This window comes from Melanerpes formicivorus, unplaced genomic scaffold (assembly GCF_026170545.1).
Source record: "Melanerpes formicivorus ecotype bairdi unplaced genomic scaffold, bMelFor1.0.p_v2 SCAF_8, whole genome shotgun sequence".
In the NCBI taxonomy this organism is placed as follows: Eukaryota; Metazoa; Chordata; class Aves; order Piciformes; family Picidae; genus Melanerpes; species Melanerpes formicivorus.
Genome location: NW_027142360.1, coordinates 189,801 through 460,779, shown reverse-complemented (window position 1 = coordinate 460,779; position 270,979 = coordinate 189,801). Strand labels below are relative to the sequence as shown.

The 270,979-nt window shown below is 47.1% G+C and overlaps 1 protein-coding gene across 1 annotated transcript; it reads right to left on the bottom strand.

Moving 5' to 3' along the window:
* Positions 1-50,587: 50,587 nt before the first annotated feature.
* TMTC1 (transmembrane O-mannosyltransferase targeting cadherins 1) lies at positions 50,588-250,754 on the bottom strand. Its single transcript, XM_068141758.1, has 20 exons — positions 250,256-250,754; positions 230,690-230,867; positions 228,395-228,468; positions 227,075-227,251; positions 224,339-224,545; positions 177,394-177,475; positions 176,333-176,436; positions 143,621-143,810; positions 124,342-124,463; positions 102,856-103,020; positions 92,847-92,960; positions 77,192-77,335; positions 68,041-68,149; positions 63,160-63,262; positions 60,133-60,268; positions 58,726-58,870; positions 58,459-58,596; positions 58,013-58,135; positions 56,884-56,961; positions 50,588-55,171 (listed from the first exon to the last, which is right to left on the bottom strand). The coding sequence occupies exons 1-20, from the start codon at positions 250,573-250,575 to the stop codon at positions 55,031-55,033; spliced, it is 2,850 nt and encodes a 949-aa protein (XP_067997859.1). The 5' UTR covers positions 250,576-250,754; the 3' UTR covers positions 50,588-55,030.
* Between the last annotated feature and the right edge of the window lie 20,225 nt (positions 250,755-270,979).

Below are 270,979 nucleotides of genomic sequence, written 5' to 3'. Positions count from 1 at the left end.
CCTAATGCCTTTCCATAATCTCTCAGCTTTTACTGTGCCTCTGTAAATTCATTCCACGTTTCTGAGATCAAGCAATTCCCTTTTCTCATATTTATGTGCATTGTATTTCTGGCTTCCTTTATCTTATAGAAGCCAGGATTTCAAACTTAATACTGGCTCTTTGTTTCCAGCAGCTATAAGAAACACAAAGAGTGTAAGACCAGGGCAAATACATATCTCTGTGCCTGTTGCTCGGATGTGCTCTCACTGCTCCTCTGAAAGAGGCAATGCCATCTTTCCAACCCTTCAGTCTCTTAGTCCCTGGAATGGGCAGGAAATTAAAGACCTTCAAAATTTCTTCCGTGGGTCCTCTGTGTGCATATACAGAAGGTACAAATGTAATTTGCCTTATTTCTGAAGGCTGAGGTTCTTGTGTAAAGTCACAGGGCTTTAGACACAGAGGTCCAAAGGAAAACATAAGGTCACACAAGAAAAAAATAATTCCAAAAGGCATAAGCACTGCTTCTCTATCCCATCCCACCAGCTGCTGGTAACACAGCCCCTGCTTCAGGCAGGTTCTTCTCATCGAATCGTAGAATCATAGAATCATAGAATGCGCTGGCTGGAAGGGACCTCTAGAGGTCATCTAGTCCAACCCCCCTGAAGGAAACAGGGACATCTCCAACTAGATCAGCTGTCTCAGCCCCATCAAGCCTGACCTTGAATGTCTCCAGAGATGGGGCTTCCATCACCTCCCTGGAGAACCTCTTCCAGCATTCTCCCACCCTCACAGTTAAAAGCTGCTTTCTTCCTGACATCCAGTCTAAATCTGCCCTTCTCTAGTTTCAAACCATTGCCCCTTGTCATACTGCCATATGCCCTTGTAAACAGTCCCTGTCCAGCTTTCTGCAGGCTTCCTTCAGATACTGGAAAGTTGCACTAAGGTTTCCCCAGAGCCTTCTCTTCCCCAGGCTGAACAACCCCAACTCTCTCAGCCTGTCTTTGCAAGGTGCTCCAGCCCTCTGATTATTTTGTGGCCCTGCTCTGGACCCTCTCTATCAGGTCCCTGTCATTCTTGTATTGAGGGGCCCAGAGCTGGACACAGTACTGCAGGTGAGGCCTCATCAGAGCAGAGCTGCTTTTGATGCAGCCCAGGATGCCATTGGCCTTCTGGGCTGCAAGTGGACATTGTTGGCTCATATCCAGCTTCTCATCCACCAGTACCCCCAAGTCCTTTTCCACAGGGCTGCTCTCTATCATATCACTCCTACCACTTCTAGGCACATTTCTCTTTCTCACAGTGTCAGCAGGAAAGGATGAGCACTGCAGACAAAATTCCAAGCGAGTTCCTACCTGTGCTGTTTGCTAAGACTGTCCCCAACCTGTTCCATTATTTGGACACTACAAATTGCCCCTTGGAGATATCTGGTTTTTCCATTGACCAGACGTGGTGGCTTAGAGGGGAAACCAAACTGCCTCTTTGTGGCCCTTGATGTTCAGTTTTCTCAGAGGCAACAGAAGTAAGGAGATATGGAATATGTTCAAGTTCAGAAGCTGAAAAGGAAGCAGTTTAACACAGTAAATAACCCTCACACAAATACAGCATTTCACACAGTGATGTAATGAGAAAGCAAACATGGCTCTTTCACAAACACCACAGACTGGATAGAACTGGTTCAGACTTCTTAATATTTAGGGGATTAAAGGCATAAGAAAGTGTAAATCATTCAGGTGTTAAAAAAAGGGAAAGGGGATTCTTCAGCATTATGAGCAAAGTATCACTTGCATCTATTGCCAGCACATTATTCTGCAGCACATTACTTGACACAGGGAAAGGCTGGTCCCATCAGAGGTTTACTGTGACTGCATGGGCTGAAGAAGACCAAATGGGAACATGCAGGACAGGGGAGGTGCAGAGGCTGGATTGAGGTTATTTCATATGAACAGCAGCTGTGAGTAGGGATTTACAACTGCACATTCAGATACTCGTTGCTTCATTTTTACAATGGAGTCAGACACGAGGCAGGCACCTGTGGCACCTTTCTATAAAGGAGCAGTATGAATGCTATGGAGGTCAGCAGAGGCTGAGAGAAGCTCAGTCCTTGACTTGGCTGATGGAGAATGTGCTGTTCTCAAGACCAAAGCCACAGGGTTACATATCTTACACATTCTCATGTGGACTGCTTACAACACCGAAAGCACCACACACACTACAGGGTTACAGGAAAGTCTGTTTGAAAGGCCAGTGAAAAACCTTGTCTTTGGGGTCATAGAATCACAGAATCATGGAATCATCCAGGCAGGAAATGCCCTCCAAGATCATCCAGCTCAGCCACTTTGCCACTCCACCAAGTCTGTCACCACGCCATGTCCCCAGGCACCACATCTTCTAAACACATCAAGAGCTGATGACTCCAGCTCCTCCCTGGGCAGCTGTGCCAGTGCCTCATAGCCCTTTCTGTGAAAATATTTTTCCTAATGTCCATCCTAACCCTTCCCTGGCACAGCTTGGGGCCATTCCCTCTCGTTCTGTCATTAGTTACTTGTGACAAGAGCCCAGAGCCCACCTCTCTGCAGCCTCCTGTCAGGTAGCTGTAGAGAGTAATGAGGTCTCCCCTCAGGCTCCTTTTTTTGCAGACTAAAGAGCCCCAGCTCCCTCAGCTGCTCCTCTCAGGCCTTGCTCTCCAGTCCCTCACCAGCTCAGTGCCCTTCTCTGTCCCAGCTCCAGCCCCTCGATGTCCTTCCTGTGCTGCGGTGCCCAGAGCTGAGCACAGCACAGGAGGTGCAGCCTCACCAGTGCTGAGTGCAGGGGGACAATCCCCTCCCTGCTCCTGCTGGACAGACTACTGCTGGCACAGCCCAGGATGCTGTTGGCCATCTTGGCCACCTGGGCACACTGCTGGCTCATATTCATCCTCCTGTCAGTCGGTGCCCCCAGGTCCTTTTCCTCCACGCCACTCTCCAACCACTCTTCCCCAAGCCTGTAGCTCACCATGGGGTCGTTGTAGCCCAGGTGCAGGACCTGGCACTTGGCCTTGTTGAAGCTCATACAGCTGACCTCAGTCCATTGGTCCAACCTATCCTGGTCCCTCTGTAGAGCCTCCCTTCCCTCCAGAAGATCAACACTGCCACCTAATTGTGTGTCATCAGCAAACCTACTGAGGGTGCCTTGATCCCCTCATCCAAGTCATTGATAAAGAAATTGAACAGGACTGGTCCCAGTACTGAAGAGAACACTACTTGTGACTGGCCTCCAGGTGGATTGAACTCCAGGTGGATTGAACTCCAGTGACCACTACCCTCTGGGCTTGGTGCTTTACCCATCAGAGCTGTGCCCATCTAAGCCATGAGCAGCCAGTTCTTTTATGAGGATGCCATGAGAAACCATGGCAAAGGCCTTATGGAAGTCATCTGTGGTTCCTTCCTCTTAGGTCACTGTCTAACCAGCCAGGGTCCAAGCTGAGCCATACCCACTGCTTGGCTTTGGGAGGCAGTATCCCAAGAATTGGTTTTCCTCAACCTCTATCTCAAACCCCCCAGTCATTCTATATGGCATTGCAGGTCTGATAGATATTTCACCTGTGCAACAGTTGACATTAATGTAATTATTTGCAGTGTAGACATTATTACAGTTGGGTGCAAGATAAACTTAATGTCCTGGCTGTTACGAGGACTATCCTAAAAGCACTTCCCCTCCATCAGGAATTCCATCAATGATTTTTAAGATTGTGCATGGTAATGCTACACCTGAACTCTCAGCAAGTTGAATGGTCAAGCCACCAATTAGGCTCTTATTCTTAAAATATTTAATTAATCTCATGTAGAGCTTGGTGAGATATAAATGATTTCACTAGCCCACGAGTGTAACAAGTTCACAGGTGTATTTGCTAAGATAACCTCTGTAAAGTCCCAAGGAGAAGTGGAAGGAATGATGTTATTCTCTTATTAACATGTTAGATGTGCCTTATGCACAGCATTGAGTCTGGGCTGAACAGAGAACCAGAAGTGGGACCAGAGAGGGACCTGGGGGTGCTGGTTGATGGTAGGATGAACATGAGCCTGCAGTGTGCCCAGGCAGCCAAGAGGGCCAATGGCATCCTGGCCTGCATTAAGAACAGTGTGGCCAGCAGGAGCAGGGAGGTCATTCTGCCCCTGTACACTGCACTGGTTAGGCCACACCTCGAGTCCTGTGTCCAGTTCTGGGCCCCTCAGTTTAGGAAGGAGGTTGACTTGCTGGAACAAGTCCAGAGAAGGGCAACGAAGTTAGTGAGGTGCTTGGAACACAGCCCTATGAGGAGAGACTGAGGGAGCTGGGGCTGCTTAGCCTGGAGAGGAGGAGACTCAGGGGTGACCTTATTGCTCTCTACAACTACCTGAAGGGGGGTTGTAAACAGGCAGAGGTTGGTCTCTTCTCCCAGGCAGCCAGCACCAGAACAAGAGGACACAGTCTCAGGCTGTGCCAGGGGAAGTTCAGGCTGGAGGTCAGGAGGAAGTTTTACACGGAGAGAGTGATTGCCCATTGGAATGGGCTGCCTGGGGAGGTGGTGGAGTCGCCGTCACTGGAGGTGTTCAGGAGGAGACTTGACAGGGTGCTTGGTGCCATGGGTTAGTTGATTAGGTGGTGTTGGATGATAGGTTGAACGCGATGATCTCGAAGGTCTCTTCCAACCTGGTTTATTCTATTTTTTCTAAGTGGAAATGCCCAGAGCACAGCACTAAATATGTGAAGTCCGCTGCACAAACAGTCAAAATCTGTGCCACAGTTTGATGTCTCTGATGCAGCCACTCCCTGGGAAATTGATGTCCCAGCTGTGTAATTAAAACCACTGCCACAGATTTTGCAAGTTTACAGCCAGATTTTCCTTTTCCATACCGGTGTCAGGCTGTAAATTCTGAGTACCTCAGTCAGTGGGGAAAGGAAGAGGGGAATTTGTGTCCAGGAGTGTCCAGGATAAAAAAGGAAGCTGTGCCTTCCAGCAATTTGAGACATTCCATAGGAATTATTATTCCTTGGACTCTCCCTTTATTCAAATAAAGCTTGACAGGACTCCTCTGTCTCCCTCGTGAACACTAACCTCCTGCAAAGGACCAATTTTCCTTGCAATCTTCAGCACTGTTTTCAGTAGTGAGGTGAACCTGCTGCATAGAGACTCTCAAGGAGTCCTGTAAGAAATGCCTCTTCCTGCAGTGCACAAGATACTGCTGAGGCATTCGGCAGAACAGCTATGAAACATCTCTTCTGCCATAGATAAAAAACCTAGAGGAAGCTGGGAAGAAAGACAACAAACCCTGTTGAGGGTGAAGAAGATGGTTAAAGATGGCTTTTTCCACTGTTGGTCTAAAGAGTGTACCAAGTCTAAAGCAGATCTGTTCTGAATATTAGAATAAAAAATAAAACCTTTATTAGAATAAACCAAACCAGGTTGGAAGAGACCTTCAAGATCATCGTGTCCAACCCATCAACCAATCCAACCCACCCAAACAGCTAACCCATGGCACCAAGCACCCCAGCAAGTCTCCTTCTGAACACCCTCAATGATGGTGACTCCACCACCTCCCCGGGCAGCACATTCCATAGCTCAATTACTCTTTCTGTATAGAACTTCTTCCTAACATCCAACCTGAACCTCCCCTGGCGCAGCCTGAGTCCCTTACAGACCAGCAGAGAGGTAAAACCCTGCACATTGAGGTGTCTGTAATCCAAAAGACAGCAAAATTTAATGTTAGTTCAGTACACCTCCCATTAGTTCACCAGGAATGTCTTATTACTTGTGAAGGGCCTGGAGCACCTGGGCTACAAGGAGGGGCTGAGAGAGCTGGGGGTGTTCAGTCTGGAGAAGAGGAGGCTGAGGGGAGACCTCATTGCTCTCTACAGCTCCCTGAAGGGAGGTTGGAGTGAGGAGGGGGCAGCCTCTGCTCCTTGGTGGCAAGAGACAGGAGCAGAGGGAATGGTTCCAAGCTGTACCAGGGGAGGTTCAGGCTGGATGCTAGGAAATATTTCTTCCCAGAGAGGGTTCTCAGACACTGGAATGGTCTGCCCAGGGCAGTGCTGGAGTCCCCATCCCTGGAGGTGTTTAAGCAGTGTGTGATGCTGCTGCTTAGGGACATGGCTTGGTGTTGACCCTGCAGTGTTGGATTGAGGGTTGGAGTGGATGAACTTGGTGGTCTCTTCCATCAGGATGCTTTTGTGATTCTGTGGTTGTTTTTTTGAGTGGCCAGTTGCTCACTTAAGTGGGTTCTCCAAGCAAACAGAAGGACCTTAGACTCGGCGGCACAGAGATAAAAAGTTGATAAAGATCAGCTCCTCACAAGCCTCACCTCAAGGGCTGTCCTGCCTGGGAGGAGTGGGAGGTGGTGATTGTAAGTGCTGCAGAGGACCAGAAAGGGCTGTGAGGCACTGGCACAGCTGCCCAGTTTGGAGCTGGAGTCATCAGCTCCTGATGTGTTTAAAAGATGTGGTGCCTGGGGACATGATGCTGTGACAGGACCAGAGGAAGACTCACTCTATGCTCTTTTTATTTTATCGCCCAGTAGAGGGAGGAAAGAGAGCAAAAATGGAGTCAGTCTTAGTTCTCTGAGGCTGAAGAGCAATTCACTTTCATACTGGCACCAGGGCTTCACAGTCCTTGGGCCAGGTTTGCTCTGTCACAGCTATTGTAATGGATAAAACTGCAAGAGACTTAGTTACTCTTTTAGATATTATAACCACAATGAACATCCTGCTGGGTAGCCAATATTGGAGTGAACCCAGGTGCAGTGTGTCCTGACAGACGAGTTATGGACAGCTGGACTCAGCACAGCTTTCCATACACCTTGAATTGCATCTGATGCATTCTAATCTTCTCATTTCAACTGTTTGCCCCAGCAAGCCTGTAAAGTGGTCTAATGAAGCCACTCCAGGCATTCGACAGGGATTTGGATTTCATGATCACAGCTCAGTTTACAGGCCAGAACAGCCAGAGCTGCAGGCAGCCAATGGGATGCACCTGTCCCAGAGGAGGAAAAGATTCTAGGGCAGGAGTTGGAGGGCTCGTTGATAGGGCTTTAAACTAGATTCAAGGCGGGGGAGGGACTGTTACTCTCATGCTTGCCTGTAGCACATAGCAGGGCAGCTCCTCAGAGGCAAGGGGTTGGATGCTAGCAAAGGTTCTCAACTTGTTGCCCTGAGGCAAGCCAAGGATGAAGCACTGGGACACCCCAAAGGAATCAAGGGGGATTCACTTGAGAGGGTGGCACTGACAGCACAGCTGAAGTGCCTCTGTGCAAATGCACATGGCCTGGGTAACAAACAGGATGAATTAAGGGCACTGTGCTGCTGGGATGCTATGACATAGTGGCTGTTACTGACACTTGGTGGGATGACTCCCATGAGTGGAAGGTAGGGATGGATGGGTACCAGCTCTTTAGGAAGGACAGGCAGGGCAGGAGGGGAGGAGGTGTTGCTCTCTGTGTCAGTGAGCAGCTGGAATCATTTGAGCTCCACCTGGGGAGGGATGATGAGCTGGTTGAGAGCATATGGGTGAAGATTAAGGGGAAGCCAGGGGAAGGTGATATTACTGTAGGGGTCTGTAACAAGCCACCTGACCAGCAGAACCAAGCAGATGAGGCACTCCACAGGCAAACAGAAGTGGCTTCACATTCATCCCTGTTCCTCATGGGGAACTTCAACCACCCTGACATCTGCTGGAGGGACAACACAGCCAGGTACCAGCAATCCAGGATGTTCCTGAAATGCATAGATGACAACTTCCTCCTCCAAATGGTAGAGGAACCAAGGAGAAAAGGCTGTGCTGGACCTTTTTCTCACCAGTAGGGAAAGGCTGGTGACCATTGTGAGGCTCAGGGATAACCTTGGCCGCAGTAATCATGAAGCAATAGAGTTTAAGATCCTCAGGGCAGCTAGGAGGATGTATCCCAAGCTTGCAGCCCTGGGTTTTAGGCATCCAGACTTTGATCACGTTGGGGATCTGCTGGCCAAAGTATCGTGGGACAAAGCCCTTGAGGGAAGAGGGGCCCAGGACAGCTGGGCAGTGTTCAAGGATCACCTTCTCTGTGCCCAGGAGCAAAGAAGACCCACAAAGAGGAAAGCAGGAAAGAATGCCAGGAGACCTGCCTGGATGAGCAAGGAGCTCCTGGACAGGCTGGCACACAAAAAGGAACTCTACAAGGAGTGGAAGAGAGGACAGCTGGAATGAGGGCATCTAAGGAAGCTGCCTGAGCAGCAAGAGCCCTGGTTAGCAAAGCCAAAGCTCAGTTAGAATTCAATCCAGCCAGGGAGAGCAAGTGGAACAGTAAACATTTCTACAGGTATAGTAATGGTGAAAAGAAGCCTGGGGAGGGTGTGGACCCCCTCAGAAAGGAACCAGGTGAGCTGGTGACAAGTGACATGGAGAAGGCTGAGGTTCTCAGTGACTTCTTTACCTCAGTCTTCACTGGCAAGGGCTTCAGCTGCACTCCCAGACTGATGGAAGCTAATGGCAGGGGCTGAAGAAGGAACTGCCCATGGTGAGTGAAGATCAGGTTGTGACCATCTGAAGAACCTGAATGTGTTCAAGTCCATTGGACCTGATGGGATGCACCCAGGGGTGCTGAGGGAGCTGGGGAGGAGGTTGCAAAACCACTCTCTGTCATATTCCAAAAGTCCTGGCAGTCTGGGGAGGTCCCCAGGGACTGGAAAAGGGGAGACATAACTCCATTTTCAGGAAGAGAAAGAGGGATGACCCAGGGAACTCCAGGCCAGGCAGTGTCACCCCTGTGCCCATAAGATCATGGAGCAGATCCTCCTGCAGGCACTGCTGGGGCAGAAGAATAACAAAGAGGTGATTGCACAATCAGCAGAGCTGCACCAAGGGCAAATCCTGCCTGGCAAACCTGGTGGCCTTCTGTGACAAGGTCACAACATCGATAGATGAAGATCAAGCAGCTGATGTCATCACCTGGACCTGAGCAAAGGCTTTGACACTGTCCTGCACCACATTCTGGTCACCAGCCCTCCTGGCTTGAGGGCTGCACCCAAAGCGTGGCTGTCAATAGTCCATGGCCAAGTGGAGGCCAGGGACAAGTGGAGTCCCTCAAGGATCAGTCCTGGGACCAGTCTGGCTTAACATCTTTGTTGGTGCCATGGACAGGGGCACTGAGTGCACCCTCAGCAGGTTTGCTGATGACACCAAGCTGTGTGGTGCAGCTGACAGCTGGAGGGAAGGATCCAGAGGGACCTGGACAGGCTGCAGAGCTGGGCCCATGAAAACCCCATGAGGTTCAACAAGACCAAGGTCAAGGTCCTGCAGCTGGGTCAGGGCAATCCCAGGAGCTGATATAGGCTGGGCAAGGACTAGTTTGAGAGCAGCCCTGGAGAAAAGGACTTGGAGGTGCTGGGGGAGGAGAAGCTCAACAGGAGCCAGCAGTGAGCACTTGCAGCCCAGAGAGCCAAGCAGAGCCTGGGCTGCAGCAAGAGAAGTGTGGCCAGCAGGGCCAGGGAGGGGATTCTCCCCCTCTGCTCCACTCTGCTGAGACCACAGCTGGAGCTCTGTGTCCAGTTCTGGAGCCCCTAGAACAGGAAGGTTTTAGAGGTGCTGGAAGGTGTCCAGAGAAGGGCCACGAGTATGAGCAGGGGGCTGGAGCTGCTCTGCTATGGAGACAGACTGAGAGAGTTGGGGTTGTACAGGCTGGAGCCTTTTGGTTGAGATGCCTGTGAAACTTCTGTCTGAGATTTGCAACTTGCTATGCACACTCAGGTACTCCACACAGCCTTTCCTGGAGTATGAAAGATGCACACCCTGTGGAAATCTTTCAGGATAAAAATGGGAGAGAAAAATATGATGGAGATTCTCTCTCCTTCTTCTGTTATTTTAATGTAACACATTCCTCCCAGCTGAGTCTGACAGCCAATGAAGAAACATGTTGTGTGTAGTTAAAACCTCTGAAACAATCAAGGACCAAGCAGATTTTCTTCAAAGATGAATGCAGACCTTAACTGAACACAGAGATGTGTCTGCGTGGTGGCAGCAAGGGAAGAGAGCAAGGAAATGGCTACAGAAAGCCCAAAGATAAACCATAATGGCCTGACCTGGGGCACTTCTTAGCTGAATGCTTGCATCTTCAAAATCAGGGCTGCGACCCAATGTATCACAGTATCACAGTATAACTTAGGTTGGAAAGGACCTCAAGGATCATCGAGTCCAACCTATCAGCACAGACCCCATGACTAGACCATGGCACCAAGTGCCACATCCAATCCCCTCTTGAACACCTCCAGGGTCGATGACTCAACCACCTCCCTGGGCAACCCGTTCCAATGACGAACGACTCACTCGGTGAAGAACTTCCTCCTCACCTCGAGTCTAAACCTCCCCTGGCGCAGCTTGAGACTGTGTCCCCTATTGTGCCAAATATCTGTGACAACCCTAACCCAGTCAGCAGGGCAGAGTCTGCAGAGCATGGCAGTGCCAAGCGTATTGTCACCTGGCACTGCCTGGAACCGGAGCCGCTCTAAAGAGGGTAAGCAGATGTCTGAGCTTAGAGCGTGTCACGCCAGCAGCCATGATGATACATTTTTGTTCCTGTGCCTCACAGATTCCTTCAACACCCAGCAGCACCTAGAAGAGAGAAGCAGATTTCATCAGCTGTAGACAGAGCAGCAAGAGCAGGTAGATAGCAGCAGGAACTGGCAGGGCTTACCACTGTACCTCAGAGGTACAGGCACACTGCAATGTGCAGCCTGCCATCTGTGTTAGCAGTGTGGCATCTGCCTGCAAGGAGTCTCTAACTGGGAAATGAAAATTTCAGCTTTAAGGAAACCTACACCTCATCTGCCTTTAGTCAGGCAGGGTGGAAAAAAGATGTGAAGAACTGCTTGGGCCCTCAGCCTCACATGGGAACCACAGGACAAAGGTGGTCCTTGTTGAAGCCAAACTGCACATCTTGCACACAAGCTGGCCTGAGAGCTGTTCCCCAGCTCCTTGCTGTGCACACACTCATCTTTCCTCTGCCAGGAAGATTGTTTCAGCCCTCGCAGATCAGGAGTAAAGGAAAATGAGCTTCATGAAAGCAGATGCAGAAAAACCACCAAAACCCAAACCAAATGAACCCTCAAGCACCTAAACCATGGTTTCTGTTCTGAGAAACGGCTGAGAGAACAGAGTCTGTAGCATCTTTGAGAAAGATAGTTCTGCTTTGCCTCTTGCAGGCCGGGTGGGTACCCCTTCATGTGTTCCCAGGACACAAGGCAGCAGAAATGTAGCTCTCCTAAGGACTGGAGCCAAGTGCTGACAGTAACAGGTAGGGTAGTTCTGTATCATGAGGACCCAAATCCCAGTTCAACTGTGATCTACAGTTGCGTTCAGTCGGATTCCTCTCCCTGGTCAGGAGCAGACAGTGAGGAAACAGCAGTGGCTGGGGACCCTGGAACACCTGTCATTGGTTGTCTTCACTGATGACCCACTGCAACTCTTCAGGACCTACTTCTGCTCTCCACTTTACTGCTAGGACTAAATAGGTCACACTTCCAGACAAAACATCTGTGCCCTCCCCTTCTGGAAGCTGCTCTTTCCCTTGCAATTCTAAACATGGAGACTGCCATGATTTTAGAGCACAGTGAGCTCCTGCTGCCATACCTACACATACCAGTCCCCATTCTTGGCCTACAGCACACCGTCCTTGTGCCTCTTCTTTGGGATTATTCATTGCACCCTGTGGTATCTCAGGTCTTCTGTCCTCTTCTGGGTACTAATTCTCATACATAAATGCAAATTAAATGTAGTTTAGGATTCATGCTGCAACATGAAAGCAGCACATAGCTTGCCAGCAGCCTGCCATTACAGTTTGCAGTAGTGAATAGATACCTACACATAATGTGCTGATTTCCAGAAGGAAATTCACACTGCTTAAATCTAACACAACTGCACCTTGCTGGTCAGAGGCAAAGTCCAATCTAAGTCAGAGCAGACCTCCCTTGCACACCCATGGGGGTGATACAGGGCCATAGCATCTCTATGAGATGCCTTTGACAAGGGAAAGAAGGGACCGGCAGCTTCAGACCATGCTTGGGACCACAGCAGAGAGACAACAAGGCTGGATATAGCTCAGTATAGGGCAAGGCAATTAACAACCATCTCCCTAGGTGTCATCAGTTTGAAAAGGCATTTTGAACAGAAGAGAAGCCAGTTCCTCCTGGCTTTGCTGAAGCCCCAGCCCATTTCCACCTTATATAACCCCCTTTTTGGACAGTGCCTGGAAGTTAGGCATTTCCTGAGCCAAAGGTCACTGTTCTCTCAACAATCCCACGCTGGAACTCTTTGTGCTACCCTTGATACACAGGAATTCCAGGAGCAGCTACTCAGCAATAGAGTTTTTCTGCTTTTTTAACAGAAATATGGCATTTAATAGGTTCCTTCAGGAATAGCACCCAAGCAGCTGTGAATTATTCATGAGCAGGCAGAGCTGGCTAATTTCCACATGGATTGCTCTGCAAAGGAAAGAGAGCACTTCCCAGGGCACAGACATGATCACGTCTGGTATAAAGCAGCCTCCTGGTGAAGAGCTAAACAGTTTTAAAAGGTGTCAGAGAAGCCATTTGGTGATGAAATGTCACAGAGCAGTTTTGCCAGAGAAAAGGGCATGGCTTCTCCTCCAGCCTTCCTCACAAGTCAGCTGCACTGCCAAAGCTGAGCTGAGGACAATCGGAAAGCCTTGGCCAGCTGGTGTCAAACATTCAGCTGCACTCCTGCACTTCCATCAGAGAAGCAGCACTTATGTCAGCAGTGCCACTGAAGTGCAGAGTACAGCAAGCATAGATAAAAGCTTGGGTGTGTCTTGAGAAGAAAAATAGCATCTGATGCTTATTTGTGTGTGGGTGCATCCATGCTGTACCCAGAGAAAACATACAAACAAAGACCTGGCTCCTGCCAGGAAGTCTGGATACTGAAGTGCATCTTCCAGCCACTCCAACCCCAGCTTGTAGCGCTGCATGGGGTTGTTGCACATTGGCCACAACAGCCCCATGCAGTGCTACAGGCTGGGGTCAGAGTGGCTGAGAGCAGCCAGGCAGAAAGGGACCTGGGGGTACTGGTTGATGGCAGGCTGAACACAAGCCAGCAGTGTGCCCAGGTGGCCAAGAAGGCCAATGGCATCCTGGCCTGCATCAGGAACAGTGTGGCCAGCAGGAGCAGGGAGGTCATTGTGCCCTGTGCTCAGCACTGGTTAGGCCACACATTGAGTCCTGTGTCCAGTTCTGGGCTCCTCAGTTTAGGAAAGATGTTGAGATGCTGGAAGGTGTCCAGAGAAGGGCAACAAAGCTGGGGAGGGGTCTGGAGCACAGCCCTGTGAGGAGAGGCTGAGGGAGCTGGGGTTGCTTAGCCTGGAGAAGAGGAGGCTCCGGGGAGACCTTCTTGCTCTCTACAACTCCCTGAAGGGAGGTTGTAGACAGGAGGGGGTTGGTCTCTTCTCCCAGGCAAGCAGCACCAGAACAAGAGGACACAGTCTCAAGCTATGCCAGGGGAGGTTTAGGCTGGAGATGAGGAGAAAGTTTTTCCCAGAGAGAGTTGTTGGCCATTGGAATGTGCTGCCCAGGGAGGTGGTGGAGTCACCGTCCCTGGAGGCGGTCAAGAGGGGATTGGATGTGGCACTTGGAGCCATGGTTTAGTTGTCAGGAGGTCTTGGGTGACAGGTTGGACTTGATGATCTTTGAGGTCTTTTCCAACTTTGTTGATTCTATGATTCTATGATTCTCAGGCTATTTGCTTCAGGGACATACTGATCTGGTTTTTGTTGGTAAGATTTAGTTATGTCAGATGTTACAGATCTTCTAGGAGACCTTTCAGCCCATACACAAACATGACAGGCTGCTTGGAGCATTAAAAGGAAGAAATCTGAGCCACAGCATTAAGTATGGACAATTCTAGGGAAAGAGCAATCAAAATATTTTTGTGGGGTTTTTTTCCTCTTAAAAAAAAGAGACAGCAAAACCCCAAACACACCAAGAGACAAACAAGAACATCTCACCACTCATCTTAAACCAACACTTACTGAAATAGAGTAACTGCTTGTTTAATCAGCATCTTCTGGTTTCTTGCTAAACTACTTCAGCTAAGAGGGAGAATATCCACTGAGTCCAGTGACCCAGGAGAACACCTCCATTGCAGTCTACAGAACAAGTCTCTCTTACAGGACAATCAGCTTCTTGCAGTCACTGCTAATGGAAGGATATTTCTAGAAGCATCAGGATGTGCGGTCTTCCCCCAGGTACCTGAGACATTTTAAGGGGAAACCTGTGTGGGATGTCATAGTCCCCTTCCTTGTGTCATAAAAAGCATTCAAACACATCTGGCTAGTGCCAGGCAGGAGCCTTCCCTCTGCTTTCAGACCTCAGTACACAAACCTCAGAGCCCATGGAATGAGAGAGCTTGGTAACCCTTTTGGTGAAGAAACCTTTCCTGATATTCAACCTAAACCTCCCCTGGTACAACCTGAGGCTGTGTCCTCTGGTCCTATCACTTACTACTTGGGAGAAGAGACCAACATCTACTGCACCAAAACCTCCTTTCAGGTAGCCAAAGGGCAGAGAAACATTACAGCTGGTGCAGCATGCACTTATTGTACCCTCTGTAACAGAAAGCTGTGGGGTTTGTGCATGAGGTGTTTGTGAAGGGAGGAGTCAGGAAGAGTGTTTGCAGGGTAGTAAAGCTGACATCCTGGAGAGCAGAGCTAGTCCCCAAAAGGCAACGTTGTGTAGATTAATTTATGATCTGCTGTTGCTTCAAACAACTCTAGAACTAGAGACCTCCCGAGGCTTCATGCTTTGAGCAAGTGCTTGTCCTGCTCTGATTATGCAGTTCCAGTTTCCCCCACCGTGTGTTCTTCCTTCCACAGTATCTGAGTGCCTCTGCCTTCCAAGGGTGCAAATAATACTTGGTCCTGCTGTTCCATCTGTCCCAGGGTGTATGTTTAGAACACAAGCCCCAGGCGTGCTTGTGAAAAGGTGTGTGTGGGGAAATTCCTCAGTACAGAGTGCTGCCCCTCACACTGCACAGTGGCCTGCCTTCCTCTTATCAAACGGCTCTGCACCCAACAAATGGTGCAAAAGGAGAACATGCAGCTGATCTCAAGGGGCAACACAAGCAGCAGATATCCTCTATGTGTTCATTTCAATTCTAGCTTTGCAATGTCCAAACTATGTTATATGGTGGTGCTTTCCTTACCCAGGCAGTAGTTACCCTGATCATTTCTAGGTCAGTAAAGAAAATTATCAGATAGATACTAATTGCTTCTCTTCACCTTTACCAAAAGCTTTCCTAACTCTCTTCTCTCAGTGAAATTTAAGATACAAAATTCCCTGCATCAGGCCAAGGTTTTCTGGTGCCACTACAAACATGCCCCTGAGCCTGGTTTCATCCAGCATCTCTACCAGTCTACCTCAGGCCCCAGGGCTCTTCCTTCCCCACCTGGGGTTTATCTCAGAACCCAGGGCTCTTCCTTCCCCACCTGGGGTTTATCTCAGAACCCAGGGCTCTTCCTTCCCCACCTGGGGTTTATCTCAGAACCCAGGGCTCTTCCTTCCCCATCTGGGATTCACCTCAGGCCCCAGGGCTCTTCCTTCCCCCCATGGCTGGGCTGGCTCAGGCTGGGCAGGTGCAGACTGCCTCCCTTGGCTCCTCTCTCCCAGTCTGTCAGGGCTGCCCTACCCCCATGCCTAGGCCATAGCCACGCACTACAGACACCAGAGGACCAGAGAGGTGCTCGCAGCCAGGGAAGGAAGAGGCAGCCAGTAACTTTGGGGCCAGCATGACAGGCATGCAGGATTTCTGGGCAGGAACTCACTCTTTCCTGTGACCACCCCCTGGGCTGGACATTGGACACCAGAGGTCTCAGCTCTGTGGCCCTCTCACAGGCACCCAGGCTCAAGTGGCTACAGCCTCACACTGTGGGGTGCAGCTTCCTCCCCACCTTCTGGAACATCAGTAATGGGTAATTGTCTGATGCCTGCACCCATCTGAGGAGCAGAAGCTCCCCAGTGATGTCCTCGACTTGGGTTCCAGGAAGTCTACAGACTTCCCAATGATGAGGGCTCTGATCCTGATCCCTCCTGATGATGCTCTGGCCCCGGAGGCTGCTCCAGCCCAGCAGCAGCTGCATCACTTCTCACCTCCTGCTCTTTCTCCCTTGCCCAGGCCAGGACACTCGACTCCAGCAGCCTGGAGAAGCTGGTGGAGGACCAGGCCAAGGTGGGGATGGCTCAGGGTGCAAGCTCAGCCTGACTGGGTGCCTTTCTGCTGTAGGCCTGCTCAGTGAGTGCAGGGCTTTTCTTGCAGACTGGGGCAGAGCGGCAGCCACCTCCTGTCCCTTGCAGCAGCCAAGGCAGAGGTGGCCCTGGGGCTGGTGAGCATGGGGAAGATAGGGGCAGAATGGCCTTCTCTGCTCCTCTGTCCCTTGTGCTGGGGGGGGCACAGTGCTGGGAACCTGTTATACACCTGCCCTGGCACTTCTCCATGGCTCTTTGCTCTTCTCTCCTTGAGAGCTGTTGGGCCCCGAAGCACCAGGAGGGGTTGCCATGGCTCCTTGGCTGGAGAGGGAGCTCAGCCACTGCAGCAGTGCCCAGGCCCTGGGCCACTGCCAGCGGTGGGGCTCTTTTTGGACAGACCCTGGCAGCTGCCTGCAGCCAGGAGTGCACCTTGGCCCCCCAAACAGGTGAGCAAGCTTGGCCATGGTTTCCCCATCCTGCTGGCTCCACCTTCATGATGCTGTCCCAGCACAGGGGCTTCAAGCAGGGCTGGGGCTCAACGCAAGCTTCTCCTAACATTCCCCACCCCTAAGGCACCCTGTGTCCTGCCCTGGCTGTGGAGCCATCCCCACATGCTTCTGTCCCCGGGGAAGTTCCCTGCCCCAGGGCCTGTCTGCAGCCAGCTCTGCTCCTGGGTGTGCTGCAGGACCTGCTGCCTTTGCTGAACAAGGTGGGGCCATCCAGGGAGGGGATCTGCTGCCTGGTGGCCAGCAAAAGTGCATCCAGGCAGCTGTGGGAGGCCCTGGACAGTGAGCAGGAGGTCTCTCTGGAGAGCCAGCCTGCACACCTGCTGGCCACCCTCTTGAAGCTGAAGCCTGCTGCCCCGGAGCCCAGCAGCTGCCAGCCCCATGGGTGGCCAAGCAGACACCTGCTGAAGAGCCAGAGTGCTGGGGGTGCTGCCTGCACTGCTGGCAGCAGTATCCAGAGCCTCATGCCTAGCCCTTGGCATCATTGCAGGACTTCCTGTGCAAGATCCCCTCGACAGCCCGAAAAACTGCCCTGCAGGAAGAGGAAGATGCTGCTGAGGGACACTGAAGACCAGCCCTGCAGCAAATTAGGGAGCGGCCAGAGAGGGACATCTCGGGAAGGGGCACCTGACACAAACCCTCAGGGCATGGAGAGCAAGGAGCCAGGTGTGTACCAGGCCCTCATGTCCAAGTTTCACATTTCAGAAGTGCTGTTTTCTACTTTTGTTTTTCCCTTCCTTCTTTTCCTTTCCATTCCCTTCCCCATGAAGTTTGGGCACTTTTGTGGCCAGAGCTCTATCCTGCCAAGTCTCTAGAAGTATTCTCCAACAGAAGCCCACTTTAAGAAGTAACTAATCATTTAATGAGCCTTTATAGTCTCCCTCAAGTAGCTGTGTCCCAGCACACTACAAAACCCTGAACATCAGCAGTGCCTTCCAAAGGGTAATTGCAGTCTGATCACACATTTACAGGTGGACACATGGAAAGGGGAAGAGGTTCAGAAGCCAGCTCTGCTACAAATTTTATGGGATGAGACTGGGAATGTCAGCTCCCAAGAACTTGGAATAGAGGCTGCTATCTCACCAGCAAACACAGAGCTTGTCTGAAGTCACACCATCACCCAGCGAGAGGGCCAGGAATCGGTCTCACCTTCGCACAGTGCAGTTTTTGCCCCACACGTACAGAGAAGCCTTCACTGCCTCAGCAAGGGCTTTGTGCAGGGAGGTTTCTGGCCAAAAGTCACCTTTGGTGCCACCTTCCTCTGTCTGCAAGAGGCCCACACTGCAAATTCCCCTTGCCGGAGTCAACAAGGGTAACCCCCAGGCATCAGCACTGCGGGAACGGCCTCAGTTCTGCTGACACTCCAGGACTATGGGCACTGTCACTTGGTGACTTGCATCATCATTAGTCCTACAATGTGAGCATCCAAGGTGAGGACACTGGTAGGTTGGGCATGGAGCAGGAGGCAGCTCCTGTCTCAGGTCACTTGTCCATCTACATGAGGCAGGTCAAGTGCAGCCAGCCTTTTGCAAGTGGAGAACAGGAGCAAGCAGAGTGCCAAAGGCCTCCAGAAGCTTCCTCAAGGAAACCTCTCACAAAAGCAGGCCACAAACCTTTGCTGTTGGAAATGTATTGTGCCAAGGCTTGGCTGATCTCTGCATGACACTGCTGTCACCTCGTGTGCCAGGGAGTGACAGTGAGTGTGTTTGGAGACACAGCTGAGATGCTGGGCAGTAAAGAGATTCTCATCTTGGTTCTACATCTTAACCAAGATGAAACAGAGGGGACCCTGGCCGCATTCTCCCAGCACACACTCAGATTAGGAGTCGGTTTCAGGCCCTGTCACAGTGCTGCAGTCATCTTCTGCAGTGCTCTGGGCCATCTCTGTGTGTGCTGCCCTCAGGCTGTGCCAAGCTGAGAAATGTGTTGAACAACTTCTAATTCAAACAATCAGCTCATCAGCTCAAAAGGCTCTGAATGCACAAGCACAGAGGAGCTGAAACCGTGACACGCTCTAGCCCAAGCCAATGCACTCACTCCCCTTTGGTCTTCTGGAAAAGAGAAACCACATGAAGAAGCTCCTGGGGAACACAAAGAGGTTTCCCTCACTAGTTCTGTTGACTGGAACATGTTCCCAGCTTGCTCCAGCTGTCAGCTACAGAAGCAAGCACAGAACTGGAAGAAGGCAACAGCTTCCAGGGAGAACTTTCCTAGAATGCTGCACACCAGAGGAAAACATCACCTGGAAGGTATTAGCTCAGAGCAGCAGCTGGCAGCTCCCACATCACCTACATTCTGCCTTCTCCAAGGAAAAGGCCACATTGGGTGGCAGCTCTTGATGGGAATTTTCCAGCTGGTGAGTCAGACCACAGAGGACTTGGCAATTTTTTTTTACCATTTCCATGACTAGAGACAAAAAAAGAGGGTTCCAAAGTGAACCAATCATAGAATATCTCTGGTTGGAAGGGACCCATAGGATCATTGAGTCCAACTCCTTGCTCCTTGCAGGGCTACCCAAAGGTAAACTATGCAGCTGAGAGCAGTGTCCAGAGTATTTTGAAGAACTGCACAGATGCCTCTCTGCAGCTGCTCCTTCTCATGGTGAATTCCTTGCTCTGCAGGACTGTTGGTCTCTCTGTGAGATCAGAGCAAGCTGTCTCAGCCCTTCTGGCCACCATGGTAGTGGTGTCAGCCCTGAAAACATCCTCCTTTTTTATGTGTTGGTGGTTTTTTTCCCAATAATCCCTTGAATCCAAAAGTGCTGATTCTGCTTTAAACACAACAAGTAACTCCTGGGTTTGCCTCATTCTTCACATGGTGCAACCAACACTGTAATGTCCCCCACTGTGGGCATCCCTTTGGTATTCCTCCTTCACCTGCAGGCCTGAGCATGCACCATGGCTGGGGGTTCTTCCACAACAACTAAGAAGGTATCTCTGGACCAGAACTTCTCAGACAGGACAGTTCCTTCCAAATACTCTTGTTCTCCAAACAGGTGACTCTGCTTTCCAAGAAACTGCTGACTTGTCCAAACCTCAGAGGCAAGCAGGAGTGGAAAGAGAGAAGTCCTAGGACAGGAGACAGAGAGCCTGTTGTTTCCCTGGTCCAGGGGAACTGAAGGCAGTTGTAAACCCCTCGTAACAAGATGCCATTGGGTGACGAATGAAGGCACAAACCCTGTTGCCATATAGCAATGAGATTCCAGAAATGCAGAGAGCAGAGATCCTCAGAAATCTTCTCAGAATTCCTTTATTGCTGTGTTGTATAATCCCTTGCAATACTGAGTCTTAGAGTCCCATTTACAGCAGCTGTCCCAGAAGCCCTTAACAGAGGAAGCAGCTAACAGAAGTCCTGAGCATATCCCTAGCAATATCCCTGCACCAAAGCCCTAGCCAAGAAGCAGCCACCCCTGCTTCCACAGCAGCTACTTCCCTTGGTAAATCAACTTGTCTGAGATGGACAGGGGATAGCAGTTTATTTTGGAAGGTGAGTAACAGCCATAGAAAGGACTGGGCACTAAACATGCATCCTAGGACAGCATCTCATAGGCACCTTTCAGGAACAGAATTTCTATTAGCACTACATCACCACAAGCTTTCCTGCAGTAAAAGGAGAGTTTCTGAGTGCTCAGGTTTGAAGGGTCTGCAGGAAGGTGACCTGGACCATAAACATTTACCCAGTTTAGACCATAACATTTTTACTGAGGGGAAAAAAAGTCACACAAAAACTCCTTGAAAGCTCCTGCTCAAACTAATAAAACTCTTTGGTTTGTGTCTGTAGGCAGAGATCCTGGTGTAGAATGTTAGTGACTTTGTATGGCACTTGTCATGGCCTCAGATTAAAATACCAACCAGCTTGATATGTCCATCAGTCAATGTCCAGCAGCCCTGGAGGAAAGAGAAGAGAAAGGGGAGAGAAGGAGAAAGCAGTGTCAGCGAGAGCTAAAGGAGGGCATGTTCTGGTGTCCCACCCACCCCAGTGCTGCTATCCTGCTGCCTATGTCTTGTGCTGCCCCCACAACTGTTGGTGTCTTCAGTAATTTATTCCTAGCAGATTGCACAGGCCTCATGGGAGAAGAGAGAGATCTCTGCTTGTGGTAGCCTGGCAAACAGTTCTTCCTCTGTGAAGCACAACAGCCAGAGAGGCTGCAGACGTAGGAGTCCCAGCCCCATACCTGCTCCTGCAGCCATTCGATGCACTCTGGGGGCAGACCTGGGCCTGGGCATCTGTCCCTTTGCACGTCTGCTCTCCAGTGTCACACAAAACAGTCTCTCCTGTGCTCCAGGAGGAGTCTCTCTCCAGACAGTGCAGTTTGCAGTGGGGCACTCTGAAGCTGGAAGATGTGCAGCTGGCAGGTGGAACCCAGCCCACCAGCCAGGAGCAGTGACAGGGTGGCAGTCAGCAGTGGGAAGTGTGCATCCCTATCATCCCTGTGCCTCTCCCTTGTCTCTTGCAGGGGTCAGTAAAAGACAAGAAGGGTTTGGGTAATCCTCTAAGAGCGCAACACCAATAATGAGAGCCTCTTGCAGTGCACAGATGAGCACCTTCAATTTTTTTGACAGCATTCCCAAGTCCATCAGCACCCCATCAGCTTTCTCAGCTTAACCTCTAGCCAGCTAGTAGGGTGCTGCTTTGCCACTATCTGTGCTGGACTTTGGCCATGGGCTGCACAGATGAGATTCAGACAAGATCTGTGCCAGCTGCATTCAGACACCAGGTCAGTGGTTACTTTGAATGAGGGAGTGTAACAGCTGTCTTCAGTTTGAGGATGGGGGAAGCAGCTTCTCCTCCACAGCCAACAAGCTGTCCTAAGGAGACACTGTCACTGGGAGGTATCTGCCCACTGTGCTGAGCAGAAGGGATGACATGGGCCAAGGGCCCCAGGCATTGAGACACCATAGAAGTGGTCTCATTTCTATCGAGTTCATTCCCTTTCACTTAACTTTGCTTTGGCTTTCCTGAAGTGGCAGCTTGCCCACAGAAGCAGTGGCAGCCTGGCTCCTATCTATCTGATTCGTATGCTGCAGACAATGCTGAGGGAGCAGGAGGAGTGTCTGCTGGCACTGCACCCAGCCTGAGCTGTCCCTGCCTGTCACGGGTTATAGGTGCTCTTTCCTGTCAGAGTAACCTCTGCTTATTACCAGCTCCTGTTTCCCATGGTCAAGCACCTTGAAGCAGTGCTGGCTTTCTCCTCACTGCCTTGAGCAGTTGTTGCCACAGACCTGCCTGTGCTGTACAGCAAATTCCCACTGACACCAGGTACAGCTTCCCTGCTCTTACTTCTGTCAGCTCCTTGCTTTTTTGCCTCCTAACTACCTGCTTCATTTGCCTCCCTTCGAATATCTTGTAATGAGACTGCAAGATAGATGATACTGAGCTTTAATCATGTACGTGTTCCACTGCTGTACTCTCTGGATTCCTCAGAGCACTATTTTAATGAGTCAGATCTGGCTTTCTCTTCACACCTCTGTCTGAGGCCACAGTACAGCTAGACTGAACAGCTTTTGAAGGCTGTTTCTAAGAAAATGAGAGTGAAGAGCCTCTGAAGAGGCACAGATCCTCAGGGTTGAGGGACAGCACTTTCCTCAGGCCAGTTTGCCCCAGGACCTCAATCCCTGAGTGCAGAAGCCTTCCATCATCAGTGTCCATAGTTCGGCAGCCCTTGGAAGCTCAGTGGTGTTCTCTCTGTGGATGCTGTTAACAAGAAATGGTGAGACCCAGGTGTTCACAGCCCACTTATTCAAATCTCTGTGCCTCTACACTGCCTTTGTTTAGATCACATTTCCCCACCACTTAACATTTGTCTTCTGTTCTTCCTCTTTCCTTCCCCTAGTCCTGCCTGACATTGCACACAGACTGGTAGGAGTAACTTCTCTGAGCTCTACCCAAGCTCTGCACTTTAGAGTATAAAATCTGAATTATACACTGCAGCAAAAGATTGCTCTAGAAAATTCTGTGGTTTAGACAAAGGGGATGGGCTGTTGAAAAGCTTTTGCTTTAAACTTCAGCCCCTGGTATCTCAGACATTACTTTGCTACCAGCACAGAGGTTTGTGTTAGTGCTGTACTTACCACGTTTTGTGGAGAAGAAATAAGAGCAGGTCTCCTGGGACACACATGCTCCTGTCTGACTCATTAACAGCCACAGTAGAGCTGTGACAGGCTGGGGAGGCAGGTAGAACAGAGGATCTTGGCTGTTAACTAGAAAAGATCTCTGCTCTGCACTTGCACCTTAAAGTCACAGGCAAGTCTGCTTGTGGGAGCCTGACTGGTATACTCCAACACCAACAAGCGCCAGACTTGTTCTGCACAGCTGTTTCCACCAAAGCCTCACAGCAGCCTGCAGGTGGGGTTGAAGCATTTGTACTGGAAAGAGCTGAGAATGTTTTGCTCCATTTCTGCCTTCAAGAGAACAGAAGTTGTCTGTGCATGCTACACTGAAAATTAAAGACCTCAGCAAACACCAGCTGAAGAACTTCCGTCTTGATGTCCAGATGTGTACAGGCTGGCAAGATCTCCTGGGGAAGAAGCCCTTCAAAGGTTTTTCAGGAATTCTGCAGATGAGAAGCATTTCCTCACCCCCCCCACCCTCCCACCCCCCTTTTTTTTTTTTTAGTAAAAATTCTCTTTGTGAAGTGTTTCCTTTACACTAAGTCTTCATTTCCCAAAATTAATTTGCTGAACTATTCCAAACTGTCTCCAGTAACAGCAAACGAAACATAAATAATCTGCATCCCATCACCACCAGGCTTTCACTGATGACAGGAGGTGTTAACATGAGGAAGGAAAGAAACAAAACTAGGAGTGAACAGTGTTTTCTTTCCTCAGAACCTGGTAACACAGAGGATGAGTCTAAGAGGAAGAAAGGTTTCATGGAATACAAGTCCTTTAAAAGCTTGGCGTTGGTAGAGCTGCTTCAGAGAATCCTACTGAGACTTTTAAAGGCTGGGGTTCAACACAAACCCTACTTCCCCTCCTTCAGGTGTCCTCTGCAACACGACATGGGAGCTAACTCTTTTGTAATAGGCTCTCTCTGTCCCTGCTGTGTGCCCTGGGAAAAGGCACAGTCCTCTGCTAGGAGCCAGCTCTTGAGCAGAAGCTACTGCAGATGGATCCAACTGTCAGACTTCCTGCTTCCTGTTTACAGGTTCCAGACAGTGGTTATCAATCAGAGGTCAGTAACATGCAGAGAGCAACCATTGCTCCCAGTAAGCACCTGTTTTAAACAAAAGCAAGCCAACCCCAGCACAGTTTAAATGAACAGTCATTCCTCAGGGACATTTCTGTATTTGGCTTGGTGACAGAGGGATGTGCAGAGATAGAAGGACAACCACCTAGCCTGGGGTGCCTGAGGTTAACTTGCAGCAGCTTTGGATACGTCAGAGCACAGAAGAATATCTGAAGTGGTCTCAAACAGTAGATTTAGGTTTTGTAGAGAAGAATGGAAAGAGGAATACAGAGAACAGTTAAGTCAGCATCTCTTTTTGACAGGTTTCTAGCAGGGAATGTGCACAGTAATTAAATCACTGCTCATTCATTCCACCACCAGTACTCAAGCAGATCTCCATAGTGGCCATTTTTCGTCAGAACAGATAGATTTTTATTTTATTGTATTTTCTAATATAACAGACATTCTTCAGGTCCTAGTTTTCCACCCACACCTCAAAATCATAGCACACTGATCAGGTGATGTTTACAAAGTAAAGTGAAGAGAAAGGCTTTCACAGCTGCATCAGTCCTGGAGCGGAAGGTCACTGCTGCCACTGAACCTCAGGATTTTGCAGGATAGAGGGGAGGTTGTCATGGAATTTGCCTGCAAAATAGCCCAGGACAGGATGGGAACTTTCTGCTTTCCCATTCTTCTCCTGGGGGCTGCACAGCACAGTCTTTTGAAATGCAGTGTCAGAAAAGATTTCCCTTTCTGAAAGCCTCTTAAGACAAAATCTTGATGTCACACAGCTTTGAGATCATGCACCAGACTAATGGCATGGCAAGAAAATAACTTGCTGTACTTGTAAATAGAGTGGAGGCCTTCCTCAAACGGACAAGTAGCTGAAGACATCCATTTTAACCACTACTAGGGACCAGTGACAAGGGCCTGGACTGCTCTGGTAAGAAGAAATCCCAGCTCTGACAAGAAACTCAGGCTCCTTTGTGCCAGATACTGTACAACGCTCCCAAGGCTGCAAGTCACCTGTTCTCTGGGGAACAGAGCACAGAACTGAGACCTGGTGCTGAGGAAGCCAAATGCTTTAAACATTTAAGTTTCCAGCCTATGCTTTCCCTTCCATATACAGAAGGTACTTGCACAGCTTCACTTCCCCAGCAGTATCCTGCATAACCAAGCTCCTTAGTCATGTGGGTAGGTGTGATGGTTTAACTCACCTACATCAACAAAAGCTTGGCTGAACTCAGTCTGGGAAGTGAAACGGAAAGCTGTATTTTACAAAGCTACAATGGAATGCAATGAATATGTACAGAGTATACAGCATTTACAACATTATGCAGGTTTTTACATGAAGAAAACAGCACAGAAATCCTCCTTGGGCAGGAGGACACTGCCCCGCTCCCCCCAACCTCTCCCTCCCTTTTCCCTCTGGTTAATTAGAAGAAAAGAGGAGAGATGGTAGGGGAATTTCAGTTAGTTCAAAAGCATGGTTAGAAAGTCAGTAATGCTTATCTCAAGGTTGTTAGATAACTGACATGCCAGCAACCACATTCATCTACCAATGAAATTCCTTTAGAATTCTCTCTTGTTTTCCTTTTTGCACTAAACTATTCAGCTAGAGAACTTGCAGCTATCTTTCTTAAAGGCACAGCCTGAAACGATCACAGTAGCTACCTCCTCTTGCTCAGCAGTGCACTAAGAAGTTTCCCTTCCCTCTACCATATCGCTCTGGCCTGCTGCCTGGTCCTTGGTGCACAGCTTCAGACACACACAGCAAGTTGTCATGCTGCAAGATCACACCTGGGGCAGGCTAGACAGAGGTAGACAGCCTCACTTTGTTTTGAGGTGCAGCCATTATTAGGACTTCACATACAACATGTTTGATTGTAAAAGTACTTCTAGGAAGGGAAAGATACTGAGCTATCTGAAGTAGCTCCAAGTACTATCAAAAATCCCTCCTGGATCATGGCAGTGTGCTATAGAAAACTCTATTGTCTGTCTGCCACAGAAACTTAGTTCAGCACCTGTCTCTGCCCCCAGCACTAAGGTGTGCTCTCTCACCAGGTAGCATTTTGGTTAGTCCAGACTCTTTATATGCCATTGGTTGGCCATGACAGTTAGAAAGATTCCTTTCAGACCACAAGGCCAGGACTTCATGGCAAACAATGGATTTTAATGGGGCTAGAATCTTCCAATGGCAGCTGCAGCACAAAGTCACAACGGCAGCATAGTTCACAATTGGCTTTTATTTCCTAGGGATAGCTTCCAAACGGTGAGCACAGGCAAGAGGGATTGTAGTACTCATTAACAAGAGGAAAGGAAAAAATAAACCTGGGACACTGGTGCAAATATATTTTGGTTATATTATCCATTACCTCTGAAGTTAAGTTTTCAAACAGTTTAGAAGTCTGTGCTATTGCCCTGTGCTTACCCTAAGCACAATAAGGGAGGAAGAAAAGGAAGCAGGTACAAGTGCCAAAGGATTTTCAGGGACACAATTGAGCATTGCCGTTGTTAACCCCTCAGTTATACCACACTCATGCCTCTGGCATGCTTCATAGTGAAAGCTTTGCCCAGTGTTGTCAGATTTGTTTTCTGTTGGCTGGAAAGAAGGTGCCGGCACCCTCCAGCTTTCTTAATCTCTTTGAGGAACTTGCCCAGTTTTCTAACATCCACTGAAGTGGATTAATGAAAAGTAACATCACAGAGACTTGCAGACTTTGTGTGGGAGCTACAGCAGCCAGAATAACTCAGGTGCTCATCTGGTGGCCTTTGTGTACCTCATGGAGTACCCCAGTGACTTCATCACCACTTTCTGTTCCGTAAGGATAACATCTGTGCATCACAGCTACTCCAAGATCACCTTCTTGGACTTTTTGGGGGCACTGCCAATTTTTTTTTTTTTTTCCCCCTGTAAAGACTAAGCAGGGAAAACATTCATTTCAGCTTTAGTATTACATTTTAAATGGACTTTCCCCCAGCACTAGGGCAATTTAGAGGACACAGTCTCAAGCTGCGCCAGGGGAGGTTTAGGCTGGATGTTAGGAAGAAGTTCTTCGCAGACAGAGAGATGGGCCATGGGAATGTGCTGCCCAGGGAGGTGGTGGAGTCACCATCCCTGGAGGTGTTTAGGAAGAGCCTGGATGGGGCGCTTGGTGCCATGGGTTAGTTGATTAGGTGGTGTTGGATGATAGGTTGGACTCGATGAGCTCGAGGGTCTTTTCCAACCCAGTTAATTCCATTCCATTCCATTCCATTCCATTCCATTCCATTCCATTCCATTCCATTCCATTCCATTATTTCCACATGACATATCACCCCCATCTGAAGAGCAGAACCTTGAGATACTAATTGTAGAAGTTCATCTGGAAAAAAGATGTCTTCAATTAGATGACAAGTCAATTAGGAAAGCTACATTCCTATTTTACTAGGCCAGACCTGGTTCATCAGAACCCTACAAAACCCAAACCTCACTTTAGTCGTGTTTCAAGCTTCAGCACTTTGCATATCAGTCATCTTTGCCCAGGCTACAGCTTCAGAGCTCTGTTTGTCATGTGCTTGGAGAATAACTGTCTGTAAGGTGTCTGGAAAGCCCACAGAGGCATTCTGAACACAAGTGTGTCCTTGAAGATTCGGTCAGCCAGGTCTGTTCATCTCTAGAGAGAAGCAGTTGTATGTTTGACTATACAGTAAGCACTTGGTGTCAAGTGTTCCATGAGTAAGGCAGCAGGGCCAGTGGAGCAGAGCACCACTGTCGTCACAGGTCTAGGTCTATGGAGAGCGACAGGAGACTGCACAGTACCACACAGCACAACTAGAACCAAAACTTGGGGTGGGGATAATTTGAGAAATGTAGGCAGAATCATAGAGTGGTTTGGGTTGGAAAGGACCTTAAAGATCATAGAATCATAGAATGATCGGGGTTGGAAGGGACCTTTGAAGATCATCCAGTCCAACTGGCCTGCCAAAGCAGGATCACTGTGGCAATGCCAGTGACAAGCAGTGTGAGCAATCTGGCAGTGCAGACCTAGAGCCTGACATGATGGTAGGCCATGCTCAGCATAAGTGCAGAGCCAGCTAGCAGTGCAGCAAAACAGTGCTGTGCCTGCAACATGGAACTAAAACAGGGCACTGGTAGCTATAAACATGGACAGTTATCTTGGGACAACAGGACATGCACCTGCATCAACAAACCTCGTTGTGCTATACTCGCACTACAGGCCTGCTCCATCGGCCTGCAACACTGGAACAATAAAGGAACAATACTCAATCATATTGGTCAGCCGTATTGATTCCAATCTCTGTCGCCCCCATAGATCACCCAGGGCAGGACACAGAGGAACACAGCCAGGCAGGTTTTGAAAGGAGACACCACAACTTCTCTGGGAAGCCTGCTCCAAGGCTCTGTCACCCACACAGTAAAGAGGTTTTTCCTGAAAGATCATCTTGTTCCAACTCCCCAGACATGGTCAAGGGAGACCTTCCACTAGATCAGGTTGCTCAGAGCCCCATCCAACCTGGCCCTGAACACTTCCAGTGAGGGGGCATACACAATTTCTCTGGGCAGCTTTTTTTCAGTGTCTCACCACCCTCACAGTTGAGGAACAAAAAAATAATCATACAAGTTACTGTGTGGAATGGCAGAAACATGAGGAACTATTCACATTTGAGAGGTGTTCAGCACCAGTAATGTGGTTGCTAGGCAGTCACCTCCTGATGAGGTGGCAGACAGCACCTCCAGTTCATGACCTGCAAGAAGTGCCTACTGTGGGCCAGCAAGGATTTGTTCAGTTCTTTGTCTTGTATCAGCTGTCCCAAGCTCACTTATGGAGCCAGGCACTTTGTTTGCTTTGTGTCTTCTGGACAGCTGCTGGACTGATGGGATGTAATTTTTGCCATTACTCCATCTCCACTGATAGCTGTTAGGCATGATGAATTGTTTTAGCTTATTTTCCGCCTCTCTGAATTTTCCATTCTCTTTCTCATCTGTCACACCATCATGAAAGAAAATAAAGTTATCAGGAGTAGCCAGCATGGATTTACTAAGGGGAAACCTTGCTTGACTAACCTGATATCCATAACATAACTCAAGAAGTGTGGGCTAGGTGATTGGGCTGTGAGGTGGATTGCAAACTGGCTCAACAGCAGAGCTCAGAGGGTTGTGCTCAGTGGCACAGAGCCAAGTTGGAGGCCTGTGGCCAGCAGTGTACCCCAGGGATCAGTGCTGGGTCCAGTTCTGCTCAGGATCTTCATTAACAACCTAGGTGAGGGGGCAGAGTGGACTCTCAGCAAGTTTGCTGATGATGCAAAGCTGGGAGGGGTAGCTGACAGCCCTGAAGGTTGTGCTGCTATCCAGTGAGGTCTGGACAGGCTGAGAGCTGGGGGAAGGTGAACCTCATGAAGTTCAGCAGGCACAAGTGTAGAGCCCTGCAGCTGGGGAGGATTAACAGAAGGCACCAGGACACATTATGGGCTGCCCTGCTGGAAAGCAGCTCCATGGAGAAAGGCCTTGGAGTCCTAGTGGACAGCAAGTTCTGCATGGGACAGCAATGTGCCCTTGTGGCCAAGAGAGCCAATGGGATCCTGGGGTGCAGCAAGAAAAGTGTGGCCAGCAGGGCTGGGGAGGTTCTTCTCCCCCTCTGCTCTGCCCTGCTGAGACCACACCTGCAATCCTGTGTCCAGTTTGGGGCTCCCCCATTCAAGAGGGACAGAGAGCTGCTGGAGAGACCAACAGAGAGCCACAAGGATATCTCTGCTATAAAGAAACATCTCTGCTGTAAAGAAAGACTGAGAGCCCTGGGGCTGTTTAGTCCAGAGAGATCCCCTCTGAAGGGGATCTGATTGATGTCTATCAGTGTCTGAGAGGTGAGTGCCAAGAGGAAGGGGCCAGGCTCTTTTCAGTGGCAGCTAGGAATAGTAGATACAAGCTGGAACCCAGGAAGTTCCATCTCAACACGAGGAGAAATTTCTTTACAGTGAAGGTCACAGAGCCCTGGAGCAGGCTGCCCAGAGAGGTGGTGGCATCTCCTCTGGAGCCTTTCAAGGCCAGCCTGGATGTGCTCCTGTGTAACTTCCCCAGGTGATCCTACTCTGGCAGGGGGTTGGACCCCATGATTGTAGAGGTTCCTTCCAACCCCTAATATTCTGTGATTCTGTGATCCTAAAGTTCTAGCTCACATTGACACTAAAGCCTGAGGCAGTTTTAGGTTCATCAGCTAAAAATAATTTGGTTTAGAGTCAGGCACCCACTGAACTTCTGTTGTTCACTGACTGTAGAGAAGGAGGAGAAAAAAAAAAGGCAAAGAGACTGTTTCAATATGTTGGGTTATAAATAGACACAGGAATCCAGCCTTGAAAACCTGCCAGCCATAACAAAAGCTATTGCATAGCAGTGAGTCTGTGCTGGAGGATGCTCCAGGGAGCTATCCATTAGCCTCCTGTTCAGGGAAAAGTTTGACTGATGGCCCATTTCTGACAGTATTTTCCTCTCCCCTGAATATAAATAGTTATGACAGCTAAAGTGTTATTCTCAGCTGTAGTACACAGACTTGTAGAATTTTTTGGTGTGCTTTTTTAAGTAAGTTCTTGGAGGAAGATAGCTGTGGAATGCTCTAATAGCTCCTTAGCACATCCTCTCTCTCTTCTCCTGTCTTTTCACTCCCAACTCACAGTTGTCTGCTTAAACTTTAGATTTGGTAAGTGGATGGGTTTGGATTTTGCTTTGTGTTTGTTTGGATTTTTTAATGAAAAAACATTCCTAGCATGTTCCATTACCCTGAAAGTCTTTGTCTAGAAGCATTACTTCTGTATTTGGTAACTAAAGGGTATTCTTGTTCAAGAGTTGGGGTAAAAATGGCTTATTTCCCCCTCAGGAGAGCTACAATGATCATGCACATAGCCCTCATTTACAGCCAGACAGAAGTAAAATTAGACCTCTTCTCTCAAGCATTATCTATCACCACTGGTGTGATACAAGAGGATGAGGGTTTACACAGAACACCTCTTATCAAAAAGCTTCCTCCAGAGCCATCACTCAGCTGTGAAAATATTTGGCACACACCTACACCAGAATCACCCACAGGATTTCCAAAGCCTGAGGTGAATTTCCCCACCATGCTTTGGCTACCAAGATACTAGTGTGGATACCTACCCAGGAGAAATGTTTCTGTGTAACTAGTGTATAACTTCTATAATCACAGTAAATTAAACCTCAATGGAGGCAGAAGAAAGGGGGTGAGGAAGGAGAAGAAAAAAACCACATTGAACATCTGGAAAGAATGCTGCAAGAAGTAAAATCTTCCCATGTCTGAGCTCCTTCAGCACACCCAATAAACCCTCTGCAAACTCTAGCCTTCAGGAGCTTTCCCCTGCTCCTTTCCTATTAATTCCCATTTACATTTTGGGCCAACGAGCTCCAGTTAATTCCTTTAGCTTTCAAGCTGCTGACACTTTGCTTTGCTGTCCCTACCAGCCCATTGCAAGCCCTGTGATGAAGCATTCCTTACTCACCTTTCCCTGCTCTTCAGAGCAGTTTATGAAGACATTGCACTTCTTGATTATCTTTTCCAGCCTGTTCAGCCTGTAGAGAGCCAGACCAACCCCTGGATGCCTTCTAAACCTTTTTCAGAATAAGCATGTGCAGAAGGAAGAATAAGTAAATCAAACACCTACACCACATAAAACCAGAAAATGGGTTCCTCAAGTTTCTACAGCAAAGCATGTTTGATTCTTTGCCCCTTCAGACACTGGCACATTGGTTTGTAGTTTTCATGGCTACAAATCTGGTCCAGTGACCCCACAATATTTCAGTGATGGTAGCTAAATTAAAGCCCGTCACTTGTGTACATAAAGGCATAGGTGTTCTCCCTTCTGTCCCAAGACTTCCACACAGTGAAGAGAGAAATTGATTTTCCTTCTATATAACAATGTTTAGACACTACACATCTTGTACAGCAGCCAAGAAAGCTGGCACTTGACTTGCCATTTTAAACAAATGCAGAAGTTACTTCCCTGCATCTTATCTTGGCTACCCTTCCCCTTTTCCTCCCTTTCCCCTGCTCTGTGTACAGAGGCTTTAAAGCAGGAAAGAAAAGCACTCCCTCCATGCATTGTGAAAGGGAGCTGTTATCATGGTAAGCTCCTGCTTCCCACCATGCTGCCCTTCCAACCAGAGGTTACCTCACTGCGCAGTGTCTGGCACATGTGCACACATGCAGGCCTCTACAAACTTACACTTTCCAGTAAACACCTCTAAACCTCTCACCTTCGTTGGAATTTAGCTTTCTTTTAATTCTGTGGCTGTGTTGATCTAGACCAGCATCTCAGAGCCTGGGTTACACCTCAGCAGGGTCAGGGTGAGGAAGGCAATGCCTCCTACATAGAAGATAATATGTTGTCTGGTACCAAAAGTCACAACTGTTTCCCAGATACTAATACTTCAGTGTCATTCCTTCCACTGGCAAAGAATGACCATTGTTGCATCTCATATCATCGAGGGCATGGAGGAGGCCAACGTCAAAAAAGAAGCTGCCAGTAGAGGAGGTCACAAGTCACTTGCATCAACAAGCCTGCAGGAAGGTTTGGAGAGTAAGTGTGATGGAGAGTGACTGAAGGAGCTGGGGATGGTTAGTTTCAAAAAGAGGAGGCTGAGGGGAGACCTCCTGGCTCTCTACAGCTACCTGAAAGGAGGTTGTGGAGAGGTTGGTGCTGGTCTCTTCTCCCAGGGAATTAGTGATAGAACAAGAGGGAACAGCCTCAAGCTGCAGCAGGGCAGGGTTAGACTGGAAAGTAGGAAGAATTTGTTCCCAGCAAGAGTGGTCAGGCATTGGAATGTGCTGCCCAGGGAGGTGGTGGAGTCCCCAAGCCAGGATGTGTTTCAAGGTGGTTTGGATGTGGTGTTTTGGGCTATGGTTTAGGTGTGACCCTTTGTGGTGGTGAAAGAAAGTTCAGTTCTCCACACACACACACAAAAAAACCACGGCTAACTCAGTCAGAGAAGCAAAAATGAATAAGCTATATTTACAAGCAGGATGAAGTGCAGATGATTATATACACAATATACAGTATTTGCAATATATACAGAAATATACAGCAAAGAATGTAACAGAAGATCTTTCCCTCCTCCAGCCAGGAGGGTCCCCTCAACTGTACCCCCTTCTTCCCCTACCTCCCTTTTTTCACAGGAAGGGTTAGAGAGAAAAAGGTAATTATTAAGGAGGAAATTCTGTTAGCTCAAAGCCTATGCAAGAATTAGTTTCTTATCTGTCAGTTGAAGATCAGCACCCGCCAGCACAGACAGAACACAGCTGTTGCTCAGGGAGACTGAAACGGACAGACTGAACTGACTGAGATTCAAACTGAACTAAAGCTAATAATTTAAAGTTGCATTCTACCAATCACCAATGAAATTTGTTTAGACTTATCTTTGCTTTCATGGTTATACCAAAACATTCAGCCAGAGTGTTCCAGTAACTGTCCCTTTCATAGTTTCATAGTTTCATAGTTTCATAGTTTCATTCAGGGTTGGAAGGGACCACAAGGATCATCTAGTTCCAACCCCCCTGCCATGGGCAGGGACACCCCACACTAGATCAGGCTGGACAGAGCCTCAACCAGCCTGGTCTTAAACACCCCCAGGGACGGGGCCTCGACCACCTCCCTGGACAACACATTCCAGGGCTTCACCACTCTCATGGTGAAGAACCTCCTCCTCACATCTAGCCTGAATCTCCCCACCTCCAGCTTCATTCCATTCCCCCTAGTCCTATCACTACCTGATATCCTGAAAAGTCCTTCCCCAGCCTTCCTGTAGGCCCCTTTCAGATACTGGAAGGCCACAATTAGGTCACCTGGGAGCCTTCTCTTCTGCAGACTGAACAGCCCCAACTCCTTCAGTCTGCCCTCATAGGATAGGTGCTCCAGCCCTCTGATCATCCTTGTGGCCCTTCTCTGGACACGTTCCAGCACCTCCACATCCCTCTTGTAATAGGGGCTCCAGAACTGGACACAGTACTCCAGGTGGGGTCTCACCAGGGCTGAGCAGAGGGGGAGGATCACCTCCCTCGACCTGCTAGCCACACTTCTCCTGATGCAGCCCAGGATCTGATTGGCTTTGCGGGCTGCAAGTGCACATTGAGAGCTCATGTTGAGCTTTTTGTCCACTAGCACCCCCAAATCTCTCTCTTCAGGGCTACTTTCCACTGTCACACCCTTGTAGAGTAGGGTTCTGGGTTGGACTTGGTGATCCTGAGGGCCTTCCCAACCTGACTGTTTCTGTGGTTCTGTTATCCCATAAACTACAATTTATTTCTGCATAGTGTCATTTACCATTCTCTAGCACGCTAAGAGGGCTGTCCTACTGGGTCAGTGCACCACACTGACACAGGGGTTAAGGTCTTCAGTCAAGTTTATAGCCTGGGCTCTTCAGCTCAGCTTGAGGCTGACACAGGTTGGAACCATACAAGTGGGCTGGAAACCCTTTCTGAAGCTGGCCCAGTGAAAGCAAGAAATGTCTAGGGTTCAGTGTCCCCAGATGGATCATTTGTTGTTACCTAGCACTTTTCTTCCTCTCTGGCTCTCCTCAGAAATCCCCACAGCTACGCTTGGCAGTTCTGAGAGGATGTTATTGAGAGCTGCTTTACTGTAATCTTTACCATGCCCTTTGGAGACATAGTATCCAAGAGCACTCTGTGCTGCCCACAAATCCTGACTAGGAAGGAGCAGAGATAACCCCCCGAGGCTCTTCCAACTCCACTTCTGATGCACTTTCTGTGGATAAATGTGCACTTCAGTGATAAAAACGTGAAGAGACAGAGCTTTCTACACAGCCAGCCAGTTGAAGATTCAAGTCAGTTGAGCAGGCCAATGAGGTTAGTGGGAAATGGTTTTCCACTATTTAGTTGTGCTGCTCTGGATTTGGGTGGGGCTTTTGTTGGTGCTTTGGGGTTTTTTGGTTTTGTTTGGGGTTGGGGTTGGGGTTTGTGTTTGGTTGGTTTCCTTTAGGTTTGTTTGGGTTTTGTTTTATTTTTTTTTTGCTATTTCCTCTCTTCCCCAGTGTTGCTGGACTTGTTGGAAATTGGAAAGCCCTGATAAGCAAGAGTAGTGGAAACACATACATTTAGCTGGCCAAAATGATTTGACCTCATAAAAGCTACATAGGCCAGATGTAAATATATATATTGTTTAAAACTTGTCCCCATCAGCTGCATCCTTTACTCGGGTCTAGCACACAGGCTGTTACAAGCCTGCAGCAATTCTCAGAGTCACTAAGCCAGTCCTGCCACCTTAGTCTCAGAGACACAGCAGACTCAAGCTAGGCAGCATAGGAAAGTGAGCTCCCAGACCTAGAGGAAAGCAGACTTGTTTGCAGATCTGCTCTGTGCTGTGCCTAGAAAACAGGTATACAGATGGGACAAGCCCCTGAGCTAGCGGGCCTACCAACCTCAACTCATTACTGAGGAAGAAACACATGAATTCTGTTATGCCTGACTTTGTGCTCTTGGCCAGCATTATGAGCCACTGTGCTTTTGCCTGTGAACTCTCTGGTTCTCCAGAAGCACAGGAGAACAGCTTTAGCCTGCAGTTGCATGCACACAGTGCAGTCAGATTGAACACTCTTTAAGTAAGAGAACAAATCAACTGGGAAACACTTGGAAACATCAGAGGGGTTGTAACAGAGCAGAAGAGAAAACAAGGTCACTGCTGAGAACTGTATGTCCCTTTAGTACCATGTCAGGGTTGTTTTCCTCCAAAGGCAGCAATTTGTGAAGTCCAACCCTGCGTAGAGCAGCAGCAGTTCTGTTGAAGAGCGCTTCCTCCCACATCAGTGCTGATGAGCCTGCTGCTCAGATCAGATCCTGACACCACACCATAGCTCTGCATCCCTGCACAGGATGCTGAGAGCACAGAGTGGGAGCACTGAGCCTTCTGCTGGCTAGAAATCCTTGCAGCACAGGAGGGAGATGAGGTACACGTGCCTCTGGAGGAAGGTGCTGCAGTGTGAACAGCACTGCACAGCAGTGCCTGAGAGGACGCAACAGGGGAGCATGACTCACAGTGGAAGAGAGCTCAGATGAGCCTTGGGAAAGTACTCCTTCTCCAGGAAAGCTGGCCTGAAACAAACCCAATCCTCTTCCACCACAGTGGGCAGATTTACACTAGATATTAGCAAGAAATTCTTTCCAGTGAGGGTTGTGAGACACTGGAATAGGCTGCTCAGGGAGGTTGTAGATGCCCTCTCCTGGCGGTGTTCAAGGCCAAGATGGATGAGGCCTTGAGCAACCTTGGCTGGTGGGAAGTGTCCCTGCCCACGGCAGTGAGTTAATCAGAGAGCTTTGCACAAGGGCAAGGCAAGGGCTCCTGCACATACTCAGCACTGCCAGAGGACGTGGGCCCTGTGCTGGAGGACAGCAGAGACCAGCAGTGCAGCATGGGAACAGCAGTCTGGAACAGAGTAAAGCCCAGAAGGCTGAGCCACAGGAGCTCATCTCTAAGTTCATTGTAAAAATGGGTTTTGATTTCAGGGTGACACTCCAGTGCAGGGCACTACAGCACCACATGCTTACCATGACTGCGCTCATCCATTGTGAGCAGCTCAGCTGAGACAAGCCTGCTCCAGGATGGGCAAAAGCCTGCTGTGTGTTTCCAACCCCTGTTAAATAGCCCTGGAGCTGCTGTGCTAATGATGCTCCCACAGGCACTGGCTGTGCTGCACTTCCCTGAGGAGAGAAAGCATCCCCATGTCCCTTTGCTTATTGCTTTGGGGGACCAGGTTTTACGTCAGTGGCCTTGGAGCACCAGCAAGGATGCCAAAGGGAAGAGGAAGAAAGCACACACTGCATGGCAACACTCTGGCTACAGCACAAGCCTGGAAGCAGAGCTGGTAGCACATCCCCTTCAGAAGAGATTGCTTTTTAAAGCCATGAGCATCTTCCAATTCTCTGCCAAACCAGTGTCACCCATTTAACATCTCTTTGAAACTGAAACAGTCTGAACATTTATGCTTTGCTCTCAGAACAAGCCAACTGTCCTGAAATTGTGTTTTGTAACACAAATCACAAACCACTATTGCACTGATAACACTGACCAGCCTGATCTCCTTCCATGCCCAGGTGACTGCCTGGTGGGTGTGGGGCAGGCTGTGGATGTAGTCTGCCTGGACTTCAGCAAGGCCTTTGACACTGTCCCCCACAGCAAATTCCTGGCCAAGCTGTCCGCCCCTGGCTTGGACAGCAGCACTCTGAGCTGGGTTAGGAACTGGCTGGAGGCTGAGCCCAGAGAGTGGTGGTGAATGGTGCCACATCCAGCTGGCAGCCAGGTACCAGTGGTGTCCCCCAGGGATCAGTGCTGGGCCCTGTGCTCTTTAACATGTTCATTGATGATCTGGATGAGGGCATTGAGTCCATCATCAGTAAATTTGCAGATGACACCAAGCTGGGGGCAGGAGTTGAGCTGTTAGAGAGTAGGAGAGCACTACAGAGGGACCTCGACCGACTGGACAGATGGGCAGAGTCCACAGGCATGAGATTGAACACATCCAAGTGCCAGCTTCTACACATTGGCCACAGCAACCCCATGCAGTGCTACAGGCTGGGGTCAGAGTGGCTGAGAGCAGCCAGGCAGAGAGGGACCTGGGGGTACTGGTTGGTAGTAGGCTGAACACGAGCCTGCAGTGTGCCCAGGTGGCCAAGAAGGCCAATGGCATCCTGGCCTGCATCAGGAACAGTGTGGCCAGCAGGAGCAGGGAGGTCATTGTGCCCTGTGCTCAGCACTGGTTAGGCCACACCTCGAGTACTGTGTCCAGTTCTGGGCTCCTCATTTTAGGAAAGCTGTTGAGATGCTGGAAGGTGTTGTGACCGTTTGAGGCTGTGCCTTTAAGAAAGAGACAGTGCTGGGACACTCTGGCTGAATGGTTTGGAATATTAACAAAAACAATCAGATATTCTAAACTAATTTCATTGGTGGATTGGTAGAATGCAGTTTTAAGTTTAGGTGCAGCTGGGATTTTCCTCTCAGTTCACTCCTTTCCTTCTCCCTTTCCAGCTCGTCTGCTTCTGGGCTCCCTGCCAGAGTGACCTTGGACAGATAAGCATGTGGCCTACTGACACTCTGCTTTAATTAATAACTGCTCTTTTTCTCTCTTTCTAACCCTCTTTGGGGAAAAAGGGGAGAGAAGAGGGTACAGGGGGGGAAACCCTCCTCCAGAGGAGGAAATTTCATTCCTATATTATTGGTTTTTTTTTTACTTTGCTGTATATTGCTGTGTATATGTTGTAAATACTGTAAATTGTGTACATGTCCTTCACTCTCCAAATTGCTTGTAAATATAGCATTTTCCCTTTGCTTCTCTGGCTGGCTAGCTGTGGTTTTTTTCTTCCTCTTTGTGAGGGAGAGAAGGCTAGGCCGTTCTCTCAAACCCACCACAGGTGTCCAGAGAAGGGCAACAAAGCTGGGGAGGGGTCTGGAGCACAGCCCTGTGAGGAGAGGCTGAGGGAGCTGGGGTTGCTTAGCCTGCAGAAGAGGAGGCTCAGGGGAGACCTTCTTGCTCTCTCCAACTCCCTGAAGGGAGGTTGTAGCCATGTGGGGGTTGGTCTCTTCTCCCAGGCAAGCAGCACCAGAACAAGAGGACACAGTCTCAAGCTGTGCCAGGGGAGGTTTAGGCTGGAGGTGAGGAGAAATTTCTTCCCAGAGAGAGTTGTTGGCCGTTGGAATGTGCTGCCCAGGGAGGTGGTGGAGTCCCCTTCCCTGGAGGTGTTCAAGAGGGGATTGGATGTGGCACTTGGTGCCATGGTTTAGTTAGTCGTGAGGCATTGGGTGATCAGTTGGACTTGATGATCTCTGAGGTATTTTCCAACCTATGGAAAAGATGCTTATGGATTCTGTGATTCTATGATACTCACACCAACAGGCCAGCTTTGCTTGCATCAGAAATAAATGTGACAGTAACCTGGTCCAACTGCCAGCACATGGGCTGGGAGGACTTCCCTGCAGGATTCAGCTGAGGGAGACCAGGTGTTGGATCTAAGGGTGGGCTGAGCATACATTTATTCAGGCAGATCTCACAGTGGCTCATGGGGCAAGATCCCATCAGGAAGGCCTTGTTTCACTCTGAGTGAAAGCCAAATGGCTTTCAGCACCTACCAAACATTTAGAAGCAGCACAGAGAAACTGAGGAGCTGGGACTTCATGCAAAATAACCAGATACTCCTAGAGTAGTACCTGCACGATGGAGGACTGACATTGCTACCAACACAGAGCCATCACCCCAAAGCTGGAGTGCAGAGGCAGCCACTGTCTGCAGGAGATGTTTATTCTCTGTGGTTCAGTACTAAGTGTGCCTTACAAAGGGACAACAGGCCACATCTCTTGGTCTCCTCTGCGCAGTTACCTAGCAACCTGAGCATTTGTTGCACCATATAGCTAATTTTGAACCAAGGAAGAGCCAACCTTTGTGTCTCCAACTCATGTGACAGTTGCTGGCTATGCTCACACACTGGGAAGCTGCTGAGACGTGCCTCAGCTAAGCCAGGCTGAGCTCTGCTGCCCAGAGTCTGCAGATGTGAAGCACGGGAGACAAGGCAGAGGGGACACAGAATTATTACAGTTGAAAGATATTAGTGAGACACACATCACACCGCATTAGATACCAGCACAAACGTGAACGTGTCCCTCAGTCCCTCCTGCCCTGCTCCATTCAGGTGCTCTCTCCAGTTCTTTAAATTCATAGTGCAAAACACAAAAGGCTTCTCCAAAGCCAGCTGTGTTTGCTGCTCTTCTTGACAATTGTGGTAAGAAATTATACCCAGTAACTCTCACTCCTCCAAGGCACCCAGACTTACCAGTCAGCCTCCTTCCACACCACATAGTCACAGTCACATCCAGCTAGGTACTCTACATCTAACAGTGGAGTGTATCAAGATGATTTTGTCTTTCAGCACTCTCATATTCCAGGTGCACAGGTTAGAAGCAAGCAACAGTCAAGGCATATATCTGCATGGCTGAGTTTGGCCCTCATCAGTCTCACCACAGGTGAGGAGTCACCAGTGACTGCTTTCCTGCAGGCATGCCCCAGAAGCTGACAACTGATGTCACCAGCTCCATCCCTTATCTTTTATCACTTCCCATTTCATTTATCATTTCCTATGCAGACTGCCCTGAATGATCCTGCTTTTGGCAGCGGGGGTGGACTTGATCATCTCTGGAGGTCCCTCCCAACCTCTAACATTCTGTGATTCTGGGGAGAAAGTCACCAATAGCAGAGGATTGCTGTGAATTTGCTCAGCACTAGGTGGGGACTGACACTTCCTTACAGCAACTCTAGTTTTGTGCTGTGCAACAGACACACCAACAGCCCAGTCCACCTCATTCCCCTGCCTCCTGCAGGAACTGAAAGGTTCTTTGTGTCAGCTGACATCAATATGGTCAGACCAAAGGATAAAGGGGACGACAGATCTCTAGCCAGCCACAGCTTTTGTGGGAGGATGGCTTGTACAGAATCTCCATTACAAACAGATTTGTGCCTTCTGCCTTCCCTCGCACTGTTATCCTGCCAGCAAGTGTAGCTGGGGATTTGCATTGCAGGGAACATATAGCCAGTGCCATCTGGCTACTGCTGAGAGTGTTGCTCAGGCCAGTGATGGTCAGGGCTTCTGAGCCCTGACAAACACTTCAGTGGGTGCCCCGAGGAAAATTCAATGTTTGGGCTTCTACAGCCACACTACGGTTAGCTGGTGCCAGGGTGACGATCCTCTAGAGCCTAGGGGTGACAAGTGCAGCCACTCTTGCCAGTGAGTGGGACACTTTGGGAACTGCACTCCCCTGGCACAGGGAGAGGGCTTGGCACAAGAGCCCGGGAGAGAAAAGGGTTGTATGGGGTATTGCAGTACAGGCATTGCTGGTCAAGGCACAGGCTATGGCACTCCAGTTGTTTCAGCCAGAAAGTGCTTGGCGTGCAGTTGAGAGCAGCCTCGGATGGCAGCACACAGTCTCTTTCCTAAAGCCATATTTAAAATCTCCAAACTCCCAGGAGCTGTCCCACCAGTGCAGTAGGCATTCATGCAGCTTGGCCACTCCAGGCTCATTTTTAATGAAGCACCACTTTTGTGTTGGCTCTCCCTTCATCTTCCACAGGCATTTGCTCTGTGTGAATCCTGACGGCTCTCCTTAGCACAGGATAATGCATCCACTCTGCAGCTATGTGGCTTCTCCTCTTTGCAGTCACTGCTCCCAGTTAAGAGGCACCTCCACATCTGCAGACAGCCTTTGAAAACATAATCATCAAGGATTCCTAGCAAAACCATGGCAGGTTGGGTATTAATACCAACACCTCGCCTTTGATGGCTATGACAGAAATAAACCCATCTCTTCAATAACTTCTGTTAGACCTGCAATCATCTGTACAGAAAAATACAATTGGCCAACAGGGAGTCACTAGACCTGTGCCTAGTTAGAAAAAGCACTCCTGATAAGCCAGTTAAACTTCATACAGTGCCCCTCTCCCCATATGCAGCCAGAGCTGTGCTGGGTGAGTAGATTACCCCTGAGGAGATGATGCCATTTCAAGAGCACAACAGAAGCTCCCATTTCAAGCTGGCAAGCACTCAAAGCAGGCTTTTATTAGAGCAGGGCTGGTATGCAGTCCTCAAGGGACACCTTTCCAGGCTGGAAGGTGGCCAGAAAGAGGGCATCCCCTGCTTTTTCTTCAGGGGCTGCAGGGGTCATCCCTCCTCCTTTAACAGGGTTTCTGACGTGGGTCTTATCTGTTTAAACCTTAGGGTTTGCCATTGCATACTAAAAGGTAGTGTACCGTTGCTGCAGCACCTGGGAATTAAACAGAACTGCTGTGGGTATATAGAGGCAGCAATAGCAGGGCAGTCTGGATCCCTGTGCTGCTAGTACAAAAACTCCCTGGTGTTACATGCTGGGCAATGAAGTCTGCAAATGCAGCCACCCAGCAAAAGATGCCTGGTGAGCCCTGGGCCATAGGTGCTTCTCTTGAGGGTATCCCATCCTCTGGCACAGCTGACCCCCTCAGGACACCAGACTGGCCACAGTCCAGATGCTGCCAGTTCTCAGGCACTCGGGGAGGCCTCCAGGGTCTCCCTGTCCACACACTGTTGGAGAGGAAACGTTCCATTTATTGCTGTGCCAGCAGTGCCAGTCTTGATGGTGCTGTGTGACAGTGGCAAGCCAGCCTCACTGCAGAAGCCCCCAGTCCCGGGGTCCTGGCACCATCCATGCTCATTCGGCTGCTCTCATTTGACACAGAATGAACCAAACTCAGCTCTGTTGTTTCACCCCCCTGAGCTAGCCTGCAGTATGGCAGCCCACCCTTCCCTGTACACAGGCCCTTTTGCCATGAAGCATGTAAAAATGGAAGCCACTGCACTAATTTTGGCTCCAACACTGCTTCCAAGATGTTCACACAAAGGATAACAGAGGGCAGGGAGATTCCCAGCCTACCACTTGGGCAAAATAAATAAAAAAATTCACACAAGCAAACCCCGAGGAGATTAGTGACAGCTTGGTCAGCCCTCCCTCTGAGCCGGGGCAAGGCTGGCACCACTCACATTGTTAGGGCCGGCAGAGAAGAATTTGGCACTGAGCAGACTCCTGCAGCTCTTTGCCCAGTGGGACTGTCTGAGGGAAGGCATCAGAACCCTCAAGTGTGTGTAAGGGTGGGAGAGGAGGGAACTGCCTTCTTTCCAACCTCCAGGTGGCATTGCCCATGCCAGGTTCCCTTGCCTGTAGCCCAGATGTGGCAATGCCAGCGACGAGCAGTGTGAGCAATCTGGCAGTGCAGACCTAGAGCCTGACATGGTGGTAGGCCATGCTCAGCATAAATGCAGAGTTAGCTAGCAGTGCAGCAAAACAGTGCTGTGCCTGCAGCATGGAACTAAAACAGGACACTGGTAGCTATAAACATGGACAGTTATCTTGGGACAACAGGACATGCACCTGCATCAACAACCTCGTTGTGTCATTAGTAGTTGGACCAATAATCTGTAACAGTGAGATGTGAGGTCACTCAGAGGGAACCAATGAAGCCATGCCAATGAGGCACTCCGAGTTTGTATCAGTTGTAGCAGTTGCCTTGCTACGCACTTCTGCCTTTCCTGTCTCCTCTTCTTCTACACTTTACTGTGCTATACTTGCACCACAGGCCTGCTCCATTGGCCTGCACCACTGGAACAATAAAGGAACAATACTCGATCACATTGGTCAGCCGTATTGATTCCCATCTCCGTCGCCGACACCCAGAGTCCTGGCAGTGAAGGTCTCCCTTGTTTTCAGCAGAGGTGGTGGTGCTTGCACGTGGATTTGGAGGTCCTGATCTTAGTAATGCCTATGGGAAACAATGCCTTGCACTCCTGCCCACATCCATACTGCCACCAGCAAAAGACTACAACAGACCCCTCCTACTTTCCTCATCCCGAAGCTCCTTGTGAAGCTCTTGCTCAGCAAAGTGTTGACAGCAGTCCCAGTGCTGTTGCTTTCTTTTCTCTTCAGGAGAGGAGCTTGTCGGGTGAGCAGGACAAGCCTGCTGCCCAGCCTGAGCCAGGCCAGGATAACTGCTACCTTGCACGTGTCTCACTGCCTGTCATCAGGAATGCCAGGATGGAAGCCCACACCGCTAGCAAGTCCATACCCCTCAGCAACAGGGACTGGCTGTAAATGAGGGGCAGCCCCAAGTCCTGCAGGAGGTGCAAGTGCCACAGCTGGTGCAGAAGCAACCAGACCACAAACGGCATCTGCAAGACAGCTCTGGCAAACTGATAGCCAAAATTTCTATCACATGGGATCTGCAGCCACTCCCCTTCCTCAACAGCCCAGCAAGAGCATCTGATTGGTCCCATAGCAGTTGCCTGCCTCAAGCAGTGATGTTTAGATAAGTCTGGGATCACATAGCCAGGCAGGTACTGCATCGGGTTGCCCCCAGGCAGTGCCTTCAGTGGAGGCTGGGGCAGGTTGGACAACAGACAGTGCTTTCTTCTCCCAAGCACATCAGGGCTGGAGACTTTCAGGGGCCAGGTGTCCTGAAGGGTCAAACCCCAAACATGCCCTAGCTCAGACAATGGCTAAGCAGCTGTGAATGTGCTTAACTGGACAGTTCCTGGGGTCCAGGTGGTCAGGGCAAATGTACAGTACCTGTGATTAACCTTGTAAGGACCCCTGAGTGTGCGAAGCTGGGCACTTCCTGGGATCCCCATAAACAGATACCACATGGGAATGAGTTTGTAACACAGCTGTGAACTGTGTGTGCCCCTGACTGCCTTTGGATATGCACCAGTGATCAGGGTTCTGTGTTACCAAAGGGCATGAATTGTCCTGGGACAGTATTTAAACCAGCCAAGAAGTCAGGCAACTTGCCTTGTTCTCACCCAGCAAGCCACGAGAGCCAAATGCTGCCCAAGTAGCAGCTGAAGGCCTACTTATCACAAAGAGACAAGAGCCAAATGCTGCCTGAGTAGCAGTGAAAGTGCCTGAACTAGCAGACCCCCCAGCTTCACCCAGGCCTTGCACCTAGACCAAGGCAGAAAGGAGAAAGCCCTAAGGGAACTGAATCCCAGAAGAGGCTACAGCCCAGCGATGGAGCACACGAGAGAGAGGCCCCCAGCCCTCTGTGAGCCAAGGGCAGGCTCCAGATGTGAACAGGGCACAAGAGAGAGGCCCCCAGCCCTCTGTGAGCCAAGGGCAGGCTCCAGATGTGAACAGGGCACAAGAGAGAGGCCCCCAGCCCTCTGTGAGCCAAGGGCAGGCTCCAGATGTGAACAGGGCACAAGAGAGAGGTCCCCAGCCCTCATTATTCAACATCAGCCCTCAAAAATGATGCTCAGGTTGAGCAAGAAGCAGATGTGGATCTGACTGCTCTGCCATTACCTGATAATGGATTACAAAAGGGTGGCAATGGGGCTGTTTGGATCACTGCCCCTGCCCATAGAAGGATTTCTCTATGGCTTATGAAGCCTTGCACAAGAAGTTCAGGAGCCAAGGTGAGTGCTAATGGGAGAGTTGCCAGGGCTGCATTGAACAGGAAGCTGCAGTTGTTCTTCTGCTTCAAAAGTGCCTCTCTAGATGCTTGCTAGCAGGGTCCTTTAAAGACATAGCCCTTTGGATCAGATTTAGGCATTTAGAAGGACTGTAGCAGCATGGAGATTTCCACACCTAGGCCCAAGAGCTCCCCTCTTCTTAAGGGGAACTTTTGCTGCAAGAGCTTTAAGAGCAAGTGAGGAGATGAGGCTCTTACTGCTCCAGGTTGACCACATGGTGAGCAGAGAGATCTTACCAGCCCAGACTGCTACCACAGCAATGGAAATGGTCCAGTTTGAGGAGCACTCCAATAAGGACTCAGGTACATTTTGAGATGTGGTGATTCCTGTTTGCTCCCAAAATGTGCCCAGCACATACTCCAATCTTTTCCTCTCAGTGTTAGTGTGGGACACCCAGCTGCCTGGAGCCCATTTCCAAATTGTGGCTGACCCTGGCAGCCACCTGCAGCCCCAGTCGTGCATGAGAGGAATGAGAGCCTGCAGCATCCCAAAACAGAGGAGCCTGACATCTCACTCTTCTTTCTGACTGCTGCAAGTCCCTTCCTTAGGGATTGATGCTCACCAGGGGTTGAGAGGATACTCCCCCTAACCTCAGCACCCTACCCTACACCACCCCCTTCTGTGTCTTCCTGCACTTCATGCTACTACCTTCATACATCTTCCAGCTGTTCTATGTGCAAGGACTGGGCTCTGGTGGGAGAGAGGTGGCAAAGCCTTTTGTCACAGAGCATTTGCTCCGACAGTGTGCAAACAAGCAGCACTTTTCTGAACAGACCTGGGCCCTCCTCAGGCCTTCTCCTAATGGGAATGCACTAGGCAAGGTGACTTTCCTCTGCATCAAGGGATGAGGGAAGCAACCCTCTGCAATCTCTTTCTGTGTCATAAACCAAATGAAATCCTCAGCTGGTGCATGCCACAGATGCTCCACAGATGCAGTAGCTCTCATCAGCCAGAGATCTTGTCTCAACCATTAGATCAGCTCGTGCCCTCACACTTTGGGAGGAGGGCCAGGCAGGGAAGCTGGACAAGAGGTGAGATATTTTCATGATGTGTGCACACAGTCAGAAAAACATAACTTTAGATTCCATCCAGTAGGCTCATTATTCTTAATGGAATATAACTGGGAGTCACAAAATGAAGTAATGAGTGCAACAGATGGGAATGTTGTCAGCTGACTTTATCCAAAGTTCATTTCTTCAAAGCTCTCATACCTAAGTATGAACATGAACATGAGTCTGAACATGAGCCTGCAGTGTGCCCAGGCAGCCAGGAGGGCCAATGGCATCCTGGCCTGCATCAGGAAGAGTGTGGCCAGCAGGAGCAGGGAGGTCATTCTGCCCCTGTACACTGCACTGGTTAGGCCACACCTTGAGTCCTGTGTCCAGTTCTGGGCCCCTCAGTTTAGGAAGGAGGTTGACTTGCTGGAAGGTGTCCAGAGAAGGGCAACAAAGTTGGTGAGGGGCTTGGAACACAGCCCTGTGAGGAGAGGCTGAGGGAGCTCGGGTTGCTTAGCCTGGAGAAGAGGAGACTCAGGGGTGACCTTATTGCTCTCTACAACTACCTGAAGGGGGGTTGTAGACAGGCAGAGGTTGGTCTCTTCTCCCAGGCAGCCAGTACCTGAACAAGAGGACACAGTCTCAGGCTGCACCAGGGGAGGTTCAGGCTGGAGGTCAGGAGGAAGTTCTACACAGAGAGAGTGATTGCCCACTGGAATGGGCTGCCTGGGGAGGTGGTGGAGTCGCCATCGCTGGAGGTGTTGAGGAGGAGACTTGCTGGGGTGCTTGGTGCCATGGGTTAGTTGATTAGGTGGTGTTGGGTGATAGGTTGGATGCAATGATCTTGAAGGTCTCTTCCAACCTGGTTTATTCTATTCTATTCTAAGTCTCCTGAGCCACATACCCTAAGCAAGTAAAAATCACCATGAAAGATCTTGTCTCTGAAGTGCACTGGCCCAGCATGCAGTCTTGGCTTTGATCTGAAACACACTGAGAGGAAGCAGAGCTCTCTCACATGGCTTTTGGCACTACCTGTGCCTTAGAACACAGACAACGAGCAGAGGGGAAGTATGGCAGGGATGGCTGGGGCTGGTTAAGCTTCCCTGAGCCATGCAGCTTGAGATCAATTCATGGCAATCCAATTTATGTTTTCTAAAGAAACCTCACCAGTCCTGGCCCAGCAGGGAATCTCAAAGATGCGGGACACATGAAAAAAGGAAACCAACTGCATCTTCTCATACCAGCAGTCTGCTTCTCCAGGCTAGGCAGTGGTGGGAGAGCAGTAGCATCGAGCTTCTGGCTCCTTTGCTGAGGACAGTAGCACTTCCTCTACTCCCATCAGCTGGCCCTGTGTCTCTATAAGCTAAAAATCATTCTGATAATCACTCCTGTATAAGGTGTTTCTCATACCACATTGGACGAGAATGCTTCTCCTAAGCCAAGACTGGGATGAGTTCAGCTCCCAGCCAGGCAATGCAATGGTCATGATTTAGGACATTCTTGCCTGGAATAACTCACTGGAGTCACCAGGAGACCAAGTCTGGATACCAAATGTTACCAACTCCAGCTTTGAAGAACTACTGCAGCACTCCTGGCTGCTCCATTCAGCCCAGCCTCTCTCTCTTTCTCTCCCTTTTACAGCATTTTGCCATATTCCCAGGGTACTCTCCAGCCTCAGAGCATTTGACTACTACAGCAAGCTCAGTCACAAAACCAGGCACAATTTTCTAAGCCATTGACCTGGACTAAGCTCTCCCTAACCCTTGCTGCTGAGTAGCTTTTCCATGGAGAGACTGCAGTGATTACCAGTGAAGTATAAAATAAATAGACTTCATCAGGGAGGTAAATGATGGAGAAAGCATCATTCCCTTAGGTGGGGAAAGAAATAACATCAGCAACAGCAGAAGGACCAGAAGGACTGGAGCAGAGCGGGTCGGATGCAATCCCACCTGGACAGATATTTTTAGTGCTAGTTTCATTAGCAGGAGAAAATCACTCTGAAGATCACTGTTCTTCTGCCCAACTTGGCCTTCCTAGCCTGCCCTGTGCTGATTTCCCTTTCTTGCCTATAAGCATCCCTAGGAAAGACATTTTTACATGGATTTGGGAGCAGGCCAGACAGGGAGTTATAAGTGCATTTGCCACTGCAAGAGGATGTTCAAGAAGGATTTGAGAATGTGCTGGCACTCATCAGTCTCATAGACACCTTTCCTACCCACATGCCCAAAGTCCAGCTACAAGCTCAGAGGGACCAAGGCATTGTTCTTTCTTGCACTCCAAGGGACCACACTGCAGCTGAGCAGCCTGCACAGGGACCAGCTCACTTGCCACAGCAGCCATGAAGAGAGCCATGGTGAGCAGTACCTACACGGAGAGGGTAAGAAAGGTTTCCTGTCCCAGCAGAGCTACAGCAAGGAGAGCCAAAACTCACTTGCCAGGGGCAAGCACACCGAGACCTGGCAGGATCTGTGAAAACTGACTAGCTACATTCACTCGTTTGGGACCTTACCAGAGCAGGTAACAGCAGTGCCTGCTTCTGCAGCTGCCAGCCTGGGGCAGGTCTCCCCAAAGCCCACACACAGGTCTCACCACTTGGAGCAAGAAGGGATACCAGCCACAAGACAAGCCCTGCTTCCACCAGGACTCAGGGAAAGCACCCAGAGCTGGAACCTAGGCTGTGCTGTGTTCTCTTGCACATGAGAAACAACCTTCCTCTTCTCCCCAGCTAAAAAGCCTCTCTGACAGATGCAGGTAAGGCTGCAGGGCTCCAGCTCAGGTGGATTCAGAGGCTCTCAGTCTATGTTGCTGTAGGTCATTGGCTCCATGCTCCTTACAGGGAGAATGCCAAGACCTGTTTAACATCTTTGTCAGTGACACACATTGGCACTGAGTGCACCCTCAGCAAGCCTGAGGATGACGCCAAGCTGTGTGGTCTATTTGACACATTGAAGGGACTTTTTACAAGGGCTTGTAGTGATAGGATGAGAGGAAATGGCTTTAAGCTTGAGTAGAGGAGATTGATTCTGTAGATGAGGAAGAAATTCTTTAGAGTGAGGGTAGAGACATTGGAACAGGCTGCCCAGAGAGGTCATGGATGCCCCCGTCCTGGCGGTGCTCAAGGCCAGGCTGGATGAGGCCTCAAGCAGCCTGGGCTAGTGGGAGGTGTCCCTGTCTGTGGCAGGGAGCTTGAAACTAGATGATCTTCAAGGTCACTTCCAACCTAAGCCATGCTATGAACCCATGAATCCAGTGCCCTCCTTCACCTTTGCCATCGGCCGCGAACTGCCTCAGCCCTTTCAGTTTGACACAAATCTCATTGCTTTTGCAGAGGAGGGTTAGCACAGGCAGCCAAGTCCAGCTAAGTTCCTTGCCCTGCGGTCTCTCCTCACCCATGCTGGTCATGAGGAGAGCTTTTATGAGGTCTGGTAAGGTTCTTCTTCTCAGAGAACACCAAGAGTGCTGTATGAAACCTCCCCCGGTTTCTCAGCTGTGAAGCAATACATGGGGCTTACGGAAAGCCTTAAGTAGCTGCCACAGGGATGGAAATTGTTTGACCCCTTTTACAGAGAGAGTTATCCGTGATTAGGGGACTTGAGCATCTCCCCTGTGAAGAGAGACTGAGAGCCCTGGGGCCATTTAGTCTGGAGAAGACTGAGGGGGGATCAATGTTTATCAGTATCTGAAGGGTGGCTGTCAGGTGGAGGGGGCCAAGCTCTTTTGGGTGGTGCACAGCAATAAGACAAGGACCAATGGATACAAACTTGAAGAGAGAAGGTTTCAGCTCAACGTGAGAAGAAACTTCTTTACTGTGAGGGTGCCAGAGCCCTGGAGCAGGCTGCCCAGAGAGGTTGTGGAGTCTCCTTCTCTGGAGACTTTCCAAACCCACTTGGATGCTTTCCTGTGCAGACTGCCCTGGGTGATCCTGCTCTGGCAGGGGGGTTGGACTCAATGATCTCTGGAGGTCCCTTGCAACTTCTAATGGTCTGTGATTCTGTGATCCATGTAACAAGCTCCATTAAGAAATCCTGCACTGCTGGGATCAAGAACAACTTCATGGTGTATGGGCTGACTTCAAAGCAAGATGCAATTCCATTACAGGCTGCAGAGGTTTTTAGGCACACCAAGAAGGCAGAACACCACCATAGCTTTCACTCAGGGCTTTCAATTCTCTTTCAGGCCCATTTTCAAAGGAGGCATTTATCATCATCACAATCCCCTGAGTTGAACCCAAGGCACAGGAGCATGCAGGAGCATCTGTGAACATCTGCCGGGATGAAAGGAATTAGAACAAAAATGACTCCTCCTTTCTGTGCTGCTTTTCTCTTTGCACTCTGCAGACAAGTTTCTTTGACACGTTTCCCACAGATCTACAAAGCATGCCATGAAAAGCTTGTGCCAGTGTAACATGTCTAATCATTAAGACCATGTAAGCACCAGCCCTCATCCTTTCTAATGATCCTGTTCCAATCTATTTATGTCACCAGACTCAAATTGGGCTGCCCTGTTGCTCCTACATGAGCAATCACTGCGATACTTTGGGCAGTGAAACATAAAGTGGAGTAAGAAACTTTGTCATTTCTACCTGCAGAAGAATTTGTTCACAGCTGGTGCTAAGGAACAGCCTGAGCCCTTAGCCAAGAGAACACAACCAGACACAGCACTTTTCTTACTTTTTATATAAAATAGACATACATTTTCTCTTGCAAAGACTTTGAGCATAACTCCTGTATGTGAAATCTGAACCCCACAGTGGAAAAAGCAAATTCCTGTAACACTGATGTACATCCAGCTGCTGCAAAGTGTGAAGTGATTGGTAAGAGTTCTCTAGTCCATGGACTGTTTTCTTCTGGGTTTTTTTTTTTCCCTTCAAGATATACACAACTGATTAAAAAATAAAATTAAACACCTAGATAAGAATCATATGAACCAAAGGCAATGCGAAGCAGCTCCTGCACGAGAGGAACACGCAGCATGACATCCACACCAGGCAGAGGTTTCTACAGTAGTGCAGTTGTAGAAGCCATAACTTTCACAGAGGATACCACTGGGGAGATTTTCTAGAAGAAAAAGTTTTCAGCAAGTCAGTACAAAGATGGCAATGAACTTTTCCACACAGTCACTGAGGTTACCTGAAGCAGCTTTGCCACACGGAAATACCAGGGAGTGCCAAGTGCCTTTTTCCCCTCTTTCTTTTTCTCTTTTTTGCTGCTGGGTTTAACCCTACACAAAAGCAGAGTGGTGCATCTTGAGGCTCGAGCTTGAGGGGAAAAGGTCTTTAAGGGCTAATATTTTCCAGAGATTCTGCATAGAAATTAGCACTTGGTCAGCTTACTCACACACAGGTTGAGGAGACTTAGGCATATCCTAACCACTTCACTGAGCTGGCAGAAGAGTGCAGCCAAGGCTCATACAACTCGGTTCTAAATAGCCCAGTTACTACTGACATTAGAATGACACCATCTTCCTTGACCAAATGCTGTATGCCAAATGTTGACCTGGTTTCTCTAACTGTTGAGAAGATTTCATAGCTTTTAGATAGTTTTAGGAGTGTACAGCCTCCCCTGAAAGTTAGGCTCTTTCATTTTGGGTATTTTTTTCACTTAGACGTCTTCCATTCATGTGCATTCATGCTCACACCCTCCTGTCCTCAGCCAGGGCTCTGGAATTAAGGCCATTTGCGCTGCTGCATTCACTTACTGTTGGGCCAAACCAAGTTACCTATGCATTTGTAGGAAAATCTACTCCAAGGAGATTATGAGAGAGGGGAAATGCCCCCCACTGAGTTATTCTGAAGGATGGAAAAGGAATAGAAGCAATGAAAGCTGGACTTTAAGAAATAACCCAAAAGTAATAATCTGAAAGTATTATACATGGAGAAAGGGGAAAGCAACAAAACAGTGTTTTCCATTCAGGATTAAAATGCACAGTGAGTACAGGGGAGTCCTGTCTAACCAGCTCCACTCTAGTCCGGGAGAGCACTGCGGTTTAGCCAAGGCAGCTTGCAGAGAGAGTGCACTTGGCCCACGCTCAACGGAGCTCCAGTCAGTTATTGATTTGCAGTCATGCAGAGCGCTGGAGCTGGCAGACAACAATGTATTTACAGCTCATTATTTTAGAAGCTGTGCAATGCTAGAGGACACTAATCATCTCCTATGCTTAACTAAGGTAATATCCAGTTTTCCAACGGGTAAGCCACTTGATTTATCTTCTACACTGCATTTCATTTTGGTGGAGGTAACTCTTATCATATCATGCTCCATTCTTCCTCTTCATCTGCAATAAACCTTTCACAAGACTATTGCCCTGAACTAACACAGTGTTTCAGCATGGCTGCCAGTGAGACATGGAGTCAGCTTCAAACTTCACAATGGTTGAACTGTTTTGGTAGCTTATGGTCTGAGCCGTTCCCCAAACATACTGGGGAATGCACAGCTGGGTGGCTCAGGAAAGCAGGGTTCATTGCTGAGCTCTCCTCTCTCCATTACTATGAGAAACCCAGCTCCAAAATGAAGACTCAGCCCTTCAGCTGTAATCCAGTTCAGGTGAGGCTAAACTGCATGGATATGTTACCTGCAGAATGTGAGTGGCTGAACATACTCCATGCTTTCCAGCCAAACCACCTCCCTCACCGGGAGGATGCTTTCCTATTTCTAGGTTACTCTGCAAAACCAGTAATCCTTCTCCCGGACCTGGGAGGGGGAAAACCAAAGCTATATTATACTTCAAGGTGTGCCCTGGTTTTAGGAGGCCAGGATAGCTTTGATTAGGTTGTAGGATGAGTATGAGACAATAACTTCTACCAGGTCTCTCAGGAATGACAAACTAAGATTTAAGCCAAAGCTAAAACCACAAACCTAAGTCTTCCCCCTCATAAAGCATTGCTATAAAAAATACAACCTCTGTATCTGAAAAAAATATGTTTTGTTTGCCACAATGTAAAGCTGTGGGGCTTGTAGAATATATAGTATTTATTTAATATATCTTTCTGAGGCAAAGTTTATAGCTGATACATATTTTTAAATTAGACATTTCTCCCCCCACCCATGCTTCAGCCACACTGCAGATGCCTCCTCTGCAGGGGGCTTTGCATGGCACTGCTCTGCCAGCCACAAAATGTGCCTCCATGCAGTGGTGCTGCAGGCAGCCCACTAGCCTGGCCACATGAGTCTCTGGTGAAGCTGCCCCAAAGGCAGGCTCACCTTGGAAAGAGGCAGACAGTTTTATGGTCTAGATACCTCTGAACACCCTGGCAATGAACCATCTACAACTTCGAAGTGCATGGTGGGAAACTGACTGCTCTCAGAGGTCATTTAACATTTGTTTTCCCCAACCCGTGGGACTCTGCTGGCATCACCTGATCTTGTCCCAGCCTTCTTGGCAGTGCCCAGCCTGTGTAAAACTGCTCCATGCAGAGCATCCAGCATACCACCCGCACTGAGGACCTGCAGAAACATGGTCAGCAAGTCCATGAGCATAAGAGACATGTGAAAGTGGTTGCTGACCCAGCTGGCACCTGGGTTTGTTGGTGCTGGCTGGGTCACTGCCACTCAGGCTTTTCCGACCATGCTACCAAGGCATCACGTTCCTCATCTGAACTGTCCCTTACTCATAATGGCAAACCCTGTGCCTCTTTGGCAGAGACTGTCCACAATCAAGCTCACATAGAACAACTCTCACAGCAGCTTCCCACTGCAAAGAGGAACAAACTGCTGACCTACTCCGATGTCCAAATCGTGGCAGCGAGCATGGTGGCACTGGTGCCCTCTGAACTGGTACAAACCATGCTGGAGGAAGCAGCAGTGCTGGTTTTCCAGGGACCAGTACGTTCCAGTGTGCCCTGAAGCATCGCTGGGGGAGTTTCTCAAGCACACCTTGGTGGTACTGTGTTTTCCTAACTTCAGATAACACAAGTCACAATGCCCAGCTAGGCAGCCAGCTGTGAAGGATACCACCCGATTTGTATAACACAGAGAAAATATATTAATCATTTGATTATTATAAGTTAAATAAATATAGCTCAAAAATAAAAGCCCCAACTCTGAAGAGAATTTGTCTTTCCCACTTTAGTATTTAAAAATAGAAATTTATGACTGATCAGCTATAGTTAATTTTCTGTATCTTTTTTTGGGAGGGCATGAGAACACTTGGACAAAGTGTTTTGTCAGTGTCATCACCATGGTGCATGGACTTTGCCCCTGTACACACACACAAAAGTCTCCTTAGTACCTTTCCAGGCTAGGAATCTTCCCTAATCTCCCTGTGGCTCTACTTTACCTCCTGTATTGACCAGACCCATTGTTTGGTTGCTCATGGGGACTGGGAGGAGGGACAAGCAATCCTAGAGCTTCCCATTGCCTTAGGATGCTTCCTTTTTCTATTTATTCTTTTCTGGAGTAGTCATAATTTGGCCTGCAGGGGAAGGGCAAAGGTTAAAGCCTGACCCTGAATTACTACTATCTTACAAGTAAAACATTCAGGTGAGGTTTTCCTGCAAAGGATCATTTGTTCTACTTGTAGAATCATCCTTCCAGGGTGATACTCAGATACCATTTTCCCTTTCTTTAGAATCATTTCCAAGTCACATTTAGAGCTGTAAGAGTGGCCATCACTTCCTCAACGTTAACCCCTTGAAACCTTTTTATGTGACTGTTATGTGACCACTTCCTGGCTCAGATGGACCTGTCAGCACTTCAACGAAGCCCATCAGTGGTACTTAATGCGGATGAGGTGAGCTTGTGCTGGGTAACAGGAAGTACTACTTCAGCCCTGCCACAATGGATGAGTGCTTTGTCTCCACGGTTTCCCCAGTGACAACCAAGATACTGAAGGTACATGTCCCACCCATAGTCCTGGTGTGATTAAAATGGGTTCAGCCTAAACATAAATCTTGATTAAAGGGAAGTATTCCTTCATTCTCCAGCATGTGCTACAGGCACTGAGTGTCTCCTGTAACTTCAGTCAAACATAAGCATGCATTCAAAATTTGCCTCCTGTAGTTAAGTCCTATCAAAACTCCTTGGAGCAAAGCATCCCTTGGAGCAATAGGCTCCCACTATACTTTTCTCCAAGGGATATGGGCTTCTTTCCACTGGTGACTGAATGCTATGTTTGGTCTTTCTCCTGGATCTCCTGGAATCGTTTCTCCAAGCGGTCCAGTTTGGCCAGATTCTCCTTCAGCAGCTTGCTGTTTGGAACCAGCTGTAAAGCTTTCTCATAGTAGCCACGGGCAGTGACGTAGCTCCCCTGCAAAGAAAATGAGCGATAGACCTCATTCACATTCTTTGACATAGAAAGTTCATTCCTTGGGATTGGTGAAGACCAACACACAAAGGAAAAAGAGTTTATAAAGCTTGATGTTGTTAGGTGACAGAATAGAATAAACCAGGTTGGAAGAGACCTTCAAGATCATCGCGTCCAACCTATCATCCAACACCACCCAATCAACTAACCCATGGCACCAAGCACCCTGTCAAGTCTCCCCCTGAACACCTACAGTGATGGCGACTCCACCACCTCCCCAGGCAGCCCATTCCAATGGGCAATCACACTCTCTGTGTAAAACTTCCTCCTGACCTCCAGCCTGAACTTCCCCTGGTGCAGCCTGAGACTGTGTCCTCTTGTTCTGGTGCTGGCTGCCTGGGAGAAGAGACCAACCTCTGCCTGTTTACAACCCCCTTTCAGGTAGTTGTAGAGAGCAATAAGGTCACCCCTGAGTCTCCTCCTCTCCAGGCTAAGCAGCCCCAGCTCCCTCAGCCTCTCCTCACAGGGCTGTGTTCCAAGCCCCTCACCAACTTCGTTGCCCTTCTATGGACTCGTTCCAGCAAGTCAACCTCCTTCCTAAACTGAGGGGCCCAGAACTGGACACAGTACTCGAGGTGTGGCCTAACCAGTGCAGTGTACAGGGGCAGAATGACCTCCCTGCTCCTGCTGGCCACACTGTTCTTGATGCAGGCCAGGATGCCATTGGCCCTCCTGGCCACCTGGGCACACTGCAGGCTCATGTTCATCCTACCATCAACTAGCACCCCCAGGTCCCTCTCTGCCTGGCTGCTCTCCAGCCACTCTGACCCCAGCCTGTAGCACTGCATGGGGTTGCTGTGGCCAATGTGCAGAACCTGGCACTTGGATGTGTTCAATCTCATGCCGTTGGACTCTGCCCATCTGTCCAGCCTGTCAAGGTCTCTCTGCAAAGCCTCTCTACCCTCCAGCAGATCAACTCCTGTCCCCAGCTTGGTGTCATCAGCAAATTTACTGCTGATGGACTCAATGCCCTCATCCAGATCATCAATAAAGATGTTAAAGAGGATGGGGCCCAGCATTGATCCCTGATGGGAATACTTCATTATGAAACAAAACACCAAGTGCCATCAGCCCAAATGGGACCAAACACACATGGCAGCAAGAAGCAGACTTACAGTTTCTGTTATGCTGTACCACAAGAGTTGATTCCACTCAGAAACAGGAGTGCTTGAGGGTATCACACAATGTGACTCCTTAAGGCCCAAATCATAATCACATGCTGAAGTATTCAAGAAGATATGCAACCACAGGGCAAGCTGTTTCCTCAGAGTGCATAAAGATGTCTAATGCAGCACTCTGCATCTTTATTAAATTAATTAGCTAGAGAGTAATCGTAAAAGTCAACTTGCAGTGACACTTGTCTAAGGTAGGTCAACAACTGAAGCAGGAAAACTTTTATTAGTGGTTTTGTTGTCAATAACCTTTGTTAAAAGTTGTTCCTTGCAGCCTGCCCTCAAGATGAGATTTCTATTACAGGAAAGTTATTTCCCAGCAACCTGGCTAAGAGATTCTAATTGGGGTGGACAGATTTTCCTCCCTTTTGGAAAAATTCGTTGAGCACACCCACTACTCACACACCTGCAGCCCTTCGCAGCCTCTTAGCAGAGATCACTGCCTCTGCCTTTAACAGCTTAAGGAAAAACAAACTGTCCTACCTTGATGTGCTCAATGCCTCCCATGTTCATCCAAGCTTGCGCTTGGTCTGGGTTGAGCTCCACAGCCCGTTTATAGCTCTGTAGGAAGAGGAAGCATTGGTAGTTTAAAAGTGTGACTCTTTAGACAAAAACAGTGCTGGAGGTGAAAGAGAAATAAAGTTTCCTTTCCTTCGGAATCCATTTTAAATAGTATTTCAAGTTCCCCTCATATGCAGTGCATGAGATGAATTTCAGTTTCTTTACAGCAGAGGCAACACAATGAACTGCTCCACTGTGGAGCACAGCTCAGGTTTTCCTGCCCACAGCGCCATATAAGAAGCTGCACCAATCCCTGCAACCCTCTCCCTGCTACCCTGCACCACTGGAGCCTCCTGCACACCAGAGTAATTTCCTCGGGTAAGGGTCTGCCTACCAGAAGCCCTGTGTGGGCTGCAATACACCCTTTCCACAAGGCTGTGATTGGGAGGTGCAGCACACTGCAGCACAGCCACTTGCACAGGGGTTTCACAGGGGCCTGAGGGCAGTGCCATCCCTCCCCACCGCTCCTGCTGCTCTGTGTGGGAGAAGCAACAAAGACCTTCTGAAGTCTATCAAACAGCACTGGTTTTATGGTGTCACAACAGGAAAGGATTCAAATCATCTGTAGGGATATGACAATATTCAGAGCTGTGCCAATAATATTTAATGACAACATAATTTCTGAGCCATTAAGCTTCTCACCTATTAGGTAATGAGATGAGATATGACAACAGGGGGCTCTCACAGGTTCCCAAGTTTCCAGCTGAGTCACCTGGAGATGGTCATCACCAGCAAGAGGGACTGGGGCTGGAGGACCATTGGTCTGGTCAATGAGAAAAAGCCTAGGCTCCTCCACAATCTCACCACAACTCTGTACTTAACCTCTCATATCAGGCATCTTTATTTCCACACAAAAATGAGGAAAGTAGTTGCAACTAAGTCTGGCAAAGTTAGCTATCCCGAAACTTTAACTGTACCACTGGTGAACTACTAAGGTCCAAAGCTGGAGTGCGTGTACCAGAGGGTATTAGATGCAGAGGGTACCAGAGGTTCAAATACCAAAGGGTATTTGAACCTATAAAACTATGCATATGGCTTTGAGAAATCATACCTCAAAAGCCTTGTCAAGGAGATTCTGCTCTCTTAGCTGGTTTCCTTTAGTGAAAAAGAGCTCTGATATGACTTTGGGATCCTTTGGTTTCAGCTGAAGAGCTTTCTCTGTAGCTTCAAGTGCCTGTGAAAAAGCAAGAGGACACTGTAACTGTATTCTGTGCCTTTCCACTTCTCATATTCTCCTCCCACCACAACAGTCATCTTCCTTCTTCCCTTGTTTGTCCCACATCATGGAAATGAGGTTTTTAGATGCCTGTGGCTGATAGGCAGTGGAGCTGCTTAGGTTCAGTCCCAGTATCCAGACAAAGAGAAGTGTGTGAGTGGGAAAAAATACATCTCCTGGATTTATGGCATGCGATGTGTCTCTGCAGAGAGGGAGCATAAAATCAAGGCTGAGCTCTGGGTGTGAGCCCGCAGGGCAAGGGTACCCCATGAGCACAGTACCTTGGCATAGTGCTCCTCCTTGCTGTAGATGGCTGCCAGGAGGCGGTAGCACTCCAGGCACTCCAGGTCCTCACTGAGGATATGGTTTGTCATCTTCTCAGCCTCCTTTGTCCGCCCCATAACTGCTAAAACCTGTGCCTGTGGAGCCACATGATCAAAGGTTATGACCTTAGAGAGCTCAGCCCTCCTACATGCACAGTGCTGTGCCCAGGGGCTGCTGCTGCTGCTCTTTGGTGGCTCTGCCCTGGGCAGGCTGCCCCCACTCACCAGAGCCAGTCGGATCTCTCTGTTGGAAGGCTGCAGGGCTGCTGCCTCCCTGTAAACCTGCAAGGCCTCTTCATAGCGTGCGGTGTTGTAATACAGAGCCCCCAGCGGGGACAGGATCTCAGCCTTCCGCGACACCTTCAGCGCCCTGCAATTTAGGAATGTGAGATGCTTCCAGGTGGTGTGGCCATGTGTGGTGGTGAGAGAAGGTTCAGTTCTCCCTCCCCCACAAAGAAAGAAACCACAGCTAGCTCAGTCGGAGAAGCAAAGGGTAAAAGCGATACTTACAAGCAAGATGAAATGCAAATCTATATATACACAATATACAGTATTTACAATATATACAGATATACACAGCAAAGAAAGTAATACACAACAAAACTCCCTCCTTTGGACAGAGAAGGGTTCCCCCCTGCACCCCCCCTCTCCCCCTATCTCCCTTTTTTCCCAAAAAGGGCTAGAGAGAGAGAAAAGATAATTAATAAGGATGAAATTTTGTTAGGCTTCAAAAGTGCATGCAGGGATTAGTTTTCTTATCTCAAGGCCAGCTCCAGCTAGTTGCTCAGAAGCAGACAGGCTGAAGAGACAGAACAGACTGGAACAGAGACAGACTCACACCGAGCTAAAACTTAAAGTTGCATTTTACCTATCTACCAATGAAATTCGTTTAGACCTATCTTTGTTTTCAAAATATTCATCCAGAGTGTTCCAGCACTGTCCCTTTCTTAAAGGCACAGCCTACAATGGTCACACCATGAAAGCAGGAGAGTGAGCTGTGTCTTGTGCTAGGATGGAGCAGTGGAGCTCTGCACTCTGCTCATTCCACCCTGGGCAGTACTCATGTAACGTGCCAGCGAGGGCTGAGTGTGCCCACAGCAGCAATCCCTCTGTCTGCCGAAGGACTGGGCTGTCTGTGTGCACCAGCATGCAGCAGGGCTGGGGATAGCTGATCGTGAGGAACTTGGGGGATGGGAGCACAAATCTGGATGTCAAAAAGGAAGCAAAAAAAACCCCACCCAGCTCACCCTGCTGCATACTGGGAGTCAGATGTTGCCTACTGGCACATCCTGGGAAGGGCCAGAGTTCCAGAGGGTGCCAAGATTTGATGTTGGGGTGTGCAGCACTCACAGACCAGCTTCAGTCAAGGTGGGAGTCATGCTAACAATCTGCTGATGCCACAAAATAACCTCTTGACTTTATCATTAGATCATCATCCCCAGCCAAAAGCAGCAATATGTCCATCCTGGGGGCTTGGGAATGCTCTAGGGAAGTCAACACTGCCTGAGTCTGTGCTGCCTCTTCAAGCCCCAAACTCAGCCAAACAAAGACAAATCTGTTTTTGAATGGTTGGGGAAGAAAGGGAGAAAAACCCAAACATGGGAATTTCTGTCTTCCATCCTAAATCCTTACCTCTTATACCATGCTTCAGCCTCCTTGTTCTGCCCCAGGGAGCGGTGAAGCCTGCCCAGGTTCACCATGGCCACGTGGTGAGAAGGGCTTAGGTGGATGGCCTGCTTGTAGTGAGACATGGCTCGCTCGGGAGCCCCTGCAGAGGAAAGCAACTGTTGAACTGGTGCCTCAGAAAAACCCTGTCAGGAATTCAGCACACAGCAGTGCTCTGGATTTCTCTCAGCTATGTGTGTGTGTGAGCCAGTTTGATATAGAAATCCTGCCTCAGCCTTTCTAGAGATTAAAAACTTGCTGTCTAAATGAAGATTTAAGCTCCAGTATCTGGAGATGACCTGGAGGAGTAGATTTTCTTAGAGGCAAGTTTTTACAAGCCAGGGGTAGGATCACCAGAAGGAGAATGCTGACTGAAAGCACTCTCCTATCATGCTGCCAGAGGGAGACAGCCTTATGCTGAGGACAAAGTCAACCCCAGAAAGTGGGCTGGGGCATGTGTCCCATCTCCTGGTAGGGCTTCCATCCTTCCACCCTGGCCCACTGGAGAGGTGGGCAATGAAGACACAGAGAACAAGCCACCCTGTGTTCCCTACAGTCCCGCAAGATTTGCAGACTGTTTCAGCTCTTTGCAAACAGAGGCTACTCCTTCCCCTTTGCTGTGCTGCCCTGCTCAGTCTCTGTGCATTGATCAACAGGACAGGGAGCAGATGCTATCAGCCTCGGGTCAATAAATGCCAGGGCAGAGGTGCCCAGGTGCCTATTTCAGAGTGCTCAGGCACTATATCTGTGCTGCAGAGAAGCCATCGGGTGGCACTGCTCCGCTGTGCGAAAACATCTGCCAGTGCCAGGCCTGCAGCCCCTGACCTAACCGAGCACCACAGAACCCAGCAGCAGGCAAAAGCAAGGCACCAGGCACTGCCCCCAAAGCCTGAGCTTCTGTTGCTGCCTGTTCTCGTGATGGTTCTCCTCAGGAAGGACCTTGCAGTGCTTCCCTCAGGCTTTCCTTTCCCACTGAACACATGAAGGAGCAGAGGCATCTGCAGCACCTTGGCAGTGTGAGTGCTGCATTTGTAACCTCAGCATTTGGTTAAGGGCTTTGCACACTCTGGACCACACACTCTCCTGATGAAAACTGAGACAGAGCTGTGTCCATCTAGCTTGGTTTTCCAGAGGCTGTCTATACAACATCACAGTAACACTGACACTTGTCAGGGTCTCCGTTACAGGAGAGCAGAGGGACCTCTGCAGGGAGATTTAGAGTTTCATAGTTTCATTCAGGGTTGGAAGGGACCACAAGGATCATCTAGTTCCAACCCCCCTGCCATGGGCAGGGACACCCCACACTAGATCAGGCTGGACAGAGCCTCATCCAGCCTGCTCTTAAACACCCCCAGGGACGGGGCCTTGACCACCTCCCTGGACAACCCATTCCAGGGCTTCACTACTCTCATGGTGAAGAACCTCCTCCTCACCTCCAGCCTGAAGCACTTAGAAGCACTTAAGATACCTCCAAGGTCAACAACATGTCTTTCAGGGGAGGACTTTTCAAAAGACACAGCAGAAGCCTCACTTTCTCCTACCGCAGAGCAGGCAGATGTTTTTGAGAATCAGACCTGCAAAACGTCTTGGTAAGTAGCTGTGCATGCAGCTCAGTCTGTCAGTCAGCCAGTGCCTCCCCTGCCCAACACACAGGGGGTAGGCACACTGCTAAAGGACACACACCGAGCAGACACTGTGACCACTGCAGAGCTGCCTAGGCCATGGCTTCCCAGAGCTGACACTCACTGGAGTCTTGTTGCACAAAATTCTGCAAGTAACTGGCACAGCGCTTCAGAGCATCGCCTCCTGCCTGCAGGGGAGCAGCGCAGCCTGGAACACGCTCACTACCAGCCAGCTCTTTCACACCCTGGCTGGCCTCCAGGAGCGTTATTTACACATCATGCCTGAAGTATGAAACCTCAGTGATTTTTTCTTTTCTTGTTGTTTGTGTGTAGGGAAGTGTAAGAGTAAACCAGGAAGAGTTAGTTTTGGCTCTGGCAGGATACCCAAGTGTGCTGCACTAGGACTGAATCCCAGTTTCTGGCAGGAATGAGGCAGTTTACCTGGGTTGGGAAGCAAAGATGAGTGCAACGTCAGGGTGAAAGTGCTGAGGTATTTTTATTATTTACAAGCTTGAATTTTTCCAGGGCACAAATTCAGAATCTCAACCTCTGTCACTAAAGCCACAATGTCTTTTTGATTATGAGTACTCAGTTTTGGCTTCATATTTGTTTCAGACTGGCACTACATAAGCGTGATGGCTGAGCATCAGCTCAGAGGCTGGACAGCCAGCTGCAGACTGGCTGCAGTCATCATCCTGACTTCCTAAGCACCACTGGAGCCAGGCACCATGTGAAAGGGGCAGAATGGGTAGCATCTATATACTTTAAGCCTATATTTAATCACTGAATCTCAGTTCTGTTCTGGAGGGACTGGAGCAAGACATAAATTCGGTTTCCCTTGTCACCTGTCAAACTTGGCCTTGCTTATGGATGCCATTAAGTTCTCATCATAGAATCTTAGCTTGTGTTTCCACAGATGATTGTGGTTTAAAAGCCATGTTTGTTTTTATAGCAGTGACACTACAGAGCTGCTTTGTCACAGCGCAGAGTTGCAAGTACTCCAAAGGCCATAATGATCCACTTATGTGCCTGGAACTTGGTTTAATGTGGCCATACTTTGCTGGAGAACCAGCAGTGTTGTCAGGGTGCTGCCCAGCTCAAATTGAAGAGGAAAACTGCCTGAGCAAAGATGGGGAGAAACGCTGAAGTGAGCCTCTGGGCTGAGTGCCACCACCACACAGTGCTCACATTGATCACACAGCTCTGTGCGCTCTGCCGTCTCAGCAGCACAGGGATATTTATTGCCAAGCTACGGTGGAGGCACTGCTATTGCTCTGGAAGCTTTTGACACCCCTTTAGATGCGTAGTGCTGTATAAAACAAATCAAAGCAAGTCAAGCAGAGGGCAAAGTCCCCTGTGCTTTCTCACTTACCAATATCAACCAAGAAAACACCATAGTTGTTATGCAGATCAGAGCTCTCTGGACAGTTCTCTATGCCAGCCTTGTAGACCTCCTCTGCTTCCTTCAGTTGTTCCTTAAAAGACACAGATTGCTTAGCCATGGCAGAAAGAGTATCAGTACCCCTTGATGCACATCCACGTTTTGTGACCACATAGCTGCTGTCTGGCACCCCAGAGGAATTTAGACAGCTTTCCTCTGCATAGGGGGATGCATAGATGTGTATCTGCAACTGGAGCTACCTGTGAAACAAAAATAACAGCTGGAAAAGGCAGCTCCTGTTCAACATCAACAAGCTGCAGCTGGGTGGAGTTGGTTCTGTGAGAAATAGCTGTCAGCTGGGAGCTCATCTGTTTTAAATTATTGCTGCAATGAGCCTCTCACTAGCCAACATGTCCTTTCTGGAGCTCTATTATTCGTTCCCCAAGCAGTGGGGAAAATGTAAGGAAGACAAGCTTGGTGTGTCTGATGGCTGGGGGGGGGAGGGGGCTTGTGCAGGGGCTGAGGGAAGCTGGAGGAGGCTGGGGAGCAATGACAAAGTGGCACCACACCGCTCAGCCTTCCTTGCATGTTGCATAGATTTCAAGGCTTGCTGGTGTGAGCATTTCTAGAAAAAGCTGGCTCTGCTTAGGCTGAGCTCTGGGCAGCCTGGCCCTGACACAAACATGAGGTGTCTTGTTTGAATGAAATGACAACTTCATAAGGTTCCCATTTCCCTCCAGTCAGCCAGTGCACAATCACTGCCAGCATGCTCACTAGCAAGAATTACCAGAGTTTTCCTCACTCCCGAACTTCAGAGCTTTGCTGCTGGGTATATTTATGGAAGGAAGCCCTGACCGGCAGAAACCAGCACAGCGCAGAGGAGTGTCACCATCAAAAAGCTTTTCTCAGTTTCTTCCCATCCATGGAATGGCACAGCCCTACAGAGACAACCTCCACAACATTTAATGATGCTCCTAAGTGAAAACAGTCACCCAGGTCTCTGCCAAGGAAGACCTGGAGCTAGCAAGGCAAATCTGCTTGGAGATGAATCCATGTTGAAATAAGAGGTTGGGTCCATTCCCAGCTACATATTCTCCTCAAGTCCTGCAAATCCCAGAGCCTCTGGGGCTTTTGCTCTGTAGCTGCTTAGATGTGTGGACTCCATTCTCACCTCCTGTTTCAGCACTAGAGAGCTGGAATCAATCACACTGGGTGAGCCTAGCTTGCTGAAAGCACAGGGTTTGCCCTGGGTAAGTGCTTTCACATTTATTTGATAAAGGTCAGCCAGCAGAAAAGCTAGGGTGTGATTAAACATAAACATGTCTTTCAAATGTGCTTAAGTTCAGACGTTTTTGATCAATACATGGGAATTTGATACCATTATCCTGTAGGAAAAGTGTAGTGATCACCAGAATGGCTAAAATGAAGAGCAGTTTCTTGAGAGAGCATCTGTGTCCCTGAGATGTAAACAAGATATATCTTCAAGCTTTTCTGCATTCACTTCTTTTCCTCTGCTTTTACTTTTCAGTCAAGGAATGTGTGCACCTCTGTCAGTTTCCTTCATTTTATTTACCAATCATAAACCTGTTCACTCACCAATCTCCAGCACTTACAGCATTTTTATCATGCTTTCATCACTTTGTTGGCACCTAATGTCCTAACCCTGCATGCCTCAGGATCAGCACAGTCTGGGATGATTTCCCTAACAAAATATTTGCATTAAGCACAATCAGAAGTTGGGAAGGGTGGGACCAGCTTTTTGTGTAAGAGCTTTCTCTCTCACAGCCTTTCCCCTTCTTGGGAGAAATGCTGCAAATTCACAAAGACTCGATACTCACTAACACTTAGTAACGCCACTCCCAGACCTTCATGGAACATTCAGCAGCCTCACAAAATTCAGAAGATAGGCTTAAAAAATGTGCAAGAGTTTTTGGTGATATTGGGGGAAAAAGTAATTATCTAAGGCTCTCTCAGTTGAATTCCTGGGGTTTTAAATCTGCCTATTTTATGGCTTGGTTTTCCAGTCTGGTTATGCCTGCACAGGCTCTTCTCTGCAGGTAAGTGCATTAAAGGTTTCTTTTTCGTAGTGCAGGCTCATACTGCTACACACACAGAAAAATCACTTGAAGCCAGAAACTCAGGCCTGGAAAGAGCTATCAAATAGCACGAGATGGTTGATGAAGCCACAAGAGCTAAGAAGAAGGTGCAGCAGAGTAATTCCTGAGGAACCAGTGTTACAGGAGTGCTGTGGAAGTGGTGAACAAACACAATTGATTCCTGGTATTTGCACCAGTGCAGTGATCATGGAAAACAAGGAAAACAATATGCTGCCAGCAAGTTCCAATGCCAAGCAGTCAGAGCAGAGAAGAAGGGCAAACATTTGTGAAAGGCACAAACAAGCCAAACTGTTTTATACAATGTGGTGGGGTTTTCCCACATCAGCCTTGGCTTATGAGTGAGCTGTCCAAGAGAGAAAAGGGCAGTTACATGAGTTAGGGGCCAGTTCCTGGTGCATTACACAGTCCTCTTAGGAACAGGTTTTTTTACAGGTTTATGAGAAGCCCTGTTTCAGATTCATTGCCTTCAAGGCAGGGGGAAACACCTTGGGCAGGAGAGACTAAGGCACAGGAGAGACTAAGCACTGTTTCACTGAGCCATGTCCACCTGTATCACCTGCTTTCTTAGTGCAAATTAGGAGTAGCAGCAACCTGTTATGGGCACAGTCACCTCATGTGAGTTATTTTAACATGCCACTCGTGCCACTTCAGCCCCTTTCTGTCCCCTGCCAACAAGAGGAAACCATTTGTACTCTCTTCCCCAGAGCTCCCCAGTGATGCTGTCCATGCAGCAGACTGCACATTGCCAAGCATTCACAGACGCCCCTGCAGCTATGAGACAGACTCTGGGTCACAAGAAGACAGAAAAAACATTTTGTAACTTTTAGTCAGTTTTGATGCTATTGCTTGAACAAAGAGGAGAACCCAAACCCAAAACATGGAGTCCTGTTATCAGACTTTGGGAAGATGTCAAAACTTCTGCTTGTACCCCTCTGGGAAGCATATATTAGTGTGGTTTGCAGCCCACATCCCAGGACAGCCCCTGCTGCTGTCACTAGGATTGGTAGGAGAGACAGGAGCGGAGCTGCACAATTAAGCAGTCATCTTCTTTGGCTGAGCCATGAGAAGGTGTTGAAAGCCTGAAGGCAATCCCTATTTTCTGAGGAAATTGGTACTACCTTTTTTCCCTACCACTTACTTAGGCCCCAGGAGGATGAACAGTCTATCCAGAAGAGCAGATGAATTATTGCTGGACCTACCTACAACACTTTCTATAGGCAGAAGGCCTCTGGATTTTGTAGTGGTTCCATAGCTCTGCTGACCTTACAATCAGTGGCTCTAATAATTTCATGTAATAGTAAAAAGCAGGTGTTACTGCAGAGAACTCATCTGCTGTACTTGCAGGAGACCCTTCACTGACAGGCTTACTCAAAACACAGTTCCCATTCAACAAATGGGAACTTCCACTTCATGCACTGTATCTCTAGGTCTGTGCAGCTGATACTGATAACATTAAAATACCTGAAAGTCACTTAGAGGGAAGACAAAACAACAGATCTTTCAGTAGGCCATATATACCAGAGGGGAGTTTTGCAGAGTGCCTACATCATTAAAAAGCATAAAGCACAAGAAGAGCTCTCCTTACAGCTTTGCTGAAATGTATCCACTTCCCTTACAGAGATTTCACTAACCAGATCCATGGAGGACAGTGAAAGGTGATTCTCTTTTGTGCTGTCTGTATTTGCATTTGCCACACCTTTTAAGAAAGCTTTAGCACCCCTTGTTATGGAATAGTTAGAGCTGAAACTTAGGGGAGAAGAAAAAAAATCAACTTTCAACAGGTTTATGGAGGTGTGCTGGAGCTGTGTAGTTATGAAGACCTTGTCATCCACTCCTGTAGCCCCAGGCTGAGGCCACTGCTGCAGGTGTGAAAAGTAGGGCTTGGTGGTCTTGATATGGGCACCCACATTTCATGGCTTGTTCTGAACTCAAGCATTCTGTACCTCAATTTCCTTTTTCCTCTACTGGGACAACGTATCATCTCACAAGGATCTTGTAGTAATAACTACAGGGAGTAGGGAGAGGTCTGAGTAATGAGCATGGGGAACAAGCTTGAGAGGAAATGAGTAATGCTCCCTCCAGAGCACAGCCTGGGCCATGTGCAGTAAATAAGGCCTGGGGGCACATTGTGAACACAGGTTAAATAAAATATGGAACAGCTGCTCATTAAAAGCAACCTAAAGCCAGGGAGCCTTCCCACCTCCTGTACGCCATCATCTGCCATTGTAATTAAGGGCCACATTCTGATGTGTGCATGCAAGGGACAGGATTCAGGTTGCAGAGGCCACCTGGCTTCTGACATTGCCTGCCCTCGGAGTGATTTATTCTGCAGTCTCAAGGTTATCTAGGTAAGTGTGCGCCTGAGGGGGCAGTGCCTGCCTGTTCTGCTGTCACAACATTCAAGGTGTGATGGATTATGACTTTGCCATAGATGCAGGGAGCTGCAGAGAGGGTGTTTACTCACAGCTCCAGCAGTGGTTTAATTCAGAGCTACATCACATGGGAGTAATTACTCACTGCCAATGAGTTGTCTCCAACCCTGAAAAAGTCATCTCTAAAGCAGCCTGAGAGCTCTCTGCAGACAACCGTAGAGCCACGTCTGCCATCACATGTGTGCAAGGCAAGGGTGCTTGGGATGCTGGAGGTGGGAACACTGCCACGGGCCATTGCTGAATGGCTGCAGCAGCAGGGCATAAACTGTGTGAAAGGATGAGAGCTCCTGCCGGGGGAGCAGAGCTCCTGCCATGCCCATTACCTGTTCAGCCAGAAGTGAGGCCAGGCTTGAGTAAGCATCTGCGAACTCTGGGCCATACTTAATGGAGTCTCGAAGTAAGATGATAGCTTCCTCCTTCTTCCCTTGGGATCTGCAGGACAAAGAAGGAGGGGGAAAAAAGGAAGAAATGTTCCTGTAAGGACATATTTAGGTCACCCCACTGATTAACTACTTTAAAGAGACCTGAATGTCCCTGGCTTGACACAAACTTAATGATTCCCTCATTCCTCTCCTCTCCACAGCACCTCAGGCTGTAATGAACTTGCTGTTTGCCCTGCTCCTATGGTGACTGTCCCAGGGAAGACAAAACACATCCAACACAATGCATCTTTCAATTCCACATACTGAAGAGCATGAAGGATTTTATTTTGGCTGTCAGGCAAGCAGTACAGGCCATGCTCTGTCTGCTGAGTCACAACCACCAGATTGGATAAACCTCTCCCGTCCCACTGTCCATCTCTCAGTGTATCTTTTTACATCAAATATGTCAATTTCTGCCTCATCAATACTATCAGGAGCTAAATATATATGAAGAACAAGATAGCAAAACTGTCTCCAGGCATAAAATACTGTAATACTGTGATGAAGAACAGCATAAGACCCTCCCAGAAATATCCACTGTCCCGCTGGAGCCAGCCCAGCCCCGAGCACACACGGCATCCCTGCCAGCAACCAGCCCTGCCTGGCACATGAGCGCACCCCCAAAAGCCTCAATGGCTAATATACAGCAGCAGCAGCAGCAGCATCAGCATGCCCTGCTTGGGTGGAATCAACTGTGAGCAATTAATTCATCTCCTCCTTGGCTTAGCAGTTCTTGTCACGTCTCTACCGCTGTGGTCAAGCTCCCAGGGATTCTCTTTCCCTGTTATTCCTCCTGTTTTGCTTAAAATTGTTAAACATTGTTACAGTTGCCTAAATTCTGCTCATTCCCACTGTAAATATGTATTCTATCCGTACAGCAAACCCATTGAATAAGCTTTTTGCAATTTTCCATATAATTAAAGGTTATTAATATTTTAATGAATGTCTGTATTTGCCATATATTAATTATAAATTCATTAAATTCCATAACACTTAAATTAATACTTTGGAATTGCAGTATCGCTGAGATCAATCTGCTCGGTATCTCTGACTAATTCCATATCAAGTCATTCACTAGGCTGGGCTCGTCTGTTCTTCAGATCCTAAGGATTACGAACAGGGACAGGGAAGAGATGGCTGTGCTGAACTTTCCATTCCCAGCTAGTTCCTTTTGCCTTTTCGGTGCATTTATTGTTACGCAAACAGAGCTTTCCTGAATGAACATCTGAGGATGTCGATTTGTTTGAGCTACAGTTTCTGCAGGATCACTCTGTATTTCTTTCCTTGGAAAAATGAGAAGGTTTCATGAACAAACATCTAAGGATGTTTGGAACAACATTTTCCTTCTGTTGAGTGTATGAAGAATAGGAACAGCAGGGCACACAAAAAGAAACAGAGGGCTCTGGGCTACAGAAAGGATTTTAACACCTTGGTGCTTTGGCCTTAGATTTCATCTGGGTGACGTGGTCAAGTAACCAGATCCTGTTTATAAGGTGCAAATTTCAGCTGATAATATATGTGGCTTTGCAGACATTTCCCCTCTCCAGTTGTGTAACTGGGAGAATATTTTGCCCTTGCGTTAAGCTAAATAAAAGCAGTTGTGCAGTCTCTTTTTCTTCTTCCAGCGGTGTTCTTGATAGACTACATGAAGGAAGGGAAAACAAATAAAGAAGGACTGTGCTCCTACAGTAATTAAAGACTAGCTAGCTTGACAGTTGATACAAATTCTGGGTCCCTTGGCTGGAGTTTCACAACGCATTTTTCTCAATCCAAACCAGATGATCACTTCATAAAGGTATTGATGTTTGGCAAGAAGAAAAGGAAAAAAAAAAAAGAAAAAAAGGAAGTAGGAAATGGCAGCCACAGAAAGAAAAGGATTAAGTGATCCACTCAGCAGCAGTACAGGCTCCCATTAATCACAAGCATGCACTCTGGCCATGGGCAGCCCTCTTAATTACTCTTTATTTCCAAAATGGTCTCTTTTTAAAAAAAATTGATCCAAGAACAATGGTTGTCTCCTGAAAGTGGGGACAGAGGGGGAAAGATTATGGCAACTTTTTACGTGTCAGACAGAATTGTATTAAAAAAAGCAGATCCAGTCAGAGAGCTCAGGCCTGCAAGACACCAAATGCTCTAGCCAAGCACTTAAAGGCCATACTTAGCTTTTATGTATGCAAGTTGAAAATTAATTACTGGCTGAAGTGCTTTCCTGGATCAAAGCCAATGCTTTGCAGCATGAAGGATGTTGCTTATGTAAATCACATGCAATCTGGGAGAGCACAGAGCACTGGCAGAGCAGCCTGATGCAGCAATTTACTGTGAACTGGGGATCTGCAGCAGGAAAGGCCAGGTCATGTGTACCTTTGATATGACAGAGGGGAGCAAATTCAACCAGTGTGATCAGTCTGTGATCACTTCATCCAAGTTTTCCCCAAATTACCTTTGCCTTACAATGACCTCTCCTGACTCCCTCTTCCACTGAAGCCCCCAACCTCCCCTCCATAATGGTGTGTCCGAGCTGAGAGCAAGGAACGGCTCTTTCCACTGGAAGTAGCTCTTCCATAGTTTCACAAGTGCCCATCAGGTTAAACCAATCTGCAGAAGTCTGGTGATGCACAGAGCTCTGTGTGGGCTGTCAGCACTGGAGCAAACTTCAATTTCAAAAGAAAGAGTAGCCTAGAAATTAGTGCCATAAAAGACCTTTACACTGTCAACGGAAGTTTTATTTTGTGAAGTTAGTCTGCACTAAAGCCAGAAGCACAGAACTCTACAAGGGCTCAACAACTGCTCTGAGCATCTCATCTTGATTTCACACCATAATCAAAGGGGACTTGCAGTATCTAACTCTGCCTGTCTGAAAGGAAGCCTCTGAGCCTGTTCAACTCCCTGGTTTGAAACTGATGCAGCTATTTTAGATGCACTCATTTGCCATTCATCCATGTTATGTGGATGATGCCAAAGAGGAAGAGTAGGCAATATCCTGCAAGGGGTGGGGGGTGATGCTTTTCAGAGGGACCAGGTCTGATGGGAGCCTCATGAAGTTCAACAAAAGACAATACAAATCCTGCACCAAGAGCAGGATAACCCCATGCACAAGCACAGGCTGGGGGAGGACTGGGGTTCTGATGGACAGCAAGTTGGACATGGGCCAGCGATGTACTCTACACTGCAAAGAAGGCCAACAATGGAGCCAGAGAAGTGATCCTTCCCTTTTATATGAGACTTCCGAGCCCACATATGGAGCAACATCTGACCATGCTTCTTGGTGCAAGAAAAGCATGGGCTTAGTGGAGGGAACCCAGAGAAGATCTTAAATTTTACTACACATAACACATATCTGAGGTTTTTCAACATTTTCAGGTAGTTCCACAGGCCTGTGGGAGCATGTTCACTGGCAGAGGTACCCAGAAGCCCACCTCAGAGTGGGCAGACAGTCCTCTTTCCTAGCTGGGCTTGCTCAGCTTAGACTAAATTATGGCAACAAACCCACAGGATGTGTTGTTCTGCATCCAGAAGTGAATCATCTTTTGAATAAACTCAAGTTGTCAGTGGACATTATTTCTAGGTATTTCCCCACGAAACTGAAGCTGCAACATTCTCAGAGCATGTAAGGGTTATTCACAAGAGGCCGTGCACTCAATCTGGAGTTGCCTTAGCATCGCATGTGAGCTCTCTCCCATTCTTCCTGCAACAGAAAGTCGACATAAATATCGACTCTGAGTGGTCCTACTCTTTTGTTTCTTGTCTCTTTATGGAACATCCCACAATCTACACAACTGTCAGGTATTCTGGACCTTACTTAACTCTGTTTTTCAAGACCAGTCTATACTGAGGAGTTAAATATTCATATAATAGGAAGCTTCAAAACAAAACACAATAAAGCAGTATCAGGCTGCTCCATGTCACTGATCACAGACCACAAGGGCAGAGAAAGAGATTTCTCACTTTTAGGTAAGCCATCTTTTGGGTCTATTTTAAACAAGAAATCTGTCGGCATGGTTTAATTATCTAATCTCCAATATTTACATTAGGCAAGAAAATGTTGACATGCAACTTTATTTTAGGATATGTAAACAAAACCAGAGGCTTATTCAGCCATTATCCTGCAATGTTTCCTGAGAACATTCATCTTCTGGCACATAGCTGTCTTCATTATGTGCAAACAGAAATGGAAACATCCTTTTTCATCCAGGACTTCCTTAGAACAAAACATTGAAGATTCCACCCTGTGGTCCTCACAACAGACTTCTACTCAAGCTTAAATTGCAAGCAATGGATGCTCAAACAGAGAGATTATTTACAGGCAATAATGAGAGGCAGATTCCCACATGGGTATAGCCAACCCATCCTTCAAAAATCCTGGAGTTTCCCTCTCAGCACTCCAGAGGAGGTGAAAACTAATATCCACCATCAGAGTAACAAGTTATGAGCAGGGATGAGTATAAGGAATTCAGAACATTTCAGCTGGGAATTCCCTGTGCCAAGTGGTTTGTTATGTGTCTCAGTGCAAACAGTGCTGTTCCTGGACATGCTGTAAGTATTGCTGATCTGGCTCTTCGTTCCCTGTGCACTGAAGCCTCTGCATAGAGGACAGGAAATATTTTTATGGCCTTGACCATTTATCCTCTCTCTGCCATGTGTTTAAAAATCAAAACACTCTTCATAATATCTCATAGCACAGCCAGAAATAATACCTGCCTCTAATATTCTGTAGATGCTGCTAGCACTGTAGAACACTGGGTGCTCTGTATACACATCTATGAAGAGATAAATTGGAGATCCAGGCAAAAATAACATAAAGAAAAAGCTGCAGGAGGAAGAGTTTGAAATCTCTGCCTCGTTCCTGTCTGGTCATCTCAGAAGACACCTCATGACCCGCCATGCCTGACAACCTCTGCTAAACTGATGGATGATCCAGGGAAGATCATGCCAAAGGCGTGTGCACTAGTGCTTTACAGATGTGCTAATCCCTCCACCATGAACTCCACCCTTTTCCAGCAGGTTTTTGAAAGATGAACAGGGAGATAAGGAACCCCAGTTCCCATTATAAGTAATATTATTGGTCTGTGGTGATGCACCAGGCTGGTTTGAAAATCTTTAAAGTCTGGAAAATGGGAGCAAGTGGTGTGGAAAAAGGACAGATGGAACCCTAGTGCTTCCCTTTAATGACACAGCACAAGCAGGACATCTTTTAACATACCGCAATAGATGGCCTCACAGATGGGTGCAGAGCACACACAGACCAACAGGACACACAAACATGACATCCTGCACACAAAGCCAGCAGCAGTTCTGAGACCGTTTTCCATGTCTGCTTTTTGCTTTGCCAGTGCAACAAATTCAGTTTCTCCCCATCTGCTGGGGCACAAGAGCCCATCAACAGGCCAGACTTAAACATGCCAGTGCTGTTCTGGGTTATGTCCTTTTGTATGAGGAAAAGGCAGAGATACTTAACACCTTCTTTGCCTCACATTTTAATAGCAGGACAGGTTGTCTGCACGACAAGTGGCGTCCTGAGCTGGCAGATGGAGCCAGGGAGCAGTATAATTCCCCTGTGATCCAGGAGGAAGTGGTTAGAGACTTCCGTAGATGCTTGGATCCTCACAAGTCCATGGGAGCAGATGGGATCCATCCTAGAGTGCTGAGAGAGTTGGCAGATGTGCTGCCAAGCCGCTCTCCATCATTTTCCACCAGTCCTGGCTCACTGGAGAGGTCCCAGATGACAAAAAGCTGCCAAGGTGATACCCATCCACAAGAAGGGTTGGTTGGATGAGCCAGGGAATGCCAGGCCTGTCAGCCTGACCTCAGTGCCAGGCAAGGTTATGGAACAGCCAACCTGAGTGCAATCACACAGCAGTTACAGGATGGCCAAGGGATCAGGCCCAGCCAGCATGAATTCAGGAAGAGCAGGTCCTGCCTGACCAACCTGATCACCTTCTATGATCAGGTGACTGCCTGGTAGATGTGGGGCAGGCTGTGGATGTGGTCTGCCTGGACTTTAGCAAGGCCTTTGGCACTGTTCCCCACAGCAACCTCCTGGCTTGGACAGCAGCACTCGGAGCTGGGTTAGGAACTGGCTGGAGGCTGAGCCCAGAGAGTGGTGGTGAATGGTGCCACATCCAGCTGGCAGCCAGGCACCAGTGGTGTCCCCCAGGGATCAGTGCTGGGCCCCATCCTGTTCAATAGCTTTATTGATGATCTGGAGGAGGGGATGGAGTCCATCATCAGTAAGTTTGCAGATGACACCAAGCTGGGGGCAGGAGTTGATCTGTTAGAGGGTAGGAGAGCTCTGCAGAGGGACCTCGACAGGCTGGACAGATGGGCAGAGGCCAAGGGCAGGAGATTGAACACATCCAAGTGCCAGGTTCTGCACATTGGCCACAACAACCCCATGCAGTGCTACAGGCTGGGGTCAGAATGGCTAAGGGCAGCCAGGCAGAAAGGGACCTAGGGGTGCTGGTTGATAGTAGGCTGAACATGAGCCAGCAGTGTGCCCAAGCGGCCAAGAAGGCCAATGGCATCCTGGCCTGCATCATGAACAGTGTGGCCAGCAGGAGCAGGGAGGTCATTCTGCCCCTGGACACTGCACTGGTCAGGCCACACCTTGAGTCCTGTGTCCAGTTCTGGGCTCCTCAGTTTAGGAAAGATGTTGAGATGCTGGAAGGTGTCCAGAGAAGGGCCACAAAGCTGGGGAGGAGGCTGGAGCACAGCCCTGTGAGGAGAGGCTGAGGGAGCTGGGGTTGCTTAGCCTGGAGAAGAGGAGACTCAGGGGTGACCTTATTGCTGTCTCCAACTACCTGAAGGGAGATTGTAGCCAGGTGGGGGTTGGTCTCTTCTCCCAGGCAAGCAGCACCAGAATAAGAGGGCACAGTCTCAAGCTGTGCCAGGGGAGGTTTAGGCTGGATGTTAGGAAGAAGTTCTTCATAGAAAGAGAGATTGGCCATTGGAATGTACTGCTCAGGGAGGTGGTGGAGTCACCATCCCTGGAGGTGTTTAGGAAGAGCCTGGATGAGGCACTTGGTGCCATGGTTTAATTGAGTAGATGGTGTTGGGTGATGGACTCGATAATCTTGAAGGTCTTTTCCAACCTGGTTAATTCTATTTGGGGTCTTAGTTTGGTTGTTTGTTTTTAAATAACAGAGGATAATAACTAAGGCAAACATCAATTAACAGGACAATATGTATTTTTAACAGCATTGTCACTGGAGACTAATTTCAAACTCAATTGCTCCTGTAACAAGACTGTCCTTACCATTTTCCTTTCTTCTGAGTATTTCCAGTAAAGCACTCACCTAGGTTCTATTTAATAATTTCTCAGCTGACATCAGGTTTACTTGTAATATTATTCTGACAACTTCTCTATTACTGAATGGAAATAGGCAAAGCTTCAGTTATACACTTAACATCTGTCACACAAACTCACACTGAAAATAGTATTTCAGAACCAGAGGGATCACATGAGCTCTCAATGTGCACTTGCAGCCCGCAAAGCCAATCAGATCCTGGGCTGCATCAGGAGAAGTGTGGCCAGCAGGTCGAGGGAGGTGATCCTCCCCCTCTACTCAGCCCTGGTGAGACCCCACCTGGAGTACTGTGTCCAGTTCTGGAGCCCCTATTACAAGAGGGATGTGGAGGTGCTGGAACGTGTCCAGAGAAGGGCCACAAGGATGATCAGAGGGCTGGAGCACCTCTCCTATGAGGACAGACTGAAGGAGTTGGGGCTGTTCAGTCTGCAGAAGAGAAGGCTCCGAGGTGACCTAATTGTGGCCTTCCAGTATCTGAAGGGGGCCTACAGGAAGGCTGGGGAAGGACTTCTCAGGATCTCAGGTAGTGACAGGACTAGGGGGAATGGAATGAAGCTGGAGGTGGGGAGATTGAGGCTAGATGTGAGGAGGAGGTTCTTCCCCATGAGAGTGGTGAAGCCCTGGAATGGGTTGTCCAGGGAGGTGGTCGAGGCCCTGACCCTGGAGGTGTTTAAGACCAGGCTGGATGAGGGTCTGGGCAGCCTGATCTAGTGTGGGGTGTCCCTGCCCATGGCAGGGGGGTTGGAACTAGATGATCCTTGTGGTCCCTTCCAACCCTGAATGAAACTATGAAACTATGAAGTTTGTTCTAATCAGACAGTGCCACTTGAAAACCAGTGCGACACTGAAGCCTGATTCGCTCCAGAAGACTTAGCAGAGACCTGTTCCCAACAGAACAGGCAAAGTTCCTATCAGTACAGATGTATTCTTACTGCTGCAGCTTATGCAGTTCTGTCAGCAAGTAACACACCATCCACATAAAAACAAGGGGCTTTGCTGCTGCAAAATAGACATGTATTTAGTTTGAATTGTACTCCTAGCAGATCTTATCATACCGACAAAGCTTCTTGTGTAGGTTTAAGTTCAGTCTTGAGATATGGTTAGCCAAGTTAATTTGCATGATTATGATTGTCTGCTATTCTCCTTGCTGAAGGCTGGCACTCTAAATAACATTAAGTGAAATTATGGCTGATGAACTTGTTTACCTACTCAGAGAACAGCTGTATGGGGATGCAAGCCAGCTTCTCCTTCAAACCCAGACCCACCACCTTAACAGGATGAAGCTTCTGTTGCTCTGAGCATCTCAGAGTTAGGTGCTTATTCCCATACTACGCATCAACCTTCCATGCAGCTAATGAGAATTGGGAACTTGCAGAGAGGCATTGCTTGGGTCTGTGTGATCTATTATATCTGCATCAGATGCCTGTCTTTGAACAACATGGCTTGCTCTATTGGAGACCTCTGAGATGGGAGTCTTAGGTGACTAGTTTGGGTTATGCACCTCATTTTTTGATGCCTGATTTGGAGCAAGTTAATTCCCTCCAGCTGAAACACAACTGTATACAGTGTCTGAAGCGATGTGGTAGATAGAATAAGGCTATCAAAGTAAGGCTCACCTTTGTGGCAGCACACCTGGCCATCAATAAAAAGTAATGGCATTCTTTCATCAATTGGCAGAAAAGAACTTAATTTGTGTTTGTGCAGAGAGAACAGGAATTCCCTTGGTGCCAGTTCCACACTCAACTTACTTGAGCAGATTACCAAGGTTGAAGAGTGCGCGGTTGTGCTGAGGGTTTAACTGCAGGGCCTGTCTGTAGTAGTCCTTTGCCTCCACCACATCTTTGGTCAATGTCCCCAGGTTGTTGAGGGCACTTGCATGACGAGGGTACAGCCTAGGAAAAGTGAAACATCAAGCCACAGACACTCATTAACTGACAAATAAAGCTGAGGTCACCAGTGCTGCCACCACTGCTGTCGGGCTCTCCATAAAGGGAAGCAGCCAGCTAGGAAATCCTGTTTGCCCTTCGTTTGTTGCAGGTTCTGTTGGGATCCTGAGGAACATTTTCAATTCCCAAAGAGATTGCAAATCAGGCCTCCTCCTACAGCCCCTGTATAACTTCAAGCAAAAGAGAACAATGAACCTTTCAAAGCCTGTATAACCCTCCAAGCAAAAGGCAAAGTGACTAAAGCAGCTTGAATGTCTTTATTAAAAATGTTTTTCAAACAAGCAACAATTTGTCATACTGCTCAAACTTCAGGGGAAGCAGACACCACTGGTAACTAATCCAAGATGCTTCATGTAACTAAGCAAAAGAAGACCCAGAAGTTATTTTTCCACTCAACACCAAACCTAGCAGACAAGGATGGAAAAGGCACATAGATGGGGACAGATCATTCAAGCATGCAGCCACATGGTAGTGGCCACCACTCATAGTAACTAACGACTGTAGACTCTGCCAACATCCCTGCCATGGACATCCTGTATGCCAGAGGTAACCACACCTCCTGCTGCAAGCCCTCAGGTGCAATGCCCAGCGTCTCCATTAGCCCATACCACTGCATTCCCTCCTCAAGGGATTTTTGAAGAGTTCCCTAACGGATCTTTTTGCAGAGTAGCAAAGAGTAGGGAATTCATGGTGAGATTGCAGTTGGCACAGAAATGGTATCACTGAAGCTACCCAGTGAGTCTGAAGCATTTTGGGATGTGAGAGGCTGCCTGTGTTTGGAGAAGCATCAGCAAAAACTAGGCAGTGATGAGAGGATACTGTTCAGTCTTGCCTTGGCCCTAAAATCCACTCGGTATCAAGGCTAAGCTTTCCTAGATGAAGCAGGCTGGAAGAAGCACTTTCCACAGCAACATCATGGGAGGACAATCAATGGGAGCAACACTAATGGAAAAGACCAAGCTTGCTTGCTTGTCAGCACTTGGAACACAGCTGTGTGTGACACCTTGACCAGGATCATGAGTGCAGACCATCCTGTCTAACTTAGGGCAAATGACTGAGTACTCAGTCTTGTTTCCCATTTCTCCTATGGGATTTTCATACTGTTTTGGGCCAAAAAAATGGTCTGGGAGTTAAATTTTTGAGGCTTTTTTTCCCCAGTTGGCCATGATAAAAGCTGTGCACTACTTCTGTCAGTACTCACACATAAAACCATCTGACATGATGTTGCTTAAGTTATGAGTGGGAAAAAGTATGTCAGACTTGGGGAAGTCAGAAACTGATGAACATTCACAGCACTGAGCCTGATGATGGCTTTGCTCTCAAACTTTCAGAAATTAATTCTGTTCTTGGCCTCTAGTGCCCCCATGACATTTTAGGCCCAGGAGATTTGTTTGCACCAGTTTGGGAGAGGAATGAAAACTCACGATTGAAAAAGAGAGCTGATTTCACCTTTAAATGACGCGGTTCAGACCAGCAGCTCCATAAATACACTTCCGAGCTCAGCACTGAAACCTCTCAACAGCAAATCGCAGGATGCAAGCACATCTTCCATGTATCCTGCGCTCTACTGCTTGTGTTTTATGTTTATTCACTACATCTCATTGCCTTTTCCAAGAAACACAAATGGAAAACCAGAAACTCAGCTAGCACTGTGTGTTCAGCTCAAACCCACTTAGCATCTGTCCTAAAGAACTGCCAGCATTTGTAGTTTTATGTACCTGAAGAAACATTAAGTGACAAATATGAGCACAGTCAGATAGGGTACTACTGGTGTTGGGCTTTGACATTAGGGTTCAGTTTGTTACAGTTTTATTTTGACTATTACTTTATTATGGTGGTAGAGCAAGAAGCCACTCAAATGAGTTCAGCAGAGAACATTACCAAGCCCTAGGAGAGCACCACCTCTAGTAAACTATCAGAGCCTGAGCCTGTGCCCAAGGCCATCCACACTTACACTGTTATCATGATAGCTAACAGTTCCATACCACCCTGTGGTGGGTTAACGCCTCTTTCTGAAAACAAAAGAAGAAAGCAGGGGGGAGGGCTTGCGGGTACTTTACACTCCCTGCAGGGCGTTTCCCCCCTGGGAAAGCTGAGTCTGTTCCACTCCCCCCTCCCTGCCCAGCTAGGGTATAAAAAGCAGGAGCTCATAGCTGTTGGATCTCCTTTTTGGCTCCTGCCTCTGCTGGATGAGAGCTACTGCAGCTGCCCTCCTGCTCCTCAGCCACGTGGCCGGACCTGATCCTTTTGCCTGCTGCCTCTGCACCTCCTCAGAGAAAGATTGGTTTTGTATTATTCTTTTCTGTCCCCCTCCCATCCATTCTTGCTCCTTGCCCTTGTGAACCTTTTTTCCCTGTTATTGTTATATATATATATATATATATATATATACTACTATTTTAACAGGCAGTCACATGTGTACACGGAGGTTTTTCATTGTTATGTTATCGCAGTGTCACAGCAGGTGTGTGCTGGTTTTCACAACTTTTGGAGTTGGTCCCAATGATTCCTCATTTAATATCTTGCTTTTTTTTTTTTTTGACCTTAAGCTCTCTGATGCAAAGATTGTCTCCTCCTCACATCTATTTATTTATTGGAAGGGTCAGAAAACCACCACCAGGATGAGGAGGTCTCTAGTTAACTTGAAGTCTCTTCATGATAACACTCAGAAATCAGATCTTGTTTTACAAACAGCCAGGACACTGAGAGAAGCACAGCTGCCTGTCTGGACACACGTGGAGCTGCATTTTCCTTGCCACCACCACTGATAATGATAAGAGTCTGCAGGCAATATCCTTCTTGATATGCATCTGATTAGGCAAAAATTCCTCTAGGCTCCACCTAATCAAATGCAAGCACTGCATTATTTATGAAAGAAAGCTGAATTTCATTACATTTATTCTGCAAGAAGCAGCCCATGTAAGAAAAAAAAAAAATAGTTTCTCCTTTCTTTTGGAAACAATTTTCTTTAACCCCCTCCAGGCACAGGTAATTGTAACTCTTGAAATGGCAAAAATTACTTTTAGAAAAAGAAAATCAAGCCATAAAAACATCTTTGAAATCAGACTGGGATAAGACAAGTGGGATGTTTCCTTCTTGCAGAATGAATAATTCAAATGGTTCCTTCAGTGCTGTAGCTCAATGGTCAGAATCAATTTCAGCAGCTTTCCCTTGAACTGGTACAGGTATACCCTGCACAAGGACTCCTGCTAGTAATTATTCTCACTCACTCTGGGCTAGCAAAATTCCCTCTAATACCACCAAGCAAAAGCCACGTTGACTTGCACAGTCGACAGATTGCCAGTTTCACAAGCAGACAGCAGGCATAAGCCACACTTGGTCACCAAAACACCGAGGATCATTTATTTTGTTTTTACTTTGATGCTGCTGTTACCTGAAACATAAGGGTTTCAAAAATCACAATAAAAATGGAGAGGTTTTGTTTGGCAACATATCTGAACCACAAGACAATTCCAGAAAAAAGAGAAAGGGAGGGAATTTGTTGTCATGGCTACAACATACAATCCACCAGGAATTTTAATTCTTTTAACTCAGTTTTAGAGAGACTTCTCAAATAACTGGCAAGCTCTGCTTGCAGTCCTGCCTTTAAGCAGCCCTTGGCCTGGTGCCAGAAGCATTCAAGAGGCAAAAGGCATTTGCCTGACAGCTCCCCCCTTATGTGGCTTTGGCACAGCCATGGCTGCACGAGGGCAGAGAGCAAGAGGGATGGGGCCAGGCTGACGTGCAATTACCCACGGGAACTACCACAAGCAGCAGGGGAAAAGGCTGCAACACCAGCAGCCCCCACAGCCACCACAGGGGACAAGGGGTTATTAAAAACAGGACAGAGCCATCTCTCAGAGCTGGGACAGCCCCAAGATGTTGCACACCAGGGTGACTCTCCTTGATGTCCCAGCACAGTGCCCTGTCCCTTGCCACCCCCCAAGCATCAATGACAAACCCAATGAAAACACATTCCCAGTGAGTTACACCAGAGTTCTTAAAGCTGTTATAAAAGCTGTAAGGCACACTGGTCATCATCAGCCTAACAGCCAAATACAGTGGCAGCAGAATAAAAACACCTGCCTGCATCATCTGGCACAACATTCAAAGGGACCCCAAACACATTAGTTTCTGCTAGAAAATCAAATCAACACACTGGGGAGATCTAGCATGCTTGGGTTTTGTTAATGCATCTTTTGATTAAAGAATGCATTTAAGCTTAGAACTCACAAGGAATGCTCCACCTTTGAAGCAGGTTTGATTAATTACCACTGCTGCAGTGCTGTGAGATAAAGGTTGTGCTGCCTCTCTCCTGGTGAAAGGAAAAGAGGGGCTGAAGAGCCCTGGGACAGGCCTACTCTCAATGGTCCTTCATGCCATAGGATGCCTACTTACTACAGGCTCTCAGCTCTCCCACTGCCTGCACAACCCCACCTCAATACTCAACATCCATGAGGCTCACTCCAGCCAGAGTCAGGTCTTAATTACCCAAGCCCAATTAGTTGCTGGCAGCATGGCATCTTGTTTTTAATGCATGTTTTGCCCCGTTCCAACACATTTTATTGGCATAATTTTGCTAACAAAAGAATGCTACATGACTAATGCTTCATCTGTGCCAATGTTTTATACTGCCCATTCTATATTTACTTTGGGATTCTAGCTCAAGCCAGTTTTTCAATTGCAGCATTATATCACATGCATTGCCACATTTTTACATAATTCTCAATAAAGCTTTATGTCAGCTTGAATTAAACCTTGACTTGATGGAATTTAAAGCCCAGGCATCCTACAGGAAGCAATCCTGCACTGCACATCTCAGGCCATGGCCGCACAACAGCACGGTACCCTGCTCCGAGAGCTGCTCTACATAGAATCAGTCATAGAATGGCTTGGGTTAGAAGGGACCTGTAGGGACACCTCTCAACTAGACTTGGTTGCTGAAGGCCTCATCCAGCCGGGCCTTGAATACCTCCAGGGAGGGGATCATCCACAACCTCTCAGAGAAACCCATTTCAGAGTCTCACCACCCTTGTGCTGAAGAACTTCTTCCTAAGATCCATTCAAAACCGTCTCTCCCTCAAACCATTACTCCTTGTCCTATTGCTAGACCCCCTCAAGGAAAGTCCCTCTGCAGCCTTCCTGTAGGTTCCCTTCAGGTACTGGAAGGCAGCTGTAAGGTCCCCTCAGAGCCTTCTCTTCTCCAGGCTGAACACCCCCAGCTCCCTTAGCCTGTCTTCATAGTAGAGGTGCTCCAGCCCTTGGATCACCTTTGTGGCTCTCCTCTGGACTTGCTCCAATGAGTCTACGTCCTTGTTATGATGGGGACACCAGAACTGAATGCAGTATTGGAGGTGGGGTCTCACAAGAGCAGAGTAAAGGAGAAGAATCACATCTTTTGACCTGGCCCCACGTCTCTGGATGCAGCCCAGGACACAGTTACCTCTAGGGCTGCATGAGGGCCTTGCCAGCTCATGTTGAGTTTCTCATTGATCAACACCCCCAAGTCTTTTTCTTCAGGGCTACTCCAAACCCACTCTGCACCCAGCCTGCATTTGCACTTGGAGTAGGCCCGACCCAGGTGCAGGACCTTACCCTTTGACTTGTTGAACCTCATACCGGCCCACTTCTCAAGACTGTCAAGATCCTTCTGGATGTATCCCTTCTGTCAAGTAAGTCTACCACACCCTACAGCTTGGTGTCATTGGCAAACTTGCTGAGGGTGCACTCAGTGCCACTGCCTGTGTCACTGACAAAGATGTTAAAGTGCACTGGACCTGGAACAGACCCCTGAGGAACTCCACTTGTCACTGGTTTCTGCCTGGACATCAAGCTGTTGATCACAACTCTCTGAGCACGACCACATAGCCAGATCCTTACTCACTGAGTGGTCATCCATCACCTGGACAACCCATTCCAGGGCTTCACCACTCTCATGGGGAAGAACTTCCTCCTCACCTCCAGCCTGAATCTCCCCACCTCCAGCTTCATTCCATTCCCCCTAGTCCTATCACTACCTGAGATCCTGAGCAGTCCCTCCCCAGCCTTCTTGTAGCCCCCTTCAGATACTGGAAGGCCACAATGAGGTCACCTGGGAGCCTTCTCTTCTCCAGACTGAACAGCCCCAACTCCTTCAGTTTGTCCTTGTAGGAGAGGTGCTCCAGCCCTCTGCTCATCCTCCTGGCCCTTCTCTGGACACCTTCCAGCACCTCCACATCCCTCTTGTAATAGGGGCTCCAGAACTGGAGGCAGTACTCCAGGTGGGGTCTCACCAGGGCTGAGTAGAGAGGGAGAATCACCTCCCTTGCCCTGCTGGCCACACTTCTCCTGATGCAGCCCAGGATGTGATTGGCTTTCCGGGCTGCAAGTGCACACTGAGAGCTCCTGTTGAGCTTCTCCTCCCCCAGCACCCCCAAGTCTCTCTCCTCAGGGCTGCTTTCCAGCCAGTCCCTGCCCAGCCTGGATTTGTGCCTGGGGTTGTCTCGACCCAGCTGCAGGACCCTGCACTTGCTCTTGTTGAAGCTCATGAGGTTGGCTTGTGCCCACCTCTCCAGCCTGTCCAGGTCCCTCTGGATGGCTTCCCTTCCCTCCAGCTGTCTGCTGCACCACACAGCTTGGTGTCATCAGCAAACTTGCTGAGGGTGAAGAAGAAGGCCACCAGAGCTGTCAGGCAGGAATTGCCCTTAGTGAGGCCATGTTGGCTGTCACCTGTCACCTCATCATTTCCTTGCCACAGTTACCAGGAGGATCTGTTCCATGCTCTCACCTGGCACAGAGGCGAGCTGACCGGTCTGTACTTCCCTGGCTTTCTTTTGCTCACATTTTAAAAATAGGGGTTATGTTTCCCCTTTTCCAGGCTGTAGGAACTTTGCCAGACTGCCAGGACCTCTCAAATATGATGGCCAGTGGCCTAGTAATCTCAGCTGCCAGTTCCTTCAGGACCCATGGATGTATCTCATTAGGTCCCATGGACTTGAACACCTCCAGGTTTCTAGGTGTTCCCAGACCTGATCCGCTCCTACTGTGGGTGGTTCTTCACCCTCCCAGAGCCAGCCATTGCCCTCTATGACGTGGGTGGTGACCAGGGAAGACATGATGTGGAGACATGTAGGTCTCAGAGACAGATGTTGTGTCTTTCTCAAACAGACATCTGATTTGCAGCTTTTTAATCCCTTTGGTAGAAGGAGACACGGTCATGCAATGTTAAGCAGCAGTTGGTTTCTTTTCAAGAGTTTTAACAGTTACATCAATATTTCCTCAGAGGTAACACCCTGCAGCTTGACAGAAGGTTTGAGGCAGGCTGGGATTTTTTTTTTTTTATAAATTCTCCCCTTTTTATTAAAAAAAAAAAAGAAAAGGTAAATGCTGTTGAAGGTCAGGCAGTGAGAGCTCTAACACTTCTGCGTTCCTTTGAAAGCCTCAGGCGTAGTCTTCTCCAGTGAAAGCATGACAAAGCAGCCAGACTGCTGGCCCAGCACTCACTTCCACATACTCAGCTATGAGAGGGTCCAGCTCAGGGCTCGACACCATGCTAGAAATAAGGCAGGGAGCTTGCTCCAGCATGGTGCCAGGGATCTCATAGTATCCCTGAGCAGCTCTGTAGTCCCATTAGTGTCTTCCCTTGTGTTGTATGGACCTCCTCAGGTCCTGATGGATATCCTGCTCAAGAAGTCAGCGGAGGTGTATGCCTGATCACCAGTGCCTAAACTATTTCAGACAACTACCCAGGGTGTCCTACCCCCTCTGCTGCTGCAGGTGCTGGGGGGAGAGGGTTAGATGCCTTGGGTACCCTCGGCTCACCTCAAATGTCTTCTACCTCCCAGCACACAGAAGTCATCCACATTTGGGTACTGAGCACTTATAACATGGACCCTGACAGGCAGTGCTCTCTCTGCCATGCTTCCCATGTGGCCCAGAACAACCATCTGTCAGGGTCTCCACCCCCAATGATAAAGCTTTCCTGCCCTATGCTACTGCCTCTCCATTCCTTGCACAAGGTCTCTGCCACAATGACAGCCTCCAGCCACAGTCAGTGACCAGCAGAGCATGAGCCTGATCTGGAACCTCCAGAGGCCCATTCAATATAAACAGTAAGTGCTGAATTGCAGCCAGGAATCACTGGAAGGAATTAAAGTCCTGGCTATCCAGCTTCCCCCTGGTCCAGCACCCAGCCAGCAGGAACAGCAGCCCACGTGCACCCTGACACCAGCAAACCCTTTCACAAATGTGAGCATCCAAGCACAGCACATCAAGAAGCACATCATTTAGAAAACAAACCTATAGCACATCAAACAGTGCTACAATTTATGAATTTTCATTACATTTTCAAACTTGGGGAGAGTAGAAACTTAAAGAGTTAGACCCACAGAAAAAAAAAGGGGGATTTAAAGTAAAAGAAAAGCCACTGCTAAATGCAAATGAATAAAAGCCTTCCTGCTAAACTCCCATGCTCCCTGCAGTGCTGAGACAACATGAGATTATCAAACTGGGCTGCCTGCTTGTGCTGTCACATAAAGAATTCATGCAGGATCCATCTAAGTCCTGAAAATCCCAGGCACCACTCACACCCAGGACAGGACTCATCATCCACAACACATCCAGCTCACGGAGAACAGTGCAGACACCCCAGCAGAGCCCGCTAGAGGGCACCACTGCCAGCAGGGGGACAAGCCCCTCAGCGTGAGGGGATGAAGTGAGCACGCTATCCTCTCGTAAGCAGACGGGCTGAAAGCACACCTGCCACCTCCTCAGCTTCACAAGGGCTGGAGGAAGCTCTGCAGCCTCACAGTGCCATCCACAACCACAGCTGTCTCTGAGATGCCTGGGGCTTGCCTCAGATTCAGTGTACATCAGAGCAGCCTCATTCCAGCAACACCCAAGTTGCTCAAAGGGGCCATTCGTATGTCTGGGGATGAGCAGAGTGCCTCAGCTACTCTGCCAAGCCTTCACAAAAAGCCTCAAGGTTATCCTTGACAGATGTGAGCTGGGGAACAATTTTTCTGCCGACCCTTGGTACGGAGCAGAGAAGGCAAGTCTCTGATGATTTAACAGGACAGCAATCAGTGCTAGCTGGTCATTCCTTGAGCAAAGTTTTCATAAGGACAAAGACAGCAGACTAGGGAAAAGGAAGTGCCTCGAGTCTGTAACATCCACTAACACAGAGTATCACACGAAGTCTCCATGAAGATGTTTCATCAAATGCTTAACCAGAAGGCTTGCTCCAAGGGCCTGACCTAAGCAACACTTAAGTGTCAGAAGAATACTCATGGTTTCAGGAGCAAATGCAGCCCTGGCAGTCACAGCAAAGCAGTGTTGTACATTTTTTGACTCACTGTAAAAACAGGCTAACAAATGGTGCTGGTATTTTAATTCTTTCCAGAAATAAATCACAGATGGTATCCAAGGCCACCTGCAGTTGATGCTGAGAGGCATTTTCAAGGCACACACACACAGACACAGACACACATAAAAAGGGCTGTATGAACACAGTTTTTTTACTGCATGGAGATTGCAATTTAACTGAATTTAAACAACCCCCAGGTACTGTTGGTTTAAGATACATAAAGACTCAGCAGGAAGGTGTGTGGGAAAGCTTAGCAAGAGACCTGAGTGTCCCTTACAGCATGAAGGCTTTACTTGTAAAGCAGAGTGAGGAGAAAGAGCAGCCTGCTTCCTCCTTCCCTAGCCATTGCAGTCATGTCATGGATCAATTGTAGTCTCTCAGTGAAGGACATGGATATAGGCCCCTTACTGCCTCCTCCTGCCTCCTCCCTCCATCTAGCTCGCATTTGAGATCCAAGTATACACAAGCATGGCCTCATGACACTTCTTGCTGCCACACACCAGCATGCCCAGTTTCCATGCCATGAGCAGTGCCCTAGGTGCTATTATTTGCAAGCTCTGCAGGAGCCAGACCACACATAGCACAGCACCACCCAGTGCTTTCATACTGGTTCGTCTGCCTCCTGGCCCACTCTTGCTTCTCTTTCAAGGCTGAGCACCAGAGCAGCTCCCTCAGCTGCAAAGAATGCCAGACAGAGGGTTCCTCCTTGCTGCCAAAGGCTCCCTTCTCTGCAAGATGCCACAAGGGATAATGGAGGTTTCTGCACAGCAGGCTGGTACCCCTCAGTCACCAGGGTTTGCAGGGAAAATCCAACGGAAGCTGGTGGCTGTGAACATGTTGATGGACAAACAGAGACACACTGCAGACCTGTGTGCACTCCCATATGTGCACACCAGTGCATAGGTGTACAGAAACTCAGTGTTCCCCACATGCTGGATGCTTCCTGCAGGACTCTGATGTTGGCTGTTACACTGCTGGCAACAGTCAGCTCAGACAATTGCCCATTCCTTCCTTAGGAAAGAGCAGTTCCTCAGAGAGCAGCTCTGGGTTGCTCCAAAGCCCCTGATGCTTGTAGGGAGACCCTGAGTCTCTCTCTCTCCCTCCAGCCCTACTGTTTGTGTTTCCTTCTGTCCAGTACTTTTCTTTTTTTTTCAGTTTGCCAATCTCAGTTCATTCCTGTGACTTTCCCCCAGCCAAAATCAGTTATGAAGAAATAATTCAGCTATGATTTTACCATTTTGTATCATTTGATGGTCACATTATCTGCCTTCACATAAAGATAACTCTTTATCCTCCACTATTAACTTAAACAAAATCCTCTAGTTACAGCTTTTTAATTAGGGACACAACTCTGCCTTTGTATCTGAAAGTACAAGGTGAGTTTTCAGATGCTTTTTGCCAGACACAGAAATGTAGCTTGACGTGTTATTAGCACCCAACTCTAGCAATAAACCCTGGGACCTCCTTCAGCCCCACCTGCTGCTGCTCACACTGATCTGCCATCCATGGGAAGCATGGCCCTGGCAACAACAGTGGCGATAGGGAGTAAGACAAAGCCTCTGAGAAGTAAAATCCTGAATGATTGCAATATTAGCAGGGAAGGTGATTTGTCTGTCCCCCCTCCACTGTTAAAAGGGTTATTAAAGACATAGCAAATCTTCATCAAATGGGTATGAAGGCTGTGCTGATTTTCAGTATTCCTAAGGTTGGAAGAGACCTCAAAGATCATCAAGTCCAACCTGTCACCACAGGCCACACAACTAGAGTAGGGAAGACACTACTGCCCACTGCAGGCTTGAACTCACGACCTTCCCATGAAGGGTCTGATGCACTACCAAGCTGAGCCACCCTGCTGTAGCATTTTCTCTGTGTGTGGCAGCTCATGTGTGCTCCTGAGGAGTGATAAAAGTCTCAAGAGCAATGTCAAGCAAAGAAGGCTGGGGTGAAGCAGGATAAAAGCTTGGTGACTATCAACGGCAGCAAGAACATCTTCATTAGCACACTGGAGGTGTTCTTCATATTTGCATGAGGTGGCACAGCCTCATACCCTCACACACAGGAGAGTGGTGAGACAAGTCTTACTTCAGAAATTCCTAGCAACAGCCACCAATCTGCAACAGAAGCAAGAATGTTAATGTCAGCTTCCAGAGCAGCCCTGGTCAGCTCACACCTCAGATGGAGTATTTCTGGCCTTTTTGCAGGAAACAAACCCCAAGTATCTCCTGGGGTCACTCCTGTGGGTCAGGCAAAGCAGCGAAGCAGCCTAACCCAGCACTGTGTTTTTCTTGCTTCCCTGAAGGTAAGCTGAAAAGTTTATATCCCATAGCTACAACTGCAGAACACCAGCTCTCCATCAGGTAACTCATCTTGCATCTCCAAAGCTTCCCTTCTCCTTTTAGGAACCTAACATACTGGAGGAGATTTTCCTATGTACATAGAACATTTTTCCTTTTCATTCTCCCCCTCTCCCATTCACATGCTGTTCTCAGTCTTTGCATTTCACTTCAGTTTTCATTTCTCCTGCTCCTGGACAGCATTGATTATATTCCACTCATTACCTAAGCCTAAGTCAGGGTGTTGTGTCACTGGCCCCTGAGCTGAGGAATGAGTTTTTTGACAGGCAGCAGTTGGGATGAGTTGCTGAGTTAGCCTTGGAATCCTGCCCTGTGGTTTTCTGTCTCTTCCATCATTTACCTGCCCTCAAGCTAACAGAGATACACCAACACGTGCCAGCAGAGGATCCTGTCTGGCTGCTTTTGGAAGCAGGTATGGGAACAGCCATTAAAGCTTCAGGGATCAACTTCCCAGGATTCAGTCTCTATGTAACCTGTGTGCATTTCTACATCCTTTCCCACAGCTATAGCTACATCATCTCCTGCCTACCTCAAAGGAGCAAGGGCTTGCTTCACTGGACATGGCACCCGGCCCCTCTGGCAGAGCAGCAGTGCACAGGACAGCATCATGGTGCTGGTGGCCAAGCAGCCAAGTGTGGGCTGACAGGAGCACTGCTGTTAGCAAACAGTTAGGTTCACTCACCAGAGATCAATCAGACTTAAACTGCAATTTGGCACAAGTGTTAGAAGCGAGCTGGAATGATGGATGAGCCATCATCCACTGCCCCAGATGAAGTTGCTACAGGATGATGATGATCTCCCTCTACTACCTCCCAGCAGCTCTCTCCTGCGCGGCAGCAGTCCACATCCTTATTGATTCGATTTCCTTATTAAACCCCTTATTGATCTGCTCATTGTGCAGTAGGCAGATAGAACATTTTGATCTCCTGTACTTCTGACAGCATTGCTGCTGGACTGTGAAGCCTCGTGAATTGCTTGTGTTTCTTGTGATCTGGAGAGTGTGGATCCACCTAGACCCACATGGAGAGCAGATACCAGTGAGGGATACCTGAGGAAGATCAGGGAAGCTTGTTGTACCAGCAGCTGAGCTGCTGGTCTGCCCACTCCCTGATATGGAGATGAATGGAGTGAAGGGTGAGTCAGCTTCCCAGTTGTTCTTCTGTTTTCAGCTCAAGCCAGTATCCAAAAATACCCTGGACCATCAAAATCTGATCAGAGTATTACACCTCCTACTTCCTTCTCTTTAATTGTAGAGTCTACAATCAGAGCAGAGAGTGCACAGTTGGAGTCTCTGAGGATGGGTAAACACCTTGGACATGAAATCTCTTCTCATCTGCAATACCTGTCTGGAGTCTCGCACTGTATTGATCATCACACTGCCTGTCCCTCATCCATCACCTTCTCCACCACTTCAATGCATCCATCACACACAGGCACCTAGTGGAAGCTGCAAGGCCTACACACAACCCCAGGCACTGCAGGAATGTATCTGAAGGCAAAACATGGGGTGTAATTCTCAGCAGGAGCACACACTGTCCTTCTTACACCGTTTTATTGCACAGGCCCCGAATAATGTCCCTATGACAGAGGTGGGAAGAAGGGGTAAAAAATAAGAGAAGCAGAAGTGCAAAGAGACAAGGTGGTTGGACACAGCCAACAGGTCTAGACAGAGCCAACAGGTGGCTGGAAAGAGCCAAATCCTGGTCTGTGCTGCCAGGTCAGATTGCAGAGTGTGTGATGGGGACAGAGACTGCCTTTTCAGAAGTGCCAGCTAACCCTGCAGTTACTGAAGCAAGTGGAGCACTAGCACCAGTGCCCCTGAGACACCAAGCCAGCTGTGTCGGTCTGGTTCCAAGCCCAAATAAGGCTTTGGATGATCTATAAACAATACCAGCAGCCCAAAACATGATAGCCAATAAAGCTGAGGAAAAGTTTGCAGTCATTTCTCAGGACAGAGCCTTTCATAATTTAAATAGTGCAGAGCAGAAGGCAGCATCACAGTTGCAGTAAATGGGTGCTGCTGAGTTGGAAGAGCAAAATCTTTTCTCAGTGAATCCCATTTACACCAGCAGAAGCAACGTCAGGAGGAGCAGCTATGTTACTCTGTGTACTAGCACGTGGGTAATTTTTCTTAGTCTTGTCTTCTTTTTTAACTTACCATGGGCTTTAGTGGTCAGCTGGAGAAAGCTGAGAGACTAGCTACAGGAACAACTGGAGGACTGCCAAAACACTGAAACCCTCAGCAGCTACATGAGGGGGTTGTGTCAAGCAGCAGGTTAAGGGAGGAGTTGATCGCTCTCTGGAAAATGGGTTTTTGATAATGTGATCTTCAGTGCAGCATTTGAAGGTGTAAAAGAACCCAGTAACTGGAAGCTGATGTTAAACAAATCAGACTAAAAGTAATAGAGGGCATTTTCAAAAGCCAAGGCACTTATCCTTCAGTATAATTTACTAATGGTTGTGCTGGGTTTGCCATTCCTGGAAACATTAAAAAACAGGATGAAGGTTTTTCCAAATGACTTCCTAAATGCCCAGCACAGAAAAATAGAATGGGAGGCTGCGCAGAAGAGCTGAAAATCACCTTTAACCAGGTTCAGTGACAATGAACTCCAGTCCTCCCAGCTTAAATCTGCATAAGTTAGGAGCCCTTGGAGAGCCTTTGTTATAACCCTGTCAGCTGGCCAGAAGACAAAACACACACATCATTTCTGGAGCTTCCCACACCACATGCCAAGAAAGAACATTTCTTGCACCTCCTGAAGTGCACTGTGGAGCTCAGCTCTGCCTTTTCTGTCCACCAGAGCCACTCCACGTCTGTCCTTCCCATGCCTGTTATTCCCAAAGACATTATGTATACGCTCTATCTCTTCTTTCCCTTGCCAGCCCCTCCCACCCTTTTCCCTGAGATGCTTGTCACTTCTCCCAGTCCTCCAGGACCAGAAGGGAGAGGTTTGGGGAACTGGGGAGACCTGCTAGCTGCACCAAGTGCTGACTGGGCAGTGGGGAGCAGCAGAGGCCTCAGCTGAGCTACAGTAACAGCACTGGCAGGAGCAGCAAGCAAAGGGATGCTGCTTGCAGGACATGACCCCATCCACACGTGACACATGGTCAGGAAGGTCCACAGATGATGTCCCATATTACAGACCAACTCTGAGCCCAGATTTACCCTGTGTCTATGGGCCAGGTAATTCAGCCTCTTGCTCAGCTTTCCCCTGATAATGACATTTACCCTGTTACTGCACAAGAGCATTTTCAGAATCAATTAATTTAGTGTTCATGCAAAGCCCTGTGGACAGAGCCTCAATACAGGTAGTAAGTACTACTATTATTACTGCACTTCAGATGGCTACAGCACTGGCATTTTTCAGCCATGCACCATTAACAATTTACTAAGATAAATGGCCCAGGAACCAGCAAATGCATTTATGACAACTACCTCCTGCTTACCAGCATACATTCAGCTGCATAAATGACACCTCATTGCTCTCTGTGTAGCTATGGTAACATTTCTATTTCATATATCAAAGTGTGCACACACACACACCACAGACACACGGACCTGGAGGGAAATGAGGCAGTCTCATTTAAAGACACAGCAACATCAAGCCAGCAAACTTTTCACAGCCTCTAAAAGCAAAGCTGCCTACTCCCCCACCCCAGAAGACACAGATGAGGAGAAGGCAATTTGTCCCATGCCTGCTGGGTAAGGGCCAGGGTGCATCATGCAGGTGGAGCACCCCCAGGCCCTCAAGGGACTTACTTGAGAGCAGTTTTGTAGTGGTAGATTGCCTCAACGTTACGGCCCTGGTCCTTCAGAAAATTGGCGTAGTTGTAGTGCACCTTGGCATTGTGGGGCAGAGTCTTCACTCCTGAGCTGTGAAGCGGAACAGAAGCAGGATGGTGTTAATGGCCAGGTTATTCTGCCTTCCTAAGGTCCACCTTCTTCTCATGATCCTTTTTTTCTGAGAAGCTTGCTTGGATTTTGAGCACCTTGTCACCTGCTGAGCCCTTGTCCAACACAACTCCTGTTGCAACCTCAAGCTTGCCTCATGCACTGGCACACCATCTGCCCCAGGCAGCCATAAACAAGAGGCAGCAATTCAGCTCATCCTGGTCACTGTCTCTGCAGGCACCCCTAGCACAAACACCCCAACACTCTCTGTGGCCCAATGCTGTTGCATTTCAAAAGGTGAATTATTAAATTCAAAGGCTAATATTTAGATGGAAAGCACCTTAGTACTCTCTACAACACAGCCATAACAGGCTCCTGCTTAAATTTTGTTTCATGAAGCACCTTATGAAAACCTTGATTTAAATCTGTCAGCTCCAGATACCAGACAGAAGGTACTGTTCCCACAGGCAGCAGCCACCAGAGGGGATGCAGAGCATGCTCCAAGTCCTGACCGAGCACCTATGCACTGCTGAGTGCTGAGCAGAGTGTGGCCAGGAGGGGAGGGCAAATGGGACTCTGACCGTTAGCCGGTGAACAGCAGGCTCCGGTGTTACAACACAGTGCTGACACATGTGGCTGCCCAGTCACACCACCACTCCCCTCTGCCTCCCCTTCCTTGTGTTTATTGGACTCAACACCCATAGTGAGGCCACAAAATGTGAAGAGTAAACATATGTTTATTTACTTGAGAGCACAGAAAGCAAGGTACACCTTGCACAGCTAGAGGAAATGCCATTTCAAGGCTAAAGAGAGAAAGAAAAAGAACAGGAGCACATACAACATGGAAACATTTGCCCTGCAAGACTCCAGAGAAGTCAATACCCTGTTTAACTTGAGAATCCTCTCCAGCACATCAAGAGGTGCTCTCTGAGGGAATGGGAAATAAGGACAGATGAATCTGTTTATGCAGAAGCAGACAGCTCGCTGTTTCTTGCTCACAAGTAGATGCCTGCTAGATGTCTCATCTCTTTGCCATTATCTCTGACCCTCCTCCCTCCAGGTGGAAAAGTGAAGATTAGGAAATTCCCAGATCTTGTTGCTTTGCCTTGTCTCTCTCTCTCTCCTGTTTAACTTTGGGGGGCATGGAAGTTAATCATAATGAGATGGGGTTGCACACAGCCTCTACAGTAGGGTGAACTGGCTCTCCCCCACGGGGAAAACGCAGCCACAGCTGCAGAAACCCTTTGCTGAGAATTGTAAAACATCACTGAAGAACTGTAGTGGTAAATAGGATTCTTTTTAGTTATCTGTAGCCAAGTGGTACCAAGCATTGCTAATGCCTGCTTGAGAAAGCTCTGCCTTACAGAGTTCTGCACAACACAGCCACAGTTTGTCTACTGACATGAAAAATAGACCTCACATCTGGCCTCATCATCATCAGGTACTTCCTCATTGCTTACTGGGAGCACTACAGGAATAAGACATTTCGTGACTAATGACGGAATTAAACCATTAATTGATGCTATTCTTAAGAGAATGATTTTCTGTATTAGTTTTCACAAAGATATGCTGCAGCAGCAGCAAGTAATATGTGGGACTGCTGCAGCTGTGTTCATTTCCATTGGCCTTGGGAGCTATTAACTACACACTTACAACCTCTGGGCATTACTGGAATATTAATTCTTATACAGGGAGGGTTCCATTACATTGGTGCTACTGTTATAGGCAGAGACAAGGACAGGCACTCAAAACTGCTGCTCTCTGAGCTACGTGCAGAGAGTTGCTGGCTCTGCTACAGCCCCTGCAGAAACACAGCAAACAGTTAAGGGTGAGATGCACATCACACACACACCCCAGCTCTCAGGGACACGGTTAGAACAGAGAGATGCATATGCTTAAATATTTTAACTCTGGGCCATTTCCCTTTAAGCAGAATTTATTATGAATCCTAATATGAATCCATCACTAATAAGGGTTCTTTCATCTGTGTGCTTCTGCTGGAGGTGGATGCCATAGGGCAGGCAGAAATCAGCTGGAGTTCTTACACTGCTCTTTTCTGCATCCCACTGCTGGCGCACCCTGACCTCTTTATTTCCCGGGAACTGTGGAGGTGTTTCACTTTGCAAGTGCACACAGCGATGATCCGGGCTGCTTGGAATCTCTGTGCTCTGGGAGGCAGCAGCAAATACAGCCATGGATGGGAAGGGGAATTTTTTAGGCGAGTTTATGCAAACACTCCTGCTAATTGCTTCTTGACCAGCCAGAACACTCTGCTCCTTGACAGAGGAAATAACGTCCATAACTAAAGCCAAGCAGGAAAGGGTGGAGTATAAATAACAAAGTGGAACACAATGTTTTTCCATTCTGCTTTCTGCAAGCCCCCAGACTTTCACAATTTCAATCTGATTTTCCAATGTGCTTTTCCAAACTCCCATTTCCCTCTTCCCCAGCACACACTTGCCCTTCTGAAAACCTACGGCACTGAGCTGGCTCTGGTCAGAAACAAGCCCGCCATCACCTCTCCAAAGGATTTCCTCCTTTGTGACTTCTACGACAGCAATAGGCAACAGAAATGGGAAATAATCAACAGGCAAAGCCCTTTTACATAACAATTCCTCTCCGTGGCACAACTAAAGGCCTAGCCATAAACCTGATAAATGAAATGCCAGTGGTATTTTCCAACCTCAAATGCCAGCATTATTCTTTCCCCACTTCATTTGGGAAAAGTCTCCTGCTCTGTAGAGGAACCGGGTGCAGGGCAGAGGCTTCCCTGATTTTCCATATGAAAAGTGCTCAGTTTAGAAGGAAACGAGGCCACTCCTGCCTCAGCAGGTGCCCGGGGAGACGGGTTAGCATTCACAAAACCGCACAGCAGCCAACGCCACCTCTGGGGCTGGGCTGCTTTTGCAAATGGCTGAAGTCAGCAGATCTGGCTTGGGAGACAACACTGCTAAGAAGGAAGTGCCACTTTTATACTGTTCCTTTGCTGGGTACCACTGGGTTTGCAGGCATTGTCACAAACGTGGGCAGCGCTGCAGATGCTTTCCAGTAGCAGCAGGAAATGTGGCAGCTTGACAAACCTTGGACAGGTTGGTACAGAGGATGCATGGGTTAGCCCACATCCCTCACTTCCTCCTCCTTATGGGTTCAGTCATTAAACTGCAGCTGGAGCCCATGGAGCCTGACCTCCTGACCTGTGCATTTGCTCTGTGGGACAGTTCCTTAAATATTTAACAACAAAGCCCTCTCAGCCCACCTGCAGACAAAATGTGTGGGGCTTCTCTTGGAACACTATACCTCAAACATTTAGATCTCTGTGTACTTAGCCATTTTTTGTAGTTCATTTGCTTCTCATGTAGCCCTTGCACCTATGCTTGTGCATTTATGAAGGGTGCATCAGATCTTCAGACAGCAGCATTCTCTGGCACACTGCTTCTTTCAGCCAGGATCCTGGTGAGACTGATGAAAAACTGGCTCCTGGGCTGAAGACTAAGAGTGAGGATGCCCCAAAGATGGCAACAGGTATATCAAAGCAGGGTAAAGCCTGAGAAGGGGTCAAAATGTGGTGTAAGCACAGAACTGGTAACAGGCTGAGTATACTAACATCTCACTGACCAGCATAGCAAGTGTGTATAACAGAATGGGTCTCAGCCAAGGGAATCGAGACAGATCAGCCCTGAAAAAACACTTTCAATAAAGTGGATGAATGGAAAATTGAGCTAAAGTGAAAAAAAGTAAAAGGAGGGGAAAAGAAGTAATTAATTAAAGCAGCAGCTGGAGGAGGAAGAATAAAGAACTAGCAAGAGGAGTGAAGATTCTCTCAGCACACACTGGTTAAAATAAAGATCCAACAGACACTACTGAGTAGGTTGTTTTAAGTCTCCTTTCCCACATCTATAGATTTGCTCTGTTTCCTTATTATTTTTCCTCATACTTCTTTACTGTTCCTTCTCTTCCTCCTGCTCTGTCCTTTCTAATTTATTGCTGCTGCACATGCCTTCATCCACTTCTCCCTCCTCTCACAATCAGCCTGTGTACAGCCTCCTCCTCTTCCTCCAAAAAGATCTCCCAGTCATGGTATGACATTGTCTTCTTGCTATACTATTCTATTCTTCTTTTGCATTGCCTTCCTATCAAGAAGACGACTCCTATCATACCACAGACTTCACAAGAGATATATAACCTCTATCAAAGGAGATCTTGAAAGGACAACAGAAACGCAAACATCATAGAAAAGCAGGTTATGAGAAAAGAAAGTCACCCTTTCAAAAGTAAACGTCAGAGCTACAGAAGGAAAAAGCAAAAACAGTACAAACTTCAGCAAGTTAAACATAAACCCTAATTAGGCAGACCAAAAGAGATTTAAGAAAAAACTTGCCAAAGCCATCAATGGAACACATCAGATATAGGAAATCTGCCAAATATCCCCTCAGGCAAACAGATGGTGGAGGTCTAAAAGCAGTGCTGGAAGAAGAAAAGGCCACTGCAGAAAAGCTAAATGGATTACCTGCACCAGTGCTCACTACAGGGGAACTGAGGCTGCCACACAGAAGCCTCTCCTTTACAGGGGCAAGTCTAAAACACTGCCTCAAACTGAAGTGGCAGTAAATGAGGTTTTACAATAAATCACCATGAACAGCAGTAAATCCATTGCATCTGGGAATATGCATCCAAAGAAAATCAGTCATAGTATCCTAGTATCATAGTATCAGTCAGGGTTGGAAGGGACCACAAGGATCATCTAGTTCCAACCCCCCTGCCATGGGCAGGGACACCCCACACTAGATCAGGCTGCCCAGAGCCTCATCCAGCCTGCTCTTAAACACCCCCAGGGACGGGGCCTCGACCACCTCCCTGGACAACCCATTCCAGGGCTTCACCACTCTCATGGGGAAGAACCTCCTCCTCACATCTAGCCTGAATCTCCCCACCTCCAGCTTCATTCCATTCCCCCTAGTCCTAGCACTACCTGAGATCCTGAGAAGTCCCTCCCCAGCCTTCCTGTAGGCCCCCTTCAGATACTGGAAGGCCACAATGAGGTCACCTCGGAGCCTTCTCTTCTGCACACTGAACAGCCCAAACTCCTTCAGTCTGTCCTCGTAGGAGAGGTGCTCCAGCCCTCTGATCATCCTTGTGGCCCTTCTCTGGACACCTTCCAGCCCCTCCAGATCCCTCTTGTCATAGGGGCTCCAGAACTGGACACAGTACTCCAGGTGGGGTCTCACCAGGGCTGAGTAGAGGGGGAGAATCACCTCCCTTGCCCTGCTGGCCACATTTCTCCTGATGCAGTCCAGGATCTGATTGGCTTTGCGGGCTGCAAGCGCACACTGAGAGCTCTTGTTGAGCTTCTTGTCCACTGCTGCTATTAGCTGTAGTCTGTATCCTATCATTTAACTGAGGCTGCCACTGGAGAAATGAGCAGAGTTGCATAAATCAGTGGTGTGCACTTCAATGTTCAAATGGCTCTGGATAAAATCCTTGACTAAAGACTTCAGTTTCTTAAATGGAGCAAGTGAGAAGGTCCTGTCCTGAATCAATACTCGGCTGAAAGACAGCAAGCAAAGAGCATGATTATGTGGACAGTTTTTACGATCAGAGAAGACTGCAAGCAGGGTTCCCACGAGACATGCAGTGGTATTTGAGATGCTTCACATGTTCACAAAGGACCTTGAAAAGGCAGCAAACAGGGAGGCAACACATTTGCTGATGACTCCAACATGAATCACATTGCAGGAATTAAAGCGGACTGCAAAAGACTTCAGGAGTATCTCACGGTATTGAGGGTAGGGCAAGAAGATGGCAGACAAAATGCAGTTCTGCTACAGGCACGAGTATCAGAGAGTGTGTACCCATACTCCATGTCTGCACAAATCTGCACCCAGGCTGATGTCTGTAAAGCAGACGTTTCTCCTCGAGTAAGTATCCTCTCACAACAGGTACACCAGAAGGCCAATAGAAGATGGCTGGCATTAGAACCAGCATGGTCAGCAGGATGAGAGACTGGGGTGATTACCCCCCTGTACTCAGCACCTCAAACACTGCACACAGTTTTGGGCTCCTCACCACACGAAGGACAGGGAGATGCTGGAGTGTGTCCACAGGAGGATAGCAAAGCTGATGAAGGGTCTCATAGTGAAAGTCCTACAAAGAGTAACTAAAAGAATTGAGGTTCTTCAGCCTACAGGAAAGGAGGCTGGAGTGAGGTGGGTGGCACTCTCTACAACTCTCTGAAAGGAGGCTTGTCACCGGCTGAGGCTGTCCCCTTAAGAAAGGGAATATGGTGGACGGAAGTTGGTAAACAGAAAGAATAATCTAAACTAATTTCATTGGTGAAGTGGGAGGAAGCACCTTCTGAACTGGGAGTGAACTGGGCATTTCCAGCACTTCTCTGTCAGTCTTGCTTCCGCCTCTTCTTCGTGCTGCAGCTCTCTCTGTGCTGGGCTTTCTGCCAAGGCCTTGGCCTTGAAGACCAGATAAAGGCCTGTATTAACTCCCTTCCAATTAACACGAACTGCTTCTAACATTTTTTTTTTTCTCTCTTTTCTCTCTCTTTCTATCCCACTCTGGGGAAAGGGGGAAAGAGGGGAGAGCGGAGGTGTGAAACCCCCCTCAGCCGAGGGAGGAACTCTCATTTCTGTGTGACTTTATTGTATATCTTTGTATATATTGTAGATATTGTAAATTTGTAAATATTCCCCTGCAAATCCTATACTGCTTTGTAAATATAGCTCCACTGCCTTGCTAATTCAGCTTGTGAGGTTTTTTTTTTTCCTTTCCCTTCAATTTTTTTTCCCTTTTACCTTACAAGGGGGAAGGGAGGAGGCTTCTTGGCCTTACCCTTCCAACCCACTACAAGGCTGGAGCAAGGTGGGTGTTAGTCTCTTCTCCCATGTAACAAGCAACAAAGACAAAGGGAAATGGCCTCAAGTTGAGCCAGGTGAGGTTTAAATTGGATATCAGGAAAAAAATCCTTCAGCAAAGAGTTGCAAAGCATTGGAACAGGCTGCCCAGAGAAGTGATTGAGTAATCATTCCTGGAGGTACTTAAAAGACCTGTAGTTGTGGTGCTTAGTGACATGGTTTAGCAGGGGACTTGGCAGTGTTAGGTTAACAGTGGAATCTATAGCCATAAAGGTCTTTCCCAACCTAAAGAATTCTGTGACTCTATCTGAGTTTGGGTGGATAGCGCTGTGGAAATATCACCCAGTGCTTATGAGAGGTCACAAAAGGCAAGTGGAAGATCAGGAATTCGTAGAAGAGAACATAAAACAGAAACCCATCCTGCTTTACTGTAGGTCTTGAAAGGTGACTCTGGTCTCCACAAAGTGACAGATTAGACTTTGAAAGCATCCAGCAAAGACTGACAAGCAGGATCAGAAATGCAGAACAGCTTCCATGTGAGAAGAGTTCAAAACCAGCAGACTCCAGTGTGAAAACAATTACCTTGGGTGAGGGCACAGGGTAAAGGTGTGGAAGGCAGAGGATAAATGATGAGCTGATGGTTAGTCACTACTCATTCAGCACACTGAACTAGGGGACACCAGACAAGGTGATCAGGCAGAAGGCTCACAGTGCACAGAAGGGCATGTATGCTGTGTAATTTAACAGCAGAGCCCTGTGCACAGGATGCTGTAGAAGACAAAAGTATAAATAGATTCGATAAAGCAGTTAGAGACATTAACAGAGGAAAGTCCATCAATGGCTATTAAAAGCAAAAAATTCCAAGTAACACCTGACTCAGGAATCTTTAAACTGCAGATTAGTGCAAGCTAGGAAGGAACTGGGAAGGAACTGCTGCCGTTGTTTTCACACTGCTTTTCTAGGCATCTGCTGCTGATTGCTTCCAGAGGCAGGCTGTGATACGAAGTGACCCAGCAGGAGCACACCTACACTCTTGCCTTCTCAAAATCAGATCACTTTCCTGGATTTGTTGACACAAGGTCTGAGATGCAGAGTGAGACAGCTCAACCCAAGACACCAAGCCCTGCATAATTCCCTGGGCAACACCAAATCCCTACCTTGAGGCAGGGTGTGCTAGTTCCATCTCAGTGCTGCACTGAAGCAGTGGCATGGTTTCCGAATTCAAGCTGGCTTCTAGATGGTCACCTCACATTCAATAGATGTAGGATGGACAGAAGACCATTTGTGCCCAACTAAGCAGACATAACCTTATCCTTCCCTTCTGCAACAGACCCCTTGGCAACTCATATCACCCCAAGAGTGCTTCTTAGGAGGAGGAAATGTCCTCCCATCATCCACTCCAGCTAGATTTCGTCGTTCTTAAACACAGGTGAACAGAGCTGTACATAATGATAGCAGATGATATCTAGAATAGAATAGAATAGAGTAGAGTAGAGTAGAGTAGAGTAGAATAGAATAGAATAGAATAGAATAGAATAGAATAGAATAGAATAGAATAGAATAGAATAGAATAGAATAGACTAAAATAAACCAGGTTGGAAGAGACCTTCAAGATCATCGCATCCAACCTGTCAACTAATTCAACACCACCTAATCAACTAAACCATGGCACCAAGCACCCCATCAAGTCTTCTTCTGAACACCTCCAATGATAGTAACTCCACCACCTCCCCAGGCAGCCCATTCCAATGGGCAATCACTCTCTCTGTATAGAACTTCTTCCTAACACCCAGCCTAAACCTCCCTTGGCACAGCTTGAGACTGTGTCCTCTTGTTCTGGTGCTGGCTGCCTGGGAGAAGAGACCACCCTCCACCTGTCTACAACCTCCCTTAGGGCAGTTGTGGAGAGCAATAAGGTCACCCCTGAGTCTCCTCTTCTCCAGGCTAAGCAACCCCAGCTCCCTCAGCCTCTCCTCATAGGGCTTGTGTTCCAAACCCCTCACCAACTTTGTTGCCCTTCTCTGGACTCGTCCCAGCAAGTCAACCTCCTTTCTATATGCAGTGCAGCATATGGAATTGCCATCTTCCCATTCCCCTATCATCCAAGTTGGAAAAGCATCCAGCTTTCCTCTGACTGGCCACAATTAGACAGAAGAATTTGGACTAGAGGTGTACTTCATGGGGATTGCTGTACAAGCCCAGACCAGTCACCATGGCTGCTATTTGAACAACAAACACCGTTTCAGGGAGACAGACAAGGAATCATCTCAGAGGGAAGAAACTCATTCCAGATTTAAAAAATAAAATAAAATCCCACTAACAGAGCTCCAGCCACTTCAGAGGATACACACAAAACCCAATTTCATGCTCTTCAGTGCTGTGTAAGTTAAAGTTTGCTCTGGCCAATAAGTTAGAAAACAAAGCGAAGCAACCCATGTGCCATCACCTGCATCTCTGCAAGTACTTCACAATTGGGCAACTGCTGAAAGCAGCTGGAGACAAATACAATACATTTGCTAGCAAAACACAAAATGAAACAGTCTGCTTCAGTGCAAAAAAAATACATAAATGAAGTTGTAAAGAGAGACATTTGGCAAAGAGTAATCAAATGAAATGAAACACAGTACATTAAGTCTGGTACTTCATGGCATCTCAATTTTGTCATTAAGGACATCAAGAAAGAAAATTCAATATATGCCACAGCATTCCTCTGCTGTTCCAAAGGGCTGCACAGGGAGCATTTGCTATGCCTTTCAGAAGGAAAGTGTTACATTATTGGCGGATCCACAGAACTGCAGTTATTAAAAACCAGTGTGTCTTAAAAATGCCAATTGCCTGAACCAAAATTTGCACATAAGTACAAAAAGTGCTGACGCCAGCTTTGCACTGTTGTCAGACAACAGAAAGTGGGTGTTTTGCATAATAATCAAAATGGAAGGACTCGTGCTAAAGAGAACTGTGGCATGGAGCATTTTAAACAACACAAACACACAAGGATTCTCCTTGGTCATTCATACCTGAAAAGGGACTCTCGTGACAGCCAGATTTCATTCTGTCTCACGGTCTTCCAGGAAAAGAGCAGCAGCAGCAAAGCAAAGAGGGTCGGAACAGTAATTCTCCACTTATTGAACCATGTAGACAATTTTTTGAGACCATGGACAAAAAGAATGCAGTACCCCATGCTGGAGGAAAACAAAAGAAAAACAAAAAAAGAAACAGAAAAGGAAAAGGTACCAAAAGTTACATTCCAGTACTCTGCTTTATATGCAAGACCATTCCGTATTGCATTTATTACACAATTACAGGGGTTTGGGATTAATTACATTTTTCAGGCTACCAAACACCAATTCCACAGCAGTTTTCCTCAAGTCACTACATAATTTCCAAATTAATCTAAATGACAGAGACAGATGCCAACAATACAGTAGCATACACAATACCACCCAGCATAATGTTAGCTTACACCAGCACGCAGAAGGCAGCTGCTCTGCTGCACAGCAAGCTATGAAAGCACATGTAATAACAGCAATACTGAGCAGGACTGCAGCAGCCTGGCTGTGAAAACCATTGTAACAGAGGGAAGTCTCTGAACAGCCCCAGTCGTGGCTGCTGTTAATTCTAGTTTATAAATTCTGAAGCCAAGGAGGGAGAGCAAGTGTTGTAGCCAGCGCTTGCAGCAGGAGTTGGTGGCAGAAGACATGCCAAAAGGCAGGAGTGCCTGCGTGGGTCTTCCACATGTACATCAAGGCCAGCCCATCTTCTAAGGCCTAGGCCAGAACAGCTGAGATGTGCAAGGAGAACTTCCTTGCTGCCCTTCATGAAACCACGTATGGCCTTCTCCAGCACTCAGCTTCTTGGCACTGTCAAGGCTGTCTGCAGCACATAACTACTGAGCCATCTTCTGTGAAGCAAAACACATTCTGAAGTCTTACTCCGGTATAACTTTAAATCACTTCAGTAATTATCTACCTTAATTCAAGTGTTAATTCTTCCAGTGATGTCCCTCTGCACTGGAAATGAAGTACTTTTGGTTGCTGTACTTAGCACGCCACTCATTCTACTTGGCATCTTGAAAAACGAATTTCAGTTCCTACTGCTCAAGGAATCTCATTAGCTTATCTGTAACTCTCCAGTGCAGTTATTTAGCACCAGATTTAGTCATAAGCTTAAAAGCTATCTTAGTCCAGGTGGCTACCTGTGAAGGAAAAAAGGGAGCCGAAGGATCTGGAATAAGGCTTTGGGAACACCAGTACATGGGGACAAATGGCAGATCTCCTCAGACACCATCACAGGTTGCCTGTATCAAGAATAGCATGACACACAGGACCAGGGCAATGATTGTTCACTGTACTCAATACTGGTGAGACCACACCTTGAACCCTGGGGTCAGTTTTGGTGTCCTCACTCCAAGAAGTACATTGAGGTACCAGAGTGTGTCCAGAGAAGAGCAACAAAGGTGGTCTAGAGAACAGGGATGGTGAGGAGCAGCTGAGGAAGCTGGGGGTGTTTAGTCTAGAGAAAAGGGGGCTGAGGGGAGACCTCATTGCTCTCTTCAACTCCGTGGAAGCAACAAGAGGAAATGGCCTCAAGTTGCAGCAGGGGAGGTTTAGATTGCATATGGAATAAGCTGCCCAGAGAAGTGCTTGAATCCCCATCTCCAGGGGATTAAAATGACATGCTAAGAGACATGGTTTAGAGTTAGGTTATGCTTGAAGGCTGGATGGAGATAGACAGTTCACTGCATCTGTGCCCAATCCAGCTGGAGATCTACAGGCTCTTCTGGTTTGTGCTGAGATATCTGAGCAACTTCCTGGTAAGACTACTATGAGGTAAGAAAGACTAAGCATGCAGTTCCCTTGTCAGAGATGACTTTGCAAGTAAGCATGTGATGTGGCAAAAGTCAGTCTGGAAATGGAACAAAGAAAACTGTCCCATCCTTCAGGAACTGTGAGTGTGCTTCTCAGCCCAGTTTCTGTCAGACTGGAGGGCTGGGCATGTTGCCATTGCCTGAGCTTCCTAAGGATGAAGAGCACCAATAATTAGTGCTTTGTGCTTCTGGAACTTTCCTCTTACCTGATTCATGGCAATAAAGCGATTTGCTCTGCTGACAGGGGACAGGCAAACGAGGTACCTAAGCTGTAGTACAGGGCTCTACCCAAAACACAGGGGAGTACACAATGGAAACCAAAGTGCACAGACAGGTGAGTAACCAAAAGGCAGGCTTCACAGCCACGCCCAGCAAGGCTACAGGATTCATCAGCAGGTATGAATACACGGGAATGTGTTCCCAGGTAGCTCTGGGACGGGGATCATGTAGCTGATGCACCAGAATCACAAACCACAGAGTTGCAAAAGGTGAGCTTAAAGGAGTGATGCTGAAGAGGGCAGGAGGGCTGAAGCATGATTTACTCTTTAATAAGAGATAATTGTGACAACATCAGGACTGAGTTGTTGTGCCACAGTTACAGCCAGCCAGCCTACAGACAGCGTACCTGTGCTATGAAGTGTGAGAGAACCCAAAAGGAGAGGATTAGGAAGCATGAAGAAGATAAATGCTTCTATTTCCAAGGTTGGCTCAAAACCCCTGACCATTTCCTGTCACAGATCATCAAAGGGTGGATGGGATGCACTGTGGTTATCGTGTCACGGACCTTTCAGTGCAGGTGCCAGGTGGAGGCACATCTTTTGCAGGGATTTTTTTATGCCATGGTGATTTGAAGCTCATGCCCTGGCTGAGGGTGGATGTCACATTCCTGGCTGCAGGTTGTTAACAGGCCAAGGACTCCCAAAGCACAGAAAGCCCTCCCATCTGCTTTGCCACCAGGAAAGCAGCTGCTTCTGTGATTTCATGCTATGAATTCTTTGCAAAACAATGCCCTGAAATATCTCCAAAGCTATTATCCTTTGTAATTTTTGCATCTCGCTTTACATTTCTACCTTAAAGCCAAGTAAGTATGGTGAAATCAGGGCAAATCTTGACCCCTCCTCCAGATTCTGTGGTCTGCTCTAAAGAAGTAAGTGTCCACACCAATGCTTCAGTATCTGTCAAAATAATGCAATTATATTGCTATTGTCTCCTAGTCCCCAAACCACATATCCCTCACACCTTACAACACACTTGTTTTGCCCTAGACTCAACAGTCCCACTACAGAGATTAGCTTTAGTGCTGAGACCACGAAGTTCTGAACCAGCAGAGCACCAAGCTTGCTACAATGGAGTTGCTGCAGCAAAATTCTCCAACCTGGAGAGCCTCCCTGCAGTGTTTCACACCTGAGATGCACATTCATCCTGTTTCCCTTGATCCTGACTTCACCAGGCTTCACCAGACAAGCTGCTGGAAGCTGCCCTGAGTTGTAGTGAGTCAGTAGCAGCCCAAGCAGTGCTACTATGGTGGGAATAGCCCATAGAGGTGACACTACACTTCTCTGGTGAAAGCAGCTTACCAGGTGACTCTAAGACATTTTCATTGTGCTCAACTCTGCCATGACCCTGCCATCACCTGCAAACACATAGAACACTTCAAGTACATTAGCTTTTCTTCTCTTCTCTGTCAGGAGCTCCATAGCAAACATTAGCACTCTCAAGCATTTACAGAACAGAAATGAAAATGCCTCAAAAGCATTTTTCATCATTTACCACTTGAAAAAAAATCACCTTAGCTACTACATTCCAGGTATCTGCATAGCTGTCTGCTTATGCATGGAGCCTGCAGGATTGTGGAACATCTCCCTTATGAGGAGAGGCTGAGGGCTCTTTAGCTTGGAGAGGAGGAGCCTGAGGGGTGACCTCATTTATGTTTGTAAAGATGTGCAGGGTGAGTGCAAAGAGGATGGAGCCAGGGTCTGCTGGGTGATGCTCAGTGACAGCAGAAGGGGCAGTGGTGGAAGTTGAGGCATAGGAAGTTCCATGGAAACAGGAGGAAAGATTTTGTCACTTTGAGGGTAACAGAATCCTGGAAGTGGCTGCCTGTGGGGGTTGTGGAGTCTTCCCCTGTGGAGACCAACCTGATCTCCTTCTATGATCAGGTGACCCGCCTGGTGGATGTGGGGAGGTCTGTGGATGTAGTTCACCTGGACCTCAGCAAGGCCTTTGACACCGTCCCACATAGCAAACTCCTGGCCAAGCTGTCAGCCCATGGCTTGGACAGCAGCACTCTGAGCTGGGTTAGGAACTGGCTGGATGGTCGAACCCAGAGAGTGGTGGTGAATGGTGTCACATCCAGCTGGCGGCCAGTCAGTAGTGGAGTCCCCCAGGGATCAGTGCTGGGCCCCATCCTCTTTAACATCTTTATTGATGATCTGGATGAGGGCATTGAGTCGATCATCAGTAAATTTGCTGATGACACCAAGCTGGGGGCAGGAGTTGATCTGCTAGAGGGTAGAGAGGCTTTGCAGAGAGACCTCGACAGGCTGGACAGATGGGCAGAGTCCAACGGCATGAGATTTAACGCATCCAAGTGCCGGGTTCTGCACATTGGCCACAACAACCCCATGCAGTGCTACAGGCTGGGGTCAGAGTGGCTGAGAGCAGCCAGGCAGAGAGGGACCTGGGGGTGCTGGTTGATGGTAGGATGAACATGAGCCTGCAGTGTGCCCAGGCAGCCAAGAGGGCCAATGGCATCCTGGCCTGCATTAGGAACAGTGTGGCCAGCAGGAGCAGGGAGGTCATTCTGCCCCTGTACACTGCACTGGTTAGGCCACACCTCGAGTCCTGTGTCCAGTTCTGGGCCCCTCAGTTTAGGAAGGAGGTTGACTTGCTGGAACAAGTCCAGAGAAGGGCAACGAAGTTAGTGAGGGGCTTGGAACACAAGCCCTATGAGGAGAGACTGAGGGAGCTGGGGCTGCTTAACCTGGAGAGGAGGAGACTCAGGGGTGACCTTATTGCTCTCTACAACTACCTGAAGGGGGGTTGTAAACAGGCAGAGGTTGGTCTCTTCTCCCAGGCAGCCAGCACCAGAACAAGAGGACACAGTCTCAGGCTGCGCCAGGGGAAGTTCAGGCTGGAGGTCAGGAGGAAGTTTTACACAGAGAGAGTGATTGCCCATTGGAATGGACTGCCCGGGGAGGTGGTGGAGTCGCCGTCACTGGAGGTGTTCAGAAGGAGACTTGACAGGGTGCTTGGTGCCATGGGTTAGTTGATTAGGTGGTGTTGGGTGATAGGTTGGACGTGATGATCTTGAAGGTCTCTTCCAACCTGCTTTATTCTATTCTATTCTATTCTATATTAAAAACCTGCCTGGATGTGTTCCTGTGTGACCTGCTCTAGATGCTCCTGCTCTGGCAGGGGGGTTGGACTGGATGAGGTCCTTTCCAGACCCTGGCAGTCTGTGATTCTGTGATTGTGAGTTTGGTTTTGTTTGTGGTTTTGGTTTTGGTTTTTTTGTTGTTGTTCGTTTGAGGTTGGTTTGTTAGTTATTTTTTGCTAATTCCAGCACTTCATAGAGAGGGGAAGGCAGGGAACTATTTCTCCTGAAGGATTTTTCTCTTGGTACTGTCATCCCCTGTCCCACTAGCACTTTTCTAAAATACTTTGTAGCCAAAACAAAACAATGGGGAACAAGCAAAATCTCAAACTCACTACTATTTTAAGTCCATTTCTCACTGCATTGCTGTAAAACTGCTAAGCTTTTTTTTTTCTTCTTCTTTTTATTCTGTAGGATAAGCAGCAGCTTGCTGCTAAAAGGCTTCCCCACTGTGAAAAATCCATTCTAGCTTTGTTCCTAGAGCCATATGCAAAGCTGGACCTGAGGAACAGCCCAACAAGTTAACATGGCAGTAGTTTTCCCACGGGCTTACAATGAGCACATTGATGACTGAAGTACCTGTGGCTTCAGAAATTCACTGACTCTGCAGGAGAACTCAGCACGCAGCCCAACAGGCCAACATTTTCTCAGTTCCTCACATTTGAAGCTCCTGCTGCACTGAAGTGTCACCTTAGGAACACCCAGAACTGGAGTGAGGGCAGGGCAGCGCTCAGCAGGCAAACCCTCGGCACCACTGGACACAAGTTTCTGGCAGACTGCACGCAGGCAGCTGTGCAATGCCAGACTTTTATCTGCAATTTCTGTGGTTTATTAATACCCTTCTACCTGAAAGGAAGTGAAGTGAGAGGAGGTACAAGCAGATAGCAATGAGGTGGCACACAGATATCATCTCCCACAGTGCACTAAGTGTGTTGCCTGATTAAAACAAGAGCCAAACAGGAGATACTGCTCGGGTAATTACAACACAACTTCAGCCTTTCCTTTGGCCATTATGGCTCCTCTCCCAAGACAAGGCCATTACTGACTATGCTTACATGCAGCTCCTCTGCCTCTGTTGACCAGGATTCCCACTTTTAAGTAAACCAGGAATGACTTTGCTGCATTTGGCTCTTGGCAGTGGTATCTAATCAAAGACACACGTAGTTAGTACTGCCCAGGACTATCAGGACATTCTTCTATAGCAGTCTGCCTGCATCAGAAACCATCTCATCTCCAGAAATTGCTTGGAGACCTACTGCTGCAGAAAGCTCCTGAAAACCAAGGAATATTCCCATCGCAGCCCTTATCGTATTTCCCCAGTTGCACCTTTCCACGGCACAGGTTTCCACTCCATGCATGGAGCAAGTGGGCAGAACAGGCTGAGCGCTGCAGCTCTGAGGCACCAAGACACACACCAGTGCTGCAGCCCCAGCCTGTTCTAACTCAGCCAGGCAGGGCTGTAAACTCAGGAGTTAAAAAGCATGGGAAAAACTATGCAGAAAAGACGCCTGCCTCACACTTTGTAATGGCTATTTTGGGCATGTCAAATCTTGTGAAGTAGGAGGGTTTGTTTGTTTGTTTAGTTTTGTTTGCTTGTTTAATCTCACCTACATGCATGTAAACTTGGAGTAAATCCACTAAATTAATCTCAGAACTCAGCCAAAATAAGAATCCAGATGCATAAATACATATCAGTCAGGAAAGGAGTTGCCTATGAGCAGCCTGCATAGGTATGGAAGAAACACTACCCTGTTCAAGGGCTGCTAATGCAACAGAAAGGATTCTCTCAAAACTATACCGAGACCAGAAAATGTGCTTGGCTTTGACATTTCACCCCGGAGGCTTTTTCTGGGCTGCAAACCTCCATCTTGATTTCCAGCACTTATTTAAGACGCCTCACTTTCCCTCCATAACTAATGCTCACATTCAGGCTGCTCCCAAGCAAGTTTAACCCCTGCCTGCAGGACCTTAAGTGCATACTCTGCTGCTGCCTTGCAGAGCGTGGGGAGCTCAACCTTAAGAAAAATGGTGTCTGCAGCCAGGTCCAAATGCTGAATACAAACATTTGATTCTGTTTTAGTTCCCCACAACCTCCCTAGCTCAAATCCCCTACTTCTTTTACCTGGCATGATATGCCTGCTCATATTTCCTGACCAAGCCACACCAGCTCTGCAGCCTGGGCTGAGGAAACACACTGAGACGAAAAGTCAACGTCAGCTGAAATGCAGCTTGCAGGCAGAGCTGTTGCTGCAGGGGACAAAAGGCACTCCATCCCCATTACACTCATCGGCTGTGCTCTCACTTCTCTAATGGGGAGTAATTGATTGCAAAAAGTATTCTTGGCATGACATGTAGGCGGCTCATGCCTCACTACACAGCAATCAGATACCGAAGAGAGCACTGGGAAAAAAAAAAGCAAGCATGGCCAAAGTGCCTCTTTCTACCTCGAAAAAGCACTCTCAGGCATTGAGCTCCAGCCATGAGCAGTGATGGCAGGGTAGTAAAGATGCTGTTTTATGAAAAATACCAAGTTTTCCAAGTCTGGGCCTATTTTGGGCCATGATAAAACCTGCACTTAAAATAAAATAGTGTTCTCATTTAGAAAGAAATTATATTTGTAGTGTTAGCTTGCATCCAGGTCACCCATAACAGCCAGACTCTCAGAAGTGACCTGGATCACCTGCATTCAAGCTGCTGCAGCAGGTCAGGCTGAGAGCTGAGGATGCTGTAGATGCGTGCCTCTGAAAGGCTTTGACTTCAGGGTCCTCAAAATTCCCCAGCTATCAAAGCCCCAGTGTTGATCTGCAACAGCCACACTTCCAACCAGTCCAAATTTATTTCCAGATGTTTTGAGACATTTACTTTGTCCTGCCAAGTTCACTGCTGGGTGAAGGCTTTTTCCTCGCAGTTGGTGCAAGGCTAGCCTAAATTCAGCAAGTTGCAGGATGGCTAATTTGACAGGAATGCAGACATGGACCTAGACCACGTCTGGATCAAACTGCCACCACTGAGTGATGCAGCAGGATGTAGATCCAGCACCACACATCTGGGAAAAATGTTGTGTGGCAGATGGAACTTTATGTTCCAATTATCAGACAATTTGTCCTCAAAGAGGCAGTGCTGGGACACATCACTAAAATGGGTAAACTAAAATGTCATATTTTCCATGGGGGAATGTTGCATCAAAATCTTCTCAACCAGTTAGGACTGCAGGGTAAAACCCTGCTGGAACAGTTATGGTTTTGCACTAAATGTCCAAGGGGAAAGCACATGTGGGATGTGTTTCTGTCACACACAGCCAGCCAGCAGCATTCACTATGCAGCTCTGCTTCTTCACCTGTACTGAGCTGGGGGACAAAGGGAAGAGTGTTGTTCAAATTGCCTTTCCCCAGTAAGATGACATGGATTTAGTTACTGGAGATTTTTAAAGACTTCAAGGCAACCACCAAGGTGTAATATTAAAAAATAAATGTCACTGAAAAAGACGGAGCTCCATAGCTCAGAAATATCAGTGTGACAGTCGAGTGACTGGCAGCATACTTGTTACTGAGTCTGCTGAATAAAATCTGACATTTTCACAGCATTAAGAGGTCTTTTCCTGAAATAAGGTGTGCAAGTTGCAATACAAAGAGAAGGAGAGCCAGAAACACTGGCAGAATACAGCTAATTTGGAAGGTACCTTAAGAGTTAGTGTTAGGCTTTGTCCTTGGCTCTAAATGAAAAGCTATGCAGGCCTGTATTAAAGACACTTAGACATGATCAGCTAAGTCATCAAACTCATTTACTGCCACTAGCAATGTGGTCCTCTAGGCAGAACATTAGAGAAAATTGTAGTGGGTTGAGAGAGAAGGCCTAGCTTTCCCTCCCCCACAATGAGGAATAAAAACCACAGCTAACTCAGTCACAGAAACGAAGGAATGCTATATTTACAAGCAATGTGAAAAATGCAGGTTGTATATATACACAATATATACAGTATTTACAATATATGTACAGAAATACACAGCAAAGGGAAAAAAAAAAGAGTACAGGAGCGAAATTCCCTCCTCCGGACAGAGGAGGGTTCCCCCTCCTGTACACCCTCTCTCTCCCCCCACCTCCCTTTTTCCCCAAAAAGGGTTAGAGAGAGAAAAAGGCAGTTATTAAGGAAAAATTATTTTAGTAGGCCTCATGCGAATTAGTGCTTATCTGTTATCCAAGGTCCCTCTGGCTAGGTGCCCAGAAGCAGGCAAGCTGGAAGAGAGAAGAAAAGGAACGAACGAACGAACTGAGAAAAATTCCAGCTGCACTAAAACTTAAAGCTGCATTCTACCAATCTACCAATGAAATTCGTTTAGACCTGTCTTTGTTTACAAAATATTTAGCCAGAGTGTCCCAGCACTGTCCCTTTCTTAAATGCACAGCCTCAAATAGTCACAGTCCACCCCTTCTAAACAATTTCATTGGCTGTTCATACTGTCCATCCAATCCAGACCAATATTTACAGTTTGTAAGTAAAGTTCATAGTCCATTCCGGCTATGCTCAGATGTGGATGATTCAGAAGTCCAAGAAAATCAGGAAATGAGAAAAATGGAAAACAGTTTGTCTCTTTGCAGACGAAGCGAAGAAAAAGGGAAACAGGGATTCTCAGGGTCTCTTAGTTGACTCAGGGCTCTCAGGGTTCTCAGGGTTCGTGCACCATAGATTCCTCGTTGATACTTCCTTTGGATGCGATGTAGTTGTACAACAGTTTGAAATCAAACTCTCTCAGCTAAAGTTAAATTTCTTTGTGGAATACACTGAATTTCACCATTCTCTTGCATTACCCAATAAGTGTGACCTGGACCTTCAGCTGAAACCACCCCTCGGACAGGTCTAGCCTCTCCTGAGGGTGAAAATACCCAAACAGTTTTACCTAACAGATTCTTTTCTCTAACAACAGGAACTCTATCACCTTCTATTTTCTGTAGCAGATCTGAATGTGCAGGTCCAGCTCGGTTCACTGAACCTCTACTATTTACCAGCCAGGTTGCTTGTGCTAAATGTTTTTCCCAGTTTTTCAAAGATCCACCTCACATGGCTTTAAGAGTGGTCTTCAACAAACCGTTGTAGCGTTCAATCTTCCCTGAAGCTGGTGCATAGTAGGGAATATGGAATATCCACTCAATACCGTGCTCTTTTGCTCAGCTCTTTACAAGGTTGCTCTTGAAATGAGTACTATTGTCTGACTCAATCCTCTCTGGAGTTCCGTGTCTCCACAAGATCTGTCTCTCCAGACCGAGAATGGTGTTGCGTGCAGTTGCATGTGGAACTGGATAAGTTTCCAACCATCCAGTGTTTGCCTCTACCATAGTAAGCACGTATTGCTTACCAGAACGAGAACGTGGTAGAGTGATGTAGTCAATCTGCCAAGCTTCACCATACTTGTACTTGGACCATCTGTCACCATACCACAAGGGCGTAAGTCGCTTTGCCTGCTTAATAGCAGCACAAATGTCACAGTCATGGATGACTTGTGTGATAGCATCCATGGAAATGTCTATGGATCTGTCACGAGCCCATTGGTATGTTGCATCTCTGCCTTGATGTCCTGACGAATCATGAGCCCACCGAGCTAAGAATATCTCACCTCGATGCTTCCAGTCAAGATCAAGATCAGAGTCCATGTCTACTTGAGAAACTCTTGCAGCTAGATCTGCCTGATGGTTGTGTTGCTGTTCCTCAGTAGCTTTGCTCTTAGGAATGTGAGCATCGATGTGTCTCACTTTCACTGGAATTCTCTTGACTTGATCAGCAATGTCCTGCCACAGGTCTGCTGCCCAAATGGGTTTTCCTTTCCTCTGCCAACCATTCTTTTTCCAGTTCTTTAGCCAACCCCATAGAGCATTGGCTACGATCCATGAGTCGGTGTAAAGATAAAGCTTTGGCCATCTCTCATGTTCAGCCATGTCGAGAGATAGCTGGACAGCTTTTACCTCTGCGAACTGACTGGATTCTCCTTCTCCATCCTTCGCCTCTGCAACTTGGCGTGTTGGACTCCACACTGCAGACTTCCACCTTCGCTTGTTTCCAACAAGACGACAGGAACCGTCTGTGAACAAAGCATATTTCTTTTCATCATCAGAAAGGTCATTGTAAGGAGGAGCTTCCTCAGCACGAGTTACTTTCTCCTCTGGAGGTTTAGCACAGTTGGTACCTTCAGGACAACTTGAGATCACCTCCACTAGACCAGGTCTTTCGAGATTTCCCATTCGAGCTCTCAGTGTTATCAGAGCCACCCACTTGGACCATGTTGAGTCTGTGGCATGATGTGGTGTGGAGCCTTTGCCTTTGAACATCCAATTCAAAACTGGTAATCTGGGAGCTAAGAGAAGTTGTGATTCAGTTCCAATTACTTCAGAAGATGCTTTTACTCCTTCAGAGGCAGCTAAAATTTCTTTCTCTGTTGGAGTATAATTAGCCTCTGAACCTCTGTAACCTCGACTCCAGAAACCAAGAGGTCGTCCACGTGTCTCACCTGGAGCTTTTTGCCACAAGCACCAGGTTGGACCATTGTCGCTTGCAGCCGTGTACAAAATGTTCTTAATGCCTGGACCATCTCGGACAGGTCCCAAACCCATTGCTTGAACTACCTCTTGCTTTATCTGGTCAAAAGCTGCTTGTTGTTCAGGTCCCCAGTGGAAACTGTTTCTCTTTCGAGTCACATCATACAGAGGTTTCACAATCTGACTGTATCCAGGAATGTGCAGTCTCCAGAATCCCACTATCCCCAAGAAACGTAGGGTCTCTTGCTTGTTTGTGGGATTTGCCATGGTAGAGACTCTATTTACCATGTCCACTGGAATGTGTTGGTGTCCATCCTGCCACCGCACTCCCAGAAACCGAATCTCTGTGGTAGGTCCTTTCACCTTGTCTCGCTTGATGGCAAAACCTGCATTCAGAAGAATGTCAATGATTTTGTTACCTTTCTCAAAGACTTCCTAAGCAGCTTTACCCCAGACGATGATATCATCGATGAACTGGATGTGTTCTGGAGCACCGCCTTTCTCCAGGGCATTGTGGATCACTGCATGACAGATGCTTGAGCTGTGGATCCAGTCCATTGGCAGTCTGTTGAAAGTGTACTGGATTCCTCTCCAGGTGAAAGCAAACTGAGGCCTGCATTCCTCTGCTATGGAATAGAGAAAAATGCATTAGCAATGTCTATGGTAGCATACCATTTGGCCTCTTTGGATTCCAGCTCATACTGGAGCTCCATCATGTCTGGTACTGCTGCACTCATAGGTGGTGTCACTTCATTTAGGGCTCAGTAGTCGACCATCAGACGCCAGTCTCCATTCTGCATTTGCACAGTCCACACTGGACTGTTGAAAGGCGAATGAGTTTTGCTGATGACTTTCTGACTCTCCAACTGACGAATCAGATTCTGAATGGGCAACAAAGAGTCACGGTTGGTTCAGTATTGTCTGTGATGCACAGTCTGAGAAGCAGCTGGCAGTTTAATGTCCTGTATCTTGTATTGTCCCACAACTGCAGATTCATCAGAAAGCTCAGGTCTAGCAGACAGCTTCAGTTTTTGTCCATCAGTTTCTACAGAAGCTACTCCAAAAGCCCATTTGTAACCTCTAGGGTCTTTGAAACGCCCTTCTCTCAGAAAATCAATTCCCAAAATACAAGGTGTGTCAGGTCCAGTCACAACTGTATGCTTCCTCCATTGTTTACCAGTTAAACTTCTATTAACCTCCACCTTACTTAACTCTTGAGATCCACCAGTGACTCCCAGAATAGTTATAGACTCTGATCCCTGGTAATTTGATGGCATTATGGTGCACTGAGCTCCTGTGTCAACCAAGGCCCTGTACTTCCGAAATTGTGAAGTGCCAGTCCACTGGATGTACACATCCCAATAGATTCTGTTATCTCTATTATCCCTCTCCTCCCCCTGGCAGGAGGCAGGGCACCCCTAGTTATGGGGAACATGCCCACATGAGCATTGCTTACAGTGTGCAGTGTTATAGCTGGAGTCACTGTTGGAGCTGCTAGAGTTATTCTGGGGAACTGTGGAAGTAATAGCTACCCTTCTGGTATTGCTACCTCGGGTTCTGCCACTTTGCAGTTCCCTCAGTCTCCTGAAAAGATTAGAAGTTGGTTGGCCATCCCACCGGTTCATGTTCTCACCAAACTGATCATGCAGAGTTATCCAAATAGTCCTATGTGACTGCCTTGGTGGTCTGTTTTGATTTGATCTGTTTTGGGATGGCCTCCTTGGAGGACATCTATTCCTCACAGATGAAACTTGTATCCACCTGGAGGAAGAATTGTAATTATCTCTTTGTGCCAATTGGGATATGGAATCTTTCAGCTCTTTCATGCAATTCTCAATTTTTCCAGACAGAGTTTCAACGGCTGAAACCAAAGAAACATGTGTCATGCTATCCTCCAATTGTCTCATTTGATCAGTGAATTGGCCAAACATAGGAGGAGCTCCACCATAATTTCTTGACACAATCCTGCTCGCCAGAATGTTTGCATAATTAGAAGGAGCAAGTTTGATGAGGTTTTTAGCAAGACCAATACCCACAGGAATGTCATCAGGATTCAGAGTTTCATGTTCACCATAGAGTATCTCTCTAACAGCAGATTCTCTCAGGGGCTTAATTCCCTCATCTATGGTAGTCCAGGGTTTAGGATTCCATGGAAGATCATCTCGGGAAGGGTATGTCAGGGCAACTGCAAATAAAAGGCGTACCCACAGATTAACCTTACCGAGAGCCCTGCCTAGATGTCTATCTATTCCATTATCCTTCGAGAGACTTCCTAGCTGAGCTGCTGACTTGTCTCCAACTATTAGAGCTGGAGCACCTGTACCATAACATCTACTAAGCCAAGTTAGAATTGGCTCCTTATCTGCTCTGATGTAATCTTTATGGATGTTACGAATCTCTTCACGAGGTGAAGAACATCCCTGAAGGTCATCTTCTTCTCCATCTATCACATCTTCCTGAACCTGTTGTCCCCATAATCCTGCTGTCACTTTCCTAAGGATCTCTCTAAGCTGAGAAGCACCACTGCTAGCTGCTGTCCTAGCTGCATCTCCATCCTGTGTTGATCTCAATAATTCAGCTATATCTTTAAAACAAAGCTTCTCTTCCTCCTCAGCAGGAGCTTTTCTAGTAGAGGGTCCCTCACCTGCATCAGCATTTTGCTCCTCTCCCCCATCAGCTCCTGGATCAGCTTCGGCTTTTCCTCTTCTTGCTCTTAAAACTGCTACTTGCTTAATTGAATCTGTGTTTGAATTTACAGCTGCCTTAACAGAAGCTGACAGGTTTTGAGACAGATCAGCTGCTTTGGAAGGGGCTTCTGGTCCTGCCGAGAAGGAGGGTGGAAATGACTTTGCCTCGTTAATGGTGGCCGAAGACAGGGGAGCTGCCATGTTGGAAGCTGCCGCCGCCCCTGGCTGCTTGCCAGAATCAGCAACAGAACCGTTCAAAGCAGCCTTTCCAGTGGACTTTTTAGCTTTATCTTTAACTGATACAGATTCTCCACTCTCCTTATAACTAGAAGTCTCTGGGGCTGAGCCAGAAGTATGCCACCTCTTCTTTGATCTATGCTTAATAATGAAACAGGCCTTAGACACTTTTCTCTCCCAGTGCAAAGAATATAAACAATATGCAATCACTATCATCAGCAGCAGATTCACACACATCAAATAAATCACCTTTGGATCCCAGCCATCACTTAAAATTACTCTTTCACCTACTGGAATCTTAAACTGCCTTATCTCAATCGGGAGAGTGCTAGAGGTCACATTTCTGTATCTTGTAAGCCAAAAGATTTCCAGACCATGGTCATACAGAAGCTGAATCCCATACTTGAACCATAAATATAATTTCTGCATTAAATATTTACCTGTGTGATCGAGAAGTAGGCCCAGACAATATTTGTAAATCAGAACCCAGTATAATTCCCTAAATCTTCTATACTTTACTGGGGAGGGTTCAACATACTACTGTTTTAAGTAAAGTAATTTAAGTAATTTAACTGAAGTGCTGTAACAATTTCTGAAATTCTGGAATAGGGACACAATTTCCAGTTCTGTTCCATTGCAAGTCTCCAAAAAGTTCATCAAGGAAACTATTTCCTATGATATTCCACAAGGCATCTTCTTAGGGTCACCATAGTCCCTTGTAAGTAAGAGTTCCCCTTTTAACTGACATGACTGAGGCATTCCACAAGATTACATCAATTTAAGTTTTTTTCTACTTTTTACAAGCAGTATCTTTGCAAATCTGTATTATTTTAAAGAGCAGGACAAATGCATTTGAAGGCTTTCCCTTTACCTACAAAATCCCAACAAACTCAAATATCTTTCCAGCAAAGCCATTAATGCTGATACTCCACCCAAATGTGGCTATTTCCTGAATCACTCACATGTGGCCAAAACACAAAGTGTTTCTCAAATGCCTATTTGTGCTGGGTTGAGGCAGCCCCCTTCCCCACCACTGGCAACAATAAACACTCAGACAAACGGATTGCAAAAGTGATGGAAAGTTTAAACAGAAAGAAGTGAACATTTACAGAAAACCAAAAGCGCAGTGACAAAGAAAAATCCCAAAACAGACCCAGAGAGATCCCATCCCCACCTGAGGGTACACCCAAAACCCTCAGGGCTCCTTCCCCACCCCCCCCCAATGCAGCTGGCCGCAGGTCTAGCCAGGCCCAAAGCCAGGAGGCATCTCCTCCAGTTACCGGCTGATGGAGGAGGAAGAGAAGAGGAAGTGCTAGACTCTGCACTGGATCTTATAGTGGTGCACAGAATTGTGGTAGGAAATACTACATAATTTCCTGTGTCCACCCCTCTGGGCTGGACTTCTGGACACAGGAAGTAAACATTGCAGGGGGCACTCAGCTCAAACTGCTATTTAGCTATTTTAAAGGTAGCTAAAATAACAGAAGACTGCAGTCCAGCCCAAATGCACCATGAGCTAATCTTTTTGAGCTTTGCAGTACCATTTCAGGTCTTATTCCTACGCATTTACTGCTTCTTGTCAAAATACACAGCATTAGCATCTCAGCCCTCCCTGCCTACATTAACGAGAATGGATGCTTTGATTTCTCCTTTATTCATTTAACAGGGGTGTACAAGCCTTCAGAAGCTCTGAGCTTGTCTGGACATGTATCTGGAAGATGGCTACTTTGAGTGTTTAGCCCTTCCAGAAGCAGTTAATTCTCATTACTTAAGGAAAACTCTTTCTGTCCCCATCCTAATGGCAGAGTGGAGTTGTTATCCCTACTGAATAGATGAGGAAACAGAAGAGTTGCTTGCCTCATCTGAGGTCCCAGCCTTCTCCCCTCCATTCTGCAGACCACTGCTCAAATCGACATCCTGGAGCAGGGACATCAGCATGTCCCTCATGGTAAAGAGGAACCAGGTGGGAGCTGTGCCAGTCTGGCCCAGTGCCATCACACAATGTCCTCCCAGTGTCCTCAGGTCTGTGGCTGAATGACAGGGAATATAATCCAGTTCACTCCTGACCTTCAGCTTCTTCACGGCCTTCACCAGAATCAAGTAAGGCATTGAAATCACAGCGCTTTTAAGGAAATGGAACGTGTAGGGTTCTATATCCGAATCCAAAGTGAATTGCGGATTTAACACAAGAGTAGGGGGAAAGCTTAGTTATGGTGCTGAAGTGAGATTGCAGAGCTGATAAACTGGCTCCATGGGGTCAACGGGACTGTCACTGCTGACTTCACTGGGGTTAGCGTTTGTCTCCAACTGAAAAGAGAAGCTTCTTCTGTAAATCATATGATCCCTTATGGGATCTGATCTAATACTGACAGAATTCTGAATAGGAACTCAGCCTCTGGTGAAACTGAAACTTCAAATACTGCTAAAGAAAGGGACAGCAAAGGAACTGAAAACACACCACCACAGCTGGTCTTTAGGAAACTATGATTATCTGAAGAGTATCACGTGCTCCCAGAAAACAGAAGCACCAGTAAGTACCATCCTCAAGTGGCTGCCTTGCAAGCAAAGGGGACTTCTGCTCAGGGATATTGAGCTTCATAACAATTACAGAGGTTTCCCCTAGGTAACAGGCTGGGTTTGTGTGCTTTGTTTTTTCCAATTAAAAAAAAAAAAAAGTTACTACTGTAACACTGATTGGAATGAGTGCATTAGCACAGAGAAGCAAAACTGTGCTCTCTGCAAAGGCAAAGCCTCACACAGTCCCTGCTCTGCTGCAGCATAGAGAAAGCTTTACCATGGTGTGCTAAGCTCCTGAAATGTACGGGTGCTCTTTTTTCCTGGCTGCCGGCTTTCTGGTAGATTTGGAGATAAAAAGCTGAGGCAAATGCCATCCTTTATGTGCAAGTGATCTTCTAGTATTGACAACTGGGGTTGCAACATCAGCTCTTTATATAGCAAGGATCTGGTGAAAAAAGATGACAGCAACCCGTAACTGCCCGTGCTGCTGGGCAATAGTAACTGTGCACTCTGCAACACTGCAATGGACACCACAAATAAAAATGTCATAAAAATGGTGCAGGTACCACTGGTCTACCTATTGCTTTCAGCACATTGGAAGTCCACCATGTAGCAATGTTTGGCTGACCATGAGAGGTTGTGAAAGCAACTGTCCAGATACAATACAGCAGCCCAGCAGAGATATCATGGTAGAAGCGAAACATGAGGAAAACACAGAAATTACTCTGGTACAAAAGGTCTGATCCCATGAGGAGAGAGCAACCCCAGCTCTCCTGGTACATCAGTAAGGCAGCTGCATGGCCCGAGAGTCTGCATTGCCACTCAAGCTTCTTGTCGTAGTTTGGGCTGGGTGCCCTCTGCTGCAGGGGTGTTTCCTGTGTCCAGAAGTCCAGCCCAGTGGGTGGACACAGGGAATTATGTATTTCCTACCATGATCCCTTGCACTACTATAAGTTTTACAGCGGGGTCTGGCGCTTCCTCTTTCCTTCCTCTCCGGCACCGGGTAACTGGGGGAGAGATCTCCTGGCCATGGGCCTGCTTAGGCCCAAGGCCATGGGGGGGATGGGCAGTCTCAGATCTGGCCAGCTGAGACTAGCCTAGCAGTAGGGGGGGGAAGGAGGAGCCCTGGGGGTTTTGGGTGCACCCTCAGGTGGGGATGGGATCTTTCTGGGTCTGTTTTGGGGTTCTCTTTGTCACTGTGTTTCTGGCTTTCTGCACGCACTCACTGTTCTCTATTTAAACTTTCCATCACTTTTGCAATCCGTTTGTCTGAGTCATTATTTCTACATGTAGTGGGGAGGGGGTCTGCCCCAACCCATTACACTTCTGCATGGTGAAGGGCAACACAGAGGAAGCACAGCTGCTGAAGTACAGGCAAACTGGTCGCGGATCAGAGCAACACCATACAGCTGGTCTGGATTTTCAAAGAATTAGGCTGTCTGCAGTGTTCGAAGCAGCATTAGCAGACAGGCAGTAAGCACAACAACATTCACATTTTGAAGAGAGAAAAACCCACAGTGATTTAAGTCTGTCACTGATTCATCTCGTTGTGAGGTGAATCATTGTGACGCCTCTTTGAAAAACTGTGGCCTGTAGTGTTGAACCCAGGCAACCACCCCCAAGATAAATATTTACTATCTCTAGTTCTCCCCTCAAAAAAGTATTCCCATCTAAGGGACAAGAAAATAACAACATTAACATTGAAAGTTGAAAGACAATAAATTGATTTCCAACGAATTTTTTGCAAGGTGAACAATGACTATTAAAAATTTCTGATTTAATCTAATAAATATTTGTAACCCCCAAATATTTCTATTTTGGTAAAATCAAGTAAAGAAAACATTCAAACATTCTGACTTAGACCCCTCTTCCCTGAGGGAGTCAAGCCCAGCCATATAACTAGATGTCGAGTGAATGGTTTATTTCTTTTTTTCTTTCCATTTAGAACATCTTTTACATAAATCCTTGGGTCCTTACTTTGACTGAAAAGAAAATGCTTGACACTTTGCCCAGGTAACTACCGAGTGACAGTGAATTAGGGCTTCAGGCTGTGACACACTTATCTGTAAATACTGAAGGGCTTTTGTCTAAATGAATTGAATGATAACTGCTGACTGACTTTAGAGAAGGAATGGCAACACAGAGCCCTGCTAAAGGCTGATCTAAATGAAAAGCACCAGCCCCTCTTAAAGCCATCATTATTAATCTGCCACACTCTCAAGAGGTAAAAACAACAAACCACACATTGTTTTTGTTCTGCTACACTTATGAATGTTCTTGGAAGTCTCCTCACCATTCACACTTGGAGGATGTAACAGAGTAACTAAGTAACTGGTAACTCAGAGCCAAGAGCTCATCTCTCTCCAGATCCTTTTTCTGGGAAATGCCTAACTCTCCCTTAAACTGCAAGGGTTTGCCTTCCCTTTTCACTCCAGCTCTCTGCCAGCCCAGGGCAAGAGCAAAACCCAAATATTGCAAAACAGGATGTGAGTGATCTGAGCAAAGTAGGAGATCCAGGGACTCAAGAACAGACTCACTCCTTTTAATCCTTCTGCCTCAGTTTTCATGTCAAAAAAAGTAGGTTATGTATTTGCAAAGCCCTCAGGAGGTAAAAAGCATCATACAAACTATATGCACACACGTTAAGGCTGATTAATTGTCGCTGCACATATCTTTTGTTTGTCTTCATTGCCCCTCCTCTCACTGTATCAGCAGTCTCATCTGGAGGAGGACTAGGAACTGCTGATGGGTGAAGTATTTTCTGCAGTAGCTCTTTCGCGATTCAGAAACACAACCACTCAATGCAGCCCTGTGTTCAGCTGACTTTCCTTAACAGCTTTGCTCTTTCACGTTTCTTCATTTTCTGTTACACAAATTTAAAGCAATCTGATTTCCAAGTTAATTTGAAATGATGCAAGATCAAGGGTATCATTTGCAAAATAACTCAAGAGACAACTTTCACTCACTATTCTTTCAGGTACACTCTCAGCAAACAAAAGCAGGGCTAATGAAATGAACAGGTCAGCAGCATGTCAGTTCATAGCCCATGTTAGAAGCTTTTAACAAATATACCAGCTGTGCAGAGCTTGGGTTTTACATCCATGGGCAGCCCTTTTGTGACAGTGCTTATACAAATGATCAGAATATGCACGCAGCTTTGCAAAAGATGCAAAATATGTGTTTTTCTCAGGATTTTTTGGTCCACATTTTCTGAGGAATATAACTGAAACATTTTGTGGAATACAACTATTGTTTCACGTCTCATAAAGTAATCCAGAGAGAAACTGACTAGCTATGCTTTGTCAAGAGCTTCACAATGGCAGATGCTGGCCCTACACACCCAAGGGTAGAATTGGGCTTTCTGAACTTGCAGCATCCAAGAACAACCATTTATACTCATGGCTGGAGCAAACTACACTGGTTCAAGTTGTCCATGTCCAGGAAGGTTGCCGAGTCTTCCTCCTTGGAGATATTCAAAAGCTGTCTTTAGGCATTATGACAGTCCCAGGCAATGTGAAATAGTTTGGTGCACCTTGGATCAATGTCCTCTGACTGCAGCTTCTGGTCTGGATACTGCGGAGATGTCAGAAGAAACATCTCAAAGTTGTCCTTGAATAAATGCAATTGGAAGTATTCAGACTACTGAAGTGACAATTGTTAGAGTATGGAAGCTGATGAAAATCCTAGGGCAAAGGCTGGGGGATGCAGAAGTGGCTGAATTTTTCTCATCCTCTTCATCAGTGGCAATTCCTCTGCTTTTGGCTACGTATGCAGTCAATCGCCTAATGGGGCATGCACGTATTTCACAACTGAACCCAGCAGCTTTTAAAGACATCAGTAGTCACCTCTGTTTTTACTGACCGAGTAATGCAGTGGGAAAGCTGAGCAGTACCACAACAAAACCACAGCAGGTTAACTCTTCAGTTGCTGTCCTTAATAAAGACAGGAGAATTTAAGCTGACGGTGTGTTACCAAGAGAAAGAGTCTTAGAGAACACTCCTCAAGAAACAACAGCTCATCTCTGTATTGAGCTGTTTCACGCACACTAAAAAACGTCTGTGTAAAATATCAGGATTTGGGGTAGCTTTGCTTCTATAAGCAATGTGCTCTCAACTAACTGTAAAATCTCTCATGCTATCACACCAAAACTCAAAGGCAGAGAACACACTGACTAGCAAAATAATGTTTGAAATATTGCAAAAGGGAAGAAGCAATCATGCTTGCTTGTAGAAAATAGGATGGTGGTCTCATCAGAAAGGAATTCAATTGCAGTGGTTTGAATTGCAATAGTTACCTCGGCATGTAAAGGACTCGCTCTGCCACCACAAATCCCACCCTGAAGAACAGGTTGCTGGCTGGGATGAATGGGAAAACCAGGAACAACAAGCCAACCAAAACTTCTTGGTGTTCCAGTTTCTGCAATAACACAAGATTAAACAATATCAACTAAAAAAGTCCAACTAACTTTCCCCTTTCAAGATTCTTATTCATAAAAGCAGCCACTTAGATTAACGCTTGATATGCTTTGCACTGAAAAGTAATTATTGCAAGGCACTGTTCTTCAATGTTTACACAGTTTGTGCTGCTGATACACACACAAGACACAGTGCCAGCTCCACTGTATACAGCTCTCTTGAGATGGCGTAGGTAGTGCTTACAGCGATGCCCTGTCTTGGTAATACAGAAGTATAGAACAGTGTGAACATAGACATTAGCATGTCTGCCACAGCCTGGCTGTACACAAACAAACAAATGCATATCATACACACAGACTGAATGTTTAGAACTGCAAAAAAGCTGTTCAGTCACATTTTGTGTAAAGAAAACTATCCCCAAATGGCACACGAATGCAGTCATTTTATCCCTATTGAGATAGCATTACCATTGAAATGATCCTTCTGCACAAGGTCGCCATGCTTACACAGAGTTAGAAAATCAAGACATGCTGTATGTTAAAATTCAGGTCTTTTACCTGAGCTCAGTTAATGTCCCTTCACTTATCTCCCAACCGATGTTAAAGTTGGTTTCTCTTTGAGGAGCAACTGAATTGCCAGACTCAGTTCCAAACAGCTGTGCTCTGCACAGTTGGCACAAGCATCTCAAGGTGCTGCCATCAGCAGCCACCATCCCTGCAACAGAGAGGCTCAAGCCGTCCTGAAGAAGTCAAGTCTCAGATTTAGTTCCACCCCAAAAGAGTAAATTGCTTTCTGTTGATGACCTCAAAGAATGACATCAGGCCATATAGCATCAGGTCTGTTACACCATCCAGGCAGACACCTGTGCTTTCCTGCCCTGTGATACTGCTGCCTCCTCCCCACTGCAAGCCATGGGGAGAAGATTTATCATGGTTTGAAACAGATGCAGCAAGAATCACAAAATGGATGCAGCACTTCTGAATCGTTGGAGGCAATTTCTCAACTTTGCAGAGCAAATGGACTTCTCTTTACTGGACTGATCTAAATTTAGAAATGTTGAAGAAGAGGAATGATGCTCAGTCATTGATGAGGCTAAGCAGTTCAATCTCTCATGCGTTTGCACCACCAGCTGCCATTGGCCTGGTCTGCAGCTGAAATGCAAAGTCTCAGCATAAAAATATTTATCCTATTCTGTGGGAAACACAGGGAATATTTCCTATGGGTACCAAATGGGACATGCCAGGAGGCTCTGAAGTCACTTTAGAGGATCTGAGCCACAGGATCACAAAACGTACACCTGGCTCAAAGAGGAATAAGAGGCATAGAGAGAAGCAGACTCTGGAGACATCTCCAGACTTTATTGACAACTGCTTTAAACATCACCTCAGTTAACTACCTCTATTATCCACTTTTAGTGTCTTGGAATCACAGTTACTAGTGTCTTCTTGCAGTCACAACAGCATCTAAAGTGTATTATTCCCAGAGACAAATCTGACAACAATACATAGAGCTGATGAGCAGAGCTTATTTTAACTTACCATTACCATAGAAAACTGAATGCTAAAAATAATAATCGTTTTTAAAAAGGCATTAAGAGTGACAGCTCAACTCTGAAAGCAAATTATTGGTCCCAGGTCAACTCCAGCTTCCCTCTCACATATGGCTGCACATATAGTCCATTTTTCTCCTGCCATTTGACATTCCCCTTCCACTTTGTCTTACCTAGTTGGGGTACCCATCTGCTGACACCACTGTAACCAAAGGGTTTACAACAAAGACCCTGATGCACAAGAAGCTATGTTGAGCCAAAGAGTGTGTGCTGTTAACGTATAAAATGTTCTCTGTCCCCAGGAAACACTCCTGCTTTCAAATGAACCAGCTATTTCTCCAGTTGCTGTTCATTAAATCACTAATTGGGAAATGAACCCCTAGCTGACATCTCTAAGAAGAATACAGTGTTGTTAAAGGCTGCAGCACTGCAAATAAGCAAAGGAAACCAAATGCTGTATAAAGACAAATAAAACCTGTACATCAAATGGGAAAGAGGAAAGCGTGGCAGTTATCTCAGCTGAAGGAGGTCCTTTATCCTTTCACAGTAAGTCACAGCTCTTGCTTAATGTCACTGAGGGCTGTCAGCTCAGCCCCTTGGGCAGGGGTTGGAGATGGGAATCCAGCACTCACAAACCAGCCTCATGGAGCAGCACAGATCTCTGTGGCACTACTTAGTTCTGGTTCTGAAATCAGAAAGGTTTTGCATCTGGCAGTGCCATTTTTAAAGCAGGCAGAAGACCTTGTGAAGAGCTGGACCTGGAAAGCCAGGCTTGGGCTGATGTGCTACATGTGGTCCTGCCTGTGAGCTGGCAGTTCAAACTGCTGAGTTCGTGCTGCACTCGCTCCAGAGCTCACTTTGGGTTTCTCTTTCTATCCAGTCATTAAAACTTTTCCAAAGTTTTTGCTGGCACTTGTGTATTTGACACCTTGGCCCTGTGGCTGGGTCCTGCCCAGAAGGAAAGCCTGGGGAAAGTGCCTGAGCAGGAAGTGCAGGTGGGGTTTCTGGGCATCTGAAACTCATCTGTGACCATTAACAGCAGGGTCTGGATGCAGCCTCTGCTGCAAGCAATTCCTAAATCACTGCCTGTCCATAGTTTGGAATTTATACTGGAGGGGAAAAAAATAGCCTGTTCATAACCAGATCTTATTTCTCACTTCCTTAAATAGTTTATACTGACTAATTAAATACTGAGCAAAACCTGACCCAAGAGTTGCACGTTCTTGTCTCCAAGCCAGGTGAGGGCTGGAGGCACAGCATTGCTATCTGTCCCTGACTTCCCAGCAAGTGACATCTGCTCACCTAGGCACCTCAGAGAAAACAGGAAAAATGGACACAAATACCACAGTGTGTTGAAAGGGATTGTGTGTGCCACAGGTGATAACCACGGATGCCTGAAAGCAAACAGCAGAAGTCCGACATCACACTGTATTCTCCCATAGCTTTATCCTTATCAAAACTTCATTAGTAGGTTCATCTTTTAGTCCCCTTCCCATGGAAGCACTAATAGATATATAAATCAGCAGACAAGCAAGACAGTATGGTGCAAGAATACCAGGGACTGGGACTGTAAGGCTACAGAAACAGTGTGCAGCAGGATCTTCACAAGATCACAGGATGTTAGGGGTTGGAAGGGACCTTCAAAGATCACCAAGTCCAACCCCGCTGCCAGAGCAGAAATATAGAATCCAGCACAGGTCACGCAGGAACATGTCCAGATGGGTCTTGAAAGTCTCCAGAGAAGGAGACTCCACAACCTCTGGGCAGCCTGTTCCAGTGCTCTGTGACCTTCACAGTGAAGAAGTTCCTCCTCATGTTGAAGTGGAACCTCCTGTGATGGAGTTTCCATCCATTGCCCCTTATCCTATCCCAGGACACAACTGAGCAGAGCCTGTCCCCTCCCTCATGACCCCCAGCCCTCAGATATTTATAAAAATTCATTAAATCCCCTCTCAGCCTTCTCCTCTCCAGATTAAACAGCCCCAGGGCTCTCAGCCTCTTCTCACCAGGCAGTGCTGCAGTCCCTTCAGCATCCTTGTATCCTCCGTTGGACTCTCTCCAGCAGATCCCTGACCCTCCTGAACTGGGGAGCACAGAATTGGACACAACATTATAGGTGAGCTCTCAACAGGTCAGAGTAGAGAGGACGGATAACCTACCTGGATCTGCTGGATTCCTCCTAATACTCCCCAGGATCCTCTTGGCCTTCTTGGCCCCCAGGGCACATTGCTGTCCCATGCAGAACTTGTTAGCCACCAGAACTCCCAGGTCCTTCTCCACAGGGCTGCTCTCCAGCAGGTCCCCTCCCAGCTTGTAGTGCTGCAGTTTATTCTTCCCGCCCAGGTGCAGGACTCTGCACTTATCCTTGTCGACCCTCATTAGGTTCCTGTCTGCCAGCTCTCAGTCTGTCCAGGTCTCACTGAATGGCCACACAGCCTTCAAGCATATCAGCCAAGCCTCCCAGTTGGGTATCATCAGCAAACCTGCTGAGCAGACACTGCCCCCTCATCTTCCATCCAGACAAGGCACAGGAGATGCCCTTCACCAGTTTTTTAAATTAAAACCCCAATCTGTTGCTTGCTACATTTTTCAGGGGACAAAAAAAAGATAATATCGGGATCATTTCTTTCGTTTCACTGCTCTGGTCATATAAGCCCATTGAAGAAATGTCTGAGCTAAAGGTGCCTGGAGCAGTAGTAAAAGCTTTTAAAAAGCTGGTAAGAACCCACCTGGAGTCCTATCTTAACTCTGCAGCCCTCAACACAAGAAGGACATGGAACGATTAGAGAGGATCCAGAGGAGGCCATAAAGATGATCAGAGGGCTGGAGAACCTCCTCTGTGAAGGACAGACCAAGAGAGCTGGGGCTGTTCAGCCTGGAGAAGAGTAGGGTCCAGGAAGACTTTACTGCAGCCTTCCAGTACCTGAAGGGGGCTACAGGAAAGCTGCAGAGGAACTTTTTACAAGGGATTGTAGTAACAGGATGAGGTAAATTGGCTTCAAACTGGATTTAGATAAGGTATTAGAAAGAAATTCTTCCCCATGAACGTGGTGAGGCACTGGAAAAGGTTGCCCAGAGAAGGCTTCAAGCCTGGAAGTGCTGAAAGCCAAATGAGAAACCTGGTCTAGAAGGCGGTGTCCCTGCTGATGGCAGGGGGTTGGAACTAGATGATTTTTAAGGTCCCTTCCAACCCAAACTATTCGATGATCCTAAAGAGTGGTAAAAAAGCTAGGACTAGAACTTCTAGATCCCTTTGTTCCTTTTACAGAGAGAGGCCTTTCCTGTGACAGACAGTGCTTTCCTTGGGAAACATAGCACTTGGCTTCCCATCTCTCACAGGAGTCAGGGTGGGGAAAGCACCCTTGAACTACTCAGAATGATTCCTGTTAAAGGTAGGTTGACTCTATGAGAGTCTCTCTGGTGAGACCACACCTGGAGCTCTGTGTCCAGTTCTGGAGCCTCTGTTCCAGGAAGGAACTGGAGGTGCTGCAAGGTGTCCAGAGCAGGGCCATGAGGATGAGCAGAGGGCTGGAGCTGCTCTACTATGAGGACAGACTGAGGGAGTTGGGATTGTTCAGTCTGGAGAAGAGAAGGCTCCCAGGAGACCTTCATGTGGCCTTCCAGTATCTGAAGAGGGCTACAAGAAAGCTGGGAAGGGACTTTTTAGGGTGTCAGGGAGTGATAGGACTGGGAAGAATTAAGAAAAAATACAAATGGGCAAATTCAGCTTGGATTTTAGGAAGAAGTTGTTCCCCAGGAGGGTGGTGCGAGACTGGCACAGGTTGCCCAGGGAGGTGGTGGAAGCCTCATGCCTGGAGGTTTTGAAGGCCAGGCTGGTTGTGGCTGTGAGCAACCTGCTGTAGTGTGAGGTGCCCCTGGCCATGGCAGGGGGGTTGGAACTGAGGTCCCTCCCAACCCTAACACTTCTATGATTCTATGACTCCCTATAGCTGATATTTTGGGGGTGAGTGGTGCAAATTAGTCTGCCTCTACTTAGAATTAGGCCATCATTACACTGTAATAAAACCCAAACCAAAAGGAAACAAACCAAAACACAAACCAACAAATGAAACCAATAAAGATGCCGTTTTTTTTTAATCTGCTACCTTTCATAGACTTAGCAAAGAACTAAAGAACACTACCTCTTCTCCCAAAGGCAAGGCAAAAAATTGTCACAATAGCTCCAATAAAATAGCCAAGAATCAGTCCAAGGCCAAATACTACCAACACAGCAATAAATCATCCTTGTCAATCAGGGCAAAAAGGAAGAATCTCTTGAGTTTACAACTGAAAAAGATCCTCCCATATTGCACTTAATACACATTCCTGAGCTACACTTCAGTATTTCCTGACTACTGTTAAATCACAAGGCTTCTACAAGCCAGAGCTTACTAAGTATGAACAGAGGAGGTGTGCAGACTTTTTCCATGTATACACCATGAACTATGGACTTGCATAAGCCCACTTACATTTCCTGGTTTTCCCATTTAGAAAGCATCATCTGAGGTACCAGATCCATTGTGATGGCAGGACTTATGTTCACATTGCCTGGCACCTCCACTGCCAAATGGAGCCAAGAGGACAGCCTTCATCCCAGCTGGACAATGTCACACCTCAGGGTAGACAGCAGCTGAGGAAACAAGTCCAAACAAATTGTACCTTGAAATGTTTCTGAAAGCGTTTATATGTGCCTGCCTGTTTCCTGGGAAGATGGCAATCAAATGTTTTTTCTTCCTTCCATTAACTGTTTATTTTGAGGATAAGGTGAGTGTCACCTCTCTACCAATAGCTCCATGGAGTAAAGACTTTCTTCCTACCTCTGTCAACTAGCTCTGGATGGTCCACTGCAGCCAGTGAGATGTTATGCTTGGAACATCTGACTTCAAGCACAGAAAAGCTGGCATCCAGGAAAGCTGCTAGTGCATGGCTTTATAGAAGTAATGGTTGCTGTCACACGTTCTTGGATGCATGCAGGCCTAGGAGGTAAGTGCATTACCCATCAAAGAGACACAGAGTTCAAAGGAGCTACATTACTGTCTGTAGAGCACAGAGAGAGGACACTTCTTGTTTACTCCTAACATCCATTTGTGCAGACTCCCAGCGCAGACTGCACACAAACTTAATTCATGTTTTCTTCTTGCAGCAGTCACTTGTGAAGCCACAAGCAGCTCAGCAGCATGACTCCTCACCAGCCTGCATCAGGTCACTGGCAGCATCTCACCTGGCAAAAGGTCAGGACCTGCAAAAATCTACTCTTGCACTTTCCACATGTATGTCATTAAAGCTAAAAGGAGCATGTTGGAGCATGTCAAATTCACTCTGCATTTATGCATAAGGTGATAAAAAGCAAACTTAAACTAAACAGGAATCAACCCTAGGGATTCATCCCTTCACAGGAGAAAAAAAACTATCTGCTGAATGCAAAGCTCACAGAATCAAGCAAGCACTGGGTGCTCCCAAGTCCTCATCTCACTGGAGCAAGCACAGACTCATCATGGCAGAACTGTACCATGCTCCATGGACCTTCTGCACAGTCTTCTTTAGATCATCAGCAGAAATCAGGATGGGACACGTACATCTTTGTGTTCTGCGGCCAAACAGGAGGGCGCTGTGGAGCTGTGGCTATTTCGCTCTGCTGCCAAAAGTCAGGTGCCAACAGATGGTCTGAAAACCTCAAACACTTGGTACAGAAAAGGCAACTGCCTAGCTTCAACTCTGGCTCAAACACCCAGCTTAATCATCTTACTCATACAGAGCCACAAATTCCATAACCACATCTCATAACCCCCCCAAAAAACCCCACCCAAACCAAACACAAAACTAAAAGTCGAGTATCTTCAATAGCACCAGCTGCTTGAATGGCAGGCTTAGCAACTCACTGTGTTCCTAAAATAACTGTTTTCCTTGGTGATCAGCTAGTCCTGATAACATCACCCACAGTTACTACTGATTGGAATGAAGCAGAATTTATACTTCACAGATAGTCCAAAGCTATGGAGATTTCCAACACTATTTTGATCATCCCTTCTGACTGCTCCTTAACCACTTGACGCGTTGTACCTCCTTCCAGCATTCGATAGCAGCAGAAACTACTTTCCAGTTCACCAGCAGCAGCTCCTACTCAGGAACTGGTGGACAGTTGAATATACACAAGTCAGAAACTGAGTCAATCCCCTTGAAAGTAATCTCTGACTTCCTAACCCAGGATTATCTGAAGAGAAATCCTTGGCACGTATCTCAGAAGACCCTGACTTGCCATTTCCAGTCATGACCACAAGGTAAAGCAGCCTATTTTTCAGAAACGCTGTTAAGTGCCTACAAATTTTATTGTCTTCACTAAATGCTCAACAGCTCTGGATATCAGGCTTCCAACCACAGAATAAAAGACTAAGTAGTCAGTTCCCAATCCTATAATACACAGCAGGGCTCAGAAGCATATTCCACTGATATTTCACTTTTTATTGTAGTATACTAAAGTAAAATTTTGGTACCTACTAATTTCTTTTCCCCTGTAGACCTGTTACCCAGCCACTCAGCTGTGTGTTTATGGTCTTTCTTAATCAAGTTTCTAAAATTCCCTGAAGACATAAACTCATTTTCCCAGTCCTTAATCTCTGCAAACTCTAATTCCACTTGACAAGCTGATTAAGCAGGAAGCAAGAGCACATGCATCTTTGGAAGAGATGTGGAACATTCCAAATTGCTCCAGGCATTGGAATTGACCTTGTGGTTCTTCTCCCCTCTTCCCTTTCATTCCATGACTGCAGGCTGATACACCACACAGGGGAAAAAGGTAAAAACAGAATGGAACAAACCAAAAACCAGAGAAACAACCCAAAAGGTAAATGTTAAATACATGTGCATTGCTTGCAGTATGTAAAAGCATGATCTTTGGAAAAGCAGCTCTGTTCATGCTGAATTTGCTGCAAAGAGACAACATGGAACAAGAGTCCTAATGAACATGTCTCAAGAGTTGGGCAGCCCAATGTTTAACTAAGACCAAGAATAGAATAGAATAGAATAGAATAGAATAGAATAGAATAGAATAGAATAGAATAGAATAGAATAGACCAGGTTGGAAGAGACCTTCAAGATCATTGCATCCAACCTATCACCCGACACCATCTAATCAATTAAACCATGGCACCAAGCACCCCATCCAGTCTCTATTACTAAACAGCTCCAGGGATGGTGACTCCACCACCTCCTTGGGCAGCACATTCCAATAGCCAATCTCCCTCTCTGTGTAGAACTTCTTCCTAACATCCAGCCTAAACCTCCCCTGGTGCAGCCTGAGACTGTGTCCTCTTGTTCTGGTGCTGGTTGCCTGGGAGAAGAGACCATAATCCGCCTGTCTACAACCTCCCTTAAGGTAGTTGTCGAGAGTAAGAAGATCTCCCCTGAGTCTCCTCTTCTCCAGGCTAAGCAGCCCCAGCTCCCTCAGCCTCTCCTCACAGGGCTGTGTTCCAAACCCCTCACCAACTTCGTTGCCCTTCTCTGGACACCTTCCAGCAAGTAAACCTCCTTCCTAAACTGAGGGGCCCAGAACTGGACACAGGACTCAAGGTGTGGCCTAACCAGTGCAGTGTACAGGGGCAGAATGACCTCCCTGCTCCTGCTGGCCACACTGTTCTTGATGCAGGCCAGGATGCCATTGGGCTTCTTGGCCACCTGGGCACACTGCAGGCTCATGTTCATCCTACCATTGACCTGTACCCCCAGGTCCCTCTCTGCCTGGCTGCTCTCCAGCCACTCTGACCCCAGCCTGTAGCACTGCATGGGGTTGCTGTGGCCAATGTGCAGAACCCGGCACTTGGATGTGTTCAATCTCCTGCCGCTGAATTCTGCCCATCTGTCCAGCCTGTCAAGGTCCCTCTGCAGAGCCTCTCTACCCTCCAGCAGATCAACTCCTGCCCCAGCTTGGTGTCGTTTGCAAATTTACTGCTGATGGACTCAATGCCCTCATCCAGATCATCAATAAAGATGCTAAAGAGCACAGGGCCCAGCACTGATCCTTGGGGGACACCACTACTGACTGGCCACCAGCTGGCTGTGGCACCATTCACCACCACTCCCAGGGCTCAGCCTCCAGCCAGTTCCTAACCCAGCTCAGAGTGCTGCTGTCCAAGCCATGGGCTGACAGCTTGGCCAGGAGTTTGCTGTGGGGGGTGGTGTCAAAGGCCTTGCTGAGGTCCAGGTAGGCTACATCCACAGCCTGCCCCACATCCACCTGGCGGGTCGCATAGGCATGGAAGGAGATCAGGTGGTCAGGCAGGACCTGCCCTTCCTAAATCCATGCTGGCTAGGCCTGATCCCTTGGCCATCCTGTAAGTGCTGTGTGATTGCACTCAAGATGACCTGTTCCATGATCTTGCCTGGCACTGAGGTCAGGCTAACAGGCCTAGAATTCCCTGACTCATCCAACCAACCCTTCTTCTGGATGAGCATCACCTTGGCATCTTTCTGTCATCTGGGACCTCTCCAGTGAGCCAGCACCAGTCCTAAATGATGGAGAGTGGCTCGGAGCTCATTTGCCAGCTCTCTCAGCACACTAGGATGTATCCCATCCGCTCCCATGGACTTGTGGGGATCCAAGCAGCTGACAAGATCTCTACCTACCTCGTCCTGAACACAGGGGAACTATACTGTCCCCTGACTCCATCTGCCAGCTCTGCAGGCCAGCTGTCTGGAAAACGTTCTGTCCTGCTAGTAAAAATTGAGGCAAAGAAGGTGTTAAGTACCTCTGCCTTTTCCTCATCCTTTGTTACAACGGTCCCCTCCATGTCCACCAAGGAGTGGAGCTTGTCCTTGCCCTCCTCTTGCTATTAAAATATTTATAGAAGGATTTTTGTTGTCCTTCACAGCAGAGGCCAGTTTAAGCTCCAAATGTGCTTTTGCCTCCCTAATTTTCTTCCTACAAGACCTAGCAACATCCTTAAACATTCTGTGGGTTGCCTCACCTTCCAAAGATGATACACCCTCTTTTTTTCCATTAGTTCTTTTAGAAGTTCATTACCCATCCAGGCTGGCCATCTGCCCCGGCAGCTCATCTTCCAGCACATTGGCACAGCCTCTTCCTGCGCCTTCCAGAGTTCTTCCTTGAAGCAGGTCCAGCTCTCCTGGACCCCTTTGTTTTTAACGGCTGTCTCCCAAGGAACCTTGAGTTAGTTCCTTGAGTAACCTGAAGTCTGCCCTCCAGAAGTCCAGAGTGGAGGTCTTCTTGCTGCCCCTCTTAGCTTGACTGAATACTGAGAATTCAATTATCTCGTGGTCACTGGCCCCTAAACACCCTTCGACCACCACATCCCCACCAGCCCTTCCCTGTTGGTGAAGAGGAGGTCAAGCAGAGCCTTACCCCTGGTAGGCTCGCTCAGCACCTGGGATAAGAAGCTGTCCTCCATGCACTCTAAGAACCTCCTAGACTGCCTCCTCTCTGCTGTGTTGAGATCCCAGCAGGTTTCAGGCAGGTTGAAGTCGCCCATGAGAACAAGGTCAGGCGATCTTGAGACATCCTTAAGCTGCCTATAGAATGACTCATCAACATCTTCCTCCTGGTTGGGTGGTCTATAACAGACTCCAACCAGGGTGTCTGCCCTGCTGGTCTTCCCTCTAATTCTTACTCACAAGCACTCAACCCGATCATCCCTGGTCTCCAGCTCAATGGCATCTAGTGCCTCCCTGATGTACAGGGCCACCCCTTCACCCCTTCTTCCTTGCCTGTCTCTCCTGAAGAGCCTGTAGCCGTCAACTGCAGCACTCCAGTCATGTGAGTCATCCCACCATGTCTCTGTGTCATCTACATCATAACTTTCCTGCTGCAACAAGGCTTCCAATTCCTCTGTTGCCCATACTTTGTGCATTAGTGTACATGCACTTCAGCTGGGCTGCTGGTTTCACCCCGACTCCAGATTATCACCCTCAAACTCCTGTCTGGGGGGACTAGTTTCAGCCCCTTCCCCCTTCGAATCTAGTTTAAAGCCCTGTCTATGAGACCTGCCAATTCCATTCCTAGAATCTTTTTCCCTTTGAGGAATAGGCCACTCTCGTATACTGTGACCTTTCCCCTCCTCTGGGACAGATGTACTCCATCTGCTGCCAGCTGACCTGGTGCAGTAGAAAGTTCTCCAAGATCGCAAAACCCAAAATTCTTTTGACTGCACCAGCCTCTAAGCCACTTGTTGATTACAGCTGCTGACCTGTTCCTTCTGGTATTCCCTCCTGCAACTAAGGGCATTGATGAAAAAATTATTTGTGCACCTGACCCCTCAACCAGATCTCCCAGGGCCTTAAAGTCATTTTTGATAACCCTGGGAGTTCAGGTTGCAACATCATCATTCCCTAACTGCATAACTAGTAAGGGATAGTAGTCAGAGGGCTGCACCAGACTAGGCAGCCTTCTGGTAACATCACTAACTTGAGCAGACACAATGAGCATCATTATCTTCCCCAGCTGTAAATTTCTTCATTCTCATTCCACCTACACTCTCTTACTCACTCCTACTATTGTTCCACTTCGAAACCTTTCAGCTGTGAGTGTGCCATGAATGATTAATTCCAATACAAAGAAGAAAATACCTGAAACAAAGAGATTATCTTTGAAAAGAGAGCTATACAGTGCAAGTACCCTGGAAAAGGCAGAACTCTGCCCCTACAAAAATGACCTTCCTAGGGTGACAAACTCCTGCAGGATTGAAAAGACAATGAGTGAGATCTTTGTGGTAAGCCAAATCGGAACTACTGCAGCAGAGGCTGTGTTTGCTCAGAGTACCACACTCCAAACCTGTTCGTTTAAAAACAACACACCTTAGGCAAAAGGTATTTTGACAGGTTTTGTGTTTGCCTGTGTAATTCATGTGGGCAACCGCAATCAGACAGACTGAGGAAGGTTTCTTCTTCTGCTTGTTTGTCAGCTGGCACAGCAAGTACCCTGTGGAGGCTTTTGTGTTTCTTCCAGCCCCACCAGGGACCTACAGCTGATCTGCTTGCTGCACTCCACAGAGCAGAAACATGGCTGGCAAGGCACACAGGGCCCTGCATGGGTTCCCCTCTGTCGTGGGTTGAGAGACCAATTCTCCTGCCACAGGCAAAGAAAGACTCAGACAAACGGATTGCAAAAATGGTGGAAAGTTTAAATGGAAAAACAATGAACGTTTTACAGAAAACCACAAGCATCATGACAAGGAGAGAGAGATCCCAGAAGGTACCCAAGAACGTCCCATCCCCACCTGGGGGTACACCCAAACCCACCCCCCCAGGGCTCTTCTCCCCCAACCCAGCCTTGGGTCTGGGCAGGCCCAAGGGAGGCAGCTCACGCCATTTGACCTAGGCAACGGCAAGGGAGGAAAGAGAGAGAGAGGACCCCTGCATGCATGTGTTATAGAGGAGCAGGGAATTATGGGTGCAATACCTGGCTTCCAGTGACCACCCACTGGGCTGGGTCCCCTTTTGGAGCATCCTAGGTGTGGCCTGTGCAGTGGCATCCAGGCCGGCACCCAGCCTAAACCACCACACCCTCCTTCCTCCAGCCTTCACTAGACAGTCTTTCTGGCTTACTACTCTCTCCTTGCAGAAAACATTAACAACTGAAGCAGCATAGAAAAACTTCAGTACAAAGGATTAAGAACATCAGTCCTAACCTTCTCTCTGTGTGGAAGGAATTCAAGAGGGCCCTCAGGAAAATGAAAGCAGGATTTATTTTAAATGCACCTTTATGAAAACAACTGTGGTTTCCAGCTCATCAGATAGACTGTCGATAAACAGTATTATTCACCTCACTGTGCCTTTGAAGCAGGTACTGTTCTGCAAATGTTGTGGCATATGAATGTTGCTAGGCATGCTTTCCAACTGTGCTGATACTACTGTAGAATATTATAAAAGTCATTTGTTACCCAGAAAGGTCCATAAGATGCAATTTATTAATGGAATGCCAAACCTGAGAAGCGAGGCAAAGGTCTCAGTAGGCAGGGCATGCCAGGATACACATAATGAGTGCCAGCAAAGCCAACAGAAAAATGCACACATAGATTAGACACAAATGCCTCTCCTTGATGGTATTAAACATTGTCCACTAAGACATACACTCTGTGAGTGACTGAGGAATATGCCCTAAATGGTATTCCTACATAAAACCCACCAGATAAATGGCAACATGATGCCAATTACAGCACAAATTAAAGACATCATTATTTCACAGTATCACAGTATCACTTAGGTTGGAAAGGACCTCGAGGATCATCTAGTCCAACCTATCAACACAGACCCCATGACTAGACCATGGCACCAAGTGCCACGTCCAATCTCCCCTTGAACGCCTCCAGGGTCGATGACTCAACCACCTCCCTGAGCAACCTGTTCCAATGACGAATGACTCGCTCAGTGAAGAACTTCCTCCTCACCTCGAGTCTAAACCTCCCCTGGCGCAGCTTGAGACTGTGTCCTCTTGTTCTGGTGCTGGTTGCCTGGGAGAAGAGGCCAACCCCTTCCTGGCTACAACCACCCTTCAGGTAGTTGTAGAGGGCAATGAGGTCACCCCTGAGCCTCCTCTTCTCCAGGCTAAACAATCCCAGCTCCCTCAGCCTCTCCTCATAGGGCTTGTGTTCAAGGCCTCTCACCAGCCTTGTTGCCCTTCTCTGGATTTGGTATAAAATGCCTTGTCTTGGATAAGAAGCAGCAGGCAGAGAAATGTGGAGACAGCAGTAACCGTGTCACAAGCAGCAGCAGCAAAGCATGTTCTTTAAAATTATATATCCTAAAAGACATTAGAAATTGATTTTTCCTTATTTGATTGTGTTATTTGTGTGTAGAATCCCCCCTCAGACATGAGCAAACTGTTGCACATCACTACATGTTCCTGCTGAAAAAGTAGAAGGTGCTGCAAATGACCCTAAGGTACCTCCCAGGGCTGCTCTTCAGTATAAATGCAAGATGAGGGCCAAGCATTATGGAGTGCAATGAGTTCCCCCAGATTAGTCAGGTGCAAACACCACTGTTTCAAATTAACTTTCCAGATCACTTTGGTCTGAGTTACCACATCACACACACGAGTCTTCCCACTATCAGTCCTCCATGTATTAGGTTCCACCCAGGAAATAGGATCTAATCCATCCTGTGCTCTGAACAGAGGTTTGCAGCTACAGCTACAGGAAAAGCTGCATTTTAATTGTGCTGCTAATCAAGCAGTGACCTAACAATGCTACGCAGAGTTGTGCTTCAAAAAAGCTTCAAGGGCCTTTCCTTTCCTACTCATTTAATGCCTATGGTGTGTCACAGACATAACTGTCATCCTGACAACATGCCAAGAATTGTTGTCCTCTCTCTAGTTCACTAGGTGCTCACCATTTCTTCCAGCACAAGAAGGCAGTACCTTATATAAGGACCTTATTGGGTAGGCTATTGGACATTCGAAGCATCACACAGATGATTTCTCTGGTCTAGTCACTAGCATGTTTGGCAACCCAAAAGAGAGCACTTCATCTGTTTCACTGGTACCTTTGTAGTCTATCTAGTCTCAAAGCTGGAAGGCAGGCCATGTCTCTTCCCTTGCAGCTGAGGTTATCTTTGAAAATAAACAAATCTCATCCTCTTTTCCCAATTACTGTTTCTCTGGGATGCAGGCATTTGCAACAGGATCCCAAGCCTTTGTCACACCCTTGATGCTGCTCAAAGTCTGACCAGATTGGGTGAGGAAGCTCACCACAGAGAGCTGAGCAGAGCCTGAGGATTTTGAGTCTAACTGGTGACTCGTGGTGCCTCGGCTGAAACAGCAGAGCAGTGAAATACCAAGTCTTAAAGGGTTTCAGAGAGCTGCTTAATGATGGACTGCATGTTTGCCACGTTAGTCACTATGAAAAAGTCTTGGCCAGAGATGACAGCAAGGTCCTTTACTCCCTGTCCTGGATTGAGTCGAACCTGCTGCTGTTACTCACACCGTGCTGCAGTCATGCAAGCTTCAAAAATGGAAGTGCTGGCTGGGGCTTGAAGTTCAGATTGCAACATGGGAGGCTTCCTGTTCTGGTTGCTGCTTCTGGGTTCCAGCTTCTTAGGTGTTGTCTTTCTGCTGGGATAGCAGTGGGGCAAGAAGGGATGGGGAGCGGTTTTTCTGGCTTGGGCTTTTGGCTCTTTTCTGTAGCATGGCAGCAAGTCAGGTGGGAGTGGGGTAGCCTCACTGGGTTTGGCCTTCTGGTTCATGCTGTTTTTTCCCTGTACTTCCTGCATTTCTTCTGCCAATAGGCTAAAGGAATTGTGCATTTTGCACCATGTTTATCTGATTTTGCACAGTGAATATATTATTATCTCACTTTTTCAGTTTCTCAATCCCAAGTTTTTATGTGTAACTTTGCCTTCACTCCTGTGTAGGGTTAACCTGCTGGTTCAGTTTGACCCAGTTTGTTCTGATTTAAACCACCACACTCCCACGGTGGGAGGTACACCAAGGAGAAGGCCTTTTCTTTACAGCTGTCAGTCCTCCTGAGGATGGATATTAATTGTCACATGTGATAAGGATGGCTGCAGCAAATGATGAGTATAGCTGTGCACCTAAACCCTGCAGAGCAGCAGGTCCTTCCTGGGGATCTGCTCACTGGGAGATCATGCTTTCACCAATAAGCAAGAGGGATTAGGACTATGAATTATGTAAGAGGGAGAACAGTGAAAGTGCACAAGAAGGGTGAGGATGGAGGCTTCTCTCTCCCAACATCGATGAACTGGAGAGCTGCCTTCTCTGTTTCTGCAGTTTTCAGCATAAAACTGATGAACATCTAATAAAAGACAAGCTCCAAGCAAAGCACTGTTTCTTTTCCTTCTGAGATATAGTAACGTTCACAAAATGAAAGGGAACAAGAAAGCTTCGACATCCTTTATCAGCACCACACATACACGCCAGCAGGGTTACTACCCTAATCACACGTGGCAACAAATTAACCTTTTGTAAAATTCAGTGACAACAAAGGCAGAAATCCAATCCCTACATTCTCTAATACAGGCCACGTAATATATTCTGTGAGTCTCTAGTGAGCTTGTTTTGTGGATGTGTATGTAGAGGCACATACACATCGTGCCACTGAAAAACAGTTCAGTGTTCACTGCACAAATGTCTTCACTTCTGCCAAAATAATTTCCAGTGTTTCCATTCTCCAAGCCACAGAAAGGGCAAGTGTCAGTGCCAAGGGAGATGAACAAGAGGTTTTGTCCTCTCCTAACCATGCACACACTCAAACAGAAGGCACAGGAACTGCATGCTGCTTTGCTCTAAAACCATTCCTTAGGAAATTGCAAGCTATTGCTTCCTGCTTAGACTCTGCAATGACAAAGGAGAGGGAAATGGCTGCTAAGACAGTTTGTTGTCTGCTTCAAAAAGAAAGCAGAACATCTTGCACTTCATTAAGTGTGAAAAATCAACTGATGCATCTCATGCTGCCTACAAGGTGCAAAACATGAGAAACAGCCCATCTGGGGCTTGACTGAAAGAAGGTCCTTCTTGGGGGAAGCAAAGTCATACAAAAGGTAACCTCTGTTGTATTTGGAAAGACACTTTCTTAAAAGCCTTGTACTGTGCCTGCAGTTCACATGTCCCGAACTGCCCTCTCCTTGCTGTAGGAGGATATTCTTGACAGTGTCCAAAGCCACACAGGATAATATATTTCCAGGAAATGTGCCTCTTCCTATTGTTTGATTTCCTCAGTAGTTCACATTACTCAGCACAACACAGCCATCTTCATACCACTTAACAGCAGTGTCACAATTGTTACAGGAGTCATTAAAAACAAAACAGAAAATAGCTTCAGAAATTTAGAAGTGGAGCGTTTCAGCTACCTCTAGGTGTACCTAGGGCTGGGGCAAGCATGGCCAAGTTGACTCCCAGGAATCATTACCAGTTCTACATCCACAGTGGGTTTGCAGGGATGCTGCAAGCAGAGTCTGATTAGAACACTTTGTCAAAAACAGGTGATGGGTCTGGCTTTTCCTGAGTTAGATGCAAAAGTAGATCACTTCAGATTCAATTTATTCCACATTTGGAGTTAAAGGAAAAACACACAGGAATCTACAAGCATCCAGTAAGTACATTCCAGGAGAATGAAACTCCTTTTGCTAAATGCAACATTAACAGTGGCTAGGACCAAAGCAGTGAACTTATTCTCACAAAAAACTCAGAATTTGCAGTTTTGCATCAAACAGTGGAATGTGAAAATCCAGACTGAATCAAGAAAAAAAGCCCCAAACAAATCAAACCAAAAACCATACCAAAAGGAACAAAAAGATGGTGAAATCTAGACATTTAGTGCACAAGGTGTTTTGAAAGATTTGAGAAACAATCCAGTTACTCCAAGGAATCTTTCTGGATTAGAGTATCTCTAAAATTATTTCTAAATAACACAAAATTACTTTGGATAATCGTGAAAGATTTTTTTTTTCCCAGCAAATCAATAACATTAATCTTACAGGGGACCAAATTTGACAACAGGAGAAGAAATGAAAAGCACTTGAAACTTCAAAGAACACAGGATGTTTCCCGAGGGTTCGGTATTGGGTTAATGAGAATTTTTTCATTAACTGCACTGTGAGCGGGGTCAGAGCTAATACAAACTCTCCTAGCAGTGAGTAATGAAAGCAAGAGGAATACAAGATGATGCACAACCTGCTGGTAGAACAAGTGAATACCTAACAGGGTGCTTTCTCACCTTCACCATATAGAATCTGTCAATGTATAATCTGAATTAATGACTCTGCACTCTCAAAATGTTTGGTTCATTTTTTGTCTCTTATCAGGAAACACAGGGAAGAGTACCAGGGCAGACTGATGCATGGACATGACCTGCACATTTTGGCCTAACATAGGTATTAAAAACCTGTCACTCCGTTACTATGCTTTTTAGTGATAGGTATGTTTAAGGAAGAGAATCTTCTGTGCTACTCAAAAAACTATTGTCAACAGCTTTCCTAAAGAAGCTTCTGCAATACAAGTGAAGGAGAATCCCTCATGTGGATCCTAGAACCACACTTATCATCTACATAAAAATCTCTTCCACCTAAGTGCATTGCTGATCTCTGGACAAGTCTAGCCTCTTTTTTTTTCTGCAATTAGAGTGGCTCTGAAATGCTGAATTGTGAAGTACTGTATTAGTTATTCCTAATAGCCCTTTCCAGAACATTTCAGATTTCCAACATTCCGTTATTTTGCTGAAGGGAAATCTCATCACGAGATAGCCAATGCTTAGATATCAGATGCATAGCAAAGATATTAATATAACAACTGATTTAATTTTTAAATGGCTCTGCAGGTGACAGTTCCCAGTCCTGTTTGAAGAAAGTGACAAAGAGACTAATGACTATGGGAGAGGCAAACATGCTTAATAATTTCAGTGGGGTTTGGGTCATTGACAGTAATTGAATGCAGGACTCTAGGGCAAGTTTTTTGCCCTCAAATCAGACCCATTAGAGACTGAGACATTCAACTAGAGGGGTATTTTCGCCTACAAAGCTTGCCTGTATGTGTTATGTATGATATGGTGCTTTTGAGAGGAAACCTTGTGCTTGCTGACCATTTCCTCTGAAGTCTGAGAAACCAAAGACTTCAAACAAAATGTTGTATTCTGCATGTCTTCTACTGTTACCTTGAATGCAGCTATGCAGTGTAGGCTGAGCAATGTCATCACCAGCACCAGGGACACTGTGGCTAAGTTCCTCACATCCCAGATGGACTCGATCAAAGGGATGCTGCCAACCTGCCAGTCATAGCACAGAGTGATTGGTGCCAGCAGAAGCCACGCATTGAAGGCCAGAAGATAGGAATAAGTTAGAAACCTGCAAAAAGAAAACAGGTAACATAATCCATGGAGTGCCTGCCAACACAGTCCTTTGGCAATAACCACATGCTGCATGGGAAGGCAATAGCATGCCCCTCTGTCAATAAAGAGATGCTAACACAGGCAAGGGGCACTTCAACAGGTCATTTCAAGAAACAACACAACACCAGCAGTATTTGTGTGTTTTCTGTGCACCAGCCTTTGGAAGAACAACAGACCTTTGGCGTACTTTTGAACAGCACATTATGGAAACAACTTTCTACCAGCTTCAAATACAAAATACACCTCTCCTGTCTGTGTTTAACTGACAATTTAGGATTTCTTCTGTGTGTACAGTATCAAGCTATTAGGTGGGTTTTGAAATCTCCAGAGAAGGAGACTCCACAGCCTTCCCGGGCAGCCTGTTCCAGCGCTCGGTCACTCCCACTGTAAAGAAGTGTCTGCTCGTGTTGAGGTAGAACCTCCTGTGTTCTAGATTGTATTCATTGTTCCTTGTCCTATTACTGGGCATCACTGAAAAGAGCCTGGCCCCTTCCTCTTGACACTCATACTGCAGGTATTTATAGACATTGATCAGATCCCCTCTCAGTCTTCTCTCCTCCAGACAAAACAGCCCCAGGGCTCTCAGTCCTTCTTCATAGCAGAGGTGTTCAAGTCCTGCAATCATGTGTGGCCTGCCCTTAGTGATTCTGCTTTGGCAGAGATGTTGGATTCAGTCTCTGGAGGTCCCTTCCAATACATAACATTGTGTGTTTCTGTGACCTTACTGTCTTTTCTCTTTGTATCCCAGAGGAGTGACTCTTGGCTAATTACGTCACAGCTTACTAGGGCTGGGGATGGCTTACAAGAGATGCTTCACAGCAGTGATAGAAAAATAGAAAACCCTTCACATTATTATAATCTTCACTAATTGGTATTCTCAATAGAAAGAAGATTAAGGGGGGGATGGAAATGGGGAATACGCTACCCTCTGAGAAGCATGCAGGGCTTTCAGAAGGCTGAACCAGAACAGAATGTATACAACTGGGCTAAAGAAAATAAGGGGGGGGGGGGGGAAGAAAGAAAGAAAATCAAACCAACATCCCCTCTCTCCTACTCGCCCCAAAATACATCCCCCTCAAACCACATTTGCAAAGTTCAAATGCTCCTGCATGCAAGAGGCTAGAGATATGGCAGCAATCATGAAGTCAAACAAGCAAAGTAGTGACAGCCTTAGTACAGACAAACCCTTTCTTTGGTCACAAATGGAAAAATCCACATTGTACAGATCACCAGACAGAAAATAACAAGAAATACAACTCTATTCTGTACTGTATAGGATTTCTTCCACCTTAGCCTGCTTTGGCTGCTGTTATCACACCCAGTTGCCATGGAAGCTTAGCAGATTTATTAAAATGATAACATAGGATGCCCAAGAGATGACAAGACATGTAGAAAGAGGGTTGTTTCACTCACCACTTACAAGCATACCTCTCTGGGGGCAAAATGCAGCCCCTTACAACAGTATTTACAATGTCACATTATATATGTGGCAGAAGGGGTAAGACACTGAGGCTAAATGTGACTCCAGCCACATTTTAAAATGTTTCAGCAATTTGCTTCCATCTCCCCATTTTCTTTCCCATTCTCCATCCTCAGGCAGTAAATAAGGGGAAAAGTGAGAAAAAAATGCACCTTTGTACTTAACAGAGACAGTGATTAAAAGCCAGTTTCTATTTAAGAAAGCAACCCTCAAACCCAATCTAATTTTACTCAAAGTCTTACAAGTTTGATTGTTCACTATTTCCACAGAAACAAACACATCTCTTCTAGTCACTAAGCCAATCTTTTCTGTCCCACATTACAGAGAAACACAGTGAAACAAAACCAAGTGGACATTCACCATACCAAGGCACTCCTTTGTGGTGGGACATGTGGCGTTTGCTTACAACTACTTTACTTAAAATCCACGTGGAGATCCATTTCTAGATTCACTTTTGAAAGAAAAAACATGTCCATTTCATAGTATCATAGTATCATAGTATCAGTCAGGGTTGGAAGGGACCACAAGGATCATCTAGGCCCATGGCAGGGACACCCCGCACTAGATCAGGCTGGCCAGAGCCTCATCCAGCCTGGGCTTAAACACCCCCAGGGATGGCGCCCCAACCACCTCCCTGGACAACCCATTCCAGGGCTTCACCACTCTCATGGGGAAGAACTTCCTCCTCACATCTAGCCTGAATCTCCCCACCTCCAGCTTCATTCCATTCCCCCTAGTCCTATCACTACCTGAGATCCTGAGCAGTCCCTCCCCAGCCTTCCTGTAGGCCCCCTTCAGATACTGGGAGGCCACAATTAGGTCACCTCGGAGCCTTCTCTTCTGCAGACTGAACAGCCCCAACTCCTTCAGTCTGTCCTCATAGGAGAGGTGCTCCAGCCCTCTGATCATCCTTCTGGCCCTTCTATGGACACGTTCCAGCACCTCCAGATCCCTCTTGTAATAGGGGCTCCAGAACTGGACACAGTACTCCAGGTGGGATCTCACCAGGGCTGAGTAGAGGGGGAGAATCACCTCCCTTGCCCTGCTGGCCACACTTCTCCTGATGCAGCCCAGGATCTGATTGGCTTTGTGCGCTGCAAGTGCACATTGAGAGCTCATGTTGAGCCTTCTGTCCACCAGCACCCCCAAGTCTCTCTCCTCAGGGCCACTCTCCAGGCAGTCACTGCCCAGCCTGGATTTGTGCCTGGGATTGCCTCCACCCAGATGCAGGACCCTGCACTTGCTCTTATTGAACTTCATGAGGTTGGCTTGTGCCCACCTCTCCAGCCTGTCAAGGTCCCTCTGGATGGCCTCCCTTCCCTCCAGCATGTCTGCTGCACCACACAGCTTGGTGTCATCAGCAAACTTGCTGAGGGTGCACTCAATGCCACTGTCCATGGCACCCACAGAGATGTTGAACAAGCCTGGTCCCAGGACTGATCCCTGAGGGACTCCGCTTGTCCCTGGCCTCCACTGGGACATGGAGCCATTGACAGCCACTCTTTGGGTGCGGCCATCAAGCCAATTCCTTATCCATCTAGTGGTCCACCCATCAAACCCATGTGTCACCAGTTTGGAGACCAGGATGTGGTGTGGGACAGTGTCAAAGGCTTTGCTCAGGTCCAGGTACATCAATCTGGCATGGAGTACTGCTACAAAGAGACAGGATCTTCACAAGTGTTACATTTTGCACTTGATGCCTCAGGAAAGCCTAGTTTTTGGAGGGAGTGTGCTTTAATTCCCTGGCAGATGAACATTTTCAATAAGCATTGCACTATTCCGGGAAGTTTGCATACAAGCCACAACACACAGCAGAAACCCTCCCCTACTTAACTCAGACTTAGGCTTCCTACCTACTGCCAGGTAGAAATGAATTAGACAACATCTGAAATCTTTGCAACTGCAGCACTGCAGTTAAAAACAGACTAGCTGCTTTCTTGCATCTTCACTGACAAGGCAGGAACTGCCACATCCTGACGCAGTGCAGAGTACACAAATGCAGTCTGCTGCCGTAACAAATCACATCAGAGTAACACATCTACAGAGGATTGTGGGTAGCCAGGCAGTGTGCCTTAATGCATGCCTGCTGGAAGGTTAGGAGGAAATGCTGTTGCAGATGATAGGACATGCTCCAGGACAAGTCCTGTTCTGGAGAGGTTTGCAAACAATCCCTTCTTCTATGTGCTTGAGTCATTTTTTTCTTACTTAGGAGCCATGTGTACAAGTTGCTGCCAGAGGCAGGTCCCAGAGATGGACAGTCACTCTGCTGCATTACCACAGTAATTAGGGCCTTAAACATGTTCTGCCAACAGAGTAAACTATTATTTTAAAGCCTGTGACAGTCATTAGCATCTATGTGCGGTCAACTGGTTTGCCTCTCCAGACATCCTACTAGAGAACCCTTGCCCATGCCTCTTGTTGTCAAGCCTGAATACCCTCACTGAACAGGCACGTGACGTTAGCAGGCATGGGGATGAGATCCAGGAAGATGTTGCCTGATATTAGAAGGCCTTAGTAAGCCACACAAAGTCTTGAGCAAGCTCTGAGCAAGGAAAAATGAAAGTCTAGATATGCTTCTCCTAGAATGTGATGGGATGGCTGAACAAAATCAAGCACTACAAACTCTCCTTATTGGAGGTACTAGGAAGGGAAAAATCACAGGATGCCAATAATAGTCTGAGAATCCAGTGTTGCTTTTTACTCATGGCACTCAAATGTGTGTAATGCTCCTTGACATCATGCAGCTCTCCTATCACAAGCTGTTCACTAAGGAGAAAGTGGAATGCAGAAGAAACTTTGAAAGTACCCTCTCAAAGCTGACACTGCATGGAAATAATCTGCAAATTTTGGAAAGGCTTGAAGATTCACTGCATCATTGCAGGAGTGTCATGGGTGAGCTTAAGCTGCTGCTGATGTTCAACACCGTGCTGCAGTCACGCCAGCTTCAAAATGAAAATGCTGGCTGAAGCAAAGTGTCATGGGGCTGGAAGTTAACCTGAGAGGCTTCCTGTTCCAGTTGCTGCTTCTGGTTTCCAGGTTTGGCATGTTGGCCTTTTACACTGGGCTGACTGCAGGTCAGGGGGTGGGGGCAGGTCATTGGCTTCTGCCTCTTCTGCTTTTTGCTGCCTTTATCTGCAAACAGGCTGAGGCAATTGTGCATCTTATCATCTCAGTCACTCTCTTCATCTCAGCCCACAGGGGTTTTGGTGTTGCTTTTCCTCCTGTCTGTGTGGGCAGAGAGGGGGCTGTGTTATCCCAGGAGCTTATTAGATTTCAGGAGCCTACCTGCAAACAGCAACAAAAGCATTTGCTTTTAATTAGACCAGGTGAACCACAGTTTAAATTCTTCTCTGTATGGCTGTTCATGTGTGCTGGAATTCCAAGGGAGAAAAATCCCAGCCTGTAATATCTCCTGCTCTATCAGTTAATCCCACACATGACAGAGTATTACTGGTGAGGTGACTGAAAAAAGTTGCCTCTTAATTGGCAATCATTTTTATCCCAGGCTGAGTAACAGCATTTGCATTACAACAGAGTAATTTTTTTTTTGATTTGCAGATTGAACATGGAAATCCAACTTTCAGTGGCTATCAAGGGTTTCTTTACATTTCTCAGCATCTCTGGCTTGTTCAGAAACACACAGCTCCTCTTGCAGGCAGCAGGTGTTCCCATGGTAATACAGCTTGTTTAGTTTTAAATCTTTTATTTTCACTGCACTGCTATGTGCTTTGCTTGAGATAAGTAGAGGAGGATTCATATCTAGACCATGCAGAAAACAAGTATCTCATCCTAATGCTTCTGCAGCAAAAGTGAAAGTGGAGGGTACTACCTAAGTAGACAACAGAGTAACACGTAAGGGACTGGCCTTTACTTTTTGCTGTAATAGAGACTAATAAGATTGGAACAGCCCTAGCCTCAGCTCTGCCAAACCTGGGCAATCAGAACCCTTGAGGACTGAGAGATGTGCTAAAACCCCACAAGATTTATAAAAGTTTATGAGGAGTTTCATTAGCTCTCTGATTTGGGAACATTTATAGCAGTTTTCCCCAGTTGCCTGGAGCTCAGATAATAGATTTCTTTCTAAAACTGAGTGATCACAAGACTCAGAACATGCTCCACCAATGCTGTAGGGAGCAGTGACCCTCTTCTTTCTAGGTGCATACAGTGGTGCAACCACCCACCCACCCAGTTCTGGGATAATTCACCCCACTCTTGACAAACAACTTTATCCCCAAAGACACAGTGAGGTATACAACTGCAATGGAAGGATTTTCCTGCAGTAGGAATTTTAGCAAGGCAAAGGCAAAATATCCTTCTGGTTGGGGAAAAAATAGTCTTACTGGTAAGAGAGGCAGTAACACTGCACTTAACTGGCATGTGAGGAAAAGATAGGGGTGTACAGAGAAGAGGGGAGGAATCTGAAGCAAGCAGGAAGATAGATGCCACATCAGAAATCACAGATCTTGCTAATGAAGAAGCAATGAGAAGGTGACCCTCACACTATAAAGGACTCAGAGAGGTTTTGGTTCACTGTAAGGGTGAGAAGAACTCCTTATTAGGGAAAACTTAGTGGATAAAGAACTGGCTTGATGGCTGCACCCCTAGGGTCCATGGGTCCATGGCCAAGTGGAGGCCAGGGACAAGTGGAGTCCCTCAGGGATCAGACCTAGCACCAGTCTGGTTTAACATCTTTGTTGGTGACATTGACAGTGGCACTGAGGCTCCCTCAGCACCCTCAGACAGCTGGAGGGAAAGGATCCATCCTGAGGGACCTGGACAGGCTGCAGAGCTGGGCCCAAGCCAGCCTCATGAGGTTCAACAAGACCAAATGCAAGGTCCTGCATCTAGGTTGGGGCAATCCCAAACACTGATAAAGGCTGGGCAGGGACTGGCTTGAGAGCAGCCCTAGAGAAAAGGCCTTGGGGGTGCTGGTGGATGAGAAGCAGTGAGCCTGGGCTGCATCAAGAGAATCGTGTCCAGCAGGGCAAGGGAGGTGATTCTCTCCTTCTACTCCACTCTAGTGTGTCCAGTTCTAGAGCCTCTGTTCCAGGAAGGATCTGGAGGTGCTGAAAGGTGTCCAGAGCAGGGCCATGAGGATGAGCAGAGAGCTGGAGCTGCTCTGCTATGGAGACAGACTGAGAGAGTTGGGGCTGTTCAGTCTGGAGAGGAGAAGGCTCCAAGAAGAATCTGAAGGGGCCTACAAGAAAGCTGGGGAGGGACTTTCTAGGGTGTCAGGGAGTGATAGGGCTGGGGAGAATTGAGAAAAAAATAAAAATGGGTGGATTCAGATTGGATATTAGGAAAAAATTTCTCAGCATGAGGGTGGTGAGACACTGTGCTGAAGAGACAAGCCCCAAAGCATCCCCTAACCCAGACAATGGGCTAAGCACCTCTGAATTTGCAAACCTGGACATTTCCTGGGGTCCGGATGGTCCAGATAAACGTGTTTCATGAGATGCATGTGTAACTGACCTTGTAACACACCTATGGACTGAGTATGCCTCTGGCCATGTTTGGACTGGCTTTGGCTTAAGGCATTGTGTTACCAATAGACATCAATTGTCTGTGGACAGTATTCAAACAGCCAAGACGGTAAATAAACAATTTGGGACCTTCTTACCCAGAAAGCCACAAGAACTGACATGCTGCTGAAGTCACAGCTGAAAAGCTTGTCTTAGCAGGCAAGCTACACCTTGGCTGAACCAAGATCTGTGAGGGCTTCTCCCAGTGCCCAGAAGCTGCTGCAGCGAGAGCACTGGAGGAACCCCAAGGCGCAGCCGGCCGGCCCGGCACATCAGCTGTCCTGCCAGCCACGTGCCCGGGACGGATCCCTAGCGAGAGCTACTGCAGCCTGACTTGAAAGGACCTGAGGAGCTGCCCAGAGAAGCCCCGGCAGCAACAACCTTCCTTGTAGCATGCCCTGTGACACGTCCCCCTGAAAACCTGCTGCTGTGAGTGGCTAATCTGCTGTAAAGTATAAAGTTCCCTCTGGTGGGAAACCGCAGATCACAGCACCTCTCTTTCCAATCTGCATCACTGTATTGGAAACTCTTAGATTTTTGCCTACATTGTTTAAACTGTCTTTATATTGCTTGTATATGGAGTATGCTACCCACAACCAAGTATCACTACCTGTAAATACACTTTGTTACAGCAGTGTCTGAAGATACCATAGCCTGAAATATCAAATACAAAATATATTTTACAACAGACAGTGGCACAGGTTGCCCAGGGAGGTGGTAGAAGCCCTATCCCTGGAAGTTTTTAAGGCCAGGCTAGAAGGAGCTCTGGACAACCTGAGGTGTCCCTGCCCATGGCTGGGGGTTGAAACTGGATGATCTTTGAGGTCCTTCCAACCCTGACAATTCTGTGATTCTGTGAAAAGAGCTTCTCACTTGGACAGCTGAAATGATGTCACCTCAAGACTCTCTTTGTCCTCTACAGAGCCCTAAAACCAAGTGTGTTTGATGAGCTGCTTCACAATAATGTCCTCCTAGAACACATGTGGCTGCAGTTATAACCAGGTGGTGATATTTAAGCATATTGTCATTAAATTGTATATATTTGCACTTCTCCCCCAGGAACTGCCAGTCCAGTCATACCTTCCCACATGAGTTTATTTTCCACTCTGCATATTGCCAGCCTAAACATTTTCTTTTCAGAGCCTCAGAAGAAAAATCACCTACTGTCTATCCAGCACATTCTGCAGTGATTGTGGAGTAAGACTACACAAACACATAACAGAGACAGAACTCCAATCTGACATCCAAATGCAAGTATCAGCTAGACAAGACACCACTCACAACTGGGAAAAGTGCTGGTGCATTGCCTTTCATCAAAACCTTTGCAGCTGTGATGGTTTCAGGCTGTGCCTTTAAGAAAGATAGCTGCAAGTTCTCTAGCTGAATAGTTTAGTGCAAAAAGGAAAACAAGAGAGAGAATTCTAAACAAATTTCATTGGTCAGATGAGTGGGATGTAGTTTTATGACCTTACATTCTGCTCTCGTTCCATTCTTTTCTGTCTTTCTGCTGGCATGCTGGCTGCTTCAATGTAGGACTCTTTTATCAGCAAACTAGAGATAAGCATTACTACTTTTCTAAGGACGCTTTTGAACTAACTGAAACTCCCCTAACATCTCTTCTCTTTTCTTCTAATTAACCAGAGGATAAAGGGGGGAGAGGCTGGGGGGACACAGGGCAGTGTCCTCCTGCCCAAGAAGGATTTCTGTGATGTTTTCTTTTTGTAAATACCTGTATAATAGTGTAAATACTGCATACTCTGTACATATTCATTGCATTCCACTACTGCTTGTAAAATACAGCTTCATTTGCTTCCCAGACTGTGCTCAGCCGAGCTTTTGTTGATGTGCGTGGGTTAAACCATCACAGCAGCTAGGGGAGAAGAGCTGCCAGTCACAAGATAGGAGTAGGTAAGGCAATGGCATGGATAAGCAGGCAGCTGCAGCATGATGAATAGCAAGGTAACTACTCTGCAAGGTGGCTTTGTGTGGATCAGGGGCACAGGGGCAAGAGTAGACTATGTTGTCCCCTACAGCTTCGCCGCCTGAACAGCTTTGACCTTGTGAACAGCTCTCTGTCTTATTTCAGCTCTGTGGCTAAGGATCTGAAAAATACCAAATTGTGGAAGAGTAAAGACTTTCAGAAAGCCTGTGAAGTTCCAGTGAAACCCAAGCCTGATGTCAGATTCTCAGTGCTGGAAAATTTAGGATTGGTCTCATATTGTTTCCCCTCTGCAAACCCTCATGTACTGTGAGTGAGAGCATGCCTTGTGGTCAAATGTGATGATCAGGTCACCACCAACACCAGCATGCTCCAGAAGTCATGCAGCCAAACTACCCTAGCCACCTTCAGAAGTGGCTCACTGAGGCCACAGGGGATGGAGGGTACTCCTGAGAGTTGCCAAGATACTGGTGGCCAATCTTCAGGAAATTAAAATCAGAGCTCACAAGACCACTGTGATAACATTTCTAGAAACAGCCCACTGCACCCCACTACCCTTACCGCTGTATCCCAGTGCCATTACCATTGTACCCCAGTACTTTTATCACTGCACCCAGTAAGGTAGGAGCCAAAGGGATTTCCTGGGCATACTGCTTTGCCTCAGAGACTGGCTGTGGTCTAGCTCTCCGACATGGAATTATTTTGAAAACCAAAATGCACTCCCATTAGGAGTCAATGGCCTCGGCTTTGGCTGCATCCCTCCACACCACATGCAGGACTTTGGCAAGGAAGGCTTTTTGTAGAACCGTTTGAGGCAGTGCCTTTAAGAAAAGAGACAGTGCTGGGGGGACACTATGGCTGAATGTTTTGGAATATTAATGAAAACAATCAGATATTCTAAACTAATTTCACTGGTGGATTGGTAGAATGCAGTTTTAAGTTTAGGTACAGTTGGAACTTTCCTCAGTTCACTCCTTTCCTTCTCCCTTTCCAGCTCGTCTGCTTCTGGGCTCCCTGCCAGAGTGACCCTGAACAGATAAGGCCTACTAACACTCTGCTTTAATTAATAACTGCTCTTTTTCTCTCTTTCTAACCCTCTTCGGGGAAAAAGGGGAGAGAAGTGGGTACAAGGGGGATAAACCTCGTCCGGAGGAGGGAATTTCGTTCCTGTATTATTGGTTTTTTTTCACTTTGCTGTATATTGCTGTGTATATGTTGTAAATACTGTAAATGGTGTACATGTCCTGCATTCTCCAAATTGCTTGTAAAATATAGCATTTTTTCCTTTTGCTTCTCCAGCTGGCTAGCTGCGGTTTTTCTTCCTCTTTGTGGGGGAGAGAAGGCTAGGCCCTTCTCTCCAAACCACCATATTTCTTTTTGGCTTCCCAACATGCGGCAGCTAATTAGTTTGATTTATTGCTTGCTCGAGCCAGACTAGCAAACATGAGGGTGTTTTGGATTTTGGAGCGTCTGTTCTTCTCAATTTTTGGGGTTCTGATCCACAGATATTGTTTGGGTTTGATTCTGGATTACCTAGGTAAATATTTGATGCACAAAGTTTATTTGTGGTTTGTGTGCACGATCCGGCTTTCATATGATTGCTGTCTGGGGTTCTTTTGGCTTACCAGATACAGGAATGTGACCTCTAGCACTCTCCCGATTGAGATAAGGCAGTTTAAGATTCCAGTAGGTGAAAGAGTAGTTTTAAGTGATGGCTGGGATCCAAAGGTGATTTATTTGATGTGTGTAATCCTGCGGCTGGTGATAACTAATGTGTATTTGCTATATTCTTGGCGTCGGGAGAAAAAGGTGTCTAAAGCCTGTTTCATTATTAAGCGTAGATCAAAGAGGAGGAGGCGTACCTCTGGGTCAGCCCCAGAAACGTCCAGTGATGAGGAGAATGGAGAATCTGTGTCAGTTAAAGATAAAGATAAAAAGTCTATTGGAAAAGCTGCTTTGAATGGTTCTGTTGCTGATTCTGGCAAACAGCCAGGAGTGGAGGCAGGTCCCAACATGGCAGCTTCCCTGGCTTCTTTGGCAGCCGCCATTAACGAGGAAAAGTCATTTCCACCTCCTTCCACGGCAGGACCGGAAGCCCGTTCCACAACAGCTGACCTGTCTCAAAACCTGTCAGCTTCTGTCAAGGTGGCTGTAAATTCAAACACAGCTCCAATTAAGCAAGTAGCAGTTTTAAAGACTAGAAGTGGAAAGGCCAAAGCTCATCCAGGAGCTAATGGGGAAGAAAAGCAGGAGACTGATCCTGGTGAGGGACCTTCTACTAGAAAAGATCCTGCTGAGGAGGAAGAGAAGATTTGTTTTAAAGATATAGCTGAATTATTGAGATCAACACCAGATAGAGATGCAGCTAGGACAGCAGCTAAGGGTGGTTCTCAGCTTAGAGAGATCCTTAGGAGAGTGACAGCAGGATTATGGGGACAACATGTTCAGGAAGATGTGATAGATGGAGAAGAAGATGACCTTCAGGGATGTTCTTCATCTCGTGAAGAGGTTCGCAACGTCCGTAAAGATTACATCAGAGCAGATAAGGAGCCAATTCTAACTTGGCTTAGTAGATGTTATGATACAGGTACTCCAGCTCTAATAGTTGGAGACAAGTCAGCAGCTCAGCTAGGAAGTCTCTCGAAGGATAATGGAATAGATAGACATCTAGCCAAGGCTCTCGGTAAGGTTAATCTGTGGGTACGCCTTTTATTTGCAGTTGCCCTGACATACCCTTCCCGAGATGATCTTCCATGGAATCCTAAACCCTGGACTACCATAGATGAGGGAATTAAGCCCCTGAGAGAATTTGCTGTTAGAGAGATACTCTATGGCGAACATGAAACTCTGAATCCTGATGACATTCCTGTAGGAACTGGTCTTGCTAAAAACCTCATCAAACTTGCTCCTTCTAATTATGCAAATATTCTGGCAAGCAGAATTGTGTCAAGAAATTATGGTGGAGCTCCTCCTATGTTTGGCCAATTCACTGATCAAATGAGACAATTGGAGGATAGCATGACATGTGTTTCTTTGGTTTCAGCCATTGAAACTCTGTCTGGAAAAATTGAGAATTGCATGAAAGAGCTGAAAGATTCCATATCCCAATTGGCACAAAGAGATAATTACAATTCTTCCTCCAGGTGGATACAAGTTTCATCTGTGAGGAATAGACGTCCTCCAAGGAGGCCATCCCAAAACAGATCAAATCAAAACAGACCACCAAGGCAGTCACGTAGGACATTTGGACAACCCTGCGTGATCAGTTTGGTGAGAACATGAACAGGTGGGATGGCCAACCAACTTCTAATCTTTTCAGGAGACTGAGGGAACTGCAAAGTGGCAGAACCCGAGGTAGCAATACCAGAAGGGTAGCTGTTACTTCCACAGTTCCCCAGAACAACTCTAGTAGCTCCAACAGTGACTCCAGCTATAACACTGCACACTGTGCTCACTGCACATGTGGGCATGTTCCCCATAACTAGGGGTGCCCTGCCTCCTTCCAGGGGGAGGAGAGGGATAACAGAGATAACAGAATCTATTGGGATGTGTACATCCAGTGGCCTGGCACTTCACAATTTCAGAAGTACAGGGCCTTGGTTGACACAGGAGCTCAGTGCACCATAATGCCATCAAATTATCAGGGATCACAGTCTATGACTATTTTGGGAGTCACTGGTGGATCTCAAGAGTTAAGTAAGGTGGAGGTTAATAGAAGTTTAACTGGTAAACAATGGAGGAAGCATACAGTTGTGACCGGACCTGACGCACCTTGTATTTTGGGAATTGATTTTCTGAGAGAAGGGCGTTTCAAAGACCCTAGAGGTTACAAATGGGCTTTTGGAGTAGCTTCTGTAGAAACTGATGGACAAAAACTGAAGCTGTCTCTTAGACCTGAGCTTTCTGATGAATCTGCAGTTGTGGGACAACACAAGATACAGGACATTAAACTGCCAGCTGCTTCTCAGACTGTGCATCACAGACAATACAGAACCAACCGTGACTCTTTGTTGCCCATTCAGAATCTGATTCGTCAGTTGGAGAGTCAGAAAGTCATCAGCAAAACTCATTCACCTTTCAACAGTCCAGTGTGGCCTGTGCGGAAGCAGAATGGAGACTGGCGTCTGACGGTCGACTACTGAGCCCTGAATGAAGTAACACCACCTATGAGTGCAGCAGTACCAGACATGATGGAGCTACAGTATGAGCTGGAATCCAAAGAGGCCAAATGGTATGCTACCATAGACATTGCTAATGCATTTTTCTCTATTCCCATAGCAGAGGAATGCAGGCCTCAGTTTGCTTTCACCTGGAGAGGAATCCAGTACACTTTCAACAGGCTGCCAATGGACTGGATCCACAGCTCAAGCATCTGTCATGCAGTGATCCACGATGCTCTGGAGAAAGGCGGTGCTCCAGAACACATCCAGTTCATCGATGATATCATCGTCTGGGGTAAAACTGCTGAGGAAGTCTTTGAGAAAGGTAACAAAATCATTGACATTCTTCTGAATGCAGGTTTTGCCATCAAGCGAGACGAGGTGAAAGGACCTACCACAGAGATTCGGTTTCTGGGAGTGTGGTGGCAGGATGGACGCCGACACATTCCAGTGGATGTGGTAAATAGAGTCTCTACCATGGCAAGTCCCACAAACAAGCAAGAGACCCTACGTTTCTTGGGGATAGTGGGATTTTGGAGACTGCACATTCCTGGATACAGTCAGATTGTGAAACCTCTGTATGATGTGACTCGAAAGAGAAACCATTTCCACTGGGGACCTGAACAACAAGCAGCCTTTGACCAGATAAAGCAAGAGGTAGTTCAAGCAATGGGTCTGGGACCTGTTCGAGATGGTCCAGACATTAAGAACAGTTTGTACACGGCTACAAGTAACAATGGTCCAACCTGGTGCTTGTGGCAAAAAGCTCCAGGTGAGACACGTGGACGACCTCTTGGTTTCTGGAGTCGAGGTTACAGAGGTTCAGAGGCTAATTATACTCCAACAGAGAAAGAAATTTTAGCTGCCTATGAAGGAGTAAAAGCAGCTTCTGAAGTAATTGGAACTGAATCACAACTTCTCTTAGCTCCCAGATTACCAGTTTTGAATTGGATGTTCAAGGCAAAGGCTCCACACCACATCATGCCACAGACTCAACATGGTCTAAGTGGATGGCTCTGATAACACAGAGAGCTCGAATGGGAAATCTTGAAAGACCTGGTCTAGTGGAGGTGATCTCAAGTTGTCCTGAAGGTACCAACTGTGCTAAACTTCCAGAGGAGAAAGTAACTCGTGCTGAGGAAGCTCCTCCTTACAATGACCTCTCTGATGATGAAAAGAAATATGCTTTGTTCACAGACGGTTCCTGTCGTCTTGTTGGAAACAAGCGAAGGTGGAAGTCTGCAGTGTGGAGTCCAACACGCCGAGTTGTAGAGGCGAAAGATGGAGAAGGAGAATCCAGTCAGTTCGCAGAGGTAAAAGCTGTCCAGCTAGCTCTCGACGTGGCTGAACGTGAGAGACGGCCAAAGCTTCATCTCTACACCGACTCATGGATGGTAGCCAATGCTCTGTGGGGTTGGCTAAAGAACTGGAAGAAGAATGGTTGGGAGAGGAAAGGAAAACCCATTTGGGCAGCTGACCTGAGGCAGGACATTGCTGATCGAATCGAGAGAATTCCAGTGAAAGTGAGACACATCGATGCTCACATTCCTAAGAGCAAAGCTACTGAGGAACAGCAACACAACCATCAGGCAGATCTAGCTGCAAGAGTTTCTCAAGTAGACATGGACTCTAATCTTGATCTTGACTGGAAACACCGAGGTGAGATATTCTTAGCTCGGTGGGCTCATGATTCGTCAGGACATCAAGGCAGAGATGCAACATACCAATCGGCTCGTGACAGATCCATAGGCATTTCCATGGATGCTATCACACAAGTCATCCATGACTGTGACATTTGTGCTGCTATTAAGCAGGCAAAGCAAATTAAGCCCTTGTGGTATGTCCAGATGGTCCAAGTACAAGTATGGTGAAGCTTGGCAGATTGACTACATCACTCACATTTTTTCCTTTTGCTTCTGGAGCTGGCTAGCTGTGGTTTTTCTTCCTCTTTGTGGGGGAGAGAAGGCTAGGCCCTTCTCTCCAAACCACCACACAGCACTTGCAGCAAGTGCCATGACCCATTAAAAATGCATACTAGGCCAAGTTCCAGAGCAGCTCTAGATATGTTGGTTTGTTCAATAAATCAAGACAGCTAAGAGAGACACTGAAATCTTTCATGTGGCTCTGTGATAGATTTCAGAGGAGGTTCCCAGAGGAACCTGCTACTGTAGGATAGTCTTTGCTTTGTAGCATCATCTTCCTTATGAGTATCCCCACAATTCCCATCCTTCCTGGAATATAAAATACATTTTTACACTTAATGTGTGGACTGTTGGGCCCTAGGCAGGCATGACAGTACTTCTTACTGATGCTGTTGCCCTCCCTTTAGTCTTGAAGCGAGCTCTGAATGCTGGGGGCTTGCAGAAATTTACCTGTAGGGCGGATGTTAAGCACCTTTGGGCTCACAAAAGAAAGCACTAATAAAACAGGCAGAACTTCTCCACTCCAGAAGCATGTGCAAGCCTGGCTAATTAAGAACTGATATGTTGCCACAGAAGTCTATTTTAATGCCAGTTCCTAGCCACAGGTCTTCTCATATCACCCTTGCCAAGCAAAACACTTGAAGGATATGCACATGTGGCTTTCTTTTGTGGGTTTAGCAACAGAGGCTGTTGCAGCTTCTCCCCAGCCTTTGATGTTTCAGTGTGGACAGCGGTATGGAGCAAGGAGGAAGCAATAGCTGCTGCTCTGTCCTTCTCAAGCTTCAGAGTGGTGGTGCCAGCCACAGCAGGAGGACAAGCAGGAGGCTCAAAAAATAGAACCATAGAATCATAGTATCATTCAGGTTTGGAAGGGACCACAAGGATCAGCTAGTTCCAACCCCCCTGCCATGGGCAGGGACACCCCACACTAGACCAGGCTGCCCAGAGCCTCATCCAGCCTGGGCTTAAACACCCCCAGGGACGGCACCCCAGGCACCTCCCTGGACAACCCATTCCAGGGCTTCACCACTCTCATGGGGAAGAACTTCCTCCTCACCTCCAGCCTGAATCTCCCTACCTCCAGCTTCATTCCATTCCCCCTAGTCCTATCATTACCTGAGATCCTGAGCAGTCCCTCCCCAGCCTTCTTGTAGCCCTCCTCAGATACTGGAAGGCCACAATGAGGTCACCTGGGAGCCTTCTCTTCTCCAGACTGAACAGCCCCAACTCCTTCAGTCTGTCCTCATAGGAGAGGTGCTCCAGCCCTCTGATCATCCTTGTGGCCCTTCTCTGGACATGCTCCAGCACCTCCACATCCCTCTTGTAATAGGGGCTGCAGAACTGGAGGCAGTACTCCAGGTGGGGTCTCCCCAGAGCTGAGCAGAGGGGGAGAATCACCTCCCTTGCCCTGCTGGCCACACTTCTCTTGATGCAGCCCAGGATCTGATTGGCTTTCTGGGCTGCAAGTGCGCACTGAGAGCTCATGTTGAGCTTTTTGTCCACCAGCAATCCAAGGTAAGTGATTTAAAAGCACATGAACACAAGAAGTCTGCAGCACAAACTACAAAATAGCTACTAACCAGCTCTTTGGGTCTCTGGCCTGAGATGTGGCAAATGCGTATTCTGGCTTTACGTCAGGCAGCTTTGTTTTCCCAGTTTCAAAAGCCACATCATGGAGCTGTACAGTTAGAGAAATGCAGGCATGAAATGGGAGAGAAATGAGAACAATGCAAAATGTCACCTTAAAAGTGTGCCTGCTTTCCTGTATCATTCTCAAGCTGTGCTGGGAGATGGCACCCAGCTCACTCACATTGAAAGGGAAGGTGAATAAGGAGGTGGGTGTAAAGGAAATTTCTTCTGGGTTCCTGATCCAGGCCTTAAGGATCATCTATTCAAAGAAATCCTTCATCTTCTATGGAGGGGGAAGTCTTTGGAATGAATTACAGGATCACACAGGCTCACAGGATGTCAGGGGTTGGAAGAGACCTCTGGAGATCTTCCAGTCCAACCCCTCTGCCAGAGCAGTACAATAGAGTCCAGCACAGGCCATATAGGAACACATCCAGACAGGGCTGGGAAGTCTCCAGAGAAGGACACTCCACAACCTCTCTGGGCAGCCTGCTCCAGGGCTCTGTGACCCTCCCAGTGAAGAAGTTCCTCCTCATGTTGAGGTGGAACCTCCTGTGCTGCAGTTTATATCCATTGTTGCTTGTTCTATCACAGGGCACAAGTGGGCAGAGCCTGTCCCCTCTCTCTTGATCCCCAGCCCTCAGATATTTAAACAATTATTAGATCCCCTCTCAGACTTCTGTTCTCCAGGCTAACATACCAGTGATCCCAATTAGCCACTAGCCCTGTGATTAACGTATCACAGTATCACAGTATCCCTAAGGTTGGAAGAGACCTCAAAGATCATCAAGTCCAACCTGGCACCACAGACCTCATGACTAGACCATGGCACCAAGTGCCACATCCAATCCCCTCTTGAACACCTCCAGGGATGGGGACTCCACCACCTCCCTGGGCAGCACATTCCAATGACCAATGACTCTCTTGGTGAAGAACTTTCTCCTCACCTCCAGCCTAAACTTCCCCTGTCACAGCTTGAGACTGTGTCCTCTTGTTCTGGTGCTGGTTGCTAGAGAGAAGAGACCAACCCCTTCCTGGCTACAACCTCCCCTCAGGTAGTTGCAGAGAGCAATGAGGTCACCCCTGAGCCTCCTCTTCTCCAGGCTAAACAATCCCAGCTCCCTCAGCCTCTCCTCATAGGGCTTGTGTTCCAAACCCCTCACCAACTTTCTACCCCTTCTCTGGACACGTTCAAGTGTCTCAATGTCCTTGTTAAACTGAGGGGCCCAGAACTGGACACAGGACTCAAGGTGTGACCTAACCAAAGCAGAGTACAGGGGCACAATGACTTCCCTGCTCCTGCTGGCCACACTGTTCCTGATGCAGGCCAGGATGCCATTGTCCTTCTTGGCCACCTGGGCACACTGCTGGCTCATGTTTAGGCAGCTGTCAATCAGCACCCCCAGGTCCCTCTCTGTTTGGCAGCTCTCCAGCCACTCTGATCCCAGCCTGTAGCTCTGCATGGGGTTGCTGTGGACAAAGTGCAGCCCCTGGCACTTGGACCTGTTGAATGCCATCCTGTTGGACTCTGCCCATCTGTCCAGTCGGTCGAGGTCCCTCTGCAGAGCCCTTCTGCCCTCTAACTGACTAACATCTGCTCCTAACTTGGTGTCACCTGCAAATTTGCTGATGACTGACTCATTCCTCTCATCCAGATCATCAATGAAGATATTAAAGAGGATGGGGCCCAGCACTGATCCCTGGGGGACGCCACTGGTGCCTGGCTGCCAGCTGGCTGTGGCACCATTCACCACCACTCTTTGGGCTCAGCCTCCAGCCAGTTCGTAACCCAGCTCAGAGCTGCTGTCCAAGCCACGAGCTGACAGCTTGGCCAGGAGTTTGCTGTGGGGGATGGTGTCAAAGGCCTTGCTGAAGTCCAGGTAGACCACATCCACAGGCCTCCCCACATCCACCAGGCAGTCACCTGATCATAGAAGGAGATGAGGTTGGAAAGGCAGGACCTGCCCTTCCTAAATCCATGCTGGCTGGACCTGAGCCCTTGGCCATCCTTCAGGTGCGCAGTTATTGCCGCCAGGATAATCTGCTCCATCACTTTCCCTGGCACTGAGGTCAGGCTGCCAGGCCTGGAGTTTCCAGGTGCCTCCATCCGACCCTTCCTGTGGATGGGGACCACATTGGCCAGTTTCAGTCACCTGGGACCTCTCCAGTGAGCCAGGACTAGAGGAAAATGATGGAGAGTGGCTTGGCAGCTCATCTGCCAGCTCTCTCAGCACCCTAGGATGGATCCCATCCGGCCCCATGGACTTGTGAGTGTCCAAGTGGCTCAGCAGGTCCTGAACTAATTCCTCATGGATTTCCGGGGCATTACACTGCTCCCCGACCCCATCGCCCAGCTCCGGAGGCCACTCGTCCTGAACTCCTCCTGCCTTGCTGTTAAAAATTGAGGCAAAGAAGGTGTTCAGGACCTCAGCCTTTTTCTCATCTTCGGTCACCATGTTCCCCTCCAGGTCCAATAAGGAGTGCAGGTTCTTCCTGCCCTTCTTTTAGGGTTAATATATTTGTAACAATGCTTTTTATTGTCTTTCACAGCGGTGGGCAGCTTCAGTTCCAGCTGGGCCTTTGCCTCTCTAATTTTTTTCCTATATAATCTAACAGCTTCTTAAACATACCTGGAGAAGCCTTCCCCTCCTTCCAAAGCTGATACAGCCTCTTTTTTTCCCCTTAACTCCTCCAGGAGCTGCTTGCTCATCCAGGCCGGTCGCCTTCCCCGCCGGCTCGCCTTTCGGCACGTGGGAACTGCCAGTTCCTGTGCCTTCAAGAGCTCCTGTTTGAAGTAGCTCCAACCCTCCTGGACCCCTTGGTTCTTGAGGTCTGATACCTAGGGAATTTTGCGAATAGGTTTAAACAGAGCCTGTTTAAAGGCTGAAGTTTGCCCTCCTGCAGGCCAAGGTGAAGGTTCTGCTGGTGCTCCTCCCTAGCTCCCTGCATATTGAAAACTTCACTATCTCGTGGTCACTGCACCCTAGGCAGCCTCCCACTGTCACATCTCCCACCAGCCCTTCTCTCTTGGAGACCAGCAGGTCAAGCAGAGCCTGGCCCCTGGTAGGCTCACTTAACAGCTGCATCAGGAAGCAGTCCTCCATGCGCTCCAGGAATCTTCTGGACTGCCTCTTCTCTGCTGAATTAAGTTCCCAGCAGATATCAAGCAGGTTGAAGTTGCCCACAAGGACAAGATCTGATGATCTTGAGACAGCCTCCAGTTGCTTATAGAGTATTTCATCAGCTTCCTCATCCTGGTTGGGTGGTCTATAACAGATTCCAACCCGGATGTCAGATATGTTAGGCCTCCCTCTGATCTTAACCCACAGGCACTCAACCCTTTCATCCTCCACCTCAAGCTCTGTGGCAAAGAGAGACTCCCTAATATACAGAACCACCCCTCCTCCTCTTCTCCCTTGTCTGTCTCTCCTAAACAGCCTGTAACTCCCCAGTGCTGCACTCCAATTGTGCATGTTATCCCACCACGTTTCTGAGATGGCGACTATATCATAGTCACCCTGGTGGACCAGGACTTCCAGCTCATCTTGCTTATTGCCCATGCTGTGTGCATTGGTGTACATGCAATTTAGCTGGGCTTTTGACTTCTCAATTGACCCTAATTTGTGCCCCTTTCTTTCCTCTTCAGAGGGACTGATTTCATCAGTTAAGCTGATTTCATCAATTAAGCTCAGAGTCACTGCTATCACCTCTGCCTGGGGATTGCTTGTTATCTGTAGGTGAGAATTTTACAACTTTTAGTGAACTTATGAGACTTTCCACATCTCCAAAGGACGCTGCAGCCCAACCTCATGGTTCAATGGGACCCTCCGTACCACCGAGGGATCCCACCGTTCAACCCTGAGAGCCACCTGCAAAGCGAGCTGCTGTGGATTCAGCAACGATCCCCCGATCATTCCCTCCCTGTGGTTATAGTGGTTTTGCTGAGCCTGCCAGTTCCCCCCTTCCTCCTGCCCCACCTTTTCACTCTCTGTTCTCTCTCCCTTGTCTGTAAAAGCTGTGTTCTGATATACAGTAACAGTGCTAAGTTTTGTTAAGAAAAATATTCAACATTTTGCGAGTGCAATCCTGATATGGATAATAATTGTAGCATTAATTCTGATTGTAAGGGACTTTGGAGATTTGTTATTTTGATGCTTTTAGTAGTTAAATTTTAATAGTAAGCATAATGAATAATGAGTACTCAAGTATTTAGTAATTATAATAAGGCATATCAAGTAATAATTGATAATAATAAATATGTTACGCATATGGTAATTATATTATACTATTATAATTAGTACTTGATTACAATAGACATAGTAATTAATAACAATTAAAAATGTGAGCAATAATGGGTAAATTTAAGCAGAATAAGTTATTTTACAAGTTCAGAAGTGAAGTTTTTCTTCTGGTTTGAGCCTTCCTTTTTTGTGTGTGTGCTATAGCATTTCAAAAGAGCTCTGTGTAATATACGCGAGGGATGTGGTCAATAGGTTTTCATTTAAAAGAGCATGCTTTAGTTAATGCAACACCCTTTTTGTTTCTTTCTTAGACATTGATTTGATGGTTTAATTTTAACATAGTTCTTTAGTTTTTTCAGGGATTTTTGGTATTAGCCTAAGTTAGGAGTTTGATATGCGGATATTATATAATGGGTTTGGGTTTTTTGTCTTTTCTTTGTATCCACAATAGCTTGGATTAAAGAAAAAAAAGAGAAGAAAACCGGAGGGAAAAAAGGGCGGGGGGTGGGGGGGGTGGGGTAGAATTTGTGATACATCACACAGAAGTTTAGCCTGGGAAAAGAAAAAGTCTAGGAAAGGGATGAATATTTTATCACCTACAGGCTTTAGTCCTACCAGTAAGAAAAAGCCAGCCCATGTCATGTTGGTCTCTTCTCCCAGGCAGCCAGCACCAGAACAAGAGGACACAGTCTCAGGCTGCACCAGGGGAAGTTCAGGCTGGAGGTCAGGAGGAAGTTTTACACGGAGAGAGTGATTGCCCATTGGAATGGGCTGCCTGGGGAGGTGGTGGAGTCGCTGTCACTGGAGGTGTTCAGGAGGAGACTTGACAGGGTGCTTGGTGCCATGGGTTAGTTGATTGGGTGGTGTTGGGTGATAGGTTGGACGTGATGATCTTGAAGGTCTCTTCCAACCTGGTCTATTCTATTCTATTCTATTCTATTCTATTCTATTCTATTCTATTCTATTCTATTCTATTCTATTCTATTCTATTCTATTCTATTCTATTCTATTCTATTCTATGATCTGACATTCTGCAACTCAGCACTACAATCATCTCAGCAGAAGACAGCACAAGAATCAAGAGGATGGGAAAAACAGCAGTGCCCATGAAAACGAAAATCAAAAGACCTAACGCTGATCACAATGACTGTCATGATAATGTGAGATCAAAAGCATCAATCAGAGGCTGACTGCATGAGAATGCCACCAGAAAACATCTGAATTGGGACTGAATATCATGATTGCTTAATTGTTGTGTGATTAGGGAATATGTTCACATGGATTTATATGTTAACAGTCTGTCATAGTTAAGTAATAGTCTCAAATAGTCAAAGGGAAGGTCAAATGGATTATAGCACAAAAGACATTTTCATTTTAGGTTATAAAAACCAAAAATTGGGGAATTGTGGGCAGTATGTCACAAGAAAGAATAGTTAAAGCATGCTATGTTCTCAAATTTTCATTTTTTTATGTGGTTTTAAGTGTGGTTTGACAAAATTTATGGATGATATAAAAATTTTGGATGCTTTAGTTAGAAGACAGGAGGCTAAAGGTAGGAACAACAGGACTCAGTACTTTTCCTTAGCAAAGACAGAGCATCAAGAGATCATTATGCTAGGATTAGTAAAAGCAGATGATTGTGTTATGTTTAATTTTACATTGGGCAGAACCAGGAATATTCAGGATGTCATCTCTGACCCAGCAAAGGGGTCTTTTCACTCTTGCTGTCTGCCTGCAGGTATTTTCCTTATCTGTGGGCATAGAGCCTGGGCAGGGAGGACCTTGCTGACACTAACACTTCTATGATTTTTTACCATCTTAGAAAAAGACAAAGGTGTAACATTCATGCCTTTGAAGTGGATTGTAAAAGACAGTGCTGAAGATTGGGTTTGCTGTATTTGTGGGTCTTTGTATCTTAATCCCTGTGTACAATGTGTTCAGGCTAGAACTGGTAAGGTTGATCAAGTCTTCTTTATTAATAAGAAAAGGGAAATGTAAGAACTGGAACTAGCAAGATGTAAGTTCTCCTTCAGGAGAAACCTTTCTGTCTGAAAGAAGCAACTCTCCTGTTTGTGTCTTGACAATGTAAGAGAAGTGGAAAGGAATGTAGCTGGAAGTTTTGTTATCTTTAACCATGTATAATGCCAGTTGTGTTAGAATGAGCTAACTGGTACAGTTCTGAGTATTGTATCTCTTAAGGGTTACATCAGTCTGTTAGACACACTACATTACAGAACAGGGCCATGTTAGATTTCTTGTTACTTGTCCATAGCCATGGATGTGAAGACTTTGATGGATGTATTGCTACCAGGGTGGACACAATCTCTTACCAAAATTGAATTGTTGATTTTCATGATTTCTTTTGCTATATTGTTGATTTTACCTTGCTTGCTTTTATGTAGGCAAAGAATGTTAGAAAGGTCGATCAAAAGTGTGGTTTTATCAGAAAAAGGGGGAGATGTAAGAGAAGGGATGTTTTTGGATAGCTTTGGAACAGCTATGTTTTGCCCTTGAGGTAGGAATGCACACCTTATCAGTAACTGAGAGAAAGAAAGAGGGAAATGTAGGGGAAGATTTGCCCTTGCTTGAGTTAGAGAAGGCCATGTTTAATCTTTGACTTAGAAAAGAATGTAAGCATCTTGTAACTGAGTAGAAAGACTTGGCAGAATTTGGTTGGATGTGTTGAATTATTGTTTTGCTATTTTAACCTATTGTATTGCCTATTTACATGCATGCCAATAGAAAATAACCAATGAAGATGTGACACCTGTGCTTTCTAAAAGAGTTTTATAACCTTGCTGCATATTGTAATAAATGTCTTTGCCTGGCAACATCTTGGCCTGGAAGCTGTGCTTGTAGTGACTCTATGGTGATCAAATACCTGCAGCATATTAATACAGGAATATCACTTGCAATTTTAAGGTCTGCATAAACTTTCAGTACTCCAACAGCATCCTGCGGGAAGGGGCTTCCCAGCTCAACTACCTGTTGAAAGCCACCTCACTGGCTTGCTATGAACCTCTGTCCTCTTAGGTTCATTTGATACACCTTAATTTCCATATGCTTCCCTCTGCCACACAATAATAGATGTACAGACCTCTCACAGCTGCAAGTCATCTAATTTACATAACCAGCATCAAGTCCAGAGGAGGGCTGCAAAGATGATCCAGGGGCTGGAACACCTCTGCTTTGAGGACTAACTGAGGGAACTGGGATTGCTCAGCCTGGAGAAGAGAAGAATCTGGGGGGACCTTAGAGCTGCCTTCCAATAGATGAAGGGATCCTGAAGAAAGGCTGCAGAGGGACATTTACAAGAGTGTCCATCCATAGGACAAGGAGAATAGGTTTAGAATGGAATGGAATGGAATGGAATGGAATGGAATGGAACGGAACGGAACGGAATGGAATAGAATAGAATAGAATAGAATAGAATAGAATAGACCAGACCAGGTTGAAAGAGACCTTCAAGATCATCATGTCCAACCCATCAACCAATCCAACCAACCTAAACAACTAAACCATGGCACCAAGCACCCCAGCAAGTCTCCTCCTCAACACCTCCAATGATGGTGACTCCACCACCTCCCCAGGCAGCCCATTCCAATGGGCAGTCACTCCTCTGTGTAAAACTTCTTCCTAACATCCAGCCTAAACCTCCCCTGGTGCAGCCTGAGACTGTGTCCTCTTGTTCTGGTACTGGCTGCCTGGGAGAAGAGACCATCATCTGCCTGTCTACAACCTCCCTTCAGGTAGTTGTAGACAGCAATAAGGTCACCCCTGAGCCTCCTCCTCTCCAGGCTAAGCAACCCCAGCTCCCTCAGTCTTTCCTCACAGGGCTGTGTTCCAAACCCCTCATCAACTTTGTTGCCCTTCTCTGGACACGTTCCAGCAAGTCAACCTCCTTCCTAAACTGAGGGGCCCAGAACTGGACACAGGACTCAAAGTGTGGCCTAACCAGTGCAGTGTACAGGGGCAGAATGACCTCCCTGCTCCTGCTGGCCACACTGTTCCTGATGCAGGCCAGGATGCCATTGGCCTTCTTGGCCGCTTGGGCACACTGCTGGCTCATGTTCAGGCTACCATCGACCAGCACCCCCAGGTCCCTCTCTACCTGGCTACTCTCAGCCACTCTGACCCCAGTCTGTAGCACTGCATGGGGCTGTTGTGGCCAGTGTGAAGAACCTGGCACTTGGATGTGTTCAATCTCATGCTGTTGGACTGTGCCCATCTGTCCAGCCCGTCGAGGTCCCTCTGCAGAGCCTCTCTACCCTCCAGCAGATCAACTCCTGCCCCCAGCTTGCTGTCGTCAGCAAATTTACTGATGATGGACTTAATGCCCTCATCCAGATCATCAATAAATATGTTAAAGAGGATGTGACCCTGCACTGATCCTTGGGGGACACCACTGGTGCCTGGCTGCCAGCTGGCTGTGGCACCATTCACCACCACTCTCTGGGCTCAGCCTCTAGCCAGTTCCTAACCCAGCTCAGAGTGCTCCTGTCCAAGCCATGGGCTGACAGCTTGGCCAGGAGTTTGCTGTGGGGGGTGTTGTCAAAGGTCTTGCTGAAGTCCAGGTAGGCTACATGCACAGGCCTCTCCACATCCATCAGACAGTCACCTGATCATGGAATGAGATCAGGTTGGTCAGGCAGGACCTGCCCTTCCTAAATCCATGCTGGCTGGGCCTGATCCCTTGGCCATCCTGTAAGTGCTGTGTGATTGCACTCAGGATGACTGTTCCATGATCTTGCCTGGCACTGAGGTCAGGCTGACAGGCCTATAATTCCTGGGCTCATCCAACCGGCCCTTCTTGTGGATGGGCACCACATTGGCCAGCTTCCCATCTTCTGGGACCTCTCCAGTGAGCCAGGACTGGTGGAAAATGATGGATAGCAGCTTGGCAGCTCATCTGCCAGCTCTCTCAGCACCCTAGGATGGATCCCCTCCGCTCCCATGGACTTGTGGGGATCCAAGTGGCTGAGCACATCTCTCACTACTTCCTCCTGGATTACTAAGGAACTATATTGCTCCCTGACTCCATCTGCCAGCTCTGCAGGCCAGCTGTCTGGAAAACATTCTGTCCTGATAGTAAAAATTGAGGCAAAGAAGGTGTTAAGTACCTCTGCATTTTCCTCATCCTTTGTTACAACGGTCCCCTCCATGTCAACCAAGGAGTGGAGCTTGTCCTTGCCCCTCCTCTTGCTATTAATGTATTTATAGAAGGATTTTTGTTGTCCTTCACAGCAGAGGCCAGTTTAAGCTCCAAATGTGCTTTTGCCTCCCTAATTTTATTCCTACGTGACCTAGCAACATCCTTAAGCATTCTATGGGTTGCCTCCCCTCTCTTCCAAAGGTGATACACCCTCTTTTTTTCCATTAGCTCTATTAAGAGTTCATTACCCATCCAGGCTGGCTGGCTGCCCCAGGGCTCATCTTCTGGCACATTGGCACAGCCTGTTCCTGCACCTTCAGGAGTTCTTCCTTGAAGCAGGTCCAGCTCTCCTGGACCCCTTTAATTTTAAGGGCTTTATCCCAGGGAACCTTGAGTTAGTTCCTTGAGTAACCTGAAGTCTGCCCTCCAGAAGTCCAGAGTGGAGGTCTTCTTGCTGCCCCTCTTAGCTTGACCAAATACTGAAAATTCAATTATCTCATGGTCATGGCCCCTAAGCACCCTCCGACCACCACATCACCCACCAGCCCTTCCCTGTTGGTGAAGAGGAGGTCAAGTAGAGCCTTACCCCTGGTAGGCTCACACAGCACCTGGGATAAGAAGCTGTCCTCCATGCATTCTAAGAACCTCCTAGACTGCCTCCTCTCTGCTGTGCTGAGATCCCAGCAGATATCAGGCAGGTTGAAGTCGCCCATGAGAACAAGGTCAGGCGATCTTGAGACAGCCTTAAGCTGCCTATAGAATGCTTCATCAACATCTTCCTCCTGGTTGGGTGGTCTATGACTCCAACCAGGATGTCTGCCCTGCTGCTCTTCCCTCTAATTCTCACCCACAAGCACTCAACCCGATCATCCCTGATCTCCAGCTCAATGGCATCTAGTGCCTCCCTGATGTACAGGGCCACCCCTTCACCCCTTCTTCCTAACCTGTCTCTCCTGAAGAGCCTGTAGCCATCAATTGCAGCACTCCAGTCATGTGAGTCGTCCCACCACGTCTCTGTGATGGCAACTACATCATAACTTTCCTGCTGCAACAAGGCTTCCTTCTCTTTTTTGTTACCCATGCTTCGTGCATTAGTGTACATGCACTGCAGCTGGGCTGCTGGTTTCACCTCTGGCTCTAGCTTATCACCCCCAGCCTCCTGCCTGGGGGGACCAGTTTCAGCCCCTTCCCCCTTTGAAACTATTTTAAAGCCCTGTCAATGAGACCTGCCAATTCCCTTCCTAGAATCTTTTTACCTTTGGGGGATAGACCATTCTTGTATACTGTGACCTTTCCCCTCCTCTGGGACAGATGTACTCCATCTGTTGCCAGCTGACCTGCTGCAGTAGAAAGTTCTCCAAGATCGAAAAACCCAAAATTCTTTTGACTGCACCAGCCTCTAAGCCACTTAGGAAGAAATTCTTTCCTGCAAGGTTGGCAAGAGATTGTGCAGAGAGGGTGTGGATGCCCCCTCCCTGGAGATGTTCAAGGACAGGTTGGATGTGGCCTTGAGTAACCTGGGCTGGTTGAGAGGTGTCCCTGCCCATGTCCATGTCCCTGCCCTCCTAACCCTAGCCCTGCCCATGGCAGGGAGGTTGGATTAGATGATCTCTAAGGTCTCTTCCAGCCTGGACTGTTCTATCATTCTATGATTCTATAAGGGCTCACAAAATCTGATGTCATTGCTCAATACTTTTTCAAACCTCTATCTTACATCTACGCTTAATCTTAGTTCCAATAACCCCTGGCAGCGTTGGGATGAACTGAGCCTGCACCAGCTGACAAAGAAACCTTGCAAGAGTTAAGAACACTCCCTTGGGTTCATCCTATGACCCTAATTCCAGATCTAAAGTTATACATTTCACAAAGAGTGCCACAAATTTCCAAACTTGTCTTTCCCTTTTTTATTCCACTTGTTTCCATCAGCCTTCCTCCTAGCCTGAAAGAGTTGGCCAAGTCTTGTAATAGTTTTCAACTTTGTTGAAAACTATCACATTTACCCTGGTGAGACATGCACAATAACTACACTCCTAGCCCAGTGCAAATCAATGTGACTGCTTGCAAACAGAAACTCCTATTTGTGTGCAATACATTCTTCTGAGAGTTACAGAACAACTTGCCTGCTGCTTGAGGACTAGCCCTTGCTTCAGACAATATTTAAGGTGTCAGTAACCACCTCAAGACCACTAGTCAGCACTGACTGTTTCATGAGATTTCTCCCTTTTGGTCCTAACACCCAGCTTAGCTTTTCCAATTTCTTCCTTCTAACACAACCCAAACAGCAAATAACATCCTGGCTTTAAATTCAGTGCTTTGACCTAATTACTGCCTGCAAAACTTGTTAGAAGCTTCTCACACCCTCTCTTCACATGTTGCTGCTGTAGGTGTCCACAGCTGCAGCACGCACGCTGCGTAGCAACTCCTTCTAGTCACAGGATCACAGGCTCACGGGATGTCAGGGGTTGGAAGGGACCTTCAAAGATCATAGAGTCCAACCCCCCTGCCAGAGCAGGACACAGAATCCAGCACAGGTCATACAGGAACACATCCAGACAGGGATGGAAAGGCTCCAGAGAAGGAGACTCCACAACCTGTCTGGGCAGCCTGCTCCAGGGCTCTGGGACCCTCACAGTGAAGAAGTTTTTCCTCATGTTGAAGTGGAACTTCCTGTGCTGGAGTTTCCATCCATTGCCCCTTTTCCTATCCCAGGGCACAAGTGAGCAGAGCCTGTCTCCTCCCTCCTGAACCCTAGCCCTCAGATATTTGTAAACATTTATTAAATTCCCTCTCAGTCTTCTCTCCAGACTAAACAGCCCCAGGGCTCTCAACCTCTCCTCACTAGGCAGTGCTGCAGTCCCTTCAGCAGCAACCTTGTAGCCCTCCCTTGGACTCTCTTCAGCAGATCCTTGTCCCTCTTGAACTGGGGAGCCCAGAACTGCATGCAATATTCCAGGTGTGGTCTCACCAGAGCAGAGCAGAGGGGGAGAAGAACTTCCCTCAATCTGCTGGACACACTCCTCTTAATGCACCCCAGGATACCATTGGGCTTCTTGGCCATTGCTGGCTAATGGAGAACCTGTTGTCCACCAGGACTCCCAGGTCTTTCTCCATAGGGCCAGCAGATCACCTCCCAGCCTGTATTGCTGCAGTTTATTCTTCCTTCCCAGGTGCAAGACTCTGCACTTATCCTTCTTGACCCTCATTAGGCTCCTGTCTGCCAGTTCTCAGTCTGTCCAAGTCTCACTGAACGGCCACACAGCCTTCAGGTGTCTCAGCCAAGCCTCCCACCTTGGTATCATCAGCAAACTTGCTGAGTGGACTCTTGACTGTCTGTCTGTCTCCTCATCAATGTCATTGATGAAGATGTTGAACAGGACCAGACCAAGCACTGATCCCTGGGGGAATCCACTGGTCACAGCTCTCCATCTGGACTTGGCACCATTGACCACCACTCTTTGGACTCTATTTTGTAACCAGTTCCTTATCCATCTCACTGTCTATTCTTCTATCCCACACCTCCTGAGCTTGCTCACAAGGATGTTATGGGAAACAATGTCAAAAGACTTACTGAGATCAAGGTAGACTACACCAACTGGTCTGCCTGCATGGACTTGTGTATATTCAATTTGTGTCATCGACCAATGGAGAGCCTTCCCTCCTTCAGGCTTTTTCTCCTTCATCCAGGGTCTGGAGTTCACAGGGGCTAGTCTTAAGCATAAAGACATTGAGCAACTCTGTCTTCTCTGCATCCTCAGCTCTCAGGGCTGCCTCCTCACTCAGCACTGGGCCCACACCTTCCCTATTCTCCCTTTTACTACTGATACATTTGAAGAAGCTCTTCTTGTTCTCTTTTACTTAATTTGCCAGTTTTAGTTCTAAGCGAGCTTTGGCCTTCCTTGTTGCCTTCCTACATACCCTAGCAACTACTCCCATGTGACATGTCCCTTCTATGAATTGTAAGTATCTTTCTTCCATGAGATTTCTTTCAGAAGCTCCTTGCTCATGCATGCAGGTCTCCTGGCACCTCTACCCAATTTTCTGCTCAGGGGAACAAACCTATCTTGGGCTTGGAGGAAGAGGCATTTAAAAACTGACCAACTTTCTTGGGCTCCTTTACCCTCCAGAGTCTTAGCCCATGGGATTCCTGCAAGTATATCTCTGAAGAGTACAAAGTGGGTCCTGTGGAAGTCCAGGGTTGTAATCCTACTGCCTTGCTTCTACCCTGTATAATACTTAACTCCACCATGTCATGGCCACTGTTGCCAAGGCTGTTCCTGACCTTAATGTCCCCAACCAGTCCTTCTCTATTAGTTAATACAAGGTTCAGCAGCACACCTCTCCTCAGTCATAACAAACTCTCCCATGTGACCGGATATTCACCAGTCAGACATGCAGCCAGCGGAATACCAGCACCTACTGAACATCCTTGAGCCTTGATGTCCTACAGTCTAACCTAATGTAACTCCAGCAAGTTGTATCACCTCCAAATCCACCCTCAAACAATTTACTCAGCTGACACCTCTCCTTATTTCCACCGTGTGGAAATACCAGGTTTTAAAACTTGGCATCTTGCCTCTTTTGCCTCCCTCTTCCTTGCACCCAAGCTGAGCACCCAGCCTTGTACCTCAGTGTAAGTTTCCTGCTAGCCCGACACAGATCACTCAACCTTACACAGAATGCATAGAATAAACCAGGTTGGAAGAGACCTTCAAGATCATCGCATCTAACTTTGGTGGCTCCATCCCAATTCTGCACTCATCATGACTGGCATATTGTCAGTTCTGCAGCAATAGCTTCAGCTCTAACCATGGTAAGATAAAGTCTCAGGTGAGAGTTACAGTCTGAGTCTGACAGAGGATGTGAGGAGGGGGTTTTGTCAAGATAAGGACCCTGACCAGGATTCAGCAACAAATGTGCTTTTCAGCTTCTGTTGGCAGGGCCTGTGTCTGAGCATCAGCTGTGGAAGGAACTGATCAGCTAAATTTAACTCTGCATTTTAGAAAGCCATGGCTGGCACCCAGGCTTGCCAAAAGGATGCGCTTTCTGGATGGAAGACAGAGGCTTCTTGGTAAATTGTGTAAGGTAAGGATTAAGATCATACTCAGTAGAAGGAGAAGAGCTGTTTCATACCCCAATTACTTGGCTTTTGGATTTTAAAAAGTTTCCCCTATCATTATAAGATATAAAAAGACAAACACTCGACAGACGTTCATAGGGCAGAATATGTAGCTGGAATCGGGCCAGGATCACTTATGACTTAATGACCCCTATCTCATCATAAACGTATCAAAGAGGGACAGCAGCAAATCCTTCACACTGTGCCACACAGAATCTGGTACTAATGACTCTGCCAGAAATGCTGTGAACAGATCAGAGATTTCCAAAGCAGACACTTTTAGCTTTGATGGCAATGGGAGCTGTTGTCACATTACCATAAAGGTCTCCCAAAAGAGATCCAGTCCAGTTATGCAGCAGATGTTGACTAAAGATTGCTTGATCTCAACGTGTGTCTCAGCTGAAATTCTACTGTTGGAATGAAGAGCCAGAAAGTAACAGAGAGGGCTGCTCCCATTGTCATTTGAAACATCAGGATATTCCTTCAGAAGCCTCCAAAGCAGCTTTCCCCAGTTCAGTAGGTAACCAGAACAAACAGTTATGCACATACCGCTGCTTTAAGAGGAAGCCAACTTCCTACCACCTTCTGGTAGCACTAGTTTGGTTAAATTTGGAGGGAAGAGTTAAGTCCCAGCTGCCACTACCTTGCTACTGCCTAGCAGAGCCAGAGGGATGTCGTATCAGCCAACCTAAACACATACTAGGTTCCAGGGAAGGAAAAACAATATTTTACCAAATGTAACCACTCATGTATCTTTTAAGAAACTATAGTGACAAAACAATAAAAAGCTGTTAATAGACATTTTGGGTTCATTGTTTTTAATTAATCCACGGCAGCTCACCATATGCTGAACCAGTGCTGCTCAGACCTCTGAGCCACCAGGGCCCTGCCTCCCACCATCACTAATCAGCCAGTGATACCAACAGGAATGGTCATCCCCTTTTCACACAAACTTCAGCCGAAGCTGAAACTCTGAATGATTCCATCTCCATCGCAGTTTAAAGGTTTAGGATTCGGCTGCAGTCCCTGGACTTTCCAGCCCTGTGCTCAGGCAATTAAACTCTAATCTTTTGGCTTTGTATTAACATAAGCCCATATATTTCAGTAAGAAAGCATCTGTAACATAACTCAGAGGATGCTTTAGGGTTCAAATAATGCTGGTACCTTTCTATTCTAGGCAGAGCAATAAGGAGAAGTAATAAGTTCAGACAATCAAATAAACCTTCTCATTTGCCATCTGTAAAACATTTCCATGCAAGCAAAACTTAATACCAAAGTGAATGTCAAAGCTTTCATAAACTTTTGTTGTGTTTGTACCTCGTCAGGAAGTATGGTGAGAATGAGGCTGGGTTGTCCTGCTCTGAAAACATCGGCATGGATCCCCCCATTATCCACAGGCGGAAATACAACACAAGAATCACCTTCAAAGAAGAGTATCTCAGTTAGCAATGCACTACTCAGAAGCAGCAAAACCTCCAGCAATTTTTTTTTTTTGTTGTGATAGCTCTCCATGCTCTGCTCTCTACCTAGAAGTGAGCCAGCTCAGCAGGTTTTGCAAAATCCAATTTTGCGACCCTACACAGGGTGACCAATGTGCCGACCCTCAGCACAGGCAGCACCCTGTGCTGTTTTGTACCCTCCCCATTCATATGTGCACTACTGACTGTAACTGGCATATCTTGGCTACCCATGACAAAGGCAGCATTTTGAAGGACAACTTTATCACCCTACTGTGGCTCAGACTGCCACACTTCGCTACTGACATCTACCTAAATCCAGAGGGGAAAGAGCTATTATGGTTAACTCATGCTGGCACCTGTGCCAGGACAAGCTCCATCACTGTTTCTCATGTTGTGTAATCTTAATACCTGGAAGGAATTCCACAGGCTGGCACTCCTCCACCTTACTGGGAACTGTTTGTCAAGTGACAAGCAAGATCTGGCTCCTAGAGCAGTATAGTGAGCTGCAGACCCAGCACAGGCCCACAGACGAGCTTGGCTTTCCCCTGTAATGTCTCAAGTCCTGCTCAGAGCACACCAAGCAGCAAGTATTTGCAGACAGAGCTTTTCTTATGATTCCTGCTGAGCCCTGCAGTGAAACTAACAGCATGCCATTAACAGCATGCCCAGCACCATCCAGTCCCCTTGTAGGGGGGCAGGAAACACTTAGAGATGATTACATGGCTGTATAGGCGGCCACTATAAACAAAAATGTAAACTGAAAACATAGCAATGTTCTTGTCCCTGCCCAGCTTAAGTTTTCTAGACTATTTTTCAAGACTAGTTTATATTAAGATCTCTCATCCAAGCTTTCTGAGGCTCTTGGTACACCATCACATAATGTTAATTCTTGCCATGGTCAAGTCCACTGGTACTTACGTAGCTTATCACCAAAGCAGCTCTCTTCAAAAAGGGCCTTGCAATATATAAGAAATTCTGGTTGTTATTTGCATTCAGGTAGCTGAAATAAAAGTAAAGAAATATTTGTTGAAATACTTTGAAAGAGTGACTCGTTTTTCAAATTGGAAAAAAGCCCTGTACGTTGTTTCAACCACCTGAAGCCATGGCGCGCTAACAACATCACTCTTGCTCTTCAACGTTCTTTCCACGTGACTGAAGCAAAATACAGAGACCACTTCAAAATAATGCACACTATCATACATTGCAGTTTCCCCATCAAAATTTAGTTTTGCTTTGGTGTGTTAGCTTTGGTTTGGTTTGATTGTTGTGGGGGGTTTTAATGATCAATTAATGCCTTAATCATCAGAAAACCCCCATGGGTGTCTTGCTAGGATTGCTGTCTTCAGGTGCCTAGAAGACTACCACCAAGCCATGTTTTTAAAAGCTCACCCCAGCAGCCCAATTCAATTCTAGCCCATGATTATAATGCAAAACCTCCTTGTTCCCAGCTCTCTGATCAGTCTCTGGGGATGGGAATAACTGTTTCACAGAACAGAATTTCTTTCATGCTTTATTTTTAAGTGTATTCTGCACACTTTAGTTTCATTACAAGTCTGCTGACAGGTGTTATAGCAATTAACTGCACAGAGACAAACACAGAGGTGGTTTATTGTTGTAAGAGTGTTCATAAAAGCCTTCCTGTTTCTCAGTCAGTAAAATTAAGCTGTACATGGAGCCATAGCCACACATTTATTTTAATATAGAGTAGAAGCACATGCCAAATTCCAAGCAGCTTACTTAACATAACAAATGGTGCCATACCTATGACATTATTTCAATGATAATTCCATTCCTATTGAACCTTGCAGAGGCTTCAACTTCATAATAAAGTGATAAGAAACAAAAAGAAAATACAGAAGAGACAACAGGAATATTTTAAGCATATAGGAGCTAGAAAATGATTGGGGGAAAAAAAAGAAGACAATTCAAAGAAGCTATAAGTATCAAGTAAACAAAATAAATTCAGAAGGAAAAACATCTGCAGGTTTGTCTGTGCAGCATACAATCTTTGTCAGGATACTCTAAATTATTTACAAAACTGCAACATGAATCACAACACCTGCATGCAAGTTACCTTTACAAGCAAGAAAGCATTATACATTTCTCCTGTGAATGTTTAGCATGTTACTTCTTCTCCAGTCCTCAAGATAAGTCTATCTGACAGCTTCCGCCCTCCAAGTCTTAAAAATAATCAAGACTGCAGCACTTCCTAATGCTGCCAAGAGTCTTTAATATCTGGCTTTTTGTTCAGATTTTCTATAGTAGGAAGTTTGCAAGATGGAGAAAAGATTACATTGCAGACAAAAGCACTAGGGGCAAAGCCAGCCAATAAACAGAGGCAGAGTTTAATAAGAGGAAGTAAGTACATCTAGAATCACAGAATCATGGAATCATCCCGGCTAGAAATGCCCTCCAAGATCATCCAGCGCAGCCATTTTGCCACTCCGAGTCTGTCACCGCACCATGTCCCCAAGCACCACATCTAGATGGCTTTCAAACACATCCAGGGATGGTGACTACCACCTCCCTGTGCCAGTGCCACTCAAACCTTTCCAAGAAAAATTTTCCTAATGTCCAGCCTAACCCTTCCCTGGCACAGCTTGGGGCCATTCCCTCTTGTTCTGTCATTAGTTACTTGTGACAAGAGCCCAGAGACCACCTCTCTGCAGCCTCCTGTCAGGTAACTGTAGAGAGTAATGAGGTCTCCCCTCAGGCTCCTTTTTTTGCAGACTAAAGAGCCCCAACTCCCTCAGCTGCTCCTCTCAGGCCTTGCTCTCCAGTCCCTCACCAGCTCAGTGCCCTTCTCTGTCCCGGCTCCAGCCCCTCGATGTCCTTCCTGTGCTGCGGTGCCCAGAGCTGAGCACAGCACAGGAGGTGCAGCCTCACCAGTGCTGAGTGCAGGGGGACAATCGCCTCCCTGCTCCTGCTGGACAGACTACTGCTGGCACAGCCCAGGATGCTGTTGGCCATCTTGGCTACCTGGTCACACTGCTGGCTCATAATTACCTAGGTGCTCTCTACTAAATGACTGTTCTTTAGAAAACTTTATCTGTGTTGTGATTAAAACTTGGGAAGCAAACCACACATTGTAAAGCAAGCCAGGTAACTTTCAGTCTTTGGTGTCTACTTATTTACAAATGTTAACATTTAAGCACCAAGTCTGACTTAAATGTCAGACCAGTCTTCAAGGACTGAACTCTGGAAAGTTTTTTCAGCAACCACTGACTTTCACCAGTCTCCAGAAAGTACAAGTGAGATGAAACTAAGCCTTCGGCTTTCCCTGTCTATGAAAGGTCAGGCTGGCCTTCAAGCATTCACTGTGGCGCTGATCCAAAACGCAACAGAGCCCAAAAGAAAGGCTCTCAGTGACTTTCATAGCCTTAGATTGAACCCCAGCCTTTGTTCCCTATTGTTATTTTTGAGTTTTGGAAACTCAGTCACCCTGGGACTTGCCACAGGAACAGAAGTGTTAGGTTGCATCTTGTTTACATTTAAATGGGTGGAGGGAGGAGAGTCTTCTGTTAATCACATTGCCTGACTTTTCAGCAGCCTGTTGTCCCTTGCTTGTAGTTTTAACTAACTGCAACACTTTGGGCACAAAATTTCCATGACAAATACTTGCTTTAGGTGAAATTATTCTGGTAAAGGACAGTCAAAACAGTTCAGCTTTTTTCTCCAAGCCTAGATTAAGAGGAGCACTTTTATCAGTGTCAACAAGTCTGCTAACTTCATCCACAAGAAACTGTATCACCTTATACCACCTAAGACCAACGAGGTGGCTGTCATCTCCATACTATCTGTTTGCCACCTTCCAGAACAGCCACCCATGGTCAGGCAAGCTACAAGAACAGGTGGCAGTGCCTGCGGGGAGTTGGGGACATGCAGTCCCCACTATTTTGCCATGCTCAGCAGGAATCTGGCTTTTAAGAGAAAAAGTTTGCACCAAAGTTGTTCCAGCTGGAACAACTGCTAGGGCTAATGTGCTGTTTGTAAAAGCAGCCCTTTAGCAAGAAGGGTAAACTTCATTTTAGGCTGCTAAGAGCCAGAAAAAAGTGCATCTGTGTTTTGGGGCCTTGCAAACATTGATCTAGGTCTGAACACCATCACAGCATGTAGAGGAACCCTCATTATTACAATCCCCCTGGTCTCTCAAGCCTGGCCTGAGGAGAAAAAAGCCAGAAAATGAATGGAAGACAGCAGTTGCTCTCTCATCCTTGGCAATGCAGTGCAGGAACACTTAAACATCTGGGTCAAGGCAATCCCAGGCTGGGCAGTAACTGGCTGGAAAACAGCCCTGAGGAGAGAGACTTGGGGGTGCTGGGGGAGGAGAAGCTCAACAGGAGCTCTCAGTGTGCACTTGCAGCCCAGAAAGCCAATCAGATCCTGGGCTGCATCAGGAGAAGTGTGGCCAGCAGGGCAAGGGAGGTGATCCTCCCCCTCTGCTCAGCTCTGGTGAGACCCCACCTGGAGTACTGCCTCCAGTTCTGGAGCCCCTATTCCAAGAGGGATCTGGAGGTGCTGGAAGGTGTCCAGAGAAGGGCCAGGAGGATGAGCAGAGGGCTGGAGCACCTCTCCTGTGAGGACAGACTGAAGGAGTTGGGGCTGTTCAGTCTGGAGAAGAGAAGGCTCCCAGGTGACCTCATTGTGGCCTTCCAGTATCTGAAGGGGGCTACAGGAAGGGTGGGGAGGGACTGCTCAGGATCTCAGGTAGTGATAGGACTAGGGGGAATGGAATGAAGCTGGAGGTGGGGAGATTCAGGCTGGTGGTGAGGAGGAAGTTCTTCCCCATGAGAGTGGTGAAGCCCTGGAATGGGTTGTCCAGGGAGGTGGTCGAGGCCCTGTCCCTGGAGGTGTTTAAGCCCAGGCTGGATGAGGCTCTGGGCAGCCTGATCTAGTGTGGGGTGTCCCTGCCCATGGCAGGGGAGTTGGAACTAGATGATCCTTGTGGTCCCTTCCAACCCTGACTGATACTATGATATTATGATACTATGATCTTGAATTTGACTCTTTTTTGTTTGCCTATAAGTAATTAAAATGCTATCCGCATCTTGCACCTTCCTTGCAGCAAGCATAACACCATGCAAGCTACTCAATACTGTTTTAAGGCTTGAGTTCATCTGCAAGTCAAAGTTAATGTGAAGCACTCCACTGAACTTCAGGTTAGCAAATTGCAGGTTAGCTCCAGCTACGGCGGAACTGGCCTTTGAAAGCATCTCAAAACATCCTGAGAGGCCCCTCGCAGTTCAAGCAGTTACATCTCCAGGAAAACAAACAAACAGACAAAAAAAAACCAAACCCAAACAAATCCCCAAACCAACAAAAAGCAAAAAACAACCAAACCCACACTGACACCAACTCCAAATCACCATTCTGTGCTAGAGAGCAGATGGGCAGCAAACTGGAAATTTGTGAAAGCAACTGGAAATGGGTGAAGCCAGGAGCTCAGAGAGCCCTGAGCTTTCTGGTCCTTCCCTCAAATGCTACTTTGCAGCTTCAGTCAAGTAATGAACTGTTGTGGAAGGAACCAATTAAAAAGCAACCCCTTTTCCATTTTGAGAAAGCTGCTGTCCTGAAAACATGATTCCTTGGGTGGTAATCCAGCTGTCTATGCGTCTGTCTTGGGCAGAGCAGGCAGAAAGCTGTTTTACACCCCCCCCACACACACCCCCTCGCCCCCAAAAGACTAAAATAAAACCTCTCTCACAGAATTGGAAACTTAAATGGAAAAACTATTCACAGATATAAACAAAACACACAACTTTGTATTCAGCCTTGGCCCAGTTGGCTACCTGGGCTTTTCCAAAACCTCACTAGGCCAAAACCTTCCGAAACTTTTCCCACAGCCAGGCCAAAACCCGTGCCTAAATCCCTGCCCTGCTTCTGCCATGCCTCTTTCCCCTCCCCCCGCCCAACCTAGGCCAAATTGCATACAGCATGAAATTTGCTACCTGGCAAAGAACATTCAAAAGAACTGAGTCTCTTGCCCTCTCTGGACCAAGACGGAGGCTAGACAGATATTTGGCAGCTCCAGCTTCCTGAAAATCACAGTTCATCCTGAAATCAAGTACATCATCAGGGCCCTCAGAGGTTTTATAATTGGAGCCAGCAGCATAGGTGGCCTAGCAAAACTCAGTACTGTGCAGTTTACAGGAATGTAAACTTTTCTGGTACCAGATGGACTCTGTATTAATCAAAACAAACCAAAGAAGCAGGCAGATTTTTAATTTGCCTGTACCACTGGAGGCATCTCCAGCTCACAGAATGGAGCAGGGGAGATGCTCAGCTGCTGTTCCTTGCCACAGTTGTGTGAGCTACTGCAGACCAGTATTGGCAACACCCTGACCCCACACTGAAGCTGACTCAGCTTTGGTATAAAACATGAACTTGCTCTCATGTTCTCTCTGAAAGCTTTCTCACCAGACAAACAAACAGTTAAGATGTATGATGGACGCTCGCCATCAGGGACATCTAAAAGGCTGTTGTAGGTTAAGGCAAATCAATAATTAACTGCTATAACTATAAAGGAAAGTTCTCCAAAGGACAGCGAGTGCCAAGGGGATGGACAGTTCCTCGCAGGATATTGTCATCTGTTATTCTATTCCATTTCCCTTATCTCACTATTTAAGGGAGTGTACAGCCAATCTCCCTCTCCTCCCTCCTGGTCTCAGGAAGAGCACACGCCTTATCTTATGGTTTGTCAGGGAGAGGCTTTCTCCTGGCTGTAGCTGGCAGGGAATTTCCAGCCACAGGGCATTTCAAAGCCTGCAGTAGGCCTGTGTCTAGTGCTGGGGGTAAGGGGGGGTGGGGAGGTGGGGGGGGGAAGTTTGGCTGCTCATGGGCTGCTGAGGCAGAGGGGAATGAGGTTTCTGGAAGGTTCTGCCCTGGTAAGACCCAGGTGAATGATTGAGCCTAGTCTGTGAACGTTATCCTTCTACCTGAGTATCTTTTGTATATATTTGTAAATAGAACTTCCTTTTAAACATCCAATCAGTCTGCAGCCTTTTTATCTTACTCCTTGGGAAGGGGTAAAAATCTTTTCCATTCTTTTGCCCTGGGCAGCTCTTGGCTCAAAACCAGGACAAAGACCAAGGTAAATACTGCTGTAGAACAAGCTTTGGTATGTCAAGAGCTTGTTATGGCCAGGTCCCTCCACTGTGAGATCATTGCTTCCATTTATATTCTTATCAGAAAGCAGATCCAACTCCCAGCAACCACTAGGGGTTTGACCTAGCACTTAAAAAACCCTAATACTAGAGAAAGGTGTTAGAAAGATGAGTATAAAAGCAAGAATATTAACTTAATTATGCATAATAAGGCACCTGTAGCTCATTTTTAAACTTAGAGGCAGCTATTTTAAGTGAATGTCAAAGCTAACCAGACACACACTTCCAAACCACTCTGACAGACTCCTCTGCTGAGAATGTGCAAGTTTTAGAGGAGCCACAGGACTCAATGTTCTTAAAAGTCCTTTCCAACCAAAATGATTCTATGATTCTATAACTTCCCTATAATCTCTTCAGTCTTATATTGGAGAAGTAACCTTTCAACCTCCTTGAGGACAGTCACTGAAGGGCAAGTGTATGTGATATCCCAGGGAGAAAATCCATCATGGGGCTAAAAAAATGAATAAGAGAAAGAAAAAACCCAACACATTGCAGGTACGTCTGAATTTTTAACATGCTTAGAATACCTCTCAATGCAGAGAAGAAAACACTTGGCATAGTGTGGTGGTGAGAGAAAGTTCAGTTCTCCCTCCCCCACAAAGAAACCACAGCTAACTCAGTCGGAGAAGCAAAGGGTATGAGCTATATTTACAAGCAGGATGAAATGCAAATCTATATATACACAATACACAGTATTTACAATATATACAGATATACACAGCAAAGAAAGTAACACACAACAAAACTCCCTCCTCCAGCCAGAGGAGGGTTCCCCCCCCCTCCCCCTACCTCCCTTTTTTCCCAAAAGGGTTAGAGAGAGAGAAAAGTAATTATTAAGGAGGAAAATTTGTTAGCTTAAAGCACATGCAAGGATTAGTTTCTTCCTTAGCTGTTATCTCTCAAGGTTAGCTCCCGCAGCTGTTGTCCAGAAGCAGACAGGCTGAAAAGACAGAACCGACTGGAACTGAGACTCAAAACTGAACTAAAGCTTAAAGTTTCATTTTACCAATCTACCAATGAAATTCATTTAGAATATCTGAATGTTTTCATTCTACACCAAAACATTCAGCCAGAGTGTTCCAGCAACTGTCCCTTTCTTAAAGGCACAGCCTAAAACGGTCACACATAGTCACAGGTTTTGCAAGGGAAAAGAAAGTAAAAGCTTCCTACTTCCTTCTTTAGGAGCAGTCTTGGCATGCTCTGCCACATACGTGCAGCATCCTTGCTCAGTATCACCCCGGAATGCCTCAAACTGCAGCCACCAGTGCCCACGCAGACCCACGTGCATAAACACACACACACACACACACACAAGATGGATCACCAATTCTTCAGGGGGTCATGGAGAGATTTTATGAAAGGCATGACTGTTTTATCTCACTTCCACTGATTATGTCACATATTCTTCATGTACATTTTCAGTTGTGGCCACATATGAAGTTCTTCCTATTTATGGACTTTTGGGGAAAGCAGAGCAGGGCATAACTACACTGGCACACACAGCAGAAAAAGTGATCCCAGTTGTGCCTTTTCCTTGTTCTTTTTAGGCAAGACAAATTTATTCTGTGTGGACAACTTGATCTAGTTTAGGATGCCCCTGCTTACTGCAGAGGGAGTTGCACTAGATGACCTTTAAAGGTCCCTTCCAACCCAGACCATTCTGTGTGGGGAGGATGAAAGTAGAGGTAGAAAACTGGGAGGAACAGGGAATGGAGGAGAGAGAAGCACAGTAAGTCATCACAAATATAAAGAAAAAAAAACAAAGAAAGCAGCAAAATGGAGTTAACAGTCCAAAGAAGAAAGATGAAACAGGGCTTCCCTTCATACCAGACATTCCACCAATGCAAGGAAGAGACAAGGTGCAGGAGGGCTGTCATGGAAAATAAGACCTCATCAAAGCACAGCCACCTTCCACCAAATCTCAGGAAACCAAAGCACCAGGTCTGCAATTTAAAGCTTCCATTGATCTAAGCCATTATATTTTCTCTGCACACCCAAGGCACAGAAATTCACCACTGGGCTGATTATTCCCTGTCCGAGATCACTTAAGGGCTGGCATAGGGGTAGGTATTTCAAGCAACTGCAGCACTAATAGCAGCTTTGGCTACTCCACACAATCAACTGCAAACGCTATTTTCAGCTGCTTGTTGTTTTGACAAGCTTTATTCAGTCAGCCTGAAAGTTTTCTATTCCAGGAGCTTGTGTCAAGCTGAAACTGTTTTCTTCCTGAAAAGTGTTAGGTAAAACAATTAGGCTGTTCCTGAAAAAGCAATTAGCAAGATTTGCCTGCATCAACCAAGTTGTACAACTACTTCATTTGGAAAAACCTCAGTGGTTCTGTACTGTGGAGCAGGGGTTTGATATTTAGTAGAAGAACTGCTAAGATGTTCCTGTTCTTGCTTTCAGTGACAACTCACTCTGCTTCTGAGCACAAGCCACTGGCGGGGAGGGGGGGGAGGGTTAATCTCCACTCACAATGCTTACTACAGATTTGTATCAATTCCCCAGGGTCTCTAGCCCTACCAAACACCATCTAGCAGGAGCCTACAGGAACAGCATCAGACTCTCCTTGCATTGCTCCTATATAGCCACCAAGATGGGAGACTCTCTCCCCTGTAATGTCTGCACCCAACCTAGCAGAGACCATTGGCTTGGACTGCAGAGGTTGATAATTAGTGACTGAAGAAAAGGCTATGTGAGTATGTGCTATAAGGAAGTGAAGGAAAAAAGGAGAAAGAAAAGGTAGGCATGAAAAGGAGGGGAACAAAGAGAAGTCAGGAAGGAGAGAATGGAAGCAAAAGATGGAGATACATCGAAATATGTAGACCTCTGCTGATGTCAGAGATCCAGTGGCAGTATCCAAAAAATCTGGCACCGCTGAAGCTCCATTCAGTTCCATCCCCAGCGAGACTCAAGAGCTGGACTGCAGCACGAAAGGCAGGAAAGAGTCTGCCTTCCCCAGGGCAGCTCCACTTAATTAGAGCAGCTGTGCTTCCCATGAGCCAATGTAGCATGAGCAGATGGGACCAAAACCACAGAGGACAGCCATGACTCCTACAGGCTCACTGTTGCCTGTGTGTGTTTGCATGGAACAGAGCTGGCTGCTCTCAAATACAGCCTGCCCCAAATCACAGCATGGCATCCACCAGCCACACTTGTTCTGCAGGGCCATCCTCGGTAAAGGGGCCACTTGCAGACCCACTACACACAGACATGGCCTGTTGGGGTCTACGAGGTATCTAAAACACACTCATTTGACCACAAAAATCTGGCTGACTCCCCAGCTTTTATATGAAGGGGGGAGGAGGTTATCCTGCAGTCATGCACAAGCCTCTATTATTGTGAATGGGAATTACCGAGGTGGGAATCCAGTGTCAGAATAAAAACTGACAAGTGTGCCACAAGAGATACAGAGGCCTGCTGTGTTGCTTTGAGGGTCTCCATAACGCTTTTCATGTCAGCAAACACACACTGGTCCACCTTGTCTGCTAATATACAGAAGGAATCACAGTGGCCTTACCATTGTGTATATGTAGTGGCTTTTTGCCATTGTCTTTACCTAAGATCCCAGTAACCAAACTTCTAAAGACAAATTTAAAAATTGGAGAAAATTAACACTGGACAGAAGAAGAGGAATAAATCCATTCAGGTCAGAGAAAGCACACAGGAATCAGTGTTTGTTTCTGGCAAGCCTCCTGCTCTCCACACAGGAGAGGAAAGATACACACCTCAAAGCAGGAAATAATACATACCACTGCCAGCAACAGCAAACCACCCTGGATTCAGAAATAGTGCCAAAAAAGGATCAAATAAGGAACAGGGGGCAAAAAGCACAATCACTCTGGCTACCATGTGGGGCAACTTCTGCAATCATGTGTTCCACAAGCCAGCCAAAAGGAGGTGTGGGCAAGAGGAAGAGCCACACATTGTGGGAAAGGTTGGAGGTCCCTCAGAGGATGATTGTCTGGACTCCAAACAGCAACAGGATCTGATCAAAAATGATTCAGATGTCCAGAGGACAAGAGATGGAGTTGGGGAAAGGGGAGGTGTATCTGAGCTACCACAAACACATCTGCTCATGCTTAAGGCATAACGGTAGGCTCTTGCAGCACAGGTGCATGGACATGTCCAGGACCTGGGCCTCGCAGGACACCAGAAGTAATGCTACAGCACAACAGAAGCACAGCCTCTGCTTCACAGCATGGCAGCAGTGCCACTGCAGCTGCACAGGAGAACTGATCTCAAATTCTCTCATAAAGAAGCCCCAGGACAAGTGGTGCTGCAGCAAAAATTATGTACAGAATCTTGCACAGATTTACTTCAGGAAACAGGTATTTTCATTAAACTAATCTTTTCTTGTTCCTCTTTCCCATTTGCACTGCATATGTTTGATCCTATGATCAGAGTATCACAAAGATTGGAAAAGACGTCAAAGATCATCAAGTCCAACCTGTCACCACAGACCTCATGACTAGACCATGGCACCAAGTGCCACGTCCAATCCCCTCTTGAACACCTCCAGGGGCAGTAACTCCACCACCTCCCTGGGCAGCACATACCAATGACAAACAACTCGCTCGGTGAAGAATTTTCTCCTCACCTCGAGTCTAAACCTCCCCTGGTGCAGCTTGAGACTGTGTCCTCTTGTTCTAGTGCTGGTTGCTAGAGAGAAGAGACCAACCCCTTCCTGGCTACAACCACCTTTCAGGGAGTAGTAGAAAGCAATGAGGTCATCCCTGAGCCTCCTCTTCTCCAGGCTAAACAACCCCAGCTCCCTCAGCCTCTCCTCATAGGGCTGTGCTCAAGGCCTCTCCCCAGCCTTGTTGCCCTTCTCTGGACACCTTCAAGTCTCTCAATGTCTTTCCTAAACTGAGAGGCCCAGAACTGGACACAGGACTCAAGGTGTGGCCTAACCAATGCAGAGTACAGGGGCACAATGACTTCCCTGCTCCTGCTGGCCACACTATTCCTCATGCAGGCCAGGATGCCATTGGCCTTCTTGGCCACCTGGGCACACTGCTGGCTCATGTTTAGGCAGCTGTCAATCAGCACCCCCAGGTCCCTCTCTGTTTGGCAGCTCTCCAGCCACTCTGACCCCAGCCTGTAGCTCTGCATGGGGTTGCTGTGGCCAAAGTGCAGCCCCTGGCACTTGGACTTGTTGAATGCCATCCTCTTGGACTCTGCCCATCTGTCCAGTCGGTTGAGGTCCCTCTGCAGAGCCCTTCTGCCCTCTAACTGACCACCATCTGCTCCTAACATGGTGTCATCTGCAAATTTGCTGATGACTGACTCGTTCCTCTCATCAATGAAGATATTAAAGAGCACAGGGCCCAGCACTGATCCCTGGGGGATGCCACTGGTGCCTGGCTGCCAGCTGGATGTGGCACCATTCACCACCACTCTTTGGGCTCAGCCTCCAGCCACTTCCTAACCCAGCACAGAGTGCTGCTGTCCAAGCCATGAGCTGACAGCTTAGCCAGCAGTTTGTTGTGGGGGACAGTGTCAAAGGCCTTGCTGAAGTCCAGGTAGACCACATCCATAGGTCTCCCCACATCCACCAGGCAGGTCACCTGATCATAGAAGGAGATCAGGTTGGAGAGGCAGGACCTGCACCTCCCAAATCCATGCTGGCTGGACCTGAGCCCTTGGCCATCCTTCAGGTGCGCAGTTATTGCCGCCAGGATAATCTGCTCCATCACTTTCCCTGGCACTGAGGGCAGGCTGCCAGGCCTGGATGTTCCAGGTTCCTCCATCCTACCCTTCTTGTGGATGGGGACCACATTGGCCAGTTTCCAGTCACCTGGGACCTCTCCAGTGAGCCAGAACTGGAGGAAAATGATGGAGAGTGGCTTGGCAGCTCATCTGCAGCTCCCTCAGCACCCTAGGATGGATCCCATCTGGCCCCATGTACTTGTGAGTGTCCAAGTGGCTCAGCAGGTCCCAAACCAATTCCTCATGGATTTCTGCGGCACTACACTGCTCCCTGACCCCATCGCCCAGCTCAGGAGGCCACTCCTCCTGAACTCCTCCTGCCTTGCTGTTAAACATTGAGGCAAAGAAGGTGTTCAGGACCTCAGCCTTTTCCTCCTCTTCAGTCAAAGTGCTCCCCTCCAGGTCCAATAAGGAGTGCAGGTTCTTCTTGCCCCTGTTTTTAGTGTTAATATATTTGTAACAATGCTGTTTATTGTCTCTCACAGAGGTGTTCAGCTTCAGTTCCAGCTGGGACTTTGCCTCTCTAATTTTTTTCCTACATAATCTAACAGCTTCCTTAAACATACCTCGAGAAGCCTTCCCCTCCTTCCAAAGGTGATACAGCCTCTTTTTTTCCCCTTAACTCCTCCAGGAGCTGCTTGGTCATCCAGGCCGGTCACCTTCCCCACCAGCTCATCTTTTGGCACGTGGGAACTGCCAGTTCCTGTGCCTTCAAGAGCTCCTGTTTGAAGTAGCTCCAACCCTCCTGGACCCCTCGGTTCTTAGGGCTGATACCCAGGGAACATTGCGAATAAGTTTCTTAAACAGGCTGAAGTTCACCCTTCGGAAGTCCAAGGTGAAGGTTCTGCTGGTGCTCCTCCCTAGCTCCCTGCATATTGAAAACTTCACTATCTCGTGGTCACTGCACCCTAGGCTGCCTCCCACCATCACCTCTCCCACCAGCCCTTCTCTCTTGGAGACCAGCAGGTCAAGCAGAGCCTGGCCCCTGGTAGGCTCACTTAACAGCTGTGTCAGGAAGCAGTCCTCCATGCGCTCCAGGAATCTTCTGGACTGCCTCCTCCCTGCTGAATCAAGTTCCCAGCAGATATCAAGCAGGTTGAAGTCGCCCACAAGGACAAGATCTGATGATCTTGAGACAGCCTCCAGTTGCTTACAGAATAATTCGTCAGCCTCCTCATCCGGGTTGGGTGGTCTGTAACAGACTCCAACCAGGATGTCAGATGTATTAGGCTGCCCTCTGATTTTAACCCAGAGGCTCTCAATCCCATCATCCTCCACCTCAAGCTCTGTGGCAAAGAGTGACTCCCTAATATACAGAACCACCCCTCCTCCTCTTCTCCCTTGCCTGTCTCTCCTAAAGAGCCTGTAACCCCCCAGTGCTGCACTCCAATCATGCATGTTATCCTACCACGTTTCTGAGATGGCGACTATATCATAGTCACCCTGGTGGACCAGGACTTCCAGCTCATTTTGCTTATTGCCCATGCTGTGTGCATTGGCATACATTGCTGAACAATTAAGTACCTAACTATGGGTAATATTGCCAGTGAAGACTGATGACAGACAGCTGCCATTATTCCTGTATTTGAGCTATTGATTGTTGTACCAACTGTTAAGCAGCAATCAGAATTGCTATGTGACAAACTTTTCCAGAGAAATAAAGAGTTGTTGAAAGTGCCCATCACATATACTCCTGTGGTTAAAATGCAATTAAACACGTAAAGCATCCAACAGACCAAATAAGCCAAAAAACACAAACCACAGAAACCTGAACTGTGGAACATAAAGGCAAGGTTTTTAAAATGCAATTCAAAACTGAGATGTGTCAATAGAGGCTGTTGTCAGCCATTGTAAAAGCTTACTGGACTGTGTATTGTTTATAGGGGAAAGAGTCTTCCTCCAAAATATATCTCAGTAGGAAAAATCTTGTGAAACAGCAATGATTTGCTTATTCCTTTTATATGTTTCCTTTTGAAAGTTTCAAGCAGTGAAACGCATGGGAAAAAAAACATTCCTGAATTAACTATGTGAAACTCTTGCCCTCAGACCCTGAATGAAGAGAGTTATTCTGGGAAAAACAAGAGAGTAAGAAAAATATCTAACAAATGTACTGATTCAGCACTCTTGGTTTGATTGCTAGGGACCAACGCAGAGTGCACCAAAGGCTGTGAAACTCAATGGAAGTGCAGAGCCAGACGCAGAAGACATGTCAGAGTGACATGAGGGACCACTTCAATGAGACCCCACAGCCCAGTCAAGGGAGTGGTAAGCCCTGCACTGCTATTGCTTAAGGAGGGAGGGAGGCCAGGTGTTTTGGAAGAGGACAGCCACACATTTTTACTGAGAGCATGAGCCTTTGGTGCACATGAGCTTATCCATCCCGTATGGGCAAGAAAGGAGCAATCACAGATCGGAGGATGTGAGGGTTTGGCAGGGACCTTCAAAGATCTTTAACTCCAATCCCCCTGCCAGAGCAGGACCATAGAATCCAGCACAGGTCACACAGGAACACATCCAGACAGGGCTGGGAAGTCTCCAGAGAAGGAGACTCCACAACCTCTCTGGGCATCCCGTTCCAGGGCTCTGCGACCCTCACAGTGCAGAAGTTCCTCCTCATGTTGAGGTGGAACCTCCTGTGCTGGAGTTTCCATCATAGAATCATAGAATTGGTTGGAAGGGATGTCAAGAATCATCTAGTTCCAACCCCCTTAACATGGGCAGGGGCACCTCGCACTATGTCAGGGTGCTCAGAGCCACATCCAGCCTGGCCTTAAAAGCCTCCAGGGATGAGGCTTCCACCACCTCCCTGGGCAACCTGTGCCAGTGTCTCACCACCCTCACGAGGAAGAACTTCTTCCTAACATCCAATCTGAATCTACCCACTTCTAGTTTGCTCCATTCCCCCCCAGTCCTATCATTCCCTGACACCCTCAAAAGTCCCTCCCCAGCTTTCTTGTAGCCCCTTTCAGATACTGGAAGGCCACAAGAAGGTCTCCTTGGAACCTTCCTTCTCTGCTCTAGACTGAATAGCCCCAATTCTCTCAGTCCGTCCTCATAGCAGTACTTGTCCTGGACAAGGTAATAACAAGACAGCTAAATCTGTCTTGAGCTACTGCCCCTTTCTCCTCCCTCTCTTGGAATGGGCTGCCTGAGGAGGTGGTGGTGTCACCATCATGGAGGTGTTCAGAAGGAGACTTGATAGGGTGCTTGGTTGCATGGTTTAGTTGGTTGGGTGGTGTTGGATGATAAGTTGGACACGATGATCTTGAAGGTCTCTTCCAACCTGGTTTATTCTATTCTATTCTGCTACAGGGTCCAGATTGAGTTCGAGGAGCCTAGGCAGGCGCCGTTAAGGCTGCCTGGAGGGGAGTGGAAGCTGAACCTGATCCCCAAGCCTCATTTTTCAGAGGCGACTGCAGGTGTCAGATGCCATGAGAGAAGGCCTGTGCAGTTTACTCGCCACCTAAACCTTGTGAATCTCTTGGTGGGATTTGGATGGCTAATGTGCCATTGGGCCCTTCCCTTTGCAAAAAGGGAATTGATAGGTGGAAGACCTCCTATACTTTTTGCTTGTTGCTGGTTACACTCATAGCTTGCGTGTGTGTTACTCTCTCACCTCTCTGCCTCGTTGGTTAATGGGATTCAAGGTGGCGACAAGCACCTTACTTGCTCCTATCTTCAAAGCAATTAGCTTCTTTGTTTTAGCGGCACAGTGCTAGAGTTGGGCTTCACTGCAGCAGCCTGCCCTCTTGTTTCCTCTAAATCTGTGGATACTGCCCTTCAGACTATAACTACCAACTCAAGCACCTCTTCCTTGGGCAAAGGTTTTGGTAGTCAGCAGCTCGGTGGTTGGTGAGTAAAATATGCTACTTCACCTGGTTATTTCTGAGGTTTATAGCTTGTGACCTCTTGGTTAGCTCCGTTGTGAACTTGATGGTGGTTTGTCTGTGCCACCCGAGGCAGCAGTGCTGTTTAGTTTTGCGTGCACAGGGAGATTCCAGTTTGTTCCTCTGTATTCTGAGTTCTGATTATTCTAGACTGTTACTCTACTGTTTGTTAGCCTTCTCCTGTGTGTAATCAACCTGTGTGACCATTTGAGGCTGTTCCCTTTAAGAAAGGGAATATTGTAGTTGGATGTTTGTAAACGAAAGACGGATCTAAACTAATTTCATTGGTAGATTGGGAGGAAGCACCTTCTGAACTGGGAGTGCAGCAGAGTATCCTGGGCATTCCTGCACTTTTCTGGTCAGTCTTACTTTTTCTCCTTTGCAGATCACAGCGTTCTGGGCTTTCAGCCAAGGCTTGACCTTGAAACTGATAAGCTGCAAGGCCTGTATTAACCACTTTCCAATTAACACATAACTGCTTCTAATCTTTTTCTTTTTTCTCTCTTTCTAACCCTCTCTGGGAAAAGGAGGAGAGAAGGGGGAGCAGAGGTGGGGAACCCCCTCAGCAGAGGGGGGAACTCTCATTTCTGTGCCACTTTATTGTATATTTGTGTATATATTGTAAATATTGTAAATTCTGTATATTCCCCTGCATATCCTATATTGCTTTGTAAATATACAGCACCCACTGCTTTGCTAATTCAGCTGTGAGGTTTTTTTTTCCTTTCCCTTCAATTTTCTTCCCTCTACTCACAGTGTGGGGGGGGAGAGCCTCGCCTTTCCCCAACCCTACGAGAACCTGCCATTGAGTGGGCAAACCTATCTGGATAAATTGGCATGAGAAAACAATTTTTTATTTTTAATAAATAATATTCATATTCTATCATATTTCTGGCCAATAAATTTATAAACTACAACAGTACTCCGGTAGGGTCTCAGCAGAGTGGAGCAGAGGGGGAGAATCACCTCCCTGGCCCTGCTGGCTATGCTTCTTTTGCTGCAGCCCAGGCTCTGCTCAGCTCTGCGGGCTGCAAGCGTTCACTACTGGCTCATGTTGAGCTGCTCATCCACCACCACCCCCTAGGCCTTTTCTCCAGGGCTGCTCTCAAGTCAGTCCCTGCCCAGCCTATATCAGTGCCTGGGATTGCCCTGACCCACATACAGGACCTTGCATTTGGTCTTTTTGAACCTCATGAGGTTGTCATGGGCTCATCTCTCCAGTCTGTCAAGGTCCCACTGGATGGATCCCTTTCCTCCAGCTGTCTGCTGCGCCACACAGCTTGGTGTCATCAGCAAACCTGCTGAGGGTGCACTCAGTGCCACTGTCACTGTCACCAACAAAGATGTTAAACCAGACTGGTCCCAGGACTGATCTCTGAGGGACTCCACTTGTCCCCGGCCTCCACTTGGCCATGGACCATTGACAGACACTCTTTGGGTGCATCCCTCAAGCCAGTTCTGTATCCACTAAATGCTCCATCCTGCACCAGCCTGGAGACCAGGATGTGGTGCGGGACTGTGTTGAAGGCTTTGCTCAGGTTCAGGTGCTGATATCAGCTGCTTGATCTTCATCTATTGATGTTGTGACCTTGTCATAGAAGGTCACCAGGTTTTTCAGGCAGGATTTGCCCTTGGTGCAGCTCTGCTGATTGTGTCAAATCACCTCTTTGTCATTTTTCATCACCCATTGTGCTTTGTTCTATCCCAGGGCACAAGTGAGCAGAGGCTGTCCCTGTCCCTTCTTTCCTGACCCCCAGCCCTCAGATATTAATAGACATTGATCAGACCCCCTCTCAGTCTTCTCCTCTCCAGACTAAAGAGCCCCTGGATGCTCAGCCTTTCCTCATATGGCAGTGCTCCAGTCCCTCCATCATCCAAACCAGCAGCAGTCCCTATTAAATTTGGCTATCACTACCCTCCCCTGGTGCTCAGGCTTATGGTGCTTATGCTACCTATACTACAGTCATCAGCCCTAACTCAGAGCTTCTGCTCTTTGGCAATAGGTCTCTAACCTTCCCAGCCCAGGGCAGGGGTTATTGCAGCCTTTTCCTAGGAGCAGAGAAGTGGTGGAATTTAGCCAACTGGCTGCTGCTAGTCAAGGTTTTCTCCAGAGAGCACAAGCTTGCCCAGGTGAACTTTACTTGAGCAAAGCTTACTGTGTATGGTTTTGTTTCCTTGAATTGACAACTGAGGGCTATGGTGGAGAAGGCAGAAAAGGAATCCTTCACAAGGGCCAGAAAGAAAAAAGATTTTATAAGAGGGATGAAGCAAACCAAGGGAAACTATTGTGCTTTGAGCCACTTCCTGAAAATCACATTACAAAATTCACAACGAATCACCTGTAGGCTGCTCACCTCAGACTGCCCCTTGACAGGAAAAAAAGAAGACTACAAATAACATTGATACAGTACCATGTTTAAAATCAGTAAGGAGAAGGCCTTAGGAGAGCTTATCCAGAGCCCCAGGTACCAAGCAGTCTTACAGCACTTTGGCAGAGGCAACTCTGGAAAAACAAGGTGGAGATATTTGCTTTATGGCTTGCAGATTGCCTGTGTAAGTGCAATCACACCTCAGTCACTCGCTTCAGCCAAGACCCAGAGACCAAACTGTTTCTGAGACACTCAACCTGGACAGGCTCTTTGGGACCATGCACCTCCAGTCTGAGGGGGAAGACCAAACAGTTTCTGAGATACTCTTTGGGACCACACACCTCCAGTCTCAGAGGGGAGTGCTTGGGTGTCCCACAGCTGCTACATCTCACCAGACCATCTCCCCACAACCAGCTGAACAAGCTGTGCTGCTGCATTTCTCCTCAGAGACAAATTTTGGTAATTATTATCCATGTCTGTGTATCTCAGCAAGCTGCCCACTCTACAGTCTCCTGCAGTACTCACTAGGCACATACACAGAAATGTATGGTCATCAGAAGTTTCAAGGACTTTGCTTCCAGCATGGCAGACTGAATTAAACCACAGGGAAGCTGGTGACCATTTCACCAGTTTTGTCCTGCTGAGGGACAAGAGGGATATGGACGTGCTGGAAGGTGGCCAGAGAAGGGCCACGAGGATGATCAGAAGGCTGGAGCACCTCTCCTATGAGGACAGACTGAAGGAGTTGGGGCTGTTCAGTCTGCAGAAGAGAAGGCTCCCAGGTGACCTCATTGTGGCCTTCCAGTATCTGAAGGGGGCCTATAGGAAGGCTGGGGAGGGACTTCTCAGGATCTCAGGTAGTGATAGGACTAGGGGGAATGGAATGAAGCTGGAGGTGGGGAGATTCAGGCTAGATGTGAGGAGGAGGTTCTTCCCCATGAGAGTGGTGAGACCCTGGAATGGGTTGTCCAGGGAGGTGGTCGAGGCCCCGTCCCTGGGGGTGTTTAAGAGCAGGCTGGATGAGGCTCTGTCCAGCCTGATCTAGTGTGGGGTGTCCCTGCCCATGGCAGGGGGGTTGGAAGTAGATGATCCTTGTGGTCCCTTCCAACCCTGAATGAAACTATAAAACTAAGGGGATGATCTTGGACCGAGGAGGAAGAAAAGGTAAATCTGTACTCTGAAAACATATAGCCCAGGGAGCATGCAGACCTTAGCAGAGCCTTGGATCAGGTCAGTGCTGGTTGACAGACGTGCAACACCAGAGAAAGAGGTGGGAGGGTTGCAGCTGTGTGTAAAACCCAAGTAGCAATGGCTTTGCAAGAAGTAACTTTCTTTTTCAGATATCAGGAAAAATTTCTTCCCAGCAAGGGCTCTCAGGCACTGGAACAGCTTGCCAAGGGAGAAGGTGGAGTCATCATCCCTGGAGGTGTTTAAAAGATGCATGGATGTAGTGCTGAGGGACATGGTCTGATGTGGTTTAGTGGTGGCAGCTTAGCAGCAGTGGTGGGATTGTGAGCTCTGGGTGAGTGGTTGGGCTTGATGATCTCAAAGGTCTCTGCCAACCTCAATAGTTCTATAAGTCTATGAGAAGCCTCGGCTTTCAACCAGAGTATGACCAATAGAAGCACCTTCTGTAGCACTCAATGTATGGTGGTGAACCCTACAGGTGGTTGAGGCCCTGGAGGTGTTTAAGCCCAGGCTGGACAAGGCTCTGGCCAGCCTGATCTAGTGTGGGGTGTCCCTGCCCATGGCAGGGGGGTTGGAAGTAGATGATCCTTGTGGTCCCTTCCAACCCTGACATGTCCTGGTAGCTGTGTTAGCTTCTTGACATCATCCTCCTAGCAACTCATCCTGCACAGGATCATCATAAACTTGATGTGTGTGTAGACTGGACTTTGCACACTAAATGAAGAATCCATTTTGGGGACAACACCAACAGATGTAATTTACTGGGTCATGTTATTCCCTCCTCTTTCCTTCCTATCCTCCATTTAAGGAGACAGGAAGGTCCTTCACACTCTCTCTTTCCTTTCTGCTTCCTGCCTAGCTGGGAGCTGTTGCTGGAACCCTCGGCATGGTCAGGCCTGCATCCACACGCCATGGGGAAATCCATTGCCATCCAAGATCAGGTTTTGTATATATCTGTATATATTCCTTCCCTCAACCTCTCTGTACCTCCCTGTTCCCTTAATACCTTCATTATCTGTTAAAATTACTTAACTTCCAACTCTGTGCAAGACTTTCTGTTTACCCCTTACAACCTCTGCCTATCTTTTCCCTGAGATGGGGAGATGGAGGGAAAGAGGGGAGTGATGCAAATTCTGTCCTATGGGGGTTTTGTCCTGAAAACCCTTAAATGGTGACAGTTTATAATTCTCACCCCACCCCACCCCCCAAACCAACAACAAAAAGCAGTCTCTAGGGAGGCAGCAACAGATAGGTAGTGTTGCAGACAGGATAAATAATCTGGAAAGCTGTGAGTTCAGCAGCAAAAGAGTGATGCTTTCCTGATGGCCCTAGGGTGTGGGACATTGCAATTCACCACACACTACAGCAAGGCTCTATCCAAAAGGCTGCCATGGGATCCAATTGTTCTCCATTTGGTCTACAAAGAGCAAGGGAGGCACAGGCAAAGAAAGAAGGGGAAAGTGGAGGCAACAGAGGAGCAGAGATGTTATGCTTTGAAAGACTTTACTGTACAAAAAACCCCACACATACCCTGAAGATTAAATGGAAATCTGAAACCACTCATACTCATACACTTTCAGCCCTTTGGACCCCAATACATAATTGATACCATGGCTGCTTGGAGGGCATTTCCTGCCTGGATGATTCCATGATTCTGTGATTATTTTTCCATGAACACATGATCATAGGTTTACACTCTTTGTCTATCACCTTTAGGTGGCAAGTTACTTCATTGCTGTTTCTTCTGGTCCTTCTTGGGACCTGTGCCCTTAGAATTCTTTGTTAGAAACCACCATATCAATTCCAGTGAGGTTCAGCCTTAAGCATCTGCTCCTGTACATAAAACTCCTCTCAAAAAGCTTACCAAATGCTTACATTCCACAGTACAGTAATTGAGATTGGTGCTGCCTGTCCCACGACTGGTAATCTTTCACTAAGCTGAAGTCAAAATTTTGCTTCAGAAGACAGGCCATTAGTTTAAGAAGTGACAATCTGCAAACTATCTTCTGGGTGGTGCTGTTTTGTCTAGGTTTTGGGTTGGGTTTTTTTGCTTCATTGTCAGAGAGCGACTACTGAATCACCAGCTTTTCCTGCTAAAGTCACAGCAACTCTCAACAGAGAAACCATGTAAGAAAACAAACATTAGCAGATGGGAAAGGACTTCCAAATATTAATGGTCTAAAAGTCACCAAGCCTAGTTTAAGAAGGTGTCGTGGTTTAGGAGGTCAAATTCTCCCACCACGGGCAAAAAATAACGACTCAGACAAAGGGATTGCAAAAGTGATGGAAAGTTTAAATGGAAAAACAATGAAAAAAACAATAATGAAAGTTTTACAGAGAACCACAAGCACTGTGACAAAAGAGAGAGAGCCCAGAACATACCCAAGAATGTCCCATCTCCACCTGGTGGTACACCCAACCCCCCGCCCTCCCAGGGCTCTTTCTCCCCCCCCCCCCCCCCCACCCAGTCTTGGGCCTGGGCAGGCCCAGGGGAGGCAGCTCACACCATTTTACCTAGGCAGCAGTGGGGGATGAAAGAGGAAGTGAAGACCCTGTGCTGATGTATTATAGGGGAACAGGACATTATGGGAATGGAATACCTGGTTTGCTGTGACCAGCCCCTGGGCTGGGCCCACCCCTTGGGACCTCCCAGGTGTGGTCTGTGCAGTGGCATCTGGGCCAACACCCAGCCTAAACCACTACAGAAGGTGAAGAGAAACACACAGGCAGACCTAGCAAGCAGGTCAGATCTGCACTTTTATCCCCACTTGCTAGGTTTGCAAGAGACTGAGTCTTGTCATGAGGATACCCAATCACAGAATCACACAGTATCACAGTATCACCAAGGCTGGAAGAGACCTCAAAGATCATCAAGTCCAACCAGTCACCACAGACCTCATGACTAGACCATGGCACCAAGTGCTACGTCCAATCCCCTCTTGAACACCTCCAGGGATGGGGACTCCACCACCTCCCTGGGCAGCACATTCCAGTGGCCAACAACTCTCTCAGTGAAGAACTTTCTCCTCACCTCCAGCCTAAACTTCCCCTGCCACAGCTTGTGACTGTGTCCTCTTCTTCTGGTGCTGGTTGCCTGGGAGAAGAGACCAACCCCTTCCTGGCTACAATCTCCCTTCAGGTAGTTGTAGAGAGCAATGAGGTCTCCCCTAAGCCACCTCTTCTCCAGGCTAAACAACCCCAGCTCCCTCAGCCTCTCCTCACAGGGCTGTGCTCAAGGCCTCTCCCCAGCCTTGTCGCCCTTCTCTGGACATGTTCAAGAGTCTCAATGTCCTTCTTAAACTAAGGACCCCAGAACTGGACACAGTACTCTAGGTGTGGCTTAACCAGTGCTGAGCACATGGCAGAATGACTTCCCTGCTCCTGCTGGCCGCACTATTCTTGATCCAGGCCAGGATGCCATTGGCCTTCTTGGCCGCCTGGGCACACTGCTGGCTCATGTTCAGCTGGGGGTCAATCAGCACCCCCAGGTCCCTTTCTGTTTGGCATCTCACCCAAGATGTGGTCACATCAACCAACAGCAGCTGCTTGGCTGCAGTGACCCAGTAATCACCACGATTACATGTCCCAGTTACTGAGACACTCTGCTAGCAAGATAAGCAGGTCATGATTGTCACACTAAGCTCTATTCATAAAAGCATTAAACATGATGACTAAATGTTCAAAATAATTTCCTGCTCAAGTGCCTCAATGTCTGAGAGCCCTAATTGGCAGAGAGTGTTACCACTCCAAGTGATGGCACCAGGAACCCCACGTCTCAAAAGCAGGCCCTGTAAGCACCATCTGGACTTTCCCAAGAGCCCTGTTACTCTATCCAGGTGAAAACTAGTCTTCTTCAATGTATCATGGGGGGATTATCACACCATACTGAACTCCCAGGACTCCTGCCTCTCTAGAATCCTCCACCATGTCCTGGTAGAATAACCTGGGAGCCAATAACATACCGAATCATGACTCTAACTGCAAACCAAACAACCCCAAACTCTGGACCATGGCAGGAAAACATCTTTAACAATGATGCAAAATAGTTCTTTTGACTTCCATATGGAAGCTCCCCTTTGCAAGTTCTCACATATGTTGTTTTCTCTTTTAATAGTTTTTTGAAGACGACACTGGGCATAAGGTGCTGCCCCTATTGACATTTTGAAACTAGGAAACACTTCCAGAAATTATCTTGGGAATCAAGACATCTTACATTTGGAGTCATCGGTTTTACCACACAAATGTGCACTTCATTACTTGCAATAATTGCTCTTCAGCTATGCAAGATGTGTAAGGGATTTCTGAAGAGGTAATGACAGATGCTTAAGAAATGAAATGGGGGATTATGGAACTTGTTACATAAAAGATAATGAAATAGTCTGCCAGCTGGGTCACAGTCTCAGCTGGTATAAAGAAACACTGATGATGTTCTGTCTTTCATATTCTTAAATACTGAGCCTGGGGCCAAATTAACCATACCACTTTGTGCTTTAATCTGACTAAATCTCACAAATGAAACATCATCAGTGTAGGTCGACACCTGACATCCCTGCATTCCTGAGACCTTCCTGTGTGCTCAAGGTAAGGCTGCCAGCAACTCAGCAGAAGGCGTTTCCCCTCTGAAATGATACCTGCCAATTATAAAACATACTGACTGGGAAATAAAGATATCAAACCATGTCTTTTCTCATTTCTAAAACTAGGTTCAATATAAAACCTGCTATGAACTACAGCATGAGGGATGATCTTTGTCCAAAACTTTGCCATCTCCTTTCCCTGCGTTTTGCTTCCACGAACAAGGGCTCAGCATAGCAGTGCAAAGACCACAGGTTCACCGATAGCTCTTCCAGACCAAACGTCAACTCCAGACTTCAAGCATTTGCTAGGGATTCCATGGCAAGGCTCGCTAAAATCAAGAGTGGCACACCATCCAAATGTCACCAGCGCATGCAGACGCAGTATCAAGTGCACCTTCTCATATGACTGATTTTCCAATTGAGACCGAAACTCCCTTGTGCCAGAAACACAACAAACACGTGGGAAGATTTTGTTCTTGCTCTGTAAGCATACACTAATTTTGCTCTATCTACCTGGTTTTACTCAGCAAAGTACTGACATTTACAATATGCAAATATTGTGCTGCAAGAAAATGAACTGCCTTTTACTGTTTTGAAACAGTTTAGCATGGCATCTACAGGGAAAAAAAAGTTAAGAAAATAAGATTGGCAAACACTTTGAAAGCTTCTTTCACCTGCCTGGGTCTCCATGCCATTGCAAACATATTAGCAGCAGGACCCAAACTACCTAATCTGAGACTTGTTCAGATCTGCACACATAAACTACGCCGCAATGGTGACTGCTGGGTAGATGCACACCAAGTAAGTCCAACCCTTCCCTGTGTCTGGAAGAATGATAAAACAACTATTTACAGACTACAAAGCTTTCAGCTAGGAGAGCCCTGTTTAATCTAGTAGAAAAAGACATGATAAAATGCAGTGCTTGGAAGCTGAGATTAGATAAACCAGACTAGAAACAAGCACACATTGTTAACAGCAAGAACAGCATACCACTGCAACCGTCCAACTAGGGATATTTCAAATATTCCACCAGATCAAGTCGTTAAAGTCAGAGCTGCTGACAGATGTGCCACACAGGTCAGAGAAATGCAAGCTCCATATAGCAATTCTTAGACAAAGCTATAGTCAACAAGTGGCTTAGAGACTGGTGCAGTCAAAAGATTTTTGGGTTTTTCGATCTTGGAGAACTTTCTACTGCACCAGGTCAGCTGGCAACAGATGGAGTACATCTGTCCCAGAGGAGGGGAAAGGTCACAGTATACAAGAATGGTCTATCCCCCAAAGGGAAAAAGATTCTAGGAAGGGAACTGGCAGGTCTCATTGACAGGACTTTAAAATAGTTTCAGAGGGGGAAGGGGCTGAAACTGGTCCCCTCAGGCAGGAGTCTGGGGGTGATAAGCTAGAGCCAGAGGTGAAACCAGCAGCCCAGCTGCAGTGCATGTACACTAATGCACGAAGCATGGGTAACAAACAAGAGGAGCTGGAAGCCTTGTTGCAGCAGGAAAGTTATGATGTAGTTGCCATCACAGAGGCGTGATGGGACCACTCACATGACTGAAGCACTGCAATTGATGGCTACAGGCTCTTCAGGAGAGACAGGTTAGGAAGAAGGGGTGGAGGGGTGGCCCTGTACATCAGGGAGGCACTAGATGCCATTGAGCTGGAGATTAGGGATGATTGGGTTGAGTGCTTGTGAGTAAGAATTAGAGGGAAGACCAGCAGGGCAGACACCCTGGTTGGAGTCTGTTATAGACCACCCAACCAGGAGGAAGATGTTGATGAAGCATTCTATAGGCAGCTTAAGGCTGTCTCAAGATCGCCTGACCTTGCTCTCATGGGCGCAACCTGCCTGATACCTGCTGGGATCTCAGCACAGCAGAGAGGAGGCAGTCTAGGAGGTTCTTAGAGTGCATGGAGGACAGCTTCTTATCCCAGGTGCTGCGTGAGCCTACCAGGGGTAAGGCTCTGCTTGACCTCCTCTTCACCAACAGGGAAGGGCTGGTGGGTGATGTGGTGGTCAGAGGGTGTTTAGGGGACAATGACCACGAAATAATTGAATTTTCAGTATTTGGTCAAGCTAAGAGGGGCAGCAAGAAGACCTCCACTCTGGACTTCCAGAGGGCAGACTTCAGGTTACTCAAGGAACTAACTCAAAGTTCCTTGGGATAAAGCCCTTAAAATTAAAGGGGTCCAGGAGAGCTGGACCTGCTTCAAGGAAGAACTCTGGAAGGCGCAGGAACAGGCTGTTCCAATGTGCCGGAAGATGAGCCCTGGGGCAGCCAGCCAGCCTGGATGGGTAATGAACTCTTAATAGAACTAAGGGAAAAAAAGAGGGTGTATCATCTTTGGAAGAAAGGTGAGGCAACCCATAGAATGCTTAAGGATGTTGCTAGGTCATGTAGGAATAAAATTAGGGAGGCAAAAGCACATTTGGAGCTTAAACTGGCCTCTGCTGTGAAGGACAACAAAAATCCTTCTATAAATACATTAATAGCAAGAGGAAGGGCAAGGACAACCTCCACTCCTTGGTTGACATGGAGGGGACCATTGTAACAAAGGATGAGGAAAAGGCAGAAGTACTTAACACCTTCTTTGCCTCAATTTTTACTAGCAGGACAGAACGTTTTCCAGACAGCTGGCCTGCAGAGCTGGCAGATGGAGTCAGGGAGCAATATAGTTCCCTAGTGATCCAGGAGGAAGTAGTGAGAGATCTGCTCAGCCACTTGGATCCCCATAAGTCCATGGGAGCGGATGGGATCCATCCTAGGGTGCTGAGAGAGCTGGCAGATGAGCTGCCAAGCCACTCTCCATCATTTTTCATCAGTCCTGGCTCACTGGAGAGGTCCCAGAAGATGGGAAGCTCGCCAACGTGGTGCCCATCCACAAGAAGGGCCGGTTGGATGAGCCAGGGAATTATAGACCTGTCAGCCTGACCTCAGTGCCAGGCAAGATTAGGGAACAGGTCATCCTGAGTGCAATCACACAGCACTTACAGGATGGCCAAGGGATCAGGCTCAGCCAGCATGGATTTAGGAAGGGTAGGTCCTGCCTGACCAACCTGATCTCCTTCTATGATCAGGTGACTGCCTGGTGGATGTGGGGAGGCCTGTGGAGGCAGCCTACCTGGACCTCAGCAAGGCCTTTGACACCATCCCCCACAGCAAACTCCTGGCCAAGCTGTCAGCTTGGACAGCTTGGACAGGAGCACACTGCATTGGGTTAGGAACTGGCTAGAGGGCCGAGTCCAGAGAGTGGTGGTGAATGGTGCCACATCCAGCTGGCAGCCAGGCACCAGTGCTGTGCCCCAAGGATCAGAGCTGGCCCCATCCTCTTTAACATCTTCACTTATGATCTGGAGGAGGGGATCGAGGCCAGCATCAGTAAATGTGCAGATGACATCAAGCTGTGGGCAGGAGTTGATCTGCTGGAGGGTAGAGAGGCTCTGCAGAGGGACCTCGACAGGCTGGACAGATGGGCAGAGTCCAAGGGCAGGAGATTGAACACATCCAAGTGCCAGCTTCTTCACATTGGCCACAGCAACCCCATGCAGTGCTAGAGGCTGGGGTCAGAGTGGCTGGAGAGCTGGCAAACAGAGAGGGACCTGGGGGTACTGGTTGATGGTAGGATGAACATGAGCCTGCAGTGTGCCCAGGTAGCCAAAAGGGCCAATGGCATCCTGGCCTGCATCAGGAACAGTGTGGCCAGCAGGAGCAGGGAGGTCATTCTGCCCCTGTACACTGCACTGGTTAGGCCACACCTTGAGTCCTGTGTCCAGTTCTGGGCCCCTCAGTTTAGGAAGGAGGTTGACTTTCTGGAACAAGTCCAGAGAAGGGCAACGAAGTTGGTGAGGGTTTTGGAACACAGCTTTATGAGGAAAGACTGAGGGAGCTGGGGTTGCTTAGCCTGGAGAAGAGGAGACTCAGGGGTGACCTTATTGCTCTGTACTACTACCTGAAGGGAGGTTGTAGCCAGGTGGGGGTTGGTCTCTTCTCCCAGGCAGCCAGTACCAGAACAAGAGGACACAGTCTCAGGCTGGATGTTAGGAAGAAGTTCTATACAGAGAGAGTAATTGCCCATTGGAATGGGCTGCCTGGGGAGGTGGTGGAGTCACCATCATTGGAGGTGTTGAGGAGGAGACTTGCTGGGGTGCTTGGTGCCATGGTTTAGTTGTTTAGGTTGGTTGGATTGGTTGATGGGTTGGACATGATGATCTTGAAGGTCTTTGAAGGTCTCTTCCAACCTGGTCTGGTCTATTCTATTCTATTGTATTCTATTCTATCCTATCCTATCCTATCCGGTATGCTCCAGCTCATATTAGATGATCATAAACATCTCCAATGACACTGCTACTGATAGTAAAAATGTCTTCAAGGAATTGTAGTTCTGCACATCCTAAGAGATCACAAAGTCTATGACAATTTTGCTCCAGCAGCCCATGTCTTTTCCATCCCATACAAACTCTCTGAGGGCCAGGGACACAGCTGGCATTCAGGAACCAAATTCAGTCCCTTAGTCCCAGGCTGGCAGCTGCTGAAAGAACTGTGAAAAACTGCCATGTACCTTGATGAAACAGCTTCCCCCCCCAACATCAGTTGCCTGATGTCAGGGACTTTAAAAAGAAAGAAAACAAAACCAGGTCTAATTTACATTTCCCAACAGAGAATTGTTAAAGTGGAGGCTTTATAAAAATGGCACCAGAGGAAGCACAAAAATATTTCTCTCCTCCCCAGATAACTAAGAAATTTTGGAATAGTTAATCCAGAAAACACTCTCAAAAGATTAGCTGTGGCCTCAACCAACTTTAAAGATTATCATTTTTAATTTAAAGTTGAACATCCTTATGAAATGGCAGAGCTGAAGGTCTATTAGGGAATAATCTTGTTTATGGATCAGTGAACTCAGAAAATTGCCAAGGGACCGTGAAACATATTCCTTATTCACACCTCATAATTAACTGGAGTGCAGAGACAGGATGCTGCAATATCAAAGTAATCTGCATTATTAGAAAGCTGTTCATTTGGGCTGAGATGCCACTGAAGGTGTCTTGAATTCTGGCATTTCCAAAGTCCCAGCAGAAGAGAGGATTTCCAATACATCAAAATGGCAGACTCTCAAAATGTAATAGAGCAGAGAATGCTTTTGGTCTACAACAACCATAGCTTGTGAAGAGGGAAAAACACCTCCCACTTTCTCTAGTGTCATCTGGGAGCATTTATCTTTTTAAGGCAATTCAAAGAAGAATTCACATTGAAAGTTGTTCTTGATGGAGTCAAGAGACCAAATCAGATCAAAGTAAATAATACAACAAACAGTGACGTGAAAGCTCTGGGACAGCACCGTCTTCAGACTTGAAAACAAAAATGCTGCTGAAACCTTCAGGTTGCAGGAAAGGGGAATGGGGTCTAGGACTCTATTTTCAGCACATCTTCAGAGATGTCAATTTACTGGCAAAAATAGGAAGACTTTTGCTGAGGTAGGTCTGCTTAAGATCTGGGAAATCCTGGATTAAGCCTCTGCTTTATGTCAGATTGTGTTTGTGAATTCAGGAAAATGCTCAGACTTTCTGCCTTTTGGTTTAGAGAGGTACTGCTGCCTCCTGGCTGCTGAGCCAGAAGACATGAACCGAGGACATGCGCATCCTGGTTCCTGGGCAGCTAAGGCAGTGGCTGCAGCCCTTCTGCACTGGAACTACACTACAAAGGAGAAAACTGTTGAAGCTAAGAAAAAGCAATGAGGACTCTGTCTCCCAAATGGATGTCTGAGGAGGCTCATGAATATTGCCCAAACCAGATTACTAGGAGTTATTCTCTTCCCCATATAGTAGTCAAGAAAGGGAGAATACAGTGTAAAGCCATATCTAAGTAACTGAGGCCCAGACAGAGCAGCAACAAAGTTTGATGATGTCATCTCTGGCCCTGAAATCAGCCAACCCCACCTCAGGTCAGTTCAACCTCATGCTCCAGCCTTTCCCTGGTAATGGGGAACAGGCCGGACAGTTGCATGATATTCTCCAGCCAAAGCCAGCGCACAGAATTCAAAACCACAGAAGATACTCTGTTTTTTACTGAAATCAGTAGAAAAGAAGGAAAGGGGGGCAAGAAAAGAAGGAAAGGGGGGCAAGAAAAGAAGGAAAGGGGGGCAAGAAAAGAAGGAAAGGGTGGTGCCTGTGAATAGCATTAAGCATACAGCGAGCCTAGCAAGAAATGTTAACAGAAACAACAAGCAATAGAAACACTGACTAGAAATCCAAGGTGTCTCTGCATCTGCAATATTGCACACAATTCCAAGATCTCCTTTTCCTCTGCCCAGTTTTCAAAGGATCTAAAAGATCAGAGAGGTAGAGGAAAGGGCAATACGGCTCATCAGATACACAGAACGGCTTTTGCATGAGGAAACACTCAACAGAGAAGGGCTGCCCGCCCTGGAAAGGGAGTACACCATAAAGATACTGTAACATTACAAAGGGCTTGGGGAAGCAACCAGATAAATCACTTTGCACTTCGTGTCACAAAGTCAAAGGGCTCAATTTATCAGTTTTCAAGTAAAGTAAAAAATTTCTTCGTATTGTGTGTAAGAAAATCCAGGAACTCACTGCAACAGAGTCGGAGAAGAGTTCTAAAAAGGGAATTAGGCATCTCCACAGAGGACAGGTCCATGAAGAGTCCTAAACACAGAGCTCCACATAATGCATCCAGATCCATAGATTGTAAATCGCTGACTGGCACATGTTCAGCAGGCATGGTGAGGGAAGATAATCTTGTACTGGCCCCATTCCCATTTTTTTTTCTTCTCTGCAGCATTGAGTAATGACGACAGACAGAACAACAGAGCTAGATGGGCTACTGGCTTGATATACCGTTCCCACAATGTTCTCCTGTTCTGTTGGATACACTGACACGACCTCAAAAGACAAATCCTAATAAAACATGAAGTTCTGTTTGTTTGGGTTTTTTAATGAAGAAATAGCATGCACAAAATTCCTCTATTCATATTCCTGCATAGCACTAACTAGGCCAAATTCATAAACAAGTGCCATCTAAGTGGAAAGTTATCCATGTCCCCAAGCAAAAAATTAAGGAATTTGGTTTTCCATGGTGAGTAACTCCCTGTTGGAGATACCATTCAGGATCATAAACAGGGTCATGATAGTGAATCTTTAGAATCCAGCCAAGACCAGCAGTGGAAAGCTGATCTGTAATGGACAGATTAGAAAAGGTCAGCATTAGCAGCCATTTAGACCACAGACCAGCTGACAGCTTTCTAAAGATGAATCCACTGATGACTATACCAAAACCCCTATTTGTACTGTAAGCAATTCATCTTCTGAAATAAATGCATGCAACAATTAACACTGGAGAGAATAGAGTAGAAGAGGGAGAGGAACAGTAACAGATTACTTGAGCTTACTATCAAAATACAAGGGAAATATCTTTTCCTCAGACATTTACAGGTAAGTCACAACATTGACACAAACCACTGAGATTAGGCAGAGATGATGATATGTGTAATTAAATTAAACCATGGCAAAATATTGCAAGAGAACCCAAGGTCTTATGACATTTAAAAATTGAAGTGTAGTTACAGAAATAACTGAGTTTCTAACACTGAAATGCTTTGATAATGGATCTGAACTGAAAAGTTACATTTACTAAACCCACACATATTCTGAAATTGCTTTTTTGGTTTGTTTTTTTAAAGAGTAGTATTTATTGCTTGGAAAAATACTAATTATACCCTAAATACATTTAGGGTAATATGTCTGGTAATATTTTAGGGGTAAAAAAGCACAACAAGTAGATTATACTAGAAAATTGGGTTTTCTACGGGAAATGAGTCATACAGTCATGCAAATATTGATTGAAAGGAAATACTGGAAAATTAGTCCAATTCATGCTTCAAAGTGGGATTATCACCTTAGATTTTTGAATTTTCCATGGAATACAAATGTTAGGTGAGATTTGATATGCAGTGGATCTCACAGTCCTTTCAGTAGAAAGGTGATTTCCTGGTTTTGTTTCTTTGTTTTTATTATCCTGTCTCATTCTAGTTTTCCACTTCCTCCATTAAGACTTGGTCCTCAGCACTGAAGATAACTTCAGCCGAGGACTGCAATACCTTGTTAAACTCAGTACTATGTTGCATGGGAAGGGCTCTGTAAAGAAAAATCACAGAATGTTGGGGGTTGGAGGGAACCTCCAGAGGTCAGAGTTCAACCCCAGTGCCCAGGCAGGATCACCTGGGGCAGGGCATGCAGGAATGAACCCAGGCTGGTTTTGGGTGTCTCCAGAGACAGAGGCTCCAGGGGCTCTCTGGGCAGCCTGCTCCAGGGCTCCAGCACTCCTGCACCTTCACCATAGAGTCTCTTTGTGTTCAGGTGGAACCCCATGTGTTCTAGCTTGCACTCATTGTTCTTTGGTGTTTGGGGCCTCATCCCTGGAGATACTCAAGGTGAGACTGAACAGGACTCTGGGCAGCCTGGTCTAGTTGAGGATGCCCAGGCTCACTACAGAGGGGTTTGGACTGGATGACCTTTGGAGGTCCCTTCCAATCCAAACCATTCTATGATCATATAAAATGGCATTTTATGGGAAGGCAATAAAGGTAATGTTCCCTCTGCCTTCCCTCCCTAACTGATAATTACCCTTTCCCTGAATTTTAGTTTGAACAACCAATAAAGTCCTTCTCTCCATAGAAAACAGAGAAGAGACAGTTTTTCCTGTGGCAATGGTGGCAGTAAGTAGTGTGAGCAATCTGGCAGTATAGGCTTAGAGCCTGACATGGTGGTAGGCCATGCTCAGCGTAAGTGCAGAACTAAAGCAGGGCACTGGTAGCTATAAACACAGGAAGTTATCTGGGAATAACAGGACACACACCTGCATCAACAACCTTGCGTGTCATTAGTAGTTGGACCAATAATCTATATACCAATAATCTATAACAGTGCAATGTGTGGTCACTCATAGGGAACCAATGAAGCTATGCCAACGACGCTCCCCGAGTCTATATAAGTTGTAGAAGTTCCCTTAATACACAATATACTCGCACTATACTTGCACTATACTCATACAATAAAGGTACAACACTAGAATGATACTAGATCATACTGGTCGCCTGCATTGACTCCGTTCTCCGTCGCCAACATTTTCCTCCTAATTTTCCTCTTCTAAAATGAACACCTATCAGATTTGTTGTCATCTTTGAGGTTAAACAGGAACTAAATTTTATTCCATAGGGTTTTTTTTCCCACTAGTACAACCACAATGAGCTTCCAAGTACACAGCTGATGCATAGTATTTCCTTACTCCACAGCTGACTTGCAAAAACAAGGAATGCACAGGTCACAAAAGGAGAGATTTGAATAGATTTTTCAGCCCCCAGCCTGAACAGAGGACCTACTGCAAACACTCTGCCAACCAAAGCTTTAGACAGAGGGAGACTGCATCATCCACACAGCAGAAGGATAATTAAGACAAACAAATCTAAGGAAAAAAAAAAAGTTTAAAAAAAGGTTAAAAAAAAAAATCAATAAATAACCACCATCACAACACATTTCAGTGGAATATTTTCATTTAAGCTACTCCATGATCAGTTATGGCAGGTAATGAGAATTCATAAGGCATAGCAAAAAAATCACCAGATGCTGCGAGATCTACTACGATTTGGAAAGCAAACACTCGACAGCAGCATTCCAGCAGCCCTAGCACAAACCTTGTTTTTCAGGGCTCACTTCAGCTGGTATCTGAATTTCAGCATGGATGCTTGGGAATGTGGAGTGCATTTACAAGAAGTTCCCGCTGCACTGGACATTCACATGCTGGAAATTGCTTAGAAGAAAAGCAACAAAAAAAATCTGCATTTCAAAGATCTGCAGTCAAGAGTAAAATGTGCGTTCCAACATTTCCAAGACAAGTAGAGGATTAAGGTCTCTAAAGTACCAGTTGGGAAAGACTATTGGGGTAGCTGACTTAGAAATGTGAAAGTGGATTTACTGCTGTTCTTCTTAGGATTAAGTTGAAGATTAAGTTTCTCATCTGGGAAGGATCTATTCATCTTAGGAAGCACGCAGGGAAGATAGGGGAAGCACTAGACATCTCAACAGCTACTTCACATGAAAAAGCAACTCAAAGCAGCACTCATCACACAACTGGAACCATCCACCCCAAGTCAGATTTTGTAAGATTGGCATCCTCATGGTTTTGAACAAATGTTTGCTTGTATCGGCCTGTGAAAACCTAAAGCCACATAACTTAATCCTGAGACTGTGCTGTCCTTCAGTTAATACAGGCTGTGACTATCAGGTTCACAGAGGAGATCTGGACCACCTCAGAAAGCATCGGTCATTAATGAGGTAGGTAGTTACTGCTGAATCCTTCACTCCTGAGAACAGCTTAAATGTTTCCAATAGAAGTCCAAAAATGTGCCTAGAAGTCAAAGATGTACAAGAGACACTGTTCGGTTAGATTAGCTCCTGCATTAATCTGGATATCATAGATTCATAGAGTGGTTTGGGCTGGAAGGGACTTTAAAGATCATCTAGTTCCAGCCCCTGCCAAGGGCAAGGACACTTTCCACTAGAGCAGGCTGCTGAGGGCCACTCAGCCAAGGTGGAGCAGAGGAGCTCTGCCAAGGTACAATGCTCAGTGCTGCAGAAGAAGGAAAAAAAAACCCTGGCGGCCAGTGGCAATCTGCCCCAGGGGAAAAAATTCCTTCCTCACCCCTCACATGCTACTCCCTGAGCATGTGAGCAAGACCTGCTGCCTCCTCCCACAAGTTGGCCATGCCTCCCAGGAGATGACCAAGCCCTGTTCTCCCTCAGGCTGGAGCTATTATCTCAGTGGCTTCCCAGAGGAGCCAAATGCCCTTGGCCTAATCAACCTTGAGGGCAAGAATCTTTCCTGTGCCTTGCAGGACACCAGTGGATGCTGCAGAGCACTGGGCCCCCTGGCAACCTCTCTACCTCCTATTTCTTACTGCTGCAGCTGCTGCTGCCACTGCCTGATGAGCTCTGCAGTGCTCCTGAAGAACACATTCCCTCGATCTTGCCATGGCCATCCAGCTGAAAGAGCCTCAGGCACCTCCAGAAATTTGTGGTTGTCCTCATCTCCAGCAGCCTAGTCTAGCCTCTGGTCTTCCTCTCTCAGCCCTTCATCAAGTAGTTTCACCAGCTCCTCAAGGACCTCATCTGGGATGTCTTGGGGCTGCCCCTGGGCCAGGTCTGGCAGCAGGCACAGCAGGATGCTCCCTTTTACAGTGTCCTGGGCAGGTAGCTGCTGTGGCCAGGTGGTGTCCTGTGACGTCACAGCAATGGGGCCCTGCCCACTGTCCCTCCAGCCAGCATCCCTCAGAGAAAGGCCTTTGGGCTTTGGTGAGCCCTGGTTATGTGCCCTGAAATGCAGCTCCTGAGTGATGAGATGGGTACCCTCCACGTGCCAGCTGTTCCTCTGAGCTCCACCACACCTCTCCAGGACAGCCATCAGGGGAAGCTGCCCTCAAAGCAGGGAGCTGAATCAGGGGTGGGTGCTGCTGTGGTGGATGGGTAGGATCCTCAGCATCTCAAGAGCTTTACAATGAGGAGTACTGATAATAATAATAATAATAAACAACCAGGTTGGAAGAGACCTTCAAAGATCATCATGTCCAACCCATCAACCAATCCAACCAACCTAAACAACTAAACCATGGCACCAAGCACCCCATCAAGTCTCCTCCTCAACACCTCCAATGATGGTGACTCCACCACCTCCCCAGGCAGCCCATTCCAATGGGCAATCACTCTCTCTGTATAGAACTTCTTCCTAATATCCAGCCTAAACCTCCCCTGGTGCAGCCTGAGACTGTGTCCTCTTTTTCTGGTACTGGCTGCCTGGGAGAAGAGACCAAAACCTGTCTACAACCTCCCTTCAGGTAGTTGTAGAGAGCGATAAGGTCACCCCTGAGCCTCCTCCTCTCCAGGCTAAGCAATCCCAGCTCCCTCAGTCTTTCCTCATAGGGCTTATGTTCCAAACCCCTCACCAACTTTGTTGCCCTTCTCTGGACTTGTTCCAGAAAGTCAACCTCCTTCCTAAACTGAGGGGCACAGAACTGGACACAGGGCTCGAGGTGTGGCCTAACCAGTGCAGTGTACAGGGGCAGAATGACCTCCCTGCTCCTGCTGGCCACACTGTTCCTGATGCAGGCCAGGATGCCATTAGCCCTCTTGGCTGCCACACTGCAGGCTCATATTCACCCTAGCATTGACCAACACCCCCAGGTCCCTCTCTGCCTGGCTGCTCTCAGCCACTCTGACCCCAGCCTGTAGCACTGCCTGGGGTTGTTGTGGCCAATGTGCAGAACCTGGCACTTGGATGTGTTCAATCTCCTGCCCTTGGACTCTGCCCATCTGTCCAGCCTGTTGAGGTCCCTCTGCAGAGCCTCTCTACCCTCCAGCAGATCAACTCCTGCCCCCAGCTTGGTGTCATCTGCAAATTTACTGATGATCGACTCAATGCCCTCATCCAGATCATCAATAAAGATGTTAAAGAGCACAGGGCCCAGCACTAATCCCTGGGGGACACCACTGGTGCCTGGCTGCCAGATGGATGTGGCACCATTCACCACCACTCTCTGGGCTCAGCCTCCAGCCAGTTCCTAACCCAATGCAGTGTGCTCCTGTCCAAGCTGTGGGCTGACAGCTTGGCCAGGAGTTTGCTATGGGGGACAGTGTCAAAGGCCTTGCTGAGGTCCAGGTAGACTACATCCACAGGCCTCCCCACATCCACCAGGTGCCATCCTGATGCCATCCTTCACATGGCTGTGAGGTTGATACCTGCAGATTCTGGCTGCAGAGGACCATTTCCTTTATTTCATGATGTGTCTTGGCCGTAGGGACACTTGGAACAACTTCTCCTGGCACTGCTGCGGGTGAGCCCTCTCACTGCTCCTCACCCTGCATCCTGCCCTCAACTCCAGTTGCACGTGGAGGTGCCATGAGGTTTGAAAATCCACTTTTGTGCACTGCCTGGTACAGAGGTTTCTTACATAAGAGCCCTGCACATTTCTGGTGAGGAGTTTATCAGTTGGAGCTGGTCCCTGTATGCTGGGAATGGTTCCTGGGAGGGGTGAGCCAGCTCCTTTGCCAGCTCAGAGCCAGCTTTTGCAGCTGATGGTATTAATAGCCCAGCACAGAGAGTGCATATTAATCCCAGAATCCCACCATGCTGGGGCTTGGAAAGGACCTCTGGAGGTCATCTAAAGCAGAGTCACCCAGAGAAGGTTGACCAGGGTTGTGTCCAGATGTGTTTAGACTCTCTCCAGAGAAGGAGACTCCATAACCACAGCCGACCAGTCATCTACCTTCAGGTGTTGTGGGCTGGGTTTTTTTATTTCCTTAGTGACTGAAACACTATTCTGTGTCAAACTAATCCAGATCTACTGCAAGGAAAGCCATAGCAAGACACGAAGGTTTCCCTGTTTCTCAGACGCTGTTAGTTCCTTGATGCTGGTTCACAGGGCTGTCAGAGAAACACAGGCCTGCTGCTGCCCCAGGCGCTGGTTTAACGAGGCTGCCATGAACTGCAAATAGAAAGACAGTCCTGTGAGGTAAAGGCGATGAACAGAATCTCCTGTGAGTCGGCTCTGGAACACAGACTGCACCTACAAATTGGGGATTTCCAATTAGCAACACAGGGAACAGAAGAAGCTGATGTACAATGAAGTGACTGCAACTGCAGGGCTCAAGCGCAGTTCCCATTAATGAGCAAAAAGCCCTGCTCCCTCTGCACATGAGTGAATCAGTGATCAGCATCTTTCAGAAGATGGGGGAAAACACCACAACGGCCATTAACTCCTCCTCTTCAGTTGCTTTGTGCAGTGTGGTTCTTTGTCCCAGGCACAGTTTCCACTTATCAATTGATAAAAACAGATTTTCACAGACTAAATGAAATTCTAAAGGATCTTAGAAGTCTAAAAAGTCTTCCTTTAATTTATAAAAATAATAGCTAAAACATGCTGTCATCATCAGCTAAGAAAAACAACATCAGACAGTCTGCCCCAACATCTGAAATACATGAAGCCAAACTTATTTGCTGCTTACTGAAATAGGGCCTCTTGATACTGTCATATTAATAGTCTAGGGAATATTATTGACTTTTACTTTAAGGAGATGGAGTGAGGTGTTTTTTTTTTCTGTGCTGCAAGACAACAACTGTCCAAAATAGCATCTAAAACAATGCAAAAAAGAAAGTCAGGTTTAAAACAGCCTCTTCTATTCCTATAAGCACATAGACAAGTGCTTGCGTTTCCATACACAAATAAGCCAAGAGTGCAAGAAACTGGCCAGCAAACATCTAATGGGAAAAGTCCTCTGTCTCTTAATACTGACTCCTACAGAGCACAATTCATTGCTAGCACCAGCTAGTCTGCTTGCTAAAGTAGCACATGTTGATGAGGTAGTTCCTATTCAATTGTTTACACCCACGTGGCTCCCCAAGGCAAGAATTCTGGCTATTCCCTGTACTGTTTAGAGAAAGCAAGGAAATCACACATCCAGAAACTATGCCAAAAGTACTTTAAACGCTTACAGACCAAGCGACAAACTGCGAGGAAATACCAGCACTTGGCCATTCGTACACAGAGACGTTAACGAGAAGTTGTTCATCTGTCTCAGCTCAGGACTTGAATAACATGAAGTAAATAGGGCACGGGGCCACGCTCTGGACAAGGAAGAAACAAAATACTGAATAGCTGCTCATTAAGTGAGCACCGTCCATTCTGGGCAATGAATAGAGCAGGGGTCATGTAGGAAAACCAGCATGCAATAGTGTAATTGAAATCTGTCATAATATAAACACAAAAGGACAAAATTAAATCAGGGCTTTATCTGGTAACCACTAAGTTTTCTAGCCTAATGCTGTCTAAACAAGTCTTTTGGCATGTATATCCAATGTTAGTCACCAGCACACCAAAGCAGAGCTGTTTTTAAATCAACTGTAGTTAGGAAGCAAGGAGTTCTGTTATTTGTGTTGAAACAGCACTTTCAGGTATTAAGACATAATGCAGGCACATTAGGCCCATCTAAAAGAGACAGTCCTTGGATTTTTGGGGGGAGTCTTAAAACAACAAGTACATTACACAAATGGAGGTGAAAAAGAAGCATGCATTACTGCACCTCATCCTCCAGTACACGCCATCAGAACAGAGAGATGTAATTATTTTCCCAAGATTACACAAAGGTTCTCTGCAAGACAGTCTAAGGACACAGTGTGTGTAAATCCTTGGCTGAATCTAAAGCTCTAAGCATTGCTGCACCCACCTCTCACACTTCCAGATTACCAGAGTCTTCCGGTAGCATCAGGTGCCACCTCAGCATGACAACAAATATCATCACTGACTGCAGATGAAGGAGAAGATTTGTGTGTTATTGCTAGTGAGTATTTCCTAAAAAAACAGGACACAGTCTCAGCGGTAGCCAAAGCTATTGGTCAGATTCACAACAGAAAAAGTCACAAGAACTGAGTTCATAGAAGAGTAAGCTACAGCTCAAATCCACCTCTGCAATATGTATCATATATCCTCAAAGGGGGCCAAACTTCGTTCTTAACTTAAGCTTACTGAATAACAAGAATGGCAGAGCCTTACAAAACATGCTAGGACTAACCAAAACTTGCAACATCATAGTAGAATTATCTCATAGTCACCAAGGTAACAATGGCACTTATTTAATCTGTTATCTTTCAGCACACCTTGTGCCTTCCTAGGTCTTGGGACTCATAGTCCTACTTGCCTTTCAGAGTGAAGTTGTATTGTTCTATTCTCAGTTCAATTTTAAACACCAGTTCTAAAGGGGAAGTGGGGGAGAAGTCACTGAGAGTTCATCACTTCCTTGTCTTTTTTCACACAGAGACAACCCAACACCAACCTCTGCTCAGAGCATCACAGGCTAAGAGTTTGCTCCAAGAAAGCACCAGTGAGAGAGGAAGGAAAAGAAAATGGCTGGCTCTATTGCTTAGTGGTCCAGGTTACTCATTTTGCTTTCCTAGAGGAGAAAACAACTTTGCTAGACTTCCAGACCTTTTTCACCACAGGCTGAATCATAAACCAGGCCACTGTCTTGGAGTTTCTCCACTAACTATTGCTGTGATGTTTGTAAAGCCTTATATTAGAATAAACCTTTATTAGAATAAACCAAACCAGGTTGGAAGAGACCTTCAAGATCATTGTGTCCAACCCATCAACCAATCCAACCCACCCAAACAGCTAACCCATGGCACCAAGCACCCCGTCAAGTCTCCTTCTGAACACCTTCAATGACGGCGACTCCACCACCTCCCCGGGCAACCCATTCCATAGCGCAATCACTCTTTCTGTATAGAACTTCTTCCTAACATCCAACCTGAACCTCCCCTGGCGCAGCCTGAGACTGTGTCCTCTTTTTCTGGTACTGGCTGCCTGGGAGAAGAGACCATCATCAGCCTGTCTACAACCTCCCTTCAGGTAGTTGTAGAGAGTGATAAGGTCACCCCTGAGTCTCCTCTTCTCCAGGCTAAGCAGCCCCAGCTCCCTCAGCCTCTCCTCATAGGGCTTGTGTTCCAAACCCCTCACCAACTTTGTTGCTCTTCTCTGGACTCGTTCCAGCAAGTCAACATCCTTCCTAAGCTGAGGGGCCCAGAACTGGACACAGTACTTGAGGTGTGGCCTAACCAGTGCAGTGTACAGGGGCAGAATGACCTCCCTGCTCCTGCTGGCCACACTGTTCCTGATGCAGGCCAGGATGCCATTGGCCCTCTTGGCTGCCTGGGCACACTGCAGGCTCATGTTAAGCCTACCATCAACCAGCACCCCCAGGTCCCTCTCTGCCTGGCTGCTCTCTAGCCACTCTGACCCCAGCCTGTAGCACTGCATGGGGTTGTTGTGGCCAATGTGCAGAACCCGGCACTTGGATGTGTTCAATCTCATGCCGTTGGATTCTGCCCATCTGTCCAGCCTGTCGAGGTCTCTCTGCAGAGCCTCTCTACCCTCCAGCAGATCAACTCTTGCCCCCAGCTTTCCTCGCCCTTTTGCTGTTGCATGGCAAGGACCTTTTAGGCCAGTGACAAGCATCCAGGTTTTTCTTTTGTTGTATGTTTGCTGCTGACCAAATAATACATTTACAACAGTTACCTTAGTGCTCTGTCAGGGGCATGCCAAGCTTTTTACTGCTGTTCTTTGTAAATGTAAATGAACATGTAAGTGGAACTAAGAGCAACTTAAGTTTAAAAAAGTTGTACCAAACGTACCAGTGTCTTCCTCACATCTCTGTAATGCACTCAGTTGCATATCCTGAGCCATGCGTTCCCATAAAGCTCCCTCTAACAAATTTAAAGACAGGTAAACTTTGCACACATGAAATCCCACGTCTGGGAAGCCAGTCACACTATTCTGCCTCCACTGGATAGGACCCTAAGGGGCAGCATTACACTGCATAGCATGGGGAAGCATTAGAAATGCAGCTGAGACTGCTGATTTTTAAACAGAAATTGCACATTAAAGCAGAAATGCCCTACACTCTCAGATGGGAAGCAGAACCACCCAGTGAAAAGTCAAATCAACTCCAAGCAATTGCTACATAGTCACAGGTGTGCCAATGCTTTCTCCCCCTTTTTTCTTCACATGGGAGAACAACATCTGCTCTAACTCAAACACAGACCAGACGTGCTGCATCGGGACTCAGGGCAGACACCTTAGGACCTCAACATACTTTTCCTCATAGTATATCAATCTTAGGGCCAGCCAGCCTTGGAATGCACCATCTTCTGCAGAGCACTTCAATTTTATTTCCACTGCTGCTGCAAAAGGAAACAACACTGCTGTGGTTTCATCATCAGATCACATTTATCCCTGCTACAGCCTTAAGCATTTCACTGAATTTGGAATCTGGAGTTTTGTGTCAGGATCCCACAGTGCTAACAAGTAGGGAGCTCCCTTCGTGCCCTTTTTTTTTTGCATGTACACAGAGATTTAAAGTGATGCTATTGGGCACAGCTCCAAGCATATCTGCTTCTTCTCTCACTCTGTCACTTGGCAAAAAATAATAAAACACACCAAAAAAACAAGCAACAATAAAAAACCAAATAAGCAAGCCACACACAAACCCCCAAACACCCTCCCTCCCCCCCAAAACCATGATGCCACAGATCACGTGAGTGGGACATGGCAGCATTAAACACCACTCTATTCTCTGCTCTAAGGGAAGACTCTCACCAACCAAATCACCAACAGTAGAAACAAAAAGAATCACTTTCTGGGTCATGAAAGAGAAACAGAGAATTCAGTTTCAAAAGTACACCAGTTACTGAGGATTCTTGTTTTTCAAGAAGATTAGAGTGTGAGCTCCACCACAGGGTCATTTACAAATCACAAAAACATGAGAGAGATTAGGTGGTAAAAGAGTGCCTGTGGTCTAGACAGCATTCAGCAGGGCTGAGCCTGAGGTACCGAAAGACGAGCCGGCGGGAAAGGTGACCGGCCTGGATGAGCAAGCAGCTCCTGTAGGATTTAAGGGGAAAAAAAGAGGCTGTATCACCTTTGGAAGGAGGGGAAGGCTTCTCGAGGTATGTTTAAGGAAGCTGCTAGATTATGTAGGAAAAAAATTAGAGAGGCAAAGGCCCAGCTGGAACTGAAGCTGAACACCTCTGTGAGAGATAATAAAAAGCATTGTTACAAATACATCAACACTAAAAAGAAGGGCAGGAAGAACCTGCACTCCTTATTGGACCTGGAGGGGAGCACTGTGACTGAAGAGGAGGAAACGGCTGAGGTACTTAACACCTTCTTTGCCTCAGTGTTTAACACAACCCACCTGGTGGACGTGGGGAGGCCTGTGGATGTGGTCTACCTGGACTTCAGCAAGGCCTTTGACACTGTCCCCCACAGCAAACTGCTGGCTAAGCTGTCAGCTCATGGCTTGGACAGCAGCACTCTGTGCTGGGTTAGGAACTGGCTGGAGGCTGAGCCCAGAGAGTGGTGGTGAATGGTGCCACAGCCAGCTGGCAGCCAGGCACCAGTGGTATCACCCAGGGATCAGTGCTGGGCCCCATCCTCTTTAACATCTTCACTGATGATCTGGATGAGGGCATTGAGTCAGTCATCAGCAAATTTGCAGATGACACCAAGTTGGGACAGATGTTGGTCAGTTAGAGGGTGGAAAGGCTCTGCAGAGGGACCTCGACCGACTGGACAGATGGGCGGAGTCCAATGGGATGGCATTTAACAAGTCCAAGTGCCAGGTGCTGCACTTTGGCCATGGCAACCCCATGCAGAGCTACAGGCTGGGGTCAGAGTGGCTGGGGAGCTCCCAAATGGAGAGGGACCTGGGGCTGCTGATTGACAGCCACCTAAACATGAGCCAGCAGTGTGCCCAGGTGGCCAAGAAGGACAATGGCATCCTGGCCTGCATTAGGAATAGTGTGGCCAGCAGGAGCAGGGAACTCATTGTGCCCTGTATTCTGCATTGGTTAGGCCACACCTTGAGTACTGCGTCCAGTTCTGGGCCCCTCAGTTTAAGAAGGACATTGAGAGACTTGAAGGTGTCCAGAGAAGGGCAACAAGGCTTGGGGAGAGGCCTTGAGCACAAGCCCTATGAGGAGAGGCTGAGGGAGCTGGGATTGTTTAGCCTGGAGAAGAGGAGGCTCAGGATTGACCTCATTGCTCTCTACAACTACCTGAAGGGTGGCTGGAGCAAGGAAGGGGTTGGTCTCTTCTCCCAGGCAACTAGCACCAGAACAAGGGGACACAGTCTCAAGCTGCGCCAGGGGAAGTTTAGGCTCAAGGTGAGGAGAAAGTTCTTCACAGAGAGAGTCATTGGTCATTGGAATGTGCTGCCCGGGGAGGTGGTGGAGTCCCCATCCCTGGAGGTGTTCAAGAGGGGATTGAACGTGGCACTTGGTGCCATGGTCTAGTCCTGAGTCTGTGGTAACAGGTTGGACTCGATGATCCTCAAGGTCTCTTCCAACCTTGGTGATACTGTGATATGGCCTGACTACAGCTACATGTAGCCTCAGAATTGAAAAAGAAAGTGAGAAAAGTAGATGTCAGTTTTGAGTAGGTTCAACAAATCAAGAAAAAGAAAATGAGTGACAATAGCCAAGGCCAACGAAGGGACTGTGACTACTGTTGTTTTACACATACCCCCCTAATTAACATATTCATGGATCTAACAGAGTATCAGAGTGGTGAGCAAGGTGGTGTGGGCACCAGTACTGCTTTTTAGTAGGACACATATACTGTACCTTCATAGTGAAGCTCTGGCCCTATCCCAAACAGAAGTACAAAGCAGGTGTGAAAGCTCCTGCCTGTCCTCCTCCGTTTGTTTCATATGGTCACAAGCCTTTTTCAGGTCTTAAAACTTGGGGAGATGGATCAAACTCCTGAAAGACCCTCGTTACCTCATTTCAGTAGCATATGCCAGCATCCCCTAAAATTGCCATAAATTGTAGTGATAAACCCTGCAATTTTGTCCAGACTCATTCCTTCCTCCCAAAGGCACCCAGGACTTCAACCCACACATTTTCTGGATAGCTGAAGACAAGAACAAATGACAAGAAAACAGAAATCTTTCTGTGCCAAGAATTTACATAACTAGCTCCAGTTCCTGCTAATTGGACTGATTCTCTTTATTCCTGTATTACAATTCCCTGCATTTTTCAGTTAGCTCTAGTATCAATATACATAATAAACTATTATTAAATAGAAACCTAATTGATCACTTTACAAATTAAGCAGTGCACAACCATTTTATTCTAATGAAGATCTGGTGCACTGGATTAGGTACCTGAAGCTACTTCACTGTGTCAAATCTGTCCTCTAAATCTGGAATTTTTGAAGCATTAGATGTGTGGCGGCAGGCTTCCCTTTCAGCCAGTGGGACCAAGCCAGCTCTACTGTGGGCATCCCACATTAAACTATCACAAAACAGGTTGTTGCTAGTGTGTTGTATGCAGCAAATCACTTCAAAAGAGAAGCTGAGAAGCTTGCAATTAAAAAAAAAAATCCTCTTTTTAAAAAGAGAGCAGCTATACACATGCAGAGCTTGATTTGCCATGTGCAGAAATGCTTTACAACACTTGAAGAGGCACCTGCCAAAGAGCAAATGCCAGTTGGCAGCACAGATGAGCTCACTCTGAAGCCATCTCACATGCACTGTCTCTCCAACACAATTTTTGTGCCTCTCCTGAAGAGGCTGGAAATCCAGAAGCTTCCTTCTTAGTGCAAGAAAGGGACATTCACAAAAGCAGGTGGACAAAATACAAAGCAAACAAAGGGGGAAAGGAGCAGTAGGAAGAAACAAGGAACAAGATGATGGAGTAGACAGAGGTTTTTTATATTGGTGCCTTCCAGCACAGTATCCATCAGGAGAAGTGAATACAAGTATCAAAGAGAGCAAAAGAGAAAGGTGGAGTGAGCAAAGTGCCATGAATAGCAGTGTAGGCTACTCTTCCCCAGTAGGTTCTAAACTTCAGAGGCAATATATTAAATGAAGCTTTTGCACCACCCATTCTGGCCTGGAAAATCAGAAGCAACCAGGGTCACCCACACTTTCTAATTGTGCTACTCATTTGGGTATACAGGAGAAGAAATAAACTTTAAACAAACAACTTCAGAAGGTCTTCTGAACGTTTTTGTGCTGGAGCAGTGAGGAGTTACCCACTCCAGAATATCTTGACTTCCTCATCATTTTTGTGTCACAGATTTCCACACAGAGAGTGGGAACATGATGAAACCCAATCCTTTCACTGTTAAAAATAAAAACCACCAAAAACCCAACCAAGTATCCCCATGTCAGACCAGTAAGACAAAACAGCTACAGGGCAGAAGCTCAAGTGGGCTGAACCACTTGGATTACAGGTAGAAGAAAACCGTTCTGTTACAGCCTGAGGTCAGCTCTCATCATTAGATGTGCGTTTTTCAACACAAAGCATACAATACACATACATACACCCCCCCAACATGTACATAGACATGCAGAAATGATGCCTACACACAATATCTTGAATGGTATTGTGAAGGGTTGAGGCAGACCCCCTCCCCACCACGGGCAAAAATAATGACTCAGACAAATGGATTGCAAAAGTGGTGGAAAGTTTAAACGGAAAGCAGTGAATGCTTACAGAGAGCCAGAAGCGCAGTGACAAAAGAGATCCCAAAAGCAGACCCAGAAACATCCCATCCCCACCTGAGGGTACACCCAAGACCCCCAGGGCTCCTTCTTACCCCCTCCCACTCCACTACTAGGCTAATCTCAGCTGGCCAGAACTGAGATTACCCATCCCTCCAGTCTTGGGCCTAACCAGGCCCAAAAGGCCGGGAGACATCTCCTCCAAGTTACCGGGTGGTGGTGAGGGAAGAAAGAGAAAGTGCCAGGACCCCCACTGAGATCTTATAGTGAAACAGGGTATCATGGGTTGAAATACCTGGCCTCCTGTGGTCACCCACTGGGCTGGACTTCTGGACACAGGAAGTATGAACACAGCAGAGGGCACCCAGCCCAAAACTGCTACAGGTATCTATTACACTGATTATATAGAGAGATGTTAGATGTTATATTATAGCATCTAGCAACATCACATAACACACTGCTCGCCTCACTGGTTCAGGCGTTATTGCACATATGCACACATTGCACACATACACACACACCCCTGCATTAGAGTTTTGGCTTTCTCTGTGGAGAAGAGGGAAAGGAGAGCAATGACCACCAATACGGGATGAGGATGGAAAGTCTCAGGACAGGAACAATCTTCAGATATTGTCTTCAAGTTGAAGAAATGCTCTTTTGGTTTCCCTTTTCTTTCTTCTCTTAACCCTCCTTCCACCTTCCTCCTTCTGCTCTCTCTCCAGTAACATAATGAAAATCTACAGCACATTTCAGGATAGAAATGGCTAAACTAAAGTGAATGTCTTGGCATTTTAAAGTAGGATCAGCTACAAACTAAGTGGCAGGTAGCCAGCAGTACCTCCAAACGGCCCACACGGCTTTGCTGGGCGCAGAAAGGTGACTGCTCCGCTGCTCCTCGGGCAGTGTTGGGTGGCAGGAGGTCCAGGCACCCCGGTGAGCAAAGCGATGCTTCCCACTCTCCTGGCCAGCCAGAGAAATCTGCAACGAGGCAGAGGAAGAAGCCACAGGCTGCCAGGAAGGTTTCTGGTGGATGCCCCCATTTCTCCTGATTACACATGCAGAGAAAAGCAGGGGGGGTGGGGGAATGGAGCAGAGTAAGGGAAAAGGAAAAGAAAAGAATTTAAGGAATTTTCATTTTCACATTTACTTGTCAAAAGGTTGAACATCATGAAAACAGCACAATGTGGTATATCTAACTAAAACAGACAACATTGTATTTAATCCAAAATATAAAGCCTTTGCATGCTGCGAGGACAGGATTTATTAATTCCTAACTGTATCTAGAGGAAGAAACCCAAAAGGAATAGAAGAGGATCACTCCCCTATCAAGCTGATCTCTGCTAAGACAGGAAGCACCAAGAGGAAGAATATGGTGCTATCCCTGTTTTTTTTCTGCAATAAATAATCGGTGTTCTGCCTCATTTAAACATCTGTACAGGTTGGAGGAAGGAGCAGAAAGAAGCAAATTTCAGCCACATGATGAAAGCTGCTGGATTTCTGCTGCTCCCTAAGAAAGCCAAATGCAGTCATAAAATCCCGAATACCACAAAGCACCACATAATAGATGCAGCCAGAGCAAACAGCAAAGTATAGCATTTCTGGACTACACAGATTCATTCCTACAAGCTCAAGAAGTACAATTTCTGAGCAACTAGATGGCACTGACATGAAGAAATAACCTGAAGAGGCCACTGGAAGGTGAACCTACAGGATGGAGAATATTGACCGGAGGGGGAAGAAGAAGGTGACCGATTTTCCTGCAATTCAGATTTGTGTTACCTTTAGCCAGGCAGCTCCTGGCACACTGCTGGTAGAGACTGTAAATGCAAGTGCTAACAAGTGTGCTGGCAGCCAGTCCCCAGCAGACTCCTCACTCACTATCTGCCCACTGGTTACACCATTGCTAATTACTTATCCTGTCAGTGTAGGAGAAATCCTCTGCCAATCCATCAATACTGCTTGAGGGGCAGGTGTGCCTGAAATGTGGTCCATCCTCCACTACTACCTAAAGGGCCAACATTGGAAGGAAGCCAGGCTGTTCCGAAAAGAGGAGATTCTCTCCTCTCTGCATTTGCTGTCCTCATTCTGGCATCCCTCAAACCCTTTTGGGAGCTGATTTAATTCACTACTGCAGAAACACAAATTCAGTGTCCTTTTTTATAACCTACAAGCCCTAGCTCATGCAAGGGTGAGACAGGCTCTAAAGCCTGGGGGCAACACTGGGGAAATGCAAGCAGCAATGACAGGGCTGGGATCTCCCACCCTCAATGCCAGTAAGCTCTTACAGTCACTCACTGACAGATCTGCACCAGAAATGGTTTGGGAGAAAAAGGGATTAAAAAGAAAAAAATTATAAATCCAGCTTCCACCAAGCAAAAAGACTCCTGGCAATGGAGAGACACAGCAGCATCGTTATTTGTGACACTAGGTGGGTGAGCAATACAAAACTTCAAAGTATTTGATTTTAATTCCACCACTGCTGAGAGCTGCTAATTATTCCAATAATTCCAGAACACAGCTGGCTGAATATTTTCCCCTTTTTTCTATTCCGCAAGGACAGAAAGGATCAAACCCAATTTTACTACTAAACATCACATGGGATTTCTACAACCATGACATTGTGACTGAATAATCAAGCAGATGTTGCAAATTGAAGGAGTTAAGCCAGAGCAATTTTTAAATGTTGATGCTCCAGTCAGAACTCCCACCAAAAAAACACCCCACAACTTAGCCTTGCCAGACACAACTGAGCATTTTAGAGCTATCAGTTCTTCACATTTGGTCTATCTATCAAGCAGAGTTTAAAAACTACAAAAAAAAAAACCAAACCAAAACACAAAACCACCACCACCCACACCAAAAAAAAGGCCAACCCCCCAAACCCTCTCCCCACCCCCAAAAAACCCCAAACCACCACCACCACAAACCCAAGCAACCACAAAACCAACCACACCACCAAAACCCCAACCAAAACAGGAACAAAATAAAAAGAACACAAACCTCAAAGAAACAAAAAACACCCAAAAAACACCTTGGTGACCTCCACATTTGTCAAATGTTTTGAGGGTAAGTCTAGCTCCCACAGTGCTGTATATAATAATGTTTTGCACACACAAGTGGCAACACTTCACAGAATCAACCAGGTTGGAAGACACCTTCAAGATCATCAAGTCCAACCAATTACCTAACCCTAACCAAGCAACCAGACCATGGCACCAAGTGCTTCATCCAATCTTTTCTTAAGCACTACCAGGGACATCAACCCCACCACCTCCCTGGGCAGCACATCCCAAGGGCAATCTCTCTGTCTGTGAAGAACATCTTTCTAAGATCAAGCCCTTGCACAGCTTGAAACTGTGTCCTCTTGTTCTGGTGCTGGCTGCCTGGGAGAAGAGACCAACCCCCACCTGGCTACAACCTCCCTTTAGGTAGTTGGAGACAGCAATAAGGTCTCCCCTGAGACTCCTCTTCTCCAGGCTGAACAACCCCAGCTCCCTCAGCCTCTCCTCAGAGGGCTGTGTTCCAAGCCCCTCCCCAGCCTCATTGCCCTTGAAAACCATAGCAAGTTACTTACGGTTTGATTCCATTGCAGGAGAGGGAAAAGAAGTCATAAACCAAGCAAACACCAAACACAGTGACTCCAGTTTCTTTCACCAGCATTGCACATGTCCCAAGGAATAAACTAAGCAGCAAAAAGAAGGGAGAGGCAGTGGGAGGGAAATGTTCCCCAACATAAAGCTGATCCACACTCCTGAAAATTAGATTTGACATAAATATTTAAGCTTCGCTGTTATTTTCATGTTTGATACATTCACACAAATACTGAGACACTTTCTGTTAATTTCTTAACATGCTGGTATTAAGTGACATGAACAATCTACACTGTTCACTGATCAATGAGGAAAGGTCTCGACACAGGACAGGAAGTGAAAGCACAAATACTAAGAAGTTCAAAGACTTGAGAAGAGGAGGGGAAAAAAGACAAGCAGACACAAAGTGGAGCCAAAACATTCCAAGACAAACACAGCAAGAGCAGCAAAGCAGCTGCTTTCCCTCATCTACAGACACACAATTAATTCTCCTGGTGTGACAAAACGTAAGGAAAAATTCTGTGACACATGCCATCCCACCCCACACACATCAAAAACGTGCCCTAATCATTAACAGACTGGGCAGCAAGTCCACACGAGAGGGAAGCAGGAAGCAAAAGCAAACCAAGGGATTCCTGCAGGGTCTTTGTCAGTTTTGTGCCTTGTAAACCTTCTGACAAGAGATTGCTGATCCTTTCAGAGATCTGTAGCAAAGAGCCCAGGAGGGATGTAAGCAGTTTTCCCATGTGGCCATGACAACATGGTGCCATTCCTAAATGAAATAGGGGCAGAAACCCCATCTGAATAAAGATATTTCTTTATCTATACTTGTTTAGGCACAGTTTTAGGACACAGACCAGCAAACACTGCCAAGTTTTCATATGCAAAGGATTACTTAATTGTCTAGACACAGTCCTTAACGCTCACAGACAAGGTATTTCAGAGTCCTATACACACAGCACGTATTTCAAACGCAGGCATGAGTCTGTCCATTCCTTACTCTATATGCAGACAATGCGCTTTCAGTTTAAAACTTTTCTTTGTAATTTTTAGCTCTGCAAGACCTCCTCTAGTGTATGGTCAGCTGTAACAGCAACGGAAGAGGAGATCTTAAATGTTGGCTTCTCTTGTTATATTTACTTGTTCTCATAAGTGTCACCTATTTGGCACTGTGACTGAGACCAATGCGCTTCCACACAGCAGTGGTAGAGGAAGCACCCATGCAAGAACTGACAGGTTTCCCCTTTGTCTCCTCCTCAGACAAGAGCATCTCATGAAACTATCACAAAAGCAAGGATCCATACCTATTATAGGAGAGAAAAGCCAACAGAAAGAGTAGACAGGCTAGGACATCTGCTCTGCCTACTATACCTGTAACCTAAAAGGAAAAAGAGAGACAATAAAGTATAGTAGCACATATATAAAAGGCACACTTCTTCAGTGACCGTCCCAACATCCATGCTAAGTGCTGCTACTTGAAGGTTTTTACCTTTCAGTATTACCCTGCCTCAACACAGTGAAATGTCCCTTGGTCCATATAGGATATGCTCAGTTTTATCTTCTGAATTTCTCATTTAGTAGAACAAATAAGTAAGCCAACAGTTAAGTTGTTCTTTACTTTCCTATCAAATAATTTTGCATAGGGAAGTGCCAGTCTTGGGGATCTGTTTTAATTGTGTGTAATAAGGCTCAAATAAGCATTTCACCTGAACCCCAAAACAGATTTCTTAGCAAAAGGTACTAATGGATGAACCGCTCTTTGGAGCAGACATAATATAGGGATGAGTTAATAATTATTACTTAAATGAACTTTATTACCAAAAAGTGATAGAGCAGTATGTAATTTAGTCTTTCTGAATAACTTGAGTTTATTTTTTTCTACATATTAATTAACCAAATCTTTTCAAAAGGCAGAGAACACTGAAAAGTATAAACACTCTTTTTACAAACCATTTCCTCATAAAGACCTAAAAATTGTCCATAAAGCAAATGAAAAGCCCTTTGAAATCTCTCCTCTTTCAAGATTACAAATTAAGTTATATTGAGCACTTCAGCATTTACTTCAACCTTTTTGGGACCCAGATAAAAATAAATTTGAAAAGTCCCTCCTCTAAAACCTCCCTTATAACATAAATCTGTATTATCAAAAGGAATCTGGCTGATTAGTTCACGCAAGACACAGGCTGGTGGCTTTTTGTTAGGGCAGTTTCTCCTCAAAAGTTCTCAGCTAGCACCACCCTTTCCCTTGCTTGTTTGCAGAGGCTCATCACAAGAAGGCAGGACGTCAGTGCTATCTCTGCTCACCAGTGCATTTCTTCCTTGAAGTATAGGTGGCTAGACATGGTCTTTCCTTCTCAAAGACAGCAAGACTGATTTCCTCTGCAGAAGTACTTCCCCATGCTAATAGGCTGCAGTATTAGCACAACCACGTCTTTATGTGTTTCTTTACAATGAACAGAAAGATGTCCACTATGTACTGCTGCTGTACATTTACCCTGACATTTATTAAGTTATTTCTCAACATGATTCTCCTAGCTTTTGATTAAAATCAATATTAATTAATCTATGGGTCATTTCACCTCTAAGTGAACACACACACACACAAATGCTCCCTTCACTTTTTCTCCCTTAAATTGATGACTACAGGAGATGACTGAAAGTATGCAACAACATCCCAGCAGGAAAGAGAGCTTCATTGAGCTCTTTGGCTTCAGAAGACTGAGACTCGACATTCTCATCGGACTGCCCACTTCTTCTAGCATCACTGGTTAATACCATTAGTTAAAATTTAACGGCAGAGCAGAGAGATGGCAAGTATCAAACTCATTTTTCTTAATGACTCCCGCAAATTCTTTGAAATACAGTGTTGCAGCCACTGCTCTGAGGGAAGCTGCTGGACACATGCAGAGTGCAGGATTCCTTAGCTGACCAATTCCTTAGCTGCATAGAGCAAAACAATCACACTTCAGGAGTGCCAAGAACAACAGCATCACATTGGCATTCATAGATTGGAACATGCTGCAGAAGGCACCCTCTTGACGTGCCGGCACCTCTTACCGGGAAAAGATTTTAGCTTATAGATGTGGTTGGGTTTTACTGGTTAAGGGACTGATAACAAAGAGTATAGAAGTGGCCACTCTGAGCAACAGTTACTGGGCTAGGGACTTAGGTCAGGATCAGCCTGGGGGCTTAGGGCTGCTAGGGAATTCTGTTCCTGTTAGTTAGCTACTTCTGGCTAGGGCTTGGGTGTGGGGACACCACGAGGGATATGCTCAGGACTTCTGTTAGCTGCTTCATTTGTTAAGGGCTTCTGTAACTTCTGCTGCTAAGTACACTCTGAGACTCTGTACTGCTGGGTGAGGATTCTATAACTCTGTAATAAAGGATGTCTGACATTCTCTGGAATCTCATTGCCATACAGCAATGGGGCTCATGGCTTCATTCCTCATCCAGTGGCTCCCAACCCAGGGAGTGATAATACAGCACATTGTCATCTTTGCTCAGAGACTTCTTTAGGAAAAAAAACCACCAATTTTAAGTATTTATTATTATTCTTAGATTTTTGTGTCACGCTTTTGTTTTTAGTGTCACATACTTACAGCCTCAGTGTGAATGGGATGCACAGCAAAGAAGAGTGCTGTGACAAAAGCAAGTCGACAGTCCTTGAAGACAGCTTTGTCACAAGTGTACATCAGCACAAGAGTCACTAGGCAGTGTAAAATTACATTCACTGCATGGAAATAGAAGGGGTTCATACCAGCCAGCAATATGTTCAACCTGCAAGGAAACAAAATGGAACAATTACTACACTGAAGAGGTCTTGGAATAGCAGGACATCTTTCAAATAGTCTAAATAATGCTTTTTGCCCCATCTGCAGTCTTCTAGTAAGCACTATTAAACTAATGAATGGAAATTGCTCTGGACTTCTGGTTTACCTGATTAAACAAAAACCAATTCCCCAGTTTTCAAATCATGGGTGGCATCTGGGGCTGTCTTGACCCTGAGATGGGAGAGGTTTGTATCCTCCCAGTACAATTTACTGCACCAAAAAGGTCTGTGCATATCCCTAGCAGCAAACAGCACCCACCAGTGCCAGAAGCACAGCGCTTGTCCTGCTTCCCTGTTGGCACCTTCTGCAGTTGTCTCAGCCATGCAGCAGCCTCACCACATGGGTGGTGATTTGCTGCTAGAGTATAGATGCTTTTGCTTGGGAACAGCCAAGACAAGGACTTAGTAAGGCACGAGAGCATCTGCTTGGTGTTACTGGAGCCTGTATTTCCATTTCTCTTGAAAACATTTTCACATACCAAAGGTTAAGCTTTACTGACACCAGGACTGCTCTAAGAAGCTAGTAAAAAAAAAGCCCTGGAGGGAAGAGGGACCCAGGACAGCTGGTCAGTATTCAAGCACCACCTCCTCTGTGTCCAGGAGCTCTGTATACCAACAAAGAGAAAAGCAGGTAAGAATGCTAGGAGGCCTGCCCGGATGAGCAAGGAGCTACTGGACACACTATTACTTAAAAGGAAACTCTACAGGCAGTGGAGAGAAGGACAGGTAGAACAGCGGGGAGATAAGGAAGCTGCCTGAGCAGCAAGAGTCCTGGTTAGGAAAGCCAAAGCAGAGTTTGAATTGAATCTAGCCAGGGAGGTTAAAGGGAACACTAAGAACTTCTACAGGTATATTAATGGGAAGAAGACGACTAAGGAAGGTGTGGGCCCCCTCAGAAAGGAAACTGGTGACATGGTCACAAGTGATGAGGAAAAGGCTGAGGTACTCAATAACTTCTTTACCTCAGTCTCCACTGCAAGGGCCTCTAGCCACACTCCTGATGTTATGGAAGACAATGGCAGGGACAGGGAGGAAGGACTGCCTGTTGTAAGTGAAGATCAGGTTGGTGATCACCTGAAGAACCTGAAAGTGTTCAAGTCCATGGGACCCCACGGGATACACCCACGGGTGCTGAGAGAACTGGCAGAGGAAGTTGCTAAACCCCTCTATATTATATTCCAAAAGGCCTGGCAGCCTGGGGCAGTCCCCACTGACTGGAAAAGGGGAAACATCACCCCCATTTCCAAAAAGGGTAAGAAGGAGGAACCAGGGAACTCCAGGCCAGTCAGTCTCACCTCTGTGCCCAGAAAGATCATGGAGCAGATCCTCCTGGAGTCACTACTGACTCAGAAGAAGAGTGAAGAGGTGATTGGGAAGAGTCAGCATGGCTTCACCAAGGGCAAATCCTGCCTGACCAACCTGGTGGCCTTCTGTGAGCAGGTGACGAAATTAATAGCTGAGGGGAGAGCAACTGATGTCATTTGCCTGGAGCTGAGCAAAGTCTTCGACACTATCCCGCACCACATCCTGGTCTCCAGGCTGGTGACACATGGGTGTGATGGGTGACCACTAGGTGGATAAGGAACTGGCTTGAGGGCTGCACCCGAAGAGTGGCTGTCCATGGCTCCATGTCCCAGTGGAGGCCAGGGACAAGTGGAGTCCCTCAGGGATCAGTCCTGGGACCTGTCTTGTTCAACATCTTTGTGGGTGCCATGGACAGTGGCATTGAGTGCACCCTCAGCAAGTTTGCTGCTGACACCAAGCTGTGTGGTGCAGCAGACATGCTGGAGGGAAGGGAGGCCATCCAGAAGGACCTGGACAGGCTGGAGAGGTGGGCACAAGCCAACCTCATGAGCTCTAACAAGACCAAGGGCAGGGTCCTGCATCTGGGTCGAGGCAATCCCAGGCACAAATCCAGGCTGGGCAGGGACTGGCTGGAAAGCAGCCCTGAGGAGAGAGACTTGGGGGCGCTGGTGGACAAAAAGCTCAACAGGAGCTCTCAGTGTGCACTTGCAGCCCGCAAAGCCAGTCAGACCCTGGGCTGCATCAAGAGAAGTGTGGCCAGCAGGGCAAGGGAGGTGATTCTCCCCCTCTACTCAGCTCTGGTGAGACCCCACCTGGAGTACTGTGTCCAGGTCTGGAGCCCCTATTACAAGAGGGATCTGGAGGTGCTGGAAGGTGTCCAGAGAAGGGCCAGGAGGATGAGCAGAGGGCTGGAGCACCTCTCCTATGAGGACAGACTGAAGGAGTTGGGGCTGTTCAGTCTGGAGAAGAGAAGGCTCCCAGGTGACCTCATTGTGGCCTTCCAGTATCTGAAGGGGGCTACAGGAAGGCTGGGGAGGGACTGCTCAGGATCTCAGGTAGTGATAGGACTAGGGGGAATGGAATGAAGCCGGAGGTGGGGAGATTCAGGCTGGAGGTGAGGAGGAAGTTCTTCCCCATGAGAGTGGTGAAGCCCTGGAATGGGTTGTCCAGGGAGGTGGTTGAGGCCCCGTCCCTGGAGATGTTTAAGCCCAGGCTGGATGAGGCTGTGGCCAGCCTGATCTAGTGTGGGGTGTCCCTGCCCATGGCAGGGGGGTTGGAACTAGATGATCCTTGTGGTCCCTTCCAACCCTGACTGATACTATGATAATATTTAGTTTTATAAGGATATTGATGGTAAAGGTAAGTTAGCTAACATCAGCCTAGACTGAATGAGACTATTAAGGTTCATTATTTGCCTCAATCATTTTAAAAAAGCCCACAAAACCCAAGCTGCCACGACATTTGCTTGACAGTGCATAGTAACACATTTTTCTGGTCACTGTTTTTTTGCAGCCAGCTTGCTTAACAGCTGCTGAAAGGCTTTGCCTTACATGAAACTGAAGATAACTCCATTCTCTTTAGAATTAACTGTACATTTGGAAAAATATAATGTGTTATCTAGCTGGAGAAGACTCCATATATGAACAAGGAATTTGGAAGCACTAACATAAAAGGACATTTAAAAAGAAAAATTACAAGACAGCTAGTGAAAAGGATTCAATCGAAATATTTCACATGTAGCTGTAAACATGCTAGAGGATCAGGAATCCTTCCTGTTACCAAGACTCCAGGTCTGCCATGATATACACAACAGCAAAGCCACCGAGCTGTTACTGTGCAAACACCCTTGGGTTTTTGTAGGGCAGAGAAGCTGTGGTATGTCTGTGAGGGCCAGCCAGCCTAAGTTTTTTATAAATACTCTCTACATTCCTTACTCATAAGACAGAGTGCTATCATTTCTGAGCTGCATTTTCCAATGCCAACCTAACATCGACAGACCAGGAGTCTTACTGTTGCATTCCTAGTTTGCTCCCACTGGAGTGTTTTTGGAGGCAACAGCTGAAACCCAAAGAATTTGGCAAAAGTGAGATTTTAACATGACTCAACCTTTCCCTTTGAAGTATGGGTTGATGCAGCTACATTTTTGTAATGGGTTGGGGCAAACCCCCTCCCCACCACAGGGCAGAAACGACTCAGACAAAGGGATTGCAAAAGGGATGGAAAGTTTAAATAGAAATAACAATTTAAAAACATACAACACTGAAAGCTTTACAAAGAACCACAAGCACCGTGACAAAGAGACAGATCCCACAACATAACCAAGAACATCCCATCCCCACCTGGGGGTACACCCAAACCCCCCCCAGGGCTCTATCCTCCCCCCCAACCCAGCCTCGGGCCTGGGCAGGCCCAAGGGAGGCAGCTCACGCCATTTTACCTAGGCTGCAGCTGGGGACGAAAGAGGAAGTGAAGACCCTACATGGGCATTTTATAGGGGAGCAGGGCATTATGGGAAATGGAATACCTGCCTGTGACCACCCCCTGGGCTGGGCCCACCCCTTTGGGACCTCCCAGGTGTGGTCTATGCAGTGGCATCCGGGCCAGCACCCAGCCTAAACCACCACACGCCACCCCTTATTCCATGCCATAATCCCTGCACACAGAACATATCATCAAATTAGAACTCTTCTGATGACATGTCTAGCAACAGTCCAGGTCTTCATCTGGGCGTCCTTCCACACAGTCTCTCATTCAGCCTCAAGTATCAGTCCATTCCAGTTCTTCTTCCTCATATGATGGAACCTCCCAGCAACACAGTCACTCTCCTGCAGTGTGAATTCCTTGTGGACTCATTGGGACATCCTGGTCACCTGGCAATACCTCACAACTTCTCAGCTGAGCCTTTGTTTGCTTTTACAGTTAATCAGCAGCTTTTTTTCCACCCCTGGGGCAAGCCGGTCACAGCAACAACCGCTTTTCTCCATCCCTCCAGGGAGCCTCAGCCGACCGCTTCCAGCTGCGGTCCAAAACTACACAAAGGCACATCGCAGGCACATTGCCCCGCCACTGGGTGTATCGAGGCATCACCGCATTCGATTCACAGCACTCCCCCGGCAGAGGGGCGGCTGCAGCACAACTCACTGAGAAGAGAAGAGGAGGAGCCAGGTGCTTGGCACCATTCTCGGAGCATGTCCGAAAACACCAGGGAAAGATTTACAGCTGCCGCCGCCGCTTGAACACAGCTCGGCCCGGCGGTGCCACCGCCGCTTGAACGCAGCCGGCCTGGCCCCTGCCGTCTCTGTCGCCGCGATGCAGAGTCCCAGTCACCTCCACCCCCTCGGGTTTCAGAAGCCGTCACTTGCCCGCTCACTGCGGGAGGCTGTCCCCTGCAGCAGCTGCGGGCCGACCCTGCTCTGTTTGCCGCTGCCCCCTCCTCTGCTCCGCTCCCTGCCGCTCGTCGCTCCGCAGAGAATAAGGAGGAGAAGGCAGGTCTCGCCTTCTTAGGCTAGTTGAGCATTTTTAAGCCGCCCTGGGTAGAAAAGTCACAGAAAGAGCCACCCCTCGCTGTTCCCAAGCAACACGAGGGACTTCCATGCTATCAGCCACGCACCAGGAGTCCTTCTGCAGTCCACAGGAGAGTTCACACAGTCACCCCGGCAACAAAACTTGAGCCCCCAACTTGCAAACCCAAACCGACGCCCAGAACTAAATTTAAACTCTCCATCTTTTGCAATCGATCTGCAGAGTGGGCACAGCAGCCAGCCCCACGCTGGGCGCCAAAATGTAATGGGTTGGGGCAAACCCCCTCCCCACCACAGGGCAGAAACAACGACTCAGACAAAGGGATTGCAAAAGTGATGGAAAGTTTAAGCAGAAAAAAACAATTTAAAAACAAACAACAATGAAAGTTTCACAGAGAACCACAAGCACTGTGACAAAGAGAGAAATCCCACAACATACCCAAGAACATCCCATCCCCACCTGGGGGTACACCCAAACCCCCCCCAGGGCTCTTTCCTCCCCCCCAACCCAGCCTCAGGCCTGGGCAGGCCCAAGGGAGGCAGCTCACGCCATTTTACCTAGGCTGCAGCTGGGGATGAAAGAGGAAGTGAAGACCCCGCATGGGCATTTTATAGGGGAACAGGGCATTATGGGAAATGGAATGGCCTGTGACCACCCCCTGGGCTGGGCCCACCCCTTTGGGACCTCCCAGGTGTGGTCTATGCAGTGGCATCTGGGCCAGCACCCAGCCTAAACCACCACAATTTTGACAAGACATCAGTCCATGTGATTCAAGAACACTTGCCCCCCCACCCCCGTTATGCAAACCACTTCAGGGCAGCAGTATACATCACTTTCTTTCACTTCCACCAGCATAGAAGACAGCAAACGGCAGTCACAGACACCCAGCCAGAGTTTCAGCTGTAAATACACTGCAGCAGCAGGAACTCCTAGGCCTAAATCTTATTTTCAGAGCACTGCAGAGAAAAAGGAGTAGCACAGGGCCACCCTAACCCAAAGGAGCCAAAGTTCCCATTCTGAGGCATCTGCATGTGTGCAATGGCAGGGACCACTTTTAGAACCTGTTCTTCATACAGACTAGTCATTTCTGGGTGCAAAACAGCTGCATGGAGCACAGCTGCCACCTCTACTCCCCCTCAAATTCCAAAGTGTGCTCTGGAGAAAGCAAATGTGGGTAGGTGAGGACAATAAGGACAGCACTCAGGCTACCAGGTGATATGAAGCCATGCACCAAAATGTGAGCAATGTTAATTTATTTATGTATTTGGCCAAGTCATAAGAATCAATTTGCTAAAATCACAAGATCTGAAAATACACTTGAAAAATCTCTCATTAGTCTCCATGGTTCACATCTGATCACTTCCCATCCTGCAAAACAGGTCTACTGGCAAGAGAGGCAGAATCTTATTCAGGAGGAATCTTCCTACCCCCATCAGGTCACCTATCCTGAAGGTAGGGCATGCTTGTCATGCCCTCTCTTGGGGCAAACATCAAGTCAACAAGGCTTGTAAACTGTCAGTTACTGCATGTAAGTCTCTGAGAACAGCTATGGAAGAGCACCAGAGCTATGCAAAAACATCAGCCTCATAGCTTGGCTATTCTGCTGTGTATTCTTACAAAACAAAAACCAAAACCCCACCAACCAACCATCAAAACAAAAAAAACCCACAAAGCCACAAAAACACCAACCAAACCTTCCATTAAACAGTAACATCTGACAGCAAGCATGCCCTCACCATGTGCTTTAAATACCATCTTTGCAGGCCCAAGAACACTGAATGTGCGCAGGTTTTACATTCACATCAGTGTTTCTTATTGCTAAAGCTCTTTTTCATAAGAAATGAGGCCACAGGGCAACAAAGGAAACATTATTTTGTCCTGAAACAATCTCTGAGCAGAATCATTTTGAAGCCTTAGTAACAGATGTATTTATTGCACATCACACAAGTGAGCAATTCTGGGGCTCTAAACAGCTCTAATCCAAGTCACAAGACCTTGACAAAGCTCCACCCTCACACACCCACAGGGGAACAAAATGCAACCTACCATGAAGAGCCAAATTCTCTCCACTGCAGAGCAACTTAAGAGCATGGAATCAGGAACGGATGGGTAAATTTAAAAATTACTTCTCCCTTCTTAATATTGAGTCTTGTCTTTGTTTACTGGGAGCATTATTAGAGTCATGTAGTAATTCTATACAGTATACAACTCAGCAAAGAAACAAAGTAAAGCAGAGATAGTAATCTCTAAGTAAGAAGTGGTGGTTCTCCAACAGTGTTTTTGAACAGAAGCTCTGGCAGGCAGCAACTGTAGTCTGGTGGGACAGGATATGTTTAGGTATTTCCATATCTAAACTGGTCTATGACAGGGGAAAATATTTAACTTTTTATGTTGCCAGCCCCAAAGACAGCAGTACTACCCTCACTTCTAATTTGCAGCATCATGTGGGATGAAACACCTTAGCTGCTTCTGCACGAAGGTTGTAACATGCCTAAGACATGTTATGGCCTAAGCAGCATACATCTAGGAGAACAGATGCTTTGGGCTGGCCAGGCTTTTAGGAACTGACTGCTCACCAAACCAGCGAGGCTTGCGAATACTATTCTAAAGGTTCAGTGCTAAATATGGGGAGTGACAATGGTCCTAGGAATGGAGACACTTGAAAGAAGAGACTCCATTTAAGACATGGTCTTTCCTCAGGAAGAACCCTCTGCAAAACACTCAAGAGTAGGCTTTTGCATTACTTCATTACGTCTTCTGGAAATCTCAGCATTGACAGTTTGCCTCATGAGGGCAGAGAAGGTTGCACTGAAACATCTCCAAAGACTCTTGGGCCAACGACAATCTTTGCATTCAAGTATTGCTGTATAGGATCATAGGATCAATAAGGTTGGAAAAGATCATTATGTAGGAGAAAAATTAGAGAGGCAAAGGCCCCGTTGGAACTGAAGCTGCCCACCACTGTGAAAGATAATAAAAAGCATTTTTACAAATATATTAACCCTAAAAGAAGGGCAAGAAAAACCTCCACTCCTTATTGGGCCTGGAGGGGAACACTGTGACTGGTTTTGGTTTTTGTTTTGTAAGAATACACAGGTGAGGAAAAGGCTGAGGTCCTGAACACCTTCTTTGCCTCAATGTTTAACAGCAAGGCAGGAGGAGTTCAGGACGAGTGGCCTCCTGTGCTGGGCGATGGGGTCAGGGAGCAGTGTAATGCCCTGGCAATCCATGAAGAATTGGTTTGGGACCTGCTGAGCCACTTGGACACTCACAAGTCCATGGGACTGGATGGGATCCATCCTAGGGTGCTGAGGGAGCTGGCAGATGAGCTGCCAAGCCGCTCTCCATCATTTTCCTCCAGTCCTGGCTCACTGGAGAGGTCCCAGGTGACTGAAACTGGCCAAGGTGGTCCCCATCCACAGGAAGGGTTGGATGGAGGAACCTGGAACATCCAGGCCTGGCAGCCTGACCTCAGTGCCAGGGAAAGTGATGGAGCAGATTATCCTGGCGGCAATAACTGCGCACCTGAAGGATGGCCAAGGGCTCAAGTCCAGCCAGCATGGATTTAGGAAGGGCAGGTCCTGCCTCTCCAACCTGATCGCCTTCTATGATCAGGTGACCCACCTGGTGGACGTGGGGAGGCCTGTGGATGTGGTCTACCTGGACTTCAGCAAGGCCTTTGACACTGTCCCCCACAGCAAACTGCTGGCTAAGCTGTCAGCTCGTGGCTGGGACCACTACACTCTGAGCTGGGTTAGGAACTGACAGGAGGCTGATCCCAGAGAGTGGTGGTGAATGGTGCCACATCCAGCTGGCAGCCAGTCACCAGTGGTGTCCCCCAGGGATCAGTACTGGGCCCCATCCTCTTTAACATCTTCATTGATGATCTGGATGAGGGGATTGAGTCAGTCATCAGCAAATTTGCAGATGACACCAAGTTGGAAGCAGTTGCTGATCAGTTAGAGGACAGAAGGGTTCTGCAGACGGACCTCGACCGACTGGACAGATGGGCAGAGTCCAACAGGATGGCATTCAACAAGTCCAAGTGACAGGGGCTGCACTTTGGCCACAGCAACCCCATGCAGAACTACAGGTTGGGGTCAGAGTGGCTGGAGAGCTGCCAAACAGTGAGGGACCTGGGGGTGCTGATTGACAGCTGCCTAAACATGAGCCAGCAGTGTGCCCAGGTGGCCAAGAAGGCCAATGGCATCCTGGCCTGCATTTGGAATAGTGTGGCCAGCAGGGAACTCATTGTGCCCTGTGCTCAGCACTGTTTAGGCCACACCTTGAGTACTGTGCCCAGCTCTGGGCCCCTCAGTTTAGGAAGGACATTGAGAGACTTGAAGGTGCCCAGAGAAGGGCAACAAGGCTGGGGAGAGGCCTTGAGCACCACCCCTATGAGGAGAGGCTGAGGGAGCTGGGGTTGCTTAGCCTGAGAAGAGGAGGCTCAGGGGTGACCTCATTGCCCTCTACAACTACCTGAAGGGAGGTTGTAGCCAGGAGGAAGTTGGTCTCTCCTCTCAGGCAACCAGAACCTGAATGAGAGGACACAGTCTCAAGCTGCACCAGGAGAGGTTTAGGCTGGAGGTGAGGAGAAAGTTCTTCACTGAGAGAGTCATTGGTCATTGGAATGTGCTGCCCAGGGAGGTGGTGGAGTCACCATCCCTGGAGGTGTTCAAGAGGGCACTGGATGTGGCACTTGGTGCCATGGTCTAGTCGTCATTAGGTCTGTGGTGACTGGTTGGACTTGATGATCTTTGAGGTCACAGTACCACCAACGCTGGAAGAGACCTCAAAGATCATCAAGTCCAACCTGTCACACAAGACCTCATGACGACTAGACCATGGTTTCAAGTCCAATCCCTTTTTGAACACCTTCAGGGACAGTGACTCCACCACCTCCATGGGCAGCACATTCCAATGGCCAATTGCTCTCGGTAAAGAACTTTCTCCTCACCTCCCACCTAAACCTCCCATGGTGCAGCTTGAGACTGTGTCTTCTGAGGTCTCCCCTGAGCCTCCTCTTCTCCAGGCTAAGCAACCCCAGCTCCCTCAGCCTCTCCTCACAGGGCTGTGCTCCAGACCCCTCCCCACCTTCCAGCATCTCAACATCTTTCCTAAACTGAGGGCCCCAGAACTGGACACAGGACTCAAGATGTGGCCTAACCAGTGCTGAGTACAGGGCAGAATGACCTCCCTGCTCCTGCTGGCCACACTATTCCTTAAACAGGCCAGGATGCCATTGGCCTTCTTGGCCACCTGGGCACACTGCTGGCTCATGTTCATCTTCTGTCAACTAGTACCCCCAGGTCCCTTTCTGCCTGGCTGCTCTCCAGCCACTCTGACCCAGCCTGTAGGTCTGCATGGGGTTGTTGTGGCCAACGTGCAGCACCTGGCACTTGGACTTGTTGAATGCCATCCTGTTGAACTCTGCCCATCTGTCCAGCCTGGCAAGATCCCTCTGCAGAGCTCTCCTACCCTCTAACAGATCAACACCTGCTCCCAACTTGGTGTCATCTGCAAATTTACTGATGACTGACTCAATCCCCTCATCCAGATCATCAATAAAGATATGAACAGGATGGGGCATGTGTGTGGTTCAGCATATGCTCCAATACAGAAATTCCTTGGGTTTATTTAGGTTATTGGATGTTTTCCAGGCACAGTAGTTTGCCTTGCCACCTAAAGCAGCATTTCCATTTTCCACTGTCCACTCTAGGAAAAGCAATTACATAGCTAGTCTCTTTGGCAAAAAAGACTTTCAGAGGCACCAGTTGTTGAAGACTCACTGAGCAGAGCTTATAAAAGAGCTCTCCCAAAGATAACAAATCACTTTTACTCTTAAAAGAATAAGCAACATCTATCAGTATCCTCAGTTGACCACTTGCCTTACCTCTCCTCAGCATAGCCACTTTGTTTTAAGAATGGCATTTGTAGAGCAGGGACTGTGCACCGTGCTATCCCAAAGCCATAGACACTCACTCTTCCTCTAGATAAGTAATCATGCAGGAACACATCTCCTTGGGTAAGACATTCCCCCTACAAGTGCCTAGAAATAAAGTGGTTTTCAGTGACTCCATCCTCATAGGCCCAGAGGATGAAGGTCTACACCACTGAAGTGAGAGCTCACAGACAAATCCCACACATACCCCGTTACAGTGTATAACCGCTAGCATCCCCAGGCCTTTTAACATTTGTATGCACAAAGACTCATTCAAGATTTTTTAAAGGCCTCTTATGACTTAATATTGTAAACTCTAATTGGAGAGTTTCTATTTTTATAGAGTTTGTTATTAAACTAAACAAGAGCTGTCCAGGGATAATCTGTTTTATTATTTTCAAGACTAACAAAACCCACAACATGTTATGAAATAGAAAATGCACAGGATAATAATGGCAATTTGTCATAACAAGTAACACCTAAAGGAAAGTCTCAGAGCATTCCCCATCTCACACCCCCCCAGGGCATTATACTGGAAGACTCATGTGCAGATGTACAGAACTTAATCTAACAGGCAAGAATGGTTTAAGTTTCCTGAGATCTTCCCCTCCTTGTGGAATTGTCCAATAAATACAGAAAACTTTATGAAAACTAGTGCCTGATTTCAGTGAGCAGTGGAATCTCCTTACAAGCTCCAAAGATGCACCTACAGCATACCAAGAAAATGAGCACTTGCACTCCTAAAATGCCGCGGATTCATTGGTGGCAGTAATGGTTAAAGCTGTGTGGAAACAGCTCAAAGATTAATGAAACAGCTGCAGTAGCTAAAAAAAAATAAGTCCCATTTGCAGCACTGTTCATGCAATGGCCAGCACAAGGAGGGCAGAGTTTCCACCACCGTGCAGCAGCACTTCACTTCGTGCTGGTTTCTGCCAAAAAAAATCTTTTCACAGTACAGTAAAATGCCTCAGAATTAAACAGATGATAAGAATGGAAATGGTTTGTACTTGAATTACTATAAGAGGGACAGGTGGAAAGAGAGGGGCTATATCAATTCCCAAGCTATAGAAATTCCTTCAGAGCACAACAGTCATCAGAAGAGCAGTAGTAGAATAGAATGGAATGGGAATGGGAATAGGAATAGACCAGGTTGGAAGAGACCTTCAAGATCATCATGTCCAACCCATCAACAAATCCAAGTCACCTAAACAACTAAACCATGGCATCAAGCACCCCATTAAGTCTCCTCCTGAACATCCCCAATGATAGTGACTCCACCACCTCCCAGGCAGCCCATTCCAAAGGGCAATCACTCTCTCCACACTTGAACGTGTCCAGAGAAGGGCAACAAGGCTGGGGAGAGGCCTTGAGCACAGCTCTGTGAGGAGAGGCTGAGGGAGCTGGGGTTGTTTAGCCTGGAGAAGAGGAGGCTCAGGGGAGACCTCATTGCTCTCTACAACTACCTGAAAGGTGGTTGTAGCCAGGAAGGGGTTGGTCTCTTCTCTCTAGCAACCAGCACCAGAACAAGAGGACATAGTCTCAAGCTGTGCCAGGGGAAGTTCAGGCTCAAGGTGAGGAGAAAGTTCTTCGCTGCGAGAGTCGTTCGCCATTGGAATGTGCTGCCCAGGGAGGTGGTGGAGTCACCGTCCCTGGAGGTGTTCAGGAGGGGATTGGATGTGGTACTTGATGCCATGGTCTAGTCATGAGGTCTGTGGTGACAGGTTGGACTCGATGATCTTTGAGGTCTCTTCCAACCTTGGTGAGACTGTGAAAAGGAATAGAATGCTGAAAGAGAGAAAATCCATAGGAATTGGTAGGGGCTAAAAAGAGACAAAACACAACTGAAGCAAGGAGTAGCTGGACTTATCTCATCCAAATCTTTAAGGACACTCTGCCTGGATCTTTCAGTGAACTCTTCCCCTCATAATAAAAGGCTTTTAATTCAAGAGACAGATTCTTACCGCGTACTAAGCACTGAGAAACTGCTGTGATTAGGCAGAAGTCCTACATGGTTTATACACACCTCTCCACCTGGGAAAGATCCTCACCAGTTCTGGAGCCCCTATTACAAGAGGGATGTGGAGGTGCTGGAACGTGTCCAGAGAAGGGCCACAAGGATGAGCAGAGGGCTGGAGCACCTCTCCTATGAGGACAGACTGAAGGAGTTGGGGCTGTTCAGTCTGCAGAAGAGAAGGCTCCGAGGCCTACAGGAAGGCTGGGGAAGGACTTCTCAGGATCTCAGGTAGTGATAAGACTAGGGGGAATGGAATGAAGCTGGAGGTGGGGAGATTCAGGCTAGATGTGAGGAGGAGGTTCTTCACCATGAGAGTGGTGAGACCCTGGAATGCGTTGTCCAGGGAGGTGGTCGAGGCCCCGTCCCTGGGGGTGTTTAAGAGCAGGCTAGATGAGGCTCTGTCCAGCCTGATCCAGTGTGGGGTGTCCCTGCCCATGGCAGGGGGGTTGGAACTAGATGATCCTTGTGGTCCTTTCCAACCCTGAATGAAACTATGAAACCTCTGGGCTTGGCTGTGTGGCAGCACAGACCCCAGCCCGGTCTATGGCCTCCTCCTCACTAGCCTTCCCTAGGAGTCCTGTCGTCCTTCCAGTGACTGCAAGCAACCCTGACAATATCTAGAGAAACACAGCTGAAACCCACAGCCAGAACCATCAGATACCTGCTATGAAAATTATGTTCCACACAGGGAGAGAAGAGGACTTCTGTGCACCTGGAACAAGCTTTGGAAACACACAGCCTTCTCCTAGACCTGAATTGGCAGCCAGGTGCTCTGCTCTCATAAGAAAAGCCTATATGACTATAAACTGGTCCATATATTCTAACTGGCCCAGTAAAAGCAATTGCTTCCCTTCACAGGCTCCACCTTGCTCAACATGGCGACATCAGAACGACATCGTTTCATGGCAGGTCTCACCATACCAGTTTGGAGACTAATTGCTACAGCCAGAGTAAAATAAACTAAGTAGTACAGGAAAAATACTGACACACTCTTAACCACTGTGATATTGCCCTAACACAGACAAACAGAGAGAAGAAAATACTTGTGCACTGTGTATTTAACCTGACACATTATAGCTCCACTATATTACCCTACGTTGTCAAAATGTAACATAACATTAAATCAAACCCAAATATGGTCTTTACTTCCCAGGATTGTCTTTGGGTTTTTAAGCTTCCTATCCTTGAAACTTATGCCACTGGTACAGCTGAAAAAACAGAAAGCTCAGCTGTAAGCAACTAGACAGATCAGAAAGCTGGCAATGAATTACTGAATTCTCCCTTTGACTAGGTATTTACATCTAACACAAGCTCATAGCCACTTAAGGCTTTAATCTGAAGTGTGACAGTTTAGCGTGTCATGAAGACATGAGTAGTTTTACAGTAGGCTCTCAGTGCCTATACAGAATACTGAACCAAGGGTCCCATTTACTTCCTAGACATGTATGTACCCAAGCCATCACTGGTTAGAAGCCGCAGTAAGCAAACCTAGAGGGCCATCTGTTGTACAGTGTTGCTGAGCAAAGGACTGGACTTTTTAATTTAACTCTGTATCCATTTTCTCCAGCCAGATGACCAGCAGGATGGATCTGCACACAAATTCTGTTTATGCCTCCTCTGGTGGCAGAACTGCATTCCTCACTACACCCTGTCTGCCTCAGCCCCCTCCTTCTGGCCCACCAGTCACCCAGGAGCAGCTGGAGTGAACACTCTTACACCCTTTCCACAGAGCCAAGCACATTTCCAGTGAACAGTCACTTCCACCTTTGAGGAAAACCAGGTATCTCTCCTGCACTTCTCTGCCCAGCATCATCCTCCTGTTGTAGGGTGCTCCAAACCCCCTTCCCCCACCTCCATCTGCGGATTTCCTTTCCCCCTGAGGGCTTGGGCGGCAGCTGAAGTCCCTCACCTGTATTCACTCGTGGGATCTGGAATAGTGATCGTCTGGGATCTTCATGCCCAGGATATATTGGCACTGGACACATTGGTCAAATCTTAAAGAGTGACCAGAAAAGTGGTCTCAGACTCGTTTTGCATTCACCAGATTCGCGGCGCAAGTGGAAAGCTTTGCCTGCAGCACCCGGACCTGGCTTCTCGTCCGGCTTGCGTCCCCTGGGTTCCTGCTCCCTACCTCCTGCTGGAGAGACCCTGCCTATCGTAACCTGCGGCTGTTGGCCGGGAACGCGCCAGCACTGCGGCTGCTCTTGCGCTGCTGGGGCAGTGCTGCCCCACAAGATTTGTCTCATGCGAGCCGTGCCGGGATATACTTTAACTTTGGCGGGTCCCTTTTCTTTGGATTTATGCCGCAGGATCCACAAATTAGATTATAAAGCTTGCAGTTCTGGAGGCTGCCGCCAAGGAGAGATTCAGGGACCATCTCCAAATTCCTACTCCGCCTTCCTGAGTCAAATCCGGCACCCTCGGCTTTTCCCCAGGGTCCTGGCTTTCCTCTGATTTTACAAGTGGGATAAAGCTATTTTGCGGCTTAGCCTTTTCCATTTTCTGAATTCTCTAAATTGAACTAAAGCTGCCATAAGCATCTTTGTAGAATTCCTGACCAAACAGAACCTGTAAATAAAACCTAACCAGTCTTGTACTTAATTTGGGGTGGGGTTTTCAAGGAAAATAAAGATGAGTGTATTTTTATCATTCTCATCTCATTAAGTTATTCCCAAAACACCTCCTGAGTCTCTCTCATAACTACATGGCTTGGCCTTTTACTTTTCACCCATGTGGTGTCACTTGAAGCATGTCCCTCACAAGCCTTGGCAGGGCCCTGCATCCCACTACCAAAGCTACTGAGCAGCTGGGCTTTCACTTTTTGAATACCCATAAAACCAGATGACTGATTTCTAATTAACAGTCTTTGGATCTGGGCATCAGGGGTTTTCAACTGACACCCTCAGGCTATGTCTGCCATTTGCACAAATCTCCATAACCTGTTTACTTCGGGGCTGGAAAAAAAAAACAACAAAACAAACTAAAACAACTATCTAAATGAGAACATGAGGAGAAAGAGGGAGAGAGGCAGCACTGAGGATTGCACCTTCTGCTTCAATAGCTAAGATATATTTCTGCAAAACCAGTGGAACCAAGGAATAACAAGTGCTACTGAGGGGATGACACACTAACCTTCTGTCAGTGGAGACAAGGTGTAACACAGCACCCAGTTTAAATACTAAATTCTGAGTGAACTACAGAACTAGCAGGGTGGGTTTTTTCTTTTCTTACCCCCTTCAACTCTCCCTGCATCTTAACATTTTATAAGGAAGATGTCAAGAAATAGGATATCCTGAGTCCAAAAAGCCACACTCTTTAGGAAGAAGTATAATGGATCACTTCTTGGAGGAGCAAATAGCTGCAGGTAAACACTCTGAGTGACAGCAACTGGGTAAAAGAGCACAAAGTAAGATTTTCTTCCTAAGGACTATGCAAAACCATTGCCTAACATCTCAGCTCCTGGGCAGATGAGAAGTTGGGCCAGATCTGTCACCTAACAGTTACCCACACGTAAGAGGAACATCTCTGAACCACCTAGTTCTGACACTCCTTTACTGAAAAGTAAATCTGCATGCAGGGTTTTCTTTCCCTCCTGATGTTAACCAACACCAAACTGCAGCAGTTCTTTGGATATTTTAAGTTTTGCTTGATGGTTTTAGTAACACATGCTGCTCATATTTTCCTCTGTTCATTCATACTGACAGATCCACTGTGAATAATGTCAAATGCTCCAGAGAATTAGTCTACAGGAACAAGGAACATAACTTAAGATTTCAAATTTGTCAGGGACGATGACCTACTGTTACAAAATTTCAGTAATCTCTGCTTAAGATTTTTCTGACAGGTGGGTGATAATTTTTTTTTAACTGAGAATTTCAGGAGTATGTGGCACATATGAAGGATAAGTTCAGTCATGGGATCACGAGTCCTTCCTCTCAATTTCACAGCCAAAAAGGACAGAAAAGAGACTGAGACAAAGTTTCTGTAGATTGATGGATCTGTAGATAAAATTTTCAGTCCATATCTGTTCTGTTCATGTAGTTTGGAGATCTCCCAGGTATTTAACTTCAGGACTTGTTCAAATCTGCACAAGAAGAAATCAAATAAGCAAATAAAAAGATTATAGTTTAAGGATACCAGAATACTTTGGTCCCCTCTTCCCTTCCTCAGCAAGATCCAGAAAAGCACTTCCAACTTTCAAACACATCCTAATTGAATACAGTAAATTCTAATGAAAGTATTAAACAACATTAATTTCCATTCTCTTAAAAGTCCATTTCTGTAGAGTGTTTTATAAGCACCAGGGTAAATCTTTTTCCTTCTGCAGAAGGACAGAGCACAACCAGCTCCTGCTGGGCAAGGCAGGGGCAGAGGGCTCAAGCAGGCAGAGTATGGCACCACAGACTCAGCATCATTTGACAGCAGCTCCCAGCAGCCTCTTAGGAAGTGCCACATCTGAAGGATCCACTCTACCCAGACCTTAACATCTTCCTCTGACACCTGGCTGGCAGAAACAAAGTGGGAAAAAAGTGGAAACTGGAGGGCAGGAAGGATATCTGGGATAATCTTCATCTGCAGCCAGGGAAGATAAATGATTGCTTCCCTATTCCAAATGCAATGCCAAGCGGTGAACAAATGACTCCGCCTTTGACTCTGTGTCTTAGCTGTGTGGTTACTACAAGCACTCAACGATGAAACGGTGCCCACATAATTAGTCCAAGTAATTTACAAAAAGAACTAGACTGAGGCATCTTTTTTTTGTTTAACATACACATCCTTCAAAGAGCAAAGGGAAAACCAGTTCAGAGTCATGACATAAATGCATTTAGTTTCCATTCAGCTATTAAAGTTTAACATTCTTTTGCTAATTAGCATGATGTAACATCAGACCTACAACTTGATCTAGGAGGCTGTGTCCAGCACCAGTACCACATACACAGTGGTCAGCGGCAACACGAGCAGGTTTGCTTACCTCTCCAATGACCCCCAGATGTGCTGCTGGAGGAATGGATTCCTCAGACTGCTCCCCAAACTGCAACAGCTTGGCTGGACACATGATGGAGAAAATGCTGTGCACAAAAAGCCAGCTCAACCCATGGGTGCCTACATCCCCCTTCACTCTTCAGAAACCTGCCAAGAGGCCCCCTCAAGGAGAGCGAGAATGCTGCCCTAAATGGTTCACTTTACAAGGGTCTTGTGCTGTTCAGCTTTGCTTTACCAGGGAGACGTCACCCTGTGCTCATCCCACCCCACTTCTCCAGCTAGCTGATACCAATGGCTTTCAGCTCCAAGCCCACCCTTACAACCCAAGGGTGGCAAGTGCTCCACAACACTGCCAAAGTGATGCTGCATTCCCCCCAAACTGCTCTTGCCTCAGAAACTTGTAATGGTCACATAGTTAATCAAATGTTATTTATAAATCAGGTGTTTTAATGAATAATTAACTATCAGAGTCAACCAGGCTCCAGTACCACCTCCTCCTGGCATACTTACCACTGTCTATATAGCTTGCTCCTTATGCCTGTCATGGATTTGCGATGAGGATCTACTGATCACCTACAAACAAGACTCTAGCACTGAACATCACCCAGCCACACTAGTTCTTCAGCAGAGTTCCCTGCAAACACACATGTAATTTGTAAATACTAAAATATTCACCATGACTGATAGTTCATCAGAATAAATTTAAAAGAGAAGTTAAGACAAACTGTACAACCTGTAACTCAGGTGGTCTGCTACAAATTATCCTCCTTGATGAATCAGAGGGGCGTCTGAGTTTTCCTTCTATAATTTAGCGATGGTAACTTTCAGTTACTTTGCAACTGCTCAACTTTCCTTTATTCCTGTGAAACCGAAACCCTTCCTCAACAACTCTGCCCAGTACACAAGGAACATGTGAAGCAGGCGAAGCCGGCAGGGAACTCCGTGACTGACATGAGACACTTGCAGCTGCCAGACTGGCTGCAAGCATCAGCGTGGTACATTTGAAGGAGACCCCTTTGCTTTGCGGTAAAAAGAAAGGCAGGGATGACTACAAGGCTGCTTCAAAACAGCACCGAGGAAGTTTCTGGCATCATCTCTCAATTGCGGAGAAAAATCAGTGGAAACAAAAAGGAGAAACCCAAAGAGAATCCAATCGCAGTCAAGAGCTTTCCGAAACGCTCCCTTTTATCCCCCGACAGCTCGGGGAAGCGACGCAACCTGTTCCCAAACCGCGAAGAAAGCGGGTTCTTGCCGGGAGAGCGGCAGCCACCCCCGCAACGGCATATCATCCTTCTTCTCCACTGGATTTCCACCCAGCCTTGGGGCCACCCCGGCGGCAACAGGCGGATGGAGTCCCCCCGCCCGCCCCGGGGCGCGCCCCGTCCCATACAGCCGCGGGCAGAAATGCTGAATCACGAAGACGCGGGACCGGAGGCGTCGGTACGGGAATTGTCCCTGACCTCGCAACTAGGGGGCTGGACGCGTCCCTCAGCTTGGCTGGCCCGGGCAACGGCTCCGGGAGAGCGGCCGCCAGCGACGCCACCAGGTCCCCTGCGGCGCCGGCCACTTACTTGAAGGTGAGGACGCAGAGGGGTCGGTAGGACTTGTGGCTCGTGTTCTCGGCCATCCGCTTGCCCCAGAAGTCGTTGACGAAAGCGGCCGCCACTGGGGTTGCCGCCCGCACATCGGGGTTGTTCACGATGGCCCAGACGTCGTCGTGCACGAACTCGCCCCACAAGGAATTGCGGTAGCAAAGGGCAGACAGCACCGCCAACGCCAGCACAGCTAACGCCAGCTCCGCCGCCCCGCCGCGCCGCCCGCCCGCCGCCGGGTAGGGGGGCGGCGCGGCTCGGTACCGGCTGCGGGAGCCCAGCGTACAGCTTGTCACCATGTCGCGGGGTACCGCGCCGGCTGTCCCGGCCCCGGGTCCGCCGCCGCGGCGGCACGGGAAGGCGGCGGCGCCCGCATGGTGCTGGGCGGGCAGCGGGACCGCCGCCGGCCACTTGCGCTCTGCTGAGGTAAAGCTTGCTCGGTTGCAAATAAACTGCGGCCGCCTCCCCGCGCCATCCCTCCTCCCCCTCTTCCTCTTCCTCACCCCTCCCCCCTCCGTGCACGCATGCTCCTTGCCGCGCTGTCACCCTGCCGCCACCTCAGCTTGCTGGCGGGGTGGGCTCTGCCCGAGGTGGCCCCCCGTACAGCGGGGAGGGAGCCACGCACGGCACGGTAGCACCCACGCGAGCCTGTGCTGCCCGCGGGAGGGGTGCGCTGCGCGTCTGAGGTCAGAATCCTGGTGCGGCGGGTCGCCCCTGTCACTCGCAGGAGAAAGCTGCAAGGCTGCCGTAGTGCCGGGGCCTCCTCATCCGTCCCGCCACGGGCAACCCCCTCCAGAGCTAGTCATGCCAGTCGTAGCCTGCCCTTAGGCGATGCTCACCGCGGGGGTAGGAATGTCCCAGGCGACTCCACCGCACCCACGCTACTCCATAGCACCCCCAGCACGCGTGCCGATCCAAGGTATCGGTGCTGCTGCACCGTTTCCTCTTTCCTTCAACAGTGGTCCACAACATCCTTTGCAGCATCGTCTGTGTCAAAGAGTCCTGCAGCCTGCCCTGCTGGCAGGGAAAGCGTTTTGGTGCCATGGAACTTACTTTCTGTACTGTGTTCCATCCCATGGCCCTCTTCCAAAATCACCTGGGAACTACGTGCCTTCTCCAAAGCATTATTCCGATGACCGCAGCACATCCATCCCCTCCCACATGCAGCCTTTCTTCTGTCGTGGGAAATCCCCTCCCACATGCAGCCTTTCTTCTGTCGTTGACAGCTCCCGATAACGTTCACTTAAGGAAAGGCCATGTTCACATCACTTGCTCAGCCACGTATGAAAGGTATGTGGCCAGGGCTTTTCCAGATAACAGGAAAACAAGGATGCTGTTAATGCTTTTTACCATTTAAATAAAACCTCCTCCTTACAACAAAACAAAGAAATAACACTTCATGGCAAAGAAGCATAGATTCACTTAGGTGAATGAACATGCTGGACACACTCTAAATATGTTCTTCAAAAAGAAATACACTGAGCGTGGTTGGCCACCACCAACCAGCCTGTGCAGTTCCAAGCTGTTCTGCCTGCATGCCTGCGTGTGGGAAGAGGGCAGAAGAAGCCATGAAGTGTTCATGCAGACCATCCAGTGTAAGCCTTCTCCAGGAATGGTTTTTCCCCTCCACGCATTTGGCACTTTGAGTGATCTAAAGGCAACAGAACAGGCTTTTCAGATGCACTTTTGTCATAGCTACTAAAAACACCAGTTAACTCCAACTAAGACAGTGGGACAGAAGGAAGCTCCACCAGAAGCAGGGCCATCACTCAAGCTTTCCCTTCAAGTGGCTGATGACATTTTGTCAGTCAGCTCCTTGGACCTTTCCCCAGCATTGAAGGCTGTTTGTTGTGGTGTGTTGCTATTGATTTCTACCAAAGTTTTGAAGCTTAGGCACATAAAGCTAGACTCCAACATCTGTGCCTGGGTGCCAAAACAGCCTGGTATCCAGAGGCACTGAAGTACCAAACCCGCAAGTGCCCGGCAGCTCTGGAAACAAAATCAATATTGCAGACATGCCTAAAAGGTGGAACCAGGACTTTTTATGGCACAAATTAAAGCAGTGACAGTTACTGGGAGGTGGGATGAGGGGAATGATGCACTTGCAAAACAGATGAAAGCTGTATAAGATTTAAAAGTTGGAATTGCCTTACAGTCGATGCCAGTTAATATTTTAAATATTAAATTACTTCACCAAACAAAATATGCAATCCTCTGTGGGATTGCTAAAGGTCTAGCTCTCCTTTGGGGCAGATGTACCACATGTGAGCAAAGCCAGGCAGCCTAAAGAGGGGGCCAGCAGCACTGCTGATGTGATCCAAACAAATTGAACTCACCCAGCAACCCGGATGGGCCTTGACAGGCTGCTCCTCCCAACAATATCCCCTGGATCTATGCTACAGCCGTGAACTAGGGGCCACACAGCCCTTCTTGCCGATGTCTTTCAGCCTTCTGTCCTCCTCTATTACAGATAAGAGGGCAGCCTGCCGATAGCTCACTCCTGCCACAAATCAGGACCCAGGGCTACCATCACTGGAGAGGTCCCAGAAGATGGGAAGCTGGCCAATGTGGTGCCCATCCACAAGAAGGGCCGGTTGGATGAGCCAGGGAATTACAGGCCTGTCAACCTGACCTCAGTGCCAGGCAAGATTATGGAACAGGTCATCCTGAGTGCAATCACACAGCACTTAGAGGATGGCCAAGGGATCAGGCCCAGCCAGCATGCATTTAGGAAGGGCAGGTCCTGCCTGACTAACCTGGTCTCCTTCTGTGCCCAGGTGACTGCCTGGTGGATGTGGGGCAGGCTGTGGATGTGGTCTGCCTGGACCTCAGCAAGGCCTTTGACACCATCCCCCACAGCAAACTGCTGGCCAAGCTGTCAGCCCACAGCTTGGACAGGAGCACACTGTGATGGGTTAGGAACTGGCTGGAGGGCCGAGTCCAGAGAGTGGTGGTGAATGGTGCCACAGCCAGCTGGTGGCCAGTCACTAGTGGTGTGCCCCAAGGATCAGTGCTGGGCCCTGTGCTCTTTAACATCTTTATTGATGATCTGCATGAGGGCATTGAGTCCATCATCAGTAAATTTGCAGACGACACCAAGCCAGGGGCAGGAGTTGATCTGCTGGAGGGTAGAGAGGCTCTGCAGAGAGACCTCGACAGGCTGGACAGATGGGCAGAGGCCAAGGGCAGGAGATGGAACACATCCAAGTGCCAGGTTCTGCACATTGGCCACAACAACCCCATGCAGTGCTACAGGCTGGGGTCAGAGTGTCTGGAGAGCGGCCAGGTAGAGAGGGACCTGGGGTACTGGTCGATGGTAGGATGAACATGAGCCTGCAGTGTGCCCAGGCAGCCAAGAGGGCCAATGGCATCCTGGCCTGCATGAGGAGCAGTGTGGCCAGCAGGAGCAGGGAGGTCATTCTGCCCCTGTACACTGCACTGGTTAGGCCACACCTTGAGTCCTGTGTCCAGTTCTGGGCCCCTCAGTTTAGGAAGGAGGTTGACTTGCTGGAACGAGTCCAGAGAAGGGCAACGAAGTTGGTGAGGGTTTTGGAACATAAGCCCTATGAGGAAAGACTGAGGGAGCTGGGGTTGCTTAGTCTGGAGAAGAGGAGACTCAGGGGTGACCTTATCACTCTCTACAACTACCTGAAGGGAGGTTGTAGACAGGCAGAGGTTGGTCTCTTCTCCCAGGCAGCCAATACCAGAACAAGAGGACACAGTCTCAGGCTGCACCAGGGGAGGTTTAGGCTGGATATTAGGAAGAGGTTCTATACAGAGAGTGATTGCCCATTGAATGGGCTGCCCAGGGAGGTGGTGGAGTTGCGTCATTGGAGGTGTTGAGGAGGAGACTTGCTGGGGTGCTTGGTGCCATGGTTTAGTTGTTTTAGGTGGGTTGGATTGGTTGATGGGTTGGACACGATGATCTTGAAGGTCTCTTTCAACCTGGTTTATTCTATGTAATTCTATCAGGAAATCTGATCTTGTGGCAGGGGACAGGTGTCTCTACTTGTTGTCCAGGATGCATGTCCCATCATCCACCCACAGAACTGAACTAGTTCCCCACATAAAGGTCACCAAAAAAAGCAGAGTTCTAAATTGGTAAGTTATAAAAAGGTGATAAAATACAATTTTCTAATCAATGGGTTTACTTTCAGTATCTTATGACAGTAACATACACAGCCATATAACATCACATAATAAAAAATACATTCTACAGAATAAATGCTGCTGCATCTGTGATTTCCCATTCACTTGTATAATCCACTAGCTTGCCATGGAGGAAGACCTGTTCTTCATACAGGAACTGATGAAATAATAAGCGTGTTGTCTTCTCTTTTCAGTCCACAAATGGAAACTTGTCGGGCAGCTGCCACTGTCATAGACTGAATTCGATATGTTGCCTATTGCTAGAAATCCTGACAACCTATAAAGAAAGTAATTGCAGAAAGGCAGAAATCAGAGAGCAGGAGAACACACATTGAGCACTGTTGGCTCTTAATTCTGTTCAGACATAAGCAAGCATATATAGAGAGAGGGAAAGGAAAGAGAGAGAAAGAAGCAAATCCAGCTGTAGGATGCTCCAAAGCTGCTTTGTCACTTCCAAAAATGTCTGGTCTATTAAGAAGTATTTCCTCCTTTTGCAAGCCTTGATTCTTTCTCTGCCTAAACAGGCCATGTCATCACTTCTGAAATGTGAAGGCAAACTGCTTCTCAGAAAAGCCTAGCTGACTTCTGGAATCACATGTGTGGTTGAAGCACTTCAGCTATTTGGCTGCCTACTTGTATTTGAATCATAAGCTTCATGCCAGCTGTGTAGAAAGACTGCTAACAAATGGCTGTCAAAACTAGAGACCTTGAAGCTAGTTACCTACCATGCTCAAAAAACAGCCTAGCTATGCTAATTGAGCAGAGCTCATTACTTCTGAAGGAAAGCTTAGCCTCCACTCAGAGTAACACATATGGTAGGATATACAAGACAGTAGATACATTTGAACTGTTACACTTCACAGGCTTGAGCACCAATTGATCTGTTGTTATCTGAAGAAAATGGCAAGCACTCGAAGGCAGGCAGAAAGTGCCAAAGTTTTGGGTTTCAAGCCTCACCATGGAGTTCTGAAGAGCTTAGCTTCACACTGACTGATTAAACTGTAAGAATGCAGTGAATAAAAGTTAAATGTCCATATGGTCATAGCTAGAGATAAATGTCAAAAGTAGCACATGTAAATAGTTCCTCACTGTTTGAACAAATAATTTTACATTTAAAGTCACTTGGTAACTAGTACAATTGATTACTGCTTGGAGTCAGTTACTGAATTATTTTGCAATTCTTTTCAGTAGCCCCAGGATGAAACTCTGTCTCTACCATGCATAAAATCCTTGGCTGATACAGATGATGTTCATACAGTTAATAAATAAATTATCATTTTAAAAAAGAAAGAAAAGAGTCACCTCCCAGGTTCTGGCAGCTGTTAGAGGAAATTGTCGCTCTGACGGAATGTTGTGAAACTGGGAAATGAGTTTGGTGTATTTAATGCGGTGTGCCCTCTACAATGCTGGGATAGTTTGGAGAGATGCAGAGCAATTCATGTGGTCCAGAACCCCTTCAAAGAGTTCAGTGCAGGCATCATCCTGTTTAGCCCAGTAGGATTTTGGAGTTACCAGGAGCACTGAAATGATGCAGTGAAAGACTGCACTGGTCTGGGAAAATCCTGATTACGATGCTTTTAGGTCTTTGTGTACTACAGAAAGTTTCTCTTTGGTGAATTCTTCCTAAAGCCCAGTAAAAGTTCCCACTTTCAGCTGTGGCCAAGAGCCAAGAAGTACTATGATCATGAGAAGCTTCTTGCTCTTAGCACCCCCTGGTCCTGTGATTGTTAGAATATAAAGCAATCCAGTAACCTCAGGATGATCTGTCTTTGAAGTTCAGCCCACGAATGCTTAATACATCTCTTCCCTGTGGCACTCATGGTGTATGCTGAACATTAGCCCTGAAAATCCAAACCCCTTAGTTTTCACAAAGTAGTGTAAACAAGAAGACATCACATGGTAAATCACTCCTTGGTGGCTCCCCATGGACAAACATTTCCCATTCATGGCACTGAATCCTCCATCACCCATTTGTCACCTGTTTCAAATGTCTGTGTAAAATTACAGATTTTAAGCTGGAAAAAAAAAAAAAAGCAAGCTTGTTACTGGATTAGAGGGGATCTTTTTTTCAGCTCATACAACAAATACATTTCCTGCCTTTGAAGAGATCCAGGCTAAGCCTCAGTCTATAGGCAGAATTGCACACGGGTCTTTGAATTCCCATGGTGGGCGGAACATCCACAATTCAACAACAGAGAGGCTTCCAACACACGGCACAGAATGCCTTGGGGTTGGTAGTTTAAAGGTCAGGGACCAGATCAGGTGGCTCAGTTGGTAGCGCATCGGACCCTTAATGAAAAAGGTTGTGAGTTCAAGCCTACAGTGGGCAGTAGTGTCCTCCCTACTCTAGTCATGAGGTCTGTGGTGACAGGTTGGACTTGATGATCTTTGAGGTCTCTTCCAACCTTAGGAATACCGAATACTGACAGTACAAAGGTGGGACAAGTCCCAGTTATGAGAAGGACAGATTCTTCACCTACAGAGTGGAGACAGAATACAGCATAGGCTGCCAACGTTGTCCACTCCAGTGGACTCACTCATCAGCTGAGGGCATTAATACTTTCCAATTTTGTATGCATGATTTGGGTGTGCAGGAGACAAAGCATTTTTCCTTCAGCATTGAGCATGTATCTGCATTTTTCCTCATCTAGAAGCACTGCATAATCTTCCCAAAGCCAAAGAGTTCTCAGTCTTGCTCATACATGAAAAATCTTTTATTTATTGCAGCAGAGCAAGGAAACAGTGCAGCCTATAGGGCTTGAATCATAAGAGTAACATTCATCTAGTTAATGCTGATTAAGTACAAGACATCTTAAACTGGATTTATATGTACTTCATGGAAATCAGCTAATGGTTCAGAACCATAGAAATTAAAAAGAGAAAACCCAGCTCAGGACAGACCCATTCCTACATGAGCAAATTAAATGATTGATGACCCAACATATTTTCCACTTACTGTACATAGGTCTGGACTACATTTTGACTCTACCTGAAACATTGTTTCTGAATGCAAGCAGTTCAGATGGGGAGTGGGGCTGAGAAATGGACAGCAGTAAGTTAGATATCATCTGCTTCCTAAAAGGTGGTGCCAGGGGACATACAAATTGTCATACAGCTGTAAAGTTGGATGTTGAGTTGCTGGGGCAGCATAAAAAAGAGATTTGAGCATAGAATTCTGATCAATATTTAGTGGTTTGGATTCACTTTGTTTCTGCAGGGAGGCATTGGATTTAGAAGAAGAATCTGATTTTGACAAGACAAAAGAGGCTTTTTCATCTTGGACTGATCTATATCAGTTTAATTTGACCCTATACTTATCATTCAGAATTGGCTGTGCATTTCTCAATTTAATTGTCCCTTGGAAGTTTATATGTCAAAATAAGAACAGAGATTAGAGACCCCAAGTGTGTTCCCTATTCCGTTCAGTTGGTTCTGGTTTCTGGGCATCTCTGAGCTGGAACTCAGTAGCAGTTCTCTCCAAAAAGTAACTGATTTCTCTGTCAGATCTTCCTGCATCCTTTGTTTCAGCTGAGTTGCAGTCACTGCAAATAGTATGGTAAAATCAAGCAGTTGGATAAAATCAGGAAATCTCTACATTTACTCCCTGGTTACCAAGCAAGCATGATTTCATCATGGTGAAGTAGAAACCAGGGGTTGCAGTTCTTGTACATTGTTCATATTTGGGTTTAAGATGGAAAAAATACAAATTAACAATTCTGCACCAAACCCAGTCAAGATTTTTCTCTATGTAATGATAATATTAATATCTGTATGGAATGAGTTTTAGTAAAAATATTAAAATCTGTGTTGTAGAAGAAGCCACATGGACTCGTTGTGACTTAAGGAGAGGGAATGGTTCCATCAGAGCTATTGAGTAAGGAAGATGGCTTGGTTTTGTTTTTTTTAGCTGATTTATTTGGATTTTCTTTTTACAAGCAGATGCAGTTTTAATTTGCACTGCTTCCTAATGTTTGTGCTGAACAAACACTGCAGATAAAGCCACTGCTTCTTTTCACTAGTCTTCTCACACCAAGCTGTGCTGAGGATCTCTAGCTGTGTTAAAGCAAAAAGAAAATGTTGAGTGTGGCTCTGACCACCTAAGGCAGCAGATCTGCACTAGCAGGAAAGCTGCCACACAGGCCTGCTTACCTCTGCAAACATCACTGTGTGCCAGCTGCTGTCTTCCCAAAACGTTTCAGAAGTTAACAGCCAATCGATCAGTTAAAAGCCAAAGCAATCAACCCTTGTGCAGCTCCTCAAAGGAAATGGTTTGGAAATCTGATTCAGAAGGGCAGTGTCAGGATGAAGCAGGATGGAGAAGGCGACCGCTGAGAGTGTTTAGCATAGCTTTTGACTGCTCCATTTTCCCTCTCCACTGTTTCCATAAACCATGCATCTGTATGAGCCTCAAACTGGTGATAGGATAAATTGGACCCTCTCCAGTGACCTTTACTCTTCATCACTTAAGGAAATGTTCATAAAAATATTAAGCCTATTGTGAAGGACACTGATGATGCATGTGTGGAGGCACTGGAAGGAACAGTAGAAGTGCTGGGAGAATAGCAGGTGCAGACAGCACCTAGGTCGTTATACAGATCTTAGCAATACCTCCCTACCTGAAGACAAGCCTACATGCAGAGTAAAAGAGAGGACAGACTACAAAGCAAGACCTTGAAGAAGTTATACAAGGACAAAACAACAACAACAAACCCAACAGGTTTAGAGCCATCAAACACCCAGATTAAAAAAAAAAACACCCAAAAAAAACAAAAAGAAAGAAAACTAAACTCTAATCCAGGCACAGGACAGGAGGGTGCACGGGCGGAGTTCATCACCTTTCTCGCCCTTATCAGCTGGCATGGAGCTTTGCTACATTGTTACTGCAATGCTGCAAAATTACTTTTAGGGCTACAGACCTGGCAGCATCAGAGTTCTGAGCCGTAAGGGCACTTCTTGTCCACATGAAGGCAAACTCTTTGCTTGCCTGAAATGCTCTGCGGTGACACCCAGAGGACTTTAATCTCCTGCTAATGGGGACACACAGACTCACTCTTTTCAGAATCTGGAAACACAGCCTCTCTGTCTATCGAGATGAGTCTCTCTGGCTCTCTTACACCCAACACTCCCTTCATGGGTTTCAGCTGAGGTCTCCTGCCTGGTTCCACTCTGGCTTTAGTCTCAGGTAGTAGGAACTAGTAACCTTTGCATTTCAATTGCTAAACAATTTAAAAAACAAATTATTGAGCTCTACTGAGTTTGGAGCTTAGAAAAATTTCCCATGGCTTCAACTCAAACACAGAAATTCATCCACAGTTCAGCTGAAACACTCCTAGGAAACCCTGCAATACGAGTCTGGAAGCTTTCTGGGCAGCATTTGGAGCCTGGAACATGTAGAAATCAAAACTAGCCACAGTTAGAGAGCAAATCTAGTCTGCTCACTGCTACTAAACCTACTCAGCAACACCTCTCTGTAGGGCTTTCTGTCATCTCTAGTAGACCAGTCCCAGCACCTGCCCTTTTCATCCATCTGTGGGACATCACATGAAATTCAGGGACCTGGTTTGAGGCTCATCTGACCTCACTGACACATCTAGGTCTTATTTTCATTCTGAAGGTTGTTTGGAGGCTTTCAGAGATGTTTCACAGCTCTGAATGTCTTAACTATAATCATGTTCACTCCACAGCTCTGTTCCTCAGGCACATTGCAACCTTTTACTCTGTAGATTAAAGGTCATGTATGCTGGGACAGAGCTTCAAGAATAAGGTGTGATTCTCTACAAGACACAATGATGTTTGTGACAATTATCATCATCTTCTATGTGCAAAATTCCAAAGCTCTGCAGTATAAAAACCCAGTAATAATAGGAAACACAACATGACTGTACTTTTAATACTTCCTTGGGAAAAGATGGAGGGAAAAATATGAATTACTTGAGAATCAACAAAATTGTGTCACTACTGCTTAAAAGACCTGTTCATAACAAAGCTAACAGCATACCAAGTTTACCCTGAATAGTTTTCTAACAGAAAGGACTGGAAGGGAGCCTAAAGAAAAACTCAGGCATAGCTCAACTTCAAAGAAATGCTGCAGAGATACAGTTGCTAATTTGGGTCTATTTCTAGTTCATAGAATCATAGAATTGTCAGGGCTGTAAGGGACCTCAAGTATCATCCAGTCCCAACCCCCCCTGTCATGGCCAGGGACACCTCACACTGGAGCAGATTGCTCAGGGCCACATCCAGCCTGGCCTTCAAAACCTCCAGGGATGAGGCTTCCACCACCTCCCCGGGCAACCTGTGCAGTCTCTCACCACCCTCACGGGGAACAACTTCTTCCTAACATCCAACCTGAATCTACCCATTTCTATTTTTTCCATACCCCCAGTCCTATCACTCCCTGGCACCCTCAAAAGTCCTTCCCCAGCTTTCTTGTAGCCCCCTTCAGATCCTGGAAGGCCACAAGAAGGTCTCCTGGGAGCCTTTTCTTCTCCAGACTGAACTCTCTCAATCTGTTTCCATAGCAGAGCAGCTCCAGCCCTCTGCTCATCCTCATGGCCCTTCTCTGGACACCTTCCAGCACCTCCAGATCCTTCCTGGAACAGAGACTCCAGAACTGGACACAGAGGTCCATCTGTGGTCTCAGCAGAGTGGAGCAGAGGGGAAGAATCCCCTCCCTGGCCCTGCTGGCCACACTTCTCTTGCTGCAGCCCAGGCTCCGCTTGGCTCTCTGGGCTGCAAGTGCTCACTGCTGGCTCCTGTTGAGCTTCTCCTCCCCCAGCACCTCCAAGTCCTTTTCTTCAGGGCTGCTTTCAAACCAGTCCCTGCCCAGCCTGTATCAGTGCCTGGGATTGCCCTGACCCAGCTGCAGGACCTTGACCTTGGTCTTGTTGAACCTCATGGGGTTTTCATGGGCCCAGCTCTGCAGCCTGTCCAGGTCCCTCTGGATGGATCCTTCCCTCCAGCTGTCAGCTGCACCACACAGCTTGGTGTCATCAGCAAACCTGCTGAGGGTTCGCTCAGTGCCCCTGTCCATGGCACCAACAAAGATGTTAAGCCAGACTGGTCCCAGGACTGATCCCTGAGGGACTCCACTTGTCCCTGGCCTCCACTTGGCCATGGACTATTGACAGCCACGCTTTGGGTGCAGCCCTCAAGCCAGGAGGGCTGGTGACCAGAATGTGGTGCAGGACAGTGTCAAAGCCTTTGCTCAGGTCCAGGTGATGACATCAGCTGCTTGATCTTCATCTATCGATGTTGTGACCTTGTCACAGAAGGCCACCAGGTTTGCCAGGCAGGATTTGCCCTTGGTGCAGCTCTGCTGATTGTGCAATCACCTCTTTGTTATTCTTCTGCCCCAGCAGTGCCTGCAGGAGGATCTGCTCCATGATCTTATGGGCACAGGGGTGACACTGCCTGGCCTGGAGTTCCCTGGGTCATCCCTCTTTCTCTTCCTGAAAATGGAGTTATGTCTCCCCTTTTCCAGTCCCTGGGGACCTCCCCAGAGTGCCAGGACTTTTGGAATATGACAGAGAGTGGTTTAGCAACCTCCTCCCCAGCTCCCTCAGCACCCCTGGGTGCATCCCATCAGGTCCAATGGACTTGAACACATTCAGGTTCTTCAGATGGTCACAACCTGATCTTCACTCACCATGGGCAGTTCCTTCTTCAGCCCCTGCCATTAGCTTCCATCAGTCTGGGAGTGCAGCTGAAGCCCTTGCCAGTGAAGACTGAGGTAAAGAAGTCACTGAGAACCTCAGCCTTCTCCATGTCACTTGTCACCAGCTCACCTGGTTCCTTTCTGAGGGGGCCCACACCCTCCTCAGGCTTCTTTTTACAGTCATTCCATAAACTGACTGATGAATGACAGGGCCTTGGCTAGGGTGTAACAGAATCATAGAATCAAGAATGTTGAAAAAGACCTCAGAGATCATCAAGTCCAACCTATAAATGTAAGCTGCCAGCGCTGGAAACAATGAAGCAAAAATTTCTGAGAAATGGGATTATGCAAGGGATGTCATAGCCATGACTTCTCCACACACTTTCATTTTGTTAGTTCCAGGTCAGCATGTTACAGCTGGATTTTGTTATATTTTCTAGAATTATGAGTCCTCTTTTCTAAAAGGTAGGAAAGGATTCTCTGTGTAGCTGAACAAGATTTTGGAAGTGAGTTGATGATTGCCATGCTGGGCACTTGCTCTGCATGAATGGGAGCAAGTGTATGGGTTGCTTAATGACATGGCCGGAGCAGTTCAGTAGAGAGAATTCAGATGAAGCTCCCACATTGACCTTCTTTGGAGATGCCCTATACTGAAAATGCTCTCTCCACCTATCTGTATATTTTCAGTGGACTGTGGGTTGAAAAGAACAGAGAAACATTCAATTTCATCTTTTCGCTATCACTGTGTTATAAAAGGGCCACACAGGAAAATTTCCAAGTTTCTTGTGAGAGTTGTTTTATTAAAAAGCAGAAGCAAGCAAGCAGCAGGGAAAAAGAAGGAGAGAAACAGCGCACCAGGCTGCAGAGACTTCCCCCCACAGATACCTCCAGTCTCTGCCAAAATGCATCTTACAAATCCTAACTTTTCTTTCTAGAGCTACACCATCTACATCTGCATGCTTATGCTCAATAGAAGGCAGGGATATGATAATGAGTTCTAGCAACTTCTTGGGCTTCTTGAGAATGTGTCTTCCTTGTGGTAGGGGTCGCAGACGAGGCAGGGGAAGTCTTTCTCCTGTATTCTTTGAAGAACCACATCTTCTCACACAAGTACAGCTGCAGCACAGGACTTACCTAAGGTAAACAATCTATGGCTCCTGAGAAAGTTGGCATGAGATTCCTGTCTGAAGCCAAAACAATCTAAACATTTACCCTCTGTTCTCAAAACAAACCAACTGCCACTACCCCCCTGAATACAGCATTCTGCAAAACAAATCACAAACCACTATTACATTTATAACAACTGCCTCATGCTAGTTTTGGAAACTAAGTGACTATATAACCATACCATGTTTTGTCTCACTGTCACTAACAGCCAGGCCATCCTGGAAGAGAAGCTTCCTCAAAATGCAAGACTGTTTCCTTGGCTTTCTAGGTAAACCTGATCAGATCTGACTCCTTCCTGCACAATATCCTCCTCAACACTTCTCTTAATTCTAGCTTCATGCTTTCTATAGGCTGAAGCCAGTTGTTTATGAGAGTGCCCATTGGTCAAACCCAGCCTCGAGGAATCTATAAGTATCACCCCAGTTGGTAAACAAGTTGCCCTCTCTTTCACTTTTTCTCCGTACTTGCTTGAGAGAACAACTCTTGAGCCATAGCCTCTGCCATTGAGCTTATTGTTGTTGGCTTCTGTCATACATGCACACATACTGAAAGCCTCTGCATCGTGAGAAGCAGTCATGAGGATCATCTCCAGAGGGAGGACCTTCGCTGAGCCTGAGAAACCCCACGTTGTCACAGCCAGTCGTACCGACCGGGAGAGCCCACCATGCTACCAGAGGACTGAATCAGTCCCCGAAGGTAAGATCTGCCCAGTTGTCGGGGAGAAGAGACTTGATTGAGACCGAGTCCACATACGCCTAGCCCCGCCGTAATGGGAGAGGAGCCACCACGTGTGCCGCTCTGAGCCCTGTGAACCTCAGGGAAGACTAAAGCACTGTTCGTGCCTATACTGCACCAAACCCGGGACCACTCTGAGCATCCTGCTATTCCTTTAAGCCCATTAAATGATAAGCCTCCACTTAACGCAGCCACATTCTCTCCCCAAGGCTGTTTACATCAGCCCCGAGATTTGCCGTAACCGGGCCAACCCCATAGCCTTTGTCTGCTGTCATCTTATTGGAAACATCCGAGCTCGCCTATCGGCAACCATCGCCCCACCCTGTCGCGTGAGCCGACTCCGAGGGCCGACCCCATGGATCGACCCCGACCAGGACCAATCCCTGTTGTCTGGAGGGAATTGACCAAGTCCTGAAGGGAACCTGCTTCTGTGCTAAGCCCAGGTTCCATTATTCCCTCTCCACTGCTGCGGAGAGAGGAGACAGTAAGCCAACACCGACAGTAGTCTGTCGGACCTCCACCTTGCTACAAACAACAGCTACAGAGTATCTTCCTCATGCTTTCCATCCACTAGCACTCAGTTCAAAGTGTCCGCATCTAGCAGAGTAATTGCTGACGCATAGGAAGATTATAATATTGCTGTATATAGCCAGAAGCCACCCGTGTCCCGCTGAGTCGCCATCTAGTGGTCAAGCAGCAGAACTGCACCCTTCATTATATAAACATAGAAATAGTCGGTAGATAGTTCAATTAAGTTCTAATCATAACACTAAGCCACTTATGGAATGTATTTCACGAATGAGCACTAGAACATGTATATAAGGTAGTGATTCATCTGTTATTAATAATTTTATAATTAATAAAAATAATATGTTCATAATTCATATTAATACATTTAATAACCTCTTCATCACAAGGTGTCACTAAACAACTACACTAGAGAGCCGCCAACTTTGTGGACCACCCTCCCAGCTGTGCCATCAGCTGTACACCCACTGGCCTCCCACCAGGATGTGAGAGGCACAGATACCCAGGCTTAGCCTTCATTACAACCACCCACAGCACTGCAGTGCCTCACATCTGCCCAGTGAAATCCTCCTGATTCCAATCCAGGCAGGGGAATGAGGCAAAGAAATGATGGAAGAAAGCAATCCTTGGCTTCATTATTGAAGCAACACAGGTATAAGAAGGCCAAAAGACATACTGTGGTGGTTTAGGCTGGGTGCTGGCCTGGATGCCACTGCACAGACCACAGCTGGGAGGTCCCAAGGGGTGGGCCCAACCCAGGGGGTGGTCACAGGAAACCAGGTATTCCATTTCCCATAAAGCCCTGCTCCCCTATAATAGATCAGTGCGGGGTCTTCACTTCCTCTTTCGCCCCTTGCTGCTGCCTAGGTAAAATGGCGTGAGCTGCCTCCCTTGGGCCTGCCTAGGCCCAAGGCTGGGGGGGGGGGGGGGAAAGAGCCCTGGGGGGTCTGGGTGGACCCCCAGGTGGGGATGGGATGTTCTTGGATATGTTCTTGGATTTCTCACTTTTGTCACGGTGCTTGTGGGTCTCTGTAAAACTTTCAGTGTTGTTTTTATTATTTTCTCTATTTAAACTTTCCATCACTTTTGCAATCTGTTTGTCTGAGTCATTATTTCTGCCCGTGGTGGGAAGGGGGTCTGACCCAACCCATTACACATACCACAAACTAGAAAGCAGCTCCTACAGAAAATACAGGCAGGAGTTGAAAACACACTCCTGACTGCAAGGGCATCTTCTGTCCCTGAGGCCACACATGGATTGGAAAGAGAAATACCTGCTTGCAGCAATGAAAGGCTCTCCCTTTGGGATTTCACTGGCTCATGTGTTCTGGTTCACATTGGGAGGAGGTGGGAGAGAGAAAAGTGGGCATTATTGTGTCAGTGCTTCTAGCAAAAACTTCAGTAGTAGCTGTTGTTAGAAGTCCCAATAGAACCAGCTGTGTCTCTGCCCCAGCCAAGGACCACTATATTATACCAGAGGTTGGAACAAGGCTTTCAGGCTTTTTCTGTCTTTGTACTCCAGGATTTTGAGAGGGACAGGACTTTTCTTAGAGACAAAATCCCATGCCCTCCCACTTCTGAGCTCAGGACAGGGTTATCTGTAAACCAAGCCTACAGCAAAATCCCTAACAGAGAGTATGGGAGGATGTCACATCACCACAGCTTCTTGCAGCAGCCTGTGCTTGTGTCAGAGTCTGAAAAGCAGGAATGCACTTGCTCTTATAGTGACAGCACAGGACATTTTGTTTTGGTTTTGAATAAATGATTGCTGGGCTAAAGGCAGCTAGGGTCATATACAGCTAACAAAAAAAGCAAATCCAGTCATCATCATGTTATATGCTAATAGTGTTTAGCAGAGCTTGTGTGTTGTAAGTCTTAAGGTTATCATCAGAGTGACTGCAGAGCTACTTAGAATTCATCCTGCATCTGTGACTGTAATCCAGCAATTTAGATGAAATGTACTCTGCATAGGTGCATGACATAGACTATTAATCATACAGTAATAGTTATAATAAATCACATATTGAGTGTGTTTGTGATTATGAGAAAAAGTTAATTACCATTTCTAAGCTGGCAGCATTTGATTTACTTTTGCTATCTCTGAAATGGTGTAATTAGTTCCCAAGTTAGAACTCCTGTGAAAATCTCTGCCCTGTTGAGAGTAGGAGATGTGGAGTTGCATCTGCAGCTATCACTTTGGCAAAGACAGTTTTTCCTTGAGAATATAAATTTTTAACATAAAAATGAAAACCGAGTAAAAATTCCCTAAAAAGGGTGGGGGGTGAGGGGATGGGGGAGGGGAATCAGGGGATGCTAGGAAGATGCCTATCAAAGAGCCTCCCTTCGCATTGTTGGGCTGAGCTGTCTTGGGTAAAAGGAGCTCTCTAGTGGTCAGTTGTAATACTGCAGCTCAGGCAAAAGGTAACTGACCACACTTCATCCAAGCAGCAAAGAGATCTCCAGGTCCCTTCTTTTAGGTACTCAGTGATAATGTGTAAACTGCAAAGTGCTACTTAAACTACACTGTCACCCAGACCTCTCCATGGCACATCGTTCAGGAAAGACCAAGAAGTGAAAAGATATTTGGAAATAGTTTTCCTCGTTATTCACTCTTTCTTTTCATGGCCTTTCTTGCTCAAGACAGGCTGAGAAGGTGGGGGGGGGGGGGGGGGGGGAGGGGAGGGGAGGGGAAGAATATGTTTCTCCTCCTCCTTATCTCTTTATTTTTTTCTAATTACCTTTTTTTTTTTTTTTTTTTGTTAAAGAAAGACCAAGAAGAGAAAAGAAATTGCAAGTTATTTCTTCTACCTCTTCTCTCTGTCTTTTTCTACATTTCAGGATAGAATAGAATAGAATAGAATAGAATAGAATAGAATAGAATAGAATAGAATAGAATAGAAGTAGAATAGACCAGGTCAGAAAAGAGCTTCAAGATCGTTGCATCCAACCTATTATCCAACACCACCTAAACAACTAAACCATGGCACCAAGCACCCTATCAAGTCTCCTCCTGAACACCTCCAGTGATGGTGACTCCACCAGCTTCCTGGGAAGCACATTCCAGTGGACAATCACTCTCTCTGTGAAGAACTTCTTCCTAACATCCAGCCTGAACCTCCCCTGGCACATCTTGAGACTCTTGTTCTGGTGCTGGCTGCCTGGGAGAAGAGACCAACCCCCACCTGTCTACAACCTCCCTTCAGGTCTCCCCTGACCCTCCTCTTCTCCAGGCTAAGCAACCCCAGCTCCCTCAGCCTCTCTTCATAGGGCTTATGTTCCAAACCCATCACCAACTTTGTTGCCCTTCTCTGGACATGTTCCAGCAAGTCAACAGCCTTCCTAAACTGAGGGGCCCAGAACTGGAAAACCTTTTTCTGGTCTAAACCTTTTTCAAGAAAAGCCAAGAAGAGAAAATTGGACAATGCTTCTTCTCTTCCTTCTCTCTTTCTTTTCTCTACTTGGCCATTCTTGTTCAAAAAAGGCCAAGAAGAGAAAATAAATTGAAATATAATTGTTCTTCTTCTCTCTTTCTTTTCTGTACTTCGCCACACTTGAACAAGAAAGGCCAAAAAGAGAAAAGAAACTGGAAAAATACTTCTTGTCTTCCTTCTCCTTTTTCTGTACTTGGCCTTTCTTGTTCTCTTGTTGATATTTGAAAAGTCCTGGCAGTCATGTGCAGTCCCTGGGGACTGGAAGAAAGGAAACTTCACACCCATTTTCAAAAAGGGTAGAAAGGAGGACCCTGGGAACTACCAGCCTGTCAGCCTCATCGCTGTGCCTGGGAAAATCATGGAGTAGCTCATCGTAGATGCCATGCTGGGGCCATGGAGGACAGGGAGGGGATTCAAGATATTCATGAGGGCTTTACTAGGGCCAAATCCTGCCTGACTAACCTAGTGGCTTTCTGTGATAAAGTGACTATGTCAGTGGACAAGGGACAACTCTGGATGTGATCTACCTGCACTTCTGCAAGGCCTTTGACACTGTCCCCACGACATCCTGCTGGCCAAGTTGGAGAGACATGGATTTGCTGGGTGCATGTTCAGTGGATAAGGAAATGGCTGGATGTTCACATCCAGAGGCTGGTGCTCAATGGCTTGAAGTCCAGCTGGAGAGAGTGACAGTGGTGTCCCTCAGGGGTCTGTACTGGGAGCTGTACTATTTAATATTGTTATCAGTGCTATGGACAGCAGGATCAAGGCACCATCAGCAAGTGTGCAGATGACACCAGCTGAGTGGTACTGTTGATACACGAGAGGGATGGCATGTCATCCAGAGGGACCTGGACAAACTGAAGAAGTGGTGTCCAGGTGAACCTCATGAGGTTCAGTAAGAGCAAGTGCAGGGTCCTGCATCTGGGCCAGAGCAATCCTCACTGGCAATACAGACTGAGTGAGAAGGTGACAGAAAAGTTCCCTGCAGAAAAGGACTTGGGAGTGCTGGTGGATGAGAAGCTGGACAGGAGCAGGCCGTGTGAGCTTGCAGTACAGAAGGCCAAAGGCAGCCTGGGCTACATCAAAAGCAGCATGGCCAGAGATGGAGAGAGAGAGAATCCTGCCCTTCTGCTCTGCTCTGCTGACACCTCACCTGGAGTAGTGCATCCAGGTCAGGATGCTTCAAGACAGGAAGGACAGGGACCTGGTGGAGTGGGTTCAGAGGAGGGCCATGAAAATGATCAGGGGGTTGGAGCAGCTCTGCTATGAGGACAGGCTGAGCAAGCTGGGGTGTGCAGCCTGGAGAAGAGAAGGCTCCAGGGAGACTTGATTATGAGATTAATCGAAAGTAATGAAAACATTGTTGGAGTAAAACCTAAAGGGAAAAGCCTAGCACCAAATTGCACTTTCCATATCATCTACCATCTGGAGGCAGCCAAAATGATAGTTTGAATTCTGGCCTACCTCATCCCTCTGCTGAGATACATGGTGTATTCTACAGTTCCAAGCTACATTTCTGTGACAATTTGAATATAACCAAAACATTGTTGCAGTAAAACCTAAAGGGAAAAGCCTAGCAACAGATTGCATTTTCCATATCATCTCCCTTCTGGTGAGAGTCAAAATGATCATCTGAATTCTGGCCTACCTCTTTCCTGTGTTGAGATACATGCTGTATTCTACAATTGAAAGCTACATTTATGAGATAATTCAAATATAACCAAAACATAGTTGTGGTAAAACCTAAAGGGAAAAGCCTACCACCAAATTGCATTTTCCATATCATCTCACTTCTGCGCTCTTCTGAGACAATTCAAAAATGCTTCCAGAAGTGAGATGACATGGAAAATGCAATTTGGTGCTAGGCTTTTCCATTTAGGTTTTACGCCAACGTTTTGGTCGTATTCGAATTGTCTCAGAAACATGCTGTTTGCAACTGGAGAGTACAGCATGTATCTCAGCACAGTAAAGATGTAGGCCAGAACTCTAATGATTATTTTGACTGTCTCCAGAAGTTAGATGATATGGAAAATGCAATTTGGTGCTAGGCTTTTCCCTTTAGGATTTACCCCAACAATGTTTTGCTTCTATTTGAATTGTCTCAGAAGTGCTGTTTGCAACTGCAGAGTAAAGCATGTATCTCAGCACAGGAAAGTGTTAGGGCAGAATTCAAATGCTCATTTTGACTGCCTCCAGAAGTGAGATGATATGGAAAGTGAAATTTGGTGGTAGTCTTTTCCCATTAGGTTTTACCCCAACAATGTTTTCTTTTGTTTCCATTAATCTCGAAATCAAGCATTTTGCATCAGTATGGACCACCATGTATCTCAGCACAGGAAAGAGGTAGGGCAGAATTATAATGATCATTTTGACTGCCTCCAGAAGTTAGATGATATGAAAAATGCAATTTGGAGCAAGGCTTTTCGCTTTAGGTTTTACCCCAAAAATGTTTTAATTACTTCTGCATAATCTCAAAATCAAGGGTTAGGGTTACGGTCAGGTTTAGGGGTTAGGGCTAGGGTTAGGGGTTAGGGTAAGGGTTAAGTTAGGGATAGGATTAGGGTAAGGGTTAGGGGTTAGGGTTAGGGTTAAAGTTAGGATTAGGGTTAGGGCTAGGGTAGGGTTAGGGTCGTGTTTAGGGTTAGGGTTAGCGTTAAGGTTTCGGGTTAGGGTTAGGGTTTAGGGTTTGGGTTAGAGTTAGGGTTAGGGTTAGGAATAGGGTTAGGGTTTGGGTTAAGATTAGGTTAGGGTTAGGGTTCGGATTAGGTTTAGGCCATTATGGTTAGGGTTAGGGTTAGTGTTAGGGTTGGGTTAGGGTTAGGGTTAGGGTTTAGGGTTCAGGTTAGGTCATTAGGGCAAGGGTTAGGGTTAGGGGTTAGGGTTAGGGTTAGGTTAGGGTCAGGATTAGGGTTAGGGGTTAGGGTTAGGGTTAATGTTAGGGTTAGGGTTAGGGTAGGGTTTGGGTTAGGGTTAGGGTTAGGGTTAGGGTAGGGTTAGGGTTAGGGTTAGGGTTAGGGTTAGGGTTTGGATTAG

Excerpts from the sequence above, each read along its gene's own strand:
- TMTC1 (XM_068141758.1), bottom strand. The coding sequence starts at position 250,575 with ATGGTGACAAGCTGTACGCTGGGCTCCCGCAGCCGGTACCGAGCCGCG. Across the intron at positions 228,469-230,689 it reads ATCCCATTCACACTGAGGCT|GTTACAGGTATAGTAGGCAG; the intron begins GTAAGTATGTGA and ends TTTTCCTTTTAG. Across the intron at positions 58,136-58,458 it reads AGGAGGAGCACTATGCCAAG|GCACTTGAAGCTACAGAGAA; the intron begins GTACTGTGCTCA and ends GCTTTTTCACAG.